The following is a 288,358-nucleotide window of genomic DNA, read 5'->3' as shown; positions in this document are numbered from 1 at the left end:
TGAGGCTGGTCTTCACATCTGCTAGAATTCCATTGACCGTAGCACGTTCTACAGCCAAACCTACCATCAGTGCGGTGGGCACCATGGTAGAATGAATATTTACTGAACACTTTGTCTTTATTTATTTATTTATTTATTTTTGAGATGGATTTTCACTCTTGTTGCCCAGGCTGGAGTGCAATGGCACGATCTCGGCTCACTGCCACCTCCACCTCCCAGGTTCAAGCAATTCTCCTGCCTCAGCCTCCGAGTAGCTGAGATTACAGGTGCGTGCCACCAACCCCGGCTAATTTTTGTATTTTTAGTAGAGGCGGGGTTTCACCATGTTGGTTAGGCTCGTCTGGAACTCCTGACCTCAGGTGATCCACCCACCTCAGCCTCCCAAAGTGCTGGGATTATAGTCGTGAGCCACCACGCCTGGCCTTTTTTTTTTTTTTTTTTTTTTGAGACGGAGTCTCGCTCTGTCGCCCAGGCTGGAGTGCAGTGGCGGGATCCAGGCTCTCTGCAAGCTCCACCTCCCGGGTTCCCGCCATTCTCCGGCCTCAGCCTCCCGATTAGCTGGGACTACAGCTATTTTTTTTGTATTTTTTTAGTAGAGACGTGGTTTCACTGTCTTAGCCAAGATGGTCTCGATCTCATGACCTTGTGATCCGCCCATCTCGGCCTCCCAAAGTGCTGGGATTACAGGTGTAAGCCACCTCGCCTGGCCTTTTTTTTTTTTTTTTTTTTAAGAATGTAGTTCAATGGTTTTATTTTGTGTGTGTTTGTCTTTTTATTTTACATTTGTATTTATATTTTTTATATATTTAGGGGGTAGAAGTAAAGTTTTGTTACATAGATATATCATATAGTGCTGAAGTCTGGACTTTCAGTGGTGCCATCACTGGAATAGTGTACATTGTACCCATTAAATTAAATTTCTCATCCCTCCTCCCACCACTCTCCCACCTTTCCAAGTCAACAGTGTCTATTATTCCACTTTGTATGTCCATGTGTACACTATCGTACCCTTAATCAGGCGTTCCTCTTGCTGGCTTGTATGTGGATATGATGGCTTGAACTCAGGGTGTCATCTTTGCCTTTCTGGACTATGAGGTCATTGCTGAGAACAGGATGGCAGAATACCAAGACAGAAGGATGTACCCGCCCTGGAACATCTCCCTTCAGACATCTTTTACATGATACAAAGATGTATTCTATATTTTTTAAGCCACATGACTTAGCCTTTGCCACCTATCCCAGGTAAACCAAATCCTGACTGTCTCAGATCCTTTTAAAATAATGTGTGGAGGTATAAATTAAAGATATCATTTTATTTTTTTCTAGTTATTTTGCCCAGGCTGGAGTGCAGTGGGACAATAACAGCTCATTGCAGCCTTGATCTACTGGGCTCAAGAGATCCTCACATCTTACCCTCCTGAGTAGCTGGCACCACAGGCATGTACCGCCACTCTATTTTTTTTGTAGAAATGGGGTCTCACTATGTTGCCCAGGCTGAAAGATGTCCCTTTCTCTGAAGTGAGGTTAAAGTTACATAATGTGTTATAAGATTTAAGTCACAGAGAGTACTTCTTTTGGAATAGGTATTTATCCCCATATTTGCCTAGAACATGGCAGAGCATCTAGTGTCACAACAGCACTAGAGTGGTACAAAGCAGTGGCACAACAGCATGTAATTGGTCCATTAGACAACTCATTGCCTAATAGTACTGGTGGAGGAGCAACTCAACACATCTTCAAAGATGGCGCTGTTTGCATAAGTGGTGATGGGACTAAGCAATGGAATTACATCCTGGTGCTAAAGAAAATGGAATATGAAAGACATCTAAAAATAGAATGTGTGTGACATTCTCATTCGTGAACACAAAGAGTTAAGAGGAAACATTGGGAGGTGGAGTGGAATTGAGATGCTATAGTTTTGAAGGTGAGGATAGTAAGCTAATTAATTTTTAGTATTAATGTTATACAACATAATTGGTGGTCTGGGCTGGGGAGTCCTGTGCTCTTTCCTATTAGGTAGCAACTTTGGAAATTAGCAGTAAACCTCTGAGGACACAGCGTGGGGAGAAAACGTGCATGCTACTACTTTATCAGAGAGCACAAGCTCTTGGTTATCAGAGAGGGAAAAAAGGGTGAGGTTTTACATAAATAGTTAATTCTTTTTTTGAATTTCAATTTTATTAGCCCAACTATAAAAAGCAAATATTATTATAAAAAGAAGAGAGGGCCGGTGCAGTGGCTCACACCTGTAATCCCAGCACTTTGGGAAGTTGAGGTGGGTGGATTACAAGGTCAAGAGTTCGAGACCAGCCTGGCCAATATGGTGAAACCCCTTCTCTACTGAGAATACAAAAATTAGCCGGGTGTGGTGTTGGGGGCCTGTAGTACCAGCTACTCAGGAGGCTGAGGAAGGAGAATTGTTTGAACCTGGGAGGCGGAGGTTGCAGTGAGCTGAGATCGCGCTACTGCACTCCAGCCTGGGTGATAGAGCGAGACTCCGTCTCAAAAAAAAAAAAAAAAAAAAAAAGAGAAATAAGACTAAAAGACCTATTCTAAAAGGAGAGCATTGTGTGGTAGATACAAACAAACCTATGTTCCATGTTGTTTAATTTAGTTTAGTTAAGTTTGAGTTCGTTTGACCCTTGCAGGGAGTATAAAAAGATATTGTCTTTGTAGAAGGAGATGTGTTAGCGACAACTGCTAAATATAGCTAAAACCTTAGTTTACACAAACGTAAAAGTAAAAATAATTGATGTCATCTAAAGCACATAACTTCAAGCAAAATCCACAAAGACACAGAACTAATGATTAAAAATGTTAGGTGAAACAAAGACACAGAACTAAGAATTAAAAAATTCAGGTGCTTATATAGTCTGTATTTGGCATATTAAAATTTTGTAGTAATTTTATTTTGACATAAAAACCCATCGTGTATGGAAACAAGAGAGCCATTTAAAAAATAAACTGTGTGAATATAAATAACATTCTTAATTATTTCTAGAAAAGACAGAGAAAACGAATTCCACGTATGACTGAAGTTGAATTTATCATTAGTCTGGTAAACCTTGACTTGCTTAAAAGTTAAAAGGTTAATTTGGGTTAGAGATTTTTGTTTTTGTTTTTTTGAGACGGAGTCTCGCTCTGTCGCCCAGGCTACAATGCAGTGGTGCGATCTTGGCTCACTGCAACCTCCGCCTCCCTGGTTCAAGTGATTCTCCTGCTTCAGCTACCACACCCGGCTAATTTCTGTATTTTTAGTAGAGACGGGGTTTCACCATGTTGTTCAGGCTGGTCTGGAACTCCTGACCTCATGATCCACCGCCGTCGGCCTCCCAAAGTGCTGGGATTACAGATGTGAGCCACTGCACCTGGCCGGGATTTTTGTTTTAAGTAATATATCTCATAAGTTATAATTTAACTATTTATCACCTGGGTTTGCTAAGAAATTGGTGAAGGAATGAGTTGCCTAATGGACCAATTAAATACTATGGTGTTGGCTTCCTTTATCTTTCTTCATCACTCCTTCTTTCCTTACCCCCTTAATATTTCAAGTGAAAATTCATTAGATAAGGGCAAGAAAGGTAAATTTCTTAGTTATCAGAAATTTATGTATATGTGTGTATGGGGGATGCATCACCAGAATATAATCATGAGAATATATATGATAAGTGAACATTTAAAGACATTCTTTAAAATATATTTATCAAATCAATTAAAAGCATATGTTGCGTGCCTTTAGTTACGAGCAGATGGATTAGCAGGTGTTACACCAAGTATATAATAAACAACCTTAAGTCCATACTGACATAAAAATCGTTGAATAAGTAGAGTGAGAATAAACAAATCCCCCATGCAAAAAGTTCTGAATAATTTATGTAGATATTCTTCCTTGAAGAAAGCAGAGGTAACTCTCTATTTTTCAAATGTGCATTGTGTATAGTGTCATGCCTTCTAAAGAGTGCAGTATGGCATAAAATAAAACAATTTGTTTTAAATCTGTTCTGATATTACTATATCACAAACTACCACAGATCTTAAGACTCTTAAAAACAGAAATTATCATTTAGTTGACTTTTGGTCAATGCATTAGAAAAGTTTCACATATTTAAAGGCTGAAAATATTGACCCTGCACTCAATGGAGTGTGCCAATATCTCAAAGTGGGAAAAGCATGCGAGAAGGAATATACATCAATATGGTTTTTATTTGCAAATGGCTTGATCATTTATATAAGAAATCCTATAAATTCTATTTTAGAAACCTACTAGCATAGTATCAAAATTAATAATCCATGTGCAAACATTGTATATCTACATGCTAGCAATGAACTATCAGAAATTGAAAAAATGCATTTATAACTGCACCAACAATATAAAATACATACTAAGAGATTATACGTATGGTGTGAAAGAATTGTATACTACAAATAAAATGTTACAAAGAAAAATTAAAGACTTAAATATTAATAAATATATATTTATGGATGAGAATTCCTAATATTATTAAGAGCGCTATTTGTCAAAATTTGATATATATTATAGCTTCAACACAATCCCAAGCAATATCCCAGTAGACTTTTTTTGTAGAAATCTATGAACTAATTCTAAAATCAATATGAATAGAAAAAAAAAAAAACAAAAACAGAAACAAACTAGTACTGTCAGAGGCCTTTGAACCAGAGCAACAAATATCTTGAGTAAGGGTTGGGTAAAATGAGGTTGAAACCTTCTGGGCTGCACTCTCAGATGATTAAGCATTCTAACTTAAAGGATGAGATAGGAGGTCAGCACAGGATACAGGTCATAAAGACCTTGCTGATAAAACAGACTGCAGTAAAGAAGCTGGCTAAAACCCACCAAAACCAAGATGGCAATGGGAGTGTTCTCTGGTCATCCTCACTGCTACACTCCCACCAGCACCATGTCAGTTGCAGATGTCATGGAAATGTCAGGAAGTTACCCTATATGGTCTAAAAAGGAAAGGCATGAATAATCCACCCCTTGTTTAGGATATAATCAAGAAATAACCATAAAAATGGGCAACAAGAAGCCTTCGGGTCTACTCTGTCTATAGAATAACCATTCTCTTATTTCTCTACTTTTTTAATAAACTCGCTTTCACTTTATTCTATGGACTTGCCCTGAATTCTTTCTTGCTCATGATCCAAGAACCATGGCTTGGGGTCTGGATCAGGACCCTTTTCCCCTAACAATATAACCCAAACACACCGATTACGAAGCAGAGAAGAATCATGTTCTCATACTACCTATTTCTGTGTGTGTTTCCCTCTGTTCTCCCTAAAATACCTTGTGTATTCTTAAAGTTTGTATGAACTGGTTCCTTTACATTCTCTCCTTTACATTCATTAAAGTCCTCCACTCGGAGTGGGTGAATCATCTTTTCTTCACTTGACCCCAAATCTACCATAAAATAGCCATGCTCACAAGAGGGATTCCTCCACAAATGTATGAGCTTGTTTATATCTTGAAAGCAGTCAGTTATTAGTTTTCGATATTTAATCTTTTATTTATGAAAGAAGCAATTAATTAATTTAGAAAATCCATTGTTGACAAAAAAGTCAAACTCTGTAAAATATTTAAAGAGATTTATCCTAAGCCACATATGAGTGACTTATGGCCCATACCTCTCAAGTCCCAAGAAGTCTTGAGATCATGTGTTGGAGGTGGATGGGTTGCAACTTGGTTTTATACATTTTTGAGACAGGAGTTACAGGCAAAGACATAAATCAATATGTGTAAGTGATCCATTGGTTCAGCCTGGAATGGGGGGACATCTCAAAGTGAAAGAGGCTACAGGACATAGGTGGCTTTGAAGACTTTTGGATTGGCAATTGGTTCAAAGAATTAAGCTTTGCCTCATTAAATCAGCAGAAAGAAATGTTTGCATTAAGATTACAGGAGTTGTGGAAGCCAAGGTTGTTATTATGTAGATGAAGCCTCTAAGTAGCCGGCTTCAGAGAGAATAAATGGTAAATTTCTCTTATTGGATCTTAAAAGGTGTTAAAGCCTTAGTTAAATCTCTCTTGGATTCAGAAAAGACCAAGAAAGGGAAGTAGAGTCTCTATAGAATGCAATTTCCCACATGAGGGATGCCTTTGCAGGGCAATTTCAACATATTTCAAAGAAATATATTTTGGGGTAAAATACTCTGATTTTTTTCATGACCTTTTATCTGTCATGAGATGTTATACCAGAGTCAGGTTGGAATTTGGTATCTTATTACTATAAATAATCCATTTTGTCAGTGTCATCATCTGTCTTTTAATGTTAATGCTGGTCAATTGTGCATAAACTCCAAAAGGCAGGGGTTACAATAAGACATGTCTGATCTTCCTTTCCATCATGAACTAAACATGTTTTTCAGGTTTGAGATCCCCTTGGCCAAGAGGAGGATCCACTGAGTCTGTCAGAGGGCACAGAATTTTACTTTTGATGTACACCTTTCTTACAAAACGTCTGTATCTATGTACATCAAATGCTTACATCTACTAGAAAGTTTACGTCTCTTGAACTAATTTCAAAAGAAAACAATTTCTTTCTTGTGTTTCCCCCAAAACATGAAAGGTATACAAATTCTAATTCTTGATCAGCCCTTCTTTCCCCCACATCTATCATCTTTTCTTAAAAACCTTGGTTGTTCCAGCATACCTCTCCTCAGCCCCAACCCCAAGCTGTGTGGAATTTGCTATTTCTGTAATCATCCTGCACTCAGAATGAATTTAGTCTTTCAAAAGTAAACACTTCTTCCCATAATTGACATTTCTAGTCTCTTACACCCAATTTTTATTCTGTTGTTTTAGGAGTTGAGAAGAATGCCTCCAAGAGTTGGGTTTTGAAGTCAAGATTCTAAATCTTCTTTGAGGAAGAAGGCAGGTAAGAACTTGGGATAAATGCATTATATAAAGGTATTCATGCACACGTATGCACTCAGGTTTATAGCGTTAATCTGAAAAAAGTAATTGAAATGAGATTTAAAATGAAATAGAATATTTGCATCATATTATACAAAAGCATTCAAATACTTTATAAATATATACAAAAAATTATTATAATTTTGCTTTAAAGGAAATGACATCTAATAGGCCAGTTCTGCAATCTAATCTTGAAAGAGACATTTTACAGGAACAAAGTATTCATTTTTAGGTTACATCAAAAGAGAAAGTACTGACCAATAAGTAGTCATTGAATTCTTGATGGACAGCTGATAGAGTAGATTGTGGTATTGTAGCAAGACGAGCTGCAGACAAAACCTCTCAGACACTGAGTTGTGGAAGGAAGGGCTTTATTCAGCTGGGAACGTCGGCAAGCTACTGTCTTAAAATCCGAGCTCCCCGAATGCACGATTTCTGTCTCTTTTAAGGACTCACAACACTAAAGATTTCACATGAAAGGGTCGTGATTGATTTGAGCAAGCAGGTGGTATGTGACAGGGGCTGCATGCACCGGTGGTCAGAGAGAAACAGAACAGGGCAGGGAGTTTCACAATGTTCTTCTATACAGTGTCTGGAATATATGAATAACATCGGTTTCTAAGTTATGAGTTGATTTTTAACTACTGGGTTTAGGCCAGGCAGGCCCAAGCCTGGTTTTGGGCCTAGTGCCGGGCTGCTGGTCTTTGGTTTTACTTCCTTGTTTTTTCTTAAAACAGGTACTGAATATAAAACAATATAAAACAATATGAGAGGGTTTCTCTTTCCCCTTAGTGTTACTGCAAAAAAAGTTTAAATAGCTTTAAAAATTTTAAGAACAATCTTTATGCATTTATCAGAAGTGTTAACTTCTTTCCAGATGGTGATTATGAATTAAATGGAACCAAAAGTTTTGTGTTAGATTAGCTTGGGGGCCTTTTCTTAAAACATTGATTGGATAATGAAATATAGGGTAGCCAAGGTCAGGAATGCAGGTAAAGTTAAAATGCAAAATGAGAATACATGGGGGGAAGATGGGGATATGGAAAAAGAACAATGAAAAAGCCAACTGAATAGTGGAACTGCTCTGGGGTACTTAGTAACTCTTTAGCTTTTGTGAAAATGGATTTGATTGTTCAGAGCTAGGGATGATTGACAGTTATGTTGTTCCAGCATCCCCTGATAGGATAATACTACCACAGAATCCCTGACCCAGCAGAAGAATGTCAAAATGCTTTTAAATTTTTACTCCAAGTGCTGGTAGCTGAGATAAAGCAGACTATGTAAGGTGTAAATGTCCAGATTTTAGTATTCGATATTAAAATATAAAATATTCTCTTTCTTAAATTTTTTCCTATGTTTTTTGAGAGAAGAAAGAAAAAACCCTATCCCTTTCTGATTCATGTAGACAGAACTAAAAAGTCAAACTAAAGCAATCCTCTCAAATGTTAATAGTGAATAAAACAATTATTACATTTTAAATTTCTCAATTATTGATATAATTTCAATGCAATATAATTTCACGTGACTCTTTAAGCATTTTATCAGAACTGTTAACTTCTTTCCAGATAATGATTATGGATTAGATTACATCAAAAGGTTTTGTGTTAGAGTAGCTTGGGGGCAGTTTTCTTAAACATTGACTGAATTAAAAAAATACAGATTCGTCACCGGTCAAGTCTCCAGCCAAAGTTAATATACAAAACAACTATACATGGGGAAAGAAAAGAAATAGAAATATGGTAAGAGAAAATTTGAGCAGCCAACTGAATACATTAAATGAAAAATATATCTTCAAAACAACTTGAAAGAAATAAAAAATAAAAGCATTTTGTAATACACAATATACAGTCAGTAAACTTCCCCAGGAGGCAAATGACTGCTTTCTCAGAGTTATAATATGAATATATAGCAATTGTTGAAATGCTTCTTGTTTTTTTGGTTTAAATCTATTGAGATGCTGCTGCTAGGCTAGCTACCAAAAATAAAGACTAAAGCCATAATGGTGAAGAAAATCAAAATATTTTACCCCAAAATGCATTTTTTGACATATTTTTAAATGGCTGCTGAAGAGTCACCAGAGTGGCCTTGCAGAGGTATCTTTTGTGGGGAATATTTGCATTATAGAGAATCTCCATTAATGCGGCCAGGCCTTGCTTTTCAGGACCTTTTCCACATCTAGGAGAGATTGACAGTCTGACACTTTCAAAAGTCTGAAAAGAAACTTTCACCATCTATTCTCTCTGAGGGCTACTACTGTGAGGCTACACAACAAGGCCCCCTTTGCTAGCCAAACCTCTTCTTTTCTCCCTCCTTTAAACTGCCTTAACACTAGAACCTGTTTTTGGGCCATGCTCTGAGCCTGCGTTCTTTCTATAACCTCAGGATGGTATATAAGCTTCTGTACTTTGTTGTGGGGTTGGGTCTTCATTCTGAAGGCTTCCATGTAGACATGCCAAATAGAATTTGTATGCCTTTTCGTGTATAAATCTGCCATTTGGGAGTTGATTTTTTTTTTTAGCAAACATTCAGAGGACTAAGGAGAAAGCTCTCCCGAGGCCCTCACAATGGATTTCCTCATCATGATCACAGAACACTTACTAGTGATTTCTCTCACTCTAAGTGTCAGTCTTTCCTGGAAAAGTCAGGAGAGAAGGGTTTTTAAACTCTGGGGTGAGCTAGTAGAAAAGTCATGGAGGACGTGAGGTAGGCAGTTGATCCCTGGGATATGTCCAGCACATTATGTTTGCATTATTTGCAAATGTGTTTTATTTTTCTGTAAACTAGTCATGCGTATTGGCTAATTGGCTTTACTCCAGCAAAAAGTAAATTTTCTTCTATGTTTATGACAGAATGTCTTGTAGCCTTGCTCCAAGTTACACTGAAGTTATATGTGCCTAAACTCCCACAGGGACTAAGAATTAGGATTGCTTTTTCCTGATGATTACGTTTCAAAGGGACAGTTCCCAGATCTAGAGAAAGACATTCCCGGGTTTTAAAACTGGCAAGAGGCTTTTTAAAAGATTTACATCTCAAAAGAGTAAAAAAAAAAATATATATATATATATATACACACGCACACACACATACATACATATATATACACACATACATATATATATATATATATATATATATAATTACAAGTATTTTTTTTAAAAAATAAATCATTTAAGGGATAAGAGATCAGAGACCTAGGTGCAGGAGGAAGTCTGCCTAGAATTTGGTCTAGCTGACAGCAATGTTAGGGCCCTCTTTTTCCAGCCCTAGAGTTGATCAACTACATATGCTACTAAGTTTTCCATGCTTGCTTTACCTTTACTCCACAAATATTAACATTACTATTTGCTCAACAGTTTGTGAATAAATTGCAGGTACCATTGTAACCATTCACTGGGTTCAACTTGCCTTCTGCCTAGACAGAGCCAATTTATCAAGATAGGGAAATTGCATTAGAGAAAGAGTAATTCATCCAGAACCAGCTGTGCAGGAGACTGGAGTTTTACTATTACTTAAATCAGTCTCCCCAGTCATTTGAGGATGAGAGTTGTTAAGGATAATTTGGTGGGTGTCGGGGGCAGCCAGTGAGTCAGGAGTGCCCACTGGTTGAGTCGAAGATGAAGTTATAGGGAATCATAGCTATCTTGCACTTAAGTCATTTCCTGAGTGGGGGACACAAGATCAGATGAGACCTTTTATCCACCCGAGTGGTGCCAGCTGATTCCTCTAATGAAGGGCCTGCAAAATATCTCAAGCACTGATTTTCAGCTTTATAATAGTGATGTTGCCGGGCGCGTTGGCTCACGCCTGTAATCCCAGCAATTTGGGAGGCTGAGGTGGGCGGATCATGAGGTCAGGAGATAGAGACCATCCTGGCTAACATGGTGAAACCCCGTGTCTACTAAAAAAAAAAAAAAAGAAAAGAAAAATTAGCCGGGCGTGGTGGCAGGCGCCTGTAGTCTCAGCTACTGGGGAGGCTGAGGCAAGAGAATGGTGTGAACCCAGGAGGCGGAGGTTGCAGTGAGCCTAGACAGTGACACTGCACTCCAGCCTGGGTGACAGAGCAAGACTCTGTCTCAAAAACAAACAAACAAACACAAACAAACAAAAAAACAACAGTGATGTTATCCCCAGGAACAATTTGGGGAAGGTCAGAATCTTGTAGCCTTCAGCTGCATGACTCCTCAATCATAATTTCTATTTTTTTGGTTAATTTGTTAGTCCTACAAAGGCAGTCTAGTCCCAGACAAGATGGAAGTTTGTTTTGGGAAAGAGCTGTTATTATCTTTGTTTTAACCTATAAACTGTAAACTGAGTTCCTCCTAAGGTTAGTTCAGCCTAGGTCCAGGAATGAACAAGGACAGCTTGGAGGTTACAAGCAAGATAGAGTTGGTTAGGCCAGATCTCTGTCACTGTCTCAGTTCTAATTTTGCAATGGCAGTTTCACTAAGACCCTTTACATTTTTGTCAAAAGGTACTGTCATATTCATATTTTCTTATCTATTCTCAAATTCAGGAAACTTCATTGCATTTATTAATACTTGTCATATATTGTAGTGTTCCTTAATTTGGCAACATTTTCTCAGCATTTTCTATTATTGAAGAATAATAGACGGTAGTTGAGTTTGTCTGATTGCTTTCCCATGATTCACTCTAGGCTATATATAACTATCAGGAGTAATACCTAGATGATCTTCTGTCACATCTGGTGACACATATCATCAGTATAATTTATTAATTTTATTTTATTTTATTTTATTTTATTTTATTTTATTTTATTTTATTTTATTTTATTTTACTGAGGCAGAGTCTTGCTCTGTCACCCAGGATAGAGTTCAATGGCGTGATCTCGGCTCACTGCAACCTCAACCTCCCAGGTTCAAGCAATTCACCTACCTCAGCCTCCTGAGTAGCTGGGACTACAGCTACTGTGGTGTGCCACTACACCCATATAATTTTTTTTTTTTGTATTTTTAGGAGAGATTGTGTCTCACCATGTTGGCCAGGCTGATCTCAAACTCCTGACCTCAGGTGAACCACCCACCTCAGCCTCCCAAAGTGCTGGGATTACAGGACTGAGCCACCACATGCAGCCAGTATAACTTATTACTGTATTATTATACTCTGGTCACTTGGATGAGATAATTTAAATTTCTCTGATATCATTGCTTTTCTTTTGTATTTAGGAAGTAATTTACATGTGGACACATTGACCTTGTATTCAACAAGTTGTATCCAACTCTTTTAGCATCCATCTTCTACCTATGACAGTGAATTTTATGTGATAAATTGGGATGTGTATTTGTATGAGAATGTCATTTTAGAGAGTGAACACTGAGTAAAGCAGATTGTACTCCTTAATGTAGGTAGGCCTCATCAGATCAATTAAAGGCCTGAATAGAACAACAAAAAAATAGGCATCTCCCCAGTCATTCAATTCCTCAGAACACTGCCTTCAGACTTTGTCTGTACCATTTGCTTTGCTGGGTCTCCAAACTGCCAGCCTTTGGAATTGCACATTAGGTCTCCTGGGTTTGCCTGCTCACACTCCCGTGAGCAAGTTTTTTTATATATTAAATCTCTTTCTATATATACACATATCCTATTGGTTCTGTTCCTCTGGAGAATCCTTATTAATACAGATTTTGATGTCATGAGGTATGTTTCTGGCACAGAGAGATGATAAATGTTTGAGGTGATAGATATCCCAATTATCTTTATTCGATTATTACACAATGTATACTTGTATTAAAATATCATATGTACCTCATAAAACTATTTGGTATCCATAAATATTTTTTAAATAAATAGAATTTTAAAAATAAATTCAATAGATTTAGGGTTACAAGTGGTTTTTGGTTACATGAATAAATTGTACAGTGATGAACTCTGGGCTTTTACTGTAACCGTAACACAAATACTGTACATTGTATCTAATAGGTGATTATTTTAGCCCTCATCCCTCCTTCTTCCATGTGCCCTAAGAAATAGAACCTTTTAAAAATATTTTTATTTTCCAATAAGTATTATGCACTCCTAAAAAATAGCATCTTAATATTAAATTGTCTGAAATTGGTCCTGTAATATAATCAGATTTTAAGACACTATGACTCTATTTCTAGTTGTAAAGAAACCACTCATAGTCCATGGTATAATCTGGCCATATATATATATATATATATATATATATGTGTGTGTGTGTGTATATATATATACATATATATGTGTGTGTATATATATATATATACACATATATATATACACATATATATATATGTATATATATATATACACATATATATATATGTATATATATATATACACACACACACACACACATATATGTGTCAAACTAATGAGTAGAATGAGATTGACTGGTTACCCCTAATGTCACTAGACAAAGTAGGAGAAATAAGAGGATGAGCTCAGGTATTAAATTTTCTAGCTAAAATATTGCATGAAACAGCAAAAGCTTCTACGTCTAAAGTAAAAGAGTCTCATATAGTCTGAAGCCACAGGGCTGAGATTGCTGAAAACAAAACCCAGAATCTCATCCTGTGAGTGGCTGACTTACAATGCAAATTAAATTCCCAGCCTCTCATGGTGTGTACTATTAAAGTAAGGATGTTGATTGGGAAGAAAAGGGATCCTGGGAGTTCAAGATCAGCTTGGCCAACATGTTGAAACTCCATCTCTGCTAAAAATACAAAAATTAGCCAGGGATGGTGGTGCATGATGGTAGTCTCAGCTACTTGGGAGGCTGAGACAAGAAAATCACTTGAACTCAGGAGGCAGAGGTTGCAGTAAGCTGAGATCGTGCCACTGCACTCCAGCCTGGGCTACAGAGCGAGATGCTATCTCGAAAAAAAAAAAAGAAAGAAAGAAAAAAGAAATGGGATCCTAAAAGTTGGAATGGGGATATGTGGAAAGACAGTGATAAAGCAGGTGACATTTACCCCCTAAAATTTGTTTGGTCTTCTTTTGCCAGTAGAAGCAGTCTCTTAACCTCCATTTCAGGGCAATGCCTGAGAAAATGGTAATGGCCTTTGTTGAGGCTATTACCTGGCAAGACATGCTATTCTCCTCGAGACTTAATCCAACATTCCTTTTGCACTTTGACCTACAACTAGACTCAGTTTCCAGCAGTCCCCTAAAGGTGAGGTAAAAAGTATGACCTACGAAGAAGTATGCTACACTTCAAAAGAACTACCTGAGTTTTCTAATTTATGCAGACAGAAATCTGGGATATAGGTGTGAAAGTAGATATTAAGAGTGTGGGATAATGGTGGGGGAAACCTAAAGTTGGATCAGGCCGACGTTATTGTTATGGGCCCACTAAGCAGAGATTCTGCATTTAACGTTGCAGCTCAAGGAAATAGAAGAGGCTCCACCAGATTTATTTTGGGGGGATGTCGATTAGACAAAACATAGATCAAAAGGTAGCCCCCAGTAATTACCTGAGAAATGCCCAGACCTGCCTTGGTTTAATAGAGAGGAGAGATTCAAGGACTTAATGAGATTGGAATGTTAGAGTGGATTTGTCATTTAAGACCTGCCTTCCTACTCTGGTTATTTAAGGTTATTTAAGACCCATTTACCCATCATAACATACCTTTCATTACAATTGTAAAAAACAAATATTTGAGGGGTGTTCTAGCTCCACTGAAAAGCTGTTATTGTTCTTCTCTGTAGGTCAGACCTTACAGTGGGAACTGCATTCACTGATTTGGAAATGTAAACGTAATTGGAATAATTGGATTCCAGTGTCACAAGAGCCAAGTTTTAGCTCTCGACTGCAAATGGCAGGTGTTGTTACCATAATGGAAAGCAGAGTGAAAGCAACAATCAGAATAATCTGACTTGAGCAGACCTAGAGCTTTGGTAAGTTAATCACGGTGCCTCTAGAAATGAAAGAAATAGGAGGCTTACTACATTCTTACTTGATCTGTATAAGCAGAAAATTTTTAGGTCAAGTGAAAAATAGTCTAAGCTGAATCATAAAACAGAGTCACAACAACCTCTTATCAATTCCCAGGCTTGAGCCAGCTTTCAGACCCAGATCCCTTTGAATGAATGGGAGGCCAAGTTGTTTGGATGAGGGACCTCAGTATACTGCCAAAAATGTATACTATTTCTCCTATCTTTATCCAAAGGCATATAAGGCTTTTTGTGGGTTAACTGCACATTTTGGAAAAGGAACTAATCGGACCTTTCAGGGACCCCTAGACACTGGCTCTGAACTGACACAAATTTTAAGAGACCCAGAATGCTGCTGTGGTCCACTAGTCAGAGTTAGGTGCTTAAAGAGCTCAGGTGATCAATGGAGTTTCAGCTAAGGTCTGTGTCACAGTGGGTTTAGCTGTCCTTGAGCCCATCTGTGGTTATTTCTCTGGTTCCAGAGCATATAGTTGGAACAGATATGCTCAGCAACCAGCAGAATCCGCCATTGGTTCCCTGACCTTTAAACTTTGAGTACCCATTTCCCTTCTTAATTTGGGTAGGCCTCATTTAGTTTAAGGTTTAAACAAAACACAAAGACTGGGGCTTCCCCAAGAAAGAGGGAATTTTCCAGCAGAGTACCTGTGGATTTCATTTATACCATTGGATGTTCTAGGTCTCTAGCCTATCTGTGCAAGACCGAAGATTTGGATTTAGCCTCCATAATTATGTAACTCAGTTTCATAATACACACACACACAAACACACACACACACACACACATCCTACTGTTTCTCCAGTCTCCACAGAACCCTAATATTTTACAGAAATGAATTCTTATTTTATTTTCTATATTTTGTTATTGCAAATAGTGTTGCATTTAATAATAGTGTGTATATTTGATATAAAACATCCTATAAGTTACATTTTGTGATCAGAGGATACATGTATGTGTCGTTTTGATAGATATTCTTAATTCCCCTGATTAAACAACCAGCCAAATAGGAAACAATTTTTTTTTCTTTTAAGAATTTGGATGCCGAGTATGTGCCTGATTGACTCCAAAACCTTTGGGATTGATTTTCAAATTAAATTACATATTATATGAAGATGTAATAGATTAAAAATAACTGAGAAATTCCAATATGAATTAATTTTTTCTTATTCCAAAGGGATATTAATCAAAGAAACTTTCACAGAAGATGTTGGTTTCATTATCCCCATCATTCTCATCAAAACTTATAAGTGGAGAAAAAATTTATTTATATTAGCATCCCCCAAATAAAATACTTAAACATTAAGTTATATACATATTATATATTAAGTTATATACATATTAAAAGTTATATACATATTATAAATGTAATGTATACATTATATAAGTAACATATATAAGTGTTATATATGTTAAGTGTTATGTATGTTATATATATAACATATATAATGTTAACATTACATATAATGTTATATGTAAGTGTTATATATGTTAGTTATAATGTATATAATAAATGTTATATCTGTTAGTTATAACGTATATAATAAATGTTATATCTGTTATAATGTGTATAATAAATGTTATCTATGTTAGTTATAATGTATATAATAAATGTTATATATGTTAGTTATAACATATATGTGTTATATATGTTATGACATGTAATAAACATTATATATGTTATAATATATAATAAATGTATATGTCATAATATATAATAAATGTTATGACATATATAATAATGCTATAACATAATAAATGTTATACTGTTATAAAATATACTTTCATGATGTTATATATGTTACTTATGTAATGTATGTGTTATATATGTTACTTATATACTGTATAAATTACTTTTGTAATATGCTACAAAATATACTTTTATACTATGTTATAAAATATACTTTTATGATAAATGTTATGTATATGTTACTTATGTATAATAAAATACTTGTATATTGCTTACATATGTATAAGTATACATAAGTAATTTGTTAAATGGACGTCTTTATGATCATCTATTTTCTGGAACATGGGTAAGGAAGACAACCCTTGACTCAATTTCTTTTAGAATAATTTCCACTTAATGGAATTAATGATTTCAACTTCACAGAAATTTCTTAATAAAATTTATGGTAATTGCTACTGACCTTATTAACTTTTGCTCTCTCTCATGGGTAGGTTCTGGGTTGGCCTTATAAATTAAAATGTATGCTGAGGAGGTAAGACCTGTCTTTACACTTGGGGTATAGGTGAGCAAATTAGGACTAATGCTTTAGCTAATGTAGTCTTTTGATTGACAGGTGATCATCAAAACCATGAGGTATAAGTAATGAAGTGTAAGTTGTATTAGTGTCCTATTGCAGCTATAGTAAATTATAAACTCTTTATAGTGAAACTAAACATATTAATATTTATCATCTTACAGTTCTGAAGGTCAGAAGTTTAAAATGAGTAAGCAAAGTTTTATTCCTTCTACAATATGTAGGGAAGAATTAGTGTACTTGCTTTTTCTAGATTTTAAAAGTCACTTGCATTCCTAGTCTCCTGTATTTTTTCTTTCATCATTCTGATCTCTGCTTCCATCTTCGCATCTCCTATTGACTCTCATTTTCTGCCACCCTCTTTGGTTTACACTAGGTTTTCTATTATACCATGCACACCCAGATAATCCAGGATAATCTTCCCATCTCAAGATACTTTCTTATTCATATCTGCAAAGTCCATTTTGCCATGTAAGTTAATGTATTAAAAAATGTCAAGGGTTACAACAGGGAGATCTTTTGGGGGACAAGGGGCACTTTTTTTTCACACATAGCCTTCTGACCTCCAAATATTCACATTCATTCCACATGCAAACTCTATTTACCTATCCAAACATATTCAAAAGTCTCAACCTATTACAACATCAACTAAAGGTGCAAAATTTCATCTAGATCTCACCCACTCAAAAGTTTCAAATTTCATCATGTAAATTATCTAAATATGAAATATGTGAGGCGTTGGATATGATCCATTTTGGAACAAAATTTCTCTTTTCTTGTGGATCTATAAAATTAGAAAGCAAGTTGTCTTCCAAAATCCAATGCTTGGGCTAGCACAGGATACACTTATAGACATTCTCTTTTCAAAAAAGAAGAAAATAGAGGGGAAAAAAAGGAATCATAGTTCTTATGCAATTTCAAAATCCAGCAGGGAAAACTTCATTAGGTTCCATGGTCTACAAATAATCCTCTTTAAGTCTCAGCTATTTCTCTGAGCTTTTGGGTCTGTTGCTCTGTCCTGCGAGTCATCCTTCCTTTTTAATGAAGGATAGTATGTGTTCACAGTTAAATAATTTTACCTACCTATTTCCTGTCTACAGAACTTTGAGAGTTCAACAGCCTTCTTTCATTGTTTCTTCTCTCTGTTCCTTTTAGCTTCAGCTGGCAATGTTTCTGCTAATGCAACAGCCTTAAGATTCATGTGTTTTTCCAATAAGTGTTTTGGGGATTCATTCCACTGGACAATAGGCTTCACTATAGATATTTCTGCATAAGATCATCTCTGTTCTTGGCTCTGCTTAGTGGCTGAGGGATCTGTAAGTCACATGTCTAATTTCTTCAGAAAACCCTCTGTGTGATGGAATATTCTGGCCTTTTGATTCTTTCTACACATTAGCAAAAGGTTGTAGAGCCACACCCTGGCCTTCTCTTCACAGCCAACTTTCTTAACAGTGAGTTTTCTAATTGCAGTGTCTTTTGCAATGTGAAAATTACCCAAATTATCAAGCCTCTGTTTCTTGTTTTCTTTTCAGTTCTTTCCTCAAACGACCTCTGTCCTTTCACATTCTCACAGAAGCAGCAAGAATAAACCAGTCTACACATTCAGCACTTTGCTTGGAAATCTCTTTAGCTAAATATACAAGTTCACTGTGAAAAATTTCTGCTTTCTGCATAGCTGTAAGGCCCAATTCTCCAAAGTTTCTGCAACTGTATAGCAAAGATTTCCTTTCATCCAATTTCCAATACCATGATCACCATTTCCTCTAGCCCTCACCAGTGGTTACTTTTATGTTCATATTTCTACAGTCAGTTTATAATCTACACACACACACACACACACACTCCCTTATTTATTTACTTATGTATTTATCTTTACTATGCTTCTCACATTGAGCACTCCAGCAGATTTGTGAACCATTTCTACAAATAATCTGTTTAAGGCAATCTAGGCTTTTACCGTCATGTTTCTCAAGATTTTCCAGCCTCTGCCCACTGCCCAAGTCCACAATTACATCCACATTTTTGTTATATTTATTATGAAATGCAAATCATATGCTAAGTATACATTTATTATATCAGCATACCACTTTCAGTATCAAAACCAGTTTCTTATTGCTAATTATCATAAATGCAGTGACTTGAAACAATAGAAATTCATTATCTCAGTGTTTCAGGGATCAGCAGTTCTAAAATCAAGGCGTCGCGTATGCTGTGTTTCTTCTGGAAATTTTTGCCTTTGCAAAATGTTTGCTTTTTGCAGCTTCTATATATCATCATTTTGCCTTTGTGAAATTTTTGCCTTTTGCAGCGTCTATATATCATCTGCATTTCTTGCCATGTCAGTCCTTCCTGGCCTTAATCTGACCTCTGCTTTCATCATCAGATCTCGTCTGACTCTGACACTCCTGCCTTCACTTCTTAAGGATGCTTGTGGTTGCAGGGCCTGCTGGTATAATTCAGGATAATTTCCCTTAACTTAATCACACCTGTATACAACTTATTTTCCACATGAGGCCACATATTCATAGCTTTTGTGAATTAGTATACAGACATCTCTGGGGACAGCTATTCTACCACAGACATATCTATGTTACTATCATAACAGCTATTTCATATCGATATTTCCGATAGAAACTCCAAAGGTAAATTTAAAGCACCTATGGATCACGGAAAAAAATTATCAATAGATAAGTAGATCATCTAATACGGAGAAAAGAGTTAAACTGAGATATTTATGTAACAGTCTTCCTGATAATATTTAAAACCATGAAGTCAGATTCTATGCGAGAAAAAATGTTTGAAATAGTTAAACTGAAGAAGATTAGAATTTAGAGAAACTAATATGCTGATGCATTTGGACTATAAAATGTATTGACACCGGGGTAAATTAATTTAGAAAATGTAAAATATAAGTCCAGAACTAATCAAAGTCTTGGACACAGAAGAAGAAAATTTTAAGAACAAGATGCTTAACTTATAATCAGTGGTAAATGTAAATAAAGAAAAATAAAAAATCATTATGTTTTGATATTAAGTTTCCATTGGTGAACTGAGCAAGACAGTTTCTAGAAAAGATGTATTAGGCAGAATTTACGATAAAGTACACTAACAAGTGAGAATATAGAGATGGTAGGACTATATTAATATTTTATCATTTTTGCAATAAAGAGATTGGCTATAGTATAGTGAGGTGATAAATCAATAGAAAATAAGGAAGGATGCCTGACCATATTGTAGACTAAGAAGTAGTTTCAAATGGCAAGAGAGAATGAAGAAATCTTTAAAAAGAAAACAAAAATATAATAGAAAACAACATTTCTTAGAAAGCAGCAAGGGAAGAAATCAAGAGCACAAAGGGAGGTCTTAAGAGAGAATAAATATAGTTCCTTTCCCCACTTTCTATAATTAAAAGAAAAGGTAAAGATATATATAGATATAGAAATGGAAAAACAAATAATAATTTTTAGAACTTTCTATTCTTGGGTTAAGAGAACAAGGACATTAAGCTACACATGGTTTAAATAACTTGCCCTAGATCTTATATTACAAAGCCGAAGATGGGAGTTTTAATTCAGGCCCATGTGATCCCAAAGTTTTTTAAGAAGTTTGCAACAATATCTGACATGGAAGACAAGATCATCCGCTGATTGGGAAGGCTTGAGGCACTATGGGAGATTGAAAAGATTACTTTTAGGTTTGTATCACTCATTACAGAGAACTGAAAGAAAACACCTAAACAAAAGTAAAATCAAATTTGCATACATTTTAACCATAACTAATTAGATTGAAGCTCTGGTTTGTTTCTTTTCTTTCACCATACTTCATGTTCACAAAATCTGTAACCTCGGATTGAACAGTTAACTAATCTGTAGAAAAAGGTATATTCCAAAAAGACGTGTGTTTATTTTCAGATCAAGACGCTAGTCTCAATAACCTATTTATCATTTTTCTAATTTGGGTAAACAAACTGATATTTAAAAGATTCCTAGGCACTTTAATCATTCTCCCCCTCCACACTTTGACCTGGGAAGCAAGATTAGAGCTGTGCAGGGTATTTTTGTTTCCACGTGTCTTTCCCTCTGGTTTTCTTAGGTACTGATGCCTTTTACAAGAATTGGGATACCTGACAAAGAGTTGATAATTAAAGTTGATTATGCCAGTTCAATCTCGTGGGATATTAAACATACCAACATATCCCTCAAAAGCCAGGGATAAGAACAGTGATTTCTTACCATTATCCTTCAAGCACACAGGTTTTCATTGCCTCATTCAACCTTATAGTCTGGCCACATGAGAGAAAGAACAACACAAAAAGAGAAAACAACTTTCGTATAATGAAAATTTTAAAAATTCATATATACATGTGTGTATAGATAGATAGATAGATATAGATGTATACACATATATGACTTGACCTCACTATATTTGAGGGAAGTATATAGTATTTGATATTTCATTAATTGAAATAATCACACTAAACATTTTAAGTGAGAAAAATACTCCAAACTAAAGAAATCTATCTTTGAATCTCCAGATCTTAGACCAGGGCCTGGACTCGGATAAATAGTAGAAATTCAATTATATTTGCTAAATAAATAAGGCAATTAACTCACCTGAGATAATACTTGCTAGCAAGTGGTAAAATTAAAGTATGACAATAGCTGTACTGACTTCTGCTTTCTTAAAAAAATCCATGTCGTTTCCTGGGAAATTGAATTATTTTTCCTTTTCTTTTTTTAGAAATAGTCTCACGGTGTCACCAAAGCTGGAGTACAGTGGTGATCACAGCTCACTGTGGCCTCAAACCCAAGCGATTCTCCTACTTCAGCCACCCCAGTAGCTGGGACTACAAGTGCATGCACATGCCATTACATCATGCTTATTTGTTTGTTTGTTTGTTTGTTTGTTTGTTCATTCGTTCGTTTGTTTTTGGTAGATATTGGGTCTCACTATGTGATCCAGGCTAGTCTTGAACTCCTGATCTCAAGTGATGCTCCCACCTCCACCTCCCAAAGTTCTGGGATTACAGGAGTGAGCCACCATGCCTGGTTTATTTTTCTATTTCACTCCTCCAGGAGGCAATTCTTAGTCTCCATACACACACTCAAAACAATCTCCTCTTTCTAAACTTGCTTTATAATTGGCTTGATCCTCTTTGCAATCAACTCGTTGATTTCAGTGATCTCAGTCTTGCCAGGTTGTCAACTCTTATTGTTGTGATGATGATTTTAAATGTCCTTCTTCTCTTCAGATCATAATTGTGCACTTCAGTATGTGTACGTAAATTTGAAAGCATGGAGGAGTATAGAATGGAATTAGGACAAACTTCAGGTTGAAGAATCAATTACAAGCATACCCAGAAGATATTGCCGGTTCTGTTCCATACCACTTCAACAAAGTAAATATTGCAACAGAGTAACACAAATTTTTGGTTTCCCAGTGCATATTAAAGTTATATTTACACTATACTATAATCTATTATGTGTGCAATAGCATTATGTCTGCAAAAATAATGTATATACCTTAAAGAAAAATAATGTATTACCAAAAAATGCTAACAATCATTTGACCCTTCAGCTAGTCTTAACCATTTGGCTGGTGGAGAGTCTTGCCTCAGTGATGATGGCTGCTGACTGATGGGGATGATGGTTGCTGAAGATTGGGGTAGTTGTAGCAATTTCTTAAAACAAGACAATTAAGTTTGCCACATTAATTGACACTTCCTTTTATAAAAAAAGTTCTCTGTAGCATGCAGTGCTTTTTGATAGTATTTTACCCAGAGTAATAAATAACTCCTCATCTGTACAAGTTTTATCATGAGATTGTAGCAATTCAGTCACATCTTCGTGCTCCACTTTGAATTCTAGTTGTTTTGCTGTTTTCACCAAATCTGCAGTTACTTTCTCCTTTGAAGTTGTGAACCCCACAAAGTAATGTGTGAATGTTGCAATCAAACTTGTTCCAACTCCTATTAATGTTGATGTTTTGACTTCTTTCCATGAATCACAAATGTTCTTAAAGGCATTTAGTATGATGAATTCCTTTCAAAAGCTTCCCAACGTACCGTGCCAACATACGTCAAAGGAATTACTGCCTATGCCAATTATAGACTCATAAAATGTATTTCTTAAATAACAAGACTTGAAATTTGAAATTACTCTTTGATCAATGCGCTACAAAATGGATGTTGTATTAGTAGACATGAAAACAACCTTAAACTCCTGGTATCTCTTTAGTGAATAGGTGCATTGTGAATAAGCCGTAATATTTTGAAAGGAATTGTTTATTTCTGAGCAGTAAGTCTCAACAGTGGACTTAAAATATTAGGTAAACCATTGCTGTAAAGAGGAGTACTGTCACCCAGGCTTTGTTGTTCCATTTATAGAGCACAGGCAGAGCAGATTTAGCATAATTCTTAAAGGCCTTAGGATTTTCAGAATGATAAATGAGCACTGGGTTCAACTTAATCAGCTGTATTAGCTCTTAACTAGAAAGTTAGCCTGTCCTTTGAAGTTTAGAAGCCAGGCATTGACTTGGCTCTAGCTATGACAGTACTAGATGGTATCTTCCAATAGAAGAATGTTTCATTCACATTGAAAATCTATTGTTTGCTGTAGCCCCCTTCATCAACAATCTTAGCTAGATCTTTTGGATAATGTGCTGAGCTTCTACATTAACCCTTACTATGCTAGTTCACCTAGTACTTTTATGTTATGGAGATTGCGTAAAGAATTTAGATTTTTTTAAAATCTAATTAACCAATCTCATGTAGCTACAAACTTTTCTGCTGAAGCTCACTTCCATCTCTCAGCCTTCATAGAATTAAAGAGGGTTAGGGCCTTGCTCTGGATTAGCTTTGGCATAAGGGAATGTTATGGTGGTTTGATCGTCTATCCAGACCCCTCAAACTTTCTCCGTATCAGCAACAAAGCTGATATTATTCATGTGTTTACTGGAGTAGCACTTTTAACTTCCTTCAATAATTTTCCTTTACACTGACAACTTTGCTAACTGGCCAAAGAGGTCTAGCACTCATTGATCTTAACTATCAATGTGTCGTCCTCTTTACACGTAATCATTTTTAGCTTTTAATTTAAAGTGAGAGACATACCAGTCTTTCTTTCACTTGATCACTAAGAAGCCATTGTAAGGTTGTTAATTGGTCTAGTTTCTTTTTTTCTTTTTTTCTTTTTTTTTTTGAGATGGAGTCTCGCTCTGTCAACCAGGCTGGAGTGCAGTGGTGCGATCTCGGCTCACTGCAACCTCCGCCTCCCAGGTTCAAGCAATTCTCCTGCCTCAGCCTCCTGAGTAGCTGAGATTACAGGCGCCCACCACCACGCCCAGCTAAGTTCTATATTTTTAGTAGAGACGGGGTTTCACCATGTTGGCCAGGCTGGTCTCGAACCCCTGACCTTGTGATCCACCCGCCTCGGCCTCCCAAAGTGCTGGGATTTCAGGCGTGAGCCACCGCGCCTGACCTAATTGGTCTAGTTTCAATATGATTGTGTCTCAGGGAACAGAGAGGCCCGATGAAAGGGAGAGAGATTGGGGAACGGCTGGTCAGTGGAGCAGTCAGAACACATACAACATTTATAAATTATGTTTGCTGTCTTTTATAGGCACAGTTCACACTGCCCCAAAGCAATTACAATTGTAGCATCAAAGATCATTGATCACATATTACCAGAATAGATGTAATAATAACTAAAAAGTTTAACTTATTGTGAGAATTACCAAAATTTCACAAGAGCCATGATGTGAGCACATGCTATTGAACTAATTGGTACCCATAGACTTGCTTGACACAGAATTGCCACAAACCTTCAATTTGTAAAAAAAAAAAAAAAAACATGGTATCTGTGAAACACATCAAGCAAAGCACAATAAAGTAAGGTATGACTCTATCAGATTATTGAATGATCTAGTTTAAACAATGAGAAATTTAACAAAGACAGTCACAGTTGATATGGAGAGACGTGGAGTAATTTGTGACATATAATGAGTGTACTAGAATGAATATTGAATATTAAATAGGAATATGACTGAAAATGGGGGTTAAACGTGAGAAGGGTTTAGTATCCTGCTTAGGATTTGGCTTGGCTGACTTGCTCTATGGCTTGGGATAATATTAACAAATTCACAGGGCACATATTAACTGAAGACCTTAATAACAATCAAGTAATATAATCCCCAGAAAAAAAGATTTATGTCCAGTACGTACGTTAATGACTGGAGAACATTTATGTGACAAAACAGATGCTGTGTAAAATACTAAATATTTGAACTATAGAAACATTTCATCACTAAATGAGCCCATTACTTAAGCTGTTATAACAGTCCTCACTTGCATATAGATTCAGTTTTATAAAAGAGCAGTAATTTCAAAAGCAAGATTGTTCATAGCCCATGTGACACTGCACCTTAAGTTATTTTATCTAAACTGGAATTTACTTTAAGAACAAATAGGCTTTTATTGTTGCTGATAGTAGGTGATTGTTTTATTTTTATCACTCCTCAAGCTACCCAGGATGGCTATGCTGTTTATCTAACTTAGAGATTGTTTTACATATGTAAAAAATGAATTATTTTCAGATCTTCTGCAATATGCATATAGGACAATAAATAATTAAGGTAGATTGCACTGTTTAAATATTCTCATGTAACACATGTAATAATAGATTTGAAATCATGAGCAAATTGTGATTCCAATATGAAGTAAATACATAGCAGTGTTTCACAACACATGGTGAGAGAAAACAAATTTTAATAGTAGATTAATTAAAATGTAATCTACATTGTTCCTAACAATTTCCAGTCAGTTCATTATGTTTTTTCTCTAACATACTACCATACACTTATGATACTTTTTAATGTTGTGATTTGAATGTAATTAAATGCATTTACAGTGATTATGCAGGAGGCAATATTGTACAAATGTGCAAATGCTAAAATTTTGAATCACAATAAATTCTAAAATGAGGTAACCGTGTAGAATTGAAAACACATTTCTGAGTTTTATACCTTAATAAGAAATATAACTAAGATTTTATTAGATTTTGTTTTTCTGCTTGGTTTCTGACCTTAAAATAGAATGATTTCCATACCTGAAGAATTCTGTGAAAAATCAACTTAATTTGTTTGCGGTAATGAGAACACTCAACCATTCACCCAACAATATTTATTGCTTATTCTGATTTGCCTGGCATTGCGTTAGTCATCGGAGTACAATGATGAGAGAAATCGACAGAGCACTTTTTCATGGAGCCTGGGGTTTCTTCTAGAGAGAGACAGATAATGTCAGTGTGACATTTAGAAAAATTATAGCTATAAACTTAGAATAAAAACAAGAAAACTAGGATAAATAAAAAGAAACTTTCCATGAATTTAGAGGTATAACGCAGGTTTCTGTTATTTTAGTAAATTCTAAAAGGCTTCTTAAGTAACTGAATCCTTGATTACATTCGTGAACCACTTTGGAGGATAACAATACCTGTCATTTCAGAAAAGTACACCTCTCAAAGTGTCACCTTTATGAATTCTCCATAAAATAACATGATCAGATTAGGCTCTTGTTGGCCTGTATGTTTTTTTAAATTTTAGTAAAATACACAGTTATTACTATTGAATTCTCTCTAAGGATATGAGTATTTTGTATGTTAGATTATCATGGTACATTAAAAGCAGAACAAAAATATAAGCACAAAATAAATGAAAATACAAAAGAAATCAAACGGCTTCTAATACCTTTTGATGCCACAGAAAATATTTTCTTTTAACTTCACAGAAAAGTTTCATAAGAGAGCTTTTAAAAACTGTACATTAGTATTTTTAAGACTGTGCACTTAAATTCTAATTTTAAGATTTTATTTCAAAATAACTTGACTCACAGGAAGTCTCAATTTATAAAATAAATTGTTACTTCTTTTAAAAGTTGACTATTCATTTTTTTGGGACAGAGGATTCCAGAAAGCGTTTAAGGAGAGGGTATTCGTTGCCCTGAAAATTGAGTATAAATGCCCTAAATGCATCTAGGAATATAGTCCATGTCATGTACCCTTAAGCAACAAGATATGCTTTAAAAATTTGGAGAATTTTAGAGCTATTGTGTTCAAAATAATAATAATAATAATAATAAAATTATAGTCATGCTGTACTAATCACTTTTTGTATCTAACAACCACTTCTGAAATCCATAAAGCTAAAACTGCTTATGTTAAAAATTTGGGGCCTGGCGCGGTGGCTCATGCCTGTAATCACAGCACGTTGGAAGGCCAAGGTGGGCAGATCACAAGGTCAAGAGGTCGAGACTATCCTGGTCAACATGGCAAAACCCCGTCTCTACTAAAAATGCAAAAATTAGCTGGGCGTGGTGGCAGGCGCCTGTAGTCCCAGCTACTGGAGAGGCTGAGGCAGGAGAATGGCATGAAGCCGGGAGGTGGAGCTTGCAGTGAGCAGAGATGGCACCACTGCACTCCAGCCTGGGCCACAGAGCAAGACTCTGTCTCAAAAAAAAAAAAAAAAAACAAAAACCAAGATAAATGTAAAGATATTATCAAGTTACTTTACTAATAAAATATGCATGAAATTATCTAGGAATATGTTAAGCATACTCTTGCCAAATTAGAATAATGATCTATTTACATTATTTTCTAGTCACCACTGTGGTCAAAGTAGTGAGAGAAACTGATCTTGTATTCAAAATTATATATATACAGTTATTAACAATGGGAAGAAAATTCTGAAAACTATTCCACTTAAGTAGTTAGAATCATAAAAAGGAGAGAACACACCCCTTTTCAAGAAAATTGTCACATTATAAGAAATGTAATGGAGGTTTTCAAGAAAGTATGTTTTGGAAATATATGGACGTCTTCAGATTTGGATTATTTTATTAAATAGGACAGTCTTTCCATAGTTTAAGGAGAAAAACATTAAGTACTGTCATAAGAACTTTAAAAGTTCATTTTTACAAATTATTAACAAGCGCCAGTCACCTCTGTGAGATTATAAAACTTTGTAAAATAAATTCATGTGACTTACATCACAGCTATATTACTTACCTCCATTAAATTTTTAAAAAGTGAATTATATTATTACTTCAGTTAATATTAGGCATGTTGTTTGAGATGACTAATTTTTTTTTATTATTGTCTATGGATGTGCTAGAAAAAAATCTAAAAATATATAGAAAAAATTATTATAAAAGCAATTCCCGTATAAAGAACAATTTCTTTTTTTTTTTAACTTATTGTTTCTAATGTGTTTACTTCTTCTGGTGCCTTGGCCTCTTCGTTAGAGAATAAATATGCTATGAATGCTGTAAACGCTGAAGAGATGGCACTAATTTAATGTATATAGTCATTATAATAAAAAATAAATTTAATAATAAGAAGTTGCACAACATAGAAATTCTTGGGAAGCCTCGAATTAAGGTCTATGTTTTATGGAATTTTACAACAGAAATAATTTTTGTATTTCACAAAGCACATGGTTGCCATGGTAACCTTATTTCAACATTGCACACAGTGCATTTTCTCATATTAAATATTAAGTCCAGCAAAATAATTGAATTATATTTTATTTATTTTATACTTTATCATAAAAAGAGTGGGTTTTTTTTTTTTGCATTGGAGAAGGTAATGCAAAATCTTAGGATTGCCATGCTTTTTGTCCCATAAGATCAAATAAAAATATTTAAAATTGTTTGAAGACTGTATTTTTTCTCTGCATAGTAAATGTGCTTCCTGACAAGAATGCCAAAAAATTGTTTGTGGATCCAACTGAATTGATTAAACTGAGTTAAAATTACCACTACCTAGTCTGTTATATATTTTATTTGTTTATTATGTTTATTCTCTATTTCACTTAGTAGAGTATAACAAATGTAAGTTAAGAAATTTTCAGGAAAATGAATATTTATGTTCATGACATATTAAGGGCCTATGACAGTACCTGGTACGCAGAAGGTATATAGTAAATTTTGTCGAATAAAAAATATAAATAATGAAGTTATATTACTTTTTCAATTAGAAAATTACAAATGGCTTTAAAATGTTGAAATCATAAAGTAGTATTTAACTCTTAAACGATGTACATAAGAAGTTGATATTTTGATATTTCCTCTAGTTTCTTTTTCAGTTCTACATTACTAATAGCTACATTAGGCAGAATAGAATAAGCTTTTTATAAACTGCCCTGGCAAGATTCAGTTTGCAAATATTAACACTCCGTTTTCTGGTCATATGATTTTTTAACATGCATTTGGGTTAATAAATGGCCATTGACATGATTTGGAATCACTTTTCCAATTCAATCTAGAGGGAAGCTAGATTTAAAATTCTTCCCTTTATGTTCATGGCTATAATGGAATAGACTAACTACCACTTGTCAAAATACATTGTTTGTGGTCTCTCATTAAATATATTTAGATTGAAGTCATGACAATGTTTCACTTAGAAAATAAGAACAATATTGAACATTGTATTATGTTTACATTATGAGACAGAAACTTATCATTATATATTCTAAGATTTGTGATTTGTATATTCTAACAGATTTATAATGATATTTATAATGAAATGATTACATTTTTCTTTTAAATGTACTTTTGTAGGTCAAAATAGAGAAAGATTATAGGTGTTTCAATTAAAAAAAAAAGAACAGAACTACTGCACTACAATAAAGAAACACACTCCATTAACCTTTTCATCTTTGGAAATTATACTGACTGCAGTAAACTTTCCGATTCAAATGCACCATTACCTCAGGTTTTTTTTATTATTATTTCTATAAAGTCAAGGAGTACAACTGTAATGTTGTGACATTTATATGTTTGATAGTGGCAAAATCTGGGCTTTCAGTATATCTATAATAAACATTGTACCCATTAAGTAATTTATTATTATCCACTTCCCTCTCACACTTCCACCCTTTTGAGTCTCCATTGTCTATTATTCCAGACTCTATGTCCATGTAAACATATTGTTTAGCTCTCATTTATAAGTGAGAACATGTAGTATTTGTTTTTCTGTTTCTGAGTTTCACTTAATATGATAAACTCCAGCTATATTCATGTTGCTGCAAAAAACATGATTTATTTTTTAGACTTGAATAGTATTCATACACACACACACACACACACACACACACACACACAGTTTATTTATCTATTCATTTGTTGACAGGCACTTAGGTTGATTCCATGTATCTGTTACTGTGAATATTGCTGTAATTAATGTGACAGGGCAGATATCTCCTCAACATATTGATTTCCATTCATTTGGATATATACCCAGTAGTGGGATTGTTAGATCATGTAGTAGTTCTATTTTTAGCTTTTTGAGGCATCTCCATACTAATTTTCATACTATTGGTAGTTGTACCAATTTACATTTCCATCAACAAGTATATAAGGGTTCCCTTTTCTCTACATCCTTGCCAGCTGTGTTAGTCGGTTTTCATGCTGCTGCTGAAGATATACCTGAGACTGGGCAATTTAAAAAGCAAAGAAGTTTAATTGGATTTACAGTTCCATGTGGCTGGGGAAGCCTCACAATCGTGGTGGAAGGCAAGGAGGAGCAAGTCACATCTTATATGGATGGCAGCAGGCAAAGAGAGAGCATGTGAAGGGAGACTCCTGTATTTCAAAACTGTCAAATCTTGTGAGACTTATTCATTATCACAAGAACAGCATGGGAATGAACTGCCTCCATAATTCATTTACCCCCCACCTGATCTCTCCCACAACACATGGGATTCAAGATGAGATTTGGGTGTGACATAGCCAAACCATATGATTCTGCCCCAGGCCCCTCCCAAATCTCATGTCCTCAAATTTCAAAACCAATCATGCCTTCCCAAGGGTTTCCTAAAGGCTTAACTCATTTCAACATTAACTCAAAAGTCTACAGTCCAAAATCTCACCTGAGACAAGGCAAATCTCTTCCACCTATAAGCCTGTAAAATCAAAAGCAAGTTAATTACTTCCCAGATGCTAATGGGGGTACAGGCATGAGGTAAATACAGATATGCCAAATGGGAGAAATTGGCCAAAATAAATGGGCTATAGGCCCCATGCAAGTCTGAAATCCAAGGGGGCAGTCAAGTATTAAAGCTCCAAAATTATCTCCTTTGATTCCATGTCTCACATCCAGGTCACGCTGATGCAAGAAGTGGGTTCCCATGGTCTTGGGAAGCTCTGCCCCTGTGGCTCTGCAAGGTACATCTTCCCTCCCAGTTGGCTTCATTGGCTGGCATTGAGTGTCTGCAGCTTTTCCAGGTACACTGTGCAAGCTGTCAGTGGATCTAACATTCTGGGATCTGGAGGATGGTGGCCCTCTTCTCACAGCTCCACTAAGCAGTGCCCCAGTAGGGACTCTGTGTGGAGGCTCTGACACCACATTACCCTACTGCACTGCCCTAGCAGAGGTTCTCCATGAGAGTTCCTCCCCTTCAGCAAACTTCTGGCTAGACATCCAGGCATTTCCATACATACACTGAAATCTAGGCAGAGGTTCCCAAACCTCAATTCTTTACTTCTATGTACCCTCAGGCTAAACACCACATGAAAGCTGCCAAAGACTGGGGCTTGTACCCACTGAAGCCATGGCCCTAGCTTTGCCTTGTCCCCTTTTATTCACAGCTGGAGAAGCTGGGATTCATGGAACCAAGTCCCTAGACTGCACACAGCACAGGAAACCTGGGCTTGGCCCACAAAACCTTTATTTCCTCCTAGGCCTCTGGGCCTGTGATGGGAGGGGCTGCCATGAAGACCTCTGTCATACCTGGAGACATTTTCCCTGTTGTCTTGGGGATTAACATTCAGCTCCTTGTTACTTATGCAAATTTATGCAGCTGGCTTGAATTTCTCCTCAGAAAATGGGATTTTCTTTTCTATCACATTGTCAGGCTGCGAATTTTCCAAACTTTTATGCCCTCCTTCGCTTATAAAATGGAATACCTTTAACAGCACCCAAATCGCCTCTTGAATGCTTTGCCACTTAGAAATTTCTTCCAAATACCCTAAATCACCTCTCTCAAGTTCAAAGTTCCACAAATCTCAAGGGCACGGCAAAATGACATCAGTCTCTTTGCTAAATTATCACAAGGGTCACCTTTGCTCCTGTTCCCAACAATTTCCTCATCTCCATCTGAGACCACCTCAGCCTAGACATTATTGTTCATATCACTATCAGCATTTTTCTCAAAGCCATTCAAGTCTCTAGGAAGTTCCAAACTTTCACATATTTTCCTGTCTTCTTCTGAGCCCTTCAAACTGTTCCAACCTCTGTCTCTCACCCAGTTCCAAAGTTGCTTCTACATTTTGGGTATCTCTTCAGCAATGCCCCACTCTGCTGCTACCAATTTACTGTATTAGTTCATTTTCACGCTGCTAATAAAGACATACTTGAGACTGGGCAATTTGCAAAGGATAGGGGTTTAATTGAATTTAAAGTTCCATGTGGCTGGGGAAGCCTAACAATCATAGTGGAAGGTGAGGAGGAGCAAATCATGTCCTACATGGATGGCAGCAGGCAAAGAGAGAGTTTGTGCAGGGAGATTCTTGTTTTTCAAAACCATTAGATCTCGTGAGTCTTATTCATTATCATGAGAACAGCATGAGAAAGACCTGCCCTATGATTCAATTACCTCCCACCAGGTCCCTCTCAAAACATGTGGGATTTCAAGATGAGATTTGAGTGGGAACACAGCCAAACCATATCACCAGCATGTGTTATTTTTTGTCTTTTTGGTAATAGCCATTCTATTTGGTGTGAGATGATCTCTCATTGTGGCTTTGATTTGCATTTCCCTGATGGTTAATGATGTTGAACATTTTTTCATATACTTGTTGGTCATTTACATGTCTTCTTTTGAGAACTGTCTATTCAGAACAATTGCCCATTTAAAAAAGTAGATTATTTGTTATTTTACTGTTGAGTTATTTGAGTTCCCTTCCAAAATCTGTTATGTTTTGTCTTTTTAAGAAGTATATCTTTGTTTGAAAAATGTCTACTCAGGTCCTTTGCCCACTTTTTAATGGTGTTGTTTTCATTGTTGTTTTTATTTTTGAACTGTTTGAGTTCCTTGTAAATTCTGAATATTAGTCCCCTGTCAAATGTGTAGTTTCAAATTATTTTTAGTACTTTTTTTCTTAAGCTCAAAATGTGAAAACAGAATGTTCCGCAGTGAACAAACATGATACTTTTTTCCTCTAAGAGAAGTCTCAGGCAATTCATATGAGAATAATATTTAAAAGGGGGAAGACTCTTAGCCAAACTTAAGAAAAATAATAAAAATATGGCATCTGATTTGTTTACACACACACACGGATACTACATGCAAGACAGAAATTTGCTAGCATTTGTGAATCAATCAGTGATATTTTAAGTGCTCTGAACTACAGTGCTTGACACTGTACCCATTACAAATGTAAGCTAAGCAGTTTATTAATATTAAAATATATGCTAACAACCTTGCCTATGTAGCACAACAGCAAAGATATAGAAACTAGAAATAGCAATGATGTTCACTTTGGAACATTGCGTTAAAGAAGTCCCATAATTCTCCAACATAGCATCATGATATACTCCTTCAAATTGCACCTTAATAGGCATAAACATTGCCATCTAAACATTCCAATTTACAAAAAAAATGAAAAACATGAATGGTTCTTATGTTTGCCTTTTAAACAAAACTGTTATTTATTTCAGTATTGTCCACTTTTTGTTATATATGTGGGAAAGGAAAAAGATTCACTTTCTTTGTGAATCAAAGTTTTTTGAAAAAATAGTCCCTTTTTACAATCTGTGTTCTAGAATTGATTCTTACCATTATTATTGAAATAATGACCTCCCAAAAGATATTCACATTCTAATTTCTAGGACTTTTGAATGCTAATTTGTATGGAAAAGATGATTTTACAGATGTTACTAAATTGAAAATTTTGAGATGAAGGAGATTATCCTTGATTATAAAGGTGGGTCCTAAATACAATCACATTTATCCTAATAAGAGGAATGCAGAGGAAGATTTGATATAGACAGAGGAGGAGAAGGCAACATGACCACAGGGATAGATACCAGAGTAGTGTAAATGCCTGTACTCACTACAAGCTAAAAAGAGCAAGAAATCACAAGATCTGATGGTTTTAAAAATGGGGGTTTCCCTGCACAAGCTCTCTCTTTGCCTGCTGCCATCCATGTAAGATGTGACTTGCTCCTCCTTGCCCCTCCATGATTGTGAGGCTTCCCCAGCCACGTGTAACTGTAAGTCCATTAAAGCTCCTTCTTTTGTTAAAAAAATAAATAAAAAAAAAGTAATAAATGGGTTTACCCCTAGATCACCTAGAGGCAGTATGGCCATGCTGACATTTTGGTTTTGGTCCAGTGATACTGATTTAAGACTTCTAGTCTCCACAGCTAGAGAGAATAAATGTCTATTCTATTAAGTCCCCAGTTTGTGGTAATTAGTTACAGCAGCCATAGAAAACTAACACATTGCCTCTCATCAAAAACTCAATTATGATGATGAATTATTATCTATAATTGACTTTAGTTAAAAGTATATCTCTCCTTTCAACCACAGAAGGGGGTCTCTTTTTCTGAAGATCAAAAGGAGAGTTACATTCTTTTTTGTTTGTTTTAATTTATTAAGAATTATTTGGGTTTCTTCTCTGTATGTTTTCTATCAGCACTGCCTTATTTCTGTGATATAAGAAAATTCTTCTTTACTGATCTCTGTTTTAATCGAATTAATATTTAATGACTTTTCTGGCACACTCTAATTTCTGCATTTAAAAATAACAAATGGGACTTCTAATTTTAAGCTATAATTATACAGTAAGAAACATATATTTGCATTGGCATTGTTAATCAGTTAATTCCAGGGTTTCAGAACTGAAAGTGAGACACAGTCATACATAAAAATTAATCTAACAATAAAGACAAGACCATAATATGTTCTAAGTATGCATGTTTAATGAATACATATGTATTTTCCCTTCTTTTCTTCCATGGTATAATTAAAATACATATACATTTTAATGCATGTGTATATACTATATATATATACACACACATAGACACACTATACATACACACATCTTTTTGTGATTATATGTGTGTATGTATGTATGTGTATGCATGCATATATCTTTTGTAATATAGATATATTAACAAAAAAGTATGGCTTTCTTAGAGACATTCAAAACATTGAGTTTTAAATAATGTAAAAACAGCCTGGGCAACAAAGCAAGGTCGTGTCTCTATAAAAAAATTTAAAAAAAATTTTTTTTTAAATCCATGACTTCCATGGTAGTGGATGCCTGCAGTTTCAGCTACTCTAGAGGCTGAAGTGGGAGGATTGCTTGAACCCAGGAAGTCGAGGCTGCAGTGAGCCCTGATCATGCCACTGCACTTAGCCTGGGCAACAGAGTGAGACCCTATCTCATTGAAATAAAGTAAAATAAAATGACATAACATAAAGAAAATCTATACAGACAAATTTTATTTTGATTCTTTCACATTAAAAAGAAGTCATTTAAAATAGTTTAAATTGTATTTTACAAATATTGATTGACCTCAAACAACATAGGACATATGGAAGTGTGATTTACCCAGGCAGCAAAGTCTAAGATAGAGCTGTAAAATAATAGTAGATTTAAGGGAGCCTCACTAACAAAAATTCTAGATTAAAATCAAGCTTTGTAGAATTGAGAAGAGAACTGTGGTAGGTTCATACTTCTAGATTTGCACTTGGTTTGCTGTCTCTTCCCATTTTGCTTTAAAAGGGGCATTGGATGAGGGGCTATAAGGAAGAAAAAAATGCAGTGTTGCCCATCTTGGGGGCATTTAGTTGAATCAACTGTAAACTGAAAAACCCAAAACTTCAATTCATTTACAATTCAAATATTTCAAACAAAAATGTTCTGGTGCCACTGGAGGTGAAAAGTTGGAATAAGAACCAATGCACAAAACCTATTAAGGCTCGAATTGACTTACAGAAGGAATCTGAATCACCAATCACTCTCACCCTGTCAGACAGAGAAACGTGTATGCACACTCTAGGAAATAAGCAAACCACGTTACATAAATAGACAAAAAAAACAATTTGAGCCATACAATAAAGGAACAACATATTTAAAGTGTTGTAAGCAAACAAATTAGTGGAAACAATACACAAAAATAACATACCCTGTAAACTGAGATTTTTATATCTCAAAAAGGTATCCTTCAAAAAGGAAGGGGAAGATGTGGGATTTCTGGAATGGCTGTGTGAAGAGGATGACAGGCCCTCTCCTTAGCAAAACAGTTACTAGTAAGAATTACATTTTTTAAAAAATCTAACCAGGCTGGTTGTGGTGGCTCACGCTTGCAATCCCAGCGCTTAAGGAGGCTGAGGTGGGTGGATGCCTGAGGTCAGGCGTTCAAGACCCACCTGGCCAACATAATGAAACCCCGTCTTGACTAAAAATACAAAAAATAGCTGAATGTGGTGGTGTGCATCTGTAATCCCAGCTACTTGGGAGGCTGAGGCAAGAGAATCGTTTGAACCCAGGGGAGGAGGTTGCAGTGAGCCAAGATCGCACCATCGCACTGCCTTCCACTTCCATGCTTCGGAGGCTCTACTCTGCATAGATGTAACCAAGGACACCCTAGAGCCGCCTCCCTCTAGTTCCCACTCTAGACAAAATACTCCACATCATTAATTATCAGGAACACTCTAATTAAATCCAACAAGTGATATCACTGCACACCCACTAGAATGACTAAAATTACAATCTCTATCTCAAATCTGTTGCAGATAAATGGGATTTGGAGCTGTCATACACAGCTAATGGGAGTATATAATGTTTAAACAATTTTGGAAAAACTGTCCATTTACCTAGTTGCTGACTCAACCATTCTATTTCTAAGAATTTCCCACAGATAAATAAAAAAGAATACCCAAATAATAACTGGTAGAGGAATGTTTACAGCAGCTTTATTCATAAGAGATACCTTCTCAAAATTAATTTTATTTTTTATTTTTATCTTTGAGACAAGGTCTCCCTCTGTCACACAGGCTGAGGTGCAGTGCACAGTCACTGCTCACTGCAGCCTTGACGTCCTAGGTTCAAGTGATCCTCCCACCTCAGCCTCCCAAGTAGCTGGGACCACAGGCATGTGTCACCAAACCTGGCTAATTTTTGTATTTTCTGCAGAAACGAGGTTTTGCCATGTTTCTCAGGCTGGTCTCAAACTGCTGAGTTCAAGCAATCCACCCACCTTGGCCTCCCAAAGTGCTGGGATTATACATGTGAGCCACTATGCCCAGCCCCAAAATTATTTTTTAAAAAACAAGGAAACTACACAAAAGTTTATTAAGAAAAAATAGATAAAAAGTGTATTATATTCATACAATGGATACTACTCAGCAGTATAAAATATTACAATACATACTGATATTTGAAATAACACAAATCTCAAAAATGTTTTATTGAGGAAACCAAGCCAAACCCAATAACGTACAAATTGTATGACTTATTTTTTATAAAGCTCAAAAATAGACAAAACCATTTCATGGTGATATGATTGGGACAGATTTTTTTTTTTTTTGGAATGAGGGATTGACTGGAAGAAAGTGGTAGTCTATTGGAAGTATTTTATATCTTGATTTGAATATGGATTACAAAAGTGTACACATTTATTTAAATTTATTACATTGTACAGTTAAACTACATGCATTTCATTTTATGTAAATTTTACTACATAAATCAATATGCAAAAATATGAAATACAGTGTTCTGAGATAAATACCATGCATGAAAATGACATAAATAATATGATGGCATAATAATAATAATTATTATTAATTATTATTATTATTTGAGACAGAGTCTTGCTCTGTCACCCAGGCTGGAGTGCATTGGTATGGTCATGGCTCACTGCAGCCTGCACCTCCCAGGCTCAAGCAATCCTCCCACCTCAAACCCTCAAGTAGCTGGGACTATGCCTCATCATGCCTGGCTAAGTTTTTAGTTTTTGTAGAGATGGGGTTTCGCCATGTTGCCCAGGCTGGTCTCAAACTCCTGGGCTCAAGCTATCAGCCTGCCTCAGCCTCCCAAAGTGCTGGGATTACAGGCATTAGCCATCCTGCCTGGCCTCAAAATTATAATTTTTTAAATAGATATTTTGGAGTTAAAATTCAGAAAGCCTTCAAAATGGGACAAAAATCATTCAATAAGAGTAGGTAAAAGAGAAGACATAAAAACTTTAGATGATCGCTCAAGAAAATCAAACTTCCAGCTAATAGAATTACTAAAAGAGAGGATGAACAAAACTGTGGAGAAAATGTCAAAATAATAATGAAAGAAAATTTCCCAGAAATGACAGACATATGCTACTGGATTTCCAGAACAGTTTCAAGCTAGTCTTCCAGGTACAGTGCTCGAAAGCATTAAGAACAGTTGGCCATCTGTACTCTGTTGGGGTCGCCACTGCCTCACCGAACATTAGAGGTGATGCAGCCATGGCCACAGTCTCTGCTGTTGAAGCTTTTGTGCCAGGAGGTCATCTTTGCAATCAGGCTGTTCTTGAAATCAGGACCCGAAAGTTGCTTTTATTGTGTCGGAATTTCACTTCTTGAGTAACTTACTTCCCAATCAAAAACTCATGTAAATTATCCTGAGTGGCAGAAATTTGGCTCATTACATATTTGTTGTGTAAAGGTTAAACTAATCCTATAGATTGTACATTTTGAAGCGTGTGAATTGAGGAAGACATTAAGCCGATGATTTAAGTTTCTAAATGGCATTAGCTGATTTTTATTTAATGACCAGTAATCTTTAAAATAAAAAAAAAATTCAGAGCAGAGAGGTTCAAAAAATAGAATTAGGAGAAATTATATATACACATATGTATGCGCATGTGTATGTATATATGTACACACATACGTGTGCCTTTATATTATTGTATGAACTCTGAAATAAAATATAGGGTATTGGGCTAAAATACATGTAAATTGTGTTAGTTTAGGCAAGATCCAATTACATATCTAAAAACCTGTCATGAATTGATTGAGATGGATATTTAAGACATAACACAAAGGATGAAAGAATATCTTTTTGTTTGCTTGTTTCTAATAGAAAGAACACCTTTTAATTTTCTTGATTAATTTGGTCATGCTTCCAGCTTAATTTCTCTGTATATTTTTAGAATTATTATGTAAATTGATGTTACATTATAGATGGAGTATGGACTTTATATAAATTTGTTCATTTAAATTTTATTAAAAATATGTGAATGAGAACTCCACAGCAAAAATTAAATCAATCCATGTACTTTCCTTGTAGTGTCTAACAAGGACAGATTTTAGATAAAAAATAAGAACCCAGCTGATTCTCTTTTTTATAAGACGTTTATAAAATAGAAACAAAGTTAAATGTCAAAACTATAGAACTATTTTCAGTGCGGAGACATAAACCTTTAAAAGCAATTAAACTGGGGAGTACACTCACAACAGGTGTTTATGTAAGTGCAACCTTAACACGTATCACATACTAGGAAACTGCACAGATATATGCTAGTTTTCCTTTGCATATTTAAAACAGTTTAATTTCCAGAGTTATTTTGTAAGAGATTACTTTATGATCTCTACCTCTACTCAAAACAACATTATACATAAAACTAAACTTTTTCCATGTTGAAAACAAACAGCTGATATTAAAAGATAAATAAATTTACCTAAAAAAGTCTTTTTCTCAGTATAATAAAAACACGCATTTCGTCATGGTATTTATAAATATTCAGGAAGCATTCATGATCCTTAGTCCCCCCGATAGTAAAGTAATATAGAAGTTTTGGTCATAAACGATGATGAAGATATTTCTGTCACTGGTTCCATATCTGGTTCTGTCTCTCTCTGGGGCTTCTCAGATCTTATTACTGACATGTGGCAGGTTGGTTAATTCCTCTGCATGTGAACTAGAGCACAATGAGGGAGAAATGAACACTCCTCTGGGAACAACTGAGCAGAGGTTTTTCTGGTAAACATGTAATTCATGATCACTGCTATGTTTTAGCTGTTGAAATGAAATCTCCCTAGACAAAGACAAGGCTATAAAATAATGGATCAATAAACTTTAAGATGCTTAAGTTACAGTTTTCAATCATCTATTTGAATTTTACGGTATAAATTATGTTGATTGTGTCACAGGTCAATTGTTTTTGAACATATTATTTAACTACATAAGAGGCTGTAAACATTTATTGCATTAATCACAGAGATTAAGAGATTCTATACATATTTATCATCTTAGAATTTAAATAAAGTTTTTTTTAACAAATCAAAAAGTAATCTTCCTGTTTGACAATTTAAGGTTGGCTCTCAATATTGAATTATTGTAAATACATTTTTTAAAGCATATACATGCAATGTGGAGGAATTCTAACTTGAATTTCAATATGTTTTAACACTAGCCTAATTTTTTTTGTTCAATTGGTGTGTAAAAGATTGCATTTACGTAACATGTAACGGCAATGTATTTATGTAACAGGTTGTACTTATATCACTGACTCATATTTATTTGAAAATGGAAAATAGTTTATTATAAAACTATTATTTTGATCTAGGTATTAAAAATGGATTACTCGATATGCTGTATGTGGGTCAATTAAGTAAGCTATGTTTCTTTTGATTTTCAAACTCTTATTTTTGCTTAGCAGATTGAAAACCAGAAAGGTAGTTTTACATATCCATTTCTTTCATTCTTTCATTCAATGAGTTATAATTTAAAGCCTACTATGTGTAAAGTACTGGTATGGAAGTGGTATATCTGTATTAGTGAACAAGGAAAACATTGTCCTTGGGTTTTACAGTTATAGACTAGTGGGAATAAAATGTGCAAAGTCAATAATTCCTTAAATATATATCAGATGCTTATCTTGTGTTTTCCAAATTATTTGGTCTCCAAAATAATTTATTGTTGCTGTATCTTGCCCTGTTCATACATATTACATACATAATACATACATATTACTCTAAACAGCATACAATGCCAAATATATTAGGGAGAGTTAACTAGCCTAAGGCCTCAGACAAGTCTTTTCTAAGAGTATGACATTAAAATAATTATTTGTAATGTAACTGGATGAATGGGAGTCATTCAAATGGAGAAAATGACAGGCATTTCTATTTTAAGGTAGCAGTATTCAGAATCCTGAGGCAGCAACAAACACACCAAGTTCAAGAGTTGTAATGATATATAAGGCTATGGCCTAGCAAACATGAGGGGATAATGGATATATATGCAATTATTTAGGACCCTGTAAATAATATTAAGGATTTTTAAATTTTAAGTTTGGAATAAGTGAAAAATATTAAAAATATTCAGAAAAGGAAATATTATTCCTATTGTTTACATGTTTGAAAATCTCTATTTATTATTTTTTTATATTTTATAATAAACTTCCACACACAAAAGGTTTGATTTAGTTGGCATTTTCTATTACTAATAAACTGATATCCAAGTAAATAAATAATTTCTTTACAAAATAATTCTGTTTTTAGAGTAGTTATGTATAAATAGATTATTTCTCTTTCATGGATTTTTTTTTAGCTCCAGATATTAGTCCATTTTCATAAATATTCAATTTACTCTAAAGTCGCTTTCTAAAGCACAATTGTTTATTAGTAGGCAGGTTGCTTATGAATCTTCGCCACAAATTATGCTAGAAGTCTCTTTTTTAACATTTATAGATAATGAAAAATTACTTAACATGACTTTGGTGATTGGATACAGGCCACAAAACTGGTGATAGAAAATAAAAATAAAAAATAAAACGTTAGAATTCAAAATCTTGTCCTAATAATCATGCCAAAATTGATAATAAAAAGAACTGATGTGGGTAAAGATAAAGTGTTACTTAACATAAACTGTGTTTGGAAGAATTAGATTTACTAATTCTACCTCTTTGTGGTAGAAATGCTGCCTTGATCACACATGCCTATGTAGGGCTGGAGTGGGATGCTTAATCTGACTTAAAAATCGCCATAAATTTTTATGGTAACACAGTACTCAGAACCTGACCGATAGTATTTACATAAACTATAAAATATTTTTAAAATATCTGCCAGGATAGCAAAGAAACAAAATATATTTTAAAAGTTTAAGAAAAAAATTTATTTCAAGTAAATGGTAGAACATTGTTCCTTTCTAATATGGTTTTATTACTTACATGGAATTATCAAAAATGATACTTATTGAAAAAAACCTAATAGTATTAAAGTAAAACTGTTTTCACATGTAAAAAAAAAAATTTTTTTGAGACAGTGTCTTGATCTGTCACCCAGGCTGGAGTGCAATAGCCCCATCATGGCTCATTGCAGCCTCAGCCTCCTGAGCTCAAGTGATCCTCCTGCCTCAGCCTCCGTAGTAGCTGGGACTACAGATGTGCACTATCATACTGGGCTAGTTTTTTTTAAATTTTTAGTAGAGATGGTGTTTCACTATCTTGCCCAGGCGGCTGGTCACATACTCCTGGTCCCAAGTGATCCTTCTGCCTTGGACTCCCAAAGTGATGGGATTAAAGGTGTGAGCCACTGCATCTGGCCCTAAAATATTTTTAAATGAAAAAATTCGAAAAAAATACCTAAAAGATTTTAGTTAACCTGAACAAAAGCCAATAATTTACCATGATGACAGCAACTTAACTATTTCTGAGCACTATAAAAACAAGGATGTTACACCGCACTATAAAAAGAAGTATGTTATACCGTCTTACTAAATATCCAAGTATAAGCAGTCTGCTGTAGGATCAAGCTCCTTTCCCCAGTAAAGTGTAGTATTCAGAACTGTCCACATGGGCTACTTGAGGAATTTTCATGAGGTGACCCCAGGTCTATATACCAAGTTGTTCCATGAAGTCATCTCAATATTGAAATCTGGAGTTATAGTGAGAGGGTAAAGGGGCCAAGGTCCCAAAGTTCCACAGTGAACAATCACCAAGATTTGTACTGCATGGATATCTAACAGTCAGTGTGTGTGACAGCTCCCTGATATATTTCAACCTTCTGGTCTTCCCCCAGGAACCTAGGCCCACACAATGTGCTCTGATTCTCAAAGTTAGAGTGGAAGGACACTGTAAAAGTCACCATACTTTATCCAACTGTCTTCCAAATATTCATTCACCTAATTTAACCCATGGAAGATGTTTTATTTGTTTTGTATCATTGTGTTTTAGTCACTTATACATGTGGCAAATCAAACAAACAGGCAACTGGAATATTCTTCCAAATATACAATATATGTCAAGACTTACACCTTAAGAGCTTAAACAATAAAAAAAGAAAGGTATTTCAGAAAACATTTATTTTATATTTTACTATGTTGAAGTCAAAATAAAATATGGTGATACATCTCTAAATTTAATGTTTCATTTCGAAGCAAGAATTGCAATTTGGGGTATACACAGATCAGGTGGTCTTTGGTACGTCTGAAGGACAAAAGGAAGGTTGGAGGCTTTATAAAAAGGAGAAATGTCTGTAATCCCAGCACTTTGGGAGGCCGAGGTGAGTGGATCACCTGAAGTCAAGAGTTGGAGACCAGCCTGACCAACATGGTGAAACCCAGTTTCTACTAAAAAAAAACCAAAAATTAGACGGGTGTAGTGGCAGACGCCTGTAATCCCAACTACTGGTGAGGCTGAGGCAGGAGAATAGCTTGAACCCAGGAGGCGGAGGTGCGCCATTCCACTCCAGCCTGGGCGACAGAACAAGACTCCATCTTAAAAACAAACAAAAAGAAAAAAAAAGGAAGAAACAAACAAACAATTAAACAAAAAAGAAAAAGAAAGAAATGTTATATATTGTTTCGAAAGAAAGTTGATCAGCACCAATAATGTTTTGGGGAACTGGCAAGCTCTGATTCGTGAGTGACAGCAGTGGGTAAAACTAGCCTCAGAGTCCCAATATGTTGGTTCAGTCGCTATTAGATAAAATTCAAGTTCCGACAGGCAGGTTCAGCAGCTGGACTTGCAGAAAATTTAATCGTTGGAACAGGTGCTGTGTGTCCTGAGTGCTTTTTCCACTGGCCAGTTGACTGATTTAGTTTAGTATGACAAGAATGATTCAATTTATATGATTGAGTCAACAAATTTTTGACTTGATTTCTTGAATTTTAAACATAGTTTTTAGTTTTTGTCATTATTTTTGTTATTTCTTTTTATTTTAGCAATACAATGAAATGGCTGGCTTATTATTTTATATGATAAAATAAATGTAATTATAATCCACAAATATAATAGTAAACAGTTTTCAAAAATAAAAAAAAAGACAGCCAACCATACTTATCAATGTAGTAAAAATACAAACTTTATTTTACTGGTTATTTAGTACAAACTGATTGTTTGTGAAAAATGTTTTCCTGGCTCACAAAATTTCCTTTACGTATGATAACTCTAGCTTCACTTTAATCCCAATTTAAAAAAATAAAATAAATATGGCACACATTCAAGAACTGTGCCCTTTGTTCTGACAGCACCCAACCCAAATGAGAATATTGCTTAATTTCTCTTTAAAATAACCCATCAAAATACAAGTCTTTTTATTTTATTTTCTTGTGTAAGAACATGAGATCTACACTCTTAAATTTCTGATTGTATATTACAATATTGTAGACTATGGATAGAATGTTGTACAACAGATTTCTAGAATTTCTCGTCTTAATTAATTGAAATATTATATCCATTGATTAATAACTCTCCTTTCTCCCTATCCCCCAGTCCCTGGCAACCATCATTTCAGTCTTTGATTCTATAAATTTGATTATTTCAGATTTATAGAACCATGAATTGAAATCATGCAGTATTCGTCTTTTTACAATTGATTTATTTCACTTAATATAATGTCCTCAAGGTTTATCCATGTTGTTGCATATGTGAGAATTTTCTTCTATTTTAAAGCAGAATAAAAACACATTGCATGTATATTCCACATTTTCTTTATCCATTCATCTTTGATGAACATTTAAGTTGTTTCTACATCTTGGTTATTGTGAGTAGTGCTGCAAAGAACATGAAAGTCTAATATCTCTATGAGACACTGATTTCAATTCTTTCAGATAAATAGACAGAAATGGAACTGCTGTATCATATTGTAGTTATATTTTTTATTTTTTGAGGAACCTCCATATTGTTTTCCATAACAGCTCTACCATTTTGCATTTCTACCAACTGCATGCAAGGGCTCCAATATCTCCACATTCTCGCTAACACTTCTTTTTTTTTTTTTTTTTTGAAAATAGCAATCTTGACATAAATGAGGTGAAATCTCACTGTGGTTTTGCTTTGCATTTCCTGATGATTAGTGACGTTCGGCATCATTTCATATACCTGTTGGACATTTGTATGTTTTTGGAGAAATGTAGATTCAAGTGCTTTGCTCATTTTTTTAATCAGGTTGTTTGATTTTTGCTATTGATTTGTAGGAGTTCTTTTATTTCCGCTGTGTGGAAATCTTTACTAAGACCAATGTTGAGAAGCTTTTTCCATATGTGTTATTTTAGGAGTTTTACAGTTTCAGATCTTATATTTAAGTATTTTATCCATTTTGAATTGATTTTTATGCATGGTATAAGATAAGCGTCCAATTTCTTTTTTTAATTATTTTCTTTTTTTGCATGTGAATATCTAGTTTTCAAATCATTTACTGAAATGACTATTCTTTCCAATGGTATATTCTTGGAACACTTGTCAAAAATCAGTAGACTGTATGTGTGTCAATTTTTTTTTTCTGGGATCTCTCTATTCTTTTCTAATGGTCTGTATGTCTGTCTTTATACCAGTATCATACTGTTTTTATTATAGATTTAAACATATTTTGAAATGAGAAAATGTGACACCTCCATCTTTGCTTTTCTTTCTTAAGATTGATTTGACTATTTATGATCTGTTGTGGTTCCATAAGAGTTCTAGAAATATTCTCTATATTTCTGAAAAAAAAATGTCATCAGTACATTGGTAGTCTAATAGGGATTACATTGAATCTGTAGATTGCTATTAAGTTCAGAAGAAGTAAAACACATGAATATACCTATAATTAGCATAAAAATCGAATCAGTTATCAAAAAGCTCTCAAAAAAAGTCCAGGACCATAGGAATTCACTGGTGAATTCTACCAACTATTTAAAGAATTGGTGGCAATCCTTCTCAAACTCTTAAAAATTAAAGGAGAAGGAATACTTCCAAACTTATTTTATGAGGTCAGCATTTCCTTGATATTAAAGCCCAAGGTACCACAAGAAAAGAAAACTATTGGCCAATAACCCTGACGTATATAGATGTGAATATCCTCCACAAAACCTTAGAAAACAAAATCCAGCAGCACATTAAAAGGATCATATACCATGGCCATTTGTTTACCTTGGGATTCATTCCTGTGATGCAAGGATGGTTCAACATGCAAAAATCAATTAATGTGATATAACATATTTAGCAGAATAAAGAACAAAATTACATGATTATTTCAATAGAGGATGAAAAAGTGTGTGATAAAATTCAACATAGTCAGAGTGATATACTGAGTAGAGGACTCAGGTAAGACCTATGCAAGCTTTTCCCCCATGGATGCTATGATAAAAATAAAACAAATTAACATATACACAAACAAAAGAGTAAATAACCAAAATACATGTGTTGCTATAAGCCATGAAGTTTGTGGAAATTTGTTGCACAGCAATAGAAACAAAATCTCTTATACTCAGGCTGATAAATATGCCATTATTTTGTAGTAGCATAACCTGGAATACATGCAGTTTTTAATTGTGAAGGTGAGGAAAAAACTGTTTAAGAAATAAGTGCTGATTACTCTAGGCTTCTCAAAGTAACACATGTCACTTTAACTCATAACTATTCACTTGGCCTTCTAAGTGAAAAAGGCCTGAGTAATGTGAGAAAACACATGATATATTTGCAGGGTGCTGGTTTCTAACGTGTAATCCGTCTTTCCTGTTGTATTTATTAGTCAGGGTTCCCTAGAGGGACAGAAGTAATAGGATAAATGGGAGAGATAGACAGATAGAAAGGGAATATATTAAGGAGTATTGACTCACATGATAAGAAGGTGAAGTCCCACAATAGGCCATCTGCAAGCTGAGGAGCAAGGAAGTCAGTCCAAGTCCCAAAATCTCAAAAGGAGGGAAGCTGACAGTGCAGCCTTCAGTCTGTGGCCAATGGTCCGAGAGTCCCTGGCAACCCACTGGTGTAAGCCCAAGAGTCCAAAAGCTGAATAACTTGGAGTCTGATGTTCGAGGTCAGGAAGCATCCAGCACAGGAAAAAGATGGAGGCCAGAAGACTCAGCCAGTCTAGTCCTTCCACATTCTGTGCCTGCTTTTATCCTATCCACCCTGGCAGCTGGTTAGAAGGTGCCCTCACAGATTGAAGGTGGGTCTGCCTCTCCTAGTCCACTGACTCAAATGTTAATCTCCTTTGGCAGCACCCTCACAGGCACACCAACAAACAACACTTTGTGTCCTTCAATCCAATCAAGTTGACATTCAATATTAATCATCACACCTGTGAGGGGATGGAGGGAAAACTTTTCTTCTTTCTTTCTCCATGTAGACTACATTAACCCTGTTCCATGAGAGATAACACAAAATTGAAATTATGCTTGGTCTTGAAATTAAAATCCAGAGAGTCTGGGTTGTATGTAGTAGTATCCATAAAAGGTTGATAAGTAAGGCTAGATCATACAAAACCAATGTTTTTGGCCTACTCACATCCAATGTGCAATGATGGGACAGGGAAAGGCCAACATAATTAATGTTCTCATTTGAATGTTCTTTGTTTGTACTGATTATCTCTTCAAGGAGTTAACTTTTTCACTATTCTCTATGATACTTGCCCCTAAATGTTTACTTTCATTGTTTTATTACCTTGCTTAGTCATATATGAAGTGTTTGAGAATATTACCCACTAAGGATAAACAGCTTAATACATATCTTACCCAAAGGCCTTTGAAGGCTCAAGGTCACCTGAAATCTAAAACTGTGATGGAAAGAGGCAGTGATATTGTGGTTATATAGGAGAATGTCCTTGTTTGTTCCTGGGAGTGATCAGACATGATGTTGGACAGGTACACTCAAATGGTTCAAAAAGATAAGTTATTTATACCACCCTTGAAAGTATTGTGTAATTTTGGGAATGTATTGAAATTAAAGAAGATAAGGAAGGGGAGCAGGAAGAAGAAAAGGAGAGCTACATGGAAAACAATCAAGAAAGGCTGAACATAAATAGCCATATCTTTAAAGTGAACTTTCTGGAATTTTCAATTTGCAGAAAAGTGCACAGACATGAAACAGAAAATATGAGTGTCTTTCTGTACTGAAGAAACAGGTTTGAAATGTAGTTGACAAAAAATAATGCAATTTCAGAGGGTAGAGAAATCACAAGTGGTGTAAGAACCAAACTGTGCATGAAATTTACCTTTAATGCATTTGCTGACCTTTGAAATTGGCCATTATAGGATGAAACTTTGGTAAATAAAACAAAAAGTCATGGCATTCTGTTCCCAGACCCTTTTCAATGATATAACAACTGGTAAAAATTATTAAAAATTGAAAACATTCAAAGTCTATGAAAACTGTCCTAAAGACATAAAGAAAATGAAGAAAAAAATTATTCAAGGGAATCTGCTGTATGTTAGGACATATCTAACAAAATTGCAAACCTTACACACTGAAAACTAAAAACAAAATTTTAAATAAGCTAAAGGTGACCTAAATAAATGGAAAAAAATCCCATATTCATGGAATGGAGATTTAAAATAGTTAAATTGATAACATTCCTCTACTTGATTACTGATTCAATTTAATCTCTATCAAAACCTCAGATGCCTTCATAGAAACTTATCTTTAATTTCATGTGGAGGCCAAGTGTGGTGGCTCACGCCTATAATCCCAGCACTTTGGGAGGCCGAGGCGGGCAGATCACTCGAGGCCAGGAGTTCCAGACCAGCCTGGCCAACATGGAAAAAACCCATCTTTACTAAAAATTCAAAAATTAGCCAGGTGTGGTGGTGCTCATGTGTAATCCCAGCTGCTCTGGAGGTGGAAGCACAAGAATCGCTTGAACCCAGGAGACGGAGGTTGCAGTGAGTGGGCATCTCCCCACTGCACTCCAGCCTGGGTAACAGAGCGATACTCTGTCTCAAAGAAAAAAGAAAAACAATCCTGGAATACTAGAAAAAAGCTGCAAGACTCACATTTCACAATTTGAAAGCTTATAAAAAGTCTACAATAACCAAGACGGTGTGGTACCACCATATGAATGACATGTAGATCCATGCAATAAAATGGAGACCCCAGGAATATAGCCCAATATTTATGCTCTACTTTACTTTTCAACCATAGTGAAAACAGAATATCTTTTTTTTAAACTTTCATACCTTTTTATGTGTATTAGTTTAAGCTCTCTATATTAGTAAAATGCAAAAATAGACAATATCCATAACTAAGAAATACAGAAATATCTCAGATAGAGATCACTTACAAGAAAAAATATGTCTCATTGGTAGAATATTCACAATATCAGGATGTAGAATTAATATAAATAATCTCTTATATTCTTTAGATTTTGTTATCAGAGAAATCTTATGTGAATATATTTCTTTTATGTCACATTATCTGGTATGTTAAAAAAATAGAACAAGATGAGCAAACAAATTTATATTATTCCCGGACCATTGCCAGCAATAGGGAAGAGAGCACAGAGCAGGCCTGGATACTCAGTTCTGAAATGCAAAAGGCAGGAGCATTTGTAAATGCTCAGTGGAGCTAGTGGAAAAGTATCGGAGGACTTTTGATGGGAGGTTGATCAATGGGATGTATCCAGCACATTAAGTTATTCCTGAGTTTGCAAATGTGTTTTCTCTATGTTTGCTAATTGGTTTTACCCAAAGGAAAAGTACATAGGGAATAATACTATTCAACCTTAAAAAAGAAGGAGATCTAATTATTTGTGACAACATGGATGAACCTGGAGGACATTATGCTAAGTATATTTAAAAAAGTCAGACACAAATAGACAAATGCCTCACCATCTCTCTCATAAGTAGAATCTAAAAAGTTGACCTCATAAAAGTAGAGAATATAATGTGGTTACCAGGGACTGGGGGTTCGGTGCTGGGGTGAGGAGATATTGGTTATAGGATACAAAATTTCAGTTAGACAAGAAGAATAATTTCAAGAGCTTCACTCTACAACACGGTGACTAAAGTTATAAATATTTATATAGAGTTATTATATAATTACAGTGTATCATATTTTTGAAAATTGATGAAAGTAGATTACAAGTGCAATTGTGATGCATTTTCTCACCACAAAAATGATGTTTGTGAGATAATGCATATGTTAATATATATGCTAACATAATGTAGCTCAATTTAGTCATTCCACAGTGTATACATATTTAAAACTTCAAGTTGTACATGATACATACATGTAATTTTTATTTTTTAATTTAAAATTAATGAATTAATTAAAAACAAGAAAAGTAAACTTTCTCCTAACTTCTTGAAAGGAGGTGGTTAAGCTCCAAGTTAGGCTGACTATAGGCTCCTACCCTCCCACAGAGCCAGGAAGATGGGATACTATTTTCCCTGATGATGACTTTCAAAGGAATAGCTCCCAGGTCCTTGAGAAAGACAGTCCTGGGTTGTAAAACTGGTGAGAGGTTTTCAAAAGATTTACATTTCAAAGGGATGAAGAAAGAATTTAACATTACACATTTCCTAACCTAAGTGCTCTAAGAAGAAGGAAAGGAGATAGACAAGAAAGTAATGCAACAATTAATGTCAAGTAAACACCAACAACTTCATATGTTAGGAAACATTAGTATTATCTGCTTGAAGAAGAGAAAGAAAGTTTTATTTTGGCAAAAGTTATTTAAAATTTGTGTTTAATATGCAAAGTCCAAACATGCCCATCATTCTGAGTTTCTTAAGTCTTCCCAAATGTGTGACTGTTCACCAAATTATACAATATCAGTTTTTGATGATGAATTAACTGTTATATGTTACATTTTGTTATTTTGATGTGGTTATTTTATGCACAAGACACACCCAGTATCATTGATTCAATGGTTTATTTCCTGTAAATTGTTAAATTATTGTAGAAATCTAGCTCATCGATCCCTAAGAATACATATAACCCCTTCACCTGGTTAATGTTACCAAGATTGTAGATCTAGTATTTAGGAAGAAATAGCAGGACTAGCTGTGCAGATTCAAATGTTGAGTTAGTGTGGGCAGGAATCTCGCAGAAACTAACAAAATTGCCTGTGAGTCTAAATAGAGAGCAAACACATCATTCCAAGTGAAAAGCTAAAAAAACTGACGGTGCCGAGGTTCCCTAGAAAAATAGGGCCTGGTTGACACACACAAAAGAATCCTGTTTCATGTTCAAGGAATTTAAAGATCATTGGCATACTCACATTTTTTTTTTAATAAGATACCTTATGTATTAGTTTGTTTTCACACTGCTATAAAGAACTATCTGAGACTGGGTAATTTTAAAGAAAAGAGGTTTAAATGGCTCAGTTTCACAGGCTGTTTAAGAAATAAGAAGCATGGCTGGGAGGTCTTAGGAAACATACAATCATGGCAGAAGGTCAAAGGGAAAGCAAGCACATCTTCACATGGTGGTAGGAGAGCGAACGAGAGCAAAGGGGGAAGTGCTACACACTTTTAAATCAACCAGATCTTGTGATAACTCACTCACTATAATGAGAACAGCAAAGGGGAAATCCAACCCCATGATCCAATCACCTCCTACCGGGCTCCTCCTCCAACACGGAAGATCATAATTCAACATGAGATTTGGGAGGAGACACACAGCCAAGCCACATCATCTTAGGATATTTCGAATTCATTGAAACCATGGGTAAAACCCATCTCCTATGTACTCTTTCAGTTGTACTCAGTGGATGTCATTCTCAATAACAGCAAATACATAAATGTGCTTTAAAATCTAGAGTTATAATTTTACTGCATGGGTTCTTATAAACAAATATTTCTGACACCATAGGTTAACTTTTTTATTTTTTTTTAAACATCATCATTCCTCTTCCTTTCAGTCTTACCCACAACTCTCCACTCTAATCCTATCACCCTGTTCAAGCCCTTCGCATCTCAGTGTTGGATGGCTGTAGTAGACTCCCAGCAGTTTGCTGCCTCAAGTGTGGCTCAACAGCGGCAACATGAGGATCACCTAGGAACTCCTTAAACATACAGAATCTTAGGGCCCATCCAAGTTCTCCTGAATCAGAGTATAGTCTTTAGCAAGGTTCCCACATGATCCCTATGCACCTTAAATTTTGAAAAGCCTTCTCCTAGCCTGCCTTTCGCCATTCTAATCTCTTGTTAGTTTCTCCAATTCTTAATATAATGCTGACTTTACATAGAGCAGCCAAAATTGCAATGACATTACATAAGCATCGGTAATGGCCACATTATTTTTAATAACAATAATTTGATTAGGAATTCTAGTTCTGGGTAACCAGGCACAAATGTCTTTTTTTTTTTTTCCTCTTCTGTACAAATGCAATGTCCTTGTTCCTGGCCAGGCGTGGTGGCTCACGCCTGTAATCCCAGCACTTTGGGAGGCCTTGAGGAATCATGAGGTCAGGAGTTCGAGACCAGCCTGGCCAACGTGGTGAAACCCTGTCTCTACTAAAGATGCAAAAAATTAGCCAGGTGTGGTGGCAGGCGCCTGTAGTCCCAACTACTCGGGAAGCTGAGGCAGGAGAATCACTTGAACCTGGGAGGCCGAGGTTGCAGTGAGCCGAGATTGTGCCACTGCACTCCAGCCTGGGTGACAAAGCGAGACTCTGTCTCAAAATAAATAAATAAATAAATAAATAAATAAATAAATAAAAGTGTAATGTCCCTCTGAGCCCCCTCACATTTCGGAACAGAGCTATCCCTTCTTGCTTATTCTGCAACTTCGAGCTCCTGTCTTCTGTGCTCACATCAGCACACATATATATGCGAGCCTCTTCACATTCTAAAAACTAGTTTTTAAAATCTGGTGGTTAAAGAAATCATCATGTAATGTGACGTAGTGGGTAACCTCTAATTCAATCTATAACATAAACTAAAACTCTGATACATAAATTCCTAATATACCACTCTCAGAAAGTCAACATCAGATGTCCTTCAAGAATTGTAGAATTTTACAGGGAAGAAACAGACCCTGAAATAAACAACCCTTATTTTAGAAAAGTCAAAATCAATGCTAGGAAAAAATTCAAAGTTAGAAAGTGGCAGATCTATGATTAAAATTCTGGTATTTCAATCCTTTAGTTTCTATCCTTCCACGATTGTTAGTTTAAAACTGTTTTACTTAGTTTTGAATTTTGTCCTTATTTCTCCAGCCTCATGTAGTAGTTAAGAACATGAACATTGAAATTAAGCAATCTTGAAATTGAATCCACAGTCCATTCTTTCATTTAAGTAAGGCTCTGTACCAGTAGTTTAACTTCTCTAAGCTGTGCCATGCTGTTATTAAACTGTGAATAGAATACTAAGTATCTTGTAGGTTTGCTACAGGTATTAAGTGTAATGATGCATATGAAGCAATTAGCATACTGATTATTCCAAATAAATGTTAATTATTATGTAATTACCATTATCATAATGTATTCAAACTTATTTAACCAATATTATTATCATATTTTATCTGATGAAGCAGACTAGTATCTTCTTTCATATGTATATCCTTATATAGCCCCTTCCATGCATATGTAGATATTGTTTCTAAGATTTATTAGGCAATCTATCAAATGCCAGTCTTTAGCAAGCTGATTAGATTTCAAACAAAATATTATCCTGGCTAACACGGTGAAACCCCGTCTCTACTAAAAATACAAAAAAATTAGCCGGGCATGGAGGCGGGCGCCTGTAGTCCCAGCTACTAGGGAGGCTGAGGCAGGAGAACGGCGTGAACTCGGGAGGCGGAGCTTGCAGTGAGCTGAGATCGCACCACTGCACTCCAGCCTGGGCGAGAGAATGAGACTCCGTCACAAAAAAAAAAAAAAAAAAAAAAAAAAAAAAAAAAAAAAGAAAATTATAAGAGGCTCATTTGAGGTAAAGTTTTTTCTATTTTCTTTTTGTTTTAAACTCTATTACACTTAGCTCATTGGACCTTTATGCTGTTTTCCCTCACTGGAAAATACTCCCTTTCCCTTCATCTGATAAAAAGTTCTTACATTTTCATTTCCAAATTCTACCTTTTCTAGAGAGTCCACATACTCCCCTTGTTTTCTGAGTTTGTATTAAGTTTATCACTAAAACAACATAAGGGTGAAAAGGTGTAATACCTTTTCCTCACCCATTTAAAGTCCAGAGCCAACATCTTTATAACAGAAGACATTAACAAGAGAACAGCATAACACATTTATTTATTTTTTTAATTCTTAAAAGCTTTTTTAATTTTTTTTTTTTGAGATAGGATCTTGCTTATCACCCAGCCTGGAGTGCAGTGGTGCAATCTCAGCTCACTGCGACTTCCACCTCCTGGGTGCAAGCAATCCTCCCACCTCAGCCTCTCAAATAGCTGAGACTACAGGTGTGTGCCACCACACCGGCTAATTTTTTGTATTTTTTTGTAGACATGGGGTTTCACCATGTTGCCCAGGCTGGTCTCAAACTCCTGAGCTCAAGCGATCCGCTCGTGTTCGCTTTCCAAAGTGTTGGGATTACAGGTGTGAGCAACTGCGCCCGGCCTACATTTATTTAATAAAAGTTTTATGTGACATGGGAACCTTCAGACATTGTATGTTTATGCGTAGGTTTGATGAAGAATAGAAAGCCATGTAGAACTGTGATTGAACAAAAAGTCTATGCTAGTGGAAACAGACTACGGAAGACTTACCAAGGCCCGTTTGTTGGAATTCTTGGCCTCTTTGTGTAGCATTTCTTCCCCCCAGGCATGGAGCAGGCCACTGCTAGAATGAGGGTCTTATGGCCCATTTTCAGGGAAGGCAGGTCAGAAAGTGTCCTCTCTCGCCTTTATGACTTGCTTTGGGGAAGAGGAATTCTAGTTTCTATAATCGGCTTAAGGAAGCAATGGGGGAAGAACAAAGGAGGATGAGAAAAGAGCAGAGAGAACTTCTTGCATCTGAGGCCCTTCCAGTCTCCTTTAGCTTAAAGCACTAAGTGTGCCAAAGCACCATACTTTGGGGTTTCATTTTATGAGCTCAACACCACATTGTTGTACATTCATTTTTTTCTTCTTCACTAAAAACGTTAGTTTCTTTGGTTGCAAGCTACTAAAGAGCAGGAGAAAAATAGGTATTTTGTTTTGTTTTGTTTTTTCCCTGATTCTTAGCAAATTTTTTTGAAACAAAATAAATACACAATTATAGACTAGTGTCATATTTAAGGTTGATAGATTGAAAGAGGTCAGGATAAGTCGGTGTAGTTTGAAGTTAGCTTATGTGAATGGAAAAAATAACTGGGAAGAATCAAGCATTGCCTGCCTTGAATTAGATTCTTAACCATGCAGTGACTTCGCAAAATGAATAAGCAATTCTTATTTATGTAAGAGGTTGCTAGACAGCCTTGTTTAAAATTTGAAAGAAAGTTTGGAGAGAAATGTTTCACATCAAATCCCTTTTTATAAAAAAGAAAACCCTAAATATATGACCAAAATATCCATTCACTTTATATATGCACTTTTAATTTTTCTGCTATTGAAATTATTTCTGTACTGGATTCAGGGCATCTGCTATGCCATTGGATGGTAATCAGTTCATTACAATATAAAGATCTCATTGGTGTAGCTCTATAATTATTCAAGAGGTAAATAAGGCAATAGCTAATAAGATATGATAAGTTGACAGCTATCCCTGTTAATATTAATTGTGGAAGCTCTGGACTGACTGCCATTTGACCTTCTTAACTGAGCAGCTTGCCTTCAACACTCATAACCAATGTACATACATGATCACTTGGCTATCAATACACATAACCATCTGTTATGATGGCAACATGCCTGCTCTTAAAATACTGTGACAGTTTAGTCGGCAGGTGCCAGCTAAATCGATTGGCAGCCTGAAATTTTGAAAGCATTTTCTCTTTTTCTGCAGAAAGCAATGTCATATTAACATCCACATGGCTTCTTACTGTCACACCACCTGTTCGTTTTTTTTAGGCCAAAATTTTTATGGCAGGGACAACAGAGAATACTTGAGAAAATTAGTAAGGATCTGTTATGAAAGAACTATATTATGTTACATCTTGATCTGTTTTAAGGACTGATCTTATATATTTAACAGCATAAAACAACTGTGCTTATGAAAAGTCATAACACGATTTTAAGAAAACAAAATTAATATGATTGATATCATTTTTTGGGGGGAAGGGGTCAGGGTAAATCTGTATATATAAAACCACCAACTCATCCAGCACAGAGGTCAGAGGAAGTTCCTATCCTAAATATACTCTTGCTTTAGAATCCCAAAGCAAGGGACAGAAGAGGGCTGGAGGAGAAGAAGAAAGCTACTTAATTGTAATTCTAATATTCTACTATTAGCAGGCTTTATGATGAATGACATATGATTACATTTCCCCAATATTCTCTTCTATTTCATTCTCTCTGTTCACACACAATATGCCAGGTAAAAATTATTAGTATCCTGAAGTTTTTGCCCTCCCACTATACTTACAATTGGAATCTGAAATGTTAATGTTCCCAGTTTCATCATAGAGGGAAGGCAAAAAATTACCCTTCACAAATGTTTCATACATCCTCCACTCTATTCAAACTGCATTCTTCCAGGAAACAAACAGTTCATCTTTTAGATTTACAAAGCTGGTAAGCAGTAGTAGACTCTGCATCAGAAACAGTCCTGTGCTTTGCGTCTGGTCTGTGAGGGTAGATATGCTGACATGTTTGGAACGGTGATGGATCCCAGAAGCAGTGGGAGGAATTGAGCAGTGCACCTTCACCAGCTGCCCATCTGTGGTTTTCCAAGTGGAAGCCCCAACACCATCACTAAAAACAACACAAGATTCATCAAGAGGATTATTGACCAGGTGTTGACAGTGGCCTTGAATTCTACCCATTGAGTAAAGTAGGCATTCCCCACTTAGCTTCCAACTTGATACTGCTGAAGACTGTACAGAGGAGCACAGTCTCTCCAAAAAACTGAAAAAAAATATTTTAATTTTTCATGAAAAGCTCAAATGTCACTGGACCTATGCTTTCCATGTTCTTGAATATACCACTCTCATTTGATAAGTGAGAGATGTTAAACGTGTCCCACTCTGTTATTCATCAAATATGAGTTCACATGCCCCAATATGGGAACAGCAGGCCAGAGTCACGGGATCTTTGTTGGTCTGAGAGAATTTGTTGCTAGCAGATATACCCTAAAATAAATAGTAAAAGAAGTTCTTCAGGCTAACAAGTGACCATATATGGTAATTCCAATTCATACCAGATAATCAAGTAATAGTCATAGCAACTATATAACTACAAAACGCTATACAGATACATATTTATTACACTTTCTTATTCTCAACTGATTTAAAAATCAATGGTATAAAACAATATGTACACAACTGTATTGCTGGGCCCATAACATACAAAAAGGTAATATATTTGGCAATAACAGCACAACTAAGACAGGTGGGAGCAAAGTTACATTTGAGTTAAGAAAATGACTTCACATGACTACTTAAATCCACAGAAACAAATGGGGAGAAAGAAAATAAATAAGATTAAGATAACAAACACTATGCATATATTCTTGTTCTCTTATTTCTTAACTTCTTTAGCAGATACAAAATTATAAAGTAATAATTACAGTAATGTATTTTGGGCTTATAACATATATAGATGCAATATGTGTAAAAGGAAAAGCACAAAAAGACAATAGAGAGGATAGGGTTATAGAGGAACACCTTTTCTATGTCTCACAAGAATAAAGTTAGTGTAAAACTGAAGTAGTTTCTCGTAAGTTAAGAAGTCTATTGTAGGCCGGGCGCTATGGCTCACGCCTGTAATCCCAGCACTTTGGGAGGCTGAGGCGGGCGGATCACGAGGTCAAGAGATTGAGACCATCCTGGCTATTATGGTGAAACCCCGTCTCTACTTAAAAAATTATAAAAAATTAGCCAGACGTGGTGGCGGGCACCTGTAGTCCCAGCTACTGGGGTGGCTGAGGCAGGAGAATGGCATGAAGCCGGGAGGTGGAGCTTGCAGTGAGCCAAGATCGCACCACTGCACTCCAGCCTGGGCGACAGAGCGAGACTCCGTCTCAAAAAAAGTATATTGTAAGTTGTAGTGTAACCACTAAGCAGTTAACGCAAGAATATAGTGAAAAAATTGTTGAAATAATTAACATGTAACATTGGCAGCTATTCACTTAATGGAAAAAGAAAGCATTAAAGGAGGAATAGACAGACAAAAAAAGATATGGAAAATATAGAAAGACTAAAATGCAAAGGCAAATCCAACTATATCTATAATAACATTAGATGAAAATGAATTAAACAATCTCATCAAAATGCAGAAATTGTCAGACTAGAGAGTTAAAAAGCTCCAACTATATTCTGTCCATATGATGCAAAATTTATATTCAAATAAAGAAATAAATTGAAAGTAGCAGGATGGAAAGTGATATATCATGCAAACAGCAACCTTAAAACATTTGGAATCACTTTACAAATTTCATATAAAATAGACTTTAGAGCAAAGCATGACACTAGAGATAAAGAAGAACATTTTATAAAGATATAAAAATCACTACAATTGAAGATATAGCAATTTTAAACACATATGCACCTCAGAGAGCCCCTGAATGCATAAAATACCCAACAAATTGAAAGGAAGTATAGACAACTCAACAATAATAGTTGGACACTTTAACAGTGGACTGTCAATTACAAACAGAACAATTTTGCAGAAGCTTTTAATGTCAGAACCAAAGATATCACAAGAAAAAAGAACTACAGACCCATATTATTTATAAATATAAGCAAACAAAATATACTCAAAAAAATACTAGCAATCTAGTAATGAATGAAAAGGATTTTATACCATAACAAAGTTGAATTTCTTCTTGTATATATAGAAAATTCTAAGTAGTTAATTTAAGAATGTACTAGATACAACCAATAAATAAATTTAACAAGGTTGCAGGATACCAAATCAACATGCAAAACCCAATTGTGCTTTTACACAATACCAATAAAAATGCAATTAAAACAATTTAATTTTAATAGTGAAAAAACATTAAACAGGAATAAATTTAACAAAAAAGTATTAAACTTATATTATGAAAACTAAGATATGTGGTAGAAAAAATATTAAAGATGAGTTAAGTAATTTGAAAAATATTCCATGTTCATAGATCAGAAGACTCAGTTAAAATAGAAATAATCTCTAAATTGAAAAATATCTATTAAAATTCCAGTCGTCTTAAATGCAGAAATTAAAATTGATCCTAAAATTTGTATGGAAATTCAACCTACTCAGAATAGCCAAAGCTATTTTGAAAAACAATATTAGAGAACTCACAATTCCTGATTTTGAAACTTGAGACAAAGCTACTTTAAGTGAGACAGTATTTCACTGACAGAAGGTAAACCTAGAGATGAATGGAGCAGAACTGAGATTTCTGAAATAAAATGTCACATTTTCAGTCAACTGATTTTAGACAAGGGTTCTAAGACAAATAAATAAGGGAAATAATAGTCTTTTGGACAACCATACGTAAAAGAACAAAGTTGGGCACATTCCACATAGCATACATAAAATTTTGTTCAAAAGGAGTAAAAATTATTAATCTATGTGCTTAATTTATAAAATTATTAACAGAAAATATAGGATGAAATATTTATGGATTTTTAGGTTAGAGATTTGAAGATAGGACATCTAAAGCAACAGTAACAAAAAATAAAATAGATAGGTTGGATACCATCAAAGGTCATTATCAAGAAAGTGAAAAGACACCCCACAAAATGGGAGAAAATGTTTCCAAGTCATGTATCTATCTGATAAGAAGCTTCTTTCTACATTGTATAAAAATACTTCTGCAACTCTATAATAAAAAGACAACCCCAAGAGATCGAGACTATCCTGGTCAACATGGTGAAACCCCATCTCTACTAAAAAAAAAAAAAAAAAATACAAAAATTAGCCAGGCATGGTGGCGGGCTCCTGTAGTCCCAGCTACTTGGGAGGCTGAGGCAGGAGAATTGCTTGAACCCAGGAGGCAGAGCTTGTAGTGAGCTGAGATTGCACCACTGCACTCCAGCCTGGCAACAGAGTGAGACTCCATCTCAAAAAAAAAAAAAAAAGAAAAGAAAAAACAATCCGATTTTTTTAAATGGGCAAAGGGTCTAAAAACACGTTTGTCCACAAAAGATATAAAAGCATTTATGGCCAAAACATTAAAAGATGCTCAATACCAGAGACATGAGGAAATGTAAATTAAAACCACAATGAGATTTCATCTCATACCCACTAGGGAGGCTATGATTCTTTTTTTTTTTAAAGAGCCACAAGGTAATTAAAAGTATTGGTGAATATGTTGATATAGTTTGAATGTATGTCCCTGCATAGATCTCATGTTGAAATGTAATCCCCAATCTTGGAGGTGAGGTCTGGTGGGAGATGTTTGGATCATGGGGACAGATTGCTCATGAATGGCTTGGGCCATCGCCTTGGTGATAAGTGAGCACTCACACTGAATTCATACAAGATCTGTTGCTTTGGTCTGGCACTGTGGCTCACGCCTGTAATCCCAGCACTCTGGGAGGCCGAGGCAGGCAGATCATTTGAGGTCAGGAGTTCGAGACCAGCCCGGCCAACATGGTGAAATGCTGTCTCCACTGAAAACACAAAAATTGGCCGGGCGTGGTGGTGGGTGCCTGTAATCCAAGCTACTCAGGAAGCTGAGGCAAGAGAATCACTTGAACGTGGGGGTGGGGAGGGTGGGGGAGGTTGCCACTACACTCCAGCCTGAGTGATAGAGTAAGACTCCATCTCAAAAACAAACAAACAAAAAACAAAAACAACAAAAAACAGATCTGTTGGTTTAAAAGTGTGTGGTAGTGCTGGGCGCAGTGGTTCACGCCCATAATCCCACCACTTTGGGAGGCCGAGGTGGGCGTATCACCTGAGGTCGGAGTTCTAGACCAGCCTGACTGACATGGAGAAACACCGTCTCTACTAAAACTACAAAATTAGCCCGGTGTGGTGGCATACACCTGTAATGCCAGCTACTCGGGAGGCTGAGGCAGGAGAATCGCTTGAACCCAGGAGGCGGAGGCTGCAGTGAGTGGCAATGGCGCCGTTGCACTCCAGCCTGGGCAACAAGAGTGAAACTCTGTCTCAAAAAAAAAAAAAAAGTATGTTAGTTTCCACCCCCCATGTTGCTCTCTCTTGATCCTGCTTTTGCCACATGACGTTTCTGCTCCTGTTTCACCTTCTGCTATGAGTAAAAGCTCCCTGAGGCCTCCTCAGAAGCCAAGCAGATGCTAGCACTATGCTTTCTGTCCTGCAGAATTGTGAGCTAATTAAACCACTTTTCTTCATAAATTACCCAGCCTCAGGTATTTCTTTATAGCAATGCAAGAATGGCCTAACACAGATGTGGAGATATTGGAAATCTCCATCACTCCTGGTATGAATATTGAATGGTGCAGAACTGTGAGAAGTAAATTTCTGTTTTTTATAAGTCACTTTGCTGATGGTATTTTGTTATAGCAGCCTCATGTGTTTAAGACAGTTCTAAAATAGATCGTGACAATGATTACAAAACTCTGTGAATATATTTTCAAGAACACTAACTTTTGTACTCTAAATGGGCTTATTGTATACTGTGTGAATTACATCTTAATAAAGCTATTTTTAAAAATTATCCTAATCCCAGCACTTTGGGAGGCCGAGGCGGGCGGATCACGAGGTCAGGAGATCAAGACCACCCTGGGTAACACGGTGAAACCCCGTCTTTACTAAAAATACAAAAAAATAGCCTGGTGTGGTGGTGGGCACCTGTAGTCCCAACTACTCGGGAGGCTGAGGCAGGAGAATGGCGTGAACCTGGGAGGCGGAGCTTTCAGTGAGCCGAGATTGCGCCACTGCACTCCAGCCTGGACGACAGTGCCAGACTCTGTCTCAAAAAAAAAAAAAAAAAATTATCCAGCTTTGATCTATAAATTCCTCTCTTTCCGAGCACATATTCACCCACAGTTCAATGCCCCAGTAAAATGCCAAGACCTTTTCTGAGAGAGAAATCAAGAAAAGGTGAAATGAGAAGAGGGGCTAGGTGCCAACTCAAAGTTTGTGAGAGAGACACAGAAACACAATATGCGAAGAGACAAACACAGGCCTATTTCAGGATCAAAACAAGTTTTTAGCTAGAAATTGTGTCAGTGATGATTAGTTTTATTTTGTAGGTAAGGATGCTATAGAACTACCCATTTAAGTGGCTTGGTCACGATGACATGACTGGCAAGGTTCAAAGTCGATTTTAAGAGCTGGTTCTACCAACTTTCTGACAAGTGCTTCCTTAGCTTCTTTAGAATGAATCCACTATTAATCATGAGAAGATAAGAAAAAAATTAAAAACTTTTCTATTAGTTCACCTCCTAATGCTATCTAGTGCATATAGCAAAAGGAGTCATTATCTCTTTTCTACTGTATATATTTAAATAATTTTCATCATCTACTCTCCATGCATTACTTGTATTTGTCAGCTATCATTTCTTCAAATAGAAGCTGACATTTCAAATATCAATCTAAGTTTCCATTCTAGAAACTGGTATTTTAAATGTAGTCAGTCATGATTAGTTGGGAACTCTGTTCAGTGAAGCAATGAATATTGCTAATTATAATTGAGAGGAAATGGCTACTGTTACAGATGTCAGGTTGGTGAGTGTATCCTGGAGTCAAAGGCATGCTGCTAGTTTATTTCTGCCTTCATCTTAAGAATAAGAATGTTTCACCCTGATGTAGTTTCATGATCACTTACAAAAGTGAGTGTTGAGTTTATATGCATAGCAGGTTTCCAAAATGTACACAGAAATTTATCAATAATGATTGTATCTGTGGAGAAGGACTGAAGTGTTTGCCATGACTTTTTACTGTATCCTTCTTTTTATGTGTACGTATATTTATATCTGCAAATAAATGAAATTAGATTGTAAGTTGATGGAATGAACCCTGGCATACAGATCTGCTAAAATAATCAGCATGTTATCTATTTGCTCTTCTAGATCCATGTCTCTCAGATTATGGTCCTCCAGAAAAATTGCATTTAAAATATCTAAGCTGCTTTTACAAATTTCATGAGAGAACTACAGACATTCTTTTTTAAAATTTCTAAGGACATGGAACCAAAAATTTGAATTTTTACCAGAATCTCCCATTAGATTCTTTTGGCATACTGAATCTTAGCAGCTACTTTACTGGATTATCTATTAAACCTCTAAGAAATTAGTTAATCAAAAAGTATCTGGTTTAAAGATATCATCTCAGCGTCTTGATGCAAAACCTTCAGTTAGCTAATAGCAAGGAGGAACATCTACTCCAAATTAATTTTTGTGCACTCCTTTTCAGACAGTTAATGAAATGTGATGTCTTTTAAAATCTTCAAAGTGAAAAATAAGCATATAATCTCACATTTAGGTCCCTGATAATTTTACACAGATTCTACATTGTTTTTATTTTGAAAGTTTATGTTAACTGTGCTTTTCTATTTGACTTCGATTACACAAGCCAATCCAAATAATTTTAGAAGTTTTCATGTGGAAAGACTTGAATTTCAGATATATTTTCTAAATGCAGCAAATATGCACAGTTTACTTTTATGTATGTAATTTCTTATTAAATAAATATATACATATAGTTAGACTTTATATAGAACACACTTTGAATTTTCAAGATCTATATTATTTGTTATACTGTCACGTATAACGTTTCATAAAATATCTTTTAATTTGCAAGTAATATCAAGCAAATTAAACCAATAAAGAGTATCTTGGCTCTCATAATGTTACAAATAGAGGTTAGCTTCAAGTAAGTCTCTGTCCCGTGATTCAGTACTATTGCACTAGACCTAATTTCTGATTGCTACTCTCTACAATTGGCTTCACCTTCAGAGTGGCTTTCCTTTTGATGGAAAAATCATAACAAGCAGATCTCAGGTTATATGCGTTCACCTTTATACCATGCAAGAAAGACTGTCATTTATAGCATTGCTAACAAAAACCCTGAGAGGCACTATGTTTGGATTAATTTAAAATGTTTGTTGAGTCAGGATACAGTTCATATAGCCAGAAGGAAGAAGTATGGTGATTTGGCTTAGTTAACTACATACTCAAAGCTGGTGTGTGATGGATGGTTATCAATATTCCAGACTCACATGAACCTCAAAAAGAATCTGGAGATCTGGGAGAAGGGAAAAGGGAACAGACAATTAGAAAGGCATCCCCAAATATCCACTGAGTATTTTAATTCTGTAACAAAGTTATTAAATAAAATGAGTTTTTGTTGTTGTTGTTGATTGAGACAGGGTTTCATTCTGTTGCCCAGACTGGGGTGCAGTGGCAAGATCTGGGCTCACTGCAACCTCTGCCTCCCAGGCTCAAGCCTCCTGGGCTCAAGCCATCCTCCCAACTCAGCCTCTCTCCCGAGTGGCTAGTACACAGGCACGCACCATCTGCTAGGCTAATTTTTGTATTTTTTGTAGAGATGGATTTTGCCATGTTGCCCAGGTTGATGTCGAACTCCTGAATGCAAGCAATCTTTTCACCTTGGCTTCCCGAAGTGCTGGGATTGCAGGTGTGAGCCACCATGCCCAGCATAAAATGTTGTCTCAAATTTCGTTTGTTATAAGAAATACCAAGGTTTTGTTTCATTTTGTTTTAAAATAATCCAACTATTCTTGTTCTCAAGAAAAATATTTTTATATAAAATATCACCACAAAATCATTATAGTATTTTCAACTTATTACTTAACTACCCCCTCCCCAAATCTCATGATTGGTAACATGTGCATATTTATTTGGCATTTAAGTAAAATATGCTTGTAGCATGACACATACAGAAATGGAATATATTGGCTTAAAAACATCTATGATCCCAAATGTTTGTCACAATGTTAGTGGAAAAGTTATTTTATTTGAAAATATTTCATAGTAGTCTTACTTATATTTATTTACTTATGATTATAAAATGTATTAGGCCATTCTTGCATTGCAATAAACAAACATTTGAGGCTGGGTAATTTATAAGAAGTTTTACTGGCTTACAGTTCTGAAGGCTGTACAGGAAGCATAGTGGCATCTGCTTCTGAGGACGCCTCAGGAAACTTCCAATCATGGTGGAAGGCAAAGAGAGAACAGGTATGTTGCGTGGTGAAAACAGGAGCAAGAGAGAGAGCGCGAAATGCTACACACATTTAAATAGCCAGATCTCATGAAAGTCACTCACTAGCACGAGGACAGCACCAAGAGAATGGTGCTAATTTATTCATAAGAAACCCACCCCCATGATTTAATCATCTCCCCAGGCACCAACTTCAATTCAGTGGATTATGATTCAACATGACATTTGGGTGTGGATACTATTCAAACTATATCACAAAATTAATAAAAGGACATATAATAAAATGATGATAATATAAGTGAAGTTATGAGAGAGAAAGGTCAACAAATGCTTCAGAACTCCCAAAACAGTGAGTTAAATAAATAAATTTAAGAGTCATATTCTCCTGATGAATTGATCTCCTTCAGCTATCATGCCCTTTTTATAGTCAATCTAATTCAAGAAAGAGGAATAATGGTAACATTTGGTTTTGTGTGCATGAAATGTTATATAACAACAAATATATACTGGAAATAAAAGCAATAGAATAAGAATGATGATGAGCAGGGGCCAGAGACGATTACCTTCTAAAACATTTTGGAGGTCTGCTATGTGGGCATATGCCTTTCCTAAATTCCTTGAATAGAATATAAATTTAGACTTGACCTAACAAACAGAAAAGACAGTTCAGAGCCATGGTACAATCATCAGAATAATTCCTAATAGTGTGATGCCTGTACCAGCAGCATCAGAATCACTTAATGACTTGCTAGAAATTTCAGTCCCACCTACAGAAAAGAAACTCTGGAATTACGTCCTAACAATCTATGTTTTAACAATCTCTTCAGATGATTCGGGCACACATCAGTTCAAGAACTAATGACTTACGATTTCCAAATTCTCAAGTTTTTCTTTTTTTTCAGAAGAATATTTGGAGTTTATTTTTTTTTAAATGTATTTGGGTATTGACAGAGTCCATGGGGAGTTTTCAACCATTAGGGCTCTTTTTTTTTTTTTTTTTTTTTGAGACAGAGTCTGGCTCTGTCGCCCAGGCTGGAGTGCAGTGGCTCGATCTAGGCTCACTGCAAGCTCCGCCTCCGGGATTCACGCCATTCTCCTGCCTCAGCCTCCCCAGTAGCTGGGACTACAGGCACCCGCCACCATGCCTGGCTACTTTTTTTGTATTTCTAGTAGAGACGGGGTTTCACCCTGTTAGCCAGGATGGTCTTAATCTCCTGACCTCTTGATCCGCCCGCCTCTGCCTCCCAAAGTGCTGGGATTACAGGAGAGAGCTACTGAGCCCGACCCCATTAGAGCTCTTTATAAATAAATCAGTACAGGGCTGTAGTTAAGCAAGAGATAATATACAAGATTTGTGAACTTGTGATCTGGCTTCTACTTTTGATTCTTGAAATAGCTTCATGTTTTGAAACTATTTCTTCTTATCACTATACAGCTGTATGTCAGGAGCCGTGTGGAGCATTATGCAGACAGTATCTTTGAAACCCACAATTATGTACTATTCAATGAGATATTAATTTATCATTTTATAGCTGAGGAGCATTACTGATCACATATCTGAGACAACAAGATTCCTACTTTGGGCTGCAAACCTCACAGAATTCCATATTTATGAGTGTCTTCTTGCAAACAATTTAAGGTCCTTTTTGGTACCTGACAGAGTTGAAGACCAGGGTATTTTGTGGGTAGAGAGTCCTGAGCCCAGGCTGATTCCTGTGTGGGCCCAGTCTCCAGTCTTCATGTCTCTCCTTCAGGCACTCTGACTCCCGCACATCCTCTCTCAACTCATCTCAGATGCTCTCATAAGCTTTGAGATTCATGCCTCTAGGGGTATCCCAGGGCCTGATGACTGGTCCCTGATTTCCGGAGAGCAGCCTGGCAAACTGATCACTCTCAATGAGCAGTGTGCCATTTCATGCATCGAATAGTGCAAGACTGGGCTGCCACAGGGTGGTAGGTATGCTGGGTTTGAAGCACTCAGATTACTTATCTAAACAGGGTTTCTGAAAACAAACAAACAAAAAAGGAATGCCTGTCATCTCTACACTCAGGTGTAGGTAGTGTGTAGGGTGCCCCAAGCTCAAAGAATTCAGGTGATTGCTTAAGCTCACATAGCTAGGAAGTGGTAAAGTCAGGATTCCAAACACATTTTAAGTCTTTTTCCTTATACATGATTTCATATATATTTACAAATATTTCTGATTTTGAACATGTAAATTTGAAAAGGGCATTGAACCTTAACTAACAGAGTAATATTAGTAAGCAATCCATAAACTGCAGATGGCTTCATGAAATCATATATTTAATAAACATACCTTTACCAAAATTGAAAATCAGTGGTATATCACTGGAATGTATGTATTTTAGGTTTGTTTAGTAATGGGTGTATATTTATAACAGTAACTATAATAATAATCATATTAGAAACTAGAACAGCAAATATGTAGGGGTACATACTGGGCCAAGGCAAAGTAAAAATGGCTTTCTTTATGTGATCTATCTCATTTATTCTTCCTAATCATATTACCAATATTCAGACAAAGCTGCTTACAGAAGTAAAGCAGTTTGCCCATGTTCACACAGCTATTTCGTGATGGAGTCAAGATTAAAATCCTTGCTTGTTTTCAGAGTCTCATTCTTGTATTAAGGCCTTGCTGGTTTGGAGTGGTTGGGAGAGAGACAGCAACCACTACTTGTGTAAGTGGATTTGCTAAATGTACGGACCTGTAATTTTATGCAAGTTTGTTAACTTTTTAACTTTTTAAAATATATTTTAGATAGTTATTCTCATTTTCTAAAGATAATTCAGTATTCATCGTGATTCAAACTTTTTTAAAACTTCAGATGTGATCCAGTTAAACTGCATATTACTTACATACTTCAGAATTTTTTTAAATTTAATTTAATTCTATTTTAACTTCCAGGATACATGTGCAGGACGTGCAGGTTTGTTACATAATTATACATGTGCCGTGGTGGTTTGCTGCACCTATCAACCCGTCACCTAGGTATTAAGCCCTGCATGCATTAGCTATTTTTTCTGATGTTCTCCCTCCCCCTGCCTCCTTAACAAGTCCCAGTGTGTGTAGTTCCCTTCCCTGTGTTCTCATTGTTCAGCGCTCACTTATAAATGAGAACATGCAGTGTTTGGTTTTCTGTTTCTATGTTAGCTTGCTGAGGATATTGGCTTCCAGCTCCATCCACGTCCCTGCAAAGGATATGATCACTTTCCTTTTTATGGCTGCACAGAATATTTAATATTAAATTAAAATGTATACTTAACTACAATAAACTCATGCCTTAAATAATGCAATTCTTAATTTTTTAAAAGTGTATTTCAAAGCTGCCATGTGTTTTGTGCATAATTAACATTAATTCAACCTCTAATAAAGCTCTATGACAAATTTAAGTATTATCTAGACAATAGCCTCTTATTGGAAATTACTAGCAAACTCATAACCAAATGACCTTCAGTATAAAGAAGAGGGTTTGGAAATACGATGTCAATTTATTATAGTCTTCAACTTTTACTGAAAGTGATATACTGAAGAAGGAAGTAAAAAGAAATAAGGCAATTCATCACTTCATTACGAAAAGGACCTATGATCTTAATGTCCATTCATACTGTTATATTCTGCCAGAATTCAAAGACAGCTGTTACTGAGATAAAATTTAGGAAGTATTAAGCCACAAATATGTCAATGCTGAAGTCAGTTCTTAGATTCTAAAAATACATAGTGTAATACTATTTTTGTTTTCCACTGAAGAACTTTTATTTAAACTTTTGTGTTTCTTATATCTGGTTATACAGTCATTGAATTGTATTTATCCTGTGAGTTGGAAAAAAAACTTAATAATGCTAGTTTTTATATGTATAAAGAATAGAGTTGCTTTCTTTCTTAATTTTTAAGGACACTGAAACAATAATCACATTTTAGGGTTCCTGTTGTATTAAGAGTTGAAACGATTGAAAACGGGAGTAGAAATAACATGGTAAGAAGCAGAATTCTCACCATTAATGTTCAGAAATGTACTTCTATGACACTTAATTAAAATGAATTTCAACTGTTTACCTGACTATTTTTCATAGTTGGACTGTGGAATTCTTTCTTTTTCATGTTACTGAAGACTACAAGAAGTAGCCAGCCCACATCAACATTCACAGTTCTCTATCATAGTTCCTTAAGTCTTGTTTACCTAACTATAACTCCCAAAGCCCAGAAAGTAGCAGTTTAATTAGTGGCTTATCTTCAGCACATAAAGGATTTTCAACAATTCCTCTTGAGAAAGAAAGGCTGTCCATCTTAGTTCTTATGTTGAATCAACTATGTTCATGTTTATAGGGTCTGTCACTTGAAAAAGCCTATGTCAAGTATCACCATCTGTGAACAATTTCACTGTTTGAATTGAAAATGATAAATTTTTGTAGTTTTGTTTATATCTGTTCTAATTTGTTTTCTGCTGCCATAACAGAATACCACAGGCTAAGTAATTTATAAAGAAAATAAATTTATTTCTCACAGTTTTGGAGGATGGAAAGTCTAATATCAAGATGCTGGAGTCTTGAAAGGGCCTTCATGCTGTGGCTTCTCATAGCAGAAGGCAAGCAAATGCACTTCATCCTTTCAACAGTAACTCACTCCTGACATAACTAATCTACTTTGGTGATATCACATTAATCCATTTATAGGGCAGAGCCTTCATGACTTAATCATCTCCTAAAGGTACCACCTCTCAACACTGTTCTGATGTCAATTAACTTGTAATATGAATTTTGAAGGGGACATGAGAACCACGGCATTTTCCCCCAGACCTCTGCCTCCTGCCTTTCATCAGGAACCCACTCTCCCCATGACAGCATTAATCCATTTGAGGGCAGAGCCTTATGACTAAATGACCTCTTAAAGGTCATGCTTCTCAACACTGTTACAATGACAATTAAGTTTTAACATGATTTTTGGAGAAGACATTTAAACCATAGCAAAATCATTTGCAAAGCACACAGTAAAATCTAATATAGATTATGTTAAATGCTATCAGACTATTAAACATTTCAGGCATAAAAAGAAAATAATAATAAATAACACAATACAATTCTAAGGTAACAAATATATAAATTAGTTTCAGAAATGGTTGGATACAGAGCCTTGGCAATATTGTCAGAGTTTTTAATCTTCGTTTTTTTTTCATCCAACAGCCTCTCTCTGTCCCTTTTCCTCATGTTCATCTACTGCAAAAAGTTCGTTCCATATGATAACAGGAGGCTCATAAAACTTACCGATAGGAGTAGATCGTTAATAATGAGGATTCTGACTGGTTGTTATCCATCAACGTATCCAAGCCTGGATCATTTGTCCTATAGGTTGGCTCGGATAAATCAACACCTTTCAAAGCCTTTGCAATAGAAGAGAGGTTTTAAGGGAATTTTGACCATAATATAAATTTAATACAAATAATAAGTATGAGACTTGAGGTCATAAGGTTTATTTTACATTTGTTTATCAATGAGTTATTTCAGTAGTACATAAAGTGAGAAGATAATGGCATGATTATTTTATATTGAGAATAATGAGAGGTCATGCCACCAATATAGCTCAAAAGTTGCCATATTCTCTCCACTCCACAGATATTTTGTCCTGACCTCAAGCCAAAAAGAATCAGAATTAAAATCTTAATGTTTTCATTAAGTAACTATAATTTAAATATGAATAGGAGCATTTTTTCATAATCACAGAAAAGATTAACTATTAATTAAGGTTTGCTTTAACTTTTACTACAAGAGACCCTTTGATAAAGATGATGAACTTTTAAACCTAAACAATTAAATAGAGTAATTTTATCATGAAAGGAGCACTATTCTAATAATTTACTGCCACTTTATCTTGAGGAAACATAATGGTTAATTTTATGAAAATTAAAATGATAATGACTAGCAGTTATTTTTGCTCAAGTTAAAATGATAAAAAGAAATGCAGCTGAATTTTATATGTTATATTATTCTCTAAAAGGATATGTGAGAGACTAAAAAGCCAATCTGAAAGCCAATATAAAGGCAATGTAATTTATTCACTATCCTTCTTTTAGAAAAGGGATTTATTTCTCTCTGTGTTAGCATTTTCTTAAAATGCATTGGCTTACTCTTCAATTCATTTTAGCATTTCAATTTCCTGTGAGTGCTTTCGATTTGTCACTACTTACTAAAAAAGATAGTGATAATAAAAATGGCTTAAACGTAATTGTAATTTTCATGATGACACTAGAGTATTTTAAAGAATGAAAGGGAGACAATCCAGTTAAATTGCTATTTTCGATCCCAGTTGGAATTTTTAGATATAAATGGTTTTACATAAATGGCAGAACTGTCTTGGAGGTAAGGTCATTTAAGCAGTTGATTTCAGTAGAAATAATTTTATAACAGACCAACTCGTCATGCAGTAAGGCACAGAACTGATGCTATGATCAGTAGCCTTTGTCAAGATATTTGTCCTCGCTCGGATTTCATAAAAAATATAAAGGAGAATATTTAATTATAAGACATTATGTTTAATGTATAGGCAGTGGATCATTAGTGTATATATATTTCGTTCAAAGTTATTGTTTTAAAGGGTGAGGAGGATTCTTGGTGGCTGCCTGTAATACATAAATTATACTTTTTTCCTGTAGATCTTGATTGGTTGGCTTAACAGGAATGTGTTTGTGGCAGAATAAAGTAGATGGGAAATGAGACACAAACGTAAAGCAGTGACATTATTGTTTGTGCTCTACTCCCAGTTGGTTTTAATGGAAAGCATTTAACCATAGTATGGGTTGGGGATTTGATTGGCATTAGTCTTCACAAGGGGTACAAGTAAGAAAATTGCCCATGCTACATGTGTTGTATGTATGAAGTAATATAACATATATAATGCTTAGTAGAGAATAAAAACATAGACATGAATAATTATTCCAAACTTGATTTTCACATATGTTGAGCATAACTAAAGCTTCTTACAGACTGACAGGAGTGAAATGGAGCGAAGCAAAAATGACTTAATGATAGGCACAGCAAACCTTATATATAATTTTTACATATTTTGAGTATGGAACTGGTATATGGTATCATGACTGCACAATGTTTTAGTAAAAATAGCAAATAATTGTTTTTATTTTAAAAAGCTCAGATAATTTTTTCTACTTTAAATGATGTAATAATGATCCTTGTCAAGGTGACTCAACTACCTGAAAAATTTGCTTCCTTTAACAATAATAACTTTTCCAAATGTAATTTCGAATTTCCATGTTTTTAAAGGTAAACATTTTATAGTTAGCATTAATAGAATGTTTTTAAAAGGTCTTTTAGTTCTTCTAGAATTATGAATATATTCCAGTTTATTACAAACTTTCTCAAGGAAAATTACATTTTTTGCCATTAGAATTGGTAGTAAAAAAAACCCCACAAGTATTTAGAAGATAATTAAATTATTTGATTGCAGATACAAACAGAATATACACCAAGTCACATTTAAATGGTACTAATTAACAATCAGACATTTAATGGCAGAACAAAATTGATTTTTGAAATCATATTATTTCTGCTTATTTTTAAATAAAAATTTGAAATTATATAAGTACTTCCATTGATGACTATAATGCTGAGCTTAAGGCATTGCTTAGAAAATTGTGGATGTTTTAAGAATATTCTTCACTAACTATTCTTTATAGAGAGAATTAATGTTTTTATGCAGTACGTTTCCACATAAGAGTTGAAATTAAAATCAATTTAGGACACGAAGACAGTCACAAACTCGTGTGTCACGGGATGCAGTAGTCGAGTGTCTCTAAACAATTTTAAATGTTTTCCACCTGTTCAGCACAATGATGAATTTCTAAGATCCCTGTCTAACTCATGGCTAATTACTTGTCTGTGTATTTGCTGTTTGGGTCCTATGTATGCATCAAAATACTGAACAGTTAAAGATAAATATTTTCCAAATGCCTGTTTCTCCTAGGATATGTTAACACTGTATTCATCTTCAGTGAGAAACAGTCCTGTCTGTCTCAGGAAATCTTAGCTTTCGTTCTTCAGTTTATCTCCAAACTTCTGCCATATTGGATAACTGTTTTTTTGACCATGGCTTCAGGTTTTTCTCACAGATTCATCTACAGTAGTCAAATATGAAAAAAAAAAAAATGGTTCCGTTGGCCGTGAACTTAAAGTCTGAATAAAATGGATGAGATTTTATATTTTTTAAAATAGTTTTGCTTAAAAATGTAGGATTCGCTCTTAAAAGTGTTATCTTGCAGTGTTTCATTAAAATGAAGAGTTGAGGGAAAATTATACTATTAAAAGTTTTAAAGTAGATATCCTTTTTAAAAGAAATTTAAAAAGAGAGAAAAGAAGAAAGCTTACATCACAGTTTGTGGAAAACAAGTAATGTTTCGATAATTCAAAATGCCGATATAAGAAAAAAACAGAAAAGTATTGAGATGGCGGAATTGCTTATAAGGATGATTATTGAAATGGAAGGGAGAAAGATATCAAGGTTTGTTCATAGTGATAGACTATGTAAAGCTAATAAATTCAGGAAAAATATTGGAAATAATCAAGATCCTGTGAAAAAAATAAAGAGAATGTAGAATTGGGTAAAAAAAGGAAGTTTGTATTTTAATATATATTTGAAAAATATAAATGAACTATAAACAAAATACATATAAATATATACATATTATGTATTACTTTTGTGTATAAAATTATGTATTTGCATACATGTGTGCATGTGTGTATGTACAATGTAGGTGTATATAAATGATATATAATATTTATTTCATTAGTGAACACATTTCAATTATGTAGAGCTGGATTCAAATCACCCTACCTGGTAGTTTCTGAGGATGTAGTATCCTGGTATTACCCCTCTGACTTTGGCTGGATTCCTTACAGATAATACTGTAATCAATTGTCTATATTATCTAGTTTTTTTATGCATTATTGTATTAGTTTTCTCAACCTTTCTTAACAAAACATAACTGATTAAGTGGCTTAAGCAACAGAACTTTATTTTTTCACAGTTCTGTAGGCTGGAAGCCTAAGATCAAGGCATCAGCAGGGTTGATTTCCACTAAGTCCTCCCTCCTTGGCTGTAAGATGGCTGTCTCCTTCTTTTCTTCATGTGATCTTCCCTCTGTATCAGTCTGTGTCCTATTTTTCTCTTCTTATAAGGACACCAGTCCTACTGAATTAAGGCTTACACTAATAACCTCATTTTAATTTAGTTACCTAATTAAAGACCCTATCTCCAAATATAGTCACATTCTGAGGTCCTAAGGGTTAGGACTAACATATGAATTTGAAAGGTGGGAATAATTCAGCACATAGCAGTTAGCATTACAGCCTGGGAAGCACTTCGTGTTGGGAATATCTGGAAATTTTGATCCTGGAGACTCACTTTAGTTGTTTGCACCCAACCTTTATGTTTTTCCTCTGAGTCCCTTACTATGCTTGGGTTCAGCTTATTTAGAAGGAATATTAGGAGTAAAAGCAATAACTCAATGCAGGTTATTTTTTTGTTATGTAGAATTTTTTGTAGGATAAAATAATTTTATAACTTCAGAATTTTTAATTTAACATGAATTAATATTTGTGAATTAACATGAATTACAACATTTGTAATTCGTATTTAGGAAATCTGTTGAGTGCCCTCACTTTACATATCTTTAAGATTGAGAGAGTTAAATTGAATGATAGAGTGTGTTCAGCAAGTGCTAAGATAAAATTTATATCTATTCAAATAATTTAAAAGTATTTATTTTGAGATCCTTGCAACAAATGTGGGAACATATCACTCATTTTCAAAAATGAGGAAAAAATAACACAAAGAAGTTGAAATGGATAATTACAAATATAATCTTCATTTTGAATGCTTATAGGTCTATTTAAAATTTAAAAACATGATTTAGTTGGGAAACATTCATCTAACTTATCACTTTTATAGTGAGTATTACCATTTAAATGTCACAATGAACAGAATAATTGTGTTCTTTGAGTGCCATTTCAATTTAATTAAGTTTAAATTACTTTAAACTACTTACAAATGCTGTCTTAATATTTACTATTTAGTGTTTGGCATTTTGTATCAATGTAATGCAATTAATTAGGGAAATGAAGCATAATTTATCTCCTAATAGTATACCCAAGATTATAATATAGTCTATTGTATATCTGAGATATTTTGGGTGATTGAAATTTGTTGTAAGCATCTTGCTTTAACATCTTGCTTGTTTTTACTCAGCATTTACATATTTAAAATGCTCTAATCAAGGCAAATGCCTAACCCTAGTGTATTCATTGCTAAAAAAGAAAATAAGAAATTCTAACAAAAAGAAACCAAATTAGATTCCTGGGATGGTTAAAGCTAAATGCATTTCTACTTACAAGTAAGAAAAAAAACTATGTTGTATAAAAGTGAGTATATGGAAATCTTGATTATAGTAGTTATCCTTAACTTAAAAAAATTAATTCAACTTTTTAGTTTTAGGCACAATAATTTCTCAAGAAACAGGAAATTCTTGCAGGATTATATCATAAAATAATTAATAGTTACTTCTGCATTTAATTATTACACTTCTGTATAATTCCTTCCATTAAAAATATTGTAAGATGTCTATTTCATTACAAAACACAAAATTTGATTAGTCCAGATTTTTTAAAAAATAAAGAATTGATACCTATGCAGAATGAAATTTATATGACTTATAAATATTACTTCTGCACAAAATTAAAGTTATTGAATATTTTATTAATAACAATTATCTGTAAATCAACTTTCACTGCCTTATTCATTCATAGGTCATCCTTCTTATTTAACTCATTTGTGTATACTATGATTAAGTGTTGGATTCAAATTCTTTAACTAGAATCACACCCTTTTCTAATACTTAAATTAACTTAATGAAAATGATGGATCAAATGAGAAACATTACCTTTATCAAATTTAGGAAAGTATTTTAAACTCAAATTCTTAATACTAAAAATATCTAGAGTTATAATTTGAATTAAGTCAAAGAGAAAACACAGAATCACATGGTCAAATGCTTTTGAAAGAAAGAAGAGCAAAATTGTAAAGGGTTCTGCTCATATCTTCTTACTTGAAAAAGTATCTGGAAGATTATAGGGTAAGTGGGGCACTATGTACTTGGAGCCATTTCCAATACAACTTTTCTGCAGCAGCCACGAATCTGTAATCAATAACTCACTGCTAAGCATTGGCATTTGTCCTTCTTATCAAATCTTCCCCTCTCCCTCAAGCTTTCTTCTCCTTCTCTGTGGTGGTTAATTTTAGGTGTCAACTTGATTGGATTGAGGAATGCCCAGACAGCTAATAAAATACTATTTCTGCATGTGTCTGAGAGAGTGCTTCCAGAAGAGATTAGCTTTTGAATCCATACACTGAGGAAGATCTGCCTTCACCAGTGAACTCAGACATCATCCAATTTATGAAGGGCTCAAGTAGAACCAAAAAAGTGGAAGAAGGGCGAGTTCTTAATCTCTCTGTCTCCTTGAGCTGGAGCATCTATCTTCTCCTGCCCTTGGACATCAGCACCCCTGGTACTTGGGCTTTCAGACTCTAGGACTTATACCAGTGATATCCTCACTTCCCTATTTTTCAGGCCTTTGGCCTCATATTGTGATTTTTCTTGTTGGCTTCCCTGGTTCTCAGGTATTCAGAACCAGACTCAATTATACCACCAGCTTTCCTGATTCTCCAGCTTGCAGATGTCATATCAGGGAACTTCACAGCTTCCATAATTGTGTGAGTCAATTTCCACAATAAAAATCTTCTTATATGCATCCATATGTATCCTATTGGTTCTGGTTCTCTGAAGAATCCTGAAGAATATATCCTTTCCTTACTCTTGTCACCCATCATTTTTTTTTGAAATCCCTGTATTGATTAATAAACTACATGGGGACATACATGTTCTGAAAGAGAATGACATTAAAATTAAAAAGGGATAAATGTTCAGTGAAAAAAATATATAACTTTTACCAAATAACCTATGAGATAAGATATTAATATCCAGATCTGTGAACCAAAGTGATGACTTACTCCAGCTAAACCAAACCTAATGGCATTTAGAATGTCAAAGGAGGATAAAATGAATAATTTAGCAAATTAATATGAAATAATGGAACACACATACACAATTAACATAGTTTGATTCCCATCTTGCTCTTTTCAAAGTAAATAGCAGATTATGTCAAGATTTTGTGAGCCATAGTAGTGTGAGGTTTGCTTTCTAAATTCTGGCATTTATCTATTCATAATTCAAGCCAATAGTAAATAAGGAATCTGTGATTAGCTAAAGGGAGCTATATGAAACATGCACGCAGAAACTCTGATATCAGTTAGTTTGAAATTATGATGGTACCTCTTGCCATCTAAACTAAATGGAATAGAGCCTGGACAATGGGGCGACCTTATTTCTCAATTATAGGCAGAGAATCTGGAATGGCTCCCTGCTTCCCAGTCTCACCCTTATGAAGAAATTCTCATAGGAAAAGAAAACCTGGACCTTTCTTATAAACACATGTATTAGTCCATTCTCATACTGATATGAAGAAATGCCCAAGACTGGGTAATTTATAAAGAAAAAGAGGTTTAGCAGACTCACCGTTCCTCGTGGTTGAGGAGGCCTCACAATCATGGTGGAAGGCAAAGGAAGAGCAAAGGCTCATCTTACATGGTGGCAGGCAAGAGAGTGTGTGCAGGGAAACTGCCCTTTATAAAACCATCAGATCTCATGAGACTTATTCACTATCGTGAGAACAACATGGGAAAAACCCTTCACCATGATTCAATTACCTCACACCAAGTCCCTCCCATGACAATTGGGGATAATGGGAGCTACAATTCAAGATGAGATTTGGGTGGGGACACAGCCAAACCATGTCAACACACAAGGCAGGCAGACAAAAAGGCCATAAGCTCCTGCTGGAGTGTGAGATAGATAGATGTTCTACATCCATGGGTCATGCATACCCCAATCAGATCACTTACCCTTGCCTTAGCAGATAGAAAGAGGTGGAGAGGGAGAAATTCACTCATAGAAGTTCTCTGAGGATGTAAAGGTAGAATTTTTTTTTTGCTATAAATTAATGTCCCATTTCACTTTTCAAAATTGTGTTATCTTAGTCTATAGAATTTCCAAACCAAGTCTATAATCAGTCAAGGAAAAAGAAAAACCAGTAGCATATGAAGGCATTCCATATCTACGTTCATAAAGCCTTTCAGCCAGTACCTGCCTCGGCTTCTCGAGTGTTCTGAGACCAGTTAGGTGAAATTCAATTTTGCCTGAGATCACTTCTTAATTTGTCAACCATTTCCCAGCTGAAGAAGTTGAGGATGATAAAGTTTTATTTTGCAAGCCAGCAAGTTCTGCATTACAAAATTGTCTTCTAGATTCTGCTTGAAAATGTAAAATGTTCAGTTTATCTTTATCTCTGCCAATTAATAGAAGAAACCAATCAGCATTTTTAATATCCTACTTGAACATATCTTCATATATAATAAGTTCATTTAATACATTTCCCATCTTCTGTGCTACAGTAGGTAATGATGTCATGTAACATGTGTCTTCTTTTCTCCCAGTTATCCCAGTGTCAAATAGCAATTTCTTTTTGCCTGCTCCACCCTCCACCAACCATTAGTTTACTATTACTCTAGTTTTCAATTACGGCTTCCTTATCCTTTTTAATGTTCTTACTTATTAGCACTTCCAAAAGCCAGTGCCAAATATTACAGGTTTTGTTACAACAGCCCACTACCTGTGGCACTAATTTCTGATTATTTGTTTATGGTGAGTAATAATTTATTGTGACATGACAAATCATCACAAACAGTTTCTTGAAAACAGGTTTATTACTTTTCATGCTTCTGAGGATTGGCTGGCAGATACAGTGTTGGCTGTGATGACTGTGGGACTGCCTTCATCTGGGAGTTCAGCTGGGCTGAAATGTCCCAGGAGATCCTTCTCACATGTATGGGGCTTTAGTACAGGCTATTGACTGTATAGCTTCAGTTCTGTTCATGGAGCCTTTCTCATTGCACATGGTCTCTCATCATCCAATAATTTTGCTTATCCTTCTGCAAAAAGTTGATGGCTTTGAAGAGAGAGTTATTTTAAAAGGTACATGAGAATTTACTTTATTTAGGTATGGTGAGGCCAACAGATCAGGAGATTACTGTAATTAAAATGGCAATTGTGGACAGGCATGGTGGCTCATGCTTGTAATCCTAGCACTTTGGGAGGCCTAGGCAGGGGGACACCTGAGGTCTGGAGTTGAGACCAGCCTGGCCAACATGGTGAAACCCCATCTCTACTATATATATATATATATATATATATATACACACACACACAAAAATTAGCCGGGCATGGTGGTGGGCACCTGTAATTCTAGCTACTTGGGAGGCTGAGGGAGGAGAATTGCTTGAACCTGGGGTGCAGAGGTTGCAGTGAGGCGAGATCATGCCATTGCACTCCAGCCTGAACGGCAAGAGTGAAACTCTGTCTAAAAGAAAAAAGAAAAAAAAAAGGCAATTTGTAACTCACTGTTTCCAAAAGAATGGGGAATACCACACCATGCAGGCCGCATGGAGAGGCACCAGGGTCAGTTAGGAGTCTGAAAAAGCAAATGAAGAACATGGCTGAAAACCTGTATTGTGGTTATTTTGGGAAGGAAAGGGTGAGGAATGGTAAGTAGGCTTAGAATTTGACACTGAATAATTTTGGTGGGCTCTGGATTATAAGGGTGGTCCCTCGTTGCCTAGTACTTGGTGCTGGACTGATTTAGGGCAGGGAGATATTGTCCCTGGATGGCAAGAGCCTGATAAAGCAGATGATGGAGTTTATGAACTCAGATTCGGTTGGTTTGCATATCAAAGGCATATTCACAGGTAAGTTGTTTGCTATGTCCAGGAAAAAGCTAATTCTGGGGGAATCAGCCTTTCCCAAGGTCTACAAGGCCCCAACATGCTAAAGAATCATAAAATACAGAAAATTTAAAAATAATAATAAATGAAAGAGTGTTACAAAAGAATTAAAAAGAAGGAGGCAAACAGATTTTTTTTTTTTTTTTTTTTTTTTTTTTTGAGACAGAGTCTCACTGTCTCCCAGGCTGGAGTGCAGTGGCGCGATCTCGGCTCACTACAAGTTCCACCTCCCGGGTTCACGCCATTCTCCTGCCCCAGCCTCCCGGGTAGCTGGGACTACAGGCGCCACCCACCATGCCTAGCTAATTTTTTTGTATTTTTAGTAGAGACGGGGTTTCACCGTATTAGCCAGGGTGGTCTCAATCTCCTGACCTTGTGATTTGCCCGCCTCGGCCTCCCAAAGTGCTGGGATTAGAGGCATGAGCCACCGCGCCCGGCCAGCAAACAGATTTTAAAGCATAGCCTGAGAAGTCATACGGTATGGTGGACATAGGAATATATCGTCCATATTCTTCTTCAAAAAACATGTTGCCTTGTGGTTGGAAATCTTGTTAACAAAAAGTTTTCCCATGTGAGCACTTTCAAAAGTTGTGTCAGTTACAGATATTTACTGCACCTGTGGTAACCTACCATCAAGGACACCCACATTCAATAAATGATGGTAATCGGGCATAAAGAAAGACTTGGCCATTTTAACTAAATGAAGGATGACTCTGAAAGACATTTTAGTTCCAGTGCTCCATGGCAGGTCGGCTAAAGATACAGTAAGTTGTTTGCAGGTCATCTTCTTCCTCTGTTAAACATTGCTTTCTTCCCCTTGTCTATGTAGATGTTAATACAAAGCGCATCCCCTAATAAACATCACGCACACTAGCCTCCATTTCAGGCTCTGTTTCCGGGAGAATTCAAACTATGAGAAACAGCATTATTTCCAACACATTTACTGGCTTATGCAATCCACAAAGCCATCCCAATTTCACATGGGTGGAAAAATGAACTCCACTTTTTTAAAGGAAGAGTATCAACAGAAATTTACAGCCAAAGTTTACAACCTTCCCCAGATACCAAGATTCTAGAGCAAGGTTATATCTTCTGATACAGAGAACTATTTACCAATTAATAACAGTTTCTGAAATGTAACTGGAGCCTAGTAGAATCAGAGAGACTAAAAGTAGATTAAGTAACTGAGCTTGGTTACCATGACGTATGGTATTGTCAGATCCACAAAATAATTAGATAAGCAGGGATACTAGTAATTAGAACATGAAGGAAATGATATATTTTGTGTAATTCAAACAGCACCCGAGAATTCAGTAAGCTATTCAAAGAGCTTACTCAAACTCCCATCTCGTCTACCTCTTTTTAGACACAGTTTTGCTCTTGTTGCCCAGGCTGGAATGCAATGGCATGATCTCGGCTCACTGCAACCTCCACCTCCTGGGTTCAAGCGATTCTCCTGCCTCAGCCTCCCAAGTAGCTGGGATTATAGAGATGCGCCACCATGCTCAGCTAATTTTTTTGTTGTTGTTGTATTTTTAGTAGAGACAGGGTTTCTCCATATTGGTCAGGCTGATCTCAAACTGGTGATCCGCCTGCCTCGGCCTCCCAAAGTGCTGGGATTACAGGCATGAGCCACCACGCCTGGCCCCCTCATCTACCTCTTTTGACCTATTTTCTCTCCTCAGTCTACATCTTTCTTATATGTATGATTTACCTTCATTTAATAGAGTGAATCAAAAGTTCTGAGTAGGTCATAAACATTGTGACTCAATATATTAATTACAACAACAGCAACAACAAAAAAAACACTGACACATTATTGCCTTACTTAACAGTGACCCTAACAAACATCAATGGTAGAAAAACTTCATAATAAGCTGTATTATTGATATTCAATTCTGTATATATGTGTATATGACCTGATGAGAATAGATGTATGGACTCCCAGACAGTGGTGAATGGCTTAGCTCATAAGTTAGGGGATTAGAAAGGACAAGACTAAATGTTGGAGTCAAAACAGTCTGGAAAGGATTAGCATTGGACCAATTAGAGTAGGAAAAAAGGTATGTAGGTCTTTGAATCATGTATCAATGCCCATGGAAAAGGATCATTTGAAATGAGTTATTTCACAAATAACAGGTGGATGTCAGCTACTCTCTCTTCTTTGTCACATAGAATTTGTATGAAGGATCCATGAACAGAGTTTCCAAGATTTCAAGGATGAGTGTGATGTATGGACACTGCAGTGTGGCCTTCCTCTCACCCAGAGGACATGCTAGTGTTGAGTTCTTAATTTATCAACCACAGAAACCTATGCTGCTCTCTATTTCCCAGCATGTCTTAAGGAGGCCAGCTAACTACTTGGTGTCAAGTCCATTTCAGTAGAATCATTTACCTTTGAGAAATTATAAATGTATTATTATGCATACTCCCACCTATATCTGATATGGGTTTTCCCTTCTTGTCAATGATATCTCTGTCATCACCAGTAGAAGACCTCCTGATTTAATTACAGGAGATTTTGTGTTACATACCTCAGACCAAGGGAGGCATTTAATAGGAAAGGAGTTGCAATATGGATGAATGATCATGGGCTCCCCTAGTCCCACCAAATAGCACACCCCTCATCAGCATCTGAGGGTGACAATATCAGGATAGACTGTCAAAGCACAAGATAAGAATTCAGCTTGACAACAATACTTAGCAAATCTCGTTTACTGTTTTCCAGGGACTGTTATGTCATCAAACTAATGGTAGAATATGGCATTGGATCTTAAATAGCTAGAATACATGAGTTCACAAAGCAAAAGATGGAAGTAAGATCGGCCCTTCTCACTATTTCCAGTGACTCACTTGGAGAATTGTGCTTCCTATCATGGTAAAGTGAAGGTCTGTTGCACTAGAGCTCTTATTCCTAGGCAGGGATGGTTTTACCATGTGAAAGTAGGGTTTCCATGAAATGAGAAGCTAAGACTGCCTCATGGTCAACTTTGGAATTCTCATGACCACAGAATAACAGGCAAAAGCAAAAAAAAAAAGTTAATTGGAGGAGTTACACTTCCTGCTACAAAATGAAATATGTCTAGAGCACAGGGGTTTTATTGTTGAGTCTCTGCCAACTTATAACAATGAATTAGCAATTGCAATAATGAAAACCTCAATAGGGCAAGAAAATTAGTGCCTCATCTCCCTCAGGGTTAAGCTCTTCTTGATTACCCAATCAACCAAGCAGCATCATCGCCTGAAGTGCTGTAATGGGTGGTGGAGGAAAGATATAATGATCGGTTATGAGCTCTGGTGAAAATATATTTCAATTATTCTTCTGTATTTCATAATTTTTTTTATTTTTTAAATTGAACCACTATCTTGAAAAATAAACAACAGAGAGGACTTTAAGGATCACAGAAAGCTTTTGAAGTTAAGGTATATTTATTGTTTTGATTATAATCATAGTGCCATTAGTGTATGCAGATATCAAAATTATTACATTGAACAATTTAAATGTGTTCATTTTACTGTCATCAATAATAACTCAGTGCATCTGTTTATGGATGAATATATCAGGTACATATGTAATGAATTGTATATATACATAGGTGTGTTTAATACATTGAATTTTGTTCATCATTACATGTTGTAGATAAGATATTGTGGCATAAGAATAACTCACTTGACTTTATTATATCATGCCACATATCTAGAGACCTGGCATTGTTGTTTAGGCTGCTTTACTGAAGCTCACAAACAAAAATCAGTGACAATGCCACTGAAAGAATTGGTTAATGAGGCTTTATTTTGGCTTTATGGTATTCAAACACATAAATATATTGTGCTTCAGATTTGTTCCTTCCTCAAAAGTTGTACATGATAAGAGATGAAGATAAATGGAATCAAATGAACTTCAAAATCAGTAACATTCCAAAAGTAATCAATCACTCTCTCATGATTCAAAGAGCAAATTATGCCACAGAAGATTTAAACGGGTTTCAGTAATTAAACAACAGGACTTAAGATGTTCTATCAACTGATCTTTCACTATTTCATACAGATAATATTATTTGTATGACTTACAACAGTGCAGCTATATAAAACTAAACAGTTTTTCATTCTACTGAATGGAGAGAGAAGAGAAAAGTTGATGTATATTTTGAAGACGGAGAGGCTGACAGAAGTATTCAGAGATGAGTAGTTTTGCCTGTCATCAAGAAAGGTAAGCCTCATTTGTTTTCTTCTCTATTACTCTCCAGTGTAAGTTAATATCCTTGGGTATTAAAAATTGTAGAAAAGAATTTAGCTAGGATTTTGTTGAAATAAACGGAATTACACTCATAACTACAAGAAATTAAGAAATATATTTTTGAATGTGATTCCAGAAGTCAGACATTTCTACTTGCTTTTAATAGAAGAAGCTAGAAGTTAGATGGTAGATTTTAAGTAGAATACTACTGAGCAAAAGATAATTGCATGCACAGCATCTTAAGATATCACTCAAAATGCAGCAGGTAGACGAGAAACACTGCAGCATGCCAGTGAGAAGCAACATTCTACTGAACACAAAGGCATAGACCATGCAAGTGAATTAAGACATGTGAAAAGACAGCATGAGTGTAGAAGCTTCAGTTTTGTTAATTAGGCTACATTCATGCTTCAGTGATGCTGCGATTTACCACTTTATCCTCCTGTAGCCAGTTGTGCAATGGCTCTCATGCTCCTTGCCGCGGTAAATGGTGTGTAATATGTGCCGCCTACTGGGATGTCATTACAGCATTACAATAGTGTCTGTTTAACAGTATGTTTAAAATAATGTGTAATGTCTTTCCCTTATTAGTGAATTCATCAGTGTTTCTTTAAAAGTGAATGTAATTTTTACCTAATTTATAATACCTGCCGCTAAGAGTTATGCTACTGAACTTGTCTTGTTATATTGTCTAGGTATACTGCTTAGTTATCTCAAAATTATACACAATTTCCACTTAGAGCATCTTTTTGCAACTTAAATGCTGCAGGCTGTCTCAACATTTGTATATGGATCTTTGTTTAAAAGAAGCACAATACTTTAAAAATTTAGAAACATCAGATATGATTTAAGAGCATAGTATGACTAAAATTTGGTGATTGTGCTGTTTATGACAGAGTATATACACAAAGTTATTTTTTCTGTCTATATTTTCTGTTAACATTCTGATAATAAGCACTTGGCATATTTTTTAATATACTTTAAATTCTAGGAACATGAGCAGAACGTGCAGGTTTGTAACATAGGTATACATGTGCCATGGTGGTTTGCTGCACCCATCAACCCGTCATCTATGTTAGGTATTTCTCCTAATGCTATCCCTCCCCTTAGCCCCCACCCCCCAACAGGCCCTAGTGTGTGATGTTCCCCTCCCTATGTCGATATATTCTCATTGTTCAACTCCCACTTATGAGTGAGAACATGCAGTATTTGGTTTTCTGTTCCTGTGTTAGTTTGCTGAGAATGATAGTTTCCAGCTTCATCCATGTCCCTGAAAAGAACATGAACTCACCTTTTTTATGGCTGCATAGTATTCCACGTTGTTTATGTGCCACATTTTCTTTAACCAGTCTATCATTGATGGGCATTTGGGTTGGTTCCAAGTCTTTGCTATTGTAAATAATGCTGCAATAAACATACGTGTGCATGTGTCTTTATAGTAGAATGATATATAATCTTTGGGTATATACCCAGTAATGGGATTACTGGGTTAAATGGCATTTCTGGTTCCAGATCCTTGAGGAATTGCCACACTTTCACAATGGTTGAACTAATTTACACTCCCACCAAAAGTGTAAAAGCATTCTTATTTCTCCACATCGTCTCCAGCATCTGTTGTTTTCTGACTTTTTATTGATTGCCATTTTAACTGGCATGAGATGTTATCCCATCATGGTTTTGATTTGCATTTCTCTAACGACCAGTGATGATGAGCATTTTTTCTTATGTCTGTTGGCCACATAGATGTCGTCTTTTGAGAAGTGTCTGTTTATATCCTTTGCCCACTTTTTGATGGGTTTTTTTTGTTCTTGTAAATTTGTTTAAGTTCCTATAGATTCTGAATATTAGCCCTTAGTCAGATGGATAGATGACAAAAATTTTCTCCCATTCTGTAGGTTGCCTGTTCACTCTGATGATAGTTTCTTTTGCTGTACAGAAGCTCTTTAGTTTAATTAGATCCCATTTGTCAATTTTGGCTTTAGCTGCCATTGCTTTTTGTGTTTTAAACATGAAGTCTTTGCCCATGCCTATGTCCTGAATGGTATTGCCTAGGTTTTCTTCTAGGGTATTTGTGGCTTTAGGTCTTACATTTAAGTCTTTAACCCATCTTGAGTTAATTTTTGTGTAAGGTGTAAGGAGGTGGTCCAGCTTTAGTTTTCTGCATATGGCTAGTCAGTTTTCTCAACACAATTTATTAAATAGGGAATCCTTTCCCAATTGCCTGTTTGTGTCAGATTTGTCAAAGATCAGACGGTCATGTATGTGTGGTGTTATTTCTGAGGCCTCTGTTCTGTTTCGTTGGTCTATATAACTGTTTTGGTACCAGTACCATGCAATTTTGGTTAATGTGGACTTTTGTAGTATAGTTTAAAGTCGGGGAGCGTAATGCCTCAAGCTTTGTTTTTTTGCTTAGGATTGTCTTGACTATACAGGCTCTTTTTTGGTTCCATATACAATTTAAAGTAGTTTTTTCTAATTCTGTGAAGAAAGTCAATAGTAGCTTCAGGGAAATAGCATTGAATCTATGAATTACTTTGGACAGTATGGCCATTTTCAAGATATTGATTCTTCCTATCCATGAGCATGGAATGTTTTTCCATTTGTTTGTGTCCTCTCTTATTTCCTTGAGCAGTGGTTTGTAGTTCTCCTTGAAGAGGACCTTCACATTCCTTATAAGTTGTATTCCTAGGTATTTTATTCTCTTTGTAGCAATTGTGAATGGGAGTTCACTCACGACTTGGCTCTCTGTTTGTCTATTATTGGTGTATAGGAATGCTTGTGATTTTTGCCCATTGATTTTGTATCCTGAGACTTTGCTTAAGTTGCTTATCAGCTTAGGGAGTTTTCAGATGATGTGGTTTCCTAAATATACAATCATGTCATCTGCAAACAGAGACAATTTGACTTCCTCTTTTCCTATTTGAATATCCTTTATTTCTTTCTCTTGCCTGATTGCCCTGGCCAGAACTTCCAATATAGTGTTGAATAGGAGTAGTGAGAGAGGCCATCCTTGTCTTGTGCCGGTTTTCAAGGGAAATGCTTCTAGCTTTTGTGCATTCAGTATGATACTGGCTGTGCGTTTGTCGTAAATAGCTCTTATTATTTTGAGATATGTCCCTTCAATACCTAGTTTATTGAGTTTGTTTAGCATGAATGTGTGTTGAATTTTATTGAAGGCCTTTTCTGCATCTGTTGAGATAATCACGTTGTTTTTGTCATTGATTCTGTTTATGTGATGGATTATGTTTACTGATTTTCATATGTTGAACCATCCTTGCATCACAGGTATGAAGCCGACTTGATTGTGGTGGATACGCTTTTTGATGTGCTGCTGGATTCGTTTTGCCATTATTTTATTGCGGATTTTCACATCGATGTTCATCATGGACATTGGCCTGAAATTTTCTTTTTTGTGTGTGTCTCTGCCAGGTTTTGGTATCAGGATTGTGCTGGCCTCATAAAATGAGTTAGGGAGGAGTTCCTCTTTTTCTATTGTTTGGAAAATTTCAAAAGGAATAATACAGGCTCCTCTTTGTACCTCTGGGAGAATTCAGCTGTGAATCCGTCTAGTCCCGGTCTTTTTTTCATTGGTAGGCTATTAATTACTGCCTCAATTTCAGAACATGTTATTGGTCTACTCAGAGATTTGACTTCTTCCTGGTTTAGTCTTGGGAGTGTGTATGTGTCCAGGAATTTGTCCGTTTCTGCTAGGTTTTCTAGTTTATTTGCATAGAGGTGTTTATAGTATTCTCTGATGCTATTTTGTATTTCTGTGGGATTGGTGGTGATATCCCCTTTATCATTTTTTATTGTGTCTATTTGATTCTTCCCTCTTTTCTTCTTTATTATTCTGGCTAGTGGTCAATCTATTTTGTTAATCTTTTCAAAAAGTCAGCTCCTGGATTTACTGATTTTTTTAAAAGGGTTTTTCATGTCTCTATCTCCTTCAGTTCTGCTCTGATCTTAGTTATTTCTTGTCTTCTGCTAGTTTTTGAATTTGTTTGCTTTTGCTTCTGTAGTTCTTCTAATTTTGATGTTAGGGTGTCAATTTTAGATCTTTCCCACTTTCTCATGTGGACATTTAGTGCTATAAATTTCCCTCTAAACACTGTTTTAGCTGTGTCCCAGAGATTCTGGTACGTTGTGTCTTTGTTCCCATTGGTTTTAAAGTACTTATTTATTTCTGCCTTAATTTCATTATTTACCCAGTAGTTATTGAGGAGCTATTTGTTCAGTTTCCATGTAGTTGTGCTGTTTTTAGTGAGTTCCTTAATCCTGAGTTCTAATTTGATTGCACTGTGGTCTGAGAGACTGTCATGATTTCCATTCTTTTGCATTTGGTGAGGAGTGTTTTATTTCCAATTATGTGATCAATTTTAGATTTAGTGCAATGTGGTCCTGAAAAGCATGTACGTTCTGTTGATTTGGGGTGGAGAGTTTTGTAGATGGCTATTAGGTCCACTTGGTTCAGAGCTGATTACAAGTCCCAAATATCCTTGTTAACTTTTTCTCTTGTTGATCTGTCTAATATTGACAGTGGGGTATTAGAGTTTCCCACTATTACTGTGTGGCAGTCTCAGTCTCTTTGCGGTTTCTAAGAACTTGCTTTATGAATCTGGGTGCTCCTGTATTGGGTGCATAAATATTTTGGATAGTTAGCTCCTCTTGTTGCATTGATCCCTTTACTATTATGCAATGGCCTTCTATGTCTTTTTTGATCTTTGTGGTTTAAAGCCTGTTTTATCAGAGACTAGGATTGCAACCCCTGCTTTTTTGCTTTCTATTTGCTTCATAAATATTCCTCTATCCCTTTTTGAGCCTTTGTATGTCTTTGCACTTGAGATGGGTCTCCTGAATACAGCACACCATTGGGTCTTGATGTTTTATCCAATTTGCTAGTCTGTGTCCTTTAATTGGGGCATTTAGCCCATTTACATTTAAAGTTAATATTGTTATGTGTGAATTTGATCCTGTCATTATGATGCTAGCTGGTTTTTTTGTCCATTAGTTGATGCAGTTTCTTCATAGTGTCGACGTTCTTTACAATTTGGTATGTTTTTGCAGTGGCTGGTACCAGTTGTTCCTTTCCATGTTTAGTGCTTCCTTCAGGAGTTCTTGTAAGGCAGCCCTGGTGGTGGCAAAATTCCTCAGCATTTGCTTGTCTATACAGGATTTTATTTCTCCTTTGCTTATGAAGCTTAATTTGGCTGGATATGAAATTCTGGGTTGAAAATTCTTTTCTTTAAGAATGTTGAATATTGGCCCCCCACTCTCTTCTGGCTTGTAGAGTTTCTGCAGAGAGATCCACTATTAGTCTGATGAGCTTCCCTTTGTGGGAAACCTGACCTTTCTCTCTGGATTCCCTTAACATTTTTTCTTTGGTTCAATGTTGAGGAATCTGATGATTATGTGTCTTTGGGTTGCTCTTCTAGAGGAGTATCTTAGTGGTGTTCTCTATATTTTCTTAATTTGAATGTTGCCCTGTCTTGCTAGGTTGGGGAAGTTCTCCTGTATAACCTCCTGAAGTGTGTTTTCCAACTTCGTTCCATTCTCCCTGTCACTTTTAAGTACACCAGTCAATCGTAGTTTGGTCTTTTCACATGGTCCCATATTTCTTGGAGGATTTGTTCATTCCTTTTCATTCTTCTTTCTCTAATCTTGTCTTCATGCTTTATTTCATTAAGTTTATCTTCAATCTTTGATATCCTTTCTTCTGCTTGATCAATTTGGCTATTGACACTTGTGTATGCTTCACAAAGTCCCTGTGCTGTGTTTTTCAGCCCCATCAGGTCATTTATGTTCTTGTCTAAACTGGTTATTCTAATTAGCAGTTCCTGTAACCTTTTTTCAAGGTTCTTGGCTTCCTTGCATTGGGTTAGAACATGGTTCTTTAGCTCGAAGGAGTTTGTTATTACCCTCTTTCTGAAGCTAACTTCTGTTAATTCATCAAGCTCATTCTCCACCCAGGTTTGTTCCCTTGCTGGTGAGGAGTTGTGATCCTTTGGAGGAGAAGAGGCCTTTTTCAGCCTTTTTGTCCTGGTTTTTCTCCATTTTTGTGAATTTATCTACCTTTGATCTTTGATTCTGATGACCTCTGGATGGGGTTTTTGAGTTGGCATCCATTTTGTTGATGTTGATATTGTTTTGTGTTTGTTAGTTTTCCTTCTAATAGTCAGGCCTCTCTTCTGCAGGTCTGCTGGAGTTTGCTGGAGGTCCACTCCAGACCCTGTTTGCCTGGGTATCACTAGCAGAGGCTGCAGAACAGCAAAGATTGCTGCCTGTTCCTTCCTCTGGAAGCCTCACCCCAGAGGGGCACCTGCCAGATGCCAGCTGGAGCTCTCTTGTATGAGATGTCTGCTGACCCCTTCTAGGAGGTGTCTCCCAGTCAGGAGGCATGGGAGTCAGGGACCCCCTTGAGGAGGCAGTCTGTCCCTTAGCACAGCTAGAGCACTGTGCTGAGAGATCTGCTGCTCTCTTCAGAGCCAGCAGGCAGGAACATTTAAGTCTGCTGAAGCTGCACCCACAGCCACCCCTCCTTCCAGGTGCTCTGTCCCAGGGAGATGGGAGTTTCATCTATAAGCCCCTGACTGGGGCTGCTGTTTTTCTTTCAGAAATGTCCTTCCCGGAGAGGAGGAATCCAGAGAGGAAGTCTGGCTACAGCGGCTTTGCAGCACTGTGGTGAGTTCTGCCCAGTCCGAGCTTCCCAGTGGCTTCTACTACACTGTGAGGGGAAAACAGCCTACTCAAGCCTCAGTAATGGTGGACGCCCTTCCCTCCCTCAAGCCGGTGGATCTTAGCTTGTTGGACTCCTTGGAGGTGGGATCCACTGAGCAAGACCACTCGGCTCCCTGGCTTCAACCCACTTTCCAGGGGGTGAACGGTTCTGTCTCATTGGCGTTCCAGGTGCCACTGAGATACGAAAAAAAATTCCTGCAGCTAGCACAGTGTCTGTCCAAATGGCCACCCAGTTTTGTGCTTGAAACCTAGGGCCCTGGTGGTGTAGGCACCCGATGGAATCTCCTGGTCTGTGGGTTGCAGAAACCATGGGAAAAGTGTAGTATCTGGGCCGGATAGCACTGTCTCTCAAGGCACATTCCCTCATGGCTTCCCTTGGCTTGGGGAGGGAGTTTCCCAATCCCTTGCACATCCCGGGTGAGGTGACGCCCCACCCTGCTTATGCTTGCCTTCCATGGGCTGCATCCACTCTCTAACCAGTCCCAGTGAGATGAACTGGGTACCTCAGTTGGAAATGCAGAGATCACCGGCCTTCTGCATTGGCCTGGCTGGGAGCTGTGGACGGGAGCAGTTCCTATTCAGCCATCTTGCCAGATCTCTCAGCACATATTAATAGAGACCAATACAATGACACTATACAAATGCCATGTTGGCTAAAATGCCAAGCAAATGGTTGCAAACATGCTTAGTGTAAATTGTCATCATGGCATTATTATCACTTTGGGGAAAAATGACCCTGTGATACTTTGCATCAAGGTAATTAAATGAGAAATTGCATGTTCAGATAGTTAGCACAGGACCTAGCTCACAGCAAAAGCTCAGTAAAAAAGTGAATTATTCCTATTACTAAATTTGTGGTTAGTCTTGTGCTTACCCTAAGTTGCTCCTGATTTATATTAATGGAAAGAAATGTGAATTTATTAGATATTTTTAGTTATTCCAGTTAAATATACAAATTTTCTATTACTCATCTTCAAACATCTGAAACAGTTTAATTAAACATTATTCTCAGACTAGACACACAATAAAAGATAATGTCCTCATTTAGTAGTGTGTCATGTGTGCTCTTTAAGGCTATAAAAGTTGATATTCATGGAAAAAAAGAAACTGATATGTCGTCAACCATAAGCCTTTATTCAGAATATAGCAGCTTGCAAAATACCTCAAAGGTGTGTACTAACTTGGGAGAGGGTGGTTAAAATGTTCTTGGGGCTTTGCCAAAGGTTTTAGCAGATGTTAAGCTACTTTGGGGGAATGTTTGGTCAAATATGGGTCTCAGAAGAAATAATTATTTTGGGCTTTAACTGCTGTTTGTTTGGGTAATATAGTTTTAGCAAGAAGGTTGGGTTAGAGGTTAAGATTATGCAAATATCAGAGTGGGAGGACAAGCCATATGGACCAAAGTCAAGAGGAAGCAGGTAGGTGGCCAAGCGGTAATTTTTCAGTCTTCCAGAGTCTCCTACAATAACTCCTTTTTGTCAGAGAAGGGATTGAGTCTTATTATTTAACAAATATTGTTAATTCCTTCAAATCTGTGCCACTAGGGTCAATTGAACTTTCAGATTTATTGGTGACAGCTGCCATCAAACTTCTCATGACTTGTACTCATTGTGGTTGAATTTCCATAAGTTATCAAATGAGTTGTTATATGGAATACTTTAAGACACTGGAAAAAGTGAATTTTAAAAAGCCCTATGAATACAAGAAGAATGAAAATTAGAATTATTAGAAAGTCTTGAATAATCTCTTTAAACCAAGATTCTTTCCAACCTGAAATCATCAAAGAGAACATATTCGATCCCAATAAAAAGTCTGTCAGAAAAAGAGCTTTGATATTAGTAGGTCTATTTAATACAGCATATCCCCCTGATATACAAAGTAACAAGTTTAAGGGTAAAGCTCTTAAGAATATCATGTAACCCTCAAAAACATTAAATGAATAGAAAGAAGGAAAAATAAACATAGAAAAGAAGATAAAGAAACAAAGGAGAATCTAATTATCAGTGAATACTGGCGTTTGTGTGTCTCTATCTGAAGCTCTTGGGCAGAAAAATTTCATTTCTAATAATCTCCTACTATCTAAGTTACTTGGAAGAGGTTTTTCCCTAGTTATGACTTGTAATTCTGGGAATACCTGAAGAAATCTGCATTTTAGATCTACCATCAGCAGGGAAATCTTGGAGGTAAATAGGTGAAGTTTTAATTGGGAAACATAAATTTAGTGGAGTTTTCTGAGTGTTTGCGGTTAACAGTAAGATCCCTCCATTGAGCCTAAAGACCATCCTTACATGGCTGTTTTTTCTAGTAAACTGGATCTCTGGGCTGAAGGTCATGCAGAATGTTTTTAGGTTTTATATTTGAAAAAGGCCACAGAACCTATTGTTGATAAGCGTAGGCATAGAGCAACACGCTTGTATATTATTTGGCTTTATCAGACTATTTAAAGAGCAGAATCAAGGTTAAGGAGTGAGAAGTCCAGATGCAGAGTATATTTAGTAATGCGATCCCATGGGAATGTATGTTTCTGTTGGAGTGGACATAATGGCCATGAGAACTCAAAGCAAAGCCTTTGACCTTGGACAACCAGTGTTTCTCAAATAGGTTTGCAAGTATCATTTCAAATGTGCTATCCATCCCTTGATATTTCCTGAGTACTGAGTATAGCCAGTACAGTGAGACTTCTTGGTGATAGGCAGAATTATAAAGAATATATTTTTTTTGATGGAGTGTTGCTCTGTCGTCCAGGCTGGAGTTCAGTGGAGTGATCTTTGCTCACTGCAACATTCCCCTTCCAGGTTCAAGCAATTCTCTCGCCTCAGCCTCCCAAGTAGCTAGCACTGCAGGTACCTGCCACCATGCCCAACTAATTTTTTTAAATTTTTATTAAGAGAGAGGTTCCACCATGTTGATCAGGCTGGTCTCAAACTCCTGACCAGAGGTAATCCGCCCACCTCGGCCTCCCAAGGTGTGGGATTACAGGCGTGAGCCACCGCATCCAGCTAGAATTTTAAAGAATTTCTTAATTACGGTTCCAATGAAATACAGACCCTATTGTGGTAAGCTGAATAATTCCTTCCTCTCCAAAACATATCCACGTCCTAATCATGTTCAGATAAAAGTACACATTTTAATATTTAAAAAGTTATATGATGGATAAGTATATGTTGCTATGAAATAAGTATATTACAATTGGGCATCATGGCTCACACCTGTAATCCCAGCATGGGAGGTTGAGGTGGGACAATTGCTTGAGCCCCAAGATTGGAGACCAGCCTGGAAAACAAAGTGAGACCCTGTCTCTACATTAAAGAAAAAAAAAATGCAGGTATTGTGGCTCAGGCTTGTAGTCCTCGCTCTCTGGAAGCTGAGGAAGAATTGCTGAAGCCCAGGTGATCAAGGCTGCAGTGAGCCAAGATCACGCCATTGCACTCCAGCCTGGGTGACAGAGCAAGACCCTGTCTCAAAAAAAAAAAAAAAAAAGAAAAGTATATTTGAGATTTTTTGTTTGTTTGTTTGTTTTTAACTATTGTTTAAACAATTTCCTAAAGCAAATACTCCAATGCTTAAAATAATAATCGTTTCTTGTGCCTGTAATTCTCAGATTGGGTAATGCTTGTTAGAAATAAGCTTATTGCTTCTCAATATAATGTCAGCAGGAAGATCCCAGCTGGAACTGGAGTGTTTTCCAATATTGCCCCCTCACATCCCTAATGGGTAAGGCTGTTTTTTAATTGTGAGCTCAACTAGACTTTTGATCAGAATATTTTTTTCCTCTTCATGGGAGCTTCTTCCTGAGGTTTCATATGCTCTTTTATATTATAGTAACTGGATCCATAGAGCACATTAGAAGACCAGGGAGGAATCTGTAAGACTTCTTCTTATCTCACCTCAAGGGCCATGCAGTGTCACTTCTATTATATTCAGTTAGCAAAATCAACTATCAAACCACAGCTCTAAGGCAGTGGACAATATAGGTGAACTGTTGCTGAGAAGAGTATTTCACTGGGGCCACTTCAGTTTCTGCTAAGGAATAATTGATTAAGTTGATGCTTTAAAAATGAGCATAAGTTAGATTGGCAAAATATGCCAAGGACAGTTTTCTGATTGAATAAATAATGTGTAAATGTCTTGAAAGAGGAATTGTTATTTCATTAAAGGAACTTGAAGTCTAGTGTGATTAAAGTCTAGTGTGACTAAGAAACCTTCATCCAAAGAATATTTCAACATGGTTTTCAAGAAATGTTTTATTCTCAAATATTAACTTACAGACTTTTAACTGGGCTCAACAATTCTATCTTTTTCACTAACTCTTATATGAGCTATGTCCTTTTTGTTTTGATAGGCAGTTTCATGAAAATGTTGATAGATAGATACCATACATGTATAGATGAACATTGAATTTCAAATCAAAAATATATTTTTTACTATTTATTTATTCTATAATTGCTTCCTTAAAATATTTTTCAAATGTTTAAATTCACTCTACCACTATTTTCAGGGTCATTATTAAAGTTTAACTTTGTTGTAATGCATAAAATATATTTTTCAGTAGCTTTGGATATAATTGGAAAAAATAAAAATGTTCAGGAAAAGTCACTAAGAAATTAGACAACCACCTCTAAACCAGGATTGTATGAAAACTACTACACATGATTGGAATGACGTTAGAAAGGACACAGGTTTGGAAATGTCCAGAGGTTATTCCTTAAATGAATAAAAACCATAATTTATTCAACTTGAAAGTATACCCAAGGTGTTCCAAAGTATGACATTAATGTGAATTCAACTTTTTGCAGTCATTAAAAAGTCCGTGGGTTCTTTTTATCTTTAACTAAAAGCAAAATATAACTCACTAAGGACCTACATGTTTTCTTTTTGAAATTTTGGCTTGCAGTGAATTTCTGCATCATTTCAGTTTGAAATTCTGCTGTTGATGTCGATACAGCCTTTCCCCATGGAAATTAAATCTACATCTTAAAGAACTTCAATGTGAAGCATTTGTTTTGTCAAGAAGGTTCCTCTTGTGGTTGTATTCCCCTCTTTGCTGGGAAGTGGCGTGTAGTTCAGCATCCACATTGAGGTTTCTTGCTGCCATTATAAATGTGTGTGATGCCAACTCCCACGAGGAAGAATGGCTCTAGGACTGACATATTACAAGTAATATAAGAAGCTAGTGTTCAAGGAATTGCCACAACAATGAAATATTTCTTTCTCAGTCACCACTTCTCCAAATAAGAAAAAAAAAAAAGAAACAGGAACAGAATGCAATGTAGCTTAGCAGGGATCCATTCAACTTTAAAATGTACAGTTTTGTAAGTAGTATGTTTAGCTGTATCTGCATGCCCTACAGAAAATTTAATGCAAATTTTTTATCATAAAATATACTTGACAAGAACTTTAACAAAAGCTACATAAATATATCTATTCATTCCAGAGCAGAGTCTGGAATAAAAGGGGGCATCAAGATTGGGGTAGGGACAGGATAAAAAACAATGGAGCTTCTGGAGCATTAGAATACAGATTATACTAGATATGTCTAAGTTTATGTTGGCACTTGTTTACCATCTCACAGATCTTGCCACAGTTGCTTTCTTATTTCCTGCTCAGAATAAGAAAAGAGATAGACCAGCCACAGTGGTTTAAGCTTATAGTCCCAGCACTTTGGGAGGATGAAGCCAGCAGATGGCTTGAGCCCAGGAGTCAAAGACCAGCCTGGGCAACATGGCAAAACTCCATCTCTACAAAGAAAGGACAAAAATTAGCCAGGCATGGGGGCACATGTCTGTAGTTCCGGGTACTCGGGAGGCTGGGGCAGGAGAATCGCTTGAGCCTGGGACGTCGAGGCTGAAGTGAGCCATAATCACACCACTGCACTCCAGCCTCGGTGACAAAGTAAGAGTCTGTCTCAAAAACAGAAAGAAAGAAATGAAAAGAAATATTATTTAAAAAAATACATTGAAAGCTGTGAGCTGTGTGTGCTAGTTTACAGAATGCTCTTTACATCTTGACCAATGCCATCATTAAATCAATAATGATCTAACAAAATATAATATTTCAGATGCTATTCTTTGGAATAATGTAGTTGTGCACGGAGGCAGGGATTTGAAGTTCAGAATTTAGAAAACTAAAATTCTTTTTTATGTTTTTTTTCCCCAGAAATATGCCATGAGACAGAGTGCTTATTCTTCATAATTACCTGAAAGAGAATGTTGACCCATGTTTTAACTTTATATATATAGTTTGTGTGACAATTTAGCTGGTCATTTTAATTAATTTATCTATTTATTTGGCTATTGTTTCAAACAAAAAGTATTAAGTAAGCATATGACCAAACACAGCATAAACCAACTCTTACCTTTCCTTTCTCTAAAAAATAGGCCCAAGATGCACACACACACACAGACAAACACAGACACACACACACACACACCAGTAGGCTTAAAATGTCTATAACTGAATACTATTAATTTTGTTTTACTAAAATTACACTAGGTTATTGGGAAAAGAAGAATGAGAGCTGTATATATTGAAATATTTGACAGATCTAGTACTCTCCTTAGAGTCTCCAGATGTCTTCTGGTCTTAGCCTTGGAAAGGTAAACATTAAGTGAAGGAAAAACTAGGTACTAATAATGTATAATTGAAGAAAAGCCTTTAATTATTGTTTTCCATTTTATGCCCACATTATTTCATTAAAGTGCCATTTTAACCAAGTTCAAAAAAGTCAAAGAACAATTGCTTGACAAACATGAACGAGCTTGCTTTGGTCAGAGAGGTTAAATAAATGAAAGAATGCTATACAATTTGCAGTTAATGTTTCATTTTCATATTTTGAATATTTAATTTTGTAAATTCTATATTTACATGTATGACAATTACTTTGCTTATTACTCTGGTAAATGATTGAATAAATTTTAATAAAAACATTTTATAACCTTTAGTAGGGTTAACAATAATTTTGAAGATGGTATTTATAACAACCTAGTTAATTTTATCTAAACATGCTTCTTTCTTGTAATGCATAGAACTTTGCACATTTATTTCCAGGTATTTTCAGCTAATATTTTCAGGATGTGGCATCAATTCCTGAGATTAGTATATTATATTTTATTTATACATTGTTTATAAGATTATCTTGACAAACAAAGTTAGAAAAAATGTTATGTATAAATTTATGTAATGAGTTTAACTAGATTTTTAAACATTTTGCCTGGATCCAAGAAAATACAAATTGTGAGACATAACAAATGTAAATGGAATCCTTTATTAGTTTTTACCTTTTATCCAAGCTGAAGAGCTTATTGACAATAAAGATGCCTTTGAAACTTTCTGTCTAAAAACATTAAAATTCAAGACTTTCCTAGAACTCAATGGATAACAAAATTTGATCACTATAAACTGGAGAAACATCGTCACCTGTAGCAATAAAAAAATACATACTGTGTTTTATGTTTAAGCAAATATATTATTTTTAACCAAAATCTTAAATTTATAAAAAAGTGTCTAATTATAATTCTGCAACTAAAAATAAGAATTAACACGTATCACATACCCAAGTCTACCCATTCCAGTAATATCACACTTGTCAGAACAGCTTTGTATGTCTACCATTTGGGTATGTGTCCTAGAGTTCACTGCAATCTGCCATCATGTATTTGATTTTTGTGTGGCCACACAAGTGACTGAAATGAGAATACAGTAGAAACTGCCTCTGCAACTTTTTAGGTTTTTAAAAATGGCACTGATCTCTTCTATTGTATCTGGAAGGCAATATTGCTTTATGAAGTCTCTTGGCTGTGGTATAAAGACATTTTTCAGTCTTTTCCTTGACCTTTCCTATGACAATTATTATTCATTCACATTTCAAGGAACTAGAGTGAGTGTTCTGCCAGTTACTATGTATGTATATCTAAATTATGAATTCAGGAAATAAAGTTTTATTGTGCATATATGGACTCATTGGACCCATTGTGAAATGAATTCGTGGTTAAACTAAATTTATTACCTGATTTTCATATGTACCCACTCTTGAAGGGAGGCTATGGTAAAAGTTGACTTTCCTTCAATTCACACACTATATCAAAAAATGTGGGTGCTCCCTTTTCCATATGTACCTGCGGCTACAGACACTTTGAGTAGAGGAAGAGAATTATCTTTACAGTATATATTTGCTCTGCCATCAGGTCATTTCTCAGAAAAACAGAGCTTCTGCTTTAATTATTGGACTCTCAGTCTGAAAGTTGGCTCAAGCTTGGAAAGTAGATGAGTGATTGAAATTTCCACTGGAGTGGCTGACATCGACCTTCTGCTTCTCCACATTAGCTGCTTTCTGAATATATATGTACATGTACAAAAATCCTTATTGGAAGCCTTTCTATAGTTCCCCTAAAAACTGTGATGATAGCTCATCCATGATCTTAGATTCCTACATAATAGAGTTCCTCAGCTGTTGAGTTGCTGATAACTGGCATGGAAATTATGTTGGTCCTTATCTCTCTGTACTGATTACATGCTACCACCTTTCCTTTGCTCTTCTAGAATTGTATATCATCTTCAACATTTGTTTCATAAGAGCATTACTTGCTAATCCTTCTTGGCCTATAGACAACAGCCACTGTTAAGCCTGTAAAAATTTCAATCTTTATAAACTTAGTGAAACTAATGTTTTTGTTAATCCTGAAGTACACAGTCACTCTAGCTTGTCCAGTGACTCAGTCTTTATATTGGTTCCACAACACTGTATCAGGGCAGGTCTAGAAACTTCACACTATGTACTGTGGTCTGTCATATTTCCAAGAGCCATGCCTAAAGCACAGTAGGGCTGATGTCAGATGCTCTTGCAATCCACTGAGTTCGGTGTTCCCTTTAAACCCTAGTACTTCATATCATCAAAGTCTCTCTCATCCAGCTTTATATTCTGGTCTAGTACTTGCAAGATGTAGCCACCAGAACTGCTTTTTCTGTTTCCTTTTGGTACATATTAACCAGGTCCAGTGACTCCAACCATGAATGATGTCTTTTCTCATGTATAAGGTCCAGAGGTTCTAAAGGCCGTGGAAATGAACTTAACCTTATCTTCTGGTTAAGTTGCCAAGAGGGAATGTGGGAAAAGATCTCATGGCGGGAAGTTTTCTTTTGCAAAATATCTGCCTCAGGGGAGTCCAGTGGGAAGTCTCCAGGGGTCTGTTACAGTCTAAAAAAGAAAAGTGAACCACTTCTTTAGGTTTAGAGAGCTCGAGGAGATCTGGTTCTTTAATGTTCCTGAATCACTTCTCTCTGGGTCCTGTCCCTTCACTTTATGACCCTGATTTTGACTTGCTGAGAAAACAGTTCAATTTGAAATTCTACTCCTCTTATAATCAGATCTTGGGCCAGATCATCAGCATCAATTACATTCCACTTCCAAGAAATTATGGTCTCTTTAAATAATCCCATGGATACATTGTAACTTTCCTACCATGCATTCAATTACCAATTGGCTGATTTGAGTCTGTCATTTTCTCTGTTAAAGGCATTAGTGCTTATAGCAACAAACAATAAATTCCATTGTCCTTGTATTAGGTTGGTGCAGAAGCAGTCGCGGTTTTTGCCATTAAAAGTAATTCACTTTTTTTTTTTTGCCAATACTTGTAATAGCAAAAAATAGACTATACAGAGGCCTGAAATGTCCAGTATAATTTGACCCTGCATTATTTTTCTTACTTATATCCTACTATTCTCTCTCTGGCTCCTCCTTGGATGCCTTTGTATAATGGAAAGATATGACCCCAGCCCAGAAACTTTGCACTTTCTTTTTTATATACTTTCAACATTCTTGCCCTAGAACACAACATTGCTACCTTTTTTCTTTGTTCTTTGATTAAATATTATCTTTTTAGTAGATATTCTCTTATAACGCTACTTAATATTGGAATAAACTCTCCAACTTCTGGAAACCTTTTCTCCTTCCCCTGCCTTAGTTCTGAAGTATTTGTAAACTTTTAAGTAGTTAAAATATTTACTTTGTTTAATATTTGCCCATTGTCACTAAAAATAAAAGTTCTAAGAACAATCGCATATTTGCCTCACTGCCAGAATCAGAGTCCAGAGCAATGCTGACACATAGGAAGCACCAAGTCACTATTTGTTGAACAAATGAAAGAATGAGTGAAAGGAATAAAAGATTTTTAAAAACTTTGTATTTTAGCACAAATTATGATCCAATAATTATCCAATTACTAGTGTATTCACTGATAAATATCTGAGTAATTTCAATAGCATAAATCTCTAATGAAATCACTGGTATTTATCAGTGAATCCGTTAAGTGAAACTATTTGTTTCTGAATAATGCCACACCATCGTCAACAACAAGGAGTGCAATGTATACATGAAAATCAACAAACACAGAGCAATTAAACTTTGGACTTTATGTTTTAGATATGTTTTATCATAGATTATCTTGTTATTTACTTTGAGTCTCTACACAATCAAAATTTTGAAAAATAGTTATGCTAGGAAAAACCTGCTTATTATAACACTAGCAATGTAAGATCACTTTGGAATGATTTAATTTAATTGGTTTATGGGTTAAAAGTTATCAGTTTAGGTTAAATGTGTATAGAAAGTATATTTATGCATGCTTAAATACATAATCAGTTGTTGTGATAAGTTGCCAAAGAATGAGGTTTCCCACATATCGCTCTTATTTGAATACTTTTTAAGGTGGCATCTTTTTTTAGAAGCTTAAGAAGGAACTATTTTTTTTCCAGCTGACAAACACTCTATTTGATGTGATTAAGTAAGGTTTTTACATAAAATTGTAGGCGTTGCAAGCCAGTTATCTTTCAAATTTATTTCTTTCGAAAAAACAATGTGTCAGTAGAAATCTGTGATTTTGCTCCATCATTTAAATATAATGGGAGCTCTGGAATGTGTTAAATGCATAGAGTTGAAGCACGATCTATAGCTTTATAGGAAAATCTGCAGATAATGCCATTTCAATACAATGCTACCTCATCCTTGTCTTCATTTTGAAACATATTTCATATTTTAAAGAAAAGCAGCATATTCTGACTTACTATGCAATGACAATTTTATGTTTTGTATAAAATATTGTTCCAATCAATACCACCTGCAAAAATTTACTTATTAATGATCTTCTCTTCCAGAGTATTCTTCCTGCAGAAAGTAGTGCATACGCTTCTAACTGATATAAGAGGAAAAAATAATATCAAAACTTAATTCCATAAAATGTCCTTTTTCATCCATAACAAACAAAGACAAACTCATAATGATTTGAAAAGATTAGCAAATATATTCTTAAGAAGAATTCTGGGATATTTATTTCAACTATTTTGTTTTCTGTATGGTCTCTGGTCCAACAGGAACACAGTATCTCCTTTATTATCCCACTCCTATCTACCTTACTTTTTCCCAGACTTTCTGCTAATGCAACAGAAGCATCTCAGACAATATAAAGTAAGTTGCCTCAAAAATTGTTATTCCATAATCTAATTTTAAATGAAGGGAAATTCAGTCAGATGCTAAATTTATTTTCAGTTGTTACAACTGGGACCTAGTCCACTGGTAAGAATCAATGATTTTGAGGCATGTTGTCAGGCTGCACCACGTAGTGGGATGAAGGAATTTAACCTGAATGAAAGATAGGATGATATTCAAATGTGAGAGAAAACCTAGGGTTTATACCAAACAGACTTTTCTCTAATGCTCTCAATTTCACATTAAAATTCTGACATTTTAAGCCTGTTTTTGAAGTGACTTTATATATCTGTTTGCATATGTAGTGGAACAACCTGTGTTCATGCATGTCTTAAGAAAGACATCATAGAGAAAAATATGATAAATTCTGATATTCTAGTATCCACAAAATGAAAAACACAGCCCTTATGCTACTTTTACTTGCTTTATTTTTGAAATATTTTCACATTAGACTTCAATAATGTGCACCTGCACACACACACACACACACACATATCCCAAACTTTTATAAATTTAGAGTAAAATTATAACAAACCAAAAATTTTATAATACTGGTTTTTATGTTTGCTGATATAGTTACCTTTACTGGAGATTCTTATTTCTTCATATGACTTCAAGTTACTGTCAAGGGTTCTTTCATCTTAACTTGGAGGACTCCCTTTAACATTTCTTGTAGTGCAGATCTAGTAGTTATAAACCTTTTCGTCTTTATTTATCTGGTAAAGGTCTTTCTCATTTACTTAATTTTTTTCTTTAAATACTTTAAATATGCCATACTACTTCTTCTGCTCCCATTGTTTCTGAAGAGAAACTGTTAGTTTTATTGAGATTCCCTTGTAAAAGGTGAGTCACTTCTTTATTGCTCTTTCCAAGATGTTCCTTTCATCTTTGTCATCCAACAGAGTGATTATGTGTCTCAGTATGTGTCTATCTGAGTTTTTCCCTACTTGGAGTTTATTGAATTTCTTAGATTTGTAAGTTTATGTCTTTCAACAAATTTTGGAGGTTTTTGTCATTGTTTCTTTAAACATTCTTTCTTTCTTTTTCTCTCTTGGTTTACTTTCTGGAACTCTGATGATGTGTATTTCGTTCTACTAGATGGTGTTTCACAGTTCCTTGGGTTCTGTTCAATTTTATTCATTTTTTTCTGCTCTCAAAACTCAAATGTTTTTATATTCATCCAACCAAAGATTAATTTGAAGATTTGTGTTTGTTCTAATCTGCTTTTGTACCATTCTAATAAAACTTGATTTAAGTAATTATATTTTATCACCAGAATTTTTGTTTTGTTCCTTTTTGTAATTTCTCTGTCTTTATTGACATAATCATTGTGTTTATACCACACTTTCCTTATTTCTTTTAGTCCTTTGACCGTGCTTTATATAACTCTTTGAACACATTTTAAAGTTATTGTAATATATTTCCTATAGTTAAAATGCTATTTTCACCTCCAAAATTTATGTTGAAACAACATCCAAGGCGACATTATTGGGAGACGTGACCATTTAAAGGTGATTGAGTCTAGAGCTTCTGCCCTTATAAAAGGGAGTAGGGGCCTTTATTACAAGTATGAAGGGAGTTGCTGGGGAGGAGTTTATTATTCTTTTGCCCTTCCACCTTCTGCCATGTGAAGACACAGTGCTCTTCCCATCCATGGATGCAGCATTCAAGGTGCAATCTTGGAAGCTGAGACTGAACGCTCACCAAACAAGAAACCTGCCGGGGCCTTCATATTGGACATCCCAGCTGCCAGCTTGTGCTAAATAAATTTCTGTTTTTCATAAATTATCCAGTGTCAGGTATTCTGATATAGCAGTATAACACTGACTAAGAAGAAACTGATACCAGAGAAGTGAGGTGCTGCTATAACAAATACCTAAAAATGTTAAAGCAGCTTTTGAACTGGGTAATAAGTAGAGCTTAGAAAAGTTTTGAAGTGAATTCTTGAGAAGCTTGTTTTGCCATAACTTGAAACTGAAGGGTGATTCTGATGAGGGCACAGAAAAGAGAAAACTTCAAATAAAGATTGAATCATTCTAAGATATTTTTTAAGTAGTTGTAAATAGAATCTTGGGGGAAATATGGACAGTAAAGGACATTCTGATGTGGTCTTATATGGAAATGAAGAATATATCATTAGAAACTGGGTCTTTCATCTTGTTACAAAATGGCAAAGTACTTTGCTGAATTATATCCATATCCTAGGACTCTGTGGAAAGCAGAACTTAAGGACAGTGAACTAGGATACTGACCACAAGAAATCCCTAAGAAGCAAAGTATTTAGAATGCTGTGTGGCTTCTCTTAGCTGCTTATAGTAAAAGTTGAGAAGAGAGAAATGATTTAGAGACAAGCTTTGTAATGAAAAGGATTGATACATACAGATTTGGAAAATTCTCAGCCAGGCTATGTAAATAATGAAAAAGCATGTTTTGGAGGGAAAAGCAAGGCGGTGGCCAAGTGCCTGTTTGGTAAGGAGATTAATGTGGATAGAAGGAAGCTACTTGCTACTTACCAAGACATTAGGAGAATGACCTCGAACACATCTTGAAGATCTTTGAGGATACTCTTCCTAACACATCCATGGCCATCTCATGTCTCTGCTCCCCACATTCCTACACAGTGCTCCTTAATTATCCTAGCTATGTCTCCAGTAGGCCCATGTGAGTCAAGAGCTATACCTCTAGAAGGTACAGGCATTAACATTGGCAGAGTCCATATAGTGCTAATTTTGCAGGAATGCAGACTACAGGAGCTGTGGAGGCAGGCTGCCTCAACCTACATTTAGAAGTACGCCTCAGAGAGCCTTGAGGTTCAGGAATAGACCTGCCACAGGGGCAGAGCCACTGCAGCAAGTGCCCACTAAAACTATATCTAGTAGAGTCTTGGTGGCTGTGATGTCCCCAGTACCCAGTGACTATGGAGCCACCAGTATGCAATGCCACTCATAAAGAGCCACAGGCACCCAACTCCAGCACACAGGAGCTGTGCTGTGGGCTATGCCTAACAAAGTCATGAAGGTTGTATGCTTTTGGACCTTGGAGACTCAATTCATAGCCCATTGTGTTGAGGAGGTAAGCCAGGGAGTCAAACATTATTCACTAACCTAAAGATTTAATTTTGTTTGCACTATTGGGTTTTTGCTTACTTGAGATCTATTGTCCCTTTCTTCTTTTCTAGTTTTCCATTTTGTAATGGGAAAATCTATCCTATGCCTGTTCCACCATTGAATTTTAGAGGCACATAATTTATTTTCGCAGGCTTCTCAGTTCTAGAGGAAATTTGCCTCAAGATAAATCTTATAAAATAAGATTCTAATCTTACAAAATACTATAAAATAAGTCTTATAAATATCAGATTTACATGAGACTCTACATTTTAGACTTTTATGTTGGTAAAAAAATGAGTTAACATTTGGGATGAAAAGAATGTATTTTTTATTTGAAAAGGACCTGAATTTTGGGGGACTAGGGACACAGTGGTATGGTTTGAATGTTTTTGTCACCACCAAAATTCATGTTGAAAGGTAATCCTCCACCCAACAGTATTGGGAGGTGTGGCCTTGAGAGGTGATTGAGTCAAGAGGGCTCCACCTTCATGAATGGGATTAGGTGCCCTTATATAATGAGGGAATTTATTCTTTCACCCTTCCGACTTCTGCCACATGAAGACACAGCATTCCTCTCCTTTAGAAGATGAAGCATTACAGATGACATCTTGGAAGCAAGGACAGGACCCTCATCAGACAATTAACCAGCTGGTGACTTGATCTTAGACTTCCTAGCCTCCGTAACTTTGAAAAATACATTTCTATAGTTTATAAATTATCCAGTCTCAGGTATTCTGTTATAGCAGCACAAAAGGAACCAAGACAATCTCTGTCTATTTAATCTAATGTCTATTTAATTTCTGTCTATTTAATCTAATGTTCCGTTGATTTACTTTGTTCCATTAAATGACACATAGTTGTGTGTTTCTTTGTATTCCCTGTGGTTATTTGTTGAAAACAGCATATTTGAATATTAAAAAGTGGTAACTCTAGAAATCAGATTCTTTGCTTTTCCCAGGGTGTGTTTTTTGTTTGTTTGTTTGTTTTTTATTTTGAAGGCTTTCGTAATCTATTTGTCTAGTAACTTTTCCCAACTATTTTGCAGAGATTGTATTCATTGCTGTGTGTTGGTTACCGAAGACTTTGTTTGGTAGCTATATGCATATAGTGTTTCAATATACATTTCTTTGAACACTAGGAGCTAGAAAACAAACAAACTATCAAAACTTGTGTTTCTTACTTTTTGCCAGTGGATTTCATGCTGCAGCTCTCTTTCAAAACTTTTAGCCAGATTTGCACTGAGTCTAGAGATTGGCCAAAGGTGAGAGCCCCTGATCTTCCAAAACTTTTTGATCATGCATCTTATCCTCATCATGTGTATAGCTTTCTAAGTTCCCCCATCTACACAGGTGACTTTGAACACCCTAATTTCCCAAATAACTGTCTAGCAGATTTTCCTCCCCGGTTTTAGGAATTCTATTTTATGTCTGTCTCAGCCATGAATATTAGCCCCAGACATCTGTGGTTTGTTATTCACCAATGTTTTCAAAAAATGCCTACTGCTTTTCTGGCCTTAGGTGAGTTCAGTGAAACAGAGATGAGTACATTTTTATTAGTCCTTCAGCTTGTCTCCAGGTAGCTAAGAACAGATTTACACGATAATTTATGAATAAGGCATGCTTTTTTTTTTTTTTTTCTGAATCCAAGGACCAGGATGGCACCCTAGCAACACGGACAGTTGTCTTCAGGACTAGGACTGCCACCAAACTGGGGAAGAGGTGTGACAAGAGCAAGTAACAATGCAACAGATCTCTTTCATTGTAAAGTTGCCTTTTTCTTGATTCAGTGTTCACCTGCTTGCTATAAATCTTTGGCTGTTTTTCAGAGTTCTGACAAAATTGGTTCTGACGGTTGTTCATTGTTCTTTAATGTTTTAGTTGTGAGAAAAGGAGCTTAGAGCTGCCTACTCCACCATTTTTTTTTGAAATCACTTCTGTGCCTGTCATATTTTATCCTCACTTAGAAATATTTCAAAATGCTACGCAGAGGGAAAAAAGCAATCTGTCTTCAAAATCTCTGTCTTCAGATGTTCAACAGGCCTGGGAATACGTGTGACCTTCACTGTGACAGGAATAAGTCTATCTTTCTAGGAAAATTGTTGGCTTTCTCTACATTTCCATGTTAGTAGATAGTTCCCAGATATAAGGTACAGGCAGAATTCACAAAAAGTCATTTGCAATTGTCACAAAAATATTATTTTGCTGTTGTAAACATTGGAATTAGGGAAATATCATAATTGTACATGTTTTAAATATATTACATTAAATACAAATCACCCTCTAAGGAAAAAAAAGGGACAGAAAAAAATCTTTAAATTTAAAATTACTGATTATTTTTAAAGAATTTGGGGCTCAGATAAAGCCTAATTAACATTGTTGGTTTAAAAGTTTTATTTTTAAAGTAAGAAGAAAGTCTAATGTGAGAGAAATGTTTTTTGAGACAATAAGGTCTAGTGAACTCTAATGTTTTAATCTACATACAAGTTTATTTATTGAAAACAATTCATCTTTTAACTCTTAAGACTCTAATAAATTTCGTTGTAATGATGAACAATTTAGGCATATTATTTTAATCATCTTAATATGTGATTATTTCTGGCTATCTTTAATTTTTCTTTTAGATTTTCTTTTTTTTTCTTAGACAGGATCTCACTTTGTTGCCCAATCTGGAGTGCAGTGGTGTCATCATGGCTCACTGCAGCCTTGACCTCCCAGGTTCAAACAATTCTCCCACCTCAGCCTCCCAAGTAGCTAAGACTAAAGGTACATGCCATCATACCCAGCTAATTTTTGTATTTTTTGTGGAGATGATCTTGCTGTGTTGAACAGGCTGGTCTTAAACCCCTGGGCTCAAGCAATCTTCCTGCTTGGGCCTCTTAAAGTGTTGGGATTACAGGCACGAGCCACTATACTTAGCCTTATCTTTAATTTTATAGGAGGCAATAAAATGAGCAGGGAAATGGATGACACAATTCTTTCTTTTTTTCTTAGACGGAGTCTCACTCTGTCGCCCAGGCTGGAGTGCAGTGGCACAATCTCGGCTCACTGCAAGCTGTGCCTCCTGGGTTCACGCCATTCTCCTGCCTCAGCCTCCCAAGTAGCTGGGACTATAGGTGCCTGCCACCATGCCCAGCTAATTTTTTGTATTTTTAGTAGAGATGGGGTTTCATCATGTTACCCAGGATGGTCTTGATCTCCTGACCTCGTGATCTGCATGCCTCGGCCTCTCAAAGTACTGGGATTACAGGTGTGAGCCACCACTTATTGTGAAATGTAATTTAAATGTAATTTTTCCTTTATTTCTTTCTCTAATTAACAACCGGAAATTCACAAATTTATTATCAGCCACTTTGTTAGAAAAATAATATTTGTATTTGCTCTTTCCTAATTAGGTAAATAGATAACATGGAAGATAGAGAATAATCTTTAAATTAAAATTCTATAAGTTGACTGCATTTGAGGTTTTATGTATTTAGCATAATTGAAATATTATATGAATACCCTAATGAGGCAGGTTCTTTCACCACTTAAGATAGTCCCAGAGAGCTATTCAGGAATTTTTGGAACCTAGGTTTCAATTATCAGGCTCAGTTGAACCACTTAGTTTTAGTTTTTTCTGAAGCATGGTTTAGTTAAATTGTTTCCTGAGGGCCTGATACACTTAAAAAAATGTCTTACAACTTTCTATAGTGTCAAAAATATCTTTAGAGAGGATCTTAAACACAAAAATTACCTAAAATATGGTAAACTGGTTTTGCATTTTCAAATGATGATATTCTCCTCCGAGTCTTTTATTTTCTTTGTTTTCTTTTTGAGAGAACTGATTACCGTTTTGAGCATAATCATATTTTATATTTAAATCAAATTTCAGAATTTGATTGTTTTAAAATAAATAATTGTAATAGTCCTAAAAAACACTCTCAGTCCATTTTTCTCCATACTTTAACTATCTTGAGGATTTCCTTGAACCTATTACAAAATGTCACAATTCTATTTTTTTCTAGAGCTTAGAAGCTTTCCATTGCCTTATTAAAATATGCTCTATGGTATTTATAAAATGGTGCATCACAGTAAATGAATGTTTGGCAGATGAATCACTAAATGAAAAGGAATATAGGGTAGTGGTTAATGTAGAGTAAGACAGTGAGGATTTGAATCTAACCTCTGCCATTTACAAGTCTTAAGACTTGTTATTTAGCCAATTTATATCTCAGTTTTGTCAACTATAAATTTGAGTATTGATATGGTTTGGCTGTGTCCCCACACAAATCATATCTTAAATTGTAGCTCCCATAATTCTCACTTGTTTTGGGGAAGGGACCTGATGGGAGGTAATTGAATCATGGGGGGTGGGTTTTTCCCCACGCTCTCCTCATGATAGTGAATAAGTATCACAAGATGTGATGGCATTATAAAGGGGAGTGTGCTCTCTTTGCCTGCTGCTATGTAAGACATGACTTAGCTCCTCATTCGCCTTTCGCCATGATTATGAGGCCTCCTGAGCCATGTGAAACTGTGAGTCAATTATACCTCTTTCCTTTATAAATTAGCCAGTCTTGGGTATGTCTTTATTAGCAGCGTGAAAACAAACTTATATACCAGTAGGCAATACATCCATGTAACCAAACTGCAAATGTACACCCCTACATCTATAAAATAAAAAAAATTTCTATTGTTGAAAACCCCAATAGGAAGAACATCATAAAAGTCTGGAAAAAACTAAAGTTCATATGGAACCAAAAAAAAGCCCGCATTGCCAAGTCAATCCTAAGCCAAAAGAACAAAGCTGGAGGCATCACGCTACCTGACTTCAAAGTATACTACAAGGCTGCAGTAACCAAAACAGCATGGTACTGGTACCAAAACAGAGATATAGACCAATGGAACAGAACAGAGCCCTCAGAAATAATGCTGCATATCTACAACCATCTGATCTTTGACAAACCTGACAAAAACAAGAAATGGAGAAAGGATTCCCTATTTAATAAGTGGTGCTGGGAAAACTGGCTGGCCATATGTAGAAAGCTGAAACTGGATCCCTTCCTTACACCTTATACAAAAATTTATTCAAGATGGATTAAAGACTTACATGTTAGATCTAAAACCATAAAAACCCTAGAAGAAAAGCTAGGCAATACCATTCAGGACATAGGCATGGGCAAGGACTTCATGTCTAAAACACCAAAAGCAATGGCAACAAAAGCCAAAATTGACAAATGGGATCTAATTAAACTAAAGACCTTCTGCACAGCAAAAGAAACTACCATCAGAGTGAACAGGCAACCTACAGAATGCGTGAAAATTTTTGCAACCTACTCATCTGACAAAGGGCTAATATCCAGAATCTACAATGAACTCAAACAAATTTACAAGAAAAAAACAACCCCATCAAAAAGTGGGCAAAGGATACGAACAGACACTTCTCAAAAGAAGACATGTATGTGCCAAAAGACACATGAAAAAATGTTCATCATCACTGGCCATCAGAGAAATGCAAATCAAAACCACAATGAGATACCATCTCACACCAGTTAGAATGGCAATCATTAAAAAGTCAGGAAACAACTGGTGCTGGAGAGGATGTGGAGAAATAGGAACACTTTTACACTGTTGGTGGGACTGTAAACTAGTTCAACCATTGTGGAAGTCAGTGTGGTGATTCCTCAGGGATCTAGAACTAGAAACACCATTTGACCCAGCCATCCCATCACTGGGTATATACCTAAAGGATTATAAAACATGCTGCTATAAAGACGCATGCACACGTATGTTTATTGTGGCACTATTCACAATAGCAAAGACTTGGAACCAGCCCAAATGTTCAACAATGATAGACTGGATTAAGAAAATGTGGCACACATACACCATGGAACACTATGCAGCCATAAAAAAGGATGAGTTCATGTCCTTTGTAGCGACATAGATGAAGCTGGAAACCATCATTCTCAGCAAACTATCACAAGGACAAAAAACCAAACACCGCATGTTCTCACTCATAGGTGGAAATTGAACAATGAGAACACGTGGACACAGGAAGGGGAACATCACACACTGGGGCCTGTTGTGGGGTTGAGGGAGCGGGGAGGGATAGCATTAGGAGATATACCTAATGTTAAATGAAGAGTTAATGGGTGCAGCACACCAACATGGCACATGTATACATATGTAACTAACCTGCACATTGTGCACATATACCCTAAAACTTAAAGTATAATAATAAAAAAAAAAGTCTGGAAGGATTACACTTTTGAAGATGCCATTACTGGTATAGAAACAGCCTTGAAAGTAATCAAGCCTTAAACAGTAAATTCCTGCTAGAGAAAACTACGTTCACATGTTGTGCATGACTTCACAGAATTTATAAAAAGCCAATCGAGGAAATCATGAAAGATGTGAATATAGCAAAAACAATGGGGTTTGGTGAAGAATGCCATGATATAGGTCATGGAGAAATAGAAGATCTAATAGTTACTACACCAGAGGAATTAAACGAAGATGACTTGATGGAGATGAGTGCTTCTGAACCACTGCCAGACAATGAAAAAGAAGACATAGAAACAGCCAGAAAATAAATGGATCTTAGGCAATTTGGCAGTAGGGTTCCAATTACTCAAGACTGCTTTTGATTCCTATGAAATGGTGGGCACTGAAACTAGAGAAAATGATAGAAGGATTAGTGTCATATAAAAATATTTTCAGAAAAATAAAAAAGCAAAAAGTCAAGCAAAAATCACAATGTATTTCCATAAAGTTACACCAAGTGTGCCTGCCTACTCTGCCTCTCCTTCAATCTCCTCCACCTCTTCTCTCTGCCCTGAGAAATCCAGACCTACTCCTCCTCTTCCTCTTCTTCCTCAGCCTACTCAACAGGAAGACGAGGAGGATGAAGACCTTTATTTTGATCCACGTTGACTTAATGATCAGTAAATATATTTTCTCTTTGTTATGTTTTCTTAATCACATTTTTTCCTCTAGCTTACTTTATTGTAAAAATATAGCATATGATAATATAACATACAAAATATGTGTTAATTGATTGTTTATGTTATCAGTAAGGATTTCAGTCAACAGTAGGTCTTTAGTAGTTAAATTTTTGGAGAACCAAAAGTTATACATGGATTTTTGACTGTGCAGGGGGGCTGTGCCACAATCCCCTTGCATTGCTCAAAAGTCAAATACACACACACACACACACACACACACACACACACATAGTTCTCTTTTTCCCATTATGTGACTGATTTTCATATTTATTTTCATGTGTGATTGCTTGTATTAAAATGTTGTATATCATTGAAAACATTACACATACATTTAAACTATGTGAAAATAACAAAGTTTTAAAAGTATTATATAAAATGTTAAAGACATTTACACCTAAATCTAAAAATTTCGAGAGTAAATTAACACACTTTAACAATGTTGGACTTACTCTGTGAAATATCAATATTATGAAAGTATTGAGAAAGATTTGAAATAGAAAAGAGGATATTTAAGATAATTAACAGATAATATCAGATAATATATGGGTTGAATACTACATTCCATATCTTATGTTCCTTTAAATAGATATATGATTTTAAGATAATGAAAAAGGATTAATATCTCAATAACTAATACATATGCAAAATGTCAATATATATATAACTTAGACAGTTTGGTCTGCTATTCCTGAGGTCAAAGATGGTGCATGCTAGGTCTGTTGTGTGTATTGCCAGGGTATCTCCAATGTTCAATCAAGGACCAAAGACTCCTCATTTAGCATGTGGTGAATGCCACCAGGCATGAGACTCTCACTACGGGTCAGTGGGCTCCCTTCTGGCCCAGGGCAGGTCCAGAAATGCTGCTAGAGAGCCAAGGCCTGGAATCAGGGCCCCAAGAATCTGCTTTAGTGCTCTACTGCACTATGGCTGAGCTGCTATATAAGGTACCTGACAAAGTCTACTTTAGTCTTCTCTCTGCTTTTCTCAAGCCAACAGAGTCTCTCCCTTTAGCCACCACAGGTAAGAATGTATTAGGTCTCACCTGAAACCAGCACATCTCTGAGTCTCACCCAAGGTCCATGGCAAGTACTGCCTGGCTATCACTGATGAATATTTTAGGGCCCAAGGGCCTCTTTAGGCAGCAGCGGCTGAATCCTGTGAGGACTGGGTCCTCTTTAAGGCAGTGGTTTTGCATGTGGCCCAGGCCGTTTCTAGAAATGTCCATGAGCTAGGGTCTAGAATGGAGGCCTGCTTGATGGCCTGTTTTACTGTGGCTGAGCTAGTATCCAAGTTGCAAGACAAAGTCCTCTTTACTTTTCCCTCTCCTGTCTCAAGCCAAAAGAAGTGGTGTCTCCCAGAGCTGTGAGCTGCATTGCCTGGGGTTGGGGAGGGATGACATAAGCATTCCCTTGGCTGCCCCAGGTCACAGGCCCCACAAATCCACTGGCTCCAAGCCCAGCACAGCACCAGGACTTGACCAGGAATTGTAGTCCTTGTGGCCTAGATTGTCTTTCAAGTTTATTTAGGACCCCAGAGTCCTTTAGCTCATAGTGGCAAGACTTGCTAGAACTCAGGTTCCGACCACTGGGATGGGCAATTCCCCTCTGGCTAGGGCTGGTATAAATGCCCCTTCTGTGGGCACTGACTGACTTCTGCCTGATGTTGCTTTCTGCTTTGACAGGGCAGCACTGAGGTTTAATGGAAATTCCCACAATTACTGTGTTGTCTCTTCCCCAAGCACACAGAATTTGTCTCCATGTAATGGGGCCACTGCTGGGAGATCAGAGAGGGGTGGCATCAGCTATTCAAGACTGTTATTCCTACCCTTTTCAGTGCTTCTTCCAGTGATAGAAAGGGAAAACCAGTTAAAATCAGGTGATCACTCCTGGGATCATAGAGACCACATTGCCACCAAAAATTTTAAAAGTAGCTGGGCATGGTGGTGCAGGCCTGTAATTCCAGCTACTTGGGAGGCTGAAGAGAGAGGATCACCCAAGCCTAGGAGATCAAGGCTACAATAAGCCATGATTGTGCCACTGCACTCCAGCAAGGGTGACAGAGCAAGACCCTATCTCAATAAGAAACAACAAACAAAACAAACAAAAAACAAAAACAAAAACTCAAGAATGGGCTAAAAACCACCTAGTGTATGCTGTTCTGTTGTAGCTGCCTAAATGGACTGAGACAGTTTGTTTGAAAACTGACTTGTGTAATTCCCTAATATTCACCCTTGTTAATCACCAATATTGATTAGTTCCAAGGCATACTTGGGCCCAGCTGTGCATCCTCCCGTTTTGGTTCTGCCACCTCTCCAACTACCATGGAGCAGGCTTGGCTCAATGTATAGAAAATGGCAACCCGATCTCTCAACTTCTTGCCATTCCCTTTACCCCATATTATAATCTCCTCTAGGACCTCAGGGTTTAGAAATCAAAAGTCAGAAAAACAAGTGTGTTCAGAAAACTCCGATAGTCCTGTAGTACCCACCTATCTTGACACAACAGAGCATGGGGGTGCCTTTGTCTGTGTTTTCTGCAATGGTGTCCATAGGGAATCTTGAGAAAGTTAACCTGGCGAATGTTCACTGACAAGTTTTATACTCCGAAAATGGATTAAAAATTATACTGTTAATCTAGCAGCTGTTTATCTATGAGACAATGAGAGTAATCTGGGCATTAGAGGTCTTTTGATATAGAGTGTCTCATTTTGATGTTTATTTTTTCAGCATTTGTATACCATTATCCTATTTACTAAAGAGGAAATGACCACTCTCTGGCATTGGTGTTAAGTGCTAAAAGCACAATCAGAAAGTGAATGAGTATAGCAGTTAAAGGCCAGAAAGAAACAAATACCTTAGGCGTCCCAGTTAGTTTTTGGTTTTGACCAAATGGTAGAGTTCTGTGCCGATTATGATGTGCATCTGGACAGCCACAGACCTTACTGATTTAAGGTAGACCTGGCAACATGAAGAAAAATAAGGGCTTTCAAAAATGGAAATAATAAAGCACCTTTCCCCTTCATCTTCAACTGTGATAGAAAGGGAGGCTGCTGAAATTGCAAGCAGCAATAGTAATGTGCAAAATAATTATGCTCGCATAATCTGTCTGTAATTCACTCAGACTCCATTCTCTCTCTCTCATTCCCAAACATGCATCTTCCTTAATATTCACTTGGAAAATTTCTCTCCTCTCTTCTATTTACCTACTTGCTCATGGGAGTTATATTTGGAATACAATCGCCGTTTATTTTCTAAATAGTTTAAATTTTTATCACTATTTTATTATTTCCTAATTGCGAAGAACATTATACTATGTATGAAGAGTGAGATACAAATATAAAATTTTATTTCCAATACAAAATTTAAAGAATTTTATGAACATAAAACAAGTGCCAATGGGGAGTATCCCAATTAAAAGATTAATTTGATGTCTCATTTCTTCAATTGCTTCCTCTCAAAAAAAAAAAAAAAACCAGAAAAACAAGAGTTTGACTTCCACTGTTCATTGTTTTCTACTTTTGAGTAATATACTTGTTTGATTACACACACACACACAAACACATGTCTGTGTATATTTATACATTTATTCAAAACCATATCAGTCAAATGTAATAAACTGGGTCACATAATAACGTCCATAGAAACAAAAGAAATCAGTGAGTGGATGGGGATGGAGTGAAAGAGATAGGAAAATAGCTAAACCTTATGGATTTTGAACCAGAATGCTAGTTAGGAACAAAACCCTGTTATCAAACAGGACATACCCCATCAATGTAGCTTAGCTCCTGGTGCTTTTATTGTTTCGCCATCTAATCAATCCTGTCACTATACTTTGGTTCCTGTCTCAAGGCAAATCATTTGATATGCCTATTTAATAGTCATCACCTCTATTCAAGCAGAGTCTCCTACAATCATATTTAGAAGTTTCCAGGATTACTTTGAAATTCTTCAAAATTGTATCTTAAAATTTCTAGTGATATCCATTTATCCTTTAAATTATAGGTCAATCCCATCAAAATCTCTTTTCTTAAATTTTGCAAATTACTTAATAAATGTTTAGTTCAATCCAAAGACAACCTCTTAAAAATATGTAAACAAGCTGGCAAAAATAGTATATTTTTAAAGAATTAGAAAAGCCAAGAGTGATAGGGTAAATAATTCATCAAATTGAATATCCAAATTTAGAGAAGCAAAAAAAATTTAAATACAAGTGGAAACAAGTTTTTATTTCTGAAAATGTTTATGGGGCATGGCTGCTCTTCATCCCTACCTTTTAATACTGACTTTCCATGTTGCCCTAGTTTGTACTCAAGAGCTAGCTGCTGTTCTTTGCCTGGTGATCAAAACTAAAGCTCTTTTCCAGTCATGAGAGTTCTTGAAATGTGTCTATCAGCATGTACGATTTAGCGAATTCATTTAATGGCTGAAGTATTTTACATGCATTATTTCATTTTTACCTCAAAATAGCCCAATATGGTAAATATTAGTTACACAAAAGTCTTGGAAATATTTACACATACAATTTTCACATAACAACTATTGTCTATTTTCGTAGGTGATATGATTTGGCTGTGTTCCCACCCAAATCTCACCATGAATTGTAACTCCCACAATTCCCCTGTGTCATGAGAGGGACCCAGTGGGAGGTAATTGAATCATGGGGGTGGGTCTTTCTCCTGCTGTCCTCATGATAGTGAATAAGTCTCACAGGTCTGATGGTTTTATAAAGAGGAGATCCCCTGAACAAGTTCCCTGTTTTTGCCTGCGGCCATCCATGTAAGATGTGACTTTGCTCCTCTTTGCCTTCTGCCATGATTTTGAGGCCTCCCTAGCCATGTGGAACGGTGGGCCAATTAAACTTCTTTTCTTTCTAAATTCTCCAGTCTTGGGTATGTCTTTATCAACAGCATGAAAAAAGACTAATAGAATAGGTATGTTCTTATTCATATAGTGATGCAACATATATTGGTAAACAAGTTTTCTCTTTAAATATTATCATTAAATAATTTTAAAAAATGTAATGTTAAATAATTTTAATGTAAGTTCATTTTATTTTCATGTGGAGCACCAATGCATTACTTTCTTGGAAATAAGAAGTAATTAACTTCACTTTAAATTCCTATCATGATCTAAAATCATGTTAGAAAAATAACCCATCAAATCTGAATACATTAATTAACAACACCATAATGTCTAACATAATAATCTGCTGAGGATAAGTCGGAGAAGTTATGGGGTAAGTTGACTGATTGCAATTGATCTGAAATTATCTGTTCATTACCACACTACAACTTTGACAGCTTAACATGTAAACCTTCATAATGATAGTGAAGCCTATAACACTACACTATACATAAAGATGTGGTTTGACAAAATTCGAGGTGTTTACTCATAAGATACTAAAGCTTGACTATACTTTTGAATATAGTTTAGAAAACTATATTCAACTGCATGTTTATCAGTAATTGAAGCTGTGTTTTTTTAACTAATCTAAAATGTGAGCATTCCTCTAAGAGCATATATTTATGATTTTCTAATATTTTATATATGCATACATTTGACTATTTAAACAACTATTTAAATATAATTTGATAATATTGCACAATGTCTATGAGTAATTAAATACTGAAAAAATCTTTTAAAGTAATTTTATGGAAAATATTGCAAGTATAATCACATTGAGATAGAGCTATTATTATAACTTCTTGGGTTTTAAAAATGTTTTGGATATTTGTTACACTTGAATGTATTCTATCCCTTCAGTAAATCAGTGTGATTAAAATTTTAATTACAAAATTTATTTTGAAAACTTTAGTAAAATTTTATTTACTTTAGTAGCCCTAGGATTTCTGAAGAAGCCATGTGAATCTTGTTGTAAGTAAAAAGCATTTAATTTAATAAAGACTCCAATAGGCTCTGTTGGAAATGACATGTCTGAGACATATAATGGAAACTTTGTCTCAATTCATTGCTGTACATTGCTGTTTTTTTTGTAATGTGTTGGTGGATGATTAGGGAGGCATTAGAATGTGAAACAACATGAGTAAGTATCTTAAATACTTCTCACTGTTCTTCTTTAAGAATGAAAATAGGTCTTTCTTAGCCAGGTGTGGTGGCAGGCACCTGTAATCCCGCTACTCGGATGGCTAAGGCAGGAGAATCGCTTGAAGCCGGGAGGTGGAGGTTGCAGTGAGCCGAAATTGCGCCACTGCACTCCAGCCTGGGCGACAGAGCGAGACTCCATCTCAAAAAAAAAAAAAAAAAAAAAAAAGAAGAAGAAGAAAAAAAGAAAATAGGGCTGGACGCGGTGGGCTCACTCCTGTAATCCCAGCACTCTGGGAGGCCTAGGTGGGCAGATCACGAGGTCAGGAGATCGAGATCATCCTGGCTAACACGGTGAAACCCCGTCTCTACTAAAAATACAAAAAATTAGCCAGGCGTGGTGGCGGGTGCCTGTAGTTCCAGCTCCTCGGGAGGCTGAGGCAGGAGAATGGCGTGAAACCCGGAGGCGGAGCTTGCAGTGAGCCGAGCTCGCGCCACTGCACTCCAGCCTGGGCGACAGTGCGAGATTCCTTCTCAAAAAAAAAAAAAAAGAAAATTGGTGTTTCCATAGATTTAAACTTTCTTAGAAGTCATTTTGTTTCCGTGCTCCTACTGCCAAAATAACTTAAATACTGAATTTTAAAAATCAAGAAAAATGTAAAATATACAAAAGTCCCAGGATATGTATTTTCTTTTTGGAAGTATGCAAGTTCATAGAATTGATACTGTCTATAATCAGATGATTGTAAGGAGACATGAGGTAAGAAACTATTTTAGGTTTATAAAAGTAGATACTCACTAATGCAACAGCATTTCCTTAAATCAGTCATACAACGTTAATGAATTTTGCGGCCATAATTGAAAGAAACTAGGAGAGATTAAAAGTGAATCACTTCTCAAAATACACTTGGGTGTACTGAAATTGCCTAATGAAAACATGAACATTAAAATAAAGAATTAGCCAGTGCAGTGGCTCATGCTTGCAATCCCAGCACTTTGGGAGGCCGAAGAGGGTGGATGGCTTGAGCTCCCGGGTTGGAGGCCACCCTGGATAACATGGCAAAACACTATCTCTACTCAAAAAGATACAGAAATTAACTAGGCATGGTGGTGTGAGTTTGTAGTCCCAGTTATTCCAGTGGTGGAGGCAGGAGGATCGCTTGAGCCTGGGAGGCATAGGATGAAGTGAGCCCAGATCGCACCACTGCACTCCAGCCTGGGAAACAGGAGAATTTGTCTAAAAAAAAAAAAAAAAAAGATAAAGTAAAAATATATAAATTATAAACATAATTTATAAGAAACAAATTTATATAGGTCTACAACATAAGGACCTCTATAGCTGCTCCCAAATAGAATAACAATTTCTAATTTCCTGAGTATCCTTTTAATACCTCAAATTATTTTTAATTGTCTAAACATGAAAATGGTGAACTAATTTTTCCCACAGTGTTCTGTATGAGGCTGTGTTTCAACAGACTATCGCAAGAAGTTGCTTTATTCAAAACATTTTCGAATAATTGATATGCATTTCCAAAGGATTGCTCTAGCAAAATATAAACTTTTGATACTGATGATAGTGAAAACTATGTATTTTTCAATAACAAAATACAAAATTAAAAAATACCAATTAGAGAAGCAATGTATCTATTTCTAAATCTTTCAAATGTTTAATGGAAAGTGATCAGGCCTCTTCTGTATAAGGTAAAATAGAAAAAAAGACAACGAGTCATAGAGATTATTAACAATATAGGAGAGAAATTTGTCTTTTACCTACTTCATGCTTGTATCTACCACCATAACTCAAAATACTATGACAGGAGGGAATAGTAATTGGCATATGGCTCCCAAATGACTCTAATAAGGAAGTACATATAATTGGTGCTGTTGGCACCAATCCTATAATTAAGAAGATATGAGATTTATGATGCAGCTGATATTGTGGATGAGAAAAGACCCTGATGCCTGAGGTTGTTATGAAGCCTATGGATCAACCAACCTGCAGATACTTGTTAAAATCATACATTTTCATTGAAATGTGAAAGGTCATAATTGATTTAAAAGAACAGATATGTTCTTTGAATACTTACATTACTTATGTTGATTATGCCACTGAAAATGATGTGACTGGTTTTAAACTGTTCTAGATTTAAAGAAAGAATTAGTGTGTTGAACATTTTTCATATTTCTGGTTTGTCATTTGTATGTCTTCTTTTAAGAAATATCTATTTGGATACCTTGCCCACTTTTTAATCCAAAATTTGTTTGGATTAAAACAGACCATTATTTGTATGTTTTCTTTCTATGATTTGTTTCTTTCTATGGAAAGAAACAAATTTGTTTTCTTTGTTTAGAAAAAAAAATTGTTTTCCTTCTGTAGAATTGTTTGAGTTTTATAGAATTTGTTTTCTTTCTGTAGAATTGTTTGAGTTCCTTATATATTTCGGATATTAATCCCTTATCAGATGTATGTCTTGCAAATATTTTCTCCCGATCTGTAAGTTTTCTCTTTATTCTGTTGTTTCCTTTGTTGTACAGCTTTTTATTTCTATGTAATTCCACTTGTCTGTTTTTGCTTTTGTTGTTTGCACGTTTGGGGTCAAATCTAAAATACCATTGCACAGATTAATGTCATGTAATTTTTTCCCTTGTGTTTTCTTATAGTAGTTTTACAGTTTGAGGTCTAACGTTTAAGTCTGTATTTCATTTTGAGTTGATTTTTCTGTATGATGTGAGATAAGGGTCCATTTTTCAGCCTTCTGTATATTTCAATTTACATTTAAAAATTAAAAAATAAATGTACTGATATATGGTACAAAAAGGATGAAAGCATACTAATTCAAAATGCCAATTACAAAGGACCATACATTGTATGATTCATAAGAAATGTTCAGGATAGGCAAATCTATAAAGACAGAAAGCAGATTAGTGTTTGCTTTAAGCTGGGTTGTATGGAAAGGTTTTAGAGGGTTTTTTGGAAGGAAATAATTAAATGCTCCAAAATCGATTGCGGTGATGCATGCACAACTCAGAATATACTAAAAGCCATTGAATTGTACACTTTAAATGCGGGAACTTTATGGTCTAGGGATTATATCTCAAAGCTGGCAAACATTTTTAAAAATAAAGAAAAAGACAGTAAGTAATGAAGAAAACTTTCTAGAAGATTTTACTTTCTGAAATTAATTATCATGCAGTATTAACAGTCTTGTAATCATTTTGGGGTGACTGCCATGACTAACTCAATCAATGAGTCTTAATCTTTCCTATAGAACCAAGAAACAACAAAAGAGAAAACTGGATCAAAGACTATATAAATATACAAGTCATTTAAATTAGTTTTCTCTATTTTATGTTAAAATATTAATATTACGTTAAACTCTAGAAAATAGAAATTTGGGATACATGTGCAGAAGTAAAAAATAAATAAATAATAAAATGCACTGAAAAAAACACAAATTTGAGAATTTTGTTCTGGATTAGGTTAAGTGCATAGTAGTTCTGGGTATTGTTGACACAAAACTTCTCCTATAATCAATTCTGTATGATGCCAGTGGATTTAGTATTCAAACGAAATCTGTTTGTGCACCTCTCCTGTTTAAAAGTTTTATTGGTTCTTTTTACCTGGCATCAAGACTACCCATAGTTGGACCCATTTTAGACTCATTTTACAGATTACCCGCCCATGCAATATATAACTTTGTCCAGAATTTCACAAATCTTTTTGGTCAGATAATATTATTTATTTTATTTTAAGTATTATAATGACACAGTATCTGTGTACAAAATATATACACTTATCTTTAATAATTTATGTAAAGTATATTTCATTTTACTTTTATAAAGTAGCAAAGATGGTTGAAAACTCATATTAATGTTGTGTCAAATGTTTCGTGTGATTTTACCCTATTAAAGAACACAAAAAATAAATATTAATTAATATATATCACAAACTGCTTAACAAATCCTCTTCTCTTTTTACTTTGCTTTTCCTATCTCTTCTCCTAGGTAAATTTCAATAGTGCATAGGGCTTATGTTTTTTAAACATAATTGTGTTTTAATCTCCAATCTAGTTCCTTGCTTGAGATAGGACGTGTTGATTCAAGACATAATCACAAGATATGTAGAGATTGCTATACCTGAAATTGTTGTTAGTGGAAAAACCGCATTTTCTATTCTTATTCTTTTATTTGAATGTAATTATTTTAGAAATACTAGGGACCTGGGGCCTTTAGGGAGTGTGGTGGGAGGGAAAGCATCAGGATAAATAACTAATGCACGTGGGGTTTAATACCCAGGTGATGGGTTGACAGGTGCAGCAAACCACCATAGCACACATTTACCTATAAAACAAATCTGCACGTCCTGCACATGTATCCTGGAACTTAAAATTAAATTAAATTGAATTAAAAAAAAGAAATACTAGGAAATATTCTTTCCCTTTGCCCTCCTTTCACTCTTTCCTGGGGAGAAAAGACAGGATTTGCATGCTTCCCTTTGGTTTCTTGAAGACAATATTAAATTCTGTTCTGGAGAGTCAGCTACTTCACCCGATTCTGGTGTCCCGGCCAAGGTCAATTACCTGCTTTGTGGTCAGGGTCTGCATGCGTGGGAGGAGCCTGCTGTTATCCAGATTTGCCAGTGAACATTTGAAAATGATTTTTTCAAACTCAGGGAAAAAATATTGACTGTCCTAGTAAACACAGATTTACAGACATATTTTGTGGTCAGTATCAACAGCCAATATATCCCTACCATACCATACCATATTTTTTGGTTAGTTACACATAAGTTCAGTAGTGATGTAATCATGGTGAGGAACTGAGGCTTCTCCCATCAACCAGCATTAACTTGCAATCATTTGAATGAGTTACCTTAAAAGTGTACCATCCACACCTGTTCAAGGATTGAGTGAAGTCCCAGACAACATCTTAACTGCAACATCATAAAAAACTTAAGAGGCAGGACTACCTAGTTAAGACACTGAAATTCTTGGCTCTGATAAATTGTGTGAGACAAATATGTTTATTGTTATTTAAAGACACTATTTTTGTGGTTAATATTTTACATACAATAGGTACCTAATACAGGTGTGTTATTAATTAAAATGAATATTTATTTTTGAGATACAAATATTCATGATAATTTGTTATATAGCAATGGGTATCTATCTACACAGGGGTGTCACTAATTGTCCTTCATCAAAGCCCAAATTCAATACCCCTAACTTTCATAAAGGAAAACCAATCTACCTTTCTCATCTCCATAAGTAGAATTACCAGCAGTGATGTTCCTCAAATGTACCTGAGACTTCCTTTTGTTCTTCTACTGTATGTATATAATCAGTCATCAATTCATTCATGTTGTTTCTTGTAATTTTTAATCAAATTTTTAATATGCTGAACCTCTTAAAAAGCAACCTATGTTAAGTCACCCTAGATTATAATTTATGTGCTGAGTCTCACTTGGTTTCTTCAAAAACCTTAAATACATTCTCTGCAACACAGCAAATAGGAATATTTATGAATTTAAAAATGCTTCACTTATAAACACTGTTATATTTAACACCTTAGGGTCTTGAACATGTAGATTTCATCACATAATTTTTATAGTTGTCCATGTTTATGGTTCTGCTTCCTCTTTCATCATTATCTTCTCTACCTTTTGCTTCATGAGCTTAATCAGATGGTGCTCTATATGGAATGTATCTTCTAGGTATTAGCTCCTAGTGTGGAACAATTAATTTAGTGCTTGGTTCCGGATTCTCACCTCTTGACTTAATGAATTCATTTCTTCAATTTTTATAAACAAAAACACCAGAATATATTTTATTTTACATCACTGAGACAAGAGAATACTTTTGCTAGTCAGTCTAAGTAGTAATTTTTCCTTCTCAAGAGATGTGCTGTATGTGGAAGTATTCAGGATATAGACCATGTTGTCTACAATGTCTTTCAAATGGTTCAGGAAATAACTCTTTTCTTTTTCTTTTTCTTTTTTTTTTTTTTTGAGATGAAGTTTCACTCTTGTTGCCCAGGCTGGAGTATAATGGTGCAATCTCAGCTCACTGCAACCTCTGCCTCCCGGGTTCAAGCAATTCTCCTACCTCAGCGTCCCAAGTAGTTGGGATTAGAGGCAGGTGCCACCACGCCCAGATAATTTTGTATTTTTAGTAGATATGGGGATTCACCATGTTGGTCATGCTGGTCTCGAACTCCAGACCTCAGGAGATCTGCCCCACCTCGGCCTCCCAAACTGCTGGAATTACAGGTGTGAGCCACCACACCCAGCCCTATTTTCTTAATATATATAGAAATAAAGAAGGCAGAATTTTAAAAATTAATGAATCTAAGCAAAGGGTAATTAGGTATTGATTATAGTCTTGAAAATTTACTATAATTTTATATTGTTCAAAATATTTTAAAGATAAAAGTAAGTTCTTATGCAATAACAGGGACCAAATTCCCATCTGAAACAACTGAAAACCAACATAAATATATGAAAAAAATTGTTCAAAGATATTGGATAAATAATAAGTAAATCTAATAATCGCTAAGCGTCAATGAGCAAACCAACCGAAACCTAAAAATTTCCCAGCTTACTAGCCAGAAAGAATCCAGGCTATGACATACAGAGGAGGAACCCAGGAAGTACTCCCTGAATTGAGGAGACTGAGATAGTAATCCAGGGAAGCCAATGTGTCTCGAGTTTGTAGGTCACAAAACCAACATGCCAACGAACAAAAAGCTGTGCAGAGAAAAGACATTGCGGATGTGCAAATTTCTCATCATACCTTACAGATCTGAGTATAGATTCAGATACATGTAAGAGAAATTCACCTGAGGTGAGGGAAAAATTGCCTGAAATGCTTAGAAGTAACTGTGCCAAAACACACGTGACAAGTAAGAAGGGCCTTACTTTGGTACCCACAAAAAATTAGCCAGAGACAAAGTGAACACTGCATAAGCAAAGCATAAATACTCAAGAGAATCGAATTGGTTTTAAGTAACTTAACTGAATCCCCCAATAGTCTCAAGAATATTTATTTAGCAAAGCAAATATTTAGCACCCAACAGGGTAAATTCACATTATCTAGTATGCACTCAAAATTACCTGACATTCAAAAAGGCAGAGAAATACAACTCATGGTTAAGAAAAATATAAAATTAACCAAAAATAACCAAAACAAAATGACAGTCATAATAAATTAGTAGAAAAATCTTAAAATACTTTAAAAATAAGAATTTTGAAAGAGTCTAAACAAAATGAAACATAGCAAAATTATTATTTCATCCAATTATATCTGTATCATTGAAAAGCCAAAATAAAACCTGTTTCCCTGTATTTATTTACCCAGTGAACATATATTTCAAAAAGAAAGTGAAAAACTTTGCTTAATATATAAAAACTTAAAGACTTCATCACCAGTGGATATGCACTATAGTATATTTTAAGGAGTCCTTAAAACAGAAGAAAATGGTAGCAGATAGAAACCTGGATATATAAAGAGTACTGTCAATGGTAGCTACATGGATTGCTATAAGAACTTTTACCTCTTATCCTTAATTGATCGTTTAAAGTAAAAATACTAATGGTATTTTTAGAGTCTAAAACATATGTACCAGGAACATCACAAAACTTGGTAGGGAGAAATGGAAATACACTTTTGTAAGAGACTTCATGCAAAACTTGAAGGTATATTGTGACAACTTAAAGCTGCATACTATAAACCTTAGAGTAACCACAGAAATAATGCAAAGTGCTATAGCTAATAACCTGGAAAAGGTGATGAACTAGATAAAATGAATAGAATAATATTTAAACCCAAAGAACGTTACAAAAAGAGGAAAGAAAAAAAAAGGAATGAAGACACAAAAAGAAAAAAATAGCAAAATGGTAGACAGAATATTTGCTTTACAAAGATGTGATGTCCTAATTCCCATAACCAGTAAATATGTTATTTTACATGGCAATAAGAACATTGCATATATGTCTAAGTTAATGATTTTAAGAGAGGGAGATTATCCTGAATTATTAAGTTGAGCTCAGTGTAATCACAAGTTTGTAAGAGAGAGAGAGAAGTTTCAATGTCAGAGAAGCAACATGACAACAGAAGCATAGGTATGTGTTTGTGTGTGTGTGTGTGAGAGAGAGAGAGAGAGACAGAGAAAGGGAGAGAGAGATTTAAAGATTCTTTACTTTTGTTCATTTGATTTCATTTTTTTAATCTTCAACTTTTCAGTTCAGGGGTACACATGCACGATGTGCAGGTTTGTTACATGGGTAAACATGTGCCTTGGTGGTTTGCTGCACAGATCAACCCATCACCTAGGTATTAAGCCCAGCATTCATTAGCTATTCTTCCTAATGCTCTCCCTCGCCCCTACTCCATCCCCGTGATAGGGCCCAGTGTGTGTTGTTCCTCTCTCTGTGTTCTCATTGTTCAGCTCCCACTTATAAGTGAGAACATGTGATGCTGGTTTTCTGATCCTGCATTAGTTTGCTGAGGATAACGGCTTCCAGCTCCATCCATGTTCCTGCAAAGGACATGATCTCATTCCTTTTTATGGCCGCATGGTATTCCATGTGTATAGGTACCACATTTTCTTTATTCAGTCTATTATTTATGGGCATTTGGGTTGATTCCATGTCTTTGCTATTGTGAATAGTGCTGCAATAAACATACACATGCATGTATCTTTATAATAGAATGATTTACATTCCTTTGGATATATACTCAGTAATGGGACTCCTGGGTCAAATGGAATTTCTGCCTCTAGATTTTTGAGGAATCGCCACAGTCTTCCATGATGATCGAACAAATTTACACTCCCACCAATAGCATAAAAGTGTTCCTTTTCCTCCACAACTGAGCCAGCATCAGTTTTTTTGACTTTTTAATAATCACCATTCTGATTGGTGTGAGATACTGTGTCATTGTGGTTTTGATTTGCATTTCTCTAATGATCAGTGATGTTGAGCTTCTTTTCATATATTGGTTGGTTGCATATATGTCTTCTTTTGAGACGTGTCTTTTCGTGTCCTTTGCCCACTTTTCTTGTAAACTTGTTAAAGTTTCTTACAGACTCTAGGTATTAGGCCTTTGTCAGATGGATAGGTTGCAAAAATTGTCTCCTGTTTTGTAGATTGTCTGTTCACTCTGATGATAGTTTATTTTGCTGGGCAGAAGCTCTTTTTAATTAGATCCCATTTGTCAATTTTTGCTTTTGCTCCAATTGCTTTTGGTGTTTTTGTCCTGAATGGTATTGCTTAGGTTGTTTTCCAGGGTTTTTATAGTTTGGAGTTTTGCATTTAAGTATTTAATCAGTCTCGAGTTAATTTTAGTATAAGGTGTAAGGAAGAAGTCTAGTTTCATTTTTTTTTTTTTTTTTTTTTTTTTTTGCGTGTGGCTAGCCAGTTCTCCCAACACCATTTATTGAATAGGGAATCCTTTCCCCATTGCTTGTTTTTGTCAGGTTTGTCAAAAATCAGATGTTTGAAGGTATGTGGTCTTATATCTGAGTTTTCTATTCTGTTGCTTTGGTCTATGTGTCTGTTTTTGTACCAGTACCATGCTCTTTTAATTACTGTAGCCTTGTAGTAAGTATAGTTTGAGGTTGGGTAGCGTGATAACCTCCAGCTTTGTTCTTTTTGCCTAGGATTGTCTTGGCTATTCAGACTCTTTTTTGGTTCTATATGAATTTTAAAATATTTTTTTCTAATTCTGTGACGAATGTCAATGTTAGTTTAATGGGAATTGCATGGAATCTATAAATTGCTTAGGGCAGTAGGGCCATTTTAACAATACTGATTCTTTTCATCCATGAGCATGGAATATTTTTCTATTTGTTTGTGTCCTCTCTGATTTCTTTGAGAAGTGGTTTATAATTCTTGAAGAGGTCCTTCATTTCCCTTGCTAGCTGTATTTCCAGGTGTCTTATTCTTTTACTAGCAATTGTGAATGGGAGTTCATTCATGATTTGGTTTTCTGCTTGCCTGTTGTTGGTGTATAGGAATGCTAGTGATTTTTGCACATTCATTTTATATCCTGAGACTTTGCTGAAGTTGCTTATTAGCTTAAGAAGCTTTTGTGCTGAGGCGATGCGGGTTTCTATATATGTCATCTGCAAACAAAGATAACTTTACTTCCTCTTTTCCTACTTTTTTCCTTTATTTTTTTCTTTTGCCTGATTGCCATGGCCAGAACTTCCAATACTATCTTGAATAGGAGTGGTGAGAGAGGGCATTCTTTTCTTATGCCAGTGTTCAAGGGGAATGCTTCTGGCTTTTGCCCATTCAGTATGTTATTGGCTACAGGTTTGTCATGTATGGCTCTTACTATTTTTAGCTATGTTCCTTCAATACCTAGTTTATTGAGAGACTTTAACATGAATGGATGTTGAATTTTATTGAAGTCGTTTTCTGCATCTATTGAGATAATTATATGGTTTTTATCTTTAGTTCCATTTATGTGATGAATCACATTTATTGATTTGTGCGTGTTGACCCAATCTTGCATCCCTGGGATGAAGCCAACTTGATCATGGTGGATAAGCTTTTTGATGAGCCACTGTATTCTGTTTCTTAGTATTTTATTGAAGATTTTTGCATCAATGTTCATCAGGGATATTATCCTGAAGTTTCCTTTTTATGTTGTATCTCTGCCAGGTTTTGGTATCATGATGATACTGGCCTCATAAAATGAGTTAGGAAGGAGTTCCTCCTTTGCAATTTTTTGAAATAGTTTCAGTAGAAATGGTACCAGCTTTTCTTAAGATATTTAAGTGATGGATTTGAAAATGGAAGACAGAGTCGTGAGATAAGAAGTACATGCAGTCCCTAGAAGTTGGAAAAGCCAAAGAAACATTTTCCTAGAACATCCAGAAGGAATGCAGCCCTGTCAGCATGTTGTTCCCATGACTTCTGACTTTCTGAATATAAGATAATAAATTTGGGTTGCTTTAAGGCGCCAAATTTGTGGTGATTTGTTATAATAGTAATAGAAAATTAATACCCATGTCAATAATCACAATAATGCAAATGGTCTGAACATCTCAATTAAAGGGCATAACTTTTCAGATTGGATGAAAAAGCAAGACTTAGCATATGCTTGCTCCCACTTTAATGTATGAAACAAATTGGTTAAAACAAAACAATAAAAAATATATCACCTGATAACACTAAGGAAAAGCAAGCTGGGATAACTATCGATATAAGAGAAAACCATTTTTAGAACAAGGAAGATTGCCAGACAAAAGAGAGTCATTTGAAAATAACAGGGTCAATTAAAAATGACATAACATTTATTAATACTTATCAATCTAAAACAGAGTTTTAAAATTAATCAAGGAAAATGATAAAAATGTAAAGAGAAATACAAAATCTAAAATTATAATCAGATTTTAAACATCCTTTCTCAATAGAAAAATTATGAAAAAGGTTACTAAATATGTAGAAAATTTAAACAATACTATCAATTTGACCTAATTGATATTTATGAAACACTTCACTTAGGTACAGTAGAAAAGCACTGTTTAAAATGTAGACCAGATTTTATTACCTAAAACAAATCTCAGTAAATTTAAAAGTATTCAAGTCATACACAGTATGTTCTCCAACTACAAAGAAATTCCATTTAAATCAATAACAGAACAATATCTGGAAAATCATCAAATATTTAGATAGTAAATAATGCTTCTGAACAATTCAAGAGTTCAAGTAAAAAATCAAATGGGAAATTAAAATGTATTTTGAATTGAAAGAAAATTAAAATTCAACATATCAAAATTTGCGGGAAGTAGAGGACACAGCACTCAGGAAATATTGTAGCACTAAGCACTTGGGAGAAAAAGAAGAAAGTTCTTACATTGTTGAGCTCAGTTTACAAATTAAGAATCTAGAAAAATAAAATCAAATGAATCTCAAAGTAGATTGAGTAGATAGAATAATAAAAACAGCAGTTTAATAAAATCAAAACAAGGAAAAAATAGAAGAGAAAACCAAGGAAATCAAACAATCAAATTTATCTGCTTATCTACCACTTAGGATATGAAAGAGGAGAAGAGGAAGAAGGAAAAAGAGAAGGAGCTTCAATGCAAACAAGATCCTGTCTGTCTCAGGGAGTTACTTGCAGACACTTTTGGAATAATGTATGGCCCACGGGAGGAACTCAATAAGTAGTCGGTGAATAAATTAATTAATATTTCATTGAATATATTCTTATAAGAGCATCCTTTTTTTCTGATTAAATAGCATGAGGCATTAGATAGAAAGCATTCTGTGTTCCCAGGTGTGGTGTTGTGGCAAAATATTTTGTGATTAAAAAAAATACTCTCCATAGTTTTTGACATAATGAAACATCATTTTGTTAAATTTTTCCTAGCACAATGTATTATGCAATTGTAGAGAACACGCAGAGCAAAATGAAGGCTGGTCTTAAGTATATGCTACATGAGAAGAGTGAACACTGCCTATAGAACATCTATCCAAACTTCAAGCAAGCAACAAAAGCATTCAGGTGTATTTTAAAATTTAATTTTACTTTTATGTAATGTTTCACTTGTACTTGCCTGTTATGGGGATCACATTATGGATATGTCTAGCAAAAAAAAATGCTATTTCTTGTACAATACACCTGTGCAGAATCACAAGAATTCATGCTACTTCTTTGAAAATATACTATTCAAGGAATATATAGTATTTTACAAATAAGAATATTTTCTTATTGATTCTTATTTAAAAATTCTACATTTTAATTATCTATGGACATTTTATTTTCAAGAGATAAGTTTCTTTAAGGTATTTAATGTCTCTAATCTATGGTTGCTAATTTAAGCTAACGGTTTTCCAAATCTACAGAACTTCACCATATTTAGTATTATGTGAGCAAACCTAAATATACATTTATTAAAATAAATGTAAGATAAATGCATGTTTTAAGTAAAATGTTCTCTTTTAAACTGTCTTAAGCAATGGAGAATATTAACGACTACTTTAGCCAGGAAAATTAGATTCAATCATTCTGTAAAGACACTAGTTTATTAATTTTTCCCTAGTCACATCACAATAATGTCTATTTCCGTGTGAAAGTGCTTAAACTGTAAAAGTAAACAGAATAAAGTGCACAGCAGTTAAGAACCTAACAGATGCATAATTTTGATAATTATTGCACACTTCATTTAACCATAACACAATCACACATCAGCCTGGTCTTTTCTAAAAATATTTGAATATGAAAATACTTTGTTTTCAGCAGCATATTTTACCACTAGGTGGTAGTATCTCCTTTATTCTTCATTGAAATGGCATTCAGCATCTGAAGATCACAATTTCTGTTTATAGATTTAAATAGTGATGAATCAAAGAAAACGCATTATTTGCAGTGAAATTTTGCTTCTTAACCCTCGATATTCTGTAAGACTTCGGCTTTATTTCATGTTTCCAGGAGTCTGGTAAAGATGTACGAGTTAAATGTATTTACAATGGTTATTGTTGATGTTTGTTATTATTAAAAGAATAGGAATGTCATTGAGTTTCTTAATATCTTGAGAGTGGTCTAGACAATATGTATTGCCCCAGATTGAAATAACATCACTCTGTACAGCTGGATTATTTTGATACTTAGGTTATAATTTACAGACTTTCTATCTCACCACCCCTACAAAAATAATTGCTCTTCTATAAATGTTCTACTTGGTGAGAAGGATCAACATTTCAGTATTTTCAAAACAGCAGAAAACACAATGTAATATAATTTATTTTTTTAGTTAAGTATAACAAAAGATTTTACGGGGATATTAGTGAGCTATTTCTCTTCCCTGCTCTTTTCTTTTAATCGGTGTTTATATTGGTTCTAAAGAAGTCCTGAGAATACCTATGACATTGTTATTTTCAATAGTTACCACCATACATTTTATGCAATGTTTTTGGAAATGTGATCTATTTCTACAGATTTACTTATTATGAAAAATTAAACATTCTTAATATGAAATATTGGTAAATTTTTAGAAAGTTATGCTTCTCAAATACAAATGATATATATGTAAACCAGGATAAACAAACTGGAGAACAATTAGGCAATATGTTTGTATTTTGAAAAGATAAATGAGTACTGAATATATATTTCCAAAGAAATATTCAGAAAGAGTGAACAAATCGGCCGTAAAGATGTCTAGTATAGTATTATTTACAACAGTAAAACATTTGATACAATCTCAATATTCAGTAATAAGAACTTGTCAATTTTTCATGATACGTCATACAATGGGAAATAAATATGAAAATACTATTAGATAAGAATATTTATCAACATGAAAAATTTATGGTTAAAAATCAAACTAAATTTTTTAAAACATTAAGAAAATGACTTTTGTAAAATATACTGATGTGTTTATACCTATGTGTGTATCTAAACCCATATGTATAACATCATGCCTCCAAATATTTTTTTGGGTTGGCATATCTGGAAAACAACATTGGCCTTCAGATTAGCTACAATAATAAAATACTTAACTAAATACAGGTATTTCAGAAATTTATTTTTAGAAAATCAACATCAATTAGATTTTCAGGATACTCTAATCAATGATATAGTTTGGACGTGGAATGAGAAAGCACATATTATATCATATCATCCATATTATATCATATCTCATATCATATTCTATCATATCTCATATCATATCTCATATTATATCATATCTCATATTATATCTCATATCATATTATATCATATATCATATCATATATCATATCATATTATATCATATATCATATCTCATATCATATTATATCATATCTCATATGAGATATGATATAATATCATATCATCCATAGAATAAATGATTAAAAACTTAGAGTGGATAGTTAACATAGTAACGGCAAAGTGCAAATCCGATATAGAATAAATTAGGGAATCTCAATCTAAAAGTCGATTTTCAGATGCATATAAGTCCATTTGTCTTTCTTTTGGTACTATGACTAGCAAACTCTTCCTAAGCTCCTCTTAGGTAGAGAACACTAGACATGATGAAAATCTATTATGCATTTTGCAGTACAAGAATCTCAAATAATAAAGTTTACTTCAGCATCCCTAGTAGACACGGAAGGGGCTGCAAGCAGGTGCCGAACTTCATTTGACAATTTTCAGAGTAGGAAGGAAATGAAATGTCAAGGCTAAAGGAAAATAATTATTCTTGCAACTTCCACAAGCATGTTGTCTCTTCTTATCAATTCTTATTTCTAATTACATATGAAGTGTGTACACAAACTAATGTTTACCAAAGAAAACTCTTGAGTATAAGGCCAGTTTCATGTTTTTTTCGTTGTTAATTATTTTTTGATAACTTATTTAATCTACACTTATGAGTGCTCACTTGAAAAACAGAATATCTCATACCACCCTTTTTATATTCATGTTCTTTTCGTAAATTGGTTAGGTGATTTCTACTTCATTTCACAACAACAGTTTTAGTTTCAGTTTTCAAATTTCTGTTTTTTTAATTTGGTACCATTTTAATCCTCATAGCAACCACTTTTTTTTTTTTTTTTTTTTTTTAGACATAATCTCACTCTGTCGCCAGGCTGGAGTGCAGTGGCTCAATCTTGGCTCACTGCAATCTTTGCCTCCTGGGTTCCAGCGATTCTCTTGCCTCAGCCTCCCAAGTAGCTGGGACTACAGGCGTGCACCACCACGCCCGGCTAATTTTTGTATTTTTAGTAGAGACAGTGTTTCACCATGTTGGCCAGGATGGTCTCAATCTCCTGACCCCATGACCTGCCCGTCTTGGCCTCCCAAAGTGCTGGGATTGCAGGCATGAGCCACTGCGCCCAGCCCATAAGCATCCACTTTTATGACACACAATTTGAACATTTAGAAGTCAGTCATGATATTAAAGACTTTACATTATCTCATAATCTACACATTATCCATTTCTGTTTTATTAAAGTAATTAAAATGTTGTTGCCTATTTTAAAGGCATAGGATGATTTTTTTCATAAAATTTTGTAACCTCTTTAAATCACATTTTAGTTGACAAATTACTCTAGGGAGCACAGGCTCTGAGTGAATAGAAAATATCAAATAGCAAAAGCTGTAACTCATTTGTTATCCTTATATTTCAACTAAGCAATTATACTTGATTGAATTACTGTCTATTCACTTAGAATATGACTAAATGATATAGTTGCCACATTTTGAACCAAATTCTGGTTCAAATTATATTGAATTTTTATTTTTGAGACAGGAGTTTCTGTTTAAATAAAAATACACTTTGCATAGCTCAAGCACCTATGTCTTATTCAAATCTCATATAGTTAACAGGTATCCATTTCTAAACAATATTTTTACAAAATAAATGCTCTTCAGATGACACCATTTCATTTCAGGATCTTCGCTAATGAATTTGTCAGTTGTTGTTTGTAATTATTTATGAGCCATTAGCTCAATGTTGTTATTACATCCTGACAACAGTGACATTTTAAAGAGCTTTGGATAATAAAATACACTTCTTATATACAATGCAATGTATTCTCCATTATTTTTATAACAACATGTCTCTAGAAACCAGAATTTCTAATGTCTCCCAATACAATCGTTTGCCATGAAGCAGCGGTTCCTTCTCAAAGTGTTTGTTGTGCCCCAACCAGTAGCACCAGCATAACCTGGGAGTTTCTAAAAATAAAACATTATCGGGACCCCCTTTTACTGAATTAATCAGAAGCATTGGCAATGGAGCTCAGCAATCCATATTTTAATACTTCTCCCAGGTGACTATGATGCATATGGCAATTTAATAGCTATTGTTATATATTTAAAAGAGAGGTAAATAGTGTTTAATTATTATGTTAGTAATGTATGCTTTATGAGATACTCAAAGTTTTCACTTTAAATTACAAAGGATCTGTTAAATTTATGAATGATTAACCTGTAGGTTCAACTGTCCAATATTAGCTCAAATGCTAAACTGTAGAGAATAATAGTGCAGGAGGTGTCACCATACTGCTTCTTCTAGAAACATAGCACGTAGTTGATGCATGTAACAAAGACACATGTTTGAATTTCAGTTTTTTATTAAATGAGAAACATTCTAAGGTTTTCTAGAAAACCATTTACAGTAGGTTAATTTTCTCCCAAGACAACTGTGCCTAAAGACATTCATAAGTAAAAGAAATAATTTTCTGATAATGATTTACCAGGTTCTCCTTGGCAGGGCAGTCTGATGGCCACATTTCAATTAGGACTTGGTGGTACAGTCACCACGAAGAAATAAATGTCACCTGTAGCCTTACCAGTCCTCACTTACAAACATCCTCAATTCTTACTAAGTAAGATAGTCTGCCTTCCATCAATGGCAGTCTTCTTACAGCCTTCATTCTTTTCAGGGGTGTCCAATCTTTTGGCTTCCCTGGGCCACATTGGAAGAAGAAGAATTGTCTTGGGCTACACATAAAATACACTAACACTAATAATAGCTGATAAGCAAAAGAAAAATGCAAACTATTTTCATAATGTTTTAAGAAAGTTTACTAATTTGTGTTGGGCTGCATTCAAAGCCCTCATGAGCCCACATGTGGTCTGCGGGTCGTGGGTTGGACAAGCTTGTTTTAAATCTTCCTCAAGCTATGTAGTTGGTGTTTTCAAAGGTACTGGATTGTCCTTCAAACTATGCATTACTTTTCTATATGTTCATATTTCTAGAGTTGTTAAGGCCCCTTAGTGATTCACAATCACATATCCAAGGAAAAAAGATAGCAACATGTTGTGTTTTAGTATTAAGAATCTGTTGTATTTTGACCCCTCTTAGTGTGAAATAATAAAGCTTCCACAGCGTGTAAGGGGACCTGAATGGGTTGCTGCTGCTGCCTGGGGTGGCCAGCTTTTATTCCTTTATTTGTCCCCACCCACATCCTACTGATTGGTCCATTTTACAGAGTGCTGATTGGTGCATTTACAATCCTTTAGCTAGACATAGAAAAGTTCTCCAAGTCCCCACTCAACCCAGAAGTCCAGCTGGCTTCATCTCTCATTAGGATTTATAGAACACTGAAATCTAAATAATTATATATGTTTAAAATGGAAGTTACAGACTTAAAAATCTAGTTATTGACCATGTGATGATTTTGTAAGAGTTTACAGAACAATATTTAACTTTTGTCAGTAGAAAGATTTCTACCTGTAAAATTAGAGTACTCACAATAGTTTCTACTGAAGAGTAGGCTATCCCATGGGGATAATTTCTATATATCTGGAGACAGTGCTGTCAAAACTACTGCAAGCGATTCTCTTTCTTTCTCCTCTTCTCTCAAAATAACAGCCAACAAATAACTGAGCCATAAATCAGATTGCTCTATTTGTTAAATCAGCTGAAGCAAGCTGGTGACTGCTTTGTGAACCATTTATTTTAGTTGAATTCTACTCAGTTCTTCACATGCCCTAAATTTTACATGTATAATGGGTTAGTGGAGTTTTCAGAGTGTTCTGACAAGAGATCTAAATATATATGTTTGTTAAAATTCAAAGATGTGTGCTAATATGTAAAATATTTTGATGACCTTACTGCTTGGAAAAAAAACTTACTTGCTTACAATTTATTTAACAACCAGTCAGTATTAGAGTATGGCATAAATAGTTTTTCTTCACAATGCACTGTGGTACAAGTGCCTTAAAAATAAGGTGTACAAAATCCTTTCTTTCCATGTGTTTAAGTAAAGGCAAAAAGATGATAATACCACATGAGAGATGACAAGAACCTTAAGAAATTAGAGTGAGCAAAGAACTGAGAAAATATCTATAAACATACATAGGTAAAATACGCAAGTTTTCTTCTACAATATCCTGCTAGAAGCTGGGGTCTAGAACTTGTAACACTGCTGAAACACTTTGAAAGTATTCTGAACCACATTACAGTTCACATGTCATTCCTGAAGTTATTGCATTTCCAGAGTAACCACGAGGTAGTACAAGTAATACAATTTGAAGTGATATCTGAAGGTAGAGTTGCTGGATATAAATTTCTTATACTATGTTATGTTACTGAGGTAGGGAGGGGAATGGATATTCATGAGCATAATGAGCAGGGCTTTTTTTTTTTTTTTTGGTCACAAAAAATAAATTGTCTGATTTTCTTTGAAGTGAAGAAGTAGGAAGTAGGATGAGATCAGTGAAAAATATACCTAATAACCGTTTGGAAATAAGGGAAGAAATGTTCATAGGAATAGGAATCTAGTCTCCAAGTAGTTGAGGAAATGTTTACAACTATCTCTTTAGATACTAAACCTCATTTTACTTATAAAATTAAATTAAATTATGGTAATAGGGAGAGGGCATAGGTGAATGGAACAATATTCAGTATAACCACTTTTCTTTTGGTCCTAGTTTGAAGGTCTTATTAAAAATACTTCAAGTCTGTGACTATAGAAAAAAATAATATGTCAGAGGCATGCAGCATAAAATTTATGGCCAGGAGCAGTGGCTCACGCCTGTAATCCCAGCACTTTGGGAAGCCGAGGTGGGCAGATCATGAGGTCAAGAGATCAAGACCATCCTGGCTAACATGGTGAAACCCCGTCTCTACTAAAAAATAAAAAAAATAGCCAGGCATGGTGGCAGGTGCCTGTAATCGCAGCTACTCGGGAGGCTGAGGCAGGAGAATGGCGTGAACCTGGGCGGCGGAGCTTGCAGTGAGCCGAGATGGCGCCACTGCACTCCAGCCTGGGCGACAGAGTGAGACTCTGTCTCAGAAAACATAAATAAATAAAATAAAATAAAATAAAATTTATGTATCAACGAGAAAGCAGCACTTCCAGGATGAAGAACAAAAAATAATTCAGAGTAAAATGATGTGTTAAGTAGACAAATTTAATCCCAGCAAGATGTCTATCTTGGGTTTCACAGCTTTTACTATCCTAATTAGGTAATAGAGTTGAAAGGATTAGGTAGACAGTCAATATAAACTTCAAAAATCAATTCTACTAGCAGAATGACGGCCCTCCAATGATGTCCACATCCAAATCCTCAGAACTTGTGAATATGTTACCCTATATTGCAAAAGGATTATAAATATGTGATTCAGTTAAGAAAATTGGGATACAGAGACTTTTCTGGATTTTATGTATAGGCCCGACATGATCAAAAGAGTGCTTTTAAGAGGACTTAGCCAAGAGCCATGTCAGGAAACAACTCCCATTCACAATTGCCACAAAAAGAATAAAATATTTAGGAATGCAGCTAATTACGGGGGTGAAAGATCTCTACAAAAAGAACCACAAAACAATACTCAAAGAAATCAGAGATGACACAAACAAATGGAAAACCATTCCATGCTCATAGATAGGAAGAATCAATATCATTAAAATGGCCATACTGCCCAATGCAACTTATGGATTCAATGCTATTCCTATTAAACTACCTTTGAGATTCTTCATGGCCCTAGAAAAAACTATTTTAAAACTCATATGGAAAGAAAAAGAGCCTGAATAGATGAGGCAATCCTAAGCAAAAAGAACAAAGCTGGAGGTATCATGCCACCTGACTTCAAACTATACTACAGGGATACAATAATCAAAACAGCATGATACTGGTATAAGAACAGACACATAGACCAGTGCAACAGAACAGAGAACCCAGAAACAAGGCCACACACCAACAACTACCTGATCTTTGACAACCTTCACAAAAAACAAGCAATGGGGCAAGGATTCACTATTTAATAAATGGTGTTGGAATAACTGTCTATCCATATGAAAGAAATTGAAACTGGACCTCTTCCTTACACCATATACAAAAATTAACTCAAGATGGATTAAAGACTTAAATGTAAAACCCAAAGTATAAAAACCCTGGAAGACAACCTAGGCAATACCATTCTGGACATAGCCACGGACAAAAATATTATGACACAAATGCTGAAAGCAATTGCAGCAAAAGCAAAAATTGACAATTTGGATCTAATTAAACTAAAGAGCTTCTGCATAGCAAAACAAACTATCAAAAGAAGAAACAACCTACAGAATGGGAGAAATTTTTTTCAAACTATGCATCTAACAAAGATCTAATATTCAGCATCTATAAGAAACTGAAACAAATTTACAAGAAAAAAAAACAACCTGTTTTAAAAATGGGCAAAGGATATGAACAGACACTTTTTAAAAGAAGATATTCATGTAGCCAACAAACATGAAAAAAAGCTCAACATCACTGATCATTAAAGAAATGCAAATCAAAAACACAATGAGATACCATCTCACACCAGTCAGAAGAGCTATTATTAAAATGTCAAAAAGTAACAGATGCTGGTGAGGTTGTGGAGAAAAAGGAGCACTTATACATTGTTGGCAGGGGTGTAAATTAGTTCAACCATTGTGGAAGACAGTATGGCAATTCCTCAAAGACGTAAAGACAGAAATACCATGGAACTGAAGGCCATTATCCTTGGCAAAATAATGTGGTAATAGAAAACCAAACACCACATGTTTTCACTTAAAAGTGGGAACTGAATGATGAGAACATATGGATACATATAGGGGAGCAACACATATTGGGGCCTATTGGAGGGTGAAGGATGGGAAAAGAGAGAGGATTATGAAAAAGAACTAATGGGTACTATGCTTAATACCTTGGTGATGAAAAATTTGTACAACAAACCCTCATGACACAAGTTTATCTATGTAACAAACTTGTGCACATACCCCTGAACAAAAAAATAAGAGTTAAAAAACAAGAATAAAAGAGGAAAAAAAAGAGTAAGGCAGGAGACACAGAGTTAGAGAAGGAGATGAGACCACGGAAAAGTTGTCAGAACGATGGCACTGCTGGAAGGGGGCCACAAGCCAAGGAGTATGAACAATCTTTAGAAGCTGGAAAAGACTAGGATCTTTCAAAAAAAAAAAAAAAGAAAGAAAGAAAGAAAAACCCACAGCTCTGCAGACATCTTGATTTTGACCCTGTAAAGCCCAATTTTGAATTCTGACCAAAAAGTACTATAATAAATTTGCATTGTTTTAAGGCCCTAAGTGTTTGGTAACTTGTTACAGCATCAGGAATCTAATATACCTGCTTAAAAATATATTTAATAAAAATCTCCATAGAATTTTAGAAAGAATCAGAGCCTCATAAAAATATGCTGAGGATATAAACCAAATTAATCTGGCATATAAAGAACCAGGAAAGTGTCAACTTGCATGATAGAAGAAATCAATAAGATATAAAGCATAGCCCGGCATGGTAGCTCACGCCTGTAATTCCAGCACTTTGGCAGGCCGAGGTGGGTGGATTATGAGGTCAGGAGATTGAGACCATCCTGGCTAACATGGTGAAACCCCGTCTCTACTAAAAATACAAAAAAAAATTTAGCTGGGAGTGGTGGTGGGCGCCTGCAGTCCCAGCTACTCAGGAGGCTGAGGCAGGAGAAAGGCGTGAACCTGAGAGGTGGAGCTTGCAGTGAGCCAAGATGGTGCCACCGCACTCCAGCCTGGGCAACAGGGCAAGACTCTGTCTCAAACAAACAAACAAAAAAGGCCCCAAAAACAAAACAAAAGAGATATAAAGCCTAGATGTAACAAATACTAGACTTACCAGAAATTAGTTTAAAACCTATTACTCAAATGTCCCAAGGAGTAAGGGCAGTTCTTCTTGAAATAAATGGACACCTAGAAAGACTAAGGAAAGAAATAAAAGTTATTAAGACAAAACCACCAAAAAACAAAGACAACTGAAAAATGCAGTAACAAAAATTAGAGATTCAAATGGTTTGAGTAGCAGAATAAAGATGAGTCAGTGAATTTGAAAATACATTTAAACAAACTGAAACTATCAATTTGAATAATAGAGGACAAAAGATTGAAAAAAAATTGGCAAAACGTCAAGAACCTGTGTGACAATTACAAAATGTCTAATATTCATGTCATCAGAATCATAGAAATAAAAAGGAGAGTGTGACATGCACAAATATTATTTGAATAAATGGTGGACGAAAATTCCCAGATAAACTGAAATACACGTAACTAAAGAATCAAGAAACTCCATTATCCCCAAACAATTTAAGCACAAAAAGAAATCCATTCTCAGAAATATAAAAATCAAACTTAAAGACAAAGGAAAAAGTCTTGAAAACAGCCAGAACACAATGATACATTGCTTTAGGAGGGCAATAATTTTAAATACTGAGCATATCTCAGGAACTACGGAAGCAAGCAGAAATGGAACACTGCTTAAATATTGAAAGAACTGTCAACCCAGAAATTGATATCCACCAACAATATATTTTAGGAATGAATGTAGAATATAGACATCTTATAGTAAAAAGAAACTAAGATAATTTTTCTCCAGCAGTCCTGCTCCAAAAAAAAATTCTATGGAATGATCTCCAGACAGGAAGGGAATGATATTAGAAGGAAATAAAGAACATCAGAATTAAGAAAAAAAATCATAAATAATAGTTATCTGAATAAACATAATTGACTATTCTTCCTCTCTTAAGTTCTTAAGATATGCTTTATAGTTGAAAGTAGAATTATAAACTTGTCTGATAGTGTTTTCAATATATGTAGAGTCAATGTGTAAATAGATAACTACATCATGAATATCATGAAGAAGAGAAGTAGGCACACCAATATGGTGATAGTTTCTATATTTCCTAAATAAAGTGATAAAATATTGATTCTAACCAGACTGTAAACCTTAGGTGTGTATATTTTAATTTTCAGAAAAACCACTAAAAATAAAAACTAAAATATAGGTGAAATAAAAAGAAAAAAATAGACGAAATAAAAAATGGATAATAAAATATGTTCAAATAATCTCAAAAAAGGATAAATTGAGAATTAAAAAACAGAGAAAAGTGACAGAATAACAAATAATAATATGGTAGACATGAGTTCAAACATGTATATAATTGCATTACATTTCAGTGATTTTGATACTACTAAGAAAACATTGAGATCAACAGACCCGATAAAAAAGTCACAATTATATACTGTCTACCAGAAATTCATTTCAAAAAAAAATAATTAAAATTAAAGAAATGGAGATACACTATATAAAACCTGGTTTCAAAAAATGTCTATAGTGGTGATACTAATACCAAAGTAGAATTCAGAGCAAAGAAAAGTACTAGGAATAAAGAGAGACATGAGATAACTGTAAAATTGTCTGTTTACAAAAGATACATAGCAATCCTACATAAGTAGTAGGGTGTCATAAATTATATGAAGCAAAAATGTTAGAACTGAAAATAGGCATGAAAAATCCAGAATTTTAGAAATAACTAATGGACAAAATAATCAGTGAGAAGATGAGAAAATTGAACAACTTTGTCAAACTAAATCCAACTGATATATAGAACACTTTTTTTAAAAAAAAAGTAGATACAAATTTTTTTCAGATACACATAAACGTTAACCAAAATGGACCCTACTATTAATTATAAGTAAACTGAAACATGGATGCATACATACATACCGTACATAGATATACCATACATAAATATATACATGAATATAACAAATAACAAATAAACATTTTAATAGATCTTAAATTTAAAATACTTAAAAGCATGTAAAGTATGTACTCTGGCCATTCAACTAGAAATTAATACAATAAATATTACAGAAAAATGTACAAACACTTGGAAATTAAACACTACAATTCTAAATAATCTAGGAAAGTATTAAAAGAAAATATGGCCTGAAGGAAATTATAAATTATTTTAAACTGACTCAAAATACAATGAAGTACATTAAGTTTCTGTGACACAACTGAAGCAGTTCTTGAAGGGGAATTTATACTGTTGAATCTGTATCTTAGAAAAGAAGTCTTAAATCAATTACCTAAACTTCAATTTGAAGAAACTAAAAAAGACCCACACACAAAAAGAAGAAAATAGCATCACATATGCAGAGGAAAAGAAATAAATATAGAGGCAGAAATTAATGAAATGTAAAACTGAAAATCAACAGAAAATCAGTGATACTAAAAGTGGTTCCTTGAAAAGATCAAGAAAACTGGTAAACTCTGGCACTAATGACAAAGATAAAAAAGGGACACATGCAGTGACAGTAGCAGGAAAGAAACAAAAGATATTAATACAAATCCAACCAGTAATAAAATGATAATAAGGTAATGCTATAATTGAGGACCTAAATAAGGCAACTTAGACGGAATAGACCAATTCCTAGAAAACCACATTGTCAAACCAATGTCAAAATTTAACCAAAACGAAAAAGTTAACTTGTGTATACCTACACTTTAAAAGCTTGAATTTGTACTTTAACATTTTCTAATGATTAAATATCTAGTTTCAACTGGTTTTATGATGAGTTATACCAACCTTTTAAAGCACAAGGGACACAAATGAACACAGGTGGGGCACAGTGGCTCATGCCTGTAATCCTAGCACTTTGGGAGGGCGAGGTGGGTGAATCACTTGAGGTCATGAGTTCAAGACCAGCCTGGCCAACACGGTGAAACTGTGTCTCTGCTAAAAATACAAAAAGTAGCTGGGCATGGTGGCATGCACCTGTAATCCCAGCTATTTGGGAGGCTGAGTCAGGAGAATCACCTGAACCCAGGAGGCGGAGGTTGCTGTGAGTCGAAATTGTGCCACTGTATTCCAGCCTGGTGGACAGAGCAAGCCTCTGTCTCAGAAAAAAAAAAAAAAAAAGAAAAGAAAAAAAAAGAGAAAAATAAACACAAAGCTCTTCTGAAACATAAAAGAGGTGGACATATTTCTCAACTTATTTTAGGAGGCCAGGGTTGCTCTCATATAAAAAACAAACACATATAACTCATAATAATAAAAATGTAGACCAATTGCCCTCATGTAATAGACATAAAAATCCACAACAAAATATCCAAAATATGACAGCAATGTACTATTGAAGTGATATTTATCCTGTGAGTGCAAGACTGTTTCAATACTTTCAAATCAATCAAAGTGACAAATCATATTAAGAGCCTAAACAAGAAATAATCACAATTCTATCAATTAATTCAGTAAAAGTTCTTGACAAAATACACAGAATCAGTACGCGGAAAGTGACATAACACTGATAAAATAATTAAGATAAGATGTGTAAATGAAAACATATATCACAATCATCTATTGAAAGAATAAACATGGTAAAAATGTCAAATCTCCTAAAATTAATCTATAAATTCAGTATGTTCCAGTGTATAAGCAATCCCTATTCTCCACAGCCTTGCTGGGCATTTGCTAAATTTTGTCTTTTTAATAATAGCCATTCTGACTGGTGTGAGATGGTATCTCATCATAGTTTAGATTTTCATTTCTCTGATGATTAGTGATGATGAGCATTTTTTCATGTTTGTTGGCTGCTTGCACGTCTTCTTTCTAGAAGTGTCTCTTCATGTCTTTTGCCTACTTTTTAATGGGGTTCTTCATTTCCTGCTTGTTGAATTAAGTTCCCCATCCATTCAGACCTTTGTCAGATGTATAGTTTATGAATCCCCATTCTGTGGATTGTTTACTCTTTTGATAGTTTCTTTTGCTGAACTGCAGCTTTTTGTTTTGTTTTGTTTTGTTTTGTTTTGTTTTGTTTTGTGATGAAGTCTCACTCTGTCCCCCAGGCTGGAGTGCAATAGCAGGATCTCGGCTCACACGTTCAGGAGATTCTCATGCCTCAGACTCCCAAGTAGCTGGACTGCAGTTGCACATCACCACGCCTGGATAATTTTTGTATTTTTCAGTAGAGACAGAGTTTCACCATGTTGGCCAGGCTGGTCTCAAACTCCTGACCTCAAGTCATCTGCCCGCCTTGGACTCCCGAAGTGCTGGGATTACAGGGTGTGAACCACCATGCTCAGCCAGAAGCTCTTTAGTTTAATTAGGTCTTACTTGTCATTTGTAGTTGTTGTTACAATTGCTTTTGAGGAATTAATCATAAATTATTTCCCAGGGCTGATGTCTGCTGCTCCCATTATTGGATAAATATTCAAAAGAAAATAAATTGCTCTATCAAAAAGATACATGCACGCTTATATTTGTTGCAGCACTATTCACAATGGCAAAGACATGGAATCAACCTAGGTGCCCATCAGTGGTGGACTGAATAAAGAAAATGTGATACATACATGCCACAGAATACAATGCAGACACAAAAAATAATAAAATCATGTTCTTTGCAGCAACATGGATGCTGCTGGAGGCCATCATCTAAGCAAGTTAACAAGGGAACAGAAAACCAAATACTGCATATTCTGTTTTTTTTATTTTTTACTTTTTATTTTTAGATGGAGTGTCGCTCTGTCACCAGGCTGCAGTGCAGTGGCGTGATCTCGGCTCACTGCACCCTCCTCCTCCTGGGTCAAGTGATTCTCCTGCCTCAGCCTCCCGAGTAGCTGGGACTACAGACGCCTGCCACCATGCCCCGCTAATTTTTGTATTTTTAGTAGAGACAGGGTTTCACCATATTGGCCAGGATGGTCTCGATCTCTTGACCTCGTGATCCACCACCTCGGCCTCCCAAAGTGCTGGGATTACAGGCGCGAGCCACCACGCCTGGCCTGCATATTCTTATTTAGCAGTGGGAACTAAATATTTGGCAGTCATGGACATAAAGACGTCGATGATGGATACTGGGGACTACTAAGGGAAGTGGGAGGAATGAAGGCAAGGGTTGAAAAACTATTGGGTACTATGCTCAGTACCTCAGTGACTGGATCAATTATACCCCAAACCTCAGCATCATGGAATATACTTATGTAACAAACCTGCATATGTACCCCCTGAATCTAAAATAAAAGTTGAAATTATATAAAAAGGTAAATGCAGATAATGAAAACTGTATTAGACAATAAAAAATAAAAAAACATGTGCTTACTCTTTTCAGGAGCTTAGATATATAGTGTGCTTTATCAGGCTTCACCCTTTTGAAGCTCCTTTTCCTCTTTCATGGAATATTTTGATTTTAGAATTATAGGACTAATGAGAAAATCGATAAAACTATGCTGGAATTCAAAATGTAATTAGTAGAAGAGCAAAGAAAACTGAGTAGGGATGAAGAGGATTAGTATAGTAGAGACATACAGAAGTGATGGTCACTACTGAAAAAACAAAATTATCTCACTTGGTATTTTTAAAAATTGGAAGATAATTACATGAAAATTAAAATAATACAGATAATTTTTGTATATTCTTCACTGAATTTTCTCTAATATTAATATTTCCATATGAGACACTATTGAAAAATCTTAACTAAATAAGCATTAGACTAGTTCTATTAATTAGACAGATTTATCTACAATTTGTTAGACAGATTTCTTTACAATTTGCAATTTTTTTTCATATTGTTCCTGTTCTGTCCTAGGTTTAATCTCCGGATACCATATTGCAGTTAGGAACATGATAATTTTAGTCATATACATGAGAAGATATCTTCCCTACATCTTAGTTTTATAGAATTTGTAAATTCAACTAATCGCAAACATTTTCTTTTTTTTTTGAGACGGAGTCTTGCTCTGTTGCCCAGGCTGGAGTGCAGTGGTGCGATCTCGGCTCACTGCAAGCTCCGCCTCCTGGGTTCACACTATGCTCCTGCCTCAGCCTCCCGAGTAGCTGGGACTACAGGCGCCCGCCACCACGCCCGGCTAATTTTTTGTATTTTTAGTAGAGACAGGGTTTCACCGTGTTAGCCAGGATGGTCTCCATCTCCTGACCTCACGATCTGCCCACCTGGGCCTCCTAAAGTGCTGGGATTACAGGCGTGAGCCACCGCGCCGGGCCCAGTGCAAACTTTTAATTAAGAGGTGATGGCCGTTTCCTGTTGTGTTAATCTTAGGAACTAACCTGATTCACCAAAACTTCCTCGGAGATTATGTCAATGAGCAGATGTGTACAGCTGGATTCAGGTACAACTAACACAACAGAAAAAAATAATTTACATCTGATTTCCATTTATCACAATCTAATAAGGTACATTTTTTGCAGAAAACCCCACATTTATTATGTTTCTAAAATAAATATGACAAAGAGATTATATTTGGTTATACATTTTATCTTCTAAATTTTTATTCAGATCATTGTACTTAATAATTCTGGAAAACCTCTTTAGAAGTCAGTAGATTAAGCATGCAGGAAGCCTTGGTGGGCATTTGAATAACATTACAAATGTTTTTTAAAAAGTTATATGGCTCTTAAAATTCATACAATTTTCTTTTTAGCACTTACCGGAAAATAGAAAGTGGCTGAAGTCATTGGTTACATTCTGCTTTTATTAAAACATTGACATTCAATTTTTCTATGGGTTATATGTGATAAAACTGATTTCAATTATATTGATGATTTTATGGATAAAGAGTGATCTGCTCATTAATGCATAATCTAAACCATCATATAGAATTTAATTTGGAGTGGGTATCAAAATAAAATGCTTATTGAACTACTTCGAAAGTTGGATGTCCTAATGTTAAAATATTTTTATTAATCAAAACTTTTAGAAAGTAGCTGGATGTGGTGGTATGCACATGTTCAGCAGGCTGAGTTGGGAGTATTGCTGGAACACAGGAGTTCAAGGCTAAAAGGAGATAGGTTGACACCACTGCATTCCAGCCTGGATGGCAAAGCAAGACCCTGCCTTTAATTGTATATATATTAAATATACACATATCCGTATATACTAAATATATATATTATATATTATATATAGTATACTAAATATATATTAAATATATAGATATTTAATATTAGTATACTATATATTATACTAAATATATATTAATTAATTTTTATGTCTTACCAACATTCTCACATCAAAAGTAAGACCTTTAGTGTAGTGGTTAAGTTAGAAGCCTGAAGTCAGTGATTTGACAAGACTTTCAAGCTAGCAAGCTCACCTACCACCGTTTCGTATACAACATACACTGACAGAAAACACAGGACCCTTCCTTAAAAGACAAGGACTGTTCATTAGCCATGATAAAAGCCAGCAACCACAACAATATGTTGTGCTGATTCTGTGAGCCTCAGTTCCCACAGGTCTACGCAGTAAAGGTCAGAGTTATTTTTCAATTTCTTCGAGAAAATATTTCTAAAACAGCAAAGTACAGTTCAGTGAAACATTATTTTAATTTATAAACAAGGTATAGAGGTACTTGAGTTACTCAGAAAAATAGATATTCCTGCAATGCTTTGCATTTGTAACTTGTTTTCTTTTTTCTGAACGACATGCTTGGGTCTCTAAATATTAAGTGTTTTCAAAAGTTAAGGCCTATTAATGCTTAGCTTTTAATAGTATTTTCTTACAGTGCAATGAAGAAATTGATCAAGAAAAGACAGCCTGGAAAGCAGAATTTAAGGCCCCAAATAGGAAAAACAAGATGAATAGAAAATATGAAGAAGTTCGAATGTATACTAATGTCTGATTGTGCGTGTTCTGACCCCTTAGAACACTATTAAGGTGTTCTCTTATTCAGTGTATTTAACACATTCTACTACAAATTAGAGTATCATGAACTAAAGTATTATAAATTTAGCAATGAAAAATCATACAATACCAATATTAATGTATGTGATAAATGGTTTCCTCACGCCTGGATTCCTGCTTGGTTTTCAAAGAGCATTCTGTTCATATACTTTAATCCCTTTTCCTTCCAAGCATCTTGCTTCCATTTTTCTCCCCCTTACTTTCTATTTATTTGCCATTAATATGCTGCCTACAAATGAGAAGGTAAAACCTTTCCAAATTGGCATCTTTTTATGTTTGAAGCATTTTGATGCACTGCTTATTGGGCCTTTCTTAATCTCTATTAGAAAAGCCTAAATCCATCTCAAGATAACTTGTGCATTCTATTTGTATATTTTCAACTACTTTTCAGTTTGCCTTCTAGATAACATAGAAACTTGTATAATCCAAATTGGCATTGTCTTGTTTTCTCAATCAAACCTCTTGATTTGATTCTGTAATCCATTGGTTCTGTCTTTCCAGTCACCAGAACTACAACTTCAAGTACTTCCTTTCTTCTTATTGGCCTTTATAGTAAATTTATAATCAAGTTTTAATATTTTGTCATTTTGTTTTTATGTTCCTGTCTATCATGTGTATCCAACAACATAATCTGGGGCAATTTTTATCTCATAACTGCATTAGAGAAATTAACTGTAATTTATATTTTCTAAATGTCCTCTTATTGCAAAGTGCAAAAAACTAGATTAATTTTCCTTAAGGACTGATTTTATAACAAAATCCCAAACTCAAAATCTTCTGTAGAAAATAAAGACTAATTGCTGTAATCTGATATGAGTCCTTCATAGCTAGGGTTCCACATTACTGTCAACCTTATTTCATCTAAATATAGTATATAAATTTTAATTGACATAGTAATTTTTAAAAAGTGAAACAATATAATTTTCTCTATTTTTTCCTAACTCAAGTTTTTATTCTATGTGAGTGTCAGAACACTCGGAGTAGGTTTGCAATTCCATGTTGCCAGCATCTGTCCTTGAGTTGGAATTAGTTCTAGGTGGCGTATTTACTGCCAAGGCATCAATGTGGACAAGCCCACAGTCTCAGATATCTGATTGCATTTTTCAACAAAGATATTTCGATTTTTCTTCTTGAGTCTCAGTTATTAGTCTATGTATATTGCTGCTAAGATAACCCTGATTCCCAAGAAGATGTACCCTTCTGGTCCAGTGGCAATCTCCGTGCCTCATTTTAGTGTGTGAACTGCAGGTCCAATGTCTCACTAAAGCATGAGAGTCACTGAAGTTTGTTTAAATATGTGTCTGCTTCGATCGAATATACAGCCTTTCTTTATTAGACTTCCTGAACTGTTCAGGGTTCTTCTTCTCTCCAATTTTGCAAATTTCTTTTGAGTACTACCATTTCACTCAAGCCAAGACTAGAAGCAGCATATATTTTTCCTCCGTATATGATTCGATAAATTTAAACTTGTCATTCCTTCTGTTCTCTTCTCCTGCCCTAGAAATATCTATACTTCTATATCTGTATCTATATATTATGTTTCTTTTCTTTTTATTTGGGGAAGGGAAGGCCAAACCTAATCAAACCATATGTTAGCAAACCATTTGTTTAAACTTGTTTATTTCCTTAAGGATATCTACTCTTAGAGCTCCAGGGGAAAAAATATTTCTGTGATCATCCTTGAAGTAATGAACATAGAATAACCCTATTTGTTGTCTATGGGAAAGGAGAGAAACACAAAGAAAAGAAATACATGAGAAAACAATGAATAAGTAAAAATATACTCCAACATCAATTAATGTACCAGAATCTAGTGCACATTAAATATTTTTCAACTTGACAAACCAGTATATATGATGGTCCACATAACCTGCACTGAATTTTCCCATTTCTCATTTGAGCTTATGCAAATCCTTTTACCTGTCAGTCTCCTTCAAATTTAAATTATTCTGTAAAAATTTTCATGACTACATCAGACGAAAATGGTTTCTTTTTGTGGTTGATCTGTGCAATAAGAATGTACACCCAACCAAACATTTAGTCAAGTTGTCGAAGCTGATAATACCATACACAGACATCAAGAGGGTATGAAGCAGTTTATTACTCGCATAATGAGGCTTTGTGGGATGAACATGGCTAGTTCTTAAGCAGGAAGAAAACAGTTTGAGATAGCGCAGGTTGGGATGGGGGTGCAGCCAGCGGCTTGACTTTTCTTATAGTTAGGGAGAGGAATCAGAGTGAGGGTTCGCACATGCAGGCCTGAATTTGGATCTGCATTTGCCAACAACCAATATCAAGAGAATGAGACAGACCTACTTATAAGCTCCTGCTTTGCACTAAAATATTCCATAGTGTGCATGGATGATGTGACCCCATAAATAATACATTAAAATAAAATCAAATGTTTGGCACTTACAATCAGCTTCACAGAATTGGACCTCATGGGTTTTCCCCTCTGGTCAAAATACTTAATGTGGCCACATACAAAGTTAAACAGAGCCTTCGAAGATCAAAACACATTATACAAGAACTATTTGGAGAAGAGGTAATTATCCCCCACAGTTTCTCTTTATTTAATAACTGTATTTGGTCTATTCTTAAAACTGGAAATAATGAATAACACTTAATGATGGATTATTGCAACCTTAATGTCATAATCTCACCCATTAAGTCTTCTATACCCGATATTACTTAAATTACTGACTCCATTCAATCCAATCAGAAACGGGTAAGTACTTTGCAGTCACAGATTTAGCTAGTAAATTCCTTTCATTGCCTATTTCAACAGCTTCTTAGCTGCAGTTTTTCTTCACCTTCAAAAAGACAATACATCCTTATGCAGCAACCCAGGGGCATCGCAACAGATTTACTGTTGCACACAGCCTTTGTAGGTAAGACCTTAATCACATTAAAATTTTTCTAGGAACATATGTATGACATTATATTGATGTCATCCTCCTAGGAGAGTCTATTTACACATTCATTCAGGACAACCAAACAGTCACAACAGAGCTCATCAAAATTAGTGGACTACTTACTCACACAAAGCAAAAGGCCTCACTACCTCAGTAAAATTTCTCACTATCATTTAACTAGAGGGTGCTCCGTTCCTGACATTATAAAGAAACAGTTGTTCATTCTGTCATCACCCACAATGTTAAAACAAATTCAACATCTTTTCGACCTTTTGGATTCTGAAAGAAACATATTCCTTATTTACATTTATTTAAGCTCATTTATGTTGTTGCTCACAAATTGACTTACCCTGAATGGGTCACCCTACAACAAAAGACTCTAGAATCTATCAGTATTGCAATACAACAGAGACTTAAGTTAGTGCCCCCCAAAGATTGTTCACTGTAGAAGCTTTGGCAACCTCTTCTTATGTCTTTTAGAGGTTCCAGACTACCCATGTGATATGGTTAGGCTGTGTCCCCATCCACTTCTTTTCTTGAATTGTAGTTCCCATAATCCCCACGTTTCATGGGGGTACTGGTGGGAGATAATTGAATCATGGAGGTGGGTTTTTCCCATGGTATTCTTGTGATAGTGAATAAGTCTCACTAGATCTGATCATTTTATAAAGTGCAGCTCCCCTGCACACTCTCTCTTGCCTGCCACCATGTAAGACGTGCCTTTGCTCCTCCTTTGATTTCCACCGTGATTGTGAGACCTCCCCAGCCATGTGGAACTGTGAGTCCATTAATATACCATGATGGATGGAAGCACTGCCATTACACATAATAGAGCCCACTGCATAACAGCCACTTTCTGTTGCTTCAACAGAATGTCCCTGATCAAGAATGAGACCCAAGGCTCAGTGCAACTGGCCAAACATCATGCAGTAATCTTAACAATAAATGCTCTGTCCAAGAATCAGCCATATCTGCATAATTTTGCGGAATATTTATCTGTGGACAATGGTCTGGCCATTTGGGCAGGCCAATGCTAGCAACAAAATTTTCATGTCCAACATCCTCCTGTTTGGAAAAAATAACTCTGAAATTTTGTGAATTACAAGTACCCACTATATAACCAGGGTTGCAAGTCTTTTTACATAATGATGCCACAATACAAATCTTTACCAAATTATTCCTTACCCCTTCACGGTTCTACACATTAATAATAGTGAGCAATTGATTGTGAGCAATTGTGAGCAAGGAACACATTTTACTTCACAAAATACACAATGCTGGGCTCATGTACTAGTTAGAGTTTTCCAGGAAAAAACAAAACAAAACAAATCAAAACAACAAAAAAAACAGAACTAAGAGAGGGAGAGAGAGAGAGAGAGAGAATGAATGAGATTTATTAAGGAAATTAGTAATATCATGGAAGTTCATGGAGGCTAGCAGGTCCCAAGGTTTACAGGGCAAGTCACAAAACTGGAGACTCAGGAGAACAAATGAAGTAGTTCCAGTCCAAAGGCTGGCAGGCTTAAAAATCAGAAAAAGCTGATCTTTCAGTTTGAGTCTGAAGTCAGGAAAAGAAGCCAATGTCACAGTTCAAAAAGTGTCAGGTAGCAAGATTCTCTCTTACTTTAGGGTGATTCAGACTTTTTGTTTTATTTAGATTTCCAACTGATTAGGTAAGTTCCAACTACAATACGGCAGAAAATCTGCTCTACTCAGTCTACTGATATAAATGTTAATTGCATCCCAAATACCCTCATGGAAACACCCAGAATAGTGTTTAAGCAAACACTGGAACATCCCATCAACCAATTAAATTGACAAATAAAATTAACCATCACATCTGCTGACGAAGGTATTCAATGGAAGTTTTATTTCCTTACCGTTCTCATGCTGTGAGCCTCATAGGTAACCATAATGGCTTACTATAACAACTTCAAATGCAATTAAATAAATCATAGCACATTTTACTCCTCAGTCAAACATTGGAGTGAGTTATAATAAAGAGTCTGGATTGATTTTTATTGCCTTATTGTTAATAGTTTTTATGCTTTACCACCCGCCCTTCTGTTTTGTTCTACATCTTGGCAAGCCAGTTATATATCTTAGATCTTTACCTCAGTGCCAGTGGAAAGTTCAAACCATGTAAACTTCATCCCAGATGCACAACTCCCAACTCCAAGTAAAATAACAGGCAAGCTACTCATCCCTCCATATTATCTTAGGCCATTTTCAGAACTGTTTTTGAGCTTGCCATGATCTGTCCAGAAAGTCTCATTATGTGAGAAATAAATCTTTTCATACTCTCTTGGTGTATGTGTGATATAATCAGCTTTAATATCCAAATTAAGTTTGGCTCATGGGTTTATTCTTCTTTCACATAGTATTCACAAATTCTCCCTTTCTTCTGTCTTCCTGTAAAATCACATATATCACTTTCTAATCTAGAATTCTTGCCTTTATATCCCTACTTTTGCAACTAGTGATTAAGGTATGACCTTATAAAATTGGCATGAAGATGCTATATGTACCTGAAACCCAAAATTCCCAGAGAAAATGAGGTTATTAAAAATGTGGTTATTAAGAAAATAAATATGAAGCATATTGAATATGGTAATTTTTTTCTGAGAGATATAGTGTAAAGTGTTATATGAGTTATCCAGGTAGGCAGCTTTTTTTCGTGCTACCTGTTAATCGAATTTTCTTGCTGGAAAATGTGTGTCAATGTGTTGTAAACTAATGATGATTAGTATTTTCCTTATTACCTGCTTTTCTGCCATATTACTAAATTGTATAAGGAAAAAAGTAAAAAAAAATATAATGGAGCTTATTAAAGAGTATATATAATAGTTATGGTTAACAGTAAAATGGCTCCAGGTGAAGCCCTTAAAATATAAAATAACCTAAGATTATAGAGCAGAGCAGTATTGTAGCATTCATTACCAAGTTCAAAATGTGTTCGAAAGTAGTCCACTTATTTTCTTTCCTTAAGAAGCACAGACTGTATAGGTCAGGTAGTCAAGCAAAATCTCCACAGCAGGATACATAAATTTGAAATCCTTCAAAAGGCAATGTTTTTATTCCTTATAATTAGGCAATTAATTCTATTGGCATTTATAAGCTGCATGTGGTGAGAGAAAAAGAGATAAAGAAAAGTAGTAAAATTAAATATTTCAATTTTACTTTAAAGGTCACTGAATTATATGACCCACCTTAGGAGTATTTAACTTGGAATAAAGAAGTCAGGAAACAAATGAGCTGAAAAACTCAAGTTGTGAAGTTTGCTACTTTAATTAGAACATAAAAGATTTCCTTTTTAAAGAACTCACTGGTGTGTTTGAATACATGATCTCTTTATTTCTTGAACTAAATCTTATTTATTCCCCATTGTTTTATTCCATATATGCATATTCTGTATTCCATATCTGGTTTCTCTTTTATGATACAAAATACAGAATTAAAATAATAGAATTTAATTTCTCTCATATGGCAGTAAATCATATTTCCACAGAGTATAAATGAGCTAGTGGAAGTTTAGCTGTCATGCTCTTGGAGCAGAATGACTTTATCTGCTAATAAATCAGCAATATTTACTAAATTTATTTGTTATCATTCTAAAAAATTCAGGTAATAGTGTTAATAAATTTGCCTCTTTATTAATGATTTCTCCTTTACTGGAAAAAATAAAGAAATATTTCTGAAATATAAACTTTGACTCATAAAATAATTCAAGAAAGATATCTACAAAGGTTTTGAATATGATGCATAATATCTCTATGTGAAAAATGTTTTCTAAAAGAGATATGTTTTCTTTGAAAGCCCCAATGGGACACACAGGAAATATACATTTATTACATATTAGGCCATAGTAAAATCTGAATACATTTTTGAAAGGGAAAAAAAAAGTACTGACAACAAATAACTAATCTTCCATGAGTAATAGTTTATGTGGTAATTACAAATTAGTGCATTTAAAAATACTTTTCTCTTTCCTTTTTTTACATATACAGGGTCTGTTTATACACAAGAATATAAGGATGCAGCAATCTTTATCCCAGAGATAACACACATAATTTCTCAATAACTTGATTATCCACAAGAGGTGCTCTTTAAATGCTGTCTGTTATTATCATTATTATATTACAAGCTTTAATTTAATGCACTGAAATTTTACTGGATTAAATGTAAATTTCAAAGTATTTTTCCTCTGCCCAGAAATATATTTTTTTGTTATGCTTAAGTTCTAAGATACATGTGCAGAACATGCAGATTTGTTACATAGGTGTACATGTGCCATGGTGGTTTTCTGCACCCATCAACCCACCATCTACATTACGTATTTCACCTAATGCTATCCTTTCCATTGCCCCCAACCCCCAGACAGGCCCCAGTGTGTGATGTTCCCCTCCCTGTGCCCATATATTCTCATTGTTCAACTCCCACTTATGAGTGACAACATGCGGTGTTTGGTTTTCTGTTCCTGTGTTAGTTTGCTGAGAATGATGGTTTCCAGCTTCATCCATGTCCCTGCAAAGGACATAAACTCATTCTTTTTATGGCTGCATAGTATCCCATGGTGTACATATGCCACATTTTCTTAGTCCAGTCTATCATTGATGGGCACTTGGGTTGGTTCTAAATCTTTGCTATTGTGAATAGTGCTGCAATAAAGATACGTGTGCATGTGTCTTTATAGTAGAATGATTTATAATCTTTGGGTATATACCCAGTAATGTGATTTCAGGGTCAAATGTTATTTCTAGTTCTAGATTTTTGAGGAATCACCACACTGTCTTCCACAATGGTTGAACTAATTTACACTCCCACCAACAGTGTAAAACCATTTCTATTTCTCCACATTCTCTCCAGAATCTGTTGTTTCCTGACTTTTTAATGATCGCCATTCTAACTGATGTGAGATGGTGTCTCATTGTGGTTTTGATTTGCATTTCTCTAATGACCAGTGATGATGAGCTTTTTCTCATGTGTTTGGTGGCTGCATAAATGTCTTCTTTTGAGATGTGTCTGTTCATATCCTTTGCCCAATTTCTGATGGAGTTGTTTGTTTTTTTCTTGTAAATTTGTTTAAGTTCCTTATAGATTCTGGATATTAGCCCTTTGTCAGAAAGATAGATTTCAAAATTTTTCTCCCATTCTGTAGGTTGCCTGTTCACTCTGATGGTAGTTTCTTTTGCTGTGCAGAAGCTCTTTAGTTTAATTAGATCCCATTTGTCAATTTTGGCTTTTGTTGCCATTCCTTTTGGTATTTTCATCATAAGGTTTTTGGCAATGCCTATGTCCTGAATGGTATTGCCTAGGTTTTCTTCTAGGGTTTTTTGGTTTTAGGTCTTACACTTAAATCTTTGATCTATCTTGAGTTAATTTTTGTATAAGATGTAAGTTAATTTTTGTATAAGGTCCAGTTTCAGTTTTCTGCAGACGGCTAGCTAGTTTTTCCATCAGCATGTATTAAATAGGGAATCCTTTCCCCATGGCTTGTTTTTGTCTGGTTAGTCAAAGTTTCAATGGTTGTAGATGTGTGGTGTTATTTCTTAGGCCTCTGTTCTGTTCCCTTGGTCTATGTATCTGTTTTGGTACCAGCACCAAGCTGTTTTGGTTACTGTAGCTTTGTAGTGTAGTTTGAAGTCAGGTAGCATGCTGCCTCCAGCTTTGTTCTTTTTGCTGAGGATTGTCTTGGCTATGCAGGCTCTTTTTTGGTTCCATATGAAATTTAAAGTAGTTTTTTCTAATTCTGTGAAGAAAGTCAATGGTAGCTTGATGGGAATAGCATTGAATCTATAAATTACTTTTGGCAGTATGGCCATTTTCATGATATTGATTCTTCTTATCCATGAGCATGGATAAGAATATTTTCCTTGGCAGAGACTGCCATTTATCACTTAATGTAAGTTCTCGACTTACCTATTAACTGTAGTTTTGGATGGAACTCTGTCCAGCAACTGAAGGCTACTTTAATAAGCCTCTCTTCCATGTATACATGGAATTGGGCCTGGATTCTGACCCATCTTAAGAGGGTAGAAGTGGTGTGTACGACTGTTGGGTTCTGCCATTAAAGGGAAAGCACACACCACCACTCTCCTCTTTCTTCTTCCATTTGCCTGCAATGAGAATGGGATGATGAAAGCAAAAACAGCTGCAAGGATGGTTTGCTGAACATGACAGAGTAACAAGAGAGAACCTGGAACCATGACATCGTAAGCTATTTCCAGCACTGAACAGAACTACTTGGATTCATATGAGACAGCTACCAGACCTTCAATTTTTCTACACTACCATACCTGAGATTTTTATTTCTAGTTGTAACACTGGCGCTTTCCACTACAGCAGAGGGAATACAATGCATTGCTATATCTACTGGAATTCATTTCTTGCCAAATTATTATGTAAATTAAAGTAATAACAGTAAAAATTATCACTTTAAATTAGTTCATTTGTTTGGAAAATTATTTAACTGCAAAATAAAAATAATTTAAGAAAATCACTGAAGACTTATGAAGACTCTTTCAAAAATGCTATTAATTATAAAGCAATTAAATGGTGATATAATGGAACAAACTGAAAAACTAGCTATAATAAGGACTGTGGTAACAAATCGTATAAGGAATTTAATATATACAAATTTATTGATGGCATTTAAACACTTGACAACACATGTGAACAAAATAAAGTTAAAAATCCTACTTCATTCAATGTTTGCAACTTATGAGATTCACTCAGGAATAAAATTTTCAATAAAAAAGATTCAGAGAAGAAAAATCTACAAGAAAAAATAAGCAATTGCTAAAATATTTTTAAGAGACATACACCTATGTATCACAAAAGATGAAATCAAATGTTCAATTACACTAATAATCAAGTAAGCAATTGGTAAAATATTTTTAAGAGACATACACCTATGTATTACAAAAGATGAAATCAAATGTTTAATTACACTAATAATCAAGGCAATATAAACAGAAATACTAGGTTAATACTTTCCAAGCTACTAGGGGTTTCCTAATACACTATTAGACAGCATCTGGGGTTAGGGTGGGATTACCTGAATCAGCATTTTCTAATGCAGTTGAGAGACACCATCTTTGATGCGAGGGGGGTTGGGAAAAGTTTGCTTTTCCTACATTTTCAATATAACTAACTCATTTGTTATGTAATAATAATAATACAGTAGGACACTCAAGCTTAAACTCAATTTTTAACATTAATTTTATGAAAAAATAGACTTGTCAACTAGTTTCTGCATTTAATTTATTCAAATTCATGGTGTATATGACATCCTTAACATTTGTTGCCAATGTCAATGCTATATTAAAAAGGTGAAGTGGCTTATCTATGTAGTATTGCTTTAAATGGAACTGATGCTGGCTTGTGTTTATTTTCACTTTCTTGACGAAAACTCTACAATTATTTTTAAATTATCCACTCAACAACAATTGGGCAATCTCAAGGTTATTATGCCTTATAATATAGAATTATCATTTTGCCATTTTAAAAGGAAAATAGACAGGACATTACAAACAAAAACCCAAACAGAACACAACAGGGGCTGATAAAGTCTTTGACCTTTTGTCTAGGTGATAATATGAGCTGCTAAAAATAAATGGAGATGACTAAAAAAGAGGTGAATAGGAACTGACATAACGGGGAATGTGAAAAGAATTGGAGAAGATATATGCAAAATAGTTGAGAAGTAGATTCAAGATTCTTCTTGCTTTAAAGGGTGTTACATTGTGAAGCATGCCTAGCTTAGCTGAAGATTCTGATGCTACATAAAATTTAATAAATAAATGTCTTTATTTTGGGTTTTGGTGTTTGGATTTTGTTTTAGAGACAAGGTTTCACTCTGTGGGCCACGGTGGAGTGCAGTAACACGATCATAGCTCACTGAAGCCATGAACTCCTGGGCTAAAGGGATCTTCCTCTCTTAGTCTCCAGAGTAGCTGGGACTATAGGCATGTGCCACCATGCCCAGCTTTTATATATATATATATTAGAGATGGGGGTCTCACTATGTTGCCCCGGCTGGTCTCCCACTCCTGGCTTCAAGTGATCTTCCTGTCTTGGCCTCTCAACATTTTGGGATTACAAGTGTAAGCCACCACACTTGGCCTTTTTGTTTGTATTGACCAACTATTTTCTATTTAATACTGCACAAAAATCTATGTTTATAAGTGTGTTCTACATTCTAAGACTATCCTTGTCACATTTTTGTATTTAAGTTACTCTAGCTTCAGAAAATGATTGAACTAGTATTCTTTTTTTCATACGGTAGAATAATTTGTACTATATTAGAGTTGTTTATCAATAGGACTATTCTATGAATTCATCTATTCTATTCCCATTTCCAATGTATTCTTAAATTCATTGCATTGTTGATAATTGTTGTTTTTATGATATACATATAGATTGATATAGATATAGATATAAATATGTAGATATATTTTATGGTGTATAAACTTATGGCATATTATGGTATATATGCTTTTGATTCTCATATTCATGTATTGCTTATTGGCAAATGCACTTACTTGCTAAAATTTGTTTGCAGCTTGAAAATCACTTGCTGTACTTTCATGGTCATTCATGGATATCTGCAGAGAGCCAAAAATACAAGTTGCACAATGCATACATTCCCAAGTGAGATCAAACACAGTGACACTTTGCCTTTCTGTTTCAGCTCACTTACTGCAAGCAAATGTCCTTTCTGTGCTTTATTTAGAGCTGTGTTTTTCACATTCTTGTGCTTTTTGTTGAAAATTTCACTGTTTAAAATGGCCCCCAAATGTAGTGCTTAAAGTGCTATGTAATGTTCCTAAGTGCAAAAGGTGGTAATGAGACTTAAGGTAAAATTATGTGTGTTAGATAAGCTGTGTCTAGGCATGAGTTGCAGTGCTGTTGGCTATGAGTTCAATGTTAATGAATCAACAAAATACATTAAATAAGTTGTCTTTAAATGGAGACATATAAAACAAAGGTGCGTGTTGATGGATTAACAAAATAATGTGAACAAAGGGTCACAAATCTAACTGTATTTTTGTCTGAGTTCACTATTGGCTAATTCAGTGTCTGTGGGGACTTATAAAACAGAAATACTGTAAATAATAAGAATAAACTATAGGTATGTGTAATTATATTTTAGCTATAAATATAAGGACATAGAGATAGAGATGCAAATAGAGATGTGTTGTATGATATATATTGTAATTTTTATATTTATATAATTAAATGTATACATATTTTTATGTGTCCAACTTTGATACTCATGTTTCTAGTCTCTGCACTTTCTTCCTGCATTTATGTTATTATTATTATTATTTTTTTGTAGAGATGGACTCTTGCTCTGTCACGCAGTCTGCAGTGCAATGCCACAATCATGGCTAGTTGCAGCCTTGAACTCTGGGCTCATATAAGCCTCCTGAGTAGCTGGGACTATAGGCATGTGCCACCATGCCTAGCTAATTTTTTATAATTATTATTGTAGAGACAGGGTCTCTCTATGTTTCAGAGGCTAGTCTGGAACTCCATGCTTCAAGTGATCCTCCCGCCTTGGCTTCCCAAAATGCTGGGAGTATAGGTGTGAGCAACCACACCAAGCCTGTATTCTTAACAATGTGTATTTATGTGTTTTTTTCCCGTATTAGTCTCACTAAAGATTTGTCAGTTTTATCTCTTCAAAAATTATCTTTTGCTTTTTCTTCTATTTCAGATTTATTATATATAAATAATTTCTGATGATAATATACAGTTTTGTTTGTATTCTGTATTATGTTAATTTTTCAAGTTCTTGAGTCTTAAGTTTGGTTATTGGCTCGTTCACTTTCAGTCTTTCCTTTTTAGAATATAATCAATTAAAGTTAAATAATGTTTTATTTAGGTGTTCGTTAGTTTTGATATGTAATATTTATATTTTATTCAGTTTTATGTGTTTTCTGATTATTGTTACAATAACTTTGGCCCATAAGATGTTTAGAAGTGTCGGGGTTTTTTTCATAATTTCTACATGTAAGGGTTTTTTTTCTCACTGTTTAAACTAACATCTAACTTAATTTTATTGGAGTTTTAGAATATATGACCTACATTACATCAATGTTTAAAATTTGAGATTCAATTTCTGATCACTTTTTAGGCAGTTTCCATAAACTTTTTAAATAAAAGTAATTAGCAACAAAATCACTATAAAGTATTGTTGATTATGGTATTCCATTTATTTCTGTTTAATCACCTAGCTAGTCTTCTACATTCTTATTATAGAGTCTGGTTGATTTACCAGTTTTGAACAGAAGCAATTTATACTATATCTCTTAAAATGATAGTGAATTTTCCTTTTTTAAAATTGTATCAGTTTTTCTTTATCTATTTTAACCTAGATTATTAGATACATACGAATTTATTAGATGCATACAAGTTTCTATGTAATTTTATCGATAACATTCATCTACTTATCTATATATATAGACAAAGTAGGTAAATCTTAGTAAGATAGAACTATTTAGCATCATACATTTTCTCATACATTAATTTATGGATTTAATAGAAAATGGTAGCTATTTAGTTGCCAAAGGAATAACCATGTGTATGATGACATTGATGCTTTTTGTTTTTGTTCCTTTGTTTCATTATTTTTACTATATTTTATTTTATTTTATTTTATTTTATTTTATTTATTTTATTTTATTTTATTTTATTTTTGAGACAGAGTTTTGCTCTTGTTGCCCAGGCTGGAGTGCAATGGCACAGTCTCTGCTCACTGCAACCTCTGCCTCCCAGATTCAAGCAATACTCCTGCCTCAGCCTCCCAAGTAGCTGGGATTTCAGGCACGTGCCACCATGCCTGGCTAATTTTTGTGTTTTTAGTAGAGATAGGCTTTCACCATGTTGGCCAGGCTGGTCTTGAACTCCGGACTTCACGTGATCCACCCACCTTGGCCTCCCAAAGTGTTGGGATTATAGGTGTGAGCCACTGCACCCTGCCTGTTGCATTATTTTTAAAAGTCAAGAATAGACTGTGTTTCAAAAATGAAGAGAAAGCTATCAGATGAATTTCTGGAGATAAGTAGATAAAATTAAGAACAGGAATATAAGTATTGGGCTTAGAAATAATTTGTACCAACATATCCATTGCAAATAAGGGATAAAAGGAAAGAGTATTTGTTAATCCAGCTACGTTAGCAGTCCATTTTTCAAAGATAAGATGAATTTTCTATATTTTGTTTGTAAAGTCAAAGTGACAATATAAACTTTGACTTAGATGGAAGAAGGGCAGCAAGTTTAAGAAGAGTAAGGAGAGCAATGATAGAAAAGGGAGAAATAGACCGGGCTTGGTGGCTCACGCCTGTAATCTCAGCACTTTGGTACGCCAAGGCAAGCAGATCACCAGGTCAGGAGTTCAAGACCAGCCTGGTCAACATGGTGAAACCCTGTCTCTACTAAAAATACAAAAAATTAGCTGGGCGTGGTGACGCATGGGTGTAATCCCAGCTACCTGGGAGGCTGAGACAAGAGAATTGCTTGAGCCTGGGAGGTGGAGGCTGCAGTGAGCTGAGATTGCGTCACTGCACTTCAGCCTGGGTGACAGAGCAACTCTGTCTCCAAAAAAAAAAAAAAGAGAGAAATAATTTCCTTGGGTAGTTCAGCGTCTAGTCAGATTAGAAACCATAAAATTGTGAACAGCATCATTTAGTAAATTTTCTTATTCTCTCAATACTGTCCAACTTTTCACTTGTAGATTCACTGTAAGAAAAAAATTTCCAAGGAGACGAGGAAGTAGAGAAGATCTCCAAAAAAAAAAAAAAAAAAAAAAAAAAAAAATTGTTGGGATTAAAAAAGGAAAATCTCAAACAATTGAGGAAGTAAGGGTGGCCACTTAGTTTAAATAAAAAGGTTCAGGTCAAACCGGAAAAAGTCCTTATGAAAAAAAATAAAGGTTCGGGGAATAGATATCTTTACATAAAATACAGGTATAGTTATATAATTATTAAAAAATGTAGAAGATTATGGTCAAATAATAGGATATCTCAATGTAATATTGCACATGCCGAAGGTTAAAACTACTAGTAAATTCATGAGGTATGGAGAAACTTCAGTTTGAAGTAGAAGTGAATTAAAGTATCTGAAAATGTGAGGTAAAGAACTCGTCTAGAGCAGTGTTTCTCTAGAAAGAGGAAAAGGAGATTTTTCCTTAAGTTCAAATTTTTTTCACAGCAGTGTTTTTATCTAAAAATAAACCAATGAATTTGGCAAATTATTATATGCAGGGATCCTGTGGTTTTAAGGTTTCTAATGTCTTACTTTCAATTTCTGTGCTTATCTCATAGTGGACCAATTATAGTTTTTTGACGGAAATCATACTTTCAGTAATACTAAACAGTTGGAATATCAACATGAAGAATCAGACTAATTAGGATGCTGGAGATAATTTGGAATAGAAAGAAAACAAAAACAAAAACAAACAAAAGCCTCCATTCGGTTGGGCACTAAGTATAATAAATGGGGCATTAAAATGTTGGTTGAAAACCAGAGGAGAAACAGGTGAAACATGGTAAAGCCAAGATTTTCTAGAGTAAGCATATTTTCTGGAGGTTAGCAAGGTAGTAATGTAACTTAAAAGATAATGGACATAGTATAGGATGCAAGAGAGATGATACAATGGAAATACAGTTAGTTTTTAGTTATTTAAAAGCCTTTAAAAATGTTTAAGTTTTGTTGATCTTTAAACAAACAAAGTAAAAACAAACAAGTGTTTCAGCAAGAGAAATAGGTATCAAGCTGGTAGGAAGAGAAAACTAATGAACAATCGGGGGTGGAGTACAGAGGATGGCTACCCAGAGGGGAAGCAAATACGACGATGACCAAAGATATGGTTGTATTGATGGGGTTAGTTGATGCTACATTGCCACAAGAATTTTGATTGAGCTGATAAATGGCTGGGGAAGGAAGGGCAGGCAGGGTTTAGGGTAACTCTGGTTAAAGCCTATTACATGGCCTTGTTTCAAACAGTGCCAGGAAAATGTTCTTTTCTTACTAAGATATTATTTTTCTGCACTTTTAGATTTTATTTTTCTTTCATTTTTTTTTCTCCTCTGGTCTCTTAATGCAGACTTATGCTAAAACTGATTACAAATGAAATCAGATCAATGACCTACAAAATTAAAATTAAATATTACACCATTGTTGAATTGATTAATTCTATTTAATGTTAATGAAAGATTATTAACTTTTGTAAGGTAGAACAAAAATGTGTATAGTAAATAATATCCAAAAAAGTACCTGATGAATTACTGTTATCTTAGTATATAGTTTTGGTTCCTGTTTCACAAAATTGTAATTTTTTGGGAGATAGATTTCTAGTTCAATGTTCAAATTAAAGAGTTTACTGTTATATTTGCTTACAAAATGTACACGGTTTAGCTCCGAATTTTAACTTTGCAAGTGATTCTGAATTACTATTGCCACCAATAATCATGTTTATTTTTAAGGTGACAGATTTCTTCACTAGATCTTTATCTCTCAGTTTTGATTTTAGATTTCTTTTATGTAAAATATATTGGACATTTTTGATTTGTGTAGGGAGGAATAGAGGATTGGCAAGAAAACTGCATACAATAAAGTTTATAAATATTCAGCATGCAAAAATCTTCCTGGTTAACATGGTGAAACCCAGTCTCCACTAAAACTACAAAAAAAAATTAGCCGGGCGTGGTGACACGCTCCTGTAGTCCCAGCTACTCGGGAGGCTGAGGCAGGAGAATGACGTGAACCTGGGAGGCAGAGCTTGCAGTGAGGCGAGATCATGCCAGTATACTCCAGCCTAGGCAACAGAGCGAGACTCCATCTAAAAAAAAAAAAAAAATCAGCATGCAAAAATCTGTTAATGTAGTGCATGCTTATGCTATTGTTTCCATGTGAAAATTACTCTGTTTTGGGGGTGGGGGGGGAAATAGGTTTTTGTTTTTACACATCTCAGGAAATGTGATTGGTGAAGCTAAAAGTGTTGTATGATTGATAAACAAAAAACTCCACACACTTAATATATACTATTTGGTGAGTTTTGACATATACATATACCCATGAAACTATCATTAAAATCAAGATAATAGGCATATCCAAAACATAACATATTCAGCACCTCCAAAATTGCATGCTTCATGTGTGTGTGCATGTGTGTGTGTGTACATGTGTGTGTTTGTGTGCATGTGTGTGTGTGCATGTGTGTGTTTGCATCTGTGTGTGCATGTGCATATGTGCATGTGTGTGTTTGTGTTTTGTGGTAAAAGCACTTAATATGAGATTTACCCTCATAATAAATTTTTAAATACACAGTATAGCGTTGTTAACTGTAGACACTATGTTGCAGGGCAGATCTCAGGAACTTATTCATCTCACATAACTGAAACTTTATACTCATTAAACAGCTTCCCATTTTCCCCTCTCCCCAATTCCTGGCAGCCACCATTCCTCTTTCTGCTTTTATGAGCTTAACTATTTTAGATACTTTGATAAGTAGTATCATGTAATATTTGTCCTGTGACTGACTTATTTCACCTACATAATGTCCTCCAGGTTCATCATGTTGTCCCATATGGCAGGATTTTCTTCTTTTTTGAGGCTGAATAATATTCCATCATATGTATATACTGCATTTTTAAATCTATTTTTTTCATGGGTGGGTATTTATGTTAGTTCCATATCTTAGCTATGGCAGATAATTTAAATTCTTTAAACAATCATAAATGCTGATGGCTTAGAGCATGTTATTTAATGTTAACTGAAGATTACAAAACAGAAAAATAGTAATGAAGAGCTTAATTAAAAGCTACCACATTTTCAACTAAGAAAACTCAAGTGAAATTTGTTGTTTTGCATCAGTTAAATGATGATGATTTTACATGGCAAAAATAGTCCATGTTTTTAAATGTTACGCATTAAAAATATTTTATTTATATAATAAAATAAGAAAAAATATAACTATCATTCAAAATTTCCTGTAATTCATTGGCTTGATATATGCCAAAAGAAAAATCTGGTTTTAATTGTTAGTAGGTACTGATTGGGTTGGCTATTTTCCATTTTCTCTCACTTCCATACTAACCTTTCTCTGTTCAATCACAACATTTGCAGATTACACTTTTCAGGCTCTTTTTACAATACGTATAATTTCTGTTTTATTCTGTCAGTAGGATGTAGGTAGGCATACAGAAGATAATATCTTTGTAATTACTTAATAATTACTTTGTAATTCTGGCTTGAACAACAAGGCGGTTACTGGTAGTTGCTGAAGGTTGAAGAAGCAGTAGCAGTTAGGTGATTCTGGAATCCAGCAGCCCAGCAAATGTAACATTATTTTGACAGTTCTAGCTTTGGTTGAAAAAGTACCTCTTCTTCATCTCTATACAAAATGCAGCAGCTGGCGTAGGCTTATGACTTCCAAACTGGGGGCTTTAGCTGCTTCAAATTTCTGAGATTAAAAATTTTTCCTTTTGTTCCTCCATTTCTTTTCATTTAAACAATTCCCTGTTTCTCTTTTAACCAACTGATTTGTAAGATTACTCTACATTAAATTGCCTCTATTTGAAAACAATTTTATTTCTGTATTCTAGTTTTTAAAAAAGCAAAATGAGAATATATTTTCTTAAAACATATTTTAGAGCATTTTCTATAATATTTCTTCCATATAAAATAATTTTGAGATATATACCTCGTATGTTCCAGAAATTATTTGATGCCCTTAGGAGATTAAAACATCAACAAATAAGAAAGAGAAGGGTTTTTTCAATGATAGTGCTTAAATTATAGCAGCACAAAATAAACAATAAATATGAGAAGTATGTTATCTAATATATCAGGTATTAAATGTTATTCATACAATGAAAACATGGAGATGGCTCAAGGAAATGGGATGGCCAATTAGAAAGAGAAACTTAATGATTATCATTGGACATCCAAGAAAGAGACCTCATTGTGAAGGTGACATTTGAGCAGATTTCAAGGAGATGTGAGTGAGTACTGGGAAGAACCAGTGCAAATGCTGCAATGCCAGATGGTGCTTGGTTCACTGATATCTGGAAAGGACTCATGTGGCTGTAGTGTGGTGTGAAGGGAAAAGCAATACAGAGATGAGCTCACTGAGAAAGTGAGCGGAGGACAAATCACAGAGTGAAACTGTGTAACGACTTTGTCTTATCTCTGAGTAAAATGCAGGACTACTTTTGGATGATGAGCTGGGTATTGACATGATCATATCTTCACTTTGAAAGGATCTTTCTGTATCAGAGAGCACATGAAGACATGGAGAAACTTAGGAGGCTTTTGCAGTAATACCAGTGAAGGTGGCGAAAGAGGCTGAAATAGAGATGGTAGTAATGGATGTAATCTAAAGCAAATGAATGTTGAATATATTTTCATGAAATCAGAAAGAGAATATTCCATTCCTCAGTCAAGGTAGTAAAGACCTGGAGTTCCTCCTAATTTTAAAGATGTAACCAACTTTGATCTGATGAGTATAACAAAAACAAGGTCCGAGGATAAGAAGAGTGACTCTCATTTTGCATATTTTCTTTTTTTTTTTAATTACACTTTAAGTCCTAGGGTACATGTGCACAACGTGTGGGTTTATTATGTATGTATACATGTGCCGTGTTGGTTTGCTGCACCCATTAACTTGTCATTTACATTACATATTTCTCCTAATGCTATCCCTCCCCCATCTCCTCATCCCATGACAGGCCCCAGACTGTGATGTTCCCCGCCCTGTGTCCAAGTGTTCTCATTGTTCGATTCCCACCTATGAGTGAGAACATGTGGTGTTTGGTTTTTTGTCCTTGTGATAGTTTGCTCAGAATGATGGTTTCCAGCTTCATCCATGTCCCTACAAAGGACATGAACTCATCCTTTTTTATGGCTGCATAGTATTCCATGGTGTATATGTGCCACATTTTCTTAATCCAGTCTATCATTGATGGACATTTGAGTTGGTTCCAAGTCTTTGCTATTGTGAATAGTGCCACAATAAGCATACGTGTGCATATGTCTTTATAGTAGCATGATTTATAATCCTTTGGGTATATACCCAGTAATGGGATTGCTGGGTCAAATGGTATTTCTAGTTCTAGATCCTTGAGGAATCACCACACTGCCTTCCACAATGGTTGCACTAGTTTACAGTCCCACCAACAGTGTGAAAGTGTTCCTATTTCTCCACATCCTCTCCAGCACTTTGTTGTTTCCTGACTTTTTAATGATTGCCAGTCTAACTGGTGTGAGATAGTATCTCATTGTGGCTTTGATTTGCATTTCTCTGATGGCCAGTGATGATGAGCATATTTTCATGCGTCTGTTGGCTGCATAAATGTCCTCTTTTGAAAAGGGTCTGTTCATATCCTTTGCCCACTTTTTGATGGGGTTTTTTGATTTTTTCTTGTAAATTTGTTTAAGTTATTTGTAGATTCCGGATATTAGCTCTTTGTCAGATGGGTAGATTGCAAAAATTTTCTCCCATTCTGTAGGTTGCTTGTTCACTCTGATGGTAGTTTCTTTTGCTGTGCAGAAGCTCTTTAGTTTACTTAGATCCCATTTGTCAATTTTGGCTTTTGTTGCCACTGCTTTTGGTGTTTTAGTCATGAAGTCCTTGCCTATGCCTATGTCCTGAATGGTATTGCCTAGGTTTTCTTCCAGGGTTTTTATGGTTTTAGGTCTAATATTTAAGTCTTTAATCCATCTTGAATTAATTTTTGTATAAGGTGTAAGGAAGGGATCCAGTTTCAGCTTTCTACATATGGCTAGCCAGTTTTTCCAGCACCATTTATTAAATAGGGAATCCTTTCCCGATTTCTTGTTTTCATCATGTTTGTCAAAGATCAGATGGTTGTGGATGTGTGGTGTTTTTTCTGAGGCCTCTGTTCTGTTCCATTGGTCTATATCTCTGTTTTGGTGCCAGTACCATGCTGTTTTGGTTACTGTAGCTTTGTAGTATAGTTTGAAGTCAGGTGGCGTGATACCTCCAGCTTTGTTCTTTTTGCTTAGGATTATCTTGGCAATGTGGGCTTTTTTTTGTTTCCATGTGAATTTTAAAGTAGTTTTCTCCAATTCTGTGAAGAAAGTCATTGGTAGCTTGATGGGGATGGCACTGAATCTATAAATTACCTTGGGCAGTATGGCCATTTTCACGATATTGATTCTTCCTATCCATGAGCATGGAATGTTCTTCCATTTGTTTGTGTCCTCTTTTATTTCGTTGAGCAGTGGCTTGTAGTTCTCCTTGAAGAGGTCCTTCACATCCCTTGTAAGTTGGAGTCCTAGGTATTTTATTCTCTTTGTAGCAATTGTGAATGGGAGTTCACTCATGATTGGGCTGTTTGCCTGTTATTGGTGCATAAGAATGCTTGTGATTTTTGCACATTGATTTTGTATCCTGAGACTTCGCTGAAGTTGCTTATCAGCTTAGGAGATTTTGGGCTGAGACGATGGGGTTTTCTAAATATACAATCACATCATCTGCAAATAGGGACAATTTGACTTCCTCTTTTCCTAATTGAATACCTTTATTTCTTTCTCTTGCCTGATTGCCCTGGCCAGAACTTCCAACACTATGTTGAATAGGAGTGGTAAGAGAGGGCATCCTTGTCTTGTGCCAGTTTTCAAAGGAAATGCTTCCAGTTTGTATATTTTCTATAGATCACTGACCCTGCTTGGATCCTTCTTTCAGAATACTTTAACTCAACTTACTCAACACTTCAATGCATTTAAATTGACATATTGATTATGTTTGACAGTGCTTTTTCTTGGCAATTGTGTTTTTAAATATGTAAAGTAATAGTAGACTGTATGCATAAGTAATATAAAGTATAGCTTTGGGAAAGTGGATTACATATTTTAAAAAAGACATTTTATAGAGTATATTCTCAGTCTAATGTTTGTATAAGTAAATTAACATGGGCAATCTTCTATTATCAGTCACTGTGATTAGCGGAAGGAATCCAACATGTTCTAATGTTTATTCTAAGTAAAATAATGGCTAATGTAATTGAGTTTTGCATATAAAAATTTAATAGAAAATACTTGAGCATAACAGACTTTTCTTGTTACAAAATATAATGCTTTATATTTCAAATGTCGAATTTATGATAATTGTAAAGGGACAATGGAAAGAAATAAAACTAGAAAAATTATATCAATAATTTAACATTTTCTACCTTAAAGAAGACGATTGGTATAAAAATTAAATGGTTTTATGTGTCAAACATAATTCAGTAGAAATAAACTGCCATCTGTTCCATTTAAGATCATTATAAAAAATAAGGCATATAGTGCATCTCATTTTGTGATCTTATTTTGACTATTGAGAATAATTTTTTCCCAATACTTCATAGATTGAACAGTCTGCATAAATAGCAGGCTTCTTCATTCCTTATTTAAGGTAAATGGAGCCATTTAAGTAAGATGAAAGAGATTACGGCGCGAACTAGTTTGATTAAACAATATATATTAGCATCCAAATGTAATGTTTCTTAATATTGTTCTAAGCTATGAAATGGTGCATATTCATATCATTTTTCTTGCATGCATTTTAAAGCATTTATTCTTTATTAGTTATGAAAGTGCGAAATCAACAATAAAGCACACCTCTAACAATTTATATAAGAAACATACACATCCATATGCACACACATACATACTTATATGTTAAAGGTCGTTTCTATAGTATATTCGTATTTTAAATAAACTGTTCATGCATACGTATGATTATATCCAAATACACACATGCATATGCACTGAAAAAAATATTCCTTGAAGTCCTACATTAAGAATGTACAGCCAGGGTTAGCAAGGGCATGAGTACCTATTCTGCTCAAGAGAAAGATAATTTTAAAATAAATTGAACAGAGTGATCAGAAATGCAAATAACCTAAGTAAATGCAAAGTCTGGATAACAGGTGGCACATCTTTAAATTCCAAGGGGCCACTCAGACTGATGAGGTGGTGAAGTACGTTAAATTAAGTAAAGTACGTTTTAAGTGTGGAGGGAGGTTGCGTGGTGTGTTTTTCTAGACAGTGGTCTATGGAAGGCCCAATTTGCCTGTAAACTTAAGACCTGGTATCTCTGTATCCACATTTGGCATAATCCAAACCTTTACACCTTGCCAGGTATTAGTCCAACCCTGTGTGGTTTAGCCAAGGCAGGCTTAAGAACAAGCCTGACTGGATAAATAGCTAACTCATTTAGAAAAAGACTGAAAATATGGTGGAGACTTAGCTCCAGGACCCTGAATCTTTATAGTTTTTGTTTTTATTACAAGTTTAGATTCTAAAATCAGGTAAAAACAAAGTACGCAACATAGCATTTTTCAAAAGCATTGTCAATTATAAGCAGTTAATTTCTATTTAACGATAGAAATGCATCATTAGACTTATTATTAATTCATCTGTTGATTATACAGTTAGCACTATCCTTCATACTTTGCAAAGAGAGTCACTGTTTTCAGCCTTCTGTAATGTCATAAACTATGTTTCCAAGTTAATGAAGAACAGTCATTTATTAAAAATATATAACTAAAAAAGTACAACATCATTATAAGATATCACTTCCTATAGTTAGAGGGTGCACATTTAATTTTTGTTCTTTCATTTCAGTGCTGCAAAAATATTTAGTCTTGAAACTTATTGTAAGTTCTGAAACTTAGAAATTAAGCATTCTTCAGCTACTTACATTAGGTTACAGCAGGTTATCTAGAAACAATCCTGGAGCAACACACGTATTTGAAAATATTTATTCCATTCCTTTTAAAGGAGTATTTTATATAAATATCCAAAGCAAATAAACTTCTTTAAGATGAAATTTAATGTTTGCATTTTATAAAAATATATATATATTTGAAATAATTACACCTGACACATGCAATATTTACATTCATTTTCTTAATCATCTGTCATTATATCAATAGAATTTGATGCCACCTAAAAGCATAAATACTAATAATGCATAAAGCAGTTATTAAATGACATATTCAAAGGCAGTGATATAATTGGAAGTGTTAACCTTCAGGGTGATTTCTGTGAGTTATCATTTAGTATAGCTACCTCATATAACTACCTTATAAAATCATCATTTGCCTGAAACAAATGAAACCAAACATTTCCCAAAATATCATGACAGAAATGTTATTGTGAAAGCTGACATTAGTTGATGTTTAGATTTTCTGGTTAATCCAGATATTGAATAAAATAAGAATTTCACATTTGAATTTAAAAGATAAAATGTTCCTTTAATGTGTTATGCATGATTGCTTAACAAGCTGATTTTTAAATCCATCTCACACCAATCAGAATGGCTATTATTAAAAAGTAAAAAACAAAAAAAACAGTTGTTAACTGACGGGAATGTATATTAGTTCAGCAACTTTGGAAAGTAGTTTGGAGATTTCTCAAAGAACTTAAAACAGAATTGACCCAGCAAACTCATTACTAAGTATCTACCCAAAGGAATATAAGTTATTCCACCAAAAAGATACATGCACTTCTATGTTCATAGCAGCACTATTTGCAACAACAAAGACTGGAATCAACCTAGATGCCCATCAATGGTGGACCAGATGAAGAAAATATGGTACATATTCACCATGGAATACTATGCATCCATTTAAAAGAAAAGAAATCATGTCTTTTGCAGCAACATGAATAGAGCTGGAGGCCACTATCCTAAGCAAATGAATACACAAACAGAAAACCAAATACTGTTTGTTCTCACTTGTAAGTTGGAGCTAAACACCGAGTACACATGGATATGAAGATAGGAACAATAGACATGGGGTCTACTTGAAGGAGGAGGGTTGGAGAAGTGGGAAGGTAGAAAAACTACCTATCACGTACTATGCTCTCTACCTGGGTGATGGGATCATTTGTACATCAACCTCCAGGGACAGACAATTTATCCAAGTAATCAATCTGCACATGTAACCCTCTAAACTTAAAATGAAAGTTAAAAAATATCCAATTTTTAGAGATAGCTAAACTGTCATTGGATCTAACAAATTACAGATGGTTAAAATCAAAATCTCTGATTTTAATATTATATAGTTGAATAATTTGGATTTAAACTCATTTTACATTGTCCTAAGCTTCTATAAGTCACCTTGATAGGTAAAGGGGAGAACAAAGGTTGATTTTCTAGGCCCCCAAACCACACTTCCTTCTCTTTTCCTGGTCAGAGGAACCTGAAGACAGAATGTTAAGAGGAATAGATTTTAAATAATAAGTGAATCAACAGCAAAACTGGAGGAAAATCGAAGATTGCTGGCTTCCTCCCTTGTACTACAAACATCTGATGTCTTTCTCAAAAAGCCTCTTAATATTCTCTTTGACTTAATTTGAGATCCCTTGAAGCCCAGTTATTTCTGTCTTAGTTGCTACTCTTTGCCCTAAATCCATCCATGACTTCACATGGCACATACAGTTTTTTCAAATTCTTTTACTTACTGATTCTCTTATCTCACTCAGAATGCAAGCTAGCTGTTATATCAGCAAATAATGTTGAGATTAATATTTTTTATTTATCGTGACAACAGGTTTACAAGAACACAGAGCTTAGAGTTTGTCCAAAAGTTTCATTTAACAATAAATAGGATTCAGCAAAAATTTACCACACAGTCTTAGATTGTGAGGTTATAATTCACCAGTAGATTCAAATACTAGCCTATTAGACCAAGTAATGATGCCAATACAATAGTATATTTTAGTATTCATTAGTCACACTTGAATTCATCAAATATTTAAAAATTGGTCCTGTGCATTAAATACACAAGACTGGAAAAGTTGATAAACTGAAAATGATTAACACTAGAAAATTGCAGAAAAGACATGAAAAGAAATAAATAAGAAGAGATATCATTCAAAATTATAGAACAGTAAAATTTAAAAAATGACATTTTTCAAGCAACAGCTTGGAAAACAATGTTCACAGTTTGCATTACAAGCTTTTTGCAATATTGGCGGAGAGGTAGGTGTAATGTGAAGTTGTTATTTGTTGCCTCGATGGCTTCCTGAGTGCCAGCACCTGCCATTCTTGCTTTGAACTATTACAGACGTATTGCCCATTTCTGGGTACCCGTCTCCAACATGTGTCTTCAAGTGCCAAGCCTCATGATGACTTCCCCATTTTATCAGTTCCTCCTTTCATGTTGACCCAGCTACATTCAAATTACTCAGATAGAGTGCCCCCCATGTGCCACAAACTACCCCTGCTATTAGCCTCAATAAAGGAACTAGCCCAGGGGTCCTTACTCCATTTTCTCTCTGCTTGCCGTGACTTTGTGTGGCCCTCTGGACTTGCCGTGCTTCCCTCCCTAGGACCTGTGAGTATAATAAATCCTTCAATTTCATATGCCTCTCGGAGTGTAATTTCTGCAGTTACACTGAAGTGATTATCTTAAAGACCCCACAAGAGAGACTAGCTCTCCCATTGACAACACAGTGGGTAAGTATAAATCCTATCCTATTTACAGGAATATGAAATAACTAATAAAAGACATAGCTGATAACATAATTGTTAAAAAATTTTTGGAGGAAAATGTGAAAGTGTTAATTTAAAAGGTTATGCACATGTTACATTTCTTTCACAAATTCCAACCTTAGGACTTTACTCTTCAGGAGGACTTAAGAAAATGTTAGGCTATAGGTATAATGTATTTACTATTGGTTACATTTGAAATAAAATAGTAGGAAATGACATTTATATTCATTAGTAGGAAACTATTTTAATATGTGGTAATTCATGCACAAGATGAAATAATTTGTAGCCATTAAAAATGAATGAAATACACCGGAATGTGATACATGGAAAGTTCCCCAATGCATATTTTAAGGTAATTAAAGCAAAATTCAAAGAAAGTATATGTGAAGCCTCTGAAGAAGGGCTGTCTGAAATTGATATCCTCATTTTGAGGGTTATGTTACACTATTTCTATATCCATTGCACAACAAAAGTTTCAAGACAGTTCTCATAGAGTTATTTCTGATTGTTTTCTAATGATACTTTATTTTCCTTCTATTCATTATAATAAATGTAAATATTTGGCTAAATTATTGTTTAGTAAATTATATATTTTCATTTATATTGGTTTTCAACTTTGGACTTTTTGGGGAATGGATCTGAATCACAGAAAACATTGTTCTTTGAAGTAGTAAATCTGTTAGTTCTCAGAGTTCTCATTTACAAATTGCGTTTTGTTCTAAAATTTGTCTATGAACATTTGTTAGATCAATAAAATAAACAATGTTTCAAATATTTATACCATCATTTTTAGCAAAATGCACCATGAATTTACATGTAAGTCACATTTTTTGATGGTCGCATTTTTTTTCCACACGTTGTCCATAAAATGTAGTTTCAGCCCCCACCGACTAGTTTGTCATTCAAGAGACTGTTTTCCAAAATTCCCACAGTTTTCATTTCCGCCAGCAACATATTAAAAATCCTTATTTTTCACATCCTCACCAATATTTGTTATTTCTGATTTCTGTCTTTTTTTTTTTAACTAGACATACTATTAGTTTGGTGCAAAAGTGATTGCGGTTTTTACCTTTGGAAGTAATGGCAAAAAGTGCAATCACTTTTGCCCCAACCTAATAGTATGTATGAAATGGTATCTATGTTTGAAATTTACATTTCCTTGATGACTAAAGATGCTTTTACTGGTAATATAAATCTCTTATTAGTAATTTATATACCTTAGTTAATAAAATGTCTACTTTTATATTTGTCCATTCTAAAATTAGTTTGGTTATTTTCTCATGGAGTTTCAAGAGTTTATTGTATATCCTAGATAACAATCCTTTGTCAGATATATGTATCTTTGTACTTCACAAACATAGTCTCCTAGCCCCTTGCTTATAGTTTTATTTTCTTAATACTGTCTTTTGAGATGGAAAAGTTTTGAATTTTGATAAAGTCCAAATTATGTTTTGTTTGTTTAACAGATCATGTTCTCAGTATCAAATTTAAGAAACTATTACCTAACCCAAATCTGAAAGATGTCTTTCCACATTTTCTCCTAAAATTTTTAATATAAGCTCTCAAATTTAAATATATCACCCATTTTGGGTTAGTTTCTGTGTGTTGTATGAGACAAGTAAGGGTTTAAGTTCATCTTTCTGCGTGCAGATAATCAAATGTCCCAGCACCATTTGTTGAAATTGACAATATGAATGCTAACATACCCTGATTTTGTGACTGTGAGCAGGTTACTCAAGTTCCTTTGTTTCTGCATTTTTTTTGTTGTTTTTTGTTTTTTTTTTTTGAGATGGAGTCTTTTTCTGTCACCCAGGCTGGGGTGCAGTGGCATGATCTCGACTCACTGCAACTTTCATCTCCCAGGTTCAAGCAATTCTCCTGGGATTACAAGTGCCCACCACCACACATGGCTAATTTTTTGTATTTTTAGTAGAGATGGGGTTTCACCATGTTGCGCAGGCCGGTCTCAAACTCCTGACCTCAAATGATCCTCCTACCTCAGCCTCCCAAAGTGCTGGGATTACAGGTGTAAGCGACCGAGCCTGGCCCTTTTTTCTTAATTAAAGGGTTGAAAAACCCCAAATATACTGTGGAAGCACATACATGTGAAAGCTCATATGAAGATTTTTACTGGGTACTGACTAAGCAACACTTGATGATATTTTGCTTTTTTAACAGAGCCCTGATAAATATAATCCATTTTTGTAATCAAAAATTAAATATCCTTCAGACATGTATACATGTTGGTAGACAGATAAAATATTTTCTCCTAGAATAAAAAGCCCACTAGTAACTATGATTAATTTGGGGAAGAAAAATTTGGAGTGAGGGCTGAGAAGAGCTTTTAATTTAATTTTATATTTTCATCTACATTTTGAATTTTTAATTAAGTTTTTTATCATCAGCACTTTTGTAGTTTATGAGCTTTTCACACATTTCTCTATTTCTTTATATGTTACTGTGTTTTTACAGTGTACCAATCAAATTTTTAAAACTATATTTAAATGTGTACCTTGTTAAAAGGTGAATCCATTGTTTCCAGACTGTTGTTAACTTAATGTATGATTTCTCATGAATTATGCTAGCTTTGATTTTAAATGGCATAATGGTAATATTAATATCAGCCTAAGTGTAAATCAGCTATTCATTTACACTTTGTGATCTGCATATAAAACACAATACTCACACATTCAATAGGCCTTCTGGATTAGAAGATACATTTTCCAAGTACAAACATAAAAATCTTGTAAATATGTATTGTTGGATGAAAAATATTATTTATTTATTTATTTTTTGAGATGGAGTCTCGCTCTGTCGCCTGGGCTGGAGTGCAGTGGTGCGATCTCGGCTCTCTGCAAGCTCCACGTCCCGGGTTTGCACCATTCTCCTACCTCAGCCTCCCGAGTAGCTGGGACTACAGGTGCCCACCACCACGCCCGGCTAATTTTTTGTATTTTAAGTAGAGACAGCGTTTCACCGTGTTAGCCAGGACGGTCTCGATTTCCTGACCTCGTGATCTGCCTGGCTCAGCCTCCCAAAGTGCTGGGATTACAGGCGTGAGCCATCGCGTCCGGCCAAATCATCAATTGCTTCGTAAGTTGAATATGAAACTGTCAGACTAGTTATTTTTGTTCAAAATCTTGGCATTTCTGCTGTCATCGAGCCAACTGAGAACAATTTAAATATAATCCAAATAGTACCATGGAGAAAGCTAATGAAAATAACAGTATACCTCCATTTTTCTAGAATTGAAAACAGTTTAATGCCTCAGCAATCAGAACATGGTATACTAATCTTAGATAAAGATGCAGTGTTGATGTGGAACTTTAAAAAATATTCAACGTCTAGACATATGGAAAGAGACTTCTTAGCAATAAATAAAACATAAAACAGGCTGTGGGTTGAATATAAGAGAATTTTTTTCGACATTCCCTGAAATACACCAGGGGGTTCTTTTTTTCATATTGTGCCTTATAATTCTTAATAGATCTGTAAGGGCCTCTGAGTGAAGGCAAAATGGGCTCTGAAGGTCCTTGTGCCTCTATCAATTAGAGAAGACCAAGGTTATAGGTTGTAAACAGTAGTGTGTTTTATAATATTGCACTTGAGATAAAGTTATGCTAGATAGAATAAAAACCTATAAAAAGACGTCTACATGCAAACAATAAATGATATAAGTCTGAACCTCATATTCAAACTCTCAACGACAACAATAATAAATGAAAAAGAAAGTTTAGGTGGGAGATTTCATTAGGGTAAAGGATGCCTACAAAATTAGAATCTTAATATTTGGAATGCCAAATTGACTCCACTTTTAAGTGTTATCACTCCCTGAGTTTTACTGTTTAGCTTGGCATGCTCTTCCTATTTCACCCAAAGGCCAGTCTCTTTCAGGAATATTTGTAGCTATGCCTGTGCCATTAGTATTACATCAGATTTATGGTCATGCTCCCGTATGCATTTGATGGTGCCTATGACCACTTTTCTTCATAAACATAACTCAGTTTCTACTTTTTTGTGCATCCTGGTAATTGGTTCATCAAATGTTTGGTGGTGGTGGTGGTTTTTTTTATGTCATGGTTATGTGTCAGTTACTTTACTAATGAAAACATGAGTGAGAGAACCAGTATTTTTATTAGTTATCTGTCTTAAAGGGGAAGACAACTGGGTGACAAGTATGTGTACAAATAATTACATCAAAAGAGTGGTAAAGCTTAATAACAATACATATGGAAAGCTGTAGGGCTATGAGTTGATTTAAAAAGATTTTAACATTTAGAATCACACTGATGTGGGAGCTATTTGATCAGTAAGCACACTCAACTTATATGTGATATACATACAAGTATGTACTTTCTACTTTCAGGGCTAGTGGAAGAGTAGATAATTACAAGAAATCTGGGGGGCATAACCAGCATTCTTTCACCTTACAAGAATTCTAAATCAGTTTAAAAATGAAGACAAAAAAACCTATACAGGTAGAACAAAAGTATCTGTTTAGTATTGTCAAACATTAAGGTGAAAGGTATAGCTTGATTAAGAGACAAAAACACTTTGCTGATGCTTTAATCCTGGAACACCTTGGGACATCCTACTGCAGGGAAAGTTGGAGCTCTTATTCTTTCACATCATCAGGCTGCAAATTTTCCAAACTTTTCAAGTTTGCTTCCCTTTTAAACATAAGTTCCAATTTCAAATCATCTCTCTCAAGTTCAGTGTTACACAGATCTCTAGGGCAGGGGCAAAATGCCAAGAGTCTCTTTGCTAAAGCACAGCAAAAGTGACCTTTACTCCAGTTACCAACAAGTTCGTCTTCTCCATCTGAGATCACCTCAGCCTGGACTTCATTGTCCATATTAATATCAGCATTTTGGTCAAAACCATTCAAGACATCGCTAGGAAGTTTCAAACTTTCCCACATCTCCCTATGTCCTCTGTGCCTTCCAAACGGTTCAATCTCTCCCTGTTACCCAGTTCCAAAGTCACTTCCACATTTTTTGGTATCTTTATAGCAACACCCCACTCTCTGCAGTGCCAATTGACTATATTAGTTTATTCTCATACTGCTATAAAGATACTATCTGAGACTGGGTAACTATAAATAATAGAGGTTTAATTGACTCAGTTCCATATGGCTGGGAGGCCTCAGGAAACTTACAATCATGGCAGAAGAGGAAGTAGGCACACCTTACCTAGCAGGAGGTGTGAGAGTGTGTGAAGAGCGAAGGGGGAAGAGCCCCTTATAAAACCATCAGATCTTGTGAGAACTCACTCACTATCATGAGAACAGCATGGGAGAAATTGCCCCATATTCCACTCACCTCCCTCCCTCAACACATGGGGATTACAATTCAAGACGAGATTTCTGTGAGAACACAGAGACAAACCATATCATCTGTAGTCATAAGACTCTTCATTTGGCGGGGCTCGATGGCTTATGCCTGTAATCCCAGCACCTTGGGAGGCCAAGGTGGGCGGATCACCTGAGGCCAGGAGTTCGAGATTAGCCAGCCTGAGATGGTGAAACCCCGTCTCTACTAAAAACACAAAAATTAGCTGAGCATGGTGGCGGGCACCTGTAATCCCAGCTACTCTGGAGGCTGAGGCAGCAGAATCGCTTGAACCCAGGAGGCAGAGGTTGCAGTGAGCCAAGATCACGCCACTGCACTCCAGCCTGGGTGGCAGAGCGAGATTCTGTCTCAAAAAAGAATCTTCATTTATTCTCTATCACAAAAATTAGCATTGCTAAAAATTATTAAAGAATACATTACTTTCCTCTCTCACTGTCACCTTGTCATCTTACACCCAGCACTGTGCTAAGGTCATGAAAGCACTCTGCTTCCGGAATAGATGTATACATACAAACTCATATACACAGAGTTTGGTTACTTCCTCAGATTTTATATTTGATTAATAAGTTATACACCTCCATTGCTGTTTCTTTATTTCCAATATACGACTATCTGTGTCTTTGTAGAATTAGGCAATGTTTAATGAATTACAGGCTTGGGATTTTGAATAAAAAGTATTTGTTTCAGTATGGTTTACTACATGCTCATAGATACATGTTTACTTTTGAAATATAACCTGAAATTTCCCTGTTTTTCCAAACTCATACAACCTTATCCTTGCTAGGCAACGTTTGCTAGGCTTTTCCGATTGTCAGACAAAATTCTAAAATGTTCAGCTTTACTTCAGTAATTATGACTTTATTTAAACCACACAGGAAGAGCAATAAAAAGACTATAAAACATCAACAAAAACCCTGCATCCTTATACCACACAGGAAGAGCAATAAAAAGACTATAAAACATCAACAAAAACCCTGCATCCTTATATCACACAGAATAAGTTATCATGCAGAAACCAGAATAACCTTCAGGATATAACACAAACTGCATCTTGCTCTCTTCACAAAAGACACCAATTCAATTTTCTCCCTTCCAGTATTTCTCCTTTGTAGCTATTTCTTCTTAGCCTCCAACAAACTAAAGCTATTCTTTCCTATGTATTATGGCTCAGTCATTTTACTTTATCTTTGTGTTTCTGTAGAATACTATGCCATTTACTATTCTCTTTCAGTGAATGACCACAAAGAGGACCCAGTTACAGAGCTATCTGGAATCAGACCCTCTCTTAGGGATTTAATAGCTACCCAATAGCTGACTTAGAATTAGGTATCTATCTTTATTTGTTGTTGACAGCAACATGCTTTTACAATTACAAATATGGTACTCCGAGTATGTATTTATAGTAATATTTATATGTGTATTTATTTTTGAATATATATGTATACTTATACATATTTTTATATTTGAATATATATATTTAAAATATATATGACAACCTTTGAACATGGTAACACTTCCCAACAGTTGCATCACAAGGTGGATGAATATTATAGGATTGGCGACAAGTTGGAAAACTATAGCATTATGTTTATTCATTATCTTATCGGAATGAACCAAGTGTTACTTTCCTAGTTTACAATAATATTACAAATATTTCAGTTTGACCTGATCGTTCTTCTGAATGAGGAAAGTTTATGTGTGTGGGTGCATATATGTAAATGTGATGTTGGCTGTATGCATAACCTCACGTTTCATTTGTTAAATGACAAATAAACTTTTCATAATAAAGAAAATGTAAGGCCACATTAAATCAAAATACTTAAGAAGTCTAATTTTAACACAGATATTTGACAGGTCATTGTTTCATGTCACCATTCTGTGATCGTCCTCAAATAATTTGAGGGTATTTACAGAGAATAAATATAAAAAAAATAGAAATCATTCTCAATATCAAAAGAGAAACAGAAATATGATGGCATATATCATGAGTTTCTGACTCCCTTACTGAATTTAATATAGGAATTACAAAAAAGAAAAAGGAGAAGTTGACAGACCCCAGACTCTCATAAAAGCATTAAGATACCTCAAGGATACAGAAGGTGCTCGGCCATTGCTGGGTATATGGACTAAAGAGGAAAGGACACTGAGAGCTAAAGTTTGTGAGCTCCAAGGATCAGAGAGTCTTTGCAGGAGATTTACGTTCGTTCATTTTCACTTTTATCACATTTCCTGTTTTATTTTATTTCACTAAGTTTAATTTTAGGATTTTTCTTTGAGAATGCTTATACATGGAAATGATTTAAAAACGCGAACTATAAAATATTTACAACTGAAGTAATTTGAGGGTTTACACAAACAATGCAGCCATCTGTTTGCATCATTCTCATAGCTCATGTTCTCACTTCCTTTAAGTCTATTTCAGTGTTGAAACACCTTAGATAAAACAGCATCCACCACCGTTTCTCTGTCCTCTTTATATTGCATTATTCTTTTTCATAAGTGCATCTCTTACTTTAAATACCAGTATTGATTGCATGTTAGCATCTATCTCTCTACGTTGGAAGGTATGTTTAGGGATACCAATATGTCAAGATCAGTGAAGGGTCTGAAAACTTACTTTATCTGTAAGCTTGTGAGTTAGTGTGTCACAGCTTTATAGATGCTGGCAGAAGACACGGCCTCCTGGTTTAGAGCCAAAGGCATTTTTTTTCCCTCACAGCACAGTAGGTAGCATACATTTGCAACTACTCCCCTTTCCCTGAGGACCATGAGGCTGATGTGAAGTAGTACAGGATGATACAGAAAACACAATGAATTTATGTCACAGCTGAGGAACCTTAGCTTTGGAAGCCCATAGCCTTATAAGTGTGTTGCTGAAAACCGGCTCAAATTTTTCCCTGAACAGGAGTATCATCTTTATAATCCTGGTCAGGAAACAAATCTGCCCTCCTGAAAGACACGAGTAAGGAAAATTTTACTTACATCTCTCAAAAGTGTTTGATATACAAAATATTCTTAAAAAGACAATCTGGAATAAAGTTGTTAATGTCCCTTGCTCAGAAAACAGGCAGTAGTGCGAGAGACCCATGGAAAATTTACACTCCCTCTCCAAAATTTTTCCCTTATTTCCCCACTGTTTTGGCTTCTGGAAAGTTTTCTCATGAATACACCATTTCATCAGCTAATTTGACTGATGTGTAATGGGACAACTTTGTTAACTTTGATTCATGCATCGTTTAACTGAGGGCACTATCAACGTACTGCAAATAGTAGAATGATGCAAACCTTCAGTGATAACTTAGTCATGCCCAGACCTCATCGGCTCCAGTTGCCCAGCTTAACTAATCCAATAAACTGTCAGAACCTACCTTAGAAAGTTGGGTGTCTTTCTTTTAAGCTTCCATATTCCACTTGTCAAAATGCAAATGTTATTTTTTTCACATGCAAAATGGTACAGTCATTTTTGTTTTGTTTTGATTTTAATTTAAACCTTCAATTACCGAATGACTAAGTATTTCTACTCTATGTGTACACTCAAGAGAAATAAAATTGTATGTCCACACACACTTGTAAATTAATACTCATAGAAACTTTATTCATGAGAGTCCCAAAAGGAATAAGCTAAAATGTCAAAATGATAAATGGATAGGCAAACCTTGGTGTTTGCATGCAATGAAATACTGCCCGGCAAATAAAAAATAAGCAAGATACTGATACAGCAACCTTGAAACCTCTAAAAATAAACTAATGATAAGTAAAAGAAACAAGCCTCAAAAAGGACATACGGTATGATTCCATTTATATGAAATTGTTTAAGAGGCATAACTATAGTGTCAGAAATCTAGTCATTGCCAGTGGCCAAGGATCAGAGGACAAATTGAAAGCAAAACAACATGAAAGAACATCTGGGGGAGACAGAAAGTTTTCTAAAGCTATATAGTGGTAGTGGTTACATTTCTTATAGTTTTACCAAAACTCGTCCAACTGGATACATAACATGAGTGGATTTTCTTGTATGTAAATTATACTACAACAAAGCTAAAGAAAATAACCTTAGATGAAGGCACATACATTGAATTATGTTGAAACATAACTATGAAATTGATGATAGTAGTTGCCTTGAGGAGAGAAATGGATAGACATTAGGGCTGGTTTCTTCTCTGTGCAACTGACAAAGTAAGTAGGGCTTGGTGGTGGCTTGAGTACCATTAGTTACAGTCTCAACTCCATGAATATACATACGATGATATAGAATCTAAGTAAAATAGTGTGCTTACTCAGTCTATAACTACTTCCATAAAATTCCTTAGGTCTTTATTTATTCATTCATGCTTGCAATAAATACATTTATTAAGACCCTATTGTGCATCTAGTGGTCTTATATTTCTCATATACATATTCCTTCATCTGCATCTTGAATTTGAATTAGATCTCTCTAATAAATATGACATTATCATATTTTTTACTTCAAATTTTCTTTAAGATTAATTTTATTTGATTTCATTGAGATTTTCTACCTGTTCACTTATTTTAAGCATATATTATTTTAATTCTGTTAATTAATATATTTAGGAAATTGATGAAGCATTTGTTTGCTAAGTCTGATATCTCAGTCTAACTGAAGTCATTTTATGTTGAATGCTTTTTTCAGAACAAGAATCACATTTTCTTATTGTTTTGCATAGTTAGTAATTCTTTTTTTGAAGACTGGGCGTTTTGAAAATACATTTTAGTGACTATACATTTTGTGTTGTTCTTTGAAGGTAAATGGATTTTAATTTTTCAATGCACTTAAAATGCCCAGACTCAAATTTTCAAACCTGCATCCCCTACTGTGTACAATTGTTGGTCAATGTCTCCATAGAGATATATCCTGCACTTGTGTGGTTTAAAGGCCAGAAAATGATTTCCAAAGGCTGTGCTTAGACTCTTCAAGCCAATTAGGCTTTCTGCCATTTCAGATGTATGTGGATTAAAGAATGCTCTCACAGGCACAGCAAGTTTTCAAGTCTCCCAGGCTTTAAATCTTCACGAGGATTCTGGCTTCTTCATGTTTATGTAGTTAAAGTAGTTTATCAGTCATCCCAGAATTTGTAGAATGCTTATTATCTTAGTCCTTCTACAGTTCTCTCATTTTAAATATTTCCTAGTTAGTTTTAATTTCCTCTTCCATATTCTCAGTCAAAAAGTTCATATACTTACCATTCTTACCTCAAAAAGTAGCTGTTTTTTATGAATCACTTTGGGAGTTTTCAAATTTGTTGAAATTGTTATTTTTAAATTTTATTTTATTTTTATAAATAATTGTTTTTACTTTATATGTGTTATTCTGGACTGAAATTAATTAGTTTCCCAAACTGTCATTATTGAAGGTAGTCTTGAATGTGTTTCTGTAAGCTACCTTTGTTAGAACAATTATTTGTATCCCATATTATGTTCTTCTGCTTTTAGTTTCCCAAAATCATTTTTTAGTGATTACTAACATCATGCAACCAGATTAATTTGAAAATATATTTAGCATACATAGCAAGAAAATTTTGTAAGAGTTTTATATTTATATCATAGGCTGACATGACAAGTATGGTCTAACTGTGCAATGTTTCGCAGGATTAGCCTTAGTAGCTTTTACCTTCTCTGTGTAGACCGTTTTTTCTTAAGAAGTAATAAGTAAGACTTTCTATATGACATTTGCTCCTGATTAAACCATTTAATTTATTTCAGATAATATGCCCCTTACATGATACTAAAATATCAAATAAGATTACTGATCGTTTTCACTGACATCCAAGTTTTCAAATGTATCCAATATTAAATTATTTCATTTTAGATATTTATTGAACTATTATCTTAATAGGATACAAAAAGCTATTGCAATGTGTACTGTCAACTAAAAATCTTATTTAATTATTCAGGAAAAAATAATATGTGTTCCTTTTTATTACTCATAGATTTATTGTTACCGAGAATAATTAATGGCTTATTGTGATGCTGGAACTAAAGCCAGGCCAAAGTTAACTAAAAGAGATAAAGAGTTTTAAAATGACACTGCAACAGCTATTTATTATCACATTTTTTTGAAAATCAAAAATAATTTTACACAGTGCCGTAATACCTCAAAACTTGATCAGTTTTTCTGAAGACATCCATTACATCTTAATTCAAAGTTCGAATTAATTTTAAAAGCATAATTTTAATAAATTTAATTAAACGTATTTTAGAATACACTTTTAATAACTAAAGTGAAATATATTGAGTAAAATGAAGTTTAATTTTATGGATATTAGTAAACTTTGACACTAATAATATATTTTATAGATGCCTAATTATTCTGTCCGTTAATGATGACATTCTTTTTGCAAAGCTGGTTTATGCCAATGCCTCGCTAATATAAAGCTATCATACTCAGTTTTTTGTTATGTGGTAGCATTTATAACATGGAATAGATTTAGTTATCAACCCAGCAGGTATATTTTAAGTCAACCTGAATGCCTAATTAAAAATTCCTCTACTGGACAGCTGCAGGTATTGATTGATTTACAGAGAAGACCGATTTACAGAGAATCAACTTTCAGTACTCAATATTAATTATATTTCATATTTTATTACTTAAAATTTGAACACTTATTTCTGAAATGTCACTATTGTCACAACATTGTAGGTGAAGAACATAAGTATTAAAATTTTCATTTATAAAATTTGACATGATCATACATAAGTTGTTCCCCCTATATCTTTTAAACAGCCTTATTTTAATAATTTATATTGTAATTCAAGAGCTGGTTGTTTTATGTGTTAATATACCTTAATTGTTCTTTGGAACTTTATCATCCAAAACTTACTGATATTACAAACTGTCTTCAAGATACTTGTGCAATAAAATTTCTTATTACTCAAAACTTTTATAGTGATTAATAAAATCTATCACTTTTTTGATCCTCATGTCCAGTAATTTTCTGCATCAGGAGACACTGATAAGCTATCACGTGGGAGGGGGATCATAACACCAGACCAATATCTCATTTGAAAGGTTGATTCTGCTTCATGTCTATTCTTTTAATTTTTTCAGGGGAATGTTTTCTTTATTATTTTTTTTTTGTCTTTGTTTCTGTCTGTTTCTCAATGTGCGTTTCTCACTTAATTTAAAGAATCTTGAGCCTAGACAGTGAGTGCTTATGTCAATTTTTTATTGGGTATCTTGTGTTTATTTGGATCTTTATTGGGAGATACCTCATTCCACTCAGAATTCTTTAACAATAGGTTTGAGAGGCAGAATATTTTCTTTTAACCCTTGCCTCAAATTATAATAATAATTACTCTTTATTGCTCAATGACCTCAGTTTCGACATAACCTTTAGGGTTGAGAAGCGGGTTTCCTTTACAATCCTGAAAGTTCTTAAATTCCTGGACTCCCTTTATTTCTTTTCACTGTTGCTCAAAAAATAGTCAGTTCTTTCCTATGTTCATGTACTTATTGTACTTTGCCAAATAGAGCTATCTTTTTCTTTTCTAACTACTTCCGGTAAGGCTATGTACGTTCGTTATGCTGTTTTCCAAGTTACTGCAGGTCAAAATGTCCCCTAATATTTCATTGGCACTTACATGGTTCTTCCAAACTCTGAAACAGCATCATTGCTGCTATTCAGCAAACTACCAAGCCAATACCAAATATTTTTATTTTATGTTAGTTCATGACTCACTTTTGAGTGTCAAATCAACTGGACTATGGTACAGAACAAAGAAATGTTTTATTTCAGACTATGCTATAGTAACAAAAAAGTTTTATTTCTCATTGATTCTACTGGTTCATTGGGAGTTGGCTGGAACTGTGCAGTGTCCTCTCATTCTGGAATTAAATATGGCAGACCTTGCTCCGTCTGGAACACAATTCATCACGACAGTAAAGGGAGAAGGTGGCAATGTGTGCTGTTTCCTAATTCTCTCTAGAAGTGTAATATTACTTTTATTAACCTTTGTTTGGCCCAACCAAGATTAATAACAATGTCTACTTTGAGAGTAGATTCAGAAGAGCATTATTAACATTTTAACATTTTTTTAAAGGAGAGGTAAAGTAAAATATTTGTGAATGGCCCAACTTTATACAATATAAGTTTTTAAAATAATAAACACTATCTTTGCTGAAATTATGTTTTCTTCTGCTAGCATCTCCTCCTTTAAAATCCTCTGCAAATAAGTTAGTCCTCAAAGAGTAAGTCCTTAGGTTTCAGAGTGTGACCTATCTGTGGGTAAGTAAATCAACCATATAGCTTGCAATGTTGCTTAATTTTTAATTAATGTATATTAGAAGAAAATTGAATGGGATTGAAAACATCAGATATCACTGTATTTAGTATTGCTTTGTAAAACCTTGTTTAAATGCATATGTGGGTGTGTTTGTGTGTACATGTATATAAATGTATTCTTTATATTATATATAAATGTATTATATGTAATATAAATATATTATGTATAATATATATTAATGTATTATATAACTATATATAAATGTATTACATACATTGACTCCCCAAGCCAGGGCTATACCCTCTTTGGGACTTTGTGGTCCCTGGCTTCTCCAAGCTTCGCTACATTTCCCAGTGCCAGTCATGGAAGCTGCTTGTGGGACACCTGGTCCAGCTGCAACTTCACAGTTAGCCAGTGCCCATGCCAGAGTCCGATGCTACCCACCCTGCCACACCCAGCATGCCTGGCTGTGTGCAGTGATCAGAATCCATGCTTGCTTACACACCCCTTGCCACTTTGCACTTGGCTTGCCTTTGGCAGGCATGGGATCCAGGCCAGTAGCACAAGCTGAGCACAGCGTGCCATGCTGAGTGGGCAGAACAAGCCCAACAGCCGAGCAAAACTCAAGCAATGGTGCCACTGACCACAGAGGTTTCTGGCTGGTGAAGCAATACCCCAAGATTCCTGTGACACAGACATGAATGTTTTGTTAAAATGCCATTCCAGAAAATTCAGGAATGCAGTTACTGGTAATTGTGGCTATTCTAAAATGAAGTCAACAATAGAAGAAAAAATTAAGGAGAGGCCAGCATTTGTGTATAAAGAGAATGTAACCATTCTAACCTGAGGGATTAAAGCAAGAGGCTCCCAATTATATTAATCAGAATATCAGGAATATTTAGAATAATAAAGATCCAGACAATACTTCACACAGGTTTACAACATTATATGATTTAGTAGTGAGATATTTTATGTTGAATTTGTCACCTTAATCAGGTTTAGTGGTAAACTCATAATTATGTATGCATCGTATTTATTCTACTTGTTAACTCATGAGCAAATGCTACTTATGACCAGATACTGTCTTCCAAAAGGTGACTGTTGCATTGGAGTAACTGACATATTTTGCAACAACCAAACATTACACAGTAGCATAATTTTTAAGTAAACTTACCATAGGAAGAGTCTACACTTGCTTTTAAAAAAATGTGCACTAAATTGCTCTAGTGCCTTTTGAATTCCTCTTATCAATAAACATTATTAATGACAGTATGTGATAAAATAATATTTTAAGTCACTAACTGTATAAAATATGTCATGTAAAATTGGCAAATGAGTCTTTTCTGTAGGTAAAGATTAAGGTTGCTATTCTGATTAAGTGAAAACATATAATTATGTCTTTAATTAAATTCACCATGGTGTGACTCTTCTGATTACATGACAGTTAGACCAAGTGGGTTTCATTTAAAATAATGATCTAGTGTAAAACTGGAATTCTAGTCATCTGCTTGAAGAATGAGGTAAGAAACATTCCTGATGGTTATAATTCCACATATTCACAACACAAGGGCATTTAGTAACCTAAAAATGAGACAATCCATTTTACAGCCTGAGTATAAATAAAAATTCCAGGATTGACTGTCTTTCTATTAGTTCAAAATTAAGTCAAATATAAATAAATGTATCCAAATCTTATGTTTTACCCTAATTAATTCAAATGATCTAGAAAATAAGTCAGGCAAAAGATCTGTCAGTATGCTCTAGTTCTGACTTCATTTGTATCAAGTTTTTTAATACCACACTAATGTTAGGTCAATTTTGTAATAAAACAAGCAATACTCTTAAACCCTTTTCCAAATATAGAATAACTCCTCTGCAGGCTTCTCTGGAGTTAATATAAAAAGAATGAGTTTGAGCCATTTAATTAATTATGAGAGGTCATGTGCTCATAGGCAAAGTAATTTAACATCTGATGTATTCATTAAATTTACCAAGCAGAAATTTAATTTTTTATAATTATTACTAGAATTTATTTTTAAATACAAAATGGAAGCAATCAATAAAATTGCATTTAGAGGGCATCTATTACAGACAAACTACCTAGAATAGTGGAGTAATTTTTTGTTGCATCCCGGAGTTTTGTAATTACTTGTTTGCCAGTTTTCAATCAAATGTTTCCTAAAGGTAAAGAGCTATAACAATTTATTACACAAGTGCTTTAAGAGTGCTAAAAATGTCTAGCAAATTTAAAAAATGGGGTAACAGCAACGGAAAGCTTAAAATCAGAATTTGCTTGAAATGTGTTCTATGAAAAACAAAAGTGAATGTTTGAGGAGAATAAATCATGCATGCTATTTTTACTGAGTGAAAATAGATTTAGAAAGTTTCTTATGGACAACTGCCAAACTATTGTCTTATGTAAGTCTCCTGGATAAAATAGTTCTGTCTGATTCAACATGCTTTTTCTTAATATCTGAATTTAGACATATTAGATATATTTGTCTCAATTTAGCTTATTTGAAATTGGAATCATAATGTAGAAAAAATTGGTTTTGAAAATGTAATAGAATGTAAGAGAATAAGCGTAATTCTAATATTTAGGTCAAAGCTAATGAACTGTAACAATAGTGGGTTAGGCAGGGATTTAATTGACTCAAATTTACAAATCAGCAGACACACTGTGATTAGAAGTGTAGTGTTCAGAAACAATAGAGCTCTACTCCTCAGATCACACCTTACCTAGTCTGTTTATTTTTAAGATCAATTTTCAGTGAGGGATATTGACAAACTGAAGGATAACCAAAAGGGTTACACATTTGAAAATTAATGTGTTGTATAGTGGAATTAATTATCCTTCAGTGTGGGAAACTGCAAACCATAATAAGTTAAATACATATTTTCATTTAAAAGATTGTCTCATGAGGAGGAATGCATCCCACATCATACAGTTCAAAGATCAAAACCAGGACTAAAGGAAAGATGTCATGGAAGTTTCTTGATCATATCAGCACTTTTGCAATGATGAAAGCTATTATCACACTGTGATAAAATGAGTTCCCATAATGGTGAATGCTAAATTAAAGTGTTGATGACCCTATGACCTTTCAAGCAGCAGCTATTACTTCTAATTTTCGTATAGGATTGTGCTGAATGACCTCTATTATCTATTTATAATTTAAGACTGTAATTAATTTCATGTACTATGCTACATTATTCTAGTTGGTGGAAGCATATTTGTACACAGCTTCCTGTTGATGTCCCACTAGGGTGTTTGTAGAATATATTATGAAATATCCTATATAGAATATATCATGCAATAAAATGCATAGGTTAGTGTACAGCTCAATAATTTGTAGTGCAAGCTCAATGACAAATATGTTTGTTTCTGTACTCACCATTTCAGCAAAGATACAGACCATTATCATCACCTTAGGAAGATCCTGTTTTTCCTTTTAGGAAATCTCTTTCATGTCCTATCTAAAGCAAACATTGATCTGATCTTCACTATCATAATTGTGCCTGTTCTAGAGCTTCTTATAAGTGAAATTGTACAATATTTTCTGTTTGGCTTCTTTCATTCAACATAAACTGAGATTCTTCCATATTGTTGCATTATTGGCAATGACTATTTGCAACATTTATTTTTGTTGTTGTTGAGTAATATTCCATTGCATGGCTATACTATCACTTGGGCTGTTTACAGTATTAGATTTTTTAAAAATCAGAGCTCTATGAACATTAGTATAAATTCTTCCTGTGCTTATATACTCTCATTTATCTTTGGTGAATAACTGTAAGTTAAACTTCTTTGTGAAAGAATGAATGTGTGTTTAGCTTGATAAGAAATTGTCATATAGACTGTAAAATGGATATACCATTATATGGTCTTTTCAGTATAATGGATTCCGGTTGTTTCATGTCCTCAGCAACATTTGGTGTTGTCGTTCTTTCAAATTTAAGCCATGCTAGTGCACTGAATAATAGTAGTATCTTGTTGTTCTTAATTTGCATTCCCTTCATGACTAATGATATATTGAGTATTGTTTTACCCACTGGTTTTCCATTTACATAACTTTTGTTGTGAATTGCCTGTTCCAGTCTTTTTGTGTATTATTTAATTTTAATATCTTCTCATTATTGAGTTGTTGGAGTGTTTTTTGTACTCTATTTAAAGCTTTTTAGTTATGAATATGTTTTTTTTTTGGTTAATTTATGTATTGGTGCCATTTCTTTTTCTACAAAAAAAATATTGTAATGAATAGATATTTTTAACTTGGATGTAACCCATTTGTCCTCTATTTCATATGTAGCGCTTTCATGTCCTGGCCAAGAAATATTTACCTCCCCTAGGTTTGCAAATATTTTGTACTTTTAAAATATTTCTTTCTATGATTGATTTGCAAGTTAATTTTTGTATAAAGTGAGGTTGTGATCAAGGTATTTTGGTATTATTGTTATTTTATTTTTTAAAAATACAGATTATAGGTTATCCTAGCACTAACCAACAAGCTAAGGGTCATTTTATTCTGTAACCTATTTGATTAATGCTTTCTTTTCAGGAGAAAATAAAACATTATTTGTATTCCTGTGGGGTTGATTCCAATACATGTTTATTTTCACCCCCAGAAATATTAAAATTATATTTCTTATCACGACAACCTGAGGTTTAGATTTTTATTTAAAATATTGTAATTCATTATGTTTATGATATAATGTTCATTTCTCCCTGGACTCATCGTTTGACAACTGGGGGTTAACTAATAAATAGCTGGTTAAAATACTGGGACAGCAAAATGGTGAAATTATTAGGAATTACCTGGGTCAGAGATACTAGAGCTCTTACACACACACACACACACACATACACATACAAGTTATTCTCTGCAAGCTCCAAATCCAAAAAGGTGCACAAGACTAATAGGATTTTTGGTTTCTAGAGAAATTTCATACTATATTGAGGAACATACTAACCTATTATTCAAACTATTTTTTTCTTTGTTTTGTGTTTACCAATTTATTTTTATGAAAGTTAATTTGCATGGGACTCTGAGCAAAAGCCATCTCTCTTGGAGCTTCAAAGAGTAATAACCCAGATAATTCCTCTGAGAATGCCAAACAGGTTCAACGGTATTTGAAATGTCAGCCACTGTACTCACATTACTAGGAATTTTGGAATAAGTTCTTAACTGCCACCCATAACTGTTAAGATTTTACTATAAAGTGACTTGAGGCTGCTACTAAATACATTTCTTTGAAAGGCAACTGTTATTCTGGGCTTTATTTAAAACTGCTTTTATTATTATTATTATTAAAATTCTTCATTATAAGAATGCATAAATTATTATTTGATATCATATACCCATCATGAAATGGACTATGTCAGAACAACATTCCAGTAGGGAGGGAAATGTACAAACATGTTTCCACATCAAATGCTCAAGCACCTGTGTCGGAGGACCCCTGGAGGCACATATTGCCTACATGAAGAGTTTCTTCCATGTCTTTGAGTCTTGTTATTTTGGTTCCTCCTGAGGAGTTGCCCTCACTTCACTGCCAAATGAGTTCCTATATATGATCAGTTACTGGAGGTTGCTAAACAAGCAGCAGATTGGCCAGGAACGGTGGCTCACACCTGTAACCCCAGCACTTTGGGAAGCTGAGGCAGGCAGATCACCTGAGGTCAGGAGTTTGAGACCAGCTGGCCAACATGGCAAAACCCCGTCTCTACTAAAAAATACAAAAAATTAGCTGGGCATCATGGCGCCCACCTGTAATCCCAGCTACAGGGAGGCTGAGGCAGGAGAACCCAGGAGGCGAAAGTTGCAGTGAGCCAAGATCGCGCCACTGCACTCCAGCCTGGGTGACAAATTGAGACTCCATCTCAGTAAAAACAAACAAACCAACCAAAAAAACAAAAAAACAAAAACAAAAACAAAAACAAAAACAAAAAAAACACAGCAGGGTTTACTTTTCAACGGTGGAGAGCTGGCCTTCAATCTGGAAGCAGCTGTACTACAACTGGTGGATAATTGCACGTACTTCATAAGGGGTGAAGGTAAATCCACTCATTGGGAAGAAAATGGTGTTGCCCATGCTATCAGAGAAACTGGGGAGTGATAATAATAATAGTGTATGGATTTATATCAGTTTTGGACAGTAGCCAATAAACTGGCTATGTGGTCAAAAAATGGGCCTTAAATGACTGGAAACTAAAAGGAATCACAGTGTCGAGTGCTTATTATGAAAAATTATCATGCAGTTAGAGAAGGAAAAAAAAAGCATTTCTTACTTCAGCAGGGGAATAAAATAAACAAACTGATGACCTCAATCTTTTATTGGAAGTGGCCTCTTAGGTAGACATAATGAGAGGTAATTAAGTCATTTGAGCAATGCAACAATTAGCAGAATAAAAGGAGAATACTCCACTTTCTTCTTCAAAAATTTAACTTTGAATAACACTTGGCCTTTTGTCAAAAGACATATAAGCCTAAAGACAGTTATGTTTCATGTTACCAAGAGGATCAGGCTGACCCATAAATGACATATCTGTTACATTTAACCACCTTCCAGGATTCTAACTGAATAATTAGGGGATACTGACTTAAATTATATTGATTCTGGATTTGGACTTGCATATCTGATATCTGGTACCTGAACAAGATGCCATAAAGATACTAGGGGTCTTTGGCTAGAAACATTATTTCAGTTTGGATCCACTGCTTTGTCAAATGATGAAGAGATCATTTTTCTGCAGGTGCACCATAACACTTGTTTGAGGTTAAGAAACATGTACGATGAAAGTATCATTTTCCTTACAAGTCACAAGATAGTGGACTGATTTAAAAAAAAAAGGACAATTGAAACACCTGTTTGTAAAACTGAGGTTTCAGAAAAGACCGAAGAGATGAGTCACATGATTGAACAAATGTATGTAGAAGTGAAGAGGTCACCATCTAATCAATGGTTGAGATAAGGTAAGGAATATAGGAAAGCGATAATGGGGAATGGCATAGGAATTTACATACATTTTCACTTCTTCTATTTTTTTTTCTCTGCCTAAAATTGCAGTGGCAGGAAATGGATTAAATTTATGAAATCCTAAGAAAAGCTTGGTCACTAAACACGACATCATGATCATACCTTTAAATGTTGCTGTGAAAAAGAGACTTAAATATAATTGACATAAAAATAGGATTCCTAGAAAAGGATAAATGAACCTAAAAAACAGTCATATTGAGGGAAAAAACGTTGATTTTATTGGCTAATTAGAAGGGATGATATTTAAAAAGTGTCAAGAAATTTGAACACATAATATAGATTTAAAAATAGATTACACAAACTCAGCAAACAGTTGGACAACATGTTAAAGGAGGTCAAATTTGGGAAAGATCATGGACACTGATTCAAGATGAAAAATGAGGCATATTCCTACAGATATTCAAACAGACAGGTGAAGCATCTTGTTAGTAGAAGTACAGTAAATCGATGTACAGGATAATTATTATCCCACCAATCTATGAGAATTTAAACAGGTGGGGTATAATTTACACTTGGTTCCTCTGCCAACACCCAATGCCCAAATTAAAAACTGGCTGTGGGATCTCCTCCAAAACGATTTCTACCTGTTAATATCTGATACTGATATTACTTTACATTGTATATGGAACTTTGTGGATGTGATGAGTTGAGGATCTTTAGATGGAGAGGTTACCCTGCATGTGATCACAAGGTCCTTATAGGATGGAGTCAGAGGATCAGAGTCAAAAAAAGATGTAATGAGAAGAAGTAGAATTTGGAGGGATGTGGAGACACAAGCTGAGACATGCTGGTGGCCTCTAGAACCTGGAAAAGTCAAGGAAATTGTTCTTCCCTACCTCTTCCAGAAGGAATGCAACCTTTCCAATCCATTCTGTACAGAATATATCCAGAATGCATGTTTGCATCTGGTGACTGTTTTGACCTATTTCTGCTATTGAATATGGCCATGCTTCCAGAGGGTTATAAAATATAAAAAACACCACCTTGAGTATGAATGAGTCTTCCCCAAGCCAAGATATTATACATTTTTGGCAGTTCATGGTCTGGAGACAAATTACATCCTGTGTGATTGACAGTTAACCCTGGAAGATATGCCTCAATGTCTCAATCATCTTAGATGTTTGTCTGTATTTTCTTTCTACTGCTGTATTTTATCCTTTGACCATCATAAAAATCTTACAGTAGTATCCCTTGTTAACATCTTGAGTAATTGCTGTAATTGAAACCCTGTGTTGTCTCGAAATGCAGACACCTTGCAGTACCTGAATCTTGAGTGGGGGTCTGCTTATTCATGTGATTCATATTCAATTTTATTGGTGCTTTTAAATCACAAACAAGCGGCTGTTGTCCTGCAGATCCTGAAGAAATCAGAATTGCTAAAATCTATATTTTTAATTTATTTGTATAGTTTTTTAAATTTGTAGAAAATACTTATTCTAGGTTTTGTATATTGCTTTAAATGTATACGTTATGCTTATAAATTTAAAATACTCACATGGAACATATACAAATGGAAAGCACATACAGTTAAAAATATGATTAGTTTTTAACATTTTTACTTTGCAAAATGTTATATGAATAACCTGTGAAGTAAGAACCTCCTTGGGAATAAAATGAAAATTTAACAAATCACCAATTAATGTCAATGTTTCTTGAGAACTTATGCCATGCTTAGTGCTAAGTACTAGAGATATAAAGAACCCCAAACCAAAATTCCACCAAGCTTACAAGTTTGAGGGTTAAATGAACAAAACTAAGTTCAATAAAATCTGAAGAATTCTAAGATTATGAAAACTATAGATTGACATGAAAGTGCTGGTTTCATGGGTTATGTTTAACACATTTAATCAAAATGAATGGAGTGGGGTAGTGGTCAATAAATATATTCTGGAAAAAATTGATAACCAACTAAGATGCCAAGAATAGGTGTTAACCAGAAATCTCTGGGCCTGGGGAAACTGCACTGGGTAAGTGAGATTGAATGAACATCACATAGCAATAAAGAAAACAGGTGAAAGTGCCTTTTTTGAAGAAGTAAAATATTTCCTGTTGGCGAATAACAGAGTAATTGTGGTGGTAGAGTGACATGGTTTGATTCTGTGTCCCCACTCGAGTTTTATCTGGAATTGTATTTCCCACATGTCAAGGGAGAGACCTGTAATCTCCAAGTATCAAGGGAGGGAGGTGATTGGATCCTGGGGATGGTTTTCTCCATGGTGTTCTCATGATAGTGAGTGAGTTATCATGAGATCTAATGAATTTATAAGTGTTTGGAAGTTTCTCCTCCAGTCTTCTCTTTCCTGCCCAGTTGTGAAGAAGTTGCCTGCTTCCCCTTCCACCATAATTGTAAGTTTCCTGTGGCCTCCCCAGCCATGATGAACTGTGAGTCAATTAAACCTGTTTCTTTAATACATTGCTCACTCTCGTTCCATGGATGTGAGATATGGAGTCAAAGGAGATCATTTTGGAGCTTTAAGATTTAATGACTGTCCCACTGGATTTTGGACTTGCATGGGGTCTGTAGCCCCTTTGTTTTGGCCTATTTCTCCCATTTGGAATGGGAGCATTTATGCAATGCCTAAATCCCCATGGTATAAAAGTTACTAACTTGATTTTGATTTTACAGGCTCATAGGTGGAAGGCACTTGCCTTGTCTCAGATGAGACTTCAGACTGTGGACTTTTGAGTTAATGCTGGAATGAGTTAAGACTGGGGGACTGTTGGGAAGGGATGATTGGTTTTGAAATGTGAAAAGACATGAGATTTGCTAGGGGCAAGGGGCAGAATGATATGGTTTGGCTCTGTGTTCCAACCCAAATCTCATCTTGAATTTAATCCCCATGTATCAAGGGAGGGACCTGCAATTCCCAGGTGTTGTGGAAGGGAGGTGGTAATGGATTATGGGGGCAGCTTCCCCCATGCGGTTCTTGTGAAAATGAGTGAGTTCTCATCAGATCTGATGGGTTTTTATGTGTTTGAAAGTTTCTCCTTTGCTATTCTTTTTCTCGCCAACTTGTGAAGAAAGTGTCTGCTTCCTGTTCCACCATAATTGTAAGTTTCCTGAGGCTTCCTCAGTCATGCCAAATGGTGACTTAATTAAACCTCTTTCCTTTATAAATTACCAAGTCCCGGGTATTTAAAGCAGTGTGAACACAGACTAATACATGGAGGATTGTAGAAATGATATCAGATCACACCTCAGAGGTGCAAGAACACAAGTTTACATAGTTAGCAGTGGGGAAGAGACCCATAAGGTAGAATTCCAATGGCCTCTCATGCCCCTGTAGCACCTAAATGGAGAAATCATTCAACGTAACAATTTCCTGTTTCCGGTAATATGCTCCACCTATTGATCAATATTGGCTTCACAATGTTATTCTGGGTTTTACACTTGCCTTTCCATTTGAAATATTTTGTAACAATCTCCAGGTGATACCACATTTATCTCTTCAAAATGAGGTGATATCTGGAAATTAAATGAGCAAACCATTTCATCTTCCATTTTATTGTTGGATATTTTAAATAATAAAATAAAACATGCAGCAGATGTATGTTCCACTTATTCTGCCTGAATTGGAACCAGTGCTGAAATATTTTTATGATTTATTTTGCAGTCTTCAGTATTAATGAGGCTCTTATATAGTACATTTGAGAAAATGAATATATGGACAAACACACACAAACACAAACACACATATGACCACTTTTGCATTCTTGGAGTTTCCTATAGAATTTCAGATAATGGAAAAACGATGACCGATATTTTAGAAGTAAAATATTTGCTTCATGTACAGAATTGAATAAAAAATTATTGAAAACAAAACCTGTACATTGTTTCCTACCTTTCTGAAAATCCATCAGTTTCCTTCATTCTGGGATTCAAGCCAGAAGGATGGTGATATTCAAATAATGTTGTTTCCCTATGGTGATATTTATTATTCAATTAATTTTTTGATGCTTCCATCTCCTAGTTGCAAGAGTAATAAGAATTCCCCTAATTACTTTGCATGGCACATAAAGCTGTTTTGAGTGTTCTCAGAAAGCAAATTCTAATTAAGAAACTTAAAAAAAAACTGGGAAGTAATTTTACCTTATGATTTTCAGTGACTGTTGAAATTAAGGGTCAATATAGCAACAGTCAAGATTATAAACAAACCAAAACTCAAGTCTGTATCAAATCCTTTTTAATTTTTTTATAGTTTACAGAATTTTTAATGTAATTTTTATATTTATTATCTAGATTAAGTCTGTGATAATGAGGTATGAGATTCAGAATTATTTACAATGAATTTAAATTTAATAAATATTCTGAAATGATTATAGCCTTACATTACCTGGATTTTTTTTTTTCTGTTTTTGATATTTTGATGACTGTGCTGAATGTTTGCACAGTGGTTATTGTGCAGCCGATCAGAACTCTCCATTTTAGTCTGATGTTGTTACAAACATGAACAAATATGGTCACAAATACATTACTCCAAAGCCTTTATAGCAGAGATACTTCTTCATTTCATCATGTAAGCCATTTTAGAGGCTGGCATCACTATGAGTTAACTATACAATCAAGTATTCAGTCCAGTTGTGCACATATTTCTATAATCTTTCAGTCAGATAAAATGGCTATGTGGGAAAAAAGAAAGATAGCTAGAAATCAGATCTAAATTCTGGTCAAGAAAGTGAAAAAGTCCAGGTAAGCACGCAGGCTCTAAAGTCAAACTACTTCGTTCTAATCTCAGCTCTGCAATTTACCAGCCCTGTGATGCTTTGCTTCTCTGCTCTTCTTTTTTGTCTATGTAATAGGCTTAGTGATATTTCCTTTTTCACAGAGTTGTTTGAAATATCAATTATTTAATCAATAAAATCACATAAAATAGTCTCAAAAATAGTATGTGGTCAATTAATTCTTGTTTTTACTATTGTCACTGGTTACAGAAAACTAGGACATAACTCTACTTCTTGTAACTTTAACCAAAAAATGAGATGGTAAAATAAGCAAGTATAAATATAAACAAATTTTATTTCCAAACAATAGTTGATTATTATCTCAGAATTCTATAGTATCAACCTTCTGCCTTAATAGTGTTTCCTTTTATTTGCTCTACTTCACTCCTATTTAATTGCCTTGTCCAAACCATGGTTTCTACTACCTTTTTACTCTCTAACCACCAAATGCTCTCACTTTCCATTTTACTAAACTTAAATTCTGTGGCCTATCATCATAATCTTCATCTTTCACATATCCACAATTCCCATTAACATCCTCATTTTATGCAAGTAGGAAAAGCACAGGTTAAGTCCAATTATTTACTTGTTCATATCTTCTCATCATGCAGGCATGAGAGGACTAGTGAAAAAAAATCATTATGAATGACTTCATTTTAATTTGATCACCTCCAGTAGGCCCTATACCTCTAGGGAATCCTATAATCTTTCCCTGGACTAATTACTCTTCAATTATCTTAAATAAATATTTAAGTATCCTATTTCCTCAAACTTCCAATGTGTAGTACTGCCTTCAGACATATGGAGAAGTAAATAATTAAATGGTTTCAAAATCATAGATAGGGATTAAGATGCATTTTTTAGACTGGGTTTCCAAATATGGGCTCCAGAATAACAGACACATTAGTAGAAGCACATAATTCAACCATCTTTGAGACTGTGTTGGAATCAACAGTCCTCTTTTGCAACTCTGGCTGCACCAACACCATTATTACTTGAAATCAAAGAATTTGATAAATGGCATCTGTACATCATAGAATATCTGAAGCTGTCGTTTTCTCCACCTGCAGAAGCAATCCTTGAGTGTCAGGAAAATGGCTGCTGTTTTACTTCACCTTTCCAAGTTTGTTTCAAGTTTATTTAATGATCAGAATATCATTTGAATTCCCCTCCTCCCCCGCCACACACACCTCGACATTTCATCCCCCTTACTTCTATGTCCATGAAACTTACCACATCAAATGATGTACTGTGTGCTTTGTTCACCTTTGAATCCTCGTGCCTCCGAAGATGCAACCTGAGACCCCTCATCTTCTGCCTTCACTGGGCACTTTTGTCTTGACTTACGGTTTCCTTCTTGACCCTGGTGTGGGAACTTGTTCTTGTGAAGGCATAGGGCTATACAGACAGGAAGTGTGAGGGAGTTAATTCTTCATAGTGTGAACTTTTACCAGTTGGAAGCCAACTAGCTTTGTTTTCCTGCAATCATACTTTCTGAATTTCATCAACTCTGCATTGTACAGGTCGAGTATTGTCAATATTTTTTCATCTTTCTCCACAAACATCTATAAATACATATAACTTTCTTTTGTTCTTCAGTTTAATAACATGTACTCACAATTAAATATTGTGCTTAGATCCATCAAAATCCAAAGTTCAAAGAATCTTTGTCTGTGGGCAGTAGAATCTATTCCTCCTTCTTTCTAACTTGAGATAAGTCTCAAGAGATTACACAATAAACATGTTGCTCCTATGATGGTGTCAGCAGTCTCAGAAATTCATCATCTTGGTCCATTTTGTGCTTCTATAACAAAATACTTGAAACTGGGTAGCTAATAATAATCAGAAAAGTATTTCTCATAATTTTGAAGGCTGAGAAGTTCAGGATCCAGGCTCTAGCAGGTTTGGTTGTCTAGGAAATGGTTGCTCTCTGCTTCCAAGATGGTTGCTTGTTGCTAAATCCTCCAGAGGGGGAAATGCTGTGTCCTCACATGGTGGGAGGCAGAAGCACAGCTAGAACCAAATGGTGTGTGAAGCCTCTTGTATAAGGACCTTAGTCCAACTAATGAGGGAAGAAGTCCTCATGACCTAATCACCTCTTTAAAGCATCACCTCTTTATTTTTTATTTATTTTATTTTTATTTATTTATTTATTTATTTATTTTATTATTATTATACTTTAAGTTTTAGGGTACATGTCCACAATGTGCAGGCTAGTTACACATGTATACAAGCATCAACCTCTTAATATCATTGTATTGGACCAGGCATGGTGGCTTATGTCTGTAATCCCAACACTTTGGGAAGCGAAGTCAGGCAGATTACTTGAGGTCATGAGTTGAAGACCAGTCTGTCCAATATGGTGAACCCCAACTCTACTAAAAACTACAAAAATTAGCTGGGTTTGGTGGCACGCGCATGTAGTCCCAGCTACTCAGGAGGCTGAGGCAGGAGAATTGCTTGAACCTCAAAGGTGGAGGTTGCAGTGAACCGAGATGGTGCCACTGCACTCCAACCTGGGTGACAGAGAAAGACTCTGTCTCAAAGGAACAAAACAAAACAAAGCAAATCATCACATTGGCAACACCTGAATTTTGGAAGGAACACATTCAAACCATAGCATTCATCTAACATTCATTGTTGTGAAAGACCCATAGAAAGTTATATTTCTATGAGATGAACAACACAAGTGCTATGAGTTGAATTGTGTCCCTCCCCCCAGAATTAATATGTTGAAGTCCTAATCTGTAGTACTTCAGAATGTAACTGTATTTGGAGATAAAATATTTAAGGAGCTAATTAAATTAAATTAGGTCGTTAGGGTGCAGATTTAATTTAATATGACTGGTATCCTTGTAAGAAGAGGAGATTAGATTGTAGAACACACAGACAGAGGGAGACAGTGTGAGGATACAGTGAGAAAGCACACAACTGCAAGCAGAGTGGAAAAGCCTCAGGAGGAGTCAAACCTGCAGACACCATGTTCTTAAACTTCTGGCCTCCAGAATTGTGTGAAAATAATTTATGTTGTTCAAGCCATTTAATGTGTCTTATTTTGTTATGGCAGTCTCAGCAAATTAATGCAATTAGGTATTCACTAAAATACTTAGCAATCATTTAAAATATTTTTCCAGTACTATTTTTGCATTTTATTAAGTATGTTTGCCCCCTTTCCATTTAAAAAAATACCAAATAGCTAGTCTCATCAAATAAAACATTATAATTAAGTACTTTAAAAAATATCTCACCACATATATCAAACAATGGACATTTAGGCTATTTTTAGAAAGGCAATTAAATAGGATATTTAACCAAGAAAATTCACTTTTGTTTAAAACTTTCAAAGTAGATAATTTTCGAATCCTTTTCTCTTTTAATGTGTTAGACTTTGGACATGAAAAATACAATCATGCACTTCTAGTGTTTTCTAATACAGTAGTTTACCTACCTCTCCAGAAATCTAAGTATGCAGATGTTGGATAACAGCTACTGGACAGAGGTGATCCTACAATTATATTATTTCTTCATCACGTTGCCTTGTCCAAATACGTATAAGCTGTCTAGAGTCTGTAACAACAGGGCCTCAGTTAAACACAAAAATAAAGTGATTATATGAAGAATAATGTTTGTATCAAGATGCAAGATGTTAACAAATAATTCATCTAAAGGTTAAATTATAATCATCAATAGAATATATCCATTTTCTATAAATTTTATATGTGGAGAAATTCAAGCTAAAATAAAATAAGTTTTATTGGAAAATGTGTTCAGTATACTATCCCTTAAAATTTTTAATTGAGCTGTGTATCCTCTGTAAAAAGGTTTGAGATGCAGAACTCTTGACAATACAACCATGAAATGAGAGTTTGCAAAGAAGTCTATGCAGCCACCTCATCTGGCTGCCATGAGTTTCTACCTCTGGTCACAATGCTTGCCTGAGAATATCGGAATTTGTTTTTCTCTTCCTTCCAATATTCACATGATTTAATCCCACTGGTAAACTCTAACCTGGAAAGAGATTCTTGGACATGTAGTTTCTGCATTCTTCTCTTGACTACAGAGGAGACCTTGGATGCAAACGGTAGTCATGTAACTCACAAAACACAATTTCTCTTTCAAAGGTTTCAATATTGTAGATTTGCCATCAAGAGACCAGATAATCTTTGAGAAATAGTGATATATGATGCTGATCCCTGTTAAATATGCAAGGATTGTAAACATTAGTAAATAAATTGGTCTTGGAAAGTATAAAAGTCTCTGTACTTGGAACCATGCTTAACCCCATCTCTGCCACTGTTATGACTCCGTTTATATTGGTGTGTCCTGGGGTGTCCAAAAACAAATACAGTCAGAGACTGAGGCAGGAGAATCGCTTGAACCTGGGAGGCGGAGGTTGCAGTGAGCCACTGCACTCCAGTCTGGCTGACAGAGTGGGACTCAGTCTCAAAACAAACAAACAAACAAACCAAATACTGTCAGCATATGGACAATCTGTTGTCCACTTTGTTATATATGCTGCCTCCATATTCCTCTAACACAGTACTCCTTGTCCTTGAAGTTCCAGTACTTGTACTTACAGGCCCTGTCATCCCCATTAAGATGCTAATATATTCCCAGTCCTTCCTGCTGCTATAGCTCTTACTATTGGTTACTCCAACTGCTAAGAACATCAATCCCAGCAGCGCACCTACTGGACCTCATTTATTATATGGTCCCTGTAATTCCAGACTGTAAAAGGGGATCCACAATGAGACTTTGGGTATCCAAATTGTAACTGGTCCAGGAATAGAGCAAAGAACCACGATTTTTATTGGGATGACTCTCATCACCCTCTTACCCTCTTCTGAGTGTAGATATTAAATAGAACCTTATTTTTTACTTCTAAAGAAGACAGCTTCCACTGTCACTACAACTCCCAGTGTCTGACTTTCTGACTTTGCCAATTCTTATGAATTCTGTGGTTATGTGCCACCATCTGGTCTCTGTTGATCCAGGATGTCATATTCTCCATCACTATTAACAAACTAAACCCTGTGACTACCTCTTCTACCATCAGTCCTGATCTGCAAAAGATAGCTAATCTTTTATGATGTTGGTGCCCTAATTAACAGCATATTTCTGATGATCTTAGTGAATAGTGGGTCTTCTGGGACCTCTCATATATGACAATCATCTGGTAAGTTTCATGGCCTCACACAACCTCATTTTATCACAGCTACTTTTCTGAGCTTTTTAAAAATTCCTTCCTCTACCATCTGGCATAGAAACATATATTTAAACTTCATGTAGCATAGACGATTACATTTTCTAGGCTTCTACTTAACTGTGGAGTGAATTTGCCCTACACCCTAAGGTTCTAAACCAAATGTTAAATCTTGTGTTTCATAAAGGGCCTCTAGTTAGTGATTTATTACTTATCCATTTTACATTCTAGGTCCCTTGATGAAGAAGTCTCAAAATATACTTTAGTCATATTTCTCTTTGAGGCCCAGCATATTGCCAGATGGCTTATACTGGAAATTAATGGTAATTATTGGTTAACATCTAGGACACAAGGTAGGCCACATTCCTATAGGAAACATCTATTGCCTTATGAGGAAGTGAATTGTAAAGGGTCTTTTCACATGTGATATGGTTTGGCTCTGTGTCCGCACCCAAATTTCATTTGGAATTGTAATCCCCACGTGTCTACAGAAGAACCTCGTGGGAGGTGATTGGATCATGGGGGAGGTTTCCCCATGCTCTTCTCGTGATAGTGAGGGAGTTCTCACAAGGTCTGATGGTTTAAAAATGGCAGTTTCCCCTGAGTTCTCTATCTCTGTCTCTCTCCTGATACTGTATGAAGATGGTGTCTGCCTCCCCTTTGCCTTCCACCATGATTGTAAGTTTCCTGAGGCCTCCCCTTGCAGAACTTTGAGAAAAATAAACCTCTTTTGATTATAAATTACCCAGTCTTAGGTAGTATCTTTATAGCAGTGTGAAAACAGACTAATGCAACATGGTAGAAACGTAAACTCTTACTTAAGAAGGGTGGGCCAAAAACATGTTGCACATATTAAATATAAACAATTTTTTTTGAGACAAAGTCTTGCTCTGTCACTCAGGCTGGAGTGCATTGGCACAATCTCGGCTCACTGCAACCTCTGCCTTTCAGGTTCAAGTGATTCTCCTGCCTCAGCTTCCTGAGTAGCTGGGATTACAGGCACCCGCCAACACACCTGGCTAATTTTTGAAATGTTAATAGAGACAAGGTTTCACCATGTTGGCCAGGCTGGTCTCGAACTCCTGACCTCAAGTGATCCACCCGCCTTAGCCTCCCAAAGTGCTGGGATTTCAGACATGAGCCACCACGCCCAGCCAACAATTTTTTTTAAAAGGGTGAGTCACTGTTGCAAGCTGGCATAGATATAGCATGCCATATTTTAGAGTTTCAGATTTTCTCAATTAGGACCTGTTTACAGCATGACAGATCTAATTTAGCTAATCATTTCAACATATTTGGAGCTCTGTGACTCTACTAAGACTTGTACTTGCATCTCAGCTGTATCCTTTCTTACACTCCTTATAAGCTGTATAAGAGGCCAACTTTCACTGTTAAATATTATTTGTGCAATGGCACCAGTTTTTTTTTTTTTTATCATTTCTTTGTGGTATCTCAATACACCTTAGGCTTTAGAAGTTAATTTCATTATCCTAACATGCATACCCCATTCATTGCCCTTGCCCTTTCAAATGTCTAAATCATCTCACTGAGAAGAGCTTTCCCTTATATCAGTCTGTTTTCCTAGGTCACCACTGGTGACATATTTGTAAGTTGGGTCACCACCTAGTTTCAAAAACTATCTGCACCCAACCAAACATGCTACTTAGGATGCAATATTGATTGCCATTCAGAAGGTGGTAACACAATTATTTTACCTAATCTTACCACCAGCTTTTTCAAGCAACTTCAGTTCCCAATTGTGTCAGCTTATGTCTTCTGGGATGCACACTCCAGGATAAAATTAGAAGAGCGGTGATTTGGAGGGAGCAATGCCTATGAAATTTGAAAAATGAGCGAGTGCAAAAATAGGCATGTCAAGTCTCAGGCTCTGATGTAAGTCTGACACCTGTGAAGGGAGAGAGAAAAGGAAGAAAGATTGGAGTAAGAAGAGCAGGGCAGCTCTGAGAGGTTTTGCCAGGTCTCCAAAGAGGTTAAGAGAAGAAAATACCCATTAAAGGAATTCCACTTTTGACAAAAATATTTTAATTCTGTCAATCTTGCTATGCTGAGGCATTGGTTAATGGCATTTCCACTAAGAACACGTTCTTTTTTTTGGGGGGGGATGGGGAGGGGGACAGAGTCTGTTTTCTGCTTTTCTTCCTTTTCTTACATGTATCATATACGCATTGCAGTCGAAGAATTTCTTTCTCCAACTCCAATTTGTCCTCATTTTTATCTTTCACAGGTATTAACCCCTAATAAGCCTCTTGGACACCTCACTCAATCCCAGCATTAACTACTCATAATTACATATATCCAAGAAGTCAATAAATCATTATCTGCAAATGTACACTTTTAAATATATAGGTGGAACAATTACCCCATTAATTTGACGAGTGTAAAACATAATTATAGCTGACTGAAACTTTAAACAGTTTTTTATTGTTGTTGTTGTTGCTTTGTTTTGCCTTTTTTGCTAGTGGATGCATACAAATTGTTTTATTTCAATTATTTGGACCGTTTTCTTCTTTTACCTCTTAACATTATATATGAAAGAATTTAACCAATTGCAAAAGTGAGTCTTGTAAATAAAGTCCTCTCTATTATGGACTTTAACTTTGTTCTTAAAATATCATCATAGGGTATGTAAATAAATACCTTAATAATACTACCCTTACCCAAGGGAAAAGTGTAGTAACAATACAACAGTTAACTCAACTTTTTATTTTTCAAGCGTGCTATTTACTGTAACATCCTTTCTGCTTGGATTCTCAATGATCCATTCTTGGGTATTTTTACTGGTATCTTCCTTTCTGTCTCATCTTTGTCTGTCAATTTAACTTTTAGATGCTGATACTTTAAAGTATAAGTATTAAAGGGGACTTTCCATTATATCCCAAATTCTGTTATATATTACTACAGAGGATTTTTTTTGCCTCCTGCTAATCGCTCATATATTATGATTATTTACTCATCCGCAAGTTTCATAATAATATATATCTCAATAAGGACTATCACTTTAAAGTTTAAATTTACTTCTTAAATCTATGTATTTACATGAATGACTTTAAGCTTCTGTATTTGTTTTAAAACATCTGTGTGTATTTTTTCATTTTTTTTAAGGGGTGAGGTCTCGTATTGTTGTCCAGGCTGATCACGAACTTCTAGGCTCAAGCAATCCTCCAGCATCGGCCTCCCAAAGTGCTGGAGTTACAGGCATGAACCATTGTGCCTAACCATAGAATTATTTGTACGTTTTTGTTATGAAAGATTAGGGTGACTATAAATAAATAAATTGTGTGGTTGTAGTTCAAGTTAGTGTTACTGATTATGGTAAGCAGAGTTCTAAAGATTCCCATTTTCAGGGAATTAATCCAAACACAAATCTCAGTACTGCTGTCAGGGGACTTTGCAGATGTAACTAAAGTGAATCAGCTCCCCTTAAAATAACGACATTACTCTTAATTATTCAGATGTGTTCAACATAATCACAGAAGCCATAAAGACAGATAATTTTTCTTTGGTTAGGGGCTGAGAGATATGTCAGAAGATGAAGTCAGAACACAAGAGGAAGAAAGGAAGGTGAGAGAGTCTTGAAGTGTGAGGAGGTAGGAGGCCTCTGTAGGCTAGATTGACTGCTGGCCATTAAGGAAACAGGGACTGCAGTTTTACAACCACTGGGCACCGGATTTGAGCAACAACTTGAATGGGCATAAGAGCCAGTTCTTCCAAGAGTCTCCTGACAAAGAGCCAAGCCAGCCAACAGCTTGATTTTGCCCTTGTGAAACTGAAAACAAAGAAACCAGCTGAGCCAGCTTGGATGTTTGGCCTACAGAACTGAGAAATAATAAATCTGTGTTCTTTAAAGTTATTACATTTGTGGCAACCTGTTATAAGAGAAAGAGGAAACTTACAAACTGATAGAGGATTTTTTCTTAGATTTTATATTGTAAATTTGCATATAATATGAATACCAAGCCTTTATAATATCAGATTGGTGGAAAGGTAATTACGGTTTTTGCAATGCAAAGTAATAGCGAAAATCACAATTACTTTTGCACCAACCTAATACAATACCCAGATTCAGTCTGAAGTTTCCACTGGGCTTCAAAGATATTTTATATTCTTTCTGCCCTTTGTGTGGTGACCATGGGGGTCACATGCTGGAAACAGTGGCATCAAAGAGGTAAGGAGACTGTAAAAACAGGTTGTTACTTCAAGGATTGCCACTCATGTGAAATAGACAATCTTCATTGAAGTGTGCCACGACCTAGAAGTTAAACATATAGTGTTAAACCACTGAGATGTTATTGTTCTCTTGTGTATGTGTGTGGGATGGATGTAGAGAAAATCATATAAGCAAAACGTTTCGTTATTCTGCTTCTGAGATGTTGGGAGGTACTTCATCCCTCCTAAGGGGCTCAGTGAATGCATTTGATGAAAAGAGTATGCAAAGAAAGTTTTGACTTACAGTAATTTTGACTTATTCTCAGATGATGGAAATATATATGGGATAACAAGAAGCAGGTATCATTGTTTTTTTCAGTGTTGATATTAAGTATTATATTAGTCCATTTTCATGCTGCTCATACAGGCACACATGAGACTGGGTAATTTATAAAGAGAAAGAGGTTTAATGGACTCACAGTTCCACGTGGCTGAGGAGGCCTCACAATCATGGCAGAAGGCAAAGGCACATCTTACATGGTGGCAGCCAAGACAGAATGAGAGCCAAGTGAAAGGGGAAACTCCTTATAAAACCATCAGATCTCATGAGACTTACTCACTACCATGAGAACAGTTTCAGGGAAACTGCCCCCATGATTCAATTATTTCCCACCAGGTCCCTCCCACAACATGTGGGAATTATGGGAGCTAAAATACAAGATGAGATTTGGGTGGGGACACAGTCAAACCATATCAAGTATTTCTGTTTGTTTGTTTGTTTTTTGAGATGGAGTCTTGCTCTGTCAGCCAGGCTGGAGTACAGTGGTACAATCTCAGCTCACTGCAACCTCCAACTCCCAGGTTCAAGCAATTCTCCTGCCTCAGCCTCTCTAATAGCTGGGATTACAGGTGTGCACCACCACGCTTGGCTAATTTTTGTATTTTTAGTAGAGATGGGGTTTCACTATGTGGGCCAGGCTGGTCTCAAACTCCTGAACTCAGGTGATCTGACCCCCTTGGGCTCCAAAAGTGCTGAGATTACAGGCATTAGCCACCACACCCAGCCCCTATCAAGTATTAATATGAGTTTCTCCTGGATCCAACAGTCTCATCAGGTATAAAATTAAATATGCTAGTGCAACATCTTTGCCTTTCCATGTATTCTCCTTGATATGCAGAACTAGGGTTGATAATGGCCATGACCTCAGCAATATTAACACTATTATGGTTGGAATATTATGCAGCCATAAAAAAGTGAGATCATGACTTTTGAGGGAACATGGATGGAGCTGGAGGCTACTATCCTTAGCAAACTAACACAGGAACATAAAACCAAATACCACATGTTCCCACGTTTAAGTTGGAGCTAAATGATAAGAACTGAAGAACACAGAGAAGGAAACGACAGAAACTGGGGTCTATTTGAGAGTGGAGGGTGGGAGTAGGGAGAGGAACAGAAAAGATACCTATTGGGTACTGGGCTTACTACCTGGGTGATGAAATAATATGTACAGCAAACCCCTGTGACACATGTTTACCTATGTAACAAACATTCACATGTACCCCCAAACCTAAAATAAGTTAAAAAAAAAAAAGAGCACACATCTGGTTTCTCAGATGGTAAGAAATACATCTGAGGACAGAAAACAAAGGGATCAAGGCTGGGAGATGGCACTAAGCATGTGGAGTTAGCCTAAAATCGGAAGGTTACTAGAGGTCCTTTGAACGAGGGTATGACCTGGTGAAGATGATTTTATTAACAGTGTGAAAGATGAATGTGAGGGTCTTGACACTGGAGGTAGAAACTGACCATAGTGAGCCAGCAGTGCTGGAGAGAAGGAGACAGATGTGAGAACTATTTCAGAAACAGCATGTGGCAACTTGTAGAAGTATGGAGTGTTGAAGGAAATGAGGAAAGGGCAGTCTGCAGAAACTAACAGTTCCTGTCATTGATGTTTTGATGATTTGTATCACCATAATCTGATTGAAAGTGTTCAAGAGGAAAAAATATGCCCTATGCATTTTTTTAAGTTTTATTTTTGTAGATGGGGCCTTGCTCTGTCATCCAAGCTATAGTGCAGTGACATAATAGCTCACAGTAACCTGGAACTCCTGGGCTTAAGCAAGCCTCTCACCTCAGCTTCTTGAGTAGCAAGGATAACAGGTGCACCACCATGCCCAGCTAATTTTATTGTTTATGTATTTATTTATTTATTTATTTTTGGTAGGGACAGTATCTCACTATATTGCTCAGGCTGATCTCGAACTCTTGGCCTCAAGCAATCCTACCATTCTGGCCTCTTGATGTTCTGGGATTACAGGCATGAGCCACCACATATGTTTTATGCATATATTTTTCTCTGAGTTTCTTCAAATGTGGTTTCATGTTCATAATCTAAATTTCAGTAGAGATGAATGGAATTGCTATCATGTATTACCTGATACAACAGCTCATTCGGTTATTGTTCTAATTATGTGAATGAACAGGTTAATGTACTGTAAAATTCCAGTCTATAGAGAAAAGCATCACCAGGTCTGAGATCCAAATAGGACGTTTAGAGTGGTTTTACCTATGGCTTTTAAATTAAAAACCTAATGTGTTTTCACCTTCAATTAAGCACAATTGCCAAGTATAATTGACCATAGTAATATAACTAGTAATTTGAGGACATTCAACATGCACATGCTGTACACACTTAAAAATGGGTTTAGCTTATTTCATGGAGCTTTAGGCCTAGAAATCACTTCATGAAAAATCTAATTTAAACCTTTCTCTGTAAGGAGGAGAAATAATTATGAATTGCGGTTGCTCAGCAAGTACCAAAGGAAAAACCAGGCCTAACCCTTACATGAAACAAAGTCAGGACAAAGCATTCTCCATTTGTCATTGTTTCCAGAATTCATGTTTATTAACTAGCATTCCCATCTGTCTCCTTCTTCCATACTCACTCTCCACCAATCAATTCATAACCTTTTTTCATTCTCCTATCTGGCTACCAGGCATTAGTGGCTCAGATAGGATACATCACCAGTGCATTTTTAAAATGAGAAGGTTTCAGACACAAAACAGTGCTAGTTCCATTTAGAAAACTTAGGTATTAGTGAGATTGGAAAAGACAGGGTTAGAAAACGTAGATATTGGAGAGATAGAAAGAGACAGAGGGAGGGAGAAAGAGAATCTTGTCACTAATTTAATCCCATTAAAGAAAAACCTTAGATGTGTTCTTTCTGAAGGAAAAAAAAAAGGGAGAGGTAAAAATGTGGTTATGTTTAACCACACCAGATTATTATATATTTTAAAACCTTTCCAAATAACTATTTTTTATTTTGTTCATTCTCTCCATTGTGTGCTTTGTTTTTTCCTTTTTCTTTACTTTGATTTCATCATTATCATTCCCTTCTTTCTGCATTCTATAGGTCAATTTTTTCAATCCTAACTTTCTGAGATAGATGGGATAGATTAATTTTCTCATTTATGTTGCATACCTATTACTGGTCATTACTGCTATGTATTTTTGTCTTTATACTGCTTTTGTGCATTCTTCAAGTCATCACCTGTATTACTTTGGTATAATTCAGTTAGAGATATTTTTTAATTCTATTATGAATTTACAGGTAATGGATTGTTTAGTCTTTTATTTGTTGATTTCCAAGTTTGTAAGGACAATCTAGTTATCTTTTATTACTGATTTATCAATTAACATTTTGAAATATTTTACTATTTTATTATTTTATTAATTACTAAGAAATATTTTGCTGAAATTGTCGGTTTGTCTATTTCCCCTTGGTTTTCTGTAAATTAGTGAGTCTGCATTTTAAAATAGTATCATTAAGTTCTTATATATTTCTTACAACCTTTTAGGAATTCATTTTATTATCAATATTAAACATTCCATTCATCTCTAGCAATGTATTTTTGTCTTAAAATTAGTTCATCTGGCATTAATATAGGTTAATGTTTGATTGGAATATTCTTTTTCATTGTTTTTATTTGTAAATTTGCTGTGGTTATGATTCAGTGTTTCTCTTCTAAATAACTTAGGGTTTTTTTTTTCCATTTTGGAAGTATTTTTCATTGGCCAATTAATGTAATTTTATATATATATATATATGTATGTGTATATATATACATATAGATGTGTGTATATATGTATATAACATAATTATACATAAATATAATAAGTGCTTTCTATTTGTTCCTCTAATGATATATTTTTTCTCTCTTTGTTTTCCTTATTCTGTATCTTTTTTGTTTTTTCTGCTTCTATTCTGTTTCGATGTTATACACAATATTTTATTACCATTTAATAGTAATTGTTCCATAAGGAACTTCACATCAAAGTATCTCAGACTTATAAGAGTCTTACATTGCTGACTACTTTTTATTCTTCTCTAAACAATGAACTGCCCTTTTATTTCCCCCTCCACAAGAATATCCTATCATTTTGCTGTGCCTTAATTAAGTCTATATTATAAATTTTAAATAATATTGCTCTTTTGGTTTTATATAGTCAAAATTTATTTGAACATAGAATATTTATCTTTAACTTTTCACCTGCATGAACAATACATTCTAGTATTTCCTTCAGTATAATTATGCTGGTTACAAATTTTCTCTCTCTCCTTCTCCTTCTTATCCTCTCTCTCTTCTCTTTCCTCTCTCTTTTGGCTTTCAAATGTATACATATTACCTTAATTACAAAAGGGTATTATTATAGGTAGTAATATTTTTTTAGTACATGGCAGACTGCATTCAGTATACAGCATTTGCAGCATTAGAATTATTTATCTTTTTGTTTCTGGCTTTAAAAATATCTCCTATTTGCCTTTGCTTTCTGCAGAAATAGCAGTGGTAGATTTACATGTTTCATGCTGCTTAGAGTTTTGTGGATTTCTTATATTTTTATTGTTTTCATTTATTTCATTAGTATAGAAACATTCTTAACCTCTATCTGTTCATTAACTATAAATTTTTCTACATTCTGTATTTTTCTTCTGGTAATCCAGACATTAGATTTCTCTTACTATCCCCTGTATCTTTGATTTGTCAAAAATATACACTTATTTTTCACAACATGATAGCTGCAGTCTGTTCCAATTGCCTGAAATTATCCCCACAAGCATTTTGTGCAGATGACTGATTCAAAAGTTCAGAAATCAGTTCAAATATCAGTGCTTTAGAAAAAATGTCTCCCTATTACATCTGTTGACTTACCCAATCTCACCATAACTCTATTTTCTCCATTTCCTCATTTACTATTTTTTGTGTGTTTTTGCTCACTTTTAAACCTGAATAAACTCTATAACTCCAAGGAGCTTATTTGTTTAATTTATGATAGCTATGCCATCTATAAAATTGAAGACCAAATGTACTTAATAAATATCATTTAAATTAATAAATAAAAGCATGAGGTAATAGTTATAACTACATCATAAGATTGTTAGAATTACATAACATAATGCTCATGCTTTATGAGCATACTAATGCTTATTAGTACCATGCATGGCATCAAGCAAGGTTTCTATTTTGACCATCACCATTATCATATTACTTATACACACAGTAAGATAAAATACTATTCAATGAACTTGGGATCACAACCAAATTAATCTTCCAATTTTGGCGTTCTATGATATTCTTAGAAATGAATATCACTAACAAGTTAATTCCAATCTCATATCTATTTAAGAAGACAACATACGGAACTGCAACTGCTTTAACAAGTTCTATCTCTACACTGCCAAGAGCTTTTACTTTCCACTCATACGATATTCTATGGTCAGCTCAATCACCTGTTCCCTTGTATTCCTTCTTTTAATATTAGAAGATTATGATTCTTAAGTATGATTTTTATGATAAAATTTTAACCGCAATTTTTGAAATAACAATAATAAACTTTGAAATCTTAAAATTTCATTTTAACTCAGAATCCATAAAGAAATTACCTTCTCATATAAACTGAAAATTGTATGAAGCAAAATTTAAGTTGGTATTAAATTAATATTGTTTTACATTGGCTATCTTCCAGGGAATAGAGTTGGAGTACAATAAAGATGCAAGGAAAGCACATACTTCTTAGCTCTGCAAGTTATTAATAGGTCCAAATACAAGCAATGAACACATCATATTGAAACAAATCAGTTGGCAGTGGGATTTATCAGTTCACTAGGCATTTGAAGCCTGTTTAGTGATAATGAAATATCTTAAAACAAATTCTAAAAATTGTAATTTGTAGCAATATTTGTAATTTCTGTATTATGATCATGCTATATCCATTTCCAAATATCTTATCAACAGCCATTTTATACCTTAAATGAATAGTGATATGTCACATTTGATCTCTGACAATTTTGTTTACCACTATTATCACCACATCATTTTTATGGTAAGATAGCAGTGCTAGGAAATTCCATTTATGACAATTTGTACATTTTCATGAGATATCCTGAGCATCACATGCAGAGGACAGTCATATATTCACTCACCTTAGTGTGAGTGACCATGAGAATTGACTTTTCATGTGTGTAATACGTGCACATTACATGTTATTGAAATCTAAGAGAATATTATTTTAATAGAATAGTTAAAAAGTAATGCTGTATTCATAAGCAATAACTTGACTTTTACATATATATGTAGAAAATTCTCTCCACTCAGGAAATCACATTAAAATAAACTGAAACCATTTTTCTTATTTCAGTGGTCCATTTTGTGAAACAGATTTCAGTGAGAACAAAATAATTGAAACCTGTTGTTTCAATAACTCTTCCAACAAACTTAATAAAATTAATCCGTTGTACATCCAGACACAAACTGTCAGACTAAAAACTATAATCTGATGTAATTGAAACCTATTCTATTTGCCAAGTGTTTAAAAGGTATTTCCATATATCTCTTCCCTAAATTTTTATGAGGTGTCCGAAAGGACACGTTACTATTTGTAATATTTTTCTGGGCTCCGGATATGGCCAATTTTAAAAATGATGTGTTTGTTTTAGTTTCACTTTAAAGTGTTGTAAGATGTTAACCTCAGAGCTCAACCAACAGACCAGAATAATAGTAAAAAAATAAAATAAAAATTCTCACCTCTTTATATTCAAAGCTTTTGAAATCCTTGATCCTCCATGTCAGCTTGTGCAGCTTCTCAAAAGAGTTTCTCATGTTTTTCCTGCCCTTAACCTCCTAAATTGGGAAGGACATAGCTGTGAACTGGCAAGTTCATTTTCCATTCATCTAAACCTACAGTCACTTCCTACATCTACGACTTCCTTCCGGCGTCTTTCTCTGGGGCTCTTGCTCTCAGACTCGCCCTTTTGCTTTGAGGACTGGATTTACTTCTTTTAAGGGGTTATTTACTATTGTCCCAAATATACACATTTCTCCTAAGAACTTAGCTTTTTGAGAGTTTTCAGTTTTTTCTGATTGCCCATTTGTAGATCTAGTTCTGCACATTAATAAGATGCATAATTTGTGCCTCTCTGAAAGTGAGATTTTTTTTGTAGGTACCCAAGAATGTGGCATTTGCTTTACTCACTAAATATTCCAGTTAGTATTTCTAGTGATGGTATTCCCAGGGGTTATTCTAAAACACTTAAAAAAATGCCTCATTACATCTAACCATTAAAGGGAAATTTTACATGCCAAATACTTTCTGACTTTTGCCAACTTTAATCGATCAAATATTGGGAGTGTTAAATAATTCTTTAAATTTTAATTAAAGTGTGCTTTACTGAAGTATAGTATTTCTGACTTTAGTTGAAACCAGAGTACATTGTTTCCCTATAATTTTTTTACTTGGCCATCTTTATGAAAATTGCAATATAACATAGTAAAGATCTTTAAGGATTAAAAGTTTTAGGTAAAATAAGAGTACTTTTCTATTGATAAATCTTGGTCACAAACATGAAGTGTAATAAGTAATCTTTGCCAATGTTGTTCTTTTAAATTCTGACTCCCTTTTTCACGAATGTGCTATAATAGCCCTATAGTAAACATTCTTGTTGTCCCCTCAATTTTAAAAATATAAGATGATCCATAGGCTCTTTCTCATTACAAATTAATAGTACCTTTCTCATAGAACCGTTGCTTAATAGTCATTATTTTTGAACTGAGTGAATGTTTCCATGTAGTACTTCTTTTTTTCTTCTCAAACTAAGGGTCTTCAAGATGTTCATAAAAAATTGTTATCATAAAACTTATGTATCAATTTTAAACATTTTTTGTACCAAAATAAACTTATATTAACTTGTTGCAACTTTTCTTCTCTTTTCTTTTTTTTTTTTTTTTTTTTTTTTTTTTTTGAGACGGCGTGGAGTCTCACTCTGTCGCCCTGAATGGAGTGCAGTGGGGTGATCTCGGCTCACTGCAACCTCCGCCTCCCAGGTTCAAGGAATTGTCCTGCCTCAGCCTCCCAAGTAGCTAGGATTACAGGCGCCTGCCACCACGCCCAGCTAATTTTTTGTATTTTAGTAGAGACGGAGTTTCAGCGTGTTGCCCAAGCTGGTCTCAAACTCCTGAGCTCTGACCATCTGCCCGCCTCGGCCTCCCAAAGTGCTGGGATTACAGGCATGAGCCACCACACCCAGCCTGTTGCAACTTTTCCTAACTTGTCTAAATATGATCTAGTTTGAGGCACCAAGGAGAGGACACTGGTTTGACAAAAGCCCTATCAGAGCAACATGAAATCTGTGAAAATTGAAGAAAGAACAAACATCAAATTTATGGTAATCATTAAGTGGAAGAATGATCACATGATTAATACCTTATAAAAAGTTTATGGGTAATGTCCATCACAGTTTCCCTTTCATAAATTGGTACATTTGATGTCTTCATATTTTATGTAGGATTTTACTTGCATTCATTAATAAAATTGGCTTGTAATTCTCCTGAATTGTAATGTCCCCATAAAGTTAATTCCAAAGTTATAAAAGTCTCATAAAGTGAGTGGGAAATTTTCCCATATTTTCTATTCTGTGGAAGAAAAAAAGAGAAAACTTTATAGAAACAATGCCCCCAATAAATCAGCAGTTTACAACAGATAGCTAACTTTAAGAAGGGATGAGATAATGTTGAAGATGAAGCTTGCAGTGGCAGAACATCCACACCAATTTGCAAGGAAAAAAATTAATCCTGTTTCTGCCCTAATTGAAGCAGACAGAAGACCAATAACAGAAACAATAGCCAACAACATACATATCTCAACTTGTTCAGCTTCCATAATTCTGACTGAAAAATTGAAGTTGAGAACATTTTCTACTTGATAGGTGCCAAAATAATTGCACCGAGATCAGCGGCAGACCAGAGAAGAGCTTTCAGTGGAAATTTTAAACCAAATGGGATCAAGATCTTGAAGCAATTATTTTAAACATATAACAAGAGATGAAACAAAGCTTCACCAGTACAATCCTAAAGACAAAGTACAATCAAAACAATGGCTACCAAGAGGTAGAAGTGGTCCAGTCAAAGCAAAAACAGACTGGTCAAGAGCAAAGGTCATTGCAACAGGTTTTTAGAATGCTCAAGGCATTTTACTTTCTGAGTTTCTGGAGGGCCAAGGATAATAACATCTGCTTATTATAAGAGTGTTTTGAGAAAGTTAGCTAAAGCGTTAGCAGAGAAACACTCAACAAAGCTTCACTACCATGACAATGTTCCTGCTCATTCTTCTCCTAAAACAAAAACAATATTGTGAGAATTTCAATGAGAAATTATTAGCCATCCACTTTCCAGTCCTGATTTGGTGCCTTCTGGCAATTTCTGGGTTTCCTAACTTTTAAAATTATGTAAAGAACAGCCATTTATTTATGTAATAATATAAAAACAGACTGCATTGACATGGTTAAATTCCAAGGACTCTCATTCCTTTATGGAGGGACTAAATGTTTGGAGTCACTTATAAAAGTGTTTTGAACTTAATGGAGTGTCTGTTGAGAAATAAAGTTTGTATTTTTTATTTTTATATTTTAATTCAATTTTTCCATGAATTTTTGAAGTCTCATTATAGCTTCACGTTTAAATTGGGATGTGGAAGTTGACTCCAGGCTTTTGATTATTTATGATTCTTATTAATTTTTAAAAATTATTATTACTTAGGTGATGGCTCAGTTTTTCACACAGTTATGGTTGTTACCCCTCCTGTGAAGGCATTTGAATTTGTTAAAAACAAAGTATGAATTTAAAAGCATGAATTATTTTAAAAAGTCTGTGATCTCTAGACATCTGGCCTTGTATATTTTATTATTTCTTTGTGAATATAACATTGCTTTAAACTCTTACTCTCAAATTCTCGGCACATCACTGCATCCTCAGGACATCCTCTATCATGATTCTGCCAAGGTCAAATAGTTAGTAATTCACAATATCCATAGCTCAAATTCATTAAGCTCTCACTATGCTTCAGAGAATGTTGTTTCAGAGCATTTTACATAAACTTCACATGCATCATCGTTAGCATCCTTACACTGGCTAAAATTTTTTATAAACACAATTGCTCACTACATGAAGCATTCCCTTTATATTCTTTTAAAACAGAAACTAAAACTTTCAAAGTTTGTGTAACTTACCTAATGTTATATGGCTTTGAAATTTCAGAAAATGATGGAACTTTTTTGAGCACTATATTATACTGCCATATTTCACTTATTATTATTTTAATTTATGACACTTCTTCATTACCAGTTATACAAGTTGGAATGTAACATTCATATCTGAAACTTTTTTTAAAAAAAGTTGAGGAGTTTATTAGGGAAACATGAGAGGCATAGACACTCCAAGTGACAGAAAGAAAAGTCTGAAAATGTCCCTTCAAGCCAAGTGGGGGCCTGGCCTCGACCTCCCCAAATCAACAGGGCAACTTTTTTTATCATCATCTCTTCATATATGTGAGTACGAGATCCACTGGGGTAAGACAGATTCTGGTTTGACTTACAGCTGAATCTCAGACACCCTGTACAGTGCCTGACATGTAGAAGTGGATGAATCATTTGTGGAAGAAAATGAGGAAGGCGTAAAGGAAGAAAGAAAAGAGAAAGGAAGGGGGAGATGATTAAAAAAGAAAGGTGAAAAGGAGGAAGGGCAGAAAAGAGAAAGCAGAAGAACTTGCAGTTTTGTGTTTTAGATTCAGCGTGGTGGACAATATTGAGGAACAAGCCATTCCATTTTTCTCAAGCTTACTTAATTCCACATATTTGCCTTTTGTGATAATTTAGCTATGTCCACACCTAATTATAAAAGAGGGGGAGACATGTATTTTAGTTGGGCAGTCATGTTAATTATCTCTGCTAATTATCTCTGCTGAAGATAAAAGGGGTAAAATTTGGTAATATCATAGGGGTTTTAGCCACAAACACTTTGCCTAAATTCCTTTGCAATCCCTACTCTGTATATATAAAATATATTTTTCTTTATAGAAGGAATCCAATTTCCAATCCTTCCATGACACCTTTCCTAATTTTACTGTGTAACATATGCAATATATTAGCATTCAATTATATATTAAATTAATTTAGTGACCTGACTGTGAATATTATCTATCATAGCCAGTCTCTCTTCCACTTTCTCTGTCCTCGCTATGCTATTATCCTTGTTGTTTCTTGAATAGCCAAACATGACTCCGGCTTAAGGCTTTTGCTTTCACTGGTCCTGCTCCCTAATCAAATTCTCTCTGTCACTGTCAAGGTTCACACCCTCATTTTTAGATTCTTCATTCAGATACTGTCTTCTCATTAATGTGAACTTCTCTGAACATCCGCTTGAAAATCCCAAAGTCCCCATGATTTCAATCTGTTTCTCTGATTATTTGTTCCCTTGGCTTTTATTATTAAGTTACCATTTGTTTTGCTTATTTGTTTTCCCATGTCTAGAGGGCAAAGATATTTCCCCCCTTGTTTACTGCCTTATCCTCCACATTAGCATTACTACATGTTTAATAATTATGTACTGAGAAAATCATTATTTGCCATAAATATAACACCATCGGTATAGAGATCAATTTGTGTTAGAACAAAATGTGACTATTTTTACATTTTTGCACGGTCATGACTTTCTGGGCAAAATGTACTGGCAATCCAACTTAAAAGAAAATGAGGAAGAGGCAAACAAGTCCTGGAAATTAAAGATAAAAACCCTAGGGAAATTTACAAATTCATCATCTCTAGAGCCATTCATTTACATAACAACAGGTAATCAATTTCTAACCCATTCATTTACATTTTAAAGAGTTGAAGCAACTTAGGGACCTTTTTGTACACTTCCCAGAGGGGATTTGTTTACATTAGAGAAAAAGCTTTCTCTTCTTTCTCAAGAAGGGAAGAAAAAATATGTACAAATTGCCCTATGTAAGTTTGGAGATTTTGTAAGGGTGGAGCTCCAATCCTGTACTGCAGATGCCTCTTCTATATGTGCAGGTTACTTCTGTAGAAATGAAACAAGCAGAACCTGTGTTAAGATATTCTATAAGCAAATGATATTTTTAACCTCTGATTCATAAACTTTGTTTTTACTGTCAGATTTTAAAAAATAAATATAAATATAAAAAATATCAATTTAGGTAAAGAAGGTGGAATCTTGTCATAAACATGATTAGCTGGAAAAAAAAAAAGCAAGGGCCCATTAGCTAGTAGATATTGGTAGCAAGCATACTGACTAAATCATTTAGCCAATTAGTAATATGTGGTTCTCCTCCTTTTTCTTTAATGAGGAATTAAGAAGATGTTTGTTACGTAGGAAGTAGGATTAATACAAGGAGCTTAATTGTTGCTGCTGTTTTTCACTTTCTCCTCCAAAGAGAAGTGAAAGATTATTTAATTTCTATAGCTGGAACATGGTTTGGGGAAGCTCAGCTGCTATTCTTGAACCTGAAAGGAACTGTGTCTCATTCACTGACACAGATATAAGCTTTTCCATGTTCACCTGATCTCTTGTGCCCTTCTACAAAGGACTTTACTACTTTAAAAATTAGGGGTGAGTCCAAGGTCTCACTGTGGATGTTATACCCCATATTTGGAAATTTCAAGCAGAGAAGGATTTTAATTGTTATGGCTCTTTTGGATACTGGCACGTGAATGCCCATTCTTTTATGGATAGTGGGTACAGAGGTGGCTAAAGGCACCAAGAAATTTAGGATGGAACCAAGGTAGGATCTGAGGGGACACAGTAAATGATCCCTTGGGCCGTGTTTACTCCACATGCACAGTGATAAAAACTCTGTTGTCAAGTAGTCAAAAAGGAGAGAGAGAGAACATGTGTGCCCAAGAGAGTGTACAAACATGCTCACTCTCCTGTTGCTTAAGTGATCTCTTAGAGAGCTTTTGGCACTTCAGTTCCACCTTTGCATTACAAATTTTCTAGCCAGGAAATAACAGGATCTCAGGATCTTGTGGCAGCTGTGAGTTTATCTCTAAAACAATAAAATAATGGCTTTGAGCAAAATTTGTTGTGGAGAAAAAAATAATTAAATGTTTTATTGTAGTGTTTCATTGCTTCTGTCTTTGAGTGTATTTTAGGAATTGATGTGTTATGTTATTTGCTTGTTATTTTCTATCTCATAAGCTCCAGAGTAGACTATCCCAATAAAGCAATAGGGGAAAGTTGTAATTACACAAGTGAGACACACTCCTCTGCCCTTTACAACCAGCAGGTAGTTTGGATTCAATACAAATGCCTCTAGTCTCTAAGGTCTGGCAGTCTTGCAATTCAAATTCTATCTCTTTTGCTCCTAACCAAGAAAAATGGAAGCAGCTATAGATACCCTCTTTTGGAGTTCTAAACTTGAGGTCTGACTAATTGAGAGACATACCCTTTTTCAAAGAACAGCTATTGGGTTGATAATGAGCCTTTGTTGAAATCCAATGCCTAACTCATCCAGGCTTAATTATTCTCCAGCCTGAGATGTCCCCTTTTGACTATGTAATTGACATGGTGGAATGGTCTCAGCAGAGTCTTCCTATTCAATTGGATATGTTATGATAAATAATGTCACTGCCTGACCCCATAAGCATCTTGGTTTTACATTAGAATTTAGCAGCTATTACTCTCTCCATTCCTACATGTGACTGTGGTCTTTTGATATTAAAATTATATACTAAATGATTGGAAACAAAAGATGATTACCCAGTAAGGTAAAATAAAACAAATGTTATAAAAATTCATATGGCAACTGTCCTCAAAGTAAGCAATATTTTTTTAGTTTCTTCTTTTCCATTTAGATTATAAACTTGGAATACAAAATAAATATGGCTGGCTTAACATTTTCTAAGTTATTCTAAAATAAATGCAATTTGAAATGTTGCTTGTAAAATAAAAAGAAAAATGCAATTGTAACTAGTGTTAAATATTGACCAAAGCTTTAAAGGCTTGTTAGTAGACAAAATGACATGGCAATAACTTATTGATCGGCAATCATTCATACATCCCTCCACTCAACTATTCAAGGAACGTCTGTAATGTGCAACATAATCATTAATGTGTCAGCTCTGACGAACATGGAGATGGATAAGTTATAGCCATTATTTCAAGGAAGTCACAATCAAATAAGAAATACAGCATTGAAAGAAGTATTGGATAATTCAACATAAATAAATTTGGTGAAATTTGCCTTACCATGCACATGAAAATCAATATTAATAAAGTTAAAACCATCAAATACAGGAAAAGAAATTATATTTAATTATATCAAAAAGAGATGGGAGAAAAATAATGAATAGTTAAGGTCAATGACTTATTCAAAGACAGGCTTTTCAATTTTCCATGAATTGTGACATTGTGTAAGAATCATCCACTGTTTTCCCTTTATCTCCTCCCTTTTCTTTCTTTCCCTGCTAGGATTTGCCAGGAAAAAAAAAATAGCCTGACTGCATATTCTAATTACCTTGAAAGCTGTTCTTAACTACAAATGCAAATAAGGATTTCATCAATTTGCAAGGAGTGCAAGTCCTAATCCCCAAATTCATGAATATGTCAGCTTACATGGTGAAGATCAATTAAGGTTGCAGATAAAATTAAGGTTGTTAACCAGTTGACCTTAAATAGAGAGATCATCCTTTCTTATTTAACTGGGTGCAATGTAAACTCAGAAGTCCTGAAAAGTGGAAGTGAAAGTCAGAGGAGTTGTGACTGCACAAGAATGGTCACAGAAATGCAGTGTTGCAGACTTTGAAGATAAAATAATGGGGTCATGAGCCAAACAATGTGTGAGACCTCTAGAAACTGTAAAATACAAGATAATGCACGCCCCATTAAATTCTACAAAATGTAATAAGTCTTCCCAAGACCTTGATTTAAGCCCATGGAGACACTACAGAACTGTGAGATAATCCATTTGTATTTTTTAGACACTAAATTTATGGTAATTAGTTAAAGCAGCCAGAAAAAACTCATCAAAAGAAGAGAGTTTCAAAAGATTCACATAAACAGAATAATCTTAATCTTTGTGGCAAGTAAGTATAAAATAACTCAGAAAACTCTTGAGAATGTTGTTTTTGTATATTAAGAGACTATAGGAAAAAGAAGAGTTCTTTCAGAGAGGTCTCTCTAATAAAATAATCCATTCTGTTCTAAACAACACACTGATTTTTATTCAAAGCTGATTCAGGTAGAGTCCATAAAGTGAAAGCAAGTTTATTAGGAAAGTAAAGGAATAAAAGAATGGCTACTCCATAGGCAGAGAAGCCCCAAGAACTGCTGGTTGCCCATTTTTATGGTTATTTTCTTGATGATATGCTAAACAAGGGCTGGATTAATAACTCCCCTTTTTAGACCATGTAGAGTAACTTTCTGACATTGCCACGTGATATGGTTTGGCTGTGTTCCCATCAAAGTCTCATCTTGATTTCCCACATGTTGTGGGAGGGACCTGGTGGGAGGTAATTGAAACATGGGGCCAGGTCTTTCCCATGCTGTTCTCATGATAGCAAATAAGTCTCACAAGATCTGATGGCTTTATAAGGCAGAGTTTCCCTGGAAAAGCTCTCTCTTTGCCTGCTGCTATCAATGTAGGACATGTCTTCCTCCTCCTTGCCTTTCACCATGATTGTGAGACTTCCCCAGCCATGTGGAACTGTAAGTCCAATAAACCTTTTTCCTGTATAAATTACCAAGTCTCAGGTATGTCTTTATAAGCAGCATGAAAACAGACTAATATGGTAAATTGGTACCAGGAGTGGGGTGCTGCTGAAAAGATACCCAAAAATGTGGAAGCAACTTTGGAACTAGGTAACATGCAGAAGTTGGAACAATTTGAAGGGTTCAGAAGACAGGAAAATGTGGGAAAGTTTGGAACACCCTAGAGACCTGTTGAATGGGTTTGACCAAAATGCTGATAGTGATATGGACAATAACATCTAAGCTGAGAAGGTCTCAGACGGAGATGAGGAACTTGTTGGGAACTGGAGCAAAGATGACTCTTGTTATGTTTTAGCAAAAAGATTGGCAGGATTTTGCCCCTGCTCTAAAGATTTGTGGAACTTTGGACTTGAGAAAGATGGCTTAGGGTATCTGGTGAAGAAATTTCTGACCAGCAAACCATTAAAGAGGTGTCTTGGGTGCTGTTAAAGACATTCAGTTTCAAAAGGGAAAGAGGGCATAGAAGTGAAAAATTTGCAGACTGACAATGCAATAGAAAATCCCATTTTCTGAGGAGAAACCCAAACCTGTTGCAGAAATTTGCATAAGTAACAAGGAGACAAATGTTAATTTCCAAGAAAATGAATGGCGAAAATGTCTCCAGGGCATGTCAGAGGTCTTCATGGCAGCCCTTCCCATCACAAGCCCAGAGGCCTAGGAGGAAAAGATGGTTTTGTGGGCCGCGCCCAGGGTCCCATTGCTATGTTCAGCCTAGGAACATGGTGCCCTGAATCTCAGCCATTCCAGCCATGGCTGAAAAAGGCCAAAATAGAGCTCAGACTGAGTGCAAGCCTCAAGTCTTGGTGTTCAGCCTGTGAGTGCACAGAAGTCAAGAATTGGGGTTTAGAAACCTCCACCTAGATTTCAAAGAATATATGGAAATGCCTGAATGCCCAGGCAGAAGTTTGCTGCAGGGGCAGTGCCCTCCTGAAGAACCTCTGCTAGGGCAGTGTGGAAGGGAAATGTGGGGTCAGAGCCCACACAGAGTGGGGCACCACCTAGTGGAGCTGTGAGAAGAGGGCCATCATCCTCCAGAGCTCAGAATGGCAGATCCACCAGTGGCTTTCACTGTGCTCCTGGAAAGGCCACAGACACTCATCACCAGCCCATAAAAGCAGCTGGGAGGAAGGCTGTACCCTGCAAAGCCCCTGGGGCAGAGCTGCCCAAGACCATGGGAGCCCACCTCCTGCATCAGCATGACCTGTATGTGAGTCATGAATTGAAAGGAGATCATTCTGGAGCTTTAAGATTTGACTGCCCTGCTCGATTTTGGACTTGCGTGGAGCCTGTAGCCCCTTTGTTTTGGACAATTTCTCCCATTTGGAATAGTTGTGTTTACCCAATGCCTGTATCCCCAATGTATCTATGAGGTAACTAACTCACTTTTGGTTTTACAGGCTCATAGGCAGAAGGGATTTGCCTCGTCTTGGATATGACTTTGAACTGTGGACTTTTGAGTTAATGCTGAAATGGGTTATTACTTTGGGGGACTGTTAGGAAGACATGATTAGTTTTGAAATGTGAGGACATGATATTTGGGAGGGGCTATGGGTGGAATTATATGGTTTGGCTCTGTCCTCAAGCAAATCTCATCTTGAATTCCCTCATGTTGCGGTAGGGACCTGGTGGGAGCTAAGTGAATCATGAGCAGGTCTTTCCCGTGCTGTTCTCATGATAGTGAATAAGTCTCGTGAGATCTGATGGATTTATAAGGTGAAGTTTCTCTGTATAAGCTCTCACTAGGACAAAGACACACCAGGCAGAAGTGCAGATAAGGGCTGCCTCTAGCATAGCTATGGGGCGTGGCTAACTCCACAAGTCCTTGGACTTATTTAGAATCTCATGCTCCAAAGTAGGTAAATTGAACAATTTTCAAAAGTCAAATAAGTAGTTTATGACCATAAAGCATTTAGTGAACTTAATATCTGACCCAATTTAGACCAATTGTTGACATTTTTGAAGATATTATTTTACCAATAATCTTTAAAATTCTATTTCCCACAGATTACTTAAGTAACATGAACTCAAAGACATTACACTTTTTACTTTCTGACAAAATGTTTGATTTAAGCACTTATTTTTAAGCCAATTAATCAAAGCACTTTTATATCACACACACAACACATATGAATACACAGACAGAATAAGATAAAGGACTTATCTCCTAAGCAGGGAACTGAACTCTGAGCCTTGGTCGCCGTCGTGAAAAGAGAAGACACTGCCACGTTTACAAGTTCAAGCTCCCAAGTATACGACTGACCAATTTGCTGGCCTGTCTTGAAAAGCAGGCTTACAGGTGTCTTAAGCCCATTTTCTGTCCTAAGGTACCCCTCATTATGACGGAACAATACAGGAGGACACACAAAGCACACAAATTGGCTACAGCTCAAGATTAGCCTCACAAATCCTTTTTTCTGATTAAAACTTTACAGAGTAGATAAACAGTGATTTTTACCGTTTAACCAGTTTGCACAGGGAGACAGACAGAGAGGCAGGGTGAGGAAGGCAAGGCACTCAGAGAGGCCAGAGAAAGACCCACCAATGACAGTGGACACTGAAATGTTCAGGCAGCTACTTCTTGGTAGTGAAGGTATCTTTTCCAGCACTCCCATCAGCTCTCAAGTTTTCTCTTTTCAGGGAAGAAAAACTTTCTCATGTCCCACGATCCTGTACATGCCTAATCCTGTCACCCACAGCCATCATCCAAGAGTGCAAGGCAGATTATTCCAAAGAGAAGAGCAGTTAACATCCCGTAATGCCAAACCTGTTCTTAACCAAAAGGGACTTTATGGAGAGTGACTTTACTGAGAGGGGCCTCTAACCCCCTAAATCTTAGAAGGGATGCAAAGCCTCCAAAGTTTGCCCTGGAACCAAAATTTGGCAAGTATCCTTGCCTTCCATTGAGAGGAGCCTTTAACCCTGTCTGTCTTAGGAGAGACTTTAACTCCCCTAAGTTGGGCCTCTAAGCCAATCCCATCCTTTACCCAGGTACTCCACCACTTACCGAAAGTCATTCAATCAGTGTTGCAGTCCATTTCCTTTGGGTCAGAGGGTTCTCCTCAGTATCGTCCCTTCTGTGGTTCAGCAGAAAGTTGTTACAAGACCTCACCACTTACCCAAAGTTAGCCTTTGTGTTGGGGGTTTCCTACAGGACCCCACCACTTACCCAAAGTTAGCCTTTGGGTCAGGGGTTGCTCACTATAGTCCCTTTTGTGGTTGCCAGAAAGATGTTACAGGAAAGGGGTCCTGATCCAGACCCCAAGAGAGGGATTTTGGATTTCATGCAAGAAAGAATTCGGGGCGAGTCCATAGAGTAAAGTGAAAGCAAGTTTACTAAGAAAATAAAGGTATAAAAGAATGGCTACTCCATAGACACAGCAGCCCTGAGGGCTGCTGGTTGTCCATTTTTGTGGTATTTCTTGATGATATGCTAACAAGGGCTGAATTATTCATGCCTCCCCTTGTTAGACCATATAGGGTAACTTCCAGATGTTGACATGGCATTTGTAAACTGTCATGGCGTATAGCAGTGAGGACAACTAGAGGTCACTCTCTTCACCATCTTGGTTTTGGTGGGTTTGGGCCAGCTTCTTTACTGCAACCTGTTTTATCAGCAAAGTCTTCATGACCTATATTTTGTGCTGACCTCTTATCTCATCCTGTGAGTTAGAATGTCTTAACAATCTGGGAATGCAGCCCAGTAGGTCTCAGCCTCATTTTACCTAGCTCTTATTTAAGATGGAGTTGCTCTGGATCACGTGCCTCTCACAGATATAGCTGGTCAGCACCTTAGAAATGGAAAAAAGAGATCTTGAGACCAAGGCCTAGGATACACCCTCAACTTGTTTTCTGTTGATTTTGTTCTATGTGTAGAGCTTGGACCTGTATTGCTAGCAACATTGTACCTTGCTGAAAGGGAAGCAGTTCTAGGTGTTGAGACTTGAAGGAGGCAACCTCATTAACATTAATTTTTGTCATTTATATAAAAACAATTTTTGCTGTCATGAAATCTTGTCATAGCTATTGAAAAAATACATTTATGTAGTCTAAATGCCTTGCTTTCTAAGTGTGAATCTTAGTAATTTATTAACTTTTCATCCCTAATCCTTTCTACAATGTTTTCCTGGATGACTTTGTGTACAGAAACATAACTACTATTATTACAGCAAATGAGACTATGTTTTCAAATATAATACGTATGAGTCTTTGCTGTAATATTATTTTCATGAGTATTATGGCAATGGTAATTAGCATAGCTGGCCAAATTTGAAATGTGCCTGGGAATAATGATTCAAACTCAATAAACTAGGTTAATGCAATTGCTGGTTGTGGCTTTTGAGGCTCATGACCTGGAATTATATTGCTGTTACATTTACAAGGAATAGTTACTATGCCAAAACTATCGTTCCAAAATAAACAAACATCTCCTGTCATCTCCTACTCAGCAACAAACTAACAATGTGCAGAAAAAAGGCAGAAAGTTAAGCCTTTGAGAGTGTGAAATTAAGTATCCTCCATCCTACCTTTACTCAGTGACCAGTTACAAGGGTGACTTTTAAAAGATCAAAGCTACAGATAGATTTTGAATCAGTAAATGTTGGTATTTCAGTATTTTCAAAGACAACCAGAAGAGTAAAGCAGTTACCATATTTGGTTCACTTTACTCTCAAAATGATCCTCCTTCCAATATTGTAAACCAGTCAAACGTGTGAATAAAGGAGTAGGAAAGAAAGAGGGGATGAGAATGAATTTTTCAGGTACAGGGAACAAGCAAAAATTATCTTATAGAAAGAAAAATTAAATCATTGTATGAATTTTCCATAATTTTGTGTTATACTTCTGCTAGTTGGTCCGGATATATGTGTTTTGCATACAGAATAAAAGTAGAAAGAAGAAAGTAAAATGGCAAATGAAAGAGGGGCCAAGAAAATGAAGTCATCATGGCTTCTATGTCTTTTTCTTCTAAACAAAATTATATTGCAATTTAATCATTCAAGTTTCTTTCTTAGCACTAAGAAAAGCTGTAGTTTTGCAACCCAAATTCACGCACTTCAGAGTACTATAAAGGCTCCGAAAATCAAATGCAGGTTAAATTATTTCTAAATAAAATATATTATTTGTTTTGTTTTATTAAGGCATTTATTATTAAAATACAATTTTCATATTTATAGTATTGATGTCATTAGGGAAATACTATTTGCCACAATTTGTGTTTGCATATATAATTATGTGACAGAAAGAATAATTCATGTTTAAGTTATCCACTGAGAAACCTTGTTGTACTCTTATTTCTTGATCTGACAACAGTCTTAGACACAGTTGACCAAACCCTGTTTATTTATCTTCTTCTCTTGAATCCCACATCATCTCAGTCTCTTGGCTGTCCTTCTGCATCACTGTCCAAACATTCCAGATCCTTTTCACTGGCTTCTTCTCTTTGAAATTCTTAAATGCCCATTTCTCAAGGGCTCATTCCTCAGTTGTATGTAATCACTTGCACACCTGATATTCCCACATGCCAATGACTAAAACATGTACATCTCTGACCCTTCTTCACTGAACTCCAGATTTTTATGCATTACAGGACATCTCCACATGACTGTTAGATACACAACGCAAACCTCACAGTAAGATGATGGTATTTATCAGTAAAACCTATTCATTCCACATTCCTCAGAACATCAATTACATGAACCTTTACTCAGTGTTTAATTTTAGAGCAACAAATTAGCCTTATTCTCTGTCTTCCAATTCTCTGTTGAATATACTAAAATTCCCTTGCACGTCTTTCTACATGTATATCCTAAATAGGTCTGCTTCTTTTTCCCTCCATTTTAACCATGATTACCCAAATAGCCTGAAAAATATCCTCACTGATTTCTACTTTTTGACACTTCTGAAATGTATTTTTTCACATAGCAGTAATAAACATAAAGAATGTACTTAAATAACCAAATTAAAACCACCTACTGGTTTTTTAATGCATTTAAAATAAAATCCAAAATCCTTATCTTGACACAAAAGTTCTTCTGTGTTTGGCCCAGGCCTCCATTTTTGACATTATTCTCTACCTTTCTCTTTCTAATTTATAGTCTCTAGACCGGTAGTTTTTGCTGTTGTTGTTGTTGATTTGTTTTTGTTTTTCTGATCCATGACAATATCAAGATTGTTTTCAGATCACCATATATAAAGGTACCTCCAGACTACTCATTTTTATTCTTTATTACACTTATAATAGTTAATATTTTCTTGCTTGATCAATTCTAATTAATGTGATTTTAGTGCTCTATTGACCTTCAGAGACTGATGGAGAACTGGGGGTGGGTAAAGCTAAAAATTCTAAAGCATCTGACAGTATTCCTGTGCTATTTAACAAAGAAATATGAATTACATTCCTTTATTTAGTGGTATCTGGATACTTCATTCAACAATATTTATTTTAAAAATGTGTCTGCACTGGACTGTGCTTAGGCATTGCTGATACAATGATAGATAAGACTTGGGAGCTCAATTGTGAAACAGATGTAAACCACATATATGGAGCATTTTCATCTCAGTTGACAATTAAAGATAGACTTTTGGGTCAAAAAGACCAAAGCATTGCTTTTACTACATGCTTATTTTCCACTATCATATTTATCCTATAATTATCAGTAACATTTTCTGTTTTCTTATGCTTGTAATATAGAAATAAAATCAAACTTTATATAATAAAAATAGTTATTTTGATTAAATCTAGTTAATGCTATTGAGATTCTGGAGTTCAATGAGTACAGCCAAAGAAACTTACACATTGTACATAACATTATCTTATCTGGTTTTATATGCTATATTCTCCCCAGTGGATACATAATAGAATAATATCCCACTGTGAAAATAATTGTTTATAACAAAGCATCATAGCAATCTCTGTAAAATAAGAGTATGAATAAACATAAACTCTGTCATATAAAATCTTATCTAGTACAAGAGATACACATATTACAAGAATATATATATGTATATATATATATATATACATATATATACATATGTATCTGTATGTACATATATTAGTCCGTTCTCACAGTACTAATAAAGACATGCCTGAGACTGGGTAATTTATAAGGGAAAGACTGGGTAACTTAAAGGGAAACTTAATTGACTCACAGTTCTGCAGGGCTGGGGAGGCCTCAAGAAACTTACGATCACGGCAGAAGGGAAAGCAGGCACGTCTTACATGGCAGCAGGCAAGAGAGTGTGTTTGAAGAGCAAAGGAAGAAGCCCCTTACAAAACCGTCAGATCTTGTGAGAACTCAATATCACAAGAACAGCATGGAGGAAACCACCCCCATGATTCAATTATCACCACTTGGTCCCACTCTTGACACATGGGGATTACTACAATTCAAAGTGAGATTTATCATTACATATACACTGTACCTATATGCATACATATATGATATGTGTACATATACATATGTATATGATACAGTGTTATAAATAAAAGCTGACATCTAGTGAGGGCAAAGATTTAAAAAACACTTTAAATCTGAAAGGAGGGGTCATTTAAATTAATGTTGAAATCTTGATAGACTTTCAACTAAACCATTTTATTTGTTAAGAAGAAAAATTTGAGTAGGAAATTATAAAAAAACCATTGCTTATGTTTCCATTTGTACAATTGTTCTAAGTAATATTGTAAGCTGTTCACATACGGATCATTCAGCTAACCAACTCCATTAAATTATGAGTTTTCACTCCCTTATCCAAGAGTTTATGTTTGTTTATTTTTATGACCAATTATAAATTTCAAAGTTTTATGAGCAGTTACACATTTCAAGATATTTTTCAGTCTTGGATACATATTTACAAGGCTAAGTTAATGCCCAAACTTCATTTTTATAATTGAGAAAATCTTTAAGGATGTGTGCTTGCCAAATATTAAAAATATGTATAAGAAACTTAGAATTCTGGTCTTTCACTCTTACCACTCTTGCCACTCTTACCACAGATAACTTTTAAAGAGGTAAGCACTGCCTTGAAGGAATCCTGTATTTTGTGAGATAACTAACCATAGAAATTGGTCAGAAACAAATCTCTTTTTTGTCTATTTCTGTTCACTGTGGAAGATCCTTTACACTTTGAAGGTCTGATGACATTTTTAAATACCAGCCTTAACAAATGTAGTTAGCTAGGCATATTTACCATGTTAAGAAAATGAAACTACAAGTTGAAAGAAGACTTCTCTCTGAAGCCTATAAGCATTATAACTTCAGTGACAGGACAAAGGGGCAGGGAGTATAACACCAGTGCATGTTTCTCTGACTTCATATTAGGATGAACAATCTTCAAAGGAAACTGAGACTTGGAATGGTGTCTCCTGTGACCCAGGTTCACATCCCAGTCTTACATGGAAAGCATTTGTGAGATTGAAGTGATAACCCAGCAAAAAATTGAAGCAACAATAACAGAAGCCTTGAAAGGTATACTGAGAAACCTCCTTCACTTTAAACGTGCTTGCATTTTTAAAAATAAACATTGTGTTTGGTTGATTTCTGAATTAAGTATAATGCATAAACATTGTACATAACATGAATAATATAAATATATAAGAAATATTCATCCCTAAGTCTGTAATACAGCAAGTAACACTATATTTTATTCATCTATTTCCTTCAGTCACATCTGGTGATTGTAAGTATGAGCAAAAACATTTTTTTCTGCTACAAACAATTGCAAATGACATCAAACTCTCTTGTATTCCCTTTTCTTGGATAGAAAAGATAAGAATTGAAATGTGTGATGTTGGGAGCAAGTCCCCCAAAATTTGGCCATAAACTGGCCCCAAGACTGGCCATAAACAAAATCTCTGCAGCACTGCAACATGTTCATGATGGCCCTAATGCCCATGCTGGAAGGTTGTGGGTTTACGGGAATGAGGGCAAGGAACACCTGGCCCACCCAGGGCGGAAAACCACCTAAAGGCATTCTTAAGCCACAAGCAATAGCATGAGCGATTTATGCCTTAAGAGCATATTCCTGCTGCAGTTAATTAGCCCAACCTATTCCTTTTATTTGGCCCATCCCTTCGTTTCCCATAAGCGATACTTTTAGTTAATTTAATATCTATAGAAACAATGCTAATGACTGGTTTGCTGTTAATAAATATGTGGGTAAATCTCTGTTCAGGGCTCTCAGCTCGGAAGTCTGTGAGACCCCTGATTTCCCACTTCACCCCTCTATATTTGTGTGTGTGTGTCTTTAATTTCTCTAGCGCTGCTGGGTTAGGGTCTCCCCGACCTAGCTGGCAGTGTGACAAGGTGTTAAATTGGGAGTGTTTATTGAATAACTGAGCTAACATAGAGTAGTCTGTGGTTATTTGTAAGATGGAAAAGATGAGAGGGAAGGATAGGCTGAAAGAGAGAGACTCTGAGTGAGAGTCGGTGCTGCTTTGAACATGACTGCAAACCCCTCTGTGACCTGTAGAAGACCCATGAAACCCTGGGACCAGACTTGGACTCCAGGGAGCAATGTTAGACTGGGATAATTTAAAATGGATACTTTAAAAGATTTGCTTGATAAATACTGCACCACCAAAACAGTGAGAGTTTACACGGGTTAGAATGCCTGAAAATAATTAAAAATTGAAACAGGGACAGAAACTGCCACCTGAAGCCAAGTACTGCCCATCAAAGGAGTCACACATGGAAAGGCCAGGCTGGAAGCAGCCATGAAAATACTCACCAGGGAGCAACCTCACTTCATTACAGCAGGGATTAAAGAGAAGCTGACCTTTCTGCTACCTTCCCTATCCTTAAATTTTGTAAGTTCTATTATAGTAGCTTTGGGAGAAGGATATGGTGAGGAAGAATGTGGGAAGAGGGACAAAACCTCCTTCCCTGAACTAGACAAGGCTCTGCTGCCAAGCCCTTGCTGGTGCGGGGAGAAGGCAGGAATGAGTATCATTTTTTAAAAATCATGATTGAAGTTCTGAATAAAGATATTTGGATAAGCATTCTAATTTCGTAACCCAGATGGTGTTTTTCCAGTTTAGAGTGAACATGAAATTTTATCTTTCCTAGGAATAACCCTTGAGCCACCTGAAATTTTTATTTAATGGCAAGGGGAAAAGATAATACCACGTTGAATATTAAAGGGACTGTAGGAGACAAAATAAAACTATTTTTAATTACATTATTTGTACCCTCCTTATACAGCATGTTATTTGTGATTTCCATAACAATTTGGCAATACAACTTTATTTAAACTATGTATTTTAGATTACAAAGAAAAGAGAAAAAAATTGTTTATAATTACACATTAGGTGTTAGAAGTCAAAAAAGTTCCTGAAATAGGTATGTTCTTCAATGGTGATCTAAATTATTTAATTTATTTCTAACTTTCTTGCCTATTTTTTCAAATTCAACTAAAGACATTATTATTTGGAATTATTTAATTTTAAGCACAATTAAGAACTAGGACCTATATGTCTGTTTTGCAGATTGAAATGAAAAACAGTAATACAGTAAAATAACAAATTTGTTTAGGGCAGGAATATATTAACATAAAAAGAGCTTGCTTTTATATTAAAAGTACTTGCTATGGCTTCTGTTCAGGGTCTCACAGGGCTGCAATTAAAGTGTCAGTGGTAACTGTCCTGTCATCTGAAGCTTATGGTTCTCATTCTACCTCGTGGTTGTTGGCAAAATGTATTTCCTTTCAGTTATAGAATGCATTGTGCTGTGTCTCTTCAAAGCTAGCAGAAAGTGAGGGAGTGATATTAAGAGTAAGAGACAGAAGAATGGGGAAAGAAGTCTGTTGCTTCCGGTCTTTTACATTGAGTGCTTATTGTATTTTATTTAATTTCATTTATTTATTTACTTTTTGAGATAGGGTCTCACTTTGTCACCCAGGCAGGAGTGAAGTGGTGTGAACACAGCTCCAGGAAGTTTCAAACTCCCAGGCTCAACTGACCCTTCCACTTCAGCTCCCCAGGAAGCTGGGACTATGGGCATGCGCCACTACTTCTGCCTAATTTTTGTTTTTTTTTTTGTAGAGACTGGGTTTCACCACGTTGCCCATGCTGACGTTGAACTCCTGAGGTCAAGCAGTCCTCCTGCCTCAGCCTGCAAAATGCTGAGATTACAGGCATGAGCCACTGAGCCCAGCCTAGACTCTATTTCAAAGGGCTTGTCTGATAACAAGTAACCTCTCTTTTGATTAGAAACCTTAACTACATCTGTAAAATATTTTTGCCATACAGTTCACCATAAACAGGAATGACATCTCATCATACTCAGGGTTTCTGCTCACACTTAAGGGGGAAGAATTACATATGATGTGTATTCCGGGGGCAGAAATTTGAGAACCATTTTCTTTCCATTTCTGCTTTCCAATGGAGTTTAATATTTTTACTCATGGTATTTGTAGGAAGGTAATAATCTATATCTTCTAGGTTTTGCATCTAAAAGTGGGCTTTATATGACATAGGGGTTTACATTTAGAGGTATCAGAAGCCACAAAATAAAATTGGAGCCTCTTATTTAAGTGTCAATTTTAGAAAAAAATTGAAGAAATGCTAACCGTATGCTAAAACAGTGGAATATGATAGCATGGGACATTTTTCACCTGAATCCTAAGATTTGAGGGATTCAAACTTCTCTATTCTAAAAGAGCTTCAGTGATGTTCCCTCCCCTGTCAGGTACCTCAGGGTTGAACATTTACTGATCTTTGCCTTTATGAGTATGTTAGCGGAAGAGGGTTAAACTCATTGTACTATATGGGTAGAATAGCCATATGAGAGATCTGAAACTATGGTATCTGGATAATCATAAAATAAAAAATTTAATGAGGCAGCATTATCATTAGGGGAAAACCTCTAAAAAATATCCATAATTTTCACAAAAAATTAAAGAAAATTTGAGTATTTTTAGCAAACATTTAGCATTCAAAAATTTCTAGAAAATTATTTCTAGAAAATAATAACTGTCTTGTTGCAATAAAAATTCATTTGAATCACTTAAAATTAAATAAATAAAAATTCCAATTTGTATGCTAAGTTCACTGTTAGGTCTCACGGGCCTTTTAACATATCATTTCAGATATGAGCCCTTAGGTATCATCAAAAGGCAAAGCAATAATATTTCAGCCTGAAACCTGGGCATTGCAATGTTTAACTCTGTTGATAGTATTAATATACTGTCCTCCTAAATATGAGTATTTTCATAAATAAATATAAATTGCAATACCTTTATTCTAAATGTTTATGTTTACAGGCAAGAATATTCATTCAAAACTAACTAAAAAAATTCTGAAATACTCTGGCTGACTCATGTCTTTTCAATTCACATTTCTTAAATTGCTAGGTGTCTTAATCCAGCTACAATATGACATCTGAGGGCCTCAGAGCTGAATTTGTTGCTGCTTTTTTTTCATAATTAGCAGATTTTGTTGTTTGTTTCTCAATGTAGTTGCCACAATATTTCAGCAAATCCTATCAGGCAACTTCTGGATGAAGAGGTCACTGATGAAATCCATGGGTTGAAATATACCAATGCTTAATTACATTTGAAGAGCTAAACATAATTGCTTATCAAAATTTAACAACCCAAAGTAATAAAATAATCTGATATCTGCAGTATAAAATAGATTCACACTTAGGCTCTACCATTGCCTTTATTTGTCCACAATTTAAAAATATGAAATTGAGAAAAATAAAGTCAATTTTTCTCCTATTAAGCTAATAAAAATGATGATATATTTTTCATATAATGTCAAAATCTCATTAATGAACAGATTTTCTTATACCAAGCAAAAACATTGTAATATGAAAAATATAGTATTTTTATTAATTTTAATCTACCTATTTTATTCTAAAATAAATTTCAAAATTAGACATAGATCAAATATCAGAAGTTAAATACTAAGGATATATTAAATGTACAACCCATAGTCTAAAAATTAATATTTTAAACATTGCTACTAATTACTTTGCATATAATAGCTTCAATTTGTGGCTTCATTAAAGAAAATTAAAGAAGAGCTTTTCTCAAATGTACTTGATTACAGTTCATAGTGGATATTGTCAATCATTTCAAGGCTGACTGGCTCTGCCACTTTTAATTTGAAAAAATTAAAAAAAAAAACTTTTTTTAAACATCGCATGAATGACCTCAACCAATTAAAATATCTTGAGCCAAATCCATAACCCAAGTATGCACACACACATACACACACACACTCACACACACAAACACGTATGTTGCAAGCAAATTTCCAGTGCATTTTCCATAAATCATTAGATTTCAAAAACTAAACATTATATCTATTTTTAGGTTAATCTGCAAATGGAGAATATATGTATATGTTCAATTGAAATTTTATATATTATTCACAATCTCTGGGTCTGAATTAATGAAAATGAATTAAGTAAATATACTAGAAGGTAGTTAGACTTTAAACTATTTGCATACAATATTTGTTGAACTAGGCTTATATATGTGGTTGAAATGTTGTATATTAAAAATGATTATCAAATATATCCATACATTACATTTATTCTTAAATAACAACCTTAAATAATAATGGTGAGATTTTGCAAAAATTTCTAACAGAGATTTGTAACCTTGATGTGCAATTATATTACATAAGTTTTAAAAACCAATCAAATACATTTTAGCTAGTTTATGCATGAGTATGCTTGTATATGCTGTACATTTACAAAGTCAAGCTTGTTTTTTGTCTCTGAATAAGTGTTTATAAATAAGCCACAGTAAAAATTAAAGACAGTATCCATTACACTTACATTTATCTGCTATATACTACCCAGAAATTGGTAAAATTAGATGACAACCTGTTTGTTAGTGCTTGGTCCATCAATGCTTAAGGTGACTATTGATATGATATGGTTTTTGTAAGCCATTTTATAACTTGTTTTCTATTTGCTTGCTCTTTTAAGATCTCTCCCTTCTGCTCTATATTCTTCATTGAATATTTTTAGTTATACTTCTCTAATGTTACACTTTGCTTGAAACTTTAGATTTCTGTCAGAGATTTGCTTCTTTTCATGGTTATTTCTACTACAAAAGAAGAGAAAGCAGGCTGGATACTGCTACTTATTAAGTACCTTATCATCCAATAAACCTACAATACAGAAATTTCTCCTAATATCCACATAAATAAAAGACATTTTAACCTCTGAAAATAATTTTAATACATTTTAACAGTTTTTGATTTACAGGGTATTTCTAATATAATACAGAGGGTTCTTATATACACGTTTAGTGTTCCCTTTTATTAATATCCTACCTTAATACAGTACACTTGTTACAATTAAGGACCCAATTTTGATAAATTATTATTGAATAAAGGACATCCTTAATTTGGATTTTCTTAGTTTTTACCTAATCTCCTTTTCTTTTTCAGGATACCACATTGCATTAAGTTGTCATGCCTTTTTAGGCTCCGTTTTCTGCAGTGTTTTCTCAGACTTTGGCTGTTTCTGATAACCATGACAGTTTTGAAGAGTGCTGGTCAGATAATTAGAATGTCCCACATTCTAATTCATACATTAGCATTTGTATGAAGTTTTTCTCAGGATGAGACCAGGGTTCTGGACATTTGGGAGAAAAACCACAGAAGTAAAGTACTATTTTACTAACATCCTACCAAGGATATATTGTATCCACATCACTTATCATAGTTGAAGATGATTTTTATCACCTGCCTGCAGTAATGTTCATCAGCTTTATTCACTGTAAAGTTATATTTTCTCCAACTTTTCATATCATATTTTTTGGAAGAAAGTCACTATGCACAGCCCACACTTAAGGGGTGAGGAGTCATGCTTCACCTCTTTGAGGACAAGGTATCTACATAAATAATTTGGAAATTTTCTGCATGGAAAATTTTCTCCCCTGAATCTATGTATTTATTTATTCAATCCTTAATTGATTATAGCATGAATTCATGGATATGTATTTTATTTTTTAGATTAGAATCCAATATTGCTTTATTTATTGTCACTCGAATCTTTCCAGGTTTGGCCACTGGGAGCTCTTTCAGTTGGCTCCTGTGTTTTTTGTTTTGTTTTGTTTTGTTGTGTTGTGTTGTGTTTTTTAGCATACTCCATAGTTGTGTGAAGGAGTTTTTTTGTTTGTGTGTTTGTTTTTACAGCATTTCCTTAATTTCTGACACTGCAAAATGCTCCAGGTTCATCTTGAAACTTTCCTGCCCAAGTGTTAAAGTCAGTCATTTCTCCAAAGACACCTGGTTCCTTGGTTCCTTTTATTAAAGAATATTAGAAATCAAGAACAGGTTAGGTATCCATATATTTATTGCTACTGGGATATCCTGCTTCTCTTCTCTCTTAGCTGTTAGAACAAGAAAATATATGCATGTATATACTAACCAATGGATTTATACATCTCTTTAAATATTTATATGTGTAACCATCCATGTCCATATTAAGTAAACATCTGTTCAGACTGATGTTTCTAATTCTAATCCATTACTCTATGGATCATTCTCCCCTCCTTCCCTCATTTATCTATAAATTCCCATTCCAACAGGGAGAAATCTGGCTCCCAACATTTCTCATCCTTCTACTTAGTTGTTCAATTCCAGTATACATGAATAGTACTATCAGAATTTTTAACTTGTATCACCGTGGAATAAAATTTTAACAACGAAGCTTCAGTGGTTATGTACAATTTCTTGCCATTAGTTTTATGGACCTCCACTCATTTCCAAAGTTATTTTGAGGTCAACACCTTTTTCTCCTACCTCCTTTACTGAGGTTGTTTTACATATTTGCAATACAGTTAGATTATATATATTATTTTACATTCAATCTTGTGATTTCTCCAAACTTGTAAAAATGTTTATAATTTTCATGCATTAAAGTTCATTGTGTGCTGTAAATCTCAATGTGTTTTGACATAGGAATAGTCTCACATATCCACAATTAAAGTGTGATACATAATAGAATCACTATCCTAAAATATTTCATTTCACATATTTAATCCTCTATCTCCCCCATACCTTTGACAGCCACTCATCTTTTTGTGTCTCTATAGTTTGCTTTTTCTAGAATGAGGTATAATTATAACCACACAGTACATAGCCTTTTCAGACTGGCTTTTTTCATTTTGCTCCATGAATTTAAGATGCTTTCATATTATTTTGCGCTTGATACTTTATTTCTTTTTATCTCTGAATAATACTCATTGCATTGGGGTACCATGCTTTGTTTATACTTTCACTTATTGAAGAAAATCTTGGTTGCTTCCAATCATTTTTGGTGCTTATAAATAAATCTGCTATAAATATTCAAGTGCAGGTTTTTAGACATTTTTCAAATTAGCTAGTAAATATGGAGTAGCACAATACTGGATCATATGGTAAAACCATGTTTACTTTAGTAAGAAACTGCCAGATTGTCTTCCAACGTGGTACTCTTTTGTATCCCCACCAGCAATGAGGAAGGATTCTGGTTTTTCTCATTTGCAGCTGGTATTGCCAGCTTTGTTTTTGTTTTTGTTTAGCCAACCTAAAATGTGTATAGTGATATCACATTGTTGTTATAATTTGTGACTCCCTAATGACAAATGATGTTGAAAATATCTTCATATGCTTATTTGCCAACTATATTTTCTTCGATGAGGCGTTTGTTTAGATATTTTGCCCATTTTTAATTAACAGAGCAATTTTAGATTTACAAAAAAAAAATTGAGTGGAAAATACAGAGAGCTCTCATATAGCCCCTGTCCCCACACATGCACAGCCTCCCCACTTTTGCCTATTTTTAAATTGGGCTGTTAGTTTTTTTACTGTTGGGTCATAAGGATTCCTTGAGTGTTTTGGATACAAAGTTACTTATCAGATATGTTCTTCTGCAAATATTTTATCTGAACTCTGTCTTGTCATTTCTTTTTTTTCTGTCTCTCTCTTAGAGGTGAAGTCTCCCCATATTGCCCAGGCTGGTCTCAAATTCCTGGGCTCAAATGATCCTCCTGCCTCAGCCTCCAAAGTAGCTGAGTCAACAGGCACGTACTGTCACACCTGGCTTGTTATTTCATTCTTGTCACAGGGTTTTTCACAGAAGTATTAGTTTTAGTAAAGATCAAATTATCTGTTTTTCTTGGACCACGCTTTTGGTATTGTATCTAAAAATACATTGACAAATACAAGGTCAGCTAGATTTGTTCTTCTGATGCTTCTAGGAGATTTTTAGTTTTGTATGCTTACATTTATGTCTCTGATCTAGTTTGAGTTAATTCACCTGAAATGTGTAATGTATATGCCTAGGTTGATTTTTCTTTTACATATGGACAGCCAAATGTTCCAGCACCAATTGGTGAGAAGACTATCCTTTCTCTATTCAATTGCCTCTGCTCCTATCAAAGATCAGTTTACTATATTTGTGTAGGTCAATTTTTGGCCTCCCTAATCTGGTCAGTTAATTTCCATGTGCATCCTTCTTCCAATATTACGCTGTCTTTATTGTTGTAGCTTTAGAGTAAATCTTGAATCAAGAGTGTCAATCCCCTTCCTTTGTTTTTCTGCAGTATTGTGTTGGCTCTTCTAGACCTTCTGCCTTTACATATAAACTTTCTAACCAGTTTGTGGATATCTACAAAACAGTTCAATGAAATTTTTATAAGGATTACATTGAATCTAAATAGCCAGTTGGGAATATTGGCATCTTAGCAAATTCATAACATGGGCTATCGCTCTTTGTTTAGTTTCTCTTTGATTTCTTTCATCAGAGTTTTGTGGGTCTTTTAATATAAGTCCTGCACATATTTTGTTTGATGTATTTATCCCTGTTATAGCAAAAAATAATTGACTTTTTCTTTTTTTTTTTTTTTGAGACAGAGTCTCGCTCTGTCGCCCAGGCTGGAGTGCAGAGGCGCGATCTTGGCTCACTGCAAGCTCCGCCTCCCGGGTTCATGCCATTCTCCTGCCTCAGCCTCCCGAGTAGCTGTGACTACAGGTGCCCAGCACAACGCTCCGCTAATTTTATTTTTTCTATTTTTAGTAGAGACGGGGTTTCACCGTGTCAGCCAGGATGGTCTCCATCTCCTGACCTCGTGATCCGCCTGCCTTGGCCTCCCAAAGTGCTGGGATTACAGGCGTGAGCCACTGCGCCCAGCCAAATAATTGACTTTTTTATTGAAACCATGTGCGTAAGTTTCCCAAGGCCACCATAACAAAGTACTATCAGCTAAGTGGTTAAAACAATAGAAATGTGTTCTCTCACAGTCTGGAGGCTGGAAGTAAATATTCAAGGTTCATGCTCCTTCTATGTAGAATTCTTCCTTGCTTTTTTTTAACTGCAGATATTGGCTTTCAATGCTTGGCCTTCCTTGGCTTGCAGCTGCGTTATTCCAATCTCTGCCTCTGTTGTCATATGATGTTCTCCCTTTTTGTGTCTGTCCAAATTTCTCCTTCTTATAAGGACACCAGTCATATCATATTAAGGTCCACCATTAATGACTGCACCTTTTGTTTGCCACTTCTGAAAAGACCCTCTTTTCAAATAAAGTTACATACACAGGTACCTCAGGATTTCTTTTGGGAGGCCACATTTCCATTCATAACACTATGTATCCTGTGGCATCATTATACTAGCTTAAGTCATTACAGACATTGTTGCTGTTATTCCTCATTCTTTGGAATTTTCTACATAGATAATCATATCATCTGCAAACAAAGACTGCTTCCCCCCTTATCGTTTGCATCTTTTTCTTGTCTTGTTGCATTAGCTAAGACTTCCAATAGGATGTCAAATAAAAGTGGTAAGAGAACATCGCTTCCTTGTTCCAAATCCTACAAGGTCAAGTGTCCTGCCATTCAGCATGATGTTAGCAGCAAGTTGTTTGTAGATATTCTTTATAGAGTTGACAAAGTCCCCCTTTGTCCTAGTTTGAACAATTTTATCATGACAGGGCATTGCATTTTGATAAGTGTCTTTTATTTCATACATCAAATGATATATGATTTTTGCTTTTTAGCTTGTTGATAGGATGAATTATTTTGATAGATTTTATAATGTTGAACTGTACTGAAATATTTCTGTTGAACATTATTGTATCTACATTCACGAGAGATGATGATATATAGTTTCTCTTTCCTGTAATGTTTTTATCTGATTTTGACATTAGGATAACTAGGAAGTATTCTTTCTGCTTCTATTTTATGGAAGAGTTTGTGGAGAATTGGTAGTATTTATTGTTTTTAATGTTTGGTAGAATTTACTGGTGAACTCTTCAGCACCTTGTGCTTTCTCTTTGTAAAATCGTTAATTACTGATTCAAATGCTGTAAAATAGGCCTACTTAGATGATCTGTTTCCTCTTTTGTGAGTTTTGGAAACTTGTGTCTTTTAAATAATTAGTTCATTTCATCTAAGTTATAAATGCCATAGTGTTACTCGTATTTCTTTACTATCCCAGTTAACTAATAACTATCAAACTCTTATATTCTTTATTCTAAATTCTATAAAGATTTCTAATTTTCATCATTTCTCACTTTTTAAACTGAAAATAATGAGCTGTGGCCCATCTTCCTTCATATGATTATTCTTTTGTTGTTTTTTTAAAGTAAGAAATAGGAGATAATTAAAAATGTTGGTGGCATCCATAATCTTTATTTCAAATTTCAGTGAAGAGATGAAATGCTCTTGATGAAATGATGTCACACTAGTTTGAAATGTAGTATATCTTCTATGCAAAACATGATTTGAACACAACATTGCCTCAAAGACTGAAGAATAGCACAACTTCTATTATAATTTGTTATATAATTATATATTGCCTCTGCCACTCTGTAAAAAGAAGGAAAGCTGTAGCTTAATAAAAGTAGTAGTAACAGAATAATATTTGATACTGATGAAGTAATGTATACTTTTATATATTGTCACATGTGTTCTGTGAAAGGGTCATCTTTACATAACAACCTCCAAATGCAGAAAGATGTGACAAACCAAAGAAGGAGGCAGAGAAATCCAGTTTGTTTACTGGGGTAACTTACTGATAGAAGCATGGTCTCAGGTGGCAGCAAGACAGGTAGATCCCCAAACTGTTACTCCCCAGCCTCAGGGCTTATATACCACTGCAAACAGTATATGCTCTGTGCACGACAATTAAAGGCAACCCTCCAGGACAGCTAAGAATGCCGTATGCTGATGATTTGTATCAAGATTGACATGTTCTTATGCTAAGGACAGCACATCAAGTAGAAATCTGGAGGCATTTGTGAAACTGGAGTTAATCCGAAGTGAACAAGAAGGATTAGCATCCAAGATTAAGTCACTTTTGTTTCCACAGCATGCATTGTCTCATTTGACATAGTTTGTTTAGTGAGCATACTCTACAAGAGATGAGAATGTTATATAAAGATGTAACTTGAAAATGTGACATAGTCTAAGCTAGGAATTTTCTTATAAATGTATGTATTTACCCTCATATTTACAAACGGTAAAAAGTATCTTATTTAAGGGTGATTAACTAGGAACAGATCATTTCCCATGTTACTCATATTCTGGGTTGATTTTCATTGAAGATAGTTACTCAGGTATTGGTATTCATAGAATTACAGAAGGAATAAGAATATGCATTAACTGAAAGTAATCTTATCAAGCTTTACCATTTCTAATTTATATGAAGGAATTCACTTACTTGAATATTTATTCATGAAGTTATTGCTATTCAATATAATACAATTTTTCTTACCATATGCAGAAAATCCTGAGTCATGTGCTGAAGGTATAAATGTACAAAGCTAATTATATCATAATTTTAAAAACTGCATCACAATCAAATAGCTTTACAAGGATGTCAGAATAAAATATATTTTGTAAAGTATAGTATAAATCAAAAACTCTGCATAGACCTGGGTTTAGGAATATAAATTCAAGGTTTTGAGGTCATGATAAATGAAAATTATAGCATTTAGAATAGCTTTTTGCATATTAAAACATTTATGGAAAAATATTTTAGAAGAAATAGAGCATATTTTAATTCTTACAATTATAAAGCTGTAATTTTGGGTGCTCATAGTTTAAGTGTTCTCTAGCTCTGACAGATTGATTTCCTGATGTTCTAAAAGATAGCTTTCTAAGCAAATACTTGGCCAAAAGTCAAACCTAATTATGGACAATTGCTTTGTGTTTTATTTTCCTCATCAGTACGATGGAAAAACAAAATTATATACTCCATTGAGTTAGTGTAAGGTCTAATGGAGTTAATACATTTATGCCCCTTTGAAGAAGGCTTAACAAATTGTAAAGCCTCAGGAATTGAGAGTTGATACTAATTTTGAGGATCAAATACTAACTCCTTTAAGTCTCTATCCAAGTATACTCTTTTCCTAATCAATTGACTTACAACATTTTTATTAGAATTACAGTATTTTAGATTTTTTAATGTTTTATTCCATATTTAAATATAACAAATTACTACATGAAAACCAACAATTCATCAAACTATTTAAGGAAGAGATTAGCCATTTTAGCTCTTCCAAATCACATTCTCATAGATCCTTGACCAATACTGATGAATATCCTGATAATTTTCTTTATAATCCCCATTCATTTCTGAAGATGTTTCGTAGTATCATTTAGTGTATTCACTTAATCTTTGCTTCTTACAAGTAGCCTGCCTTTTTTCTTTTAATATTTTCTTTATCTCCTTTAGTGTTCTAAATTTTCAGTATAATTTCTCCAGGTGAAAATTTTTTTAAATTTATTTTCTTGGTTTCAGTATGATTCCTGAAAATACAGATGCATGCTTTTTATCAATTTGGGGAAATTCACAGCCTTTTTTTGTTAAATCTTGTTTCTTCCCTCTTCCATTTCTGCATTGTCTCTTTTCAGAATGCCAGTTGGATTCATACTAAACCTTCTCATTTGGTCCATAATCTATGCCTCTCAACTCTTCCCAGCTTTCAGAATTTTCATTCCTTGCCTTTCATGTCTTAACACGCATGCTCAGTTATATCTTCCAACTCATTTCTCATCTCTTGGCTGTGTCTAATCTTCAGATTAAACCATCCATTGAACTTTTAAATTCAGTGAATACATTTTTCATTTCTACAAGTTCTTATTAGTTAATTTTAAAACTGTCTTCTGATATTTTCTCATTTCATATTCCTTGCTCATATTTTCAATTCTTTCATTAAAAAATTACATGTATTTTATAGTGTATATATATAAAAATTTACATATCTGAAATACTTAGTTGTCTAATTTTGTTTTATTAAAACTAACTTATGATAATTTATTTATTATATGTTGAAATTTAGGTTTGTAAACGTATATTTGAATGATCTTAATCAGTAGTAATTCTTAGGGCTTAGGCTAATAGGCATTTCCTTTAGAGAGAATTTGTGTTTGCTGCTGCCAGGTGCCCCAGTTACTACCAACTCGAAAACACTTTAAAGGTATTTGTTGTCTTATAAGGTTACAATAAAAATTCAAATCCCAAATATAATTAAGAACATGGCTAAAGTATCCTGTCCTCTTGAGAGGATAGTTTCCACTACCTGGAGCTAAAACTAATAAAGAACTTATCTTTTCCTTGTAGTCCAGGTTGGACTTTGTAAAGTTTACCTTTTCATTGAGTGTGTATCTCTTGTGGTCACAAATTCTGAGGTGCTACTGTTTCAGCTTCTTACTTTATGAGGTTACAAGGCCTTGTATCCCTTATACTGGGCTGCTGTTAAGACTCTGTCATTGACAAACATTTTTAGGAGAATCTACATTTTATTTTATGCCTACCAACCATTTTTTTTGTTTTTGTTTTTTATTTTCTGGGCTTTCCTTTATTGCAAGCTTTGAAAAATTGTTTGTCGTATTTTGCCCAGCCTATCTAATAGGCTTAGGGAAGATTTTTTTTTTTAGATTAAGTAAACATCCATGAAATAAAAAGCAGAATTTATTAATAAAGATTTATTCCATTTTGTCTAAAAGTACAAGTCAAATACATAATAGTAAGGTTGAAGATATATAGGTCTTATTTATTAACATAATTTTTCTAAAAAAAGATTTTAAATGATAAAGCTTCTTTATTCTTTCAGAGATCTTGCAAAGAATTAGATTCCATTGTAATAATATAATTACAAGGTAATAGAAAATATTAATTTATTGCTAAGGCATTGATAGAAAGTGTCAAAATACTGCAATAAAATAAATGAATTTGAAGGGAAAATCTTAATTTGGCTTAACATTTCATTTTTATTGTAAAATATGTCATTCCAGAAGGCAACATATGCACATTAAAAAATTCCTCTTTATAGTGGATCAATTACATTTAGGATCCATCCTGATGTAGCATTTTGCTATTAGCTAGTGTTGAAGTAAGTCATTGTTTCCCCCGTTTCAAATGTTATAGTAATTATGTTAAGTGAAATAAGCTAGGCAAACATCACATAGTAATGATGCTGTGCATTTACATCATAATTTGCAATTTATAAAACATTTTACTTTTATTTTTTATTTACTCTTCATCGTCTCAAAGGGAAACGACATAAAAAGTTTATCTTTAATTTTTTAAAGGTGCAGATACTCAGAAATTGTATGTCATATATGACATCTCAGGAATACTAAACAAAAGAGCTCAGATTTCAATTGGTTCTTTTTATTCCGGTCTAACATTCTTCTGGTGCTGATTTTATTTTGAATGGAGTTTAAGAATATGTAAAAGAGTCTTTTTAGCATACAATAGTAACTTATTTTTGCATTGTGTATTTCAGTCAGTGGGCTGCCTGAAGTAAAAGTACTTCCTTTATCTTTAACAATATAGTCATATTTACAAAACTGTGAGTCTGCTCTGATAAGGGGTATTTCATCAATACAATAGCACTCTCTATTTCAGTGTGCTTTGATTGTAAACGTTTTAGCTACATTTTATCTTTCTTCCAGACGTGGTTCTTATAAAAATAAATTACTCTGAACATAAATAAAATGTCAGGGCATTTGCTATTTCTTTTGTCAGGATATCTGATATTTCTTTAACTGTGGCAAGTGTTCCAGTAACAAAGTGTAAAAGACTCGGACAATTTTAGTTTTCTTGCTCCAAAGCACTGCTTTTTCTTCCAATACAGGAATTGTGTACACCTGCTCACACAGTACTAACCTCAGGCACTGACAAAGCAGCTTCCTGGTGAGGAAAGTTGCAAAGTTCATTCTGCTTAAGTAAAAGACCAGAGCAAATGAAGCCCTCAAAAGCCACAGGCAAAGTCTTAACCACAGTTAACATATTCACTGTACAGAGACATCCAACTATTTTTTTAAAGAATCTAACAAGAACATTCATTTTTTGGGAAAAGTGGCTCCAAGAAGGAAACAGAAACAGTGACTCAGCAGTTATACAACTTTGCCAATCAATTAAAAGAAAAATCCAGCAACATTGGTATAACTTGCTTGAAATTTGTCATCTTTGACCTCGCCATAGATCCAGCAAATCAGAATCTTTATTTCAACCAGTGGACATTAAAGTTTTGAGAGCATTGCTACAGGATTTTTTGGGGGGTACAGATTTCATGATTAGTAACTAGTTTTCAATCACTCTAATGTATATAAAAAAAGTTTATTTCCTAAAAAAATAGTATTAGTAACCATTTCAATTAAATTATTCTTATCTGATAATGGAGAGTGATCGTTAATTCTAAATCGATATTCACTTTCCTCCATGTAATTCTGCTACCTTAAGTTGAACAAAAATTCATCACTTTAGTTATATCTTCTCTGAATGTCAAGCTCGTGGGAGGCAGTGATTCTCATGTTACTATTGTATCCCAGCTGCATAGCATATTGCCTGTTCCAAAATACATGGTCAGAAAATATTAGTATAAGTGAGTAAAAGACTGGAGTTAAAATGAATATAGTATCATTTGTTATTATAATTGTTTCCTTAGAAAAAGTTGAGGAAATGTTATAAACCTTTTAAAATCTTTTTTTCACATAATTTGTATGTTTAAATTTTTATATTATAAAATCTTGTTGTATACAATTATTAAGGTATGTTTCTTATACAGTTATTGACAATTAACTATTCCATTTCATGATTGCCTGTTTGAATAGAACATTATCTTAAACATTTATGTTCTTAGTTCACATAGAAAAATATTAGTTTTATTTCAGATGGTATAAATATCTTTTATTTATTTTAATTGTAAATGTAATTCATATTTCAGTACTGGAGAATCAAGACAATAGTGCAACAATATGGCATCCTTTCTGGGTTTATGTTAGTTTTCATATGATTCCAATTTAATAGTAGCTTATTGACGTATTGGGATCTTGAAGTCTTTAAGGAATATGCTTTAGGTATTCTCAGATGTGTAATAGTTTTAGTTGCAGAGGAACCAGAACCTCTTATTCAACCTCCCATTAGTTAAAGAAGAATTTTGCTTTACGGTATGCTAAATGCACACTTTGGTGACAGCTTTTAATTATATATCTCTTTCTGGGTCTTTAGTTTCCTCTATTGAGAACAACTGGAGTTTTAAGATGTAAATAATAAGATAACTAAAGACTGTTTACTCAACAACGACAATCAAGTTTATTTCACATCAGTTAAATCCAGTAGGTACTCTTTACAAATATATTTTTTAAACTAGTTACCTTACTGTACAAGTTGTTTGACATTGAATTAGCTTGGATTATGAAATTGACTAAGTGAGCAGCAATATAAGTTGTCATAAGCTGTTGACAGAACATGCTTTTTCTTTAAAGTGTTCAGACCTGCGTACATCCGGATAGTTAAGAGTAATGCAAATTTCACCTGGACATACTGTTAACCTGTTGATTCCTATTCAGAACGTATGTGATAAGTCCTGGGATTCTGAGGAGATGCTGATGCTGCTATTCTGCAGTCCACATTTTGAATAGCAAGGCTTTAGGGCAGATTTAAGCAAAATATTGAAATAAAATCTGTTCCTTGGTCTTTTTTGCCTTCATCTGTTCCTATGATTTGAATGTCTGTCCTCACTGAAACACATGTTGAAATTTAATTGCCAATGTATAGATATTGGGAGCTGAGTTTTTTTAAAAACTGATTAGGCCATGATGGCTCCACCCTCATGGGTGGAGTTAATGCCCTAATCAAAGGGCTTTTATGAGCAGGCTCCCTCTCTTGACTCTTCTGCCACGTGAGAAACAATGGTCTCTCCTTCCTGAGGATGCAGCACACAAGGCACCAACTTGAGAATACAGACTGGTCCCTTCCCCCACACCAAAATTTCACGTGCCTTGATATTGGACTTCTCAGCTTCCAGAATCATGAGCCAATATATTTGTCTTCATTATAAATGATCCAGTTTGTTACATTCTATTATAGCAGCACAAATGGTCTAAGACACTGGGACTAAGACACCTGTTGTTAATTTCTTAGGCTTATATACCCCATTGAACACCCCCGAAATATATTGTATTTTCTTCTCTTTCTACCTAATCACTTCTCAATATTTAATTGTTTAATTATATGGCCCTACTCACCTAATCTTAAACTAAAGGTAGACCACTCACAATACTGTTAAACTACAAGAAAATGAATTCTAGCTTCAAAAATTTTCCAAAACTCATTTTAAAAATATTTATTCCCAAGTGTAAAATTCAATAAATATTTTTATACTTACAGTGCTTGATTTTTTTTTCTTCTGACATCCATATATGACATATTGACAGCTTCCTTCCTGAAACTGCCTTGGTCTTTTATACTCCACTATCTCCTTGTTCTCTGCCTTGGTCTCTTATACTCCATTATCTCCTTCTTCTCCTCATTTTTGATATTTACTTCTCAGTAGCTTTCAGTGGAATTCTAAAAGTTGTCATTGCATATAAATTCTTCCATAGAATATGATACTCATTCATATGGCTTTGCAGGTCTTCTGCATGCTGATGCTTTTCAAATATCAAACACAAAATATCCAAACCTAAATATTTTGCCTGGCTCCTCAATCTTTAACAAATGAATTCTCCTAAATTCCCTTTTAATGTATTTTCAGCACAATTTGCTTAATTCATGTAGTTCCAAATCAATGACTCATCTTCTTTTTAAATTGTATGACACATTCTATCAACACCTCCTAAAAATCCCAGAAGGCATTTCCCCTACCTTATCATTACTGATATTTTGAACTGATATATATGTTCATTATATAGTTTGATCTATTTTAGTAAACTCCTGATTTTCCTATGTTCTATCATCCAAAGCTAATTATTTTATATTATCAACACTATGAGTTTTTAATTAAAAATAATTTTAGATACCTTTTAGAAAGTAACCTCCCAACTAATTCAGGATATAATATCCTTAATGTAACATGTAAAAACCTATATAATTTAAAAAATTCCCACTCAAAATCTCTTTCTTTTGATTTTACTGTTTTTTTCACATTCAACCAAAGTATTGCATGCTTTGATTGAACATACTTTTATATTTTCTTTCTTCCTTCTTCCATAATATATATTATTATGAATATAATATATATGGCAGAAGGAAGAAAATATGTTCATAATATATTATGAGTATATATTTTATATATATTATATATAATATATATAACATATATTATATTATTTATATATTACATATATTATTATATATTATAAAATATATAGTATATTTTATATAAAATATATATAGTATATTTTATATAAAATATATATAGGCCGGGCGCGGTGGCTCACGCCTGTAATCCCAGCACTTTGGGAGGCCGAGGCGGGTGGATCATGAGGTCAGGAGATCGAGACCATCCTGGCTAACAAGGTGAAACCCCGTCTCTACTAAAAATACAAAAAATTAGCCGGGCGCGGTGGCGGGCGCCTGTAGTCCCAGCTACTCGGGAGGCTGAGGCAGGAGAATGGCGTGAACCCGGGAGGCGGAGCTTGCAGTGAGCCGAGATTGCGCCACTGCAGTCCGCAGTCCGGCCTGGGCGACAGAGCGAGACTCCGTCTCAAAAAAAAAAAAAAAAAAAAAAAAAAAAATATATATATAGTATATTTTATATAAAATATACAATATATATTTTATATAAAATATACAATATATATTTTATATAAAATATACAATATATATTTTATATAAAATATACAATATATATTTTATATAAAATATACAATATATTATAAATATAATATATAAAAGATATAATATATAAAACATATATTCATAATATATTATGAACATATTTTCTTCCTTCTGCCATATATATTATATTCATAATAATATATATTATGGCAGAAGGAAGAAAATAAATAACATATAATATATATTATAAATATATATTATATGTTATAAATAACTATATATATTCTTTTTTACTTATGGAAAGGTTTACATTTCCATACATTACATTTTTAAAATGATTTCTTGAATAAAGGAATATGGAAACACTTAATTTGATAAGAAAATGACCTCTATTCTTAACCTTTTATGGCAATTTAATCCAGTACTTTTTGATTCATTTTCTATTTCTATCTAAGAATAATAATATATTGCTATCAATGTTCAGTCACTTTTAAAAAATATTTTATTGATATGAAACTATGATTCCTAATCAGTGGAAGTGCTAGCAAGAGAAACCAATAATTACTTGAAAAAATACAGAATAAAAGACCAAGCATTTTACCATAAAATAAAGAAGTACTATCAGTTTACACATACTTGAATTCAACTTAAATGCCATTAGTTCTTCACCCACCCACAACAACATGGACCTCTCTCTCACCTCTCCTTCTCTCTCCCCCTCCAAACACATGTTTCTCTCCACTCCTACTCTTGCTTTCCAAAATTTCTCTGCCATGAAAACACTCTTAAGTTGTCCCCTTCATGGTCTCTCCTAGTATTTACTCCTTTGCATAATATCCTCTTCTTTCATGGCAGAACCCATGACTTACTTCTAACTAATACAATAAGGCAAAAATAATGAGATGTGGAGATTATATGTACATGATTACATTATATAATATTATAATGCCCATTATGTAAGGAGACCCTTCCCTGTTGGCTTGATGAATCAAACAGCTATGTTTGGGGGAACAAGAGGCAAGAAACTGAGACTGGCCTCTACAAGTTGAGGGTGGCCTCCTGTCAATAGCCGGCAAGAAAATAAGAGGCTACTGCTAACCCTAAGGAGTTCAATTCTACAATCAATAACATAAACATGAAACATAGCCTTCTTTAGTCAAATTTCAAGAGTAGAATCCAACCCAGGTGGACATATTGATGGAAGCCTTACAAATAATCCAGACAAGGCTGCTGGAGTCCTTGGAAATGGCAGGATAATAAATGTGCATTGTTTTAAGCTGTTGAATTTATGGTAATATTTTGATATAGCAGTAGAAAATGAATACATCCTCATTCCCAAGTATTCTACACTTGTCATAAGGAAAATTCTAAAATGGCCAACTTAATGTTTCCATGACTAATTCCTAGCTAGGACTGTGATTATGATGAGCTATCTAGTCCATGACTATATTAATTTAAATGCAAGAGGTATTTTGATGATGTAATCAAGTTTACTAATCAGTTGACTTTGCTTGATAAACTTTCAGAATAGAAATGAATTTAATAAGCATAATTAATCTCTGGTCTTTCAAAAGAGGGTTTTTTTCCTGTTTGTTTGGTTTGTTTTTTCCTTAGCTGGTAGAAGATAAGGAAGTCAAAGCCATCCAAGCATGAGGAGAATTTAATGTTGCAGTGCTCATTTAAAGAGGAAGGAGTTCTCTAGAAGATACGGTGAGTCCTCTCTGACAGTGAACAAGGAAATGAAGTCTTCCTTCCTACATCCACAAGAAACCAAATTCTGCCAACTACCTGAATAAGCTTAAAACAAATTCCTCCCAGGGCCTCTGGCCAAAAGCCCAGCCTGACCAACACCTTGATTTTACCTTTGTGAGACCATAGGCAGAAAACCCAATTAAGACTGCCCAAAAAGAAGTCATAAAATAAGATTGTGTAAGGTCATAAGTAAAGATTGTTGGCATACTGACTATTCATTGTGAACGGTTTGGGTATATATTGAAGTATTCTCAGCAAAGTACTGGCATAATTTAATTCATGCAGAAGAAGCAAATCTCTGAGTGTGATGAAGTACCTGGAGGAGAGACAGTGCTAGAAGTAGTAAGAACAGCTTGACTTCCATTGCAATAATGAGGGAAAAGAAGATAATGTCTTGGTCCAAAGAAATATCACTTAAAGGTGGTGAGAAGCAGGGATGATATGAAAAACCTTAATGCCTAGTGAGTCATGGATAATGACAATTTATAGTAGATACCGTAATCATTAGAGTTGATAGGCTGTACACCATGCTGGAAAATACAGAATGAATAGACTTATTGTCAGGATATATTTTGAAAATGCACATCATACATTTTGCTTATACATTTGACAGAAGGTGTGTTGTTATGCCAGATCATATTAAAGAACAATTTTAGCAAATATGGTTTGTCAAGGGCAAGGCAATTCAAAAGTTAAAATCTGAGTAATTTCACTAGGAAAGGTATTTGTACCAGCTACAGTGAGAAATCTGAAATGGAAGATGGAGAAAGGATTCATAAACATCAGATAACAACCACACTATCCTGAGAGAATCAGAGGAATTCTTAATCATTGTTTATTCATGTACCTGTTTCTTAGAGCAGATTTGCGAATTCATGAAATTAAATGCATTTTATAAGAAATCTATACTTACACATTCAATTGATAATATATTAATACATGTATTTATTCATTAATACATTAATAAGAAATAATGGCAGCAATTCTAAAACCTTTATAACTTCAAAGTGGTAGCCAGTATATTATTTGAGATATCTGGAACAACTGTTGGCTTATATGAAAAATATGTGATTTATATTGGTGACAAGTAATACAAGTTGATTATGCCTCATCCAAAAATATGACATACAAAATGCATCAAAATTTAAAATTTATTGAGCACCAACATGACACCAAAAGTAGAATATTTCACACCTGACCTCATGTGACAAGTCACAGTCAAAACACAGTCACAGCTTTGTTTCATATTCAAAATCATTTAAAAGATTGTATAAAATTACCTTCAGGCCATGTATATAAATAAGGTGAATATGAAACATAAATGAATTTTGTATTTAGATTTGATTCCCATCATTAAGATATCTCATTTTGTGTATTATTCCAAAATCGTTTAAAATTTTTAAAATTTGAAATATCTGTGATACCAAGCATTTCAAATGAGGAATATTCAACCTGAAGTTAATCCTCATAGTTTTATAATCTGCTGCATATCTTCATGTAGAAATGGTAATTTCAATTAGAAATTAGTGAACAGAAATAATTTTTTCCATCTGCCAAGTTTACGCTGTCTCTGGATTCCACTGATGGTCAACTCTAGTGCTTGCTCTGCTGGACACCTTGATACTATCTGGCTTCTCTTTCTCACTCTATCATATTTCAAAATATTTTAATATTAAAGATTGTAATAAGGAATCCACAAACCAACAACCTAAAAACTTTCAACATAAAGTAAGATAGACGTCACAAAACATGGTGGAGGACCGAACTTTTCCAAAGGGCATTAAATGAGATTTCATATTTGTTAAATTTCATGAGTAACAAGAATAATTTTACTTACAATAATTAAGTCTTCTCTAAGCCATTATTTTAAAAACTTACCTAAAATTGCTTTACTTGCAAAAGACAAAAGAATGTTGTTAATATTCTCTTTGTCATTGAGTTTAAGAGATATAAAGATTTAACGGCCTTGATGTTGTACATAATAGGCATATCTTTGTATTTTTTCTAGACATACAAACTTATTGGTAATTTTATAAAATTATGTTCCAGTAAGACAGAATCTTCTTAGATCAGATATAAGTCAGCCATATGTCTCATTCCTTGGAAAGTTATTCAGTCAGTATGCCAAGAAAAGTATTGAATAAAATTAATGTTTTCATGGTTTGGGAACCAGTGAAATGGAGTGAATTAAGCACAAAATCATAGGAACTACTTCTACTGAATAAAGCAATAAGAATACTTGAGTTGGTCAGTTGCCCTAATGCTTCTGGCTCATTAATTTAGCTAAGCTTACTAAAATGACTTTATCTTGAAAGAAAATGCTTGAAGGGCAAAAGATATCTGTGTAAATGTATCTTTGTATGATTATAAGAACATTAAAAGCAATATTTTAAAAGAGCATTATAAAAATGTAATAGAAGGAAAAATACATATTGAGTAAACATGTAAAGGAAAATGTAATTTCTCTTTACTGAAACAACTGAAATGTTTTTAACTTTTCAAAAGCTTGCTTTCAATTTTCTAGATTTTAAATTATTAAAATGTTAATAACAGTCAAATTTTATTATTGTATTTTTTTAAATCCAAACGAAATAGGAACAGCTATAATTATACACACACACACACACACACACACACACACACACACACATACATATCTTTTAGATTTTAGTTTTTAATTTAAAAATGTTTGGCTTCTATGCCAAATTCTCAAAAGATGAGATAGGTATGCAACACAGTTAAGCACAGGGAAATATTTTTTAATGACATTAAGCCAAATAACTTTCCGATTTTCAAGTAATCAAAACAAGTAAAAAGAAATTTGGAAACAAGTTAGAAAATTTGTTTGAGATTTTTCCAGTTAAACCCAAATTAATGGGTACTAGGCTTAACACCCGGGTGATGAAATAATCTGTATAACAAATACCCATGAAAGAAGTTTATGTATGTGACAAACCTGCACTTGTACTCAGGAACTTAAAATAAAACTTAAAAAAAGAATTTTCTCAATAGTATATCTTCTTCCTGAGTGCACACTTAATTCATGTCAAGAGATAGAGCTTATTTTTTCCTCCTGTTCAACATATACCATCCTTGAGAGTGGTTTTGACCAATAGTTGTATCAGAAATCATGACTTGGGATATCTGAGCTCAGACATTGTAACAGTGTAGCAAGCTCCACTTTTTATCTTGTGGAACCCAGCCGGCCTGCTGCAAAATGCTTAAAAAGCCACCTGAGAGACCAACTGGGGAAGAAACAAGCAGAGAGTGAGAAATGAGGTCCTAGACCTATGGGCCAAATTGAATCATTCCATCCATTTATCCCCCAGGCATTTCAGCTACTCTAAGATACTAGACATATGAGAAAAGAAGTCATCTTGAATGTTGTAGTCCAAATGACATTGTGTAGAGCAGAGGTTAATTGTTACTACTGGACTCACAAAATTGTGAGATATGGTAAAATGATTGTTATGTCGCTACATTTTCGTGCAATTTATTCTAAAACAATTGACACCTGAAATAAGAGTGAAATACTATGACTTGCAGTCTTATTCAAAGATTAAGCTTTTATGTTCCACAGTTTTTTGTAGTCCATGTGAGTTAATTACAAACACCAACCCCCTTTACCAAACTGAGCTTTGCAGTAAATAATTTATTAGTGTCCACCAGTAAACATTGGGATCCAGTAAGAGAGATGATAGGGTTTGGCTCTATGTCCCCACCCAAATCTCATGTTGAGTTGTAATTCCCAGCGTTAGAGGTGGGGTCTAGTGGGAGGTGATTGGATTATGAGGGTGGTTCCTAATGGTTAAGCCCCATCCCTCAAGTATTGTCTTATGATAGAGTTCTCATGAGATCTGGTTGTTTAAAAGTGTGTAGCACTTCCCCTTTCTCTTTCTCCTGTTTCCACCATTAAGATGGGCTTGCTTCCCCTTCACCTTCCACCATGATTGTAAGTTTCCTGAGGTAATCTTCCCCACTATTTTGAGCCTAATTTTGAACCTAAGGAGACAGCCTTATGATCTCCAAATATTTTCTGGGTCATCCTTCCCTTGTCTTGAAGAGTATAGCAGTGTTGACAGCCAAAGAGCTCTATGGTCCCAGCCTATGAAACCTAAGAAGTCTGACCTTTCTTCATTCCTTTCTCTTTCCCCTTCAGTTGGAATTGGCAATTTTCCTGCTACGGTAGCTGATTAAGTCCATGGTTTGCACATGTATTTATCTCTTTATCAAAGGGTAAATTGAACTCACCCTCAGTGTTCTTTCCCAAACATGCTTTCTTATTTATTGCAATATTCATAGAATAAGAATTTGCCATGTCTTTAATCTCTAGTTCCTTTTGATTAATCTGTCTTCAAGTTATTTTCTCTTCTTGTGTTTTTCTATAAGAAGTTAGGAGGAACCAAGTCTACTACTTTAGCACTTTGATTAGAAATCTCTTCAGCTAAGTATCCAATTACATGTTACAAGTTCTACCATTCCTAAAACACTAAAATAAGAACAATGTCACTTTATAACAAGGATGACCTTTTCTCTATTATCCAGTAACATGTTTTTGATTTCCATCTGAGTCCTCATCAGAATGGGCTTTACCATCCATATTTCTATCAAAATTCTGTTTATATTACTTTTGTCTTTGCCAAGAATATGGAGACTTTCTTTCCCACCTTCCTCCTTTTTTTCTGAGCCTTTACCAAAATAACCTTAAAAATCCTTTTATGACAATCTCAGCCTCTTCTAGCATGCACTTCAAAACTCTTTCAGCATCTTTTCATTACCTGGTTCCAAAGCTGCTTCCACATTTTTAGGTATTTGTTACAGCAACACCCCACTTTTGGCACCAAAATCTATATTAGACTTCTCCTAATAGAGCCCATAGCATATTTTATACTTATAGAGGAGAGGTATTACAAGATTATTGACTCACATAATTATGAAAGCGGAAAGTTCCATAATGCAATGTCTATAAACTGGAAACCCATGAAGACTCCTACTGTGGTACAAAGGACTGAGGGCCAGAGAGGCAGTGGTGTAGATTCCAGTTCAAATCTGAGGGCCTTAGAACCAGGAGCACCAAGGGCAGAATAATTTCCGCCAGATTAAGTAGTAAGGCAGAAAGAGAATCCAACCTTCTTCCACCATTTGTTCTATTCAGGCCTTTGATTAATTGGATAATGACACCCCCTTCCACATCAAGGAGGGCAATATGCTTTACTCAATCCAGCAATTCAAATGCTAATCTCTTCCAGAAACACCTTCATAGGTAAACCCAAAAATAATGTTTAAGCAGATATCTGGGCGTCTTGTGGCTCAGCCAGGTTGACACATAAAATTAACCATCATAGTAAGATTCAGAAAAGATTAGAAAGGAGTAAGAATGGCTGAATAAATTTGTGAAAGAATAGACTGAATAAAGCTGTTGAAACGAAACTTTCAATGGATAGATTGTAGAGAAGATAAATCATAGTTGAAGATAAAGTCAAGGAAGTAGATTTGTCTGTAAGATTTAAACAGAATGAAGAAGAAAGAGGCAAGTAAGTGAAAACTACTGAAGATAGTTTTGAGAAATAAATCAAATATGAAGCTCTACCATGATATTAGTTAAAGTCACAAGAAAAAGGAAATTTATGAAAGGAGATAATGACAATATTCACAAAAATGATTACAACATTAATGAATCGGAATTATTTTTCTAGAGAAGAGGTATAAAAAACATCTTCACTCTAGGTAGTGAAATGTCAGAACACTTTCAAAGAGAAAAAGTGCAATGCACTGAATTTGCTTACCCCAAATTCATACATTGAACCTTAATCCCAATGTGATGATATTTGGAGGTGAAGCCTTTAAAATGTAATGAGGTCATGAGGATAGAGACATCATAAATGGCATTGATGCCTTTATGAGAAGAGTGTAGAGAGCTAGGTGGCTCTTATCTGCCATGTGAAGGTACAAAAAGACTTCAGCTCTCTGCAGTCTAAAAAAGAGCCCTCAGCAGAACCCAATTGTGCTGGACCCTGATCTAAAACTTCCAGCCCTCACAGAACTGTGAGAAATGAGTTTCTGCAGTTTATAAGACACCTAGTTTATGGTAATTTGTTAAACCTGCCCCAAATGACTAAGACCGAAACAATTTTACATCAGATATAGATTTGCATATTATCAACGAAGGCCAAAACCTTCTGTAGAAATATAGTGTCAGTATATTTCTCAACAACAATGAATGCCTGAAGATGATGGGATAATATCTTCAAAATATTGAAATAAAATAAAGTGTCAATCTAGAATTTTGCTTCAATAAAGTATAATAAATGTTAAATAAAATATTTTTAGTAAAAAACACATAGCTTATATACAAATGCCTTTATTAATAGAATATAATACAAAAAGAAGAAAAAAATTCCAGAATCTATCTGAAATGCAAGAAGAGTGAGAAAATTAATGGTAAATACAGAGTGTGCTCTCTCTATATATATATATATATATCTGTATATATATATCTGTATATATATATATATATATCTGTATATATATATTTTCTCTCTCTCTCTGTCTATATATATATATATATATATATGTGCACAAATACTAATAATTCAAGAAGTTGAAAAACGACAAAACCATAATACTGGAGGAAAGTAACTTAGATGGACTACGGACTTTTGACTTAATGCTGAAGTGAGTTAAAACTTTAGGGAAGTGTTGGGAAGGTATGATTGGTTTTGAAATGTGAGGACATGAGATTTGGGGGGGACCACAGGTGGAATGATATGGTCTGGCTGTGTCCCTACCCAAGTCTCATCTTGAATTGTAGTTCCCATAATTACCATGTGTCATGGGAGGAACCTGGTGCGAGGTAATTAAATCATGGGGGTGGGTCTTTCCCGTGCTGTTCTTGTGATGGTGAATAAGTCTCATGACATCTGATGGTTTTATAAAGGTGAATTCTCCTGTGCACGCTCTCTTTGCCTGCTGCCATGTAAGATGTGACTTTGCTCCTCATTTGCTTTCAGCCATGATTGTGAGGCCTACCCAGCCATGTGGAACTGTTAGCCAATTAAACCTCTTTCTTTTATAAATTATCCAGTCTTGGGTATGTCTTTATTAGCAGTGTGAGAACAGATTAATATAGTAACATATAAGTTATAGAGAAACAATCAGAGTTAAAGTGTTCTGAAATATCTGTATTGTTCAAGAAGGCAGATAAATATAGTTTAAATTTTAAAATATTAATAAAATATTTAGATAAAATAATATTTTAAGTACAAAAATACAAGGAGATTTCATATACTGAAACTGTTGAGTCAAAAATAAAATATAAAAGAATCAATCAGAAAGAAAAGACAAGATGAAAATCAGGAAAGCAAATCACATTTAATAAAAGATATTGATAGGCATTCAAATGTATTAATAATATTCAAAAGTTATGTTAATTAACTGAATTCATCAGTTTTTATTAAAAGACTTTGAGAGATTTCATTTATTTATTTTTTTTTTTTTTTATTTTTGAGACAGAGTTTTGCTCTTGTCTCACAGGCTGGAGTGCAATGGCACAATCTCAGCTCACTGCAACCTCTGCCTCCTCGGTTCAAGAGCTTCTCCTGCCTCAACCTACCCAGTAGCTAGGACTACAGGCACGTGTCACTATGCTTCGCAAATTTTTATATTTTTAGCAGAGATGGGGTTTCACCATGTTGGCCAGGATGGTCTGGAACTCCTGACCTCAGGTGATACACCTGCCGTGGCCTCCCAATTCCTGGGATTGTGGGTGTGAGCCACCACGCCCAGCCAGTGTGATTTTATTTTAAAATATTAACCCAATATTATTTTGAAAATAACAATTCCTATTCATTTGTTTTAAAATTAATCTTTATTAGGTAAGATAGCTATATCATGGTAGGCCAATAGTTCCATTCCAACAATAAAAAATCCCAAATAAATTGCAATCATTGTGTTTTATATGGTATTGAACACCTGAAGAAGAAGCAGGGACTGCATAAACTAAAATTATAGAGAAGAAAGGTTCTTCCTTGATAAACTGATAATCCCTGACGATTCCCCCAACCCCTGGAGGATTTTACTAAATATAGACACGTCCTAAGGATTAGGGATCTTCCTAAACAGTAGAAAACTGTGAGGAAACAGAGACCAGCAGAAGTTTTCCTCTCATGCAAGGCACTTGCAGTGAACTAGAGCCCTCAATTAAAGGCTTATGAGGTGGTATAAGACAATGGGTTACAAAGCCAGAAGAGCAGAGCAAAATTTCCTGAGACCTCATAGTACTTGAAAAACAAAGCCTCATTACAGACCATGAGACTTCCTAATGCCACATGAAGAAAGTGTGACAACTTCAAGATGTGTAGTATAAGCCCTAAATCAGTCAATGTACCACATTTACAGCTAATAAGGGAACAGAAGAGATAAAAAGGTATCAGCTAATTACTCGATGCAAAACGAGGTGAAAAAAGGGAGAGAGGAACAAATAATAGATGGTTCAAATGGAAAATATATCAAATGGTCAGTTAAACAAAAGCATATCAACAATCACATGAAATATATGGAGTGGACACATTCCAATACAAACCAGATTGTCATTTTCGAATAAACACCCAGATTAAACTGTTTGCTAACTGCAAGAATCCCATTTTCAATATAAAGAAACAAATTTTTTATAAGTAAAATGTTAGTGAAGCACATATACCATGGCAATACTAACAAAAATTAAATTAGAGTACCTATGGTACTACCATACAAAATCAATTTCAGAACAAAGAATATCACTAGGGCTAGGGGGAGACATTATATTCTGAAAAAGATGTTCAATATTCAAATATTGAAATATTACCAGAGCTTCAAAGTACAGGAATTAAAAAATGATAAAATTGCAAGAAGGAATAGTGAAATTTACATCATCAAGACTTCAAGAATTTTCTCTCAGTAATTAACAGAACATATAGAAAATGCATAAGCCTGAATTAGAGTACCAACAAACTTGACCTAATTGACATTTATAAACACTCCAAAAACCAGCAAAGTACACTTTTTTTAAGCATACATGGAACATTTACAAACATAAGACTCTATTCTGTGCTAAAATTCAAGTCATAAAAAAGACTGTCTCTTATGAAATTAATTATAAATCTATGACACAAAGATATCCAGAAAATTCACCAACATTTAGAAGTGCCAAATAAAAAAATTAAAAAACAAAATAAAAAAGTTTGATTTATAATAAAAGTAAAACATCAAAATTTGTAAAATGGATTAATCCTGAAATTACAAGAATGCTATAATACAAAATATCCATATTCAAAAATAAAAGCCTCATCTCAGTGACCTCTGTTGCCACCTTAGAAAGTAGAAATAGAAAAGTAGAGAAAATCCAAGTAAACAGACATAAGAAGATGATGAAACTCAGGGTAGAGAGGGTTAAAATTGAAAAAAATAAAATAAAACAATTGAAAGAACTAATGAAACTAAAATCTTTCTTTGAAAAGATCTATAAAATTAATAAGCATCCACAAGACTAACGAGGAACTTAGACAAATTTACAAGAAAAAGTGTAAAAACAACCCTATCAAAAAGTGGGTGAAGGTTATGAACAGACACTTCTCTAAAGAAGACATTTATGCGGCCAATAAACATATGAAAAATAGCTCATCTTCACTGGTCATTAGAGAAATCCAAATCAAAACCACAATGAGATACTGCCTCACACCAATTAGAATGGCGATCATTAAAAAAGCAGGAAACAACAGATGCCCGTGAGGATGTGGAGAAATAGGAACTCTTTTACACTGTTGGTGGGAGTGTAAATTAGTTCAACCATTGTGGAAGACAGTGTGGTGATTCCTCAAGGATCTAGAACCAGAGATACCATTTGACCCAGCAATCCCATTACTGGGTATATACCCAAAGGATTGTAAATCATTCTACTATAAAGACACATGCACATGTATGTTTATTGCAGCAATATTTACAACAGCAAAGACTTGGAACCAACCCAAATGCCCAGCAATAATAGAATGGATAAAGAAAATGTGGCATATATACACCATGGAATACTATGCAGCCATAAAAAAGAATGAGTTCATGTCCTTTGCAGGGACATGGATGAAGCTGGAAACCATCATTCTCAGCAAACTAACACAGGATCAGAAAACCAAATACCGCATGTTCTCACTCATAAGTGGGAGTTGAACAATGAGAACACATAGACATAGGGAGGGGAACATCACACACTGAGGCCTGTTGCAGGGTGTGGGGGAAAAGGGATGGAGAGCATTAGGACAAATACCTAATGCATGCGGGGATTAAAACCTAATTGCAAACCTGGTTGATAGTTGCAGCAATCCACCCGGGCATATGTATAACTATGTAACAAACCTGCACGCTCAGCACATATATCCCAGAATTTAAAGTACAATAATAATAATAATAATAATAAAACTACTAAACATAATCAAGAAAATATAATGAGGTATATAAATTGATCGAGGTAGTTCAATTTATTAGCACGTTTAAAAATAACACATGCAGAAAGCGTTTGATCAAATACAATATTCTTGATAAATTTTTGATAAAGCAGTCAGTAAATCAACAATAAAAGTAAAGCAATTGAATCTTCATCTTGTCACAGAAAAAGGTTAAGGGAGAAGGGTCCAGAAGGTAATTGTAATTGAGGTGAATCTTTTTTTTTTTTTTTTTTGAGACGGAGTTTCGCTCTTGTTGCCCAGGCTGGAGGCTGGAGTGCAATGGCACGATCTCAGCTCAACGCAACTTCCGCCTCCCAGGTTGAAGCAATTCTCCTGCCTCAGCCTCCCAAGTATCTGGGATTACAGGCATGCACTACCATGCCCGGCTAATTTTTTTGTATTTTTAGTAGAGACGGAGTTTCTCCATGTTGAGGCTGGTCTCGAACTCCTGACCTCAGGTGATCCACCCACCTCGGCCTCCCAAAGTGCTGGGATTACAGGCGTGACCCAACAGTCTTGCTCTGTCGCGAGGCTGGAGTACAGTGGCGCAATCTCGGCTCACTGCAATCTCTGCCTCCTGGGTTCAAGAGATTCCCCTGCCTCAGTCTCCCGAGTAGCTGGGACTAGAGGCGCGCACCACCATGCCCGGCTAATTTTTTGTATTTTAGTAGAGACAGAGTTTCACCATGTTGGCCAGGATGGTCTCGACCTCCTGACCTCGTGATCTACCCGCCTCAGCCTCCCAAAGTGCTGGGATTACAGGCATGAGCCACCGCGCCCAGCCAAGGTGAAACTTGAAGTTAAGTGGTATTCCCAAGTAGATGAAAAGTAAATTAGGCACACACAGTAGGCTCGTAGCCTTCAACAAAGTCACAGAATTATTTTTGAAAGGCATACAATTACACTTGAGAAATAGATATTGGATTTGCCAGATAATTTTTCTGCATCAATTAAGATCTTTTTTTTAAATTTTGAAAACATAAAATTTATCCTTGTAACTATTTTTAAATGTACAAGTCAGTGCCATTAAACGTATTCACATTGTTGTTCAACCACCCTTATAAATCTTCAGAACTTTTTCCTCAACTGAAACTGTATCCCCTAATCAATAACTCCCCATTATTGATTCTCCCAGGCCCTGGTAACCACTGTTCTACTTTTCATCTTTATGAATTTGACTACTGCAGGCACCTCATTAAGTGGAATCATACAATATTTGTCCTGTCGTGTCTGGTTATTATTATTTTTTACTTAGCATGATATATTCAAGGTTCATTATGTTATAGCATGTGTTTGAATTTCATTTCTTTTTAAAGCTGAGTAACATTGCATTGTGTATAAATGCCAAATTTTGTTTATCCATTCATTCATCAAAGGACATTTGGATTCTATAAACATGGATGCAAAATAAGCTGTCTGAATTGCTGTTTCAATTATTTTGTGTATGTACTCAAATGTAGAATTGCAGAGTCATAGGGTAATTTTATGTTTAGTTTTAAATTGTTATACTATTTTCCACAGCAGCACTATTTTACTTTCCCACCAGTAAGGCAGAAAGTTCTAGTTTCTCTCTCTTCACAAATACCCGTTTGTTTTGTTTTTTAAATATATGATAGCCATCCTAATGGGTATGAAGTGGATTTTTAATTTACTCTCTTAATAGGCTGAATTACATTGATTCTACTTTGCTAATAACAGGAATATTTGCAATAAAAGTTTTAAATAACATTAAAATTGCATATTTTACAGATTTTGAATTTATTTCTTAGTAGATTTGTTAAATTTCTTCATAAATTTAAGTTTGTGGGCTGCATTGGAAATTGTAATGTGGAGTTTTAATTTAGAAAGGCCCTAAAAGAGTACCAAATTAATTAATCCACCATTATTTTCCCCAGAGTAAAGAATCTCTTTTAAATCTTAGATTTCATTACATATGTAAAATAGAGTATTTTATATAAATTTCTACTGGGAACTACTGTATATATTTCTTAATATAAAATTTCTAACAAATACAAAGAAGTCATAGCTATGTTAATAACATACTATGGGTAATTGAATAAATCACCTTTTAATACTTAAGGGTCAATGAGGTTTTATTTTGAAGTTTATTGGTTTATTAAATTTGGTTTAATTTTATTTCTTAATAATATTATTGTATGATTTTGGCTATATTAAGGTGTTTTTATTTCCTCATCATAATCCTTTGTGTCAGAGAAGCAGATGTGTGTCTGAGACTATCCATAGATCCATCAGCAGCTGAGGGACTAATGCAAGGCGAGAGTGAGGAAAATGGGAGTTAATGTTTTGTTGTTAATTTAGGTATCAGTTCATTATTTACATCTTAATGTATTGAATGGATTCATTGAAAAGAAATGGTATAATGAACACTTATAATATAGAGGTGGTTCACAGTGGCACCGAACCTATAAAAGTAATCTGTGAGGTTAATATTTATCCCTTTTTCTCTAGTTTAATGACCCTTTGTGTACTGAAAGCAGATATGAACACCTTTAATTATACTGGAACTGAAAAACTGATTAATTCGGTTTCCAAATCATGCAAGCATTATTGTGTACCATGGACTGAGAATAAATGGTTATTAAATGGAAAATTGTCTTTTCAGCTTCAGAAATAAAACATGTTTCCATTTAGGTAATTATAAGGTTTAAATGGTAATACAAAGCCATTATTGGCACATGGATTTTTATGATGTATCTTTTTTATGTCTGTGATATATGATCAGGCAGAATTTTGTTTCATTGGTGGTTTAGCTCCCCCTGAAGGTTGTATACTTACATTCTAAAGGTAGTTGCCACACACATTCCTCGGTTTTCCATTTACCTCTATCTTTAAATTATTTTTATAATAATAATTATGCATTAAATGTTTTAAATAATTGAATTATATTGATGCAAACAGACTTTACAGAAAACTAAGAGCAATAAAAAAATTACATGATTGAGAAAATATAAGCATAAAACTAATATTCCAAATTACATTTTTCTAGTCCTATGATTATATAAAAACAGTCTCTTTATGAACACTGTCTGGATTCTTTTCTGCCATTTGATTTCACATTTTAATTTTTAGTTTATGCCTTGCCCCTGGGATCTCTTGCCTGGATATTTAGTATCTAACCTAGACCAAGGCCAAATAAATCAGCTTTCATTATTTCAGCTTACTAAGGCCTTCCCATTAGTTATGATTCGAAGTCGGCGAAAAAGAAGGTCACAGCTGTCAAAAGGAAGCACATTGTTGGTTAACATTTATCAATCTCAATAAGATGTCATACTCTCCCAAATTTAGGTTATTTCTTTGTCAAACTCCAGGGCATTAATGACTTAAGGAATGTATTTATTGCTGGCTTAAATACTGTTAATGAAAAAAGCCAACAACTGAAGTGTATCTTAAAGACAACCTTATTTCTAAAATCTACTATTCATATGCAAAATATTTTTATTGCATCTGGAGTTATAAATCATCTTAAATGCACAATCTACACTAAAACATTTTACTTTTCATTGCTCAGGAATACCCTCCAGTAGAAACCTAGATGAGTTTAAGCACATTATTTAAAAAGTATTGAATTAAAAGGACGAGGAAAAATGGGGGATAGGAGGCAGGACTAACTGGCAGCTCACACTCAGACAGAGTAAGGTGTGCAGACCCACACTGTGAACTTTCACTTCAAGAACTACACAGGAACATACCAGGAAAGCAGAAAGAATCCACAAACCCTTTGAAGGATGCGGATTGCCTCTGCAGGCTCCATGGGATGCCTGAGAAACTGTGAGTTGGCTTGCATTCTCAGCTGGGAGGCTTGTAGCCTGGAGCACGTTCTCAGCCCTGCTTACCAGCTGCTTGGAAATAAACTTGGTTCTGTTGTGGGGGCACAATAGGAGTAAGACCAGCCTTTCTGGCTGTGGGCAGCACGGCAGCCGGGTGAGACATGTGGCTGTCAGCTTTTCCCCACTTCCCTAGCGTCCTGTGTGATGCAACAGAGGCAGCCATAATGCTCCTGAGAATATGACTTCATTGGCCTGGGAACCACACCCCTATACCCCACAGCAGCCACAGTGAGCATCACCCAAGGAAAATCTGACTTCAGACACACCTAACCGTGCCTCTACCTGATGGTTTTTCTCTATCTGCCCTGGTAGCTGATGACAAATGTCATAATCTCTTGGGAGCTCTAGGTCCCTATCCACCACGTGATCCTCCTCATACCACAGCAGCTGATGCACTCTCAAAAGCGCCACCTTCTGGCTGGAGGCCAACCAACACAAAAGCAGCACACTTAACAAAAATAAAACCAAGGACCCTCACAGGGTCTGCTTCACTCTCCTGCTACTTCCATGAAAGCAGGTGCTGGTATTCATAGCTGAGAGACCTGAAGACATATCACATCACAAGACTCTTTGCAGACACTCACTTAGTACAAGCCTGGAGCCCAGTAGCTCTGCAGGGCGGCTAGATCCAGAAGAGAAATAACAATCACTGTGGTTTGGCTCTCACGAAGCCCCATCCATAGGGGAAAGGAGAAAGCATCACATCAAGAAAGCACCCATGGCACAAAAGAGTCTGAACAGCAGAACTTGAGTCCCAGATTTTCCCTCTGACATAGTCTACCCCAGTGAGAAGGAACCAGAAAATCAATTCTGGTAATATGATGAAACAAGGTTCTTTAATGCCCCCCAAAGATCACACTAGCTCAACAGCAATAGATCCAAACCAAGACAAGGTATCTAAATTGCCAGAAAAAATATTGAAAGGTAAGCGATTAAGCCAATCAATAAGGCACCAGAGAAAGGTGAAGACCAACTTAAAGAATTAAAAAAAAAAAGACACAGTATATGAATGGAAAAACCTTCAGTGAAATAGATAGCAGAAATAAAAAACAATCACAACTTCTGGAAATGAAGGACACACTTAGAGAATTGCAAAATGCACTGAAAAGTCTCAGCAATAGAATAGAACAAGTAGAAGTAAGAACTCCAGAGCTCAAAAAGAAGGCTTTCAAATTAACACAAACCAGAATAGACAAAAAAGAATATTAAAAAAATGAGCAAAGCCTCTAAGACATTTTGAAATTATGTTAAATGACCACAACTAATAAAAATTGGTGTTCTTGAGGAAGAAAAGAAATCTAAAAGTTTGGAAAACATATTTGAGAGAATAATCAAGGAAAACATCCATAGCCTTGCTAGAGATCTAGACATCCAAATACAAGAAGCTCAAAGAACACCTGGGAAATTCATCCCCAAAAGATCATTGCCTAGGCACACAGTCATCAGGTCATCTGAAGTCAAGATGAAGAAAAGAATCTTAAGCACTGTGAGGCAAAAGTATCAGGTAACATAAAGGAAAACCTATCAGATTAACAGCAGGTTTCTCAACAGAAATGCTAGAAGCTAGAAGGAATTGGGGTCCTGTCCTTAGCCTCCTTAAACAAAACAGTTATCAGCCAAGAATTTTGTATACAGGGAAACTGGCTTCATGAATGAAGAAAAGGTAGTGTTTTTCAAGCAAACAAATGCTAAGAGAATTTACCACTTAGCCAGTACTACAGGAACTGCTAAAAAGAGCTCTAAATTTTGAAACAAATCTAAAAATACACCAAAATAGAATAAGTGTAAAGCATAAATATCACAGGACCTATAAAATAACAACACAGTGGAAAAAAAAAGGTATTTAGGAAACAACTAGCATGATGAATAGAATAGTACCTTACATCTGCATACTAATGTTGACTGTAAATGGCCTAAATACTCCACTTAAAAGATACGAAATGGCAGAATGGATAAAAATTCACCAACCAACTATCTGCTGTCTTCAAGAGACTCACCTGACACATAAGGACGCAAATAAACTTAAGGTAAATGAGTGGTAAAAGATATTCCATGCAAATGGACACCAGTATCAGAAAAAACAAAACAAAACTTTGAAACAACACCAGTTAAAAAAGACAAGGAGGGACATTATATAATGATAAAAGGACTAATACAACAGGAAATTATCACAGTCCTAAATATATATGCACCTAGCTCTGGAGCTCCCAAATTTATAAAACAATTAGTACCAGGCCTAAGAAATGAGAGACAGCAACACAGTTGGAGTGGGGGACTATAATACTCTACTGATAGTACTAGGCAGGTCATCAAGACAGAAAGCCAACAAAGAAACCTGTAATACTATAGGTATGATTTTTATTATTAATTTCATTTACTATAATGTCATTTTTTCTGTGACAAAAATTTTTTCCAATACATGGAATTTATGTCTATATAATAGTCCATCCTGTTAACAAAATGCAATTTATTTTCCCATTCTCATTCACCTTTCTTTATCCTGGGGGGAAAAAAAAAGCAAAACTTTGGCTAGACACAATAGCTCACAATTGTAATTTCAGCACTTTGGGAGGCTGAGGCAAGAGGATTGCTGGAGTCCAGGAGTTTGAGACCAGCCTGCACAATATAGTGAGAATGTGTCTCTACAAAAATTTTTTTTTTTTAAATAACCAGGCATGGTAGCACACACTTACAGTCCCAGCTACTTGGGAGCCTGAGATGGGAGGTTCACTTTAGCCTGGGAGATCAAGGCTTCAGTGAGCTACGATCACACCAGATCACAAACCAACACTCTAGTCTGGGTGACAGACTGATACTGTCTCAAAAACAAAAACAAAAGGCAATCATGAGCTCTACACTCTTAACACATGTACACATTTTTAGCATAGTGTCGTTAACTATAAGCACAGTGTCGTACAGCAGATCTCTAGAATTTTTTCATCTTGTGTAACTTTATCAAACTTTATAAGAATTGAACAGAAACTCCCCTTTACTCCCTTCCCCCAGCCCTGGCAACCACCACTCTATCCCCTGCTTTCATGAGTTTGACTACTTTAGTCATCTCAGATATGTGAAATGATTAACTCACATTGCGTGATGTTTTCAAAGTTCATCCGTGTTGCAGCATATTATAGGACTTTCTTGTTTTCATGGGTGAATAATAGACCATTGTGTGTGTGTATATATATATATATCTCACATTATTTTTGATTCACTCATCTGTTGGTAGATACTTTGATTGTTTCTACTTTTTGGCTATTGTGAATCAAGCTGCAATAAATACGTGAGTGCAAATATCTCTTTGAGATTCTGATTTCAATTATTTTGGATAAATACCCATAAGCGGGATTGCTGGCTGATACGGTAGTTCTATTTTTAATGTTTTGAGGAACCTCTATATTGTGTTTCATAGTCACTGCATCATTTGACATTCTCAACAAGAGTGGAAGAAGGTTCTAATTTCTCTACGTCCTCACAAATGCTTATGATTTTCTAACTTTTTTATAATGGCCATGCTAACAAGTCGGTGAGATCATTTAGTTTTTATTATTATTTAAACAGCATTTTCTTAAATCTCAATATTTGTCTACATTTCTGGAAGTTTCCTAAAGATAGTTTTTGGTTCAAAAACTGTTAACTTTTTGCATCCCTTATCAAATATCACTCATGCCTAAATAACAAAGGTAATTGAGGTCAAATAATTAGATTACTAATAACAATGATTTAAACAATCAATCAGTACTGATGCATTTAATGTTAAGTTACTTCAGATAAAGTGCATCCAGTGTTCAGAAACAACAGATGTCATTCTATGAAAGTACCTCAAAATGTAAAAGTAGTGTCATAGTTAGGTTAAATGGCATGTTTTACTTTATAAAAATGATTCAAATGTTTAAAATATGCTACCTCAGTGCATTATTGAACTACTTATTTTGTCCTTTCCTTTCTTTATGATTGACACTAGTGACCCAAGAGGAAATTCCAGTTTTGGAAATTTTTACTGGTTTCTTTACTGATCTTTGCCTTTCTCACCTAATTTGTCAATATTTGCCATCAAACTCTACCTCCAGAGATAATAAAACATGCAAATTTCCCTCTTTTTCTTTACTTTGTGACTGATCACCAATATACTGAATGGAGGGAATTTTAGGAGAGAGTTCACCTCTGAGTGGTAGAGGAGGGGCGAGGGCAGTATATACCTTGCCTTAAGTATATATACATCGAAGGAATGTCCCATGTTACATCAGTCATCAGCTAACACAGAGACTGCCTAATGTGTGCTCTGCTTCTAACTTTTTAATTTTTTTTTTTTATTTTTAGAGACAAGGTCTTGCTGTGTCACCTGGGTTGGAGTGCAGTGGTGCAATCATAGCTCCTTGCAGCCTTGAACTTCTAGGCTCAAGCAATCCTTCTGCCTCAGCCTCCTGAATAGCTAAGAATACAAGTGTGTGTCACCACACCTGGTTAATTTTACAATTTTGTGTAGAAATGAAGTCTCACTATGTTGCCCAGGCTGGTCTCAAACACCTGGCCTCAAGTGATTCTCTGGCTTCCATCTCCAAAAGCACTGGGATTACAGGAATGAGCTACCATGCTAGATGGTGCTTTTACATTTTCTTTTAGTAATTTTATGGTTTTTCTTCTAAACACTGTCTGTTATGATGCTCTATGCTATATCAATTTATTAAACGTTAGATAATTATTTGCATTGCTACATTTTCATCCAGAAATGTTATATTGATGTTTTCTCATTGCATATACAATAATATATCTGAGAGCTATAGAAGTGTCTATTATATGATCCACTCACCAGCAAATAATATGTTTACTTTATTAATGTTTCTAAAATTGTTTAATAAAAAGGCAAATTTCATTTTTGTGTTTATTGTTGATATTATAGACAGTTATTAATTTGATGAATTTTTCTGCAAAATATTCACGTTTTGACTTACATCTATTTAAGGGTAAAATATTTAATATTTTCTACAGCTTTTATATTAAGGATGTGTGAATGTGTTTTGCATTCATTACAATTACTTTCTAGAGTATTATTTGTAACTATTTGGGAGATTTTTTTAAAAAATCGTAAATACCAATTTTTATGTAGCCAAATCTATCGATTTCCCATTGGGATCTGTAATTTATTGTTTTCTTCACCCTTCCTCATCTAACAGAGATTAGCAGATAAACGGCTTCTCACAGGCAGAATGTTTGTAACAAACATGGTGTACCTAGCGTATTACAGTTCTCTAGAAGGACAGAACTAATAGGATTGATGTATATATAAAGAGGAATTTATTGAAGAGTATTAACTCACATGATCACAAGGTCTTACAATAGGCCATCTGCAAACTGAGGATCAAGGAAGCTAGTCCATTCACAAAGCTGAAGAACTTGGAGTCTGATGTTTGAGGGCAGGGAGCCTCCAGCACGGGAGAAAGATGTAGGCAGGGAGGCTTAGCCAGTCTAATTGCTCCACGTTCTTCTGCCTGCATTTTATTCTGGCTATGCTGACTGCTGATTAGATTGTGCCCACCCAGACTGAGCGTGGGTCTGCTTTCCCAATGCACTGACTCAAATGTTAATCTCCTTTGGCAACACCCTTACAGATACACTCAGGAATAATACTTTGCATCCTTCAATCCAATCAAATTGACAGTATTAACCATGACACCTAGGTTATCTCTCTTTCCAACACACATTTCCACCACTTCTTTATGGTTGCAAACCAGACAGAGAAAGTTTCATACATCAGACAGCAGTTCTCCTTACTATTACTTAAAGCAAGAAATCATAGCTATTGCAAAACTGAGTTATCCCTGAGGCCTGCAGCTGCAGACGTCTCCTTGGCCATCTTTTGCAACACTTCTTGAAGCCTTATGTTATTTGGCAGCTCTTCATCATATGTTGCAGCTTTAGGTTAAAAATATTTCCTTATTTTGTGAACTATTAATTTGCATTTTTTTGTGTGTCTTCTTGGTATCTGAAGGTGTTTTTTGAGAGAGGAAAGCAGCAATGTTCTTTATATTCCATTATCTTAAACCAAGCCTTTTTTTTTCATAATCAGAAATAAACAAACCATCAAATACTTTTAAAATGGTATTTTTCAAATCAATGTGATATTTCCCTTCTTAATCTCTCATTTCTTATATGGGGACCAGAATTCTGTTTTATTTCTACTCTATCATCATTTAAAAGTTTCAGGGTTAGCTGTTGCTAACATGGCTGAATAAAGCAGGCTGGAGTATCTGTCACTTTTTTTCTCTTGCAGTCATTTAGTCTTTATTTGCAGTTATATGTCAAAATATTGCATTACAAAGTGCAATTTTGAAGTGTCATATGAAGTGTCAAACATACATTACTTGGCATGGCTATAAACAGCAGAAGAAATTTACATGTTAAATGTGATAAGTACTTTTATGACGCCTTTTGTAAAGTCGTATTATATTAGTTTGTGTTTAATCAATACAACTAATAGAGTTATATTTATTAATTTTAATCTGAATTTAAAATGTATTCTGCAAATTTTCACAAAATATTATTATAATTGCTTATGTTTAATCAACACAACTTAAAAGTTAATGTTCATTACTTATAATCTGAATTTAAAATGTACTATTCTAGGAAGTCTATTGCTAGGTATCATTATAGGTATGATATTCATGAAACTAATGAAATCTGTAATAAGATCCATATCATTCATTCATTTATTCTTTTATTTATAAATTGGTTGAGTGCTTTCCATTTCCATACTTGGGATGTTTGCTAGGGATACAGAGAATAAGTACCTTGTTCTTAGGCAGTTCTTCAGGAGCTTCCCATAGTAGAGTGCCGATCATATACACATGGGTGAAAGGAATAATAGCTACAGCTGTTGGCATTAGAGCCCTGATATGAGATTCCAAATGCCATTAACTTTCTTATTAAATATTAGCCACACAACATAACTGAGTACCTGAGAAGAGTGCAAAAATCTGTCATCTAAAGTTAAAGAGGGTGATGCAGGCAACCCTTCAGTTGAAAGTCTTCATTATGCTCTAGTGATTTCAACCAAAATTCAACGTTAGTCGTTTCAGACTTATTGACCTACAAGTCCTGGAAAAATAAGACCATCACCATAAGCAGTCCTGGGATCTTGGACTTCTCAGCCCCCACCAGTGTAAGAAATAAGTTCCTGTCCTTTATAAATTACCTAGTTATAGGGAGTCTGTTGTAAGCAACAGTAAATGGACTAGGACAGCCATATAGTACACTATTATTACAAAATGACATATGATTGTTTTATAACTCCAATAAAACAATTAAAAATTAAAAAAATTAAGATTATTAAACAATTAATAAAATTTTTTCCAACCAACATTTGATCATTTTTCAAATTGAAATTTTGGACTTATGATTTTTATATGTATTTTATATGTATTTTAAATGATTTATAGTAAATTTTATACTTTTTGTGCTTTCTAAAATTCCTCATATTATTTCACTGTTGATGAGATGTTCATTACTTCACTCTATACTGACACTCACTGTCTAAAAGATTTCCACTACTGAAATAATATAAAATATTCATTTAGAATAAAGTTGACCCTGCTAACTTGCTCTCATTCTTGAGAACTTAGTCATTTTACTTTCTCATGTTTATAAGCCACTCCTCATTCCATTAACTTTCCTCTTGGAAAACTGCATTGTCTCCAATACTTCCTCAAGTCTTCTGGATTTCAAAGACACATCTTGACTTGAAGATGAAAATAATCCCTCTCCTTGGAAAGTGTCTTAGAATGTGAATAAGAATAGCAAGCAGTTCAGTGTGTGCACAAAGTTTCCTGAGAGAGCAGGCTGTTGGGACTCAAGGATAGAGGTTGGATTAAGGTCAGGCAATGGGTTTTTGAAACAAATTCTGAAAAAGAATAAAGCACAGCACTAGAATAAAGCAAAGCAAAGCATACCACTTTGCTAGGTAACACGTTATTCAAATTTGGCCTGAATGACATGTGTTTGGTATTCTGTGACAAAGGCCACACATGATTTCCTTATTGTATTACATTAATAGACCTTTGTCATTCCATCTTGTTGCAGCTAAGATATAACCATTGAAGTTACGACAATAAATTATTAAAGGAATGAAATACCCTTCTATTTATTTTTATAAAGGACTATTTCTCAGTAAAAGCATGAGAAACGTATAGCACGTATATACTTTTGCATACTACAGTATATATTTATAGTAATTTAAAGCTTTCTGATTTATTAGTAGTAGTAATAGAATTCTATTTTTTATTGTTTTAATTTTTTAAAAGAAGTTATATCAAAAGATTAACAGTGCAATTAATAAGACTATGAGGAATTAAATATCTTATACTGAAATGGAGAGAAACAATCTCATATTTACAAAGCTCTTTTTACTTGAGGAGAATTGCTTACATTACTATTACTGTCTGTCAACTGTCTCATATTATTTCAAACCAATGAATCAATAGTCACCTACAGAGAGCAGGAAAGTGATTATCAACTGATTGAAAAATACTTGATTTTTAATATGTAAAACTTCTCACCTAACAGCTCACATTTGAGATGATTAGCTACATTAGGTCGACAAAAAAAAAATGAAGTAGAATGTTTTCTCTAGAGGCAAAGTTTTTTTTTTTTTTTTTTTTTTTTTTTTTTTTTTTTTTTTTTTTTTTGAGACGGAATCTCGCTCTGGTGCCCAGGCTGGAGTGCAGTGGTGCAATCTCAGCTCACTGCAAGCTCCACCTCCCGGGTTCACTCCATTCTCCTGCCTCAGCCTCCCGAGTGGCTGGGACTACAGGCGCCTGCCACCACACCCAGCTAATTTTTTGTATTTTTGTATTTTTAGTAGAGATGGGTTTTCACCATGTTAGCCAGGATGGTCTGGATCTCCTGACCTCGTGATCTGCCTGCCTCGGCCTCCCAAATTGCTGGGATAACAGGCGTGAGCCACCGCGCCCAGCCAAGATTTTTGTTAAAACAGTAATCCTCATTTATAAGGAATTGAGCAAACACTATTACTAACTTGTTCCCTCTCAATCAGAAGACTTAACTTTATTCCTGCCTGCCAGTTTATGTTGGAATTAGGTATTGGAAATAACAATTATTTTCTACCCTCAGTGTCTTGAATAAGAAAGTGCTACTGAGGCGTACCTTGAATTAATCCAGACAAAATAATAAAAAATTCATGGCCCACAACCTTATCATTTTGTTTGGTTTTGTTTCATATGTATAAAGTTTACTTAGGTAGCCAATTGCAATGAAGTACCATATTGAAGAATAGTAAAGTAAAAGTTGTGAATTATAAAAATTAATAGTAATCAAGAAAATAGCAATGAAAGATGGGAAAGCTTTCACAGTGATCTATATACAAAAAAAGATGTCTTAAATATTTTTGTATAGTCTTGTACAATTTAGTTCTTCATTACACTGATATTAGAAAAAAAACTTGCAAATAAATGTTTGTCTTTAGCTAATGTAACCCACAGAGATTAATCTGTAAAATGAATTACTCGTTTAATTCCATTATTGTTATAGCTATTATTTTACGATTAGTCTGCATTATTTCAAATCAGCCATAACATTACTATTTTCTTTATCTCAGATGTAAATGTGATTTCAACTGCAGTTGTGTTATTAAAGTTTTAATTTTTTTTAAAGGACCTTCCCGAAAATGCATTAGTGACTTCCCTACATATATTAACTCTTTCGGGTCTTTGGACTAGAAATTTCAAATTAGTATCTCAAACATTTTTTAAATGGTATAACAATTTTGAAATCATTTATTAAAAATAATCGTTTCTTCCATCTCCTAAATTTTCCTTGTCCAATTTTCTATTAATGGTTTTCATGGTCAGTGCAATTTCAGTTGTACAGGCAGCTCCACCCCTATTCTTTTCTCTAAAGACTCGCTCATTTTTCTCCAATTTTTCTTCCAATATATTTAGTCTGTAAAGCGTTTTCATATTTCTTACAAACACTTACCTTTTAATGGACTTATCAATGACTAAGCTTCATGTTTATTTCTTTGTGACAACTAATCAGCATCAATAATGGCTTGTTACCTGTTCTTTCTACATAGCCAATTTGTCACTAGATTTCCTGGCATAGCCAGGGGTTCATTATTAATTACTCTTTCATAAGCTTTTTAAAATCTCCTCTCCTTTAACTGCTAATATAATGTTATAATGGGTCTAGCTATCTGTCTGCTTATCTATCTACCTATCCATGTAGAAAGAGAGATGGAAAGGGCGGCAGGGGAGACAAGAATAAGCATACAAATGCAGACATACAAACATACAGAATAGATCCCAAAATTTAGCTTATAGAGAAAAGACATAAATATCTGGAGAATTATTTATGTATATTAATAAATTTGCTTCAAAATTAAAACTAAACTAATGTTTAATGTTTAGCTAATACTGGCTGGTGTGTAGTTCTATTTGCAATTGTATTTTCTGCTTCCTCTTTACTGTATTTATATGTTCAGAGTTCTAGAAAGCCTGACAGAAATCTTTTTTACTCAAGATTTTCGATGAGTTTGGACAAATTATTTAAGCTTTTTAAATTATAAATCAATATATAAAATGAAAACAATAACACTATCTTCACAAGATCTTTGTGTTCATTTGATGAAAGAGAGATATACACTGACCTAGTCTGTGCTCAGTAAACACTAACACAATATTTATTATTAGAATCATGTACAATAAACACATTTATTTTATTGGTGCACTGGAATTTTATTTCAGATCTCTGCATGCTGGGATGTCTTATTTATTCCATACATTTTCTATGAGAATAAAGTAAAGCAAATGAAATTCTTAGTGGTGACAAATGTGTTCTATTTCAGGGAAAATAAACATTTCTAGCTTTTAAATTCAAAGTTTGATACACAGCTACCACAATCAAAAAATTATGAATGAACTAAAAGAATCTTCCAAAAAGCTGGGAGAATGAGTTTTAGAAAATGTTTAAATTTTACTGTTGGCAATCATTATGGATAAAGCAATTGGCAGTACAAAAAAAGTAGTCATTTTATTTCCTGTATTATCTCTATAAATTTAAATTAATTTTCCAATTGGCTACGCAATTACATTTTACATACATGCATACATGCATACATGCACACACATGATCCATGTTTACCTCCATGCATGTGTGTATATGTTTTTAGGTTTAGTTTATTTTGTGTTGCAGAATATCTATATATCAAACAATAAGTAAAGTGGACATTTGTGCAGGTATATAAACTTGGAAGATTTACTTTGCTCAAAAAAAATCAGGTAAGTACTTCCACTTACCAGTTATAAAACATTTATAAAACGTTTGATTGAGTTAAACCTTCCACATTATCTTCTCTAAAAATAAAGTAAAATTCTAGCCTTGTAAAAAATAATTTAATTTCAAAATTCGAACTATATACATTTTTATAGCAATATGGAGAAATCTCACAAACAAAGTGTTGACCAAAGAAATCCAGGATAAAAGTACATTATTGTGATTTAGTTTATATGGAGTACAAACAATTTATGCTCATTGATATTAGAATAGTGGTTGCACTTTGGAAGCTATAGTCAATAGAAAAGAGCACAAAGGATCCTTTGGGACCTTATACTGTTCTGTCTCTAGATTTGGGTGATAGTTTCATGGTTACATTGAACTTGTCAAAATTCATCAAGATTTGTGCATTTTCCTGTGTGTATATTATGATTTAACAAAAATGTTTAAAAATCCAAATAGATTATATTTTAGCCTTCTAAATTTAAATACTGCAGATTCATGGGAACTTAAGAAGTCCTCTTTTAAAAAATATGTATATTCCAGGGTTGCCCAAAACTATAGTGCCTACCAAAAAAACCTTTCCTGGAACTACAGATGGACATATGCAAATGCCAATTGGAAACCTCTGCTTACATATCTAATTTAAAATTGCCATAAAAATGATGTATTTCCACTGGGCATGGTGGCTCATGCCTGTAATTCCAGCACTCTGGGAGGCCAACGCGGGTGGATCACATGAGGCCATGAGTTCGAGAACAGCCTGGCCAACATGATGGAATCTCGTCTCTACTAAAAATACAAAAAATTAACCAGGTGTGGTGACGGGCACCTGTAGTCCCAGCTAATTGGGAGACTGAGGCAGGAGAATCGCTTGAACCTCAGAGGTGGAGGTTGCAGTGAGCCAAGATCGTACCACTGCACTCCAGCCTGGATGACCGAGCGAGGTTCCGTCTCAAAATAAATAAATAAAAAATAATAGTTTATTTCTTCTCATACCTCTTATTTGCTTAGACTTCCTTTTCTCAGTAAACATATCAAATACACAGTTTTAGGAGACATCTTTTATTTTTCCTTCTATTCTTTTCTAATACTATAATAGCTTCAAACATATTTAAAATAGACACATGGTATTCCCTACCAACTGCTCTCACCTAACCTCAAGCGATTAAAAGCCAAAGTTTATAAGATGGCTTATATGCTCATCCAGGACCTACCACTCACACATCTCTCTGACCTCATCACGTTCTGTTCCTCACCTTCAGAGCTTCCCTGACAAGCCTATAAAGGAGGAAATAGCACGTTTTAATTCCTTTCACTACTTTTTCCTGCTGTATCATTCTTCATAATTCTCATCAGCAGTGAAAATATTAAGAATGCCATATTTATTCTTTACTATTATTTTTTGCTCTCCCAACCCACAAAAATGTAAATTCCACGAAGTTAAAGAGTTTGTCGTTTAAGAACACTCATGTATTCCCTACACATGGGAAATGGGAATCATTAAAAAGGAGTATATATGTAAAATAAAATTTGTCGTTAACTATAATTTCCCATTTCACATTGATTAAAATATGATAAAATATCAAACCATTCACAAACCTGTGCAACTGGAGGACTTGTGCAACAACTATCTCTCCAACTTATCTTTTTTGCCACTCCCCCATTTTCTCTATGCACTTGAACCATGCTTGTCTTTCTTTTCAGTTCCTGGAGAACCAAATGACTTTACTCTGTTCAATTCCTTTATACATACTATTTTCCCCTCTATCTGGAATGTGTTTCTAACATCCAAAAGGCTTGCAACTCAATCTTCAGATTTTAGTATCAATTATCCTTCTTACAATGTATCTCTAGTCTCAGTTTGGACTTTTATACACACACATTCACGTGTATACTTAATATGTTATTTATGTCATATTTTTCTCTCTTTGATGAAAGGTTTAGAGCCTAGACAATCAATTTTATAACCTCAGCACCTAATACAGTTAGTGTCACAGAATTTTTGCTTTCTACATTTTTGACAAAAATAATTAAAAATTAAGGAAAACATTCTGAACAGTAGTGCAATTTTTAAAAATTTTAATTATAATTGAAGCAAAATTTTATTGATGTCTTCACAGTCAAAAATTATTCCTCAAAGTATATATGGACAGTTTATTTAAACTGACTCTTGTTAACCTTGAAGAGTGAAGTCTTTTGCCATAATGTTCCATTATGTCCTAAAACCAGTAAGCAATTAAGGCCATAAACTCAAAATTTTTCAGCTGGATGAGAGAGACAGGTCTTACAACATGGTTATATAAAAAGACAAGTGTTCCAAAAGGAGCAAATGTATAAAGAAAAAAAAATTTAACTCTAATTTGAGTGCTCTTAGTAGATCCTTGAATTAGCTAAACTCCCAAATTTTCTCACAAAACAAACTGTCAAGATTCTTGGAAAGTTTCACAATTTAGTAATATACTGTGAAGTTTATCATAAGTTCATATTTGTTATACTGACAATAATATTTATAGCCATTTAATGTTTTAAGTAACTTTTTTCAGCTCTTATTATTAGATTCTCAAAGGAATATTGAGTTTTTGAAATCAATTTTTTAAATGAGAAAACTGAACTTTAATGGACCAAAGTTAAAGTCAAGGGAAAGTAGAAATCAGACTTAGGATTTTTGATTCACTACACTCTACTTCGTGACACCCATTAAAAATTGACAAAGGACATGAACAGACACTGTTCAAAAGAAGATATACAAGCAGCCAACAGGCATATGAAAAATGCTCAACATCACCAATTAGAGAAGTGCAAATTCAAACCACAATGAGATACCATCTCACAGCAGTAAGAATGGCTATTATTAAAAAGTAAAAAAACAAAAAACAACAAAAAAAAAACAAACAAAAAGCAGGTGCTGGTGATGCTGTAGAGGAAAGGAAACACATATACACTGTTGGTTGGAATGTCAATTACTTCAGCTGCTGTGGAAAGCAGTTTGGAGATTTCTCAAAGAACTTAAAACAGAACTACCATTCAATCCAGCAATCTCATTACTGAGTATATATACAAAAGAGTATAACTTGTTCTATTATAAAAACACATGCATACTTATGTTTATCACAATACTTTTCATAATAGCAAAGACACAAAATCAACCTAGATACTCATCAATGGTGGAATGGATAAAGAAAATATGGTACATATACACCATGAAATACTATCCATCCATACCAAAAAAAAAAGGAAATCATGTCCTTTGCAGTGACATGCATGGAGCTGGGGGCCATTATCTTAAGCAAATAAACACAGGAACAGGAAATAAAATGTCACATGTTCTCACTTATAAGTGAGAGCTAAACATTGAGTAGATATGAACACAAATAATAGAACAATAGACACCTTGGCCTACTTGAGAACAGAGAGTGAGAGGAGGGTAATGAATGAAAAATTACCTATTGGGTACTTTACTCATTACCTGGGTGATGAAATAATCTGTACACCAAACCCCCATGACATGCAATTTACCCAGGCAACAAACCTGCACATGTACTCCCTGCAAATTAAAAACAAACCCAATGTGTTAGAATTATATTTTTTAAAGCAATATCTCAACTTAGGGGAAAAATAATGCTGTACTATTAACTATTAATGATGTTCTTTCTATCACAAATCTGACTGTCATTAAAATTATCTCCTCCCATTTTTTTCATATTTAAAATCCAGATCCTATCTCAATCCACATTTCAGACATAAGATTTTATAACATTAATATTAATTTAAATATTCTACATCTAGAAGCAAAATTAATGTTGTTTCTAGTAACACACATTGCAAATGATATTGTTTGTTACTTTAGCCTAAAAATATATAGGGTAAACATTTTTGTATTATGTACAACATGACCAAAAGGCATGTATGATACAAATGAAATAACTAAAACATGTAGTAAATTACATCATGCTTAGATATTCAATATTGTAACATATAAACCAAAATTTATATTCAATGTTTTCATAATAAAATCTATAAAAAATAAAAATTTTATAAAATATGCATTAGTTTAAATGTATTTTATTAAATGTGTGCTATTTTTAATACAATGCAAAGGAGAGATTAATCAATTAAATAATTAATAAAATGAGTTTTAATGAAATGACATAACACTTTGACATCAATTATTTGAATAGTAAAACTGGGATGCAGGATTATTTGAAAAAATGAGTACCAAAAGGCTCTGGTGATTGACATATTGCCAGCTGTCCATGATATATCTATCTGGAATGCTCGCCCAGTTTTCACCCACCTCCTCCTTCGAAGAAATCATTCCTCATTAGCCTTGACCTATTCTCCCTCTGTGCTATACAATACCACTTAATACAGATTCATATTGTACTTTGCATTTACATTTTTATTTACTTTCTCATAGTTTTAGTTTCACAATTCAATGGCAAATTCTTTGAGAAAAGGTAACCTATTCTGTATTGATTTATCACATACATTGCATCTGAGCCATCCGCAGGAGAGAGTTGGCAACTGCAAAAAATCAAACAGTGCTGGTTGCTCAAGATAAATGAACTTGAAAAAAATGTGGTTCTGGACCCTCTGGATATAATTAAGGTTGAAACTGTGAACTTACATTTCAATAATGTTCATAAAACAGAGTAAAGTTCAGAACCGGTTGGCCTCCCTTCCCAAGCAGAGGTCCCCGATGAGTAATCCCATTTTCCCTTCCCAAAAGACTCACCTAATTAGCCAAGTTTGAAACTCAAACTTAATATTTGTTGAGTTGAAGTGAAAGAGTTGCAAATCTATTATTTAACAGCTTGTCCCAATCACCTTTTATGAAAGGCATATTAAATTTGAATTTTACTTATATCTTAGGCATTTCCCTTCCTGGGAACTCTGCACATACTCAGCAAAAAATTATGCTCCAATCCCAAATCCTCATGTAGATGTTGTGTGATTTTATCCTCAACTGAAACTTCAAAAGTACCGTCGATCTACTGAAACACTGAAAATTAAAATTATATAATTTTCTTGTCATAGAAAAGCCATATATGATTAGAAGATGTATAACTACCATTTAAATGTTATTGAATACCTTATATTTTTAATTTAGTACCCTGACTACCTAGAATGGTAGACCGATTTTTGGTTAAATTAATGAGACAATTGCTGGAGAACTCTTTACTCTGAGGGAAAAATGTGCCATTTTATTTTGGGGGATTCTGAAAAGAGCCTGTAATTTCTTTCCATAAAAGTTTCACCTGTCTTAATATAGAATAAATGCTAAATGGAAAAAGCTGTATAAGGAAGACAAAGCAGCTATCACCCTCTCCTAACACTGCCGTTTCCCTTACTCATGTGAAATATCATATGTATCATTTGGGGGAATTATCTGGAATAAAGTGGTAAAAATTCACAGCAAGTCATACAGGTCTGTTGCCTGAGGTTAAACCATATGCTTCTCATCCTCTTTCTTTTGGGTATTTTAGTTCGCACATCAATAACTGATAATTTGACAAGAGTAACAACTGCTTTTTTGTAGCATCACCTTTCCTGGGTAATATATTTGCCGCCGAAATAATGAATCTACATCTAGTTAGAAGAGTGGATAAAAAATTCTACTTACATTGTTTGTTATTTTTACTTGCATGTCACTTCAATTTACCACCAAAACTGAAAATTCAAATGAATTGATTGTATTTCTATTCCTACTACTTTCAAGAATGTGTACAATAAGCTCTAAGAAATCTATATAAACAAGTGCAGTTATTTGACCATTATGGGCAAATAACTGCTGAATAATCCTGCATATTGATTAGCCATGGACTTAATTAAAGCAATTTTTACTTTGGATCCTTTAGTCTTGGAACAGTAAGTGGTTAATATTCTGAGGGATTCTATGAGACACAATTGCAAATAAATTCATATACAAAAAATCTTCACTGATTTTATTCTTAAAATTATCCCATGAGCAATATATTATTATTAGGAAAATGTTACAGATGATAAAACTGAGACAAGGGGGCTTAAAATAAGTTCCAGAGTCAGATTAGTGAACAATAAGTTGTAATGACAGGCTTCAAACCAAAAATAGCCATTTCACTATCAGAAATTTTGGAAATGTCAATAGTTAATAACAGGTCAAAATTCCAATAGTAAGTCTCCCATTAAAAGTTATCTATAAGACTTTAGTCAGTCAACTGGCCTTTTGAATCTCAAG

The 288,358-nt window shown here is 34.9% G+C and overlaps 1 long non-coding RNA gene across 3 annotated transcripts, besides 2 other annotated features; it reads right to left on the bottom strand.

The window, feature by feature from the left end:
* Positions 7,016-7,185: an enhancer, noted in NCBI's record as "experimental_61838 CRE fragment used in MPRA reporter constructs". NCBI's record gives its function as "activates a minimal promoter by MPRAs in K562 erythroleukemia cells, with activity observed for the non-introgressed 21:26011850 variant allele {active_cell/tissue: K562}" and the evidence as "EXISTENCE:reporter gene assay evidence [ECO:0000049][PMID:34662402]".
* Positions 98,694-217,896, bottom strand: LINC01684 (long intergenic non-protein coding RNA 1684). Of its 3 annotated transcripts, NR_135520.1 has the most exons (6): positions 217,732-217,896; positions 208,203-208,383; positions 205,283-205,467; positions 204,723-204,841; positions 160,951-161,013; positions 156,329-158,523 (listed from the first exon to the last, which is right to left on the bottom strand). It is a non-coding gene; the product is annotated as a long intergenic non-protein coding RNA 1684 (long non-coding RNA). The 3 variants fall into 3 exon arrangements; NR_135521.1 differs by lacking the exons at positions 156,329-158,523; positions 160,951-161,013; positions 205,283-205,467 and adding an exon at positions 201,552-202,672 and having other exon boundaries at positions 208,193-208,383; NR_135519.1 differs by lacking the exons at positions 156,329-158,523; positions 160,951-161,013; positions 204,723-204,841; positions 205,283-205,467; positions 208,203-208,383 and adding exons at positions 98,694-100,641; positions 115,869-115,972.
* Positions 183,754-183,954: a silencer, noted in NCBI's record as "peak4389 fragment used in MPRA reporter construct". NCBI's record gives its function as "represses an SCP1 promoter by STARR-seq MPRAs in K562 erythroleukemia cells {active_cell/tissue: K562}" and the evidence as "EXISTENCE:reporter gene assay evidence [ECO:0000049][PMID:32103011]".
* Positions 217,897-288,358: the final 70,462 nt, after the last annotated feature.

The sequence above is a fragment of the Homo sapiens genome, chromosome 21 (assembly GCF_000001405.40).
Source record: "Homo sapiens chromosome 21, GRCh38.p14 Primary Assembly".
Classification (NCBI taxonomy): domain Eukaryota; kingdom Metazoa; phylum Chordata; class Mammalia; order Primates; family Hominidae; genus Homo; species Homo sapiens.
The sequence above is the reverse complement of the archived record's forward strand: the minus strand, read 5'-3'. Positions and strand labels throughout refer to the sequence as shown.